This window comes from Podarcis cretensis, assembly GCF_951804945.1.
Source record: "Podarcis cretensis genome assembly, chromosome: 3".
Lineage (NCBI taxonomy): Eukaryota > Metazoa > Chordata > Lepidosauria > Squamata > Lacertidae > Podarcis > Podarcis cretensis.
The window spans coordinates 32,086,155-32,324,316 of NC_137172.1; the positions used below are offsets into that span (position 1 = coordinate 32,086,155).

Here is a 238,162-nt window from a genome sequence, read left to right on the forward strand (position 1 = left end):
CAGTCACCTTACCCAGATATGGAAGATTTGAAACTGGGCAGTAATTGGATAGGTCTAAAGGATCTAGTGAAGTTTTCTTTAAGAGCGGGCACACCACTGCTTCCTTCAGTTCCCCTGAGAATGTCCCCGTGCCAAGGGGTATAGAGAAAATTGAAATCATGAGGCAGTCCCTCCAGCTGCTTCCATACTGTTTTTTTCCCCTGTAAATGGAGAGATGTTAAATGGGGAGGCCTGGCAGGTGTGATTATGCCCATGAGCCAGATGTTTATCTAATACTTGTTTTTAGTATCCTGGGAGAAGACATGGTTGATGAGCTAGCTATGAGTATACACTACAGAATTTTGATGCAGGTCACACTTGTGATCTATTACCGCCTCTTTTTTGCTGAATGCATTTTACACAGGCAACAGAGCCAAGCTTTACCAGCAAGGTATGAGTAATACAAGTTATGCTGAGGTAGAAAAGTAAATGCTTAATGCATATGGAAGCCTAGACATGGGCTTTTACTCTCAATCCAAAGCTTTATGCTTACATCTGCAGTTAGTGAAAATGAAAGATGTATGGAACAGCTAATGGGCTTATATTACAATAGAATTTAGAAAGGCCATGAAGAATTGGCAGAACTTGGAAAAAGCAAATAGAGGAATGTGGTGTGGCGGCGGGCAGGGGAGGTCAAGAGAAGAATAGGGATAGTCAAGTTGAATGGTGAGAGAGGTATTAGGACAGTAGAAATACTATGGCTAACCCTGCCCCCAGGCTCTCTGCCTACTGAATCCACCTCTGCTCATACCCTCAATGCAGCTCTTTCTGTGTCCTTCCCTTAATATAGTACCCATCTTCATGCTGCCCCAGCACCTCTGGCACAGGAAAAAGGATAGCAAGTGTATTCCTGTACAGTGGTACCTCGGGTTACATACGCTTCAGGTTACATACGCTTCAGGTTACAGACTCCACTAACCCAACAATAGTACCTCAGGTTAAGAACTTTGCTTCAGGATGAGAACAGAAATTGTGCAGCGGCAGCGCAGCAGCATCAGGAGGCCCCATAAACTAAAGTGGTGCTTCAGGTTAAGAACAGTTTCAGGTTAAGAACAGACCTCCAGAACGAATTAAGTTATTAACCAGAGGTACCACTGTACTCTATATCAATCTGCTTTGTTGCAATATAGGAATATATTCTAAAAATCCTCACAAAGTTCACTGACCAGGGGCTCTGATTTTGTGCACGCTTACTTGGAAGCCCCATTGCTTTCAGTGGAACTTATGTATAAGTAAGCGTGTGCAGAATTGGGCTAGATGAATTGCGCTGATTCAAGGTTTCTGATAACTCAATGCTGCAGTTGCAAGATAAGTCAGTCCCAAGGACACACTTCCTTCAGAGCTCATCTTCAAAGCCACATGACAAGAGAATGTCCCAAGCCCATACTCATAAAAACCGGTTAATAAAATAAAAATAAAAAATACCGCTGCCTTCCCCAGCACTTCTAATATTGGATACCTTTAGCATATTCAGGAATCAAAAGTTTTGTGTCTCTTGTAGGAAATGTTTACTTTTTTGTGCATGCAATTTGAGTAGTGCTGAAGCAGCGAAAATGAGGCAGCTATGCAAAAGGAAATGTGAGGAGCAGTTCTTAAGTGTGGAGAAGACTTTTGGAAGTATGAAAACTGAGGCAGGGAAGAAGTAAAAGCAAGGGTCACTGTCCTCTGAAACTCAGCCAGGCCTCTCGTCATGTGCTCCCACTTTTCTGACTGAACCAGCACCCTCTCTCCATGCTTCTTCAACCCTACATCGCCGTTATAAATAATATTACTAATTACAATTTGTACAGTATCATGTTAATGACAACTCATGGTATGGCATAATTGTGAATACTGCTGGGCACAAGATATAGGTCATAATATTATGTTGGAAGACTGGGAAAGGTTGTGGAAAACCGATTTAAAATTTACAGATTGTTCTTTGCTGAAAGAAAATTACATGAAAATGACGTATAGATGGTATATAACTCTAGTGCAGATAGGAAGGATGTATAAAACTGCTTCAAATATATGCTGGAAATGCAAGGAAATAGAAGGGACTTTTTACCCTATGTGGTGGGACTGTAGTAAGATTAATTTTGGGGGGGAAATGATATACAACGAGCTGAAGAAAATGTTCCAATTAACATTTGTAAAAAAAACCTGAAGCATTTTTGTTAGGGATTGTAGGAAAAGACCTGCCAAGGAAATTCAAAAATATATTTATGTATGCGACAACGGCAAGAGTCTTAATAGCACCAGGATGGAAGAATGAGGAAATCCTGACCAAAGAATTGTGGCAAAAGAAACTGATGGACTACGCGGAATTGGTGAAATTGACACACAAACTACGTTATAAGGACAACTGTGATTTGAAAGAAGGGGAACCTTTTACAAATACTTAAAGAAACAACAAAATGAACTGGACTCCTTAGCAGGTTTTGAATAAACATACAAAAAAAATTATTGGTAACATATTGATAGATTAATTAAGGATTTTTACAACTTTATAATATGCAGAGAATAACATGGGCTGAGAAAGCAGAGAGGAGCTGAGGGAAGTCTGGGGTGGGTGGGTTTTTCCTTTTTGGGGAGGGGGGAGGGGAAAAGATGATGTATTTTTGATAAAATGTTATGTTGAAATTTCTAATTTAAAATATATATATATAATTGTGAATACTGCTAACGTAATTTAACACCTAATAATTGAAAAGACACCTAATAGTGTGAGGTAAGTCACGGGAGGGGGTGGGGGATTTGGATTCATATATGCTTTGTGTTATAATGATGTTTCGTTTTGAATACAAAACTGTAAAATTTAATAAAAACTATAAGAAAAGACACCTAATATTATGCAGCTCAAAAATGTCAACTCTTTCGAAATGAAGCCACTCCAACATTTTTGCCGGGGAGGCAGAAAAATGATAGGCAAGGCGACGAGGGCAAGAAGCGGGCACATCTTAAAACTCCCATTGCCTCCAGGCAGGGCCGCTAATAGGCTTCTGTGACGTCACCGTTCCCTGCAGCCAATGGTTTTTGGGAAGTGGGGTCGGTGGGCGGGAAACCATCCTTCCCTACCTGGCGAGCAGCGGCCGGCGCGAGTGTGTGGAAACGGCGCCGCCGGCGAGGAAAGAGCCATGGGCAACGCTGTGGCTCGAGAGGATTTCGAGTGGGTTTATACGGACCAGCCGCACGCGGACCGGCGCAAGGAGATCCTGAGTAAGCGCGCGCCTTCAGGCCCTCCCCGCTCCCCTTTGGGGGTCTCGCCCCACACGACGCCTCGCTTGGCAAAGGCGCTCTCGAGTCCCCTCTCTCCGACCATAAGCTCTGCCAGTGTACCCTGGACAAAATGGCTGAAGTAACATCCCCTCCCTGCTGAGGGTGGAAGGGGCGACGTTTGCTTTTACTGTATCATACAGCCGGGCTCTTAGTAAGAGTGCCAACTTGAATAAAATATTTTTTGGGGAGAAGGGGGAGAGGCCCGCCCACATAGGGCCATAGCTGTCAACGTTTCCCTTTTTTTAAAAAGGGGAATTCCCTTATTCCGAATAGGATTCCTCGCAAGAAAAGGGAAAAGTTGACAGCTGTGCATAGGGCACACTATTTGAATGGCAGTGTCCATCAACAACAACAACTTCTTCTTCTTTCATATCTATATGGTTTTATATTTTTAAGAAAAATCTCAAAGCGGTTTACGGAATATTAAAACATCAATAAGACAATCTGAGGAAAATCAAATATGGAGTATACAGCCAAAGCAATATAATTAACAAAAAACTAAAATATTATCTTAAAGATTTCAAAATAAACATTACAAAGGAGGTCAACTACAGAATACATATTTAACACAAACTAAGTTAACAAAAAACATTTCAAAAAAAACACCATTGCTAAGTGAAGTCAAATATAAAATGCACATTTAAAGCAGCATAATTAACAAGAGAATAAAATATCAAAAGCATGACACGGCTATTTGGCAGGCACAAAAAGATGGGACAAAAGAATTCAATAGTTAGGGTTTGTTGTTAGCTTGGGAGGACGGACTCTCAAATATTTTATTGGGGGGGGGGCAAAGGGACCTCCTCTCAGCACCTAGGAGTTGGCTCCTATGGCTCTTAGTTCCTTGGTCAGCAACTAGCTTTCCAGTAGGATCTCTCTGAAGCGAGGAACGAGTGTAGGCTGGTGTTTTGGGCACACTTCAAAATGGTGTGCCAACAAGCTGCCACAGGTGTAGTATCATAGACTCATAGGACTGGAGAGTTAGAAGGGGTCGCCAAGGATAAGCTAGCCCAAGCCCCTGCAATGCAAGGTGTCTTATGAGTGACAGAAATTGGCTGAGTGGTTGAAGTTGCCAGCCACCACCAGTTTCTTGGTGAAGTGGAAGTGTGGGGAAACCCTGTAGCTGTATTTGGAAGCTCAGCTTTCAAGTTGATCCTAGAGGCATCTTTTTTTCACATGCTAAAATGTTTGATGCTCTTAGTGAGCAGGTGAGGTGCTAGAAGAGCGGAGTGGCCCTGAGCTTCTAGTTAAGAGCACACTTCTAGTCCTTGTGGCTGCTGAGAAGCATCAGTAGGAGGCAATGATCAAGTTTTATGCTGACAAATGCCATTCCCAATTACACATGTCTCTTTCCATTTTATTCATCTCAAAATAAATTCAGAAACCTGATGTACAAACCTAATAAGCAACTGAGTATACAAACTCGGGTCATTCTATCCAGCATCTTGATTTTATTTTTCTAGTGCTGGATAGAGAATCTCTACGTTGCCTGCATCACGGTATACTCCTTGCTAGACATAGGGTGGTAGTCAACTACTTTTTACTAAGAGTGCACCTATTAACGAACATGACTACGGTCCATTAATTTCAATGGGTCTATTCTTCATGAAATTTGGATCCCCCCGTGGGCGGAATTCAGAGTAGCACTAAGGAGATTGCTCTGTCAGTTCCATCAGGCAAGCAAAATGTGCTATTTCCCCTTTCTTCCTCCTGTGGTTCTTCTGACCCCCAGAGCCAATTTGGGGGAGGCAAATGGGTAGGAGAGGGAGGAGAGATGTATAGCATTAGTAGGATTTGTTACTGGCTCACACTACTGCAACTGTTTAATTGAATCTGCCCAGAGAAAAGTTAAGAATTGAATGACCTCAAACTGTATTAAAGCAGATCACTTTGGGATTGGCACGGCTTTCTGTGTCTGCTTAGTCGACCATGCTGACTTTCATGTAAAAGTTAGGTCTGTGGGAAGTCTGCATATCTGATGCCATATTTGTTCATGTTCTTAATCAAAGGCAACTTGCTGGAAATGAAGCTTAGTGAAATCATGGGAATAGATAGCATGGATTTCAGTGCTACTACTCTTGATCTGAATTATTAAAATCTCAATGGACAGGAGTAAATAATTTTATCACAAAGACATGTTAGCGGAAATTGCCCACACACTGTTCCAGTCACCACTGGCAGCATAAGGCCCAAAATAGTTCACTGCTACAAATGATAAGGCCTCAGTAATACAGTTCTGGATGTTGATCTATACATACAGTTTGCAGGCTTTACAGATACAAGTAAGAAGTATTTCTGCTGCTCCAGCCATTCAAGACATACCGTAACACAGACTGACTCACAGACTCACTGACTGACTAATAAGCTGACATGCCTTAATCATTTATATAGACAGTGCTACGCCATTGCCATAGCCATAGCAACTGGCTTGTCTGACCATACACATCTTGGCTTACATCTTGATTTATGCCCATGAAGGATATTAACCCTTTCTTCCATGTTCAGTTCCTACAATAAGTCGCATCTTGGTTACAGTCTCAAAACTATATTTTAAAAATACCTGTTCTTGCATATAGCTCCTTAGTGAAGTAGATGTCAGCATGTAACTTAACTGACTGTGTATTTACTGCCTTCTGGACCTGTCTCAAAAAGAGCCTCACAAAGATCATGTTACTGTAATTAAGTTATGAGTGGTGATCAAGCTGTCCTTTTCCAGGAAAGGGCATAATTAGTGTAACTTCTTCGTGTCATGGAGGCTACCTGAGTCTCCACTGACAGATGAATCTAAGAGCATCCCAAACTATCTACCTCTTCTTTCAGAGGGTGTGCAATTCTCTCCAGAACTGGTAGTTTCTCAAGATCCCATACCTGGAAGCAACTTACCCACAAATTCAATTTCAGTTGGTTTGTCACTCAGCCCACCACCGTCCAAAAATATCAAAACCTCTTCTGATTTGGTTGTAACTGAGAAATAGAACTGCATGTCATCAGCATACTCTTAATTATCATTCCCAATAGCTTAATGTAGATCTTAAATAGTACTGGGGACAAAAATTGTCCTGTAACACAATGGCTTGTGGTGGACACACCTATAATCTCCTAATGCCATTCTCTGAATCCTGCTCTGTAATGAGTGGAACCAATGTGGAATTGTGTCCCAGCTCATGAAGATGATCCAAGAGAACAGCATGGCTGATCGTATCAAAAGTCACTGCAAGATCAACAGGGTTGCAGTCCCCTTGTCTATCTCCCAAATACGGACCTCTGTCAGGGCAACTAAGGCTGATTCCATCCCCTAACTTTGCCTGAACCATTTTGGCATTGATGCTGTTGTTGTGCCTGTACTTCATTAATGTGGATTTTACATTAGACTGCAGAGTTGTACTAAAGCATCCTGTATATATTCAAACTTTTAACATGTATATAGGCTTGTATAGAAAGTAGAATCCAAATGATTGTGGCATGATCTTCAAAGAGCATGGTCTATTGACAGCAATTATTTGAAACTTTATCTCTCTTTTTCTCCCAACAGGTAAACACCCAGAAATAAAAACTTTGATGAAACCAGACTACAACTTGATCTGGATAGTTACACTGATGGTGCTTGCACAGCTAGTTGCTCTTTACCTAGTTAAAGATTTGGAGTGGAAATGGGTTATATTTTGGTCATATGTGTTTGGCAGTTGTCTTGATCATTCCATGACTCTGGCTATTCATGAGATTGCCCACAATAGTGCCTTTGGCAACTGTAAACCTCTGTGGAATCGATGGTTTGGAATGTTTGCCAATCTTGTATTTGGCATCCCATACTCTGTATCCTTCAAGAGATATCACATGGATCACCATCGTTATCTTGGCGGTGAAGGAATTGATGTGGACATTCCTCTTCCCATTGAAGGATGGTTTTTCTGTACTCGTTTTCGAAAGTTCCTTTGGGTTATTTTTCAGCACTTCCTCTTTGTTATTCGGCCTCTTTTTATTAATCCCAAACCAGTCTCTCGACTTGAAATAATGAATTTGTCAATTCAATTTCTCTTTGATGTTATGGTATACTATGTCTTTGGCGTAAAAGCACTTGTCTACCTGATAACAGGATCGCTGCTTGGATTAGGCTTGCACCCTATTTCAGGACACTTCGTAGCCGAACATTACATGTTCTTAAAGGGACATGAAACATATTCCTACTATGGTCCACTTAATAAGCTTACGTTCAACGTTGGCTACCATAATGAACACCATGACTTCCCTAATGTTCCTGGGAAAAATCTTCCACTGGTGAGTACATTATAGTGTCCAAGGAGCTACTTTGCTGGAGCGAAGCAACTCTCTTATAATTGAATGGATTGATATCATTCCACTTCTGTGCCGTGATTTGCTGATGTAGGTGGGGATATATATTAAGACTACACTCTATGTCTCCAAATTTTAAATTTGCTCCTATGTGGGGTAAACTAGTTGTTTTCCTTGCTAATTGCCACAATTCAGTCCTGGGTTGCCATTGTTTTTTGTAGACTTCTGCAAGGAAGTTGCCTTCAATTCAATAGAGCTTCATCTTTGTGGAGCTTTAGGGATCTACTATTATTTATACTCTACCCATCTGGATGGGTTTCCCCAGCCACTTTGGGCGGCTTACAGTATATACAGGGTGAGTCTTTTAAAAGAGGCCCCGTGGAACATGTGCACTCTGTATCCACGGGGCCTCTTTTAAAGGACTCACCCTGTAGAAAAACATACCGAAACATCAGACATTAAAAAGGTAGCAATTGTAGCTCCTGCACATACCAATTAGCATTGCTTCTTCTCTGTAGAGAATGTTTTCCATTCCACATTGTTCAAGAGGCATTCCTGACCAATGTGCAAGTTAACAGCTTCTAAAACACATTATAAAACATTAACTAGCTATGCCAACGGAGTATGACAATGTTCCAGAGATCCCGTTCTAGATTGTACTCATATATTCATAGTTCAGACCTGAAGAGGCTTTTAGGGTGTGTAGAGGAGTGGGTAAAAAATCTGCATCCCATGAGCTTACCTTGGGACCTAAGCCATTGTTTCTAGAAAATAGAGTCAGTGGCTGTCAGTGCCCTGTTCCTCCTCAGAGGCAGCATGCTTTGTGTATCTGTTGTCTGATTAGGAAGTTGCATACTGAGTGAATGCTGGGTATTTACTTGTATGACCGGCACACTTCCCGATACAGGTGATATGTCCCCTAGATGTTGGAGTGCAATTCATATCTGCCTCAGCAAGCATGGCTAATGATTAGGGATGATGGGAGTTGCAGTAACATCCAGAAGGCCACAGGATCCCAATCCCTAATTTAGACCTTTTAAAGTTCAAAAGGAATAATCCTTTTACAATTCAAAATATTGTGTTTATTTTACTTTAAAACAATTATATACCGCTTAAACATTTGCATTTCTAAACAGTGCAATTAAAAACAATCCACAGAAAATGGAACAATAATCTCAGTTGGGGTGTAATTCCCAGGCTTGGGCCCACTACACTAAATGCATGGCTAAGAACAGGGGCTGTGCATCTGAGCCATGGGGAAGCATCAAAGATTTCAGTGATCAGGCCAGGATATAAGGGAGCAGATGGTGTAGTTCTGTGCGTAGACATACATACAATTACAGTGGTGCCCCGCAAGACGAATGCCTCGCAAGACGGAAAACCCGCTAGACGAAAGGGTTTTCCGTTTTGGAGGTGCTTCGCAAAACGAATTTCCTATGGGCTTGCTTTGCAAGACGAAAATGTCTTGCGAGTTCCTGCGGGGGTTTTTTCCTTCCCCCGCCCTTTTCTAAGCCGCTAAGCCGCTTATCTGCTTATCTGCTAAGCCGATAAGCCGCTAAAAACCGCTAATAGCGGTAATCCGTTAAGCCGTCAATGGGTTTGCTTCGCAAGACGAAAAAACCGCTAGATGAAGAGACTCGCGGAACGGATTAATTTCGTCTTGCGAGGCACCACTGTAGTTCCTAATTCTGAGATGAGATTACTTACCACAACACTGGCTATTTAATATTCTGTTGACAAACTTTCTTCCTTTCTTTTATTATAGCTGAAGAAAATGGCCTCTGAATACTATGATCATCTGCCACAGTATAACTCCTGGGCAAAAGTGCTTTATGACTTTGTGATGGATGACACTATCAGCCCCTATTCGCGAGTGAAAAGGCATTTAAAAGGTGAAGTGATACTGGAGTGAAAAACCCCCACTGCCGTAAACACCAAAGACAGCCTAGTAGCTGGTGGAACGTTTTGTTTGATCGAGATGAATTTGCTTTGTATCTTGACCGGTTTGAACTATGAGTATATGAGTACAATCTAGAACAGGATCTCTAGAACTAAACGTTCTCATGTTCTTTTGCCATATAACTATGTTTCATGATGTGTTTTAGTAGCTGTTGACTTGAACATTGGTTTGTTCTTGTAAGCATTTCATCTTACATGCAGCATATGTACTTGTTCAGTTTTTTACACTTGCTGCCCAGGACACTAGCTTTTGCTGACAAACCTTCCAAATTAACTTCTTTTAATACCCTAGAATTGTTTTAATTAGTGTAGTAGCTGACCAAAATGGCTGGCTACAACTCCTCCTAGATTGGGCAATCCAAGTGCTAACCTAATTGATGGATTTACAACTGTTGCTGTATAGTATATACCCGGTGAATAAGGCTAGTGTTTGTGTAATTTCAAAACACGTGGATATGATTACCATGGATATGATCTCCTGCAGCAGGCCTATTTCCCAGAAAACATCTGCATTCCTTTTTTTATGCATCTGTACATAAGAGCTACGTTCTGCCATCAAATTGATGCTTCTTTGGAAACAGACTAGATCTCCTGAAGTTTAGAAACAGAATAGTAGAGCCTACGTGTGTCCCGGTAACCATCTTGTGCTCTCTTAGCTGGGGCAAGAGCTGGAGTGTCAGATGTTGACAGCAGGTAGCAAGTTTATAAAAGGTATAGAACATCGACTGTGTGAATGTAAAATACCTCCTACAAAGGAATACAATAAAGTTGTTGTTCAAAAACCATTCTTGGACACTTGAATAAAGATGTTATTAATGAAGTTTATTTAACAAATGTGTGCAATGTTCTTGAGATCAAGCTTGAAATAATAAAGTAGGCATCACAATTCATTTTGGCCCCAAGACTTTAACGCGGCAGTCTTTTTGGTATTGTTTTGTAAATCTGCTCTTGAATAATTGCTAATAAAGGCCTAGTGTCAATAAGGTTTCTCAATGAATATGGGAAAGGAGGCCTTAAGCCCGCATCCTTCCACTTTAAGATCATACCTTCAAACAGAAACTAGATTAGCAAGATGTGCTGTCAAAAATTAAAAGAGAAACCAGTATTTTAGGCTACTGTCCATGCTCGCTTTTGGTTAGCAGAGTATTGAGATGCTCATGAGATTATTTTAAAATAAGGCAATTTAAAATGGCAAGAGAAGACCCATTCATATTTTAAATTTCATCCTTTGTTAGCTGATCTCAATCAAGGAAGCAGGTTAACCACATCCTTGTGTTGCACAAGCTGAAAATTATCTGTGAAACAGGACCATATGGCATACTGTTTCTATGGAACTGGAATAGAATAATTGCCTTTTAAAATTGTATTATGATTTCGTATTGTATCAATGTGGCTCATATTGGATTATTATTGATTATTATTAATTTTAAAAATGTTAAAAAAATCAATCCAGGAGCTCCACTTCACACCACTGGTGGTAGTGTGAAGTAAGATTTCGTCACTACATGAAGACCACCAATGGGCTTTTATATGTTCAGTCACATTGACCTTATCAATTCATTGATACCCACTCCTCCAAGTACTAAGCAACTGACAATGGCTCTGACAATGTGCCAAATGCTTAGGAGCTGTTGTGGGGCCAGCTTGGCTCCCTGCCTCATTCCAGACAATAACTAGAGCTCCAGCAGGATTGCCAGCCAGTCCTGTAGGAAATTCCCCAAACACCACCTGGAATTCAGATTTCGTCCGCTTTTGAGGAGAGTACTGAATCAGGTCCTTTACTCTTGCAGGTTAAATTTATAATCTGTCCGTGACAAGTGTCACATGTGGCTTCCACAACCAAATCACTATTTCAAAACATGTGGCCTAAAGCCCAAAAAGATGTGGCCTAAAGCCCAATGTGTATCCCAATACATGTGCTGGCCAAGATAAAATCAGAGAGGCGTCCTTGGTTGGCTTGGAGGCCATAAACTGCTGAGCCACAGCAGACAAGACCACCATGGCATGCATGTTTTGTCACCGAGAACAACCCACTTAGGACTCCTTCAGTCCACAGCTGTGATTGCCTCTATAAATTCAGGCAGGGAGAATTGCTTACTGGGGTGGATGGTAAGCCAATAGAATCCTATTCCCATCCTGGCATCCCAAACCAAGATACGGACACCAGAACACGACCACTTGGATACCTGGTCAGGGGGAATCAAATCCCTAAAGACATGTGGGAAACCATTGGCTCTCCACTGGCCACACGCTTTCCACTTCCTCTTCCAGTTCTATGTGCTTTCCAGGGTCCACATGAGCAGAAGCAACTGAGAAGGTAGTAAAGAGAGGAAACTGATTTGGAAGGTTGCATTGAGGGGTGGAAGCAACTGAGGAGGGAGACAGAGGAAGAACATGCAGTACAAAGGTATTTTCCAGGAAATAAATATGATCCCTAAACAAATTATTCAACAAACTCAACACCTGGCCCTAATGATAACTGATGGTGCACTAAAAACACCAATACTTAAGGAATTCATAACATTCCTGCTAACAACAGCTAGCATTATACCAGAAACTGGAAGGATGTAAGGACAAATAACGTTGGGAAGTATGGAATATAGCAGTCATGAAAAAAACCTAAGCATAAAGTTAAAACAATGTAGAAGGGAGCAGTTTTTATGAAATGTGCTTTATTATGTACACAAATACATTGGAATATGGATGCATTCCTTAACACCCAGTAATCTATGGAAATACATCCTAAGCTGAACACTGAACCTCTTTGAGGAACACATTACAGATGGCTGTTTCTCTATAATACAAGCTCTGTATTTATTCTCGAGTTACTTTTTTTGTTTTACTGTTTTGCTGATGCTTGAAAACAAATGCATTTTTTAAAAATTCAATCATATCTGACTTTCACACCAGACCACATGGAAAAGCAAAGTCTGTGTGCTTTCTATGTGTGGGAAGCAGAGGATTATGCAATAATTAAGCCATGTTCTTAGCAACCATTAATCAGCTGCATAGGTGTCCTATCTAAAAGTCCTTGTACACTGCTGTGAGGATCTCCACTGCATTGTCTGGATTAGTCATGGGTGGATCAAATGACAGATCCTACAGACGCTTGGCTTTAGTCTTCTTCAGCCCACTGCACCCAATTTTTTCTAATATTCCCTTGTTTTAAGTCATACACAACTAGTATGGGAAAGAATGTATTTTTAAAGCAAACAAGCAGACTTCTTTAAATAATGTGAAGCTTCCCCACAGAGAAAAAGCTGTTTTTCCTTAAGTTTTCAATGTAGTTTTAAGGATATTTTTCTGCCAGTGAAAGCATTTCTGCTTGCCCAACAGCACAATTTCCCCTCTCCTCAGCTGGGCCCTGCTGCCCACTTTTTTATGGAAAGGCGTAGTAGATGGCAGAGTAACTACCCCCATGGTAACATTACTCCTATTACCTGGCTGGCTGTTTTCCTGTCTGTGGGGTAAGACGGGGATAGGGAACTTGTGCCCACCCTGCAGCCCAATGTCGGATTACAACTCCCATCATTCCTGGAAATTGGCCATGCTCTCTGGGGCTGATGGAAACTACAGTCCCACCATCTAGAGCATCACAGGTCCCCCATCCCTGCTATCTGGGCTAGGCTTGATGCGGTAGGTTGACTTGCTATTGCTTCTTTGTGTATTAACCGGTTCAGTTTACAGGCAGGACACTAACAAGATTAATCAAATGTCTCATAGTGGAAAGAAAAATTTAACGTCTGAAGAGTGATGGGGAGAAGCCCATGACAGCTGACAGCATATTTTTAAAACAACATTTACATCTTGCACTTTCTTCCATCACAGAATCCATGGCATATATGGGTTTCTGACCAGATCCAGGGTTGCTTAGTTTCAGCCAAATGGCCACATCATGTATCTTCTGGCCATATCCTGGAGACCAGTTTGAAAGGTTGTGGACAAATGTTAATTACTATACAGTGTGATAGAACTTCTCTCAGAAACGGAGTCGAGCAATGTGGAAGCAAGCAAAACCAAGGTTAAATCCAAGCCATGAAGATGCCTCTGGAAAATAGTCCACTGGGAGAGGTCCTCAGGTTAAGCAACATGTTGGGTGTTAGGGATGATCCAGCTATCACCTGCTCAGTGCCTTGCGCAGCTCTTCATACATTAGTTGGTCCTAAGGATGCCGGTGAAGGGAGGAAAAACAGAAACAAACTCATTCAGTAAGGCTTTTGAGCCGACTGTACCATAAGGAAAACTTTTACCTAGTGCCAAAGATTGTGTTTCAGCATTTACAACAGAAACCTAGGGAAAGGCAAAGTGGCTAATTTACTGGCTTTTTAAAGATCCCAGCCGCTGAGGAGGCAGTGTCCAGAGCCTGCCTTCTCCATGTGCCAGTAAGATTCCCTCCCACTGACACCAAGGCAGATGCGTGGTTTTCCCCCAGATCAGACTTGTTTGGACAAGAGTGAAGGGGAATTGGTTGCCTCATATTCCTTTGCACAATCCTTAGCCTTCTGTGCCACTCCCAGCTTAAGTCACCAGCTGGCCTGGAGCCTCTCACCTTTCTCGATACAGAAGATTTAACTTTCTTGAAAGCTGCTTCGAAGTGTTTTCTGGCAATCTTGATTTCTCCTGTGAACAATACAGTGCAACAGGAGAAGGTTAACATGCTTCCACAGTATACATAATGAACTGTAATGAAATGAAACTTAAGGCTATTAATAAAATAAGTTTTGGGAAGAGGATAATGAACGCATCAAACGCCCTTAACAATGAAGATTGCCCAGAGATTGAGCCTTCTAGGCACTTCCAAGTGCTCTGCTCAAATGGATAAAAAGGCTCCTAAGTTTCCTACTCTCAACAGTAGAAAGAGATTGCACATTTTTTTTATAAACAAAGGGCTGGATTCAACTACCCTGCTCCTCTGACGGGAGCCAGAATAAGGGCTCCTGCTAGCACAATGGGAATCTTTCCCTTCCCCCCCATGGCTCCCCCAGACTCTGGAGGGTCTGGAGAACCCCCAGAAAAGCATTCGGGGGGAGGAGGGGGAGACTGTCCCACCAGGTGAGGAGAAATGCTTGCCCAAAGGAACAATCTCCTTAGTGCACCCAAAAATCTGACATCATTTTTACGCTTCTTCATGGAATTTGGATATAAAATTTACAGCATGTTATGGTTAAAGAGAAAATTATATGAAAATGATGTATCATTGGTATCTAACATCAAGTAAATTGGCCCACCCAGGTCTTCTTTAGAAATAGGTTTTTAAAATGAAGAATGGTCCAACTCCAGTATTCTGCTAACAGGAAGAACAGTTTTGTAACCCTACTGCCTTGAAATGTTTATGTAACTAACGAATGGTCTACATCTCCAGAGCCATGCATCCAGCCACAAACTCTGTGTACGTTGCTGTATGCAAGGATTTTCTCTGAACTGTCAACTTCACGGGCCACAGGGAGATCAGAGCACAAACCTTTTGGCTTGAGTTCTGCATCTCTAATTTACCAGGGTAATGCGACAGAAGGCACCACCCAGCTCTGCCATGCTATTTCAGCACCACTCTCAGCTAAAATGTGTGAACCAGGGCTTTGGTGTCCACTGAGGGGCATTTGGTTTTTCAATCTTGCATTGCTTTCCTTTTTCTGCTATCGCGCTAGAGGCCGCCAAGCCTAGAACTTCTCACCAGCAATAGCTTCTGTCAGCTAATCATTGCCAAAGTGCAGACAAGGCTCCAAGAGTCAAAACAATCCTTATTCAAAATGTTTATTCGGCTTTACGCCCATCATGAAACACAACAAAACAAATCAAATAAAACAGCGGACTCGTACAAGCCACAAGTAGTATAACACAGTTCACAACTCACAAGGACAAATATTAGCCATTCATAAGAAAAGTTTAAGATTAAGATTAAAATTAAAAAAAATTTACACTACACTAAAATCGATATCTGATGTCGTTATAGAAAATTCTTATAACTATCAATAATCAGCTAACATTCCATTCCGTCTCTTGTACGAGAGGACGGCTGTTAGGAATTTAGCAACCTGTAGGGTAATATAAGGATCCACATCTTGAAGAACCCAGGCAAGCTGTAGGTCTACTAGTTTGTCAGCCATTGGCTGGATTATGGAGTTTAGTATGCTAGCACGGAACTTCCAGGTTGGCGCCATCGCCGAATGGCGGACTCCCTCCGAGCTCCGGAGGGAGCCTGCTCGGCAGGGGCTGGGTTCTACCGCGCTGGCGACGCGGGGACCCTCAAAAACCATGGGCGCTGAAACCCATGGGCATGGTGACTCGGCGGGCACCGTTTGCGCCCCCCCGACCACGCGAAGGAGCCTTTTTAAAGGCTGCGGAGCGGGTGGTGGTGCTGTGAGTCCTCCGCTTCCCCTGCCGAGTGAAGCCGCATGCCATTTGGCGGAGAGCGCTGACTTCTTCCATTGAAAATCTGGACTTAAAAGAATAACCCGTGAGTAATTGGAACTTGGACTAAAAAGGGGAATAAATTTTTTCTTAAATTCGGAGCGAGCGGGGGAGGTATAAAAAGGAAGTCAGCCTCCCCCCTGTTGTAGAGGAGCTAAAGCAAAGGACCTGACAACTAAGATCGAGTGCAACCTTTTTTTTTTGATAAAGTTATTAATTTCGCGATGGAAAACTATAAGCTGGGCTGGAGGAGAAAAGTGGAATGTGAATTAAAATACAACCCCCCCCGGAAACCCCGGGAGCGATCTGTGAGAGCGCCTGGAGAGGAGAAATAGAGGTTTTGACAGCTGTCATAGGAGCTGCCAAAACTGAAGAACAAAAAGAGAACTTTGTTACGAGGACTTTGCTGGTTACATTTGTTATAAATTGGATATAAACTGTTTAAAACAAGGAATAATAAGTTACTTTGACTGGTGGGTGAGATCGGGAATGAAACTGAGTTACTATAATCTCTCTAGAGGAGCTGTGGGTTATTACAAGTATTGCTGGCATGGAATTTGAATCGGACTTTTTATCTCCTGGGAAACTGCAGAAATGGAACACTATTTTGTCTACAGAGGTCTACACACTAAAGGAGACAATAGATTTATCTATTGAAGAATGGAAGGGACTTGACGTAATGTTTTGTTCCTGAATAACAAAGCCTCTGTAGAGGAATTACAAGCTTTTTGGAATTAGAACATTTGTGCAGGAGAGCAGGGGGGGGGGGGAAAGAGGAGAAGAGAGAACAACAAGAATAACAAGAATAACAAGAACTGGACAAAGTTGGAAGATAGACCCCTTCCAAGATTGGACATTTGAAATTAAAGATGATTAAAAGACGGTAAAGACTATTAAAAAGACGGCAAAGCGGACTGGTGAAGGATTATGGCTTAGATGTGGGAGCTCCAGGAGACAGTAGACATTGACGGACATTGGGAACGCAACCGGGAAAGGGGGGCGGGAAACTTGGAATCCAAAGGGTGTTAAACTATATTTTATTATTTTTTCTATTTTTTTATGTTAATCTGTATCTTATATTAAAGAGGGGAACTCGTGGAAGGGAACAGGTCGATTTTAGGGGATGGGGAAATATTTTTTAAATTGGGTTAATGATAATAATTTTAAAATTTGGGGTAAGAATTTGCTGAATCTATTTGAAAGAATTGGAATATAAGAGGGGGTGGGGAGGGGGAAGTCCTGGAAAGATGATATTGAAAATAAGGCCTTAAATTTGGATGTTTTTCTTTTTTTGTTATATTTGAAAATCTTTAATAAATATTATTAAAAAAAAATAAAAAAAATTAGTATGCTAGCACGGGCTGAGCTGTACAAAGGGCAGATAAACATGACATGATGTAGAGATTCAGATGTTTTCGTTTCACAAGCACACATTGAAGGGACTTGGCCCTTAGTAAATCTATGTCTCAGCACGTTTGTTGGAAAGACATTAAACCTAGCTCTAATGAAGGCATATCGGTGAGACGCGGCCATAAGCGATGTTAAGTAGGACGGAGTGCGGTAGATAGGGGTTATGCCGAAATTTAACGGCGAACAGGCTCCACCACCAGCTACGAAATTTTGGTATAGCTCTGCATCATCCAGCCTTTGATTTATACACCTTTTTGCCACATTTAGATCCAGTTTGAGCAATTCAGTGGGTGAGATCTCATAGGACTGCAATTTGGCAAGGATTTTTCCTGACCACAAATTTGTGAAGTCATCTCGCCACATGCATTGAATGAGATAGTGGTTCGGGAGTTTATGCCATAGGGATATCCAATAGATCAAAACTCTCCTCCATATAACTAACTCCACTGACGGGATCTTCATTTCTAAGCGAATAGCCACATTATTTTAAAAGTCGGCGTAAGAACTGGCTTTGAAGTGACTCTAATGGTGAGAGGTTTGCAAAAGCAGCCCATAAAGGTGCGGCATAGGCCATTGTGGCCATCACTTTGATGCTATACACTTTCAGGGCCGCAGGGATGAATAAGGCCCCCTCAGAGTAGAAAAAACGAAGGAGGGAGTGTGATAGGGCTTTTGTCTTGTTTTGAAGATATTCAACATGCGCTTTCCACCCTAAATTATATTGAAAATAAATTCCTAAATATTTAAATTTGTGTACTTGTTCGATTTTCGTGCCCTCCAGTTTCCATGAATAAAGTTTTCGACTCCTTGAAAATATCAGTACTTTGGACTTGGTGTGGTTAATAGACAGATGATTAGAATGGCAATATGTCGCAATCCTTATTGATTTATCTAATCTGACCCAGCTTTTCCAGCTACCATCTCCATCACATGCCTCCTCTTGCAAAACATTTGGAAGGTACAACAGAACAAGCTCCATGAGTAGTAGAACATTCCAAACTAACACAAATTAGATGTAACTGGCTGTTCCTCATCAAACTCTGCCAAATCACAAAGGGAAGCGGTGACTCGTAAAATAGTCCAAAAACATGCAATAATTCATTTTATTTGTTTCAGCTCCCAGCATAACATCTGACATATTTGCATCAGCACTGAAGGACTTCATTCTACATTTACGGGCAAGCACCAATCAGAAATAAGGAAAAAATCCCTCCCACCTGCTTCCTGATAGTTCACTAACCTAATCTAAATGGTAGTTTTAAAATTTTGAAGGTTGCCAATTTAAAAATCTTAAAACTGCTTAAATATTCCAAAGCAACCTTAACCTGAAATCTTCATATTATTTTGAGAGGAAACTCCTGGTGTAAACAAAGCATTTAGGTGAGAGCAACAGCTGCCATTGGTTCTTGGCTTCTCTACAAAGCCAGTGAACAAAGGCTACAATGATATTGCTGTGATGCGTCTCACAGTCTCATTTCACAAAGCCTCTAACCACATGCAGAGGAAAGGGCGGAGAATATTTGCTGCTTGATCGTACACTGCCACTTCAAATAATTGTTACAGCTGCTTGTGTGTGAAGCAGCCTTTCTGTATAGACAAGGATAGAGCCAAATGGCTCGAGTTGCTCTCCCAGCTAGCCCCTTCAGCATAGTTGGTCAGTCAGTATAGACAGGAATCCCAAAAGAGTCGGCAAGTAGAGGTTATCCCGGATTCAGAGTTCTATATTATCACTCCCTCTCATAATAGTAAGCACAGTGACAGTAATGGAGCTGCCAAAAGGGGAGAGCTTCTTTGTGAGACAAGGGTTAAAATCTACCGTTCTCTTTCTCTTTTGGTTAGATTATTTTATTTAGTTTGTCTTAAATTGTATTGTATGATGAAAAGTTTCAATAAGAAATTATGTCCAAAAAAAGAAGAAAGAAAATCTTCCAACTTGCTCTCTCTTCAAGTTTTTCTGTTTAATATCCTCTTCCTTACCTTTCCTGTCTGTGGCATTCAGCACTGCCATCTCCTCTTTCAGGGCACAGACAGAAGCCTCCCGCACTAGAGCTGAAAGATCTGCTCCCCTATAAAGACAAACAACAAAAGGCTAATGAGTCATTTTACGGTGCATTCTTTATCCCAAAGGAGAGTTGTAACAGAAGCAGAACGAATATGGGCATTAAAATGTCTCTGAATAGACATTTAAAATAAAATTATTTCCATTCAGCAAGGTGTGCCGGTTAGTCTGAGATGTGCTCTTTTTATATATTTTGGGGGCATACTGGGATTAACATGTGTTAATTTAGATTCTGTAAGCATATGCTGCAAGCCTCCTTGACACATTTTACAGAAGTACACTTGCTTTCAAAATAAACGTAAACTAGGCACAGAGGTTTTTGCTATGCAGAACCTAATGCGTTTCAGTGTCATAAACCGGAAGATTCAAAGAAATCTGGAACATTAGTCTAGGCAGATGCATTAATGGAGATAAAAAGGCAAGAAGATGAGGATTTGGAGTGATGTGTTTATTTTCTACTACTGAGAACTACCAACACCACCTGCAAGTGGCAATGGAAGATAAAAAAGAGAAATTTACTTACGTAAAGCTATCACAGCAGGGATTATGAGCAATTTCTTCAAGGTCCACATCAGTGTCAAGCGGGGGTTGGGTTCCATCCTATAAAAGGTGACAACCGGGGAAATGTTTAGAAACATAGGACATCGACTTCAACCACCCACCTAGCAATTGTTTCATCCTATAGCAGGGATGGGGTACATTTTTCAGCCCAAGGACTGCATTATTCCATTCTGGGGACAGGGGTGGATACGGCAGCATGAACAGTGCAGAGAGAAATGAATGTGCATTTTGTGTTTGTACGGTAGGCTAGTCTCGACACACAATCCCATGCTCCTCCACCCAGGCAAGAAAGAGGCATGATCACACCTGGGGAAAAACACAAGGAGGATGCAAAAGGGTGTGGCCTGGCAAGATTCCCAAGAGCCAAATGGAGAAACCAAACTCAAGGAGGAAGTGGCTTTCCCAAGTCCTCCCTCCAAGCTACTAATCAATCACACAAACTATTCAGTAAGCTTCTCAGGAACACCCATGGCTGGCTTGGGGCACTCACAGTTTCTTAACCCGGGTTTCTTGATTCGATGCCAGCAAGATGTTGTTATTTGCCACCAGGGCTTTATGAGGTTCTTAAATTACTCACTGTCCTCAAGGATTTAAAATACTTTTAAAGAAGAAATATACAACAGGAAAAACACTGAATCAAAAGCCTCACAAACAAGTTAACAAGTCTATAATGTTGTTTTTAAAAATACAAACACTGGTACCAAACGGCATGACTAAAGAGAGAACTATGTGAAACATTGCTTGGTTGTTTCCACATAAAACAGAGAAAGCATGGGATTTTATTCAGCAGCGTTTTTCTGCTGATGGAAGGCACACCATCAAGCTGTGTAACAGGGAGGAAGGCAAGTTTTGCAAATCCTTCATCCTATTCAGACCCTGAATCCAGGGGGGTGGGGGTGGGGCACTTGTGGAACAATGTGGCATGTGGTTCTGGAGTGGGTAGTATGAACTGGAAAAAAATATTGTCTTCCTTCCCACTGAAGGAAGCGACTGCTGCATCAAAGAGCCCTCTGTCAACATGCATGACATATCTAAATTTGCAGACATAAAGGGCACTGGCTTAGGCAACAGCTAAAAATCATAAAAGCATAGGGAAGAATACAATCACCAGACTTTCAATAAGGAAGGAAAAATTTGGCAGTCCACAAACAAGTTCTACCAGCCAGGCACCAACTACTTATATACTTATGCATCAGAAAGGCAGCTTGAGAAATTGTTTGGCAAATTGCCTGCCTGGGAAACATTTTTCAGTGACTAAATTTCAAGCCTGCATTTAGATATGTAGGAACAAGCCAAAACACGCTTTATTCCATTTACAGCAAGACAAGCGTTGTCTTCTTCCAATCTTGCACAGAACCAGCTTTGTATGCAGTTTTGCTAACTTCCTTAACACAACCTGAGCTAAAGAGCAGCACCCACATTCATTAACCCAATCCCTTCACTTTTTTCCAGGAAAACATTTCATTAATCTCTACCAGTCTAAGTTTGGCTCTAGGCCAAAGTTGGCTCAGTCCTAGAACCAAAACCTGCTTTAAAAAACACCATTCTGTACTCAGATACAGAACGCACAAAACACACTCATTGTGTCAGCTCTGGAAGCGACAAATATGTGCACATTGTGTTTAAACAAATTCAGTTACTTGCAAAGTGGTGTTTAATCATTTTTCACTTACGACTTGAGAGCATTTTGAACAGAAAAGCAATTAATAGGGTTGCTAGCACAACACATAATGTTCCTGCACACAAGTACAAATTGCATCAGAGATTTGTTTTCTTCAAGTTTCCACAGAAGAAGTGATCAAAGGAGTCCGGATCACAAACTGTTGAGATAATATGGCCACATGAAGTAATTTGCTCCATTTAGACATGCTATGAAAACTCAAGCTTAACCATTAGTAGCTGTGAAATCCACTGAATTCAGTTTCTCATGGTTATTATGAGGATAAAATCGAGAGCAGAATGATGTGGAAGGTCAGCGGTTCGAATCCCTGCGATGGGGTGAGCTCCCGTTGCTCGGTCCCTGCTCCTGCCAACCTAGCAGTTCAAAAGCACGTCAAACTGCAAGTAGATAAATAGGTACCGCTCCGGTGGGAAGGTAAACGGTGTTTCTGTGAGCTGCTCTGGTTTCGCCAGAAGCGGCTTAGTCATACTGGCCACGTGACCCGGAAAAACTGTCTGCGGACAAACGTCAGCTCCCTCGGCCAGTAAAGTGAGATGAGTCGTTCGCGACTCGACTTAACTGTCAGGGGTCCTTTACCTTTACCTTTTTAATCCACAATTTACTACAGTGGTACCTCTAGATATGAACGGGATCCGTTCCGGAGCCCCGTTCGCATCTAGAAGCAAACATAACTAGTGATGGCACGTCTGCGCACACGCGCGTTGCTTTTTGCCGCTTCTGTGTATGCACGTGACGTCATTTTGAGCGTCTGCGCATGCGGCGAAACCCAGAAGTAACATGCTCCATTACTTCCCAGTTGCTGCGGAGCGCAACTCAAACGCGCTCAATTCAAAGCGTATTCAACCTGAGGTATGACTGTACTTGAAAGTACTCCAAAATACAGTATTTACTGGAGTCCTTTAGCCTCGCATTCTTACACATCAGCATGTGATGCAAGACTGCAGATCAAACATTTCATTTCACAATAGCTAACTGAATTTAAATAAATTTCAAATGGTCATGTTCTTCACCTCTCTCCAAGTTTTAGCAACAAGGGCAAGGTGTTCCATTTATACCTGACAGCGCTATACTGCCATTTTTCCCAGGAGTTATTTCATCATCTTTTAACCCCATCTTTCCACCACCAATTTTATCTACCCAGCAACCTTGTAAAGCAGGTTAGGCTGAAAGAGTTTCAGAGCTAAACAGGGCTAAATCCTTCAGCGGAAGTTTGTGGGGGAAAACTGGGATGATGTTTCCCAGCAGGAGGCACATCCTTCCATGTCAACATGCATAACTTTTCTACATAATTATCTATAAAAGGATTCGCCTACTGCCCCCTCATAAAATATCAGGGTGGTGTACAGCAATATAAAAACCATTAAAATGATTAAAAACAGCACAAAAAATAATAATTAAAAGGACCGTCTAATCCAGAACATTTCAAATGCCGTATTTTTCGCCCTATAGGACGCACCTTTTCCCCTCCAAAAATGAAGGGAAAATGTGTGTGCGTCCTATGGGGCGAATGCAGGCTTTCGCTGAAGCCTAAAGAGCGAGAGGGGTCGGTGCGCACCGACCCATCTCGCTCTCCAGGCTTTGCGCAGCTCTCAGCAAGCGGTGGGAGCCTGGCACTGGGCTCCCACGGCTTGCGGAGAGTTGCCTGCATGCCGAAGCCTGGGCGCGCTGAGCTCAGTGCGCCCAGGCTTCGAGCTTCCCGCAGCTCTCTGCAAGCGGTGGGAGCCCAGCGCTGGGCTCCCACCGCTTGCGGAGAGCTGCCTGTTCTGGGGGCTGGGGTCGGGGGAAGCTCGGGCTTCCCCCGCCCCAGCCCCAGGCCTGCGGGGGAAATAATTTTCCCCGCTTGATTTCCCCCCCAAAAAACTAGGTGCGCCTTATGGGCCGGTGCGTCCTATGGAGCGAAAAATACGGTAACTGCATGGGCCTGTAGAAGACACCTGAAAGCAAGGATGTGACTGCTGAACGAGTCATCCACAGCATGGGATGCGTCCTACAAAATCCTCTTCTATCTGAAGCCAGTTAGGCCTCTTTAATGCTGGGCACTGCTTTTCTGGATAATCTCGTTGAACATGCTGGAAAAGAAGGACAAAGGTGGTCCTTAAAGTACAAGTTGGTCAGGGCTTCTGGTTCCACTCTGCCTTAATGGAGGCAGCCCCCATGACAGCAGAAGATCGTTGGCAAAGGAAAAACAAGGATGATTGAGGGCAATTATCCTTGCAAATTCTCCCCCCCCCCCCAGGGACAAGGTGGGGTGGCGGGCTTCACTTGCAGTTCATCTCTGTATCTGGCTCTTGCTCTGGCATAGAATGCAGGGGGCAGGGAGGCGCTGTGTGTAAAAGCACTTCACCTGGCGAAAACCCTCCAATGCCGCCATTAAGAAGCAGAGGTTTTCCTGTTAACTAGATCTTAATTGGACTAAAGTACAGGCACATGCTAGAAGAGATAAGATCACAAACCGTGGAGCAAACCAACTGCAAGGACTTTAAGGTTTGAACTTGAGATAAGACTTCATTCGATGCAAAAGACAGGATGGGGAGGGGAGCCTACGGTTTCTTTCTTTATTCTTTATGCAAAAGACAGGATGGGGAGGGGAGCCTACGGTATCTTCTCTACATTTATGTTTCAGCAACCCTCCTTTTAATGTTAACTCATATTTGAAAAAGTGAGGATGGAAGAAATTGGATTATAGATATGGAATATAACATCAAACGGAACTGTGTGTGTAAAAAAAGGAAAAAGGGTGAGAAGCTCTATTTTGCAAAAGTTTACGTTACAGAATTTTTTATTATTTATATCATTTCCAAAGATACCTTGATGGTTGCCTATCTGGGCTCACAGTACTACCTCCTAGCATAAGCACACCTTTAAAAAAAAAGGAAAGCAAAGAGGGCACTGGTCACTTTGCCAGGTGGCATACCAAATATGGTTTGCCACAAGTGTGTCCTAATCAGATGTGAGCTGGTTAGCCATGAAGGGGTGAGGAACAGGAGGCAGCAGGAGGGAATCCAACCAGCTGAGAAGCATCAATGGAGGTTTAGAAACCAAATTTGTTCCAAACTGGTATGAAATGTATTGGCGGGGGGTGGGGGGTGGGTGAGATATGGTCTGCTTTTGCAATGCATCTCTTGGGAACCTGTGACCCTCCAGACGTTGTTGGATTCAAACTCCTATCAGCCTAAGCCAACATGGGCAATAGTCAGGGATAAGTGGGAACTGTGGTTCATCATAGGTTCCCCATCTGTACGTTATGAGATGAAGAATGTCATAATCTTGTACCAGATTATGCATCATTGATTAAGGAGCAGTAGATATTGGAAATTAGACTAAGGAGCGTAAAAGATTTATTTCTTTTTTTAGCAGTTGAACAATGCTATTCTTATGCATTCAGTTTACGTTTAACTATTCTGAGTAAGGTAAAGCTCTAGGGAAAATTACTTTAAACACACACACACACACACACACACACACACACACTTACTTTTGTAATAGTCTTTAGAATGGCAAGGCGATCCAAAGGTGGTGGCAAACCGACGTAGAGTGTTTTATCCAGTCTTCCAGGGCGCAAAATAGCTGGATCTAGAATATCTAATAGAGAAACGGTAAAATCCTATTTAGACTCTGGATTCAAAACTGGAAGCACACAAGGAAGACACACCCAGAAGGCAGACCACAGGAAGCTTTTGAGAACAGAAAACTACATTTCTCAAAGTGCCTTCTCTCCAGAAAGAAGGAATGCCATCATTTACCACAACTACATAGCTCTTCTTTACTGCGAAATTATGGGTTTATGCACATATTATGTTGATTACCCAGAAGCAAGTGTGTGTTTATTTTAGGTAGCTGGCACAGTTAACTCTAAAAAAAGGACTCTAGATTAGTAGCAGACATTTGATGACTCAGCATCCTGAAGTCAAAAGAAGGACACAGGTGGCTGACCACTCATTTCCGCCATCCTAGATGTTGAAAGGAGTCCTCTCATAGCTTGGTAAAGATTAATATGGCATAAACACAGTGGCCCGGTCGGTTCTGTTGTAACAGGAAACAATTCCCTCCAGGGTATAAGACTCATGGTGAACCTTGGACTTGTTTGCTCCCCTACCTTCACCTTTCATGCCCATGAAGATTTTAATTGATTTAATTCCATTTAGGAATGGTTGTTCTGCACCAACAAAAAGAGGAAAGGGTAGAGTTTATATTAGGGAATATTGTGACCTTGAACAGCCTGGTTTCTTGACTGGGTCACATGAGTTAATCACAGCAGACAGGCTGTAGGTATAGTCACTGAGTTGCTCCCTTGCCACTGCTGCCAGGTTAAACCTGCATAAGCTATGAAATTACTTTCTTTATATTTAGTCAGATAATTGAATTTCTGCTTTGAGCTGACTTCATTTTTATGGTTCTTCGTGGAATAAGAAGACGACCTGCACCTCTCTGGCAAAGCAGGGTCAACTGGAAAAGACCATCAGGCTTTTGAGAAAACTTGCCTCTGTTCAGCAAATGAACCAGCAAGAAATGGTGCAGACTATCGAAGAGGAGGGAAAAGATAAAATCATCTTGCCTTCAGACTATTATCTGGGTTTGAGACGACAACCTAGGACAGCTTCCCTAGAGACACCTCGCCTCAGAGAGCTCATCAGGTAGACCAGCAACCCGAGAGGCCATGGGTACGTCAAGCAATCTCCAGTCCTTCCTCCTGGCTGCACAGGCAGTCTTTTTATGTGAGCCAGCAAACAACCCAGGAAACATCCCATTAACTATGGTTTCACATTTCATCCACGCTGGGAAACTATGGTTAATGGTTTTGGAACAAGTCACAATATTAAGCTGCTGGCTTTGTTCCAAAGCTGTTGACCATAGCTCAGATCCCAGCTTCTTAAGTAGAGGCACCAAAATTCAAATGCACACAGTGTGTTGCTTCTCAAATCCCTAAAATAACTGCTGCTTTACACACACAATTTCCCTGTGATTGTGTGTATAAACCGCATACATTATTCTTATTTATTCTTATTCTTATTTATTGAATCTATATACTGCCCTATACATGGAGGTCTCAGAGCAGCTCACAGAACAAGATCAACATAAAAATCACAATATATATATATATATAATCAAAATAAAAACAACAACCCAATTAACATATGCTGTACTTAAGCTGCTGATTTCAGACACGTGTACATGTGGCAGAACAGACACCCACACAAGGCTCCTAAGGTGGAGCTACAACTGTTTTAACCATTCTTACCTGGCCTGTTGGTGGCTGCCATGATGAAAACCTGACGACGAGATTCCAGGCCATCCATCTCTGTTAGCAACTGGTTGACTACACGGACACTGGCACCCGACTATGCAGTGAATTGAAAAGATGACAAAAAGATGTTAAAAAGAAACTGATTGATGCTGACAGCGCATCTTAGCTGACTCACACTGCTGACCAGCTGAGAGGAACTGAGATAGTCACGGTGTCTTAAAGGGGTGGCCCCACCCTTCTGTCAAACTTGGAAGTGGGGAGGTCCTAAGGATGCAGTCCACCATCCACGTTCTAGGGTCATCCAGCATTTCCATAGCCTTGTTAATATTATTACTGGTACCTGTAACACGTTCTGGGAGCTGTTTCAAGTGAAAGATGGAGTAAAAAATACTAAGCACTAGTTTAAGCTCTTGTTTGTCCAGGTAAACTAATGAATTGCTAGCCCATCCCCTCACAAATGAGCCTTTTTGTTTCTCTTAAATGCAGATTGCTGTTTTTATCTGGTTTACAGTAACTATGGTTAGTTTACACAACAGAGCTTCAAAACCAGTGGGTTAAAGTTAGCCTGTTTTGAGATTGAATGTGCTAAGCAGTTGCAGACCTCAGAATACACCGAGATGGCTGTGGAAGGTACCATGTATGGAATGATTCCTGCCACTTCCCAGAGAAAAAGAGATGGGGTGGTGGTAGATGACTCCTGACTGAGGGGCACAAGGGCAGCAGTTTGTAGAGGTTAAGGGTTGTCCTGGAGGTCTGCTGTCTTCCAGGTGCAAAGAGTCGCAATGTGACAGAGAACCTGGCAAGTCTTATAAACAAGAGCATCTTTGGTTGAGTTCCTCAGGTCGGGATCACACTTTTAGGCCTTCCAGTCACTAACTATGGTGAATATTTTGCATCTTGTGCGAGACCACTGGGCCGGAACTTTGGTTCCCGTTGGATTTGCATTGGGATGTTACTTTGGCAAGGAGAAAATAAAGGAAGTTGCTGCTATTTAAAAATTTAACAACTTTAAAGCAGGGGATAAATGAATCAGTGTGCAGGTTGGTTTAGGTTTAGGTGATGTGGCCTGAGGCCTCGACTGTGCCAGAAAGTAATTATGGCGGTTTGAGCAGGTTACTTAATTTCTTTTCTAGGAATAACAGCCAGTTCATAGGATTATTGTGAAAGCCAATAAATCTGACAAAAGACACCTATTTACATATTCCCCCAGTCCTCCCGTGGATCTAAGCTATTGGTGGAAGTGTTTTTAGGCTCACCTCACGGTCTGATCTTCGGGGACACAAAGCATCAACTTCGTCAAAGAATATGACACAAGGCGCCGAATTCCTTGCACGCTGGAAAACCTGACGTACAGCACGTTCGCTTTCCCCCACATACTGGAAAAGGACAGAGGAAGGAGGGGAAATCACTGTAAGATCTTTAAGATAAGTATCATATGCCCAATCATTTGAACAGGCTTGTCAAAAGGACCTGTTCAGATATTGCTTTACCCTCAAGATCAGTATTCTCCAACCTGGTGCCCTCTAGATATTTTGAGCTGTAATTTCCCTCAGCTTCCCTCATCTTAGCCATGCCAGCTACAGCTGATGGAAGTTGCAGTTCAAAACATCTGAAACACAAGGCTGGGGAAGGACGCTTAAGATTTTAACTTTTGTGAGCTTCAAGCAAGCCCTCTCTAACCAGAGTGCATGCCGAAAGCATCCTCTCACCCTAAACCATTAGAGGTGCATAGAATTAGGCTAGAATTAAACTACCAAATTCAACTTGTCATTTCACTTGCAGGCCAGCAGCTCTAACAGACCACTGTAAAAATGCATTCTAATAGTATGGATTTGGTAAAGTCAATTTGGGCTGAGCATCAAAACATTTCACGTTCCCTGCAAACCCCAAATCAGTGACAACTGAGCACAACAAACAGAACTTACCATATTCAACAGTTCAGGGCCTTTCACGGATATGAAATTCAGTCCAGACTCATTTGCCACAGCCTGGGGAAGAGGCAAGGAAATAAAGAGATGCATATACTAATTTTATCAACATATTTTGCCCTCACTTTGCATCCATGAAGACCCTTCAGGCATCTAACAATACACCAAACATTAAAAACACACAAAAATATAACCCAGGAATACAGGGTGCTCCCTTATACAGAATCAGAACATTTGTCCATCTAGCTCAGTGTTATTAACAATGATGGCAGTGGCTTCCAGGAATCTACCCCAGCCCTATAGGAGGGGAATGTAAGGGGCTGAACCTGGGATCTTCTCCATACAAGCATGTACTCTTGTCATGGAGCCAGAGTCCTTTCCCTGAACTATCATCTCCCTACAAAGAAAATGAGTAACACAATTCAGAAAGAGGCGCAGCAAACCGCTTACATGACCGAAAGCTCTGCAGACCGAGCTGGTTAAAAATGGTGTGACCTCGTACAACCAAGTGCCATCCCTGGCTACTTGGCTATGCTGCAGTCCAAAACATCTAGAGGACACCAGGTTAGGGAAAACTAGGTCACATCACTGTATGCGAATGAGGGGGAAATGGGAAGAATGGGGGTTTCCCTTCTAACCATCAGGACCAATATCCTCTGAGACCCCTATCCTCCATGAATTTACTCAATACATGTCAGGGATCGTGCTGAGGAGGGCTGTACTGAGGAGGAATGGAGGGAGCCTCCCCCTGCTCAGGATCCTGAATCTTCCCAGGAGGAGGACAGTATAGATTTGGAATAGTGGCTTGCAGAGGGACATAGTTCAGAAGACCGAAGTTGGGAAGAACTGGGTGGTGAACAGCTAGGAGAAGAAGAACTGGGAGAGAGAGAGTTAACAGACTCCCTTTTGCTGGAAAGCATCCATCTGCTCAGTCCAAGATCAAGGAGAGCAGATAAGGCGGCAGCACAGTGGCTGCGAGATCAGGTTGCAAGACACAGAAGTGACAAGGGGGGAAGTGGGTGGAATCCTTAATTGGGTGAACACCTTCATTCCTAAAGATGGATTCTTTGTTCTCTCGCTATGATCATTAAAATGTCTAACTGGTAAGACACTCCTCTCGCTTTGTTCTGCTTATCTACTGCCAAAGGGTAGGAGGATGCCAAGTCCCTGAAGCCTGGCAATACCCTTTCCAAGTCACATAAATTAGTGGCCACCGGTGCATCTTGTAGGAGTACTTCACACAACTACTTCGTAGCAATGCCTGGTTGCTTTACACCTGCAGCACAGAAACAAGTGCAAAATGATCTTCAGGAGAGACTCACAAGTCCAAAGCATACTCAAGAGGCCCAAGCTGGTTCGGACGCAAGACACACAGTGGAGCTCCAGATGTGAGACACCCATTTAGTGTGATTCCATATCCCTTAGTACAAGCTGTTACTATGATTATATCAACGTTACCTTAGCAAGTAGCGTTTTGCCGCAACCAGGAGGGCCAGCAAGCAGCACACCAGCTGGAGCCGAGAGGCCAAGGGCTCTGAATTGCTCAGGATTCCGCACGGGTGCCTGTAACAAGAGTTGTTGGTAGGTGAAAATGGAAGTGCCAGCTATTTATAGAATCATAGAATTGGAAGGGACTGCGGGGGTCATCTAGTCCAACCCCCTGCAATGCGTGAATCTCAGCTGAAGCAACCATGACAGATGGCCATCCAACCTCTGCTTAAAAACCTCCAAGGAAGAAGAGTCCACAACCTCCCGAGGGAGACACACCTTTGGTACAGATGAAAGATTCTGAAAAGTCTCAACAGGACATCAGGGCTGGGGAACCTCGGACCAATCCTAGTCCATCAGAGTTCCAATTTTCTGAAGCCACGCCCACCTGACAATAAGGTGATATCACCTCAATGGGCAGGTGATGTCAGCTGATGGGCAGGTTCAATATGGCAGAAAGTATGATTGACCCGATCCCCCCGCAGCTCATTAGCTGATTGTCCAGGGGTTCTATCCTGCTTGGTCACTATTTCCCCCCACATTATGACCTCAGATGATTGGCAGGTAGATGGTTCTGCCCAGCTGTCAAAGCTTGCCCATGGGTGTGGGAGAGAAAGATCTGGCCTGCTGGGCCAAAAAGATTCTCCACTCCTGCCCTACATGAAAAAAGAAACGACCTGCTAAAGTTGTCCAAAAGAGCTTAAAGATAACTTGTGTTCACAGCACTTGCTGTCTTCTCAAGCATAGTGACAACTGATAAGAAGAAGTATCGACCGAGGCCTGCAAATGATCGTGCTGTGTCTTCAAAGGAAAGGAATATTGCTTGGAAGGAAGTCTTTGAAAAGTCAACCTCCCACACTTTTGCTGCTGGGCCCCAGCCCCATCAAACCAGCGTAAGTCAACACAGCATGCATAACTACTCCTGCACATACAAGCAGCCAACTACCAGGCCACAAACTTGCGGCTGCTCCAGAGATGGCATGGTGGAATGCCGAGCAGCAAGGAAGCCCGGGTTCAAGCCCTCTGTTGTTGACTCCTTGCACTCAACCCAAACAACAGCGTAAACTCTGGTATCCTCATTTACACGGCTCGGGGTAGAGGATTACCAACTCAGAGTGTGTCTGTATTTCCCTCCATCCAAATCTCTGGTAACAGCTGTCTGCACACTGCAGTTATTCTTTATAGCACTTGTTTCTCCTTTTAAAAAAGAAACAGTTCAGTCCTCAAGAGAACTATACTACAGACAAGTGCTGGGGGAACCTGTGGCCTTCCAACTTCTGCAGGACTATGGCTCCTATCTCTCTGACCATTAGCTAGGCCTGGCCAAGACTCATTGGTGCTGGAGTCCGACAGAAAGAATTACTTGGAACTGCAATGTCTCCTTTCTATGTACTGCTTCCTCTTACTGTTTCCTCAAACTACATTCTGACTTGACTGGAAAAGGAAGCTGCCGACTAATTATAATGTCGCACTTCAGTCAATAAGCCTCCATTTCCAAGTGAAACCACTACACCATTTCTTGCTTCCTGCAAACTCGATAGGCCAAGAATGCAGCTCATTTCCTCTCATATTCTTTCAAGCAAAAAACCCACAAAAATGCCCTGGCAGAATCGCACAGCTTAACCTCCAGAAGCTATTTCAGCCTTGTGTGCATTAACAGGACTTTGTAGCAGCGTCCAGCCCCTACCAGTATTGCCATGGTGAGCTCCTCCCGAATATCCTCCAGGGCGCCCACATCCGCCCACGTCACATCGGGGACTGTAACAAAGCCTTCTCTCTTGGCAGAGGGTTGCACCGAAGAGAGCGCAACAATGAAATCATTCAACTCAATGCATAGCTTTTGCAGCTGATCTTCCCCAAGGGGGTCTGGTTCCTTTAGCAACTGGAGTAGCCTCTGCAATTCATCCTAGAGAAGAAAGATCAGGAGTAGCAGGAAATACAAGAACAGGTTAGAGGGAGAATCCCCTAAAGTTTAATCATGTATGGATAAATAACAATGAAGGCAGGAGTTTGATTACAACATACTTGAAACTGGCCAAAGACTACTGTTACTTAACAGCATCCTTTTGTGGTGAAATATTGCAGGAACAATTGAGTTCAAGACAAGCACAAACTAATTAACTTTAGTAGGCAATTCACTGTCTTGCATTCCATTAATGTGTTTATGTATTCCAAGAGAATGCCAGAGATTCATGTCTTATTGGCTTATGAAGGAGACTCCAAGCTCTAATCTGCACATTTCTTTGAGAATTACTTTTTTATTCTGCGTAATAAGGAATTCTGGTGGATTTGATCATGGTTTTACTGCATGCGTAGCTACTGGTGTTTTTTTCCCCTTCGTTGGAAGATGTCATGGCCTTTGGGCAGCGCAATAAAAGTTTATGGTTCTGTTTTTGTTTTTTTGCTTATGCATGACCTTTAGAAGCCAAGGCTCTTTTCTAAAAAAGGAAAAAAATCTCTTTAATTGAACATATTTGCACTGCTCTTTGTACTTTTAGGTTTTGCCATTTATTAATTCTTGCCCTTCAATTTAACACGTCTTTATTCTTCTAAAAATAAATGTACATAATTTTATTTTTATATTACTGACTACTATTACTGCTTAGGTTTTTTTAAGAATCAAGTGGTTCATAAATTCTTCCTACATAAGTAAATAAAAGAAGTAAATAAGTAAATATAATATAACTATTATAATTACTACATTTTAATCCCATGCTTGTTCCAACGAACTCAGGGAAGTATATCTGGTTCTCCCTCATCATTTTACTGAACATCCAGTCCAAAAATGAGTTCTGGAGAACTCAAAAGTTTGCTTGCTACTTTGTGATGTTATAGTTCAGGGCTGCGAAACCTTTGGCCCACCAAACATTGTTGGACTACAACTCCCAGCAACCTTAACCTTTGGCCATGCTGGCTAGGGCTGATGGGAATTGTAGTTCAGCAACATATGGAGGACCACATGCATCTCCTAAGAGACCATTGTCAGGCTTTTGCAAAGTTTGCCCCAATGAAGGAAATACTAATGCATATACCAAGTGGGAAATATTAAAAGTTAAGGAAGAGTTATAGTAGGATACAGGGAAAGGATACAAAGAAAATACATACCATAGTGGGAAGATCTGGCTCTTTGATAACCTGTCTTACAAGCTCTTCAGTATCCTTTTCCATGTCTTGTCCAGATGACCTTTCGTTACTTCTCAGGACTTTGTGCTGCTCCATCTCCAGCTTAATGAGAACTCTATTCACAGTGCACATTGCAGCTTCACGGCACAGTGCCATGAGATCAGCACCGACGTAGCCTGGGGTCAAATGAGCCAAATGACCAAAGTCAAAAGATTCCTGCAATCTAAGTTTTCGACACAATGTCTTCAGAATTCTGGCAAAGGGAAGAAAAAGGAAGAAGTTACTACAGTTTTAGTCTTTACGAAAGAAAGAAAGAAAGAAAGAAAGAAAGAAAGAAAGAAAGAAAATCATAAGTTACTGAATTATTTGTCCCAGAGCTTATGAAAGGGGCAGAGATATTTATAATTTATTAAACTTTGGTGGATTTCTGCATGATTTGCAGAAGATCCACAGGAATGATCCATTTTTTCATTGCTTAAACTTTAAACAATACCAGTAACAAAATTAATGTTCTCCCTCCCGCTCCAGTGTCCCAAATTAGATTGCTGAATAGATTTTTAGTCTGTTACTCAAAGCAAGTTTCCTGGGCTCAGAGTTCTTTAATTCTATTGTCTTTTGCACCAGGGTGAGTCTCGAGGTCCTAGTAAAAAGCGAAGTAGATCCCACAAGCCCTTAATCTGCTCACTCCTGTAATAGATGAACCAAAACCAAAGCATCTGAATAGAAAATAAATAAATCTATGAGAAAACATAGCATGAAGGCATCGACTCCTCAAAAAATCCTAAACAAGCCATGCTACTCTTTCCGTATTATTGCTTTATTGGCCAAATGTCTGAATTGGGACGTCTATGCTACAGGGGAAAATCTGACACAGACTTTTTCCTGTACTACAACAGAAGCAGCAGCAGCTATATTTGCTTTTTTTTTAGTTAAAAGTTTAAGAGAAACTTTTGGATTCAAGAGCTAGCAAGCCATAAACTGAACATTTTTTTTAAAAAACAACAACTTTAAAAGCAAAGCTCACACACTTCTCTCTGGCTGCTTCACCCGGAATCCCCAAACAAATCTCTCGATCAAATCTTCCTGCACGTCGCAGAGCTGGGTCCAGTGAGTCTGGTCTGTTGGTTGCCCCAATTACTAGGACCTGAGCAGCAGTAGCCAGATTATTCAAGTCTGAAAGATGAAGAAAAAACAATAAACTCACAGGGAACTGGCAAAGGAAAGTACGCTTTGCTGTTAGGAAAGCATTATTTGTGCTATATACCCTCAGTACACAACTCAGGTGTGTACCACCAACTTTTACTAGCGATGATGCTACAGGGAATGCTGGGACTGTGCAGCATGTCTGCTATAGCTATTTGTCAGTGATAACACTGGGCTAGGAGAGAAGAACACATAAAACAGGTAAGGAAACTCAGCATGCTAGATCTCCATCAGGATTGGCCTTATAGGCCAAGACTGACAGGGGGCAGGGCCACCTGCCTGTCAATCACCTGATTTGGCATTTAAAAGTCCAAACACTTTGAAGCACCTCGCGGGCAGTAAGGCATGCATCTCCCAAAAGCAGGTGATGGGCAAGAGATCCAAGCTTGCTCACCTTGCTCCAGGAGCAGAAAGCAGTTTCCATTAAAATGAAATGGGGCTGGGAGACCTTTAGCCGGGATTTCAGTGCAAAACCCTTTCTGATCAGGAATGAACTCCCTGCCAATCAACAGATGCACAGATGCACAGAGAATTCAATCCTGCTTCCTGGCTACACCAGTCAGCTTCTGGGGAACAGGGCCTCAATGCAAGGTGGCGTGAGAGCCACTTCCTTCTGTCCCATGCCCAAGCTATAAATTTAGGGTCCCACTAGCATTTACACCGACTCGCCTTCTACCAGTTCTCATGTTGCAGTTTTGCTCATGATCTTGCTATGGACAAACGTCACTTGCCAAGGCTGGGAAGGAATTTTATGCTCTCCCAGTTGCCTTTAAGAAGTAGGCCTTTTGCCCTTCCCGTAGCAACAGCATTTGTTGGGTTGTTATAGCTTTCTATAATTCATCACAACCGTTTGGACAGGTACTGGAGGCATTGGGCTGGATTTACAACAGAGGTAAAGGGGTGGGGTGGGTCCCATCTCCCTTTTCTCAAGTGTCTTGGTGTGGCAAGTTCAAGGCCCAACCAAGCTTAACAAGGGCTGACCTGCTAGTCACACATCCAAGTTGACGGGAATAGTATCTTTACATGTTGTGGTGTGTTTTAATTTGCCTTCTATACCTTGCTGTAGTACATGGGTGGAGCAATTGTCTCTGCACTATTGATGTTACAACACCTACTTATCAGAAAGGGTCTTGCAACAGCTTAAAGGTAAAGGGACCCCTGACCATTAGGTCCAGTCGTGACCGACTCTGGGGTTGTGGCGCTCATCTCACTTTATTGGCCAAGGGAGCTTCTGGGTCATGTGGCCAGCATAACTAAGCCGCTTCTGGAGAATCAGAGCGGTGCACAGAAACGCCATTTACCTTCCCACTGGAGTGGTACCTATTTATCTACTTGCACTTTGACATGCTTTGGAACTGCTAGGTTGGCAGGAGCAGGGACCGAGCAACGGGAGCTCACCCCGTCACAGGGATTCGAACCGCCGACCTTCTGATCGGCAAGTCCTAGGCTCTGTGGTTTAACTCACAGCGCCACCCGCAACAGTTTAGAGATTAACAAATCTTATTACTGCATACACTTTTGTGGTCTCACTTGTCAAGAGGACACACAGTTACAATTGGAGCGGGAGAAGAATATAAAGGAGGGAGTTTTGTGGCAAATTTAACCAGTTTTTGTGTATGCTAAATGACCCTTCAGAATAGCAACGATACTGTTAATTTACTCAGAAATGCTGATTGGTTGTAACACCTCCTACTGAGTTGCTCTTTTGAAAGTCATTACCAGGCTGACTAGACCTTGTGCATTCAATTCATTGGATTCTGTACTCATCTGTGCTCTCTGCATAATACCGTGACACACCCAACTCTTGCCTTTTGCATTGCTTGACATTGTGGTCTTCTGGCACATTTTTCTATCTATACCAGGTATACAGATGTTGCTCCCAGCATGTCTTATCATGCTGGTTGTGGCTGATTGAATTTAGAGTCCTTCAACATGTGGAAGGTTAGAGGTTCAACATTGGACCCATCAGCCTGTATAAACACGGTTGTCATCTGAAAGTATCTAATGCATCTGGCAAAGTGAGTTCCGGCCCTTGAAAGCTCCTGCCACGTCAGATCAATTAGTCTTTAAGGTGCCACAAGATACACACCCCACTTTTTTGTGCTTTCGGTAAAGATTATCACAAATTACCCCTCTGTAATTTGCTGATTTGGTACTTGGAAATCTGCAGCTGACATGATATGCAGGTGAAATTTCACCTAAAGAGCAAGATCCAATTTAAAAAGCAGGTTTGATAGAGCACTTTTACTAGAATAAAAAAGCCCTGACCATCCATGCAAGTCAGAAGCTGCGCTACAATTCTCCGCTCCATGTCCTTTGAGGCAACTTCTCTCTTGGGTGTGATAGCATCAATTTCATCTATGAAGAGGATGCATGGAGCATTGGCCTAGAAATAATAATGATAAAAAAGAAATCAGCACAAACACAGAAAATGATTAAGTAACTCTTAGCATATTTCAAATAAATACTTGTTGAAAGAACAGCAAGGTACCAACTGTTAAAAGTTAAAACAAAACTTTTCACCCAATCGGATATATATTAGCAAGTGCTCTGTGCTGGAAAGAGGTCTGCATAGGGTATCTACCAAAGGTATAAGCGTAATAAAATTGAACGGGACATACACACATGAAAAGAGAGTCGGGGTGTGACAGAATGAATGAGAGTTATCAAAATAATGTCCCCTTGCACCTTCTGCTTCCCCAACACATTGAGCCACAATTAATAATTGCAGGTGCTTCCTTATTTTAATTTTTACCAAATCCATTCAATAAACAGTTTCCCCCCTTTTGCATGGACTAACAGCAGCACTAATACAAAAATGAAAGATGCAGTATTGGTCAAATCCAATATCCCCCCCCCCAAAAAAAAACCCCCACTGAGTTAATGGATTTGGACTGCACCCTTTTCTGTGTCTATTCATAAGCCATCATTTTCCAATTACCAAAACACACCACTATGTTTGGACAATACAAAATGTCCAGCATTAAACTAAAGAGAAAGTGACCTTCAAACTCATAAGCACTGTGTATTGTCTGAATAGTTTCAAAAGAAGTTATTGTACTGTCAGAGCTAGAATATGACAAACATTAAAACAACTTCCTCTAAAACCTTTTGCATAACAGATTATATAAAGAAACAGACACATCCTAATTCAAAGTAGAAAAGAACCTGGAGAAACTAGAATCATAAAGATCTACATGCCTGCTGAATGCAGATCATTTGATTTTGGCAGCAATATTATTTAGCAAATAAGTTTCTTAGAGACCATACTGAACAAAATTTATAGCTGGAAGACAACCATCATAAAATGTTAGAAAAACTACACTTGGCAGCAAAGGCAATATTTGGGTTTTAATTCTAATGCAGAAAAAGGTTTTGATTCTATTGAGTGGAGATTTTTAATAGAAGCTATAAAGAGGTTTTTTAAATGCCTATTGTCTTTGTCCATAGAGTTTTCTTGGCAGGGATACTGGAGTGGCTTGTCGGTTCCTCCTCCAGGTGGATCACGTTTGGTCAAAACTCTCCACTATGACCTGTCCGTCTTGGGTGGCCCTGCACGGCTCATAGCTTCTCTGAGTTATTCAAGCCCCTTCACCACGGCAAGGCAGTGATCTGTACAGTTAAAGCTATGGTTTTCCCAGTAGTGATGTATGGAAGTGAGAGCTGGACCATAAAGAAGGCTGATCGCCAAAGAATTGATGCTTTTGAATTATGGTGCTGGAGGAGACTCTTGAGAGTCCCATGGACTGCAAGAAGATCAAACCTATCCATTCTGAAGGAAATCAGCCCGGAGTGCTCACTGGAAAGACAGATCCTGAAGCTGAGGCTCCAATACTTTGGCCACCTCATGAGAAGAGAAGACTCCCTGGAAAAGACCCTGATGTTGGGAAAGATGGAGGGCACAAGGAGAAGGGGACGACAGAGGACAAGATGGTTGGACAGGGTTCTCGAAGCTACCAGCATGAGTTTGACCAAACTGCGGGAGGCAGTGGAAGACAGGAGTACCTGGCGTGCTCTGGTCCATGGGGTCACAAAGAATCGGACACGACTAAATGACTAAACAACGTTTCAGCTATATATTATTTTTTACAAAAATAAGTGGGACAATTTTACAGCCAACCCACAGTTAGTATTCTGATACATGGAAATTTGCCTTCCTGTCAGGATGTTAGATGAGGATGCACCTTTCTCCACTTTTAAATTTGTGTGTAGAAATGATTCAGAGTCAAGTGAATTAATAAAAGACTTTAAGACTCTTTTCTGCTGGTCTTACCACGGCTTGCTCAAACAGTTCCCTTAGCTTCTGTTCCGATTCACCAGACACTCCTGACACAATCTCAGTAGCAGCTACTTTGAGTATTGGCAGTTCAAGCTCCTAGAAAAACAAACACAAATGAACACAAAATAAGATTATTATAGGAAAGACACTAACCAAGGCTCAGGCATTTTACAGAAGCCTCTACCGTGGAGGGCTGAATGGTGGAAGGGAGAATAATATCACACCTTGATTCAATGGGCAATGCACAAAAAGACTTTAACAGATAACAGTGTCATGAGATTTTGCAGTTATCCAGGGTGTGCTACTCCCTTGTACAGTACCATTTAAAAGACAAGGAAAGGCAACAATTGAGGAGACTCTAGATTGCAACCCAATGACCTCCTGGGAGGCCTGGCCTGCAGGAAGAGAAGAGAGAACTTGTGTATCAAAATTCTTTCCCCTATATTCAAAAAAGTACTGGGCACCATGACATACAAAGCAGGAAGAAGCCCATGCAGCTTCAACATTTTAAACTGCTTTTCACAGTGCTTCCACTAGCACTGTTATTCAAGATGCTACAGAAATGCTGTACGGAGGTTTGTTTTTTTAATGCAGGTTTTGAGCTTCACCAGCTATTACTTTGCAATGTATTCTGTAACATCTTGAATGCAAGAACTAGCAGAAGTACTTGTGTACAGGCAACTTCCCATTTATGTGGAGGCTATGTTCCAAAGCACCATGCGTTTAAGTGAAACCGCGCATATTTGAAACACCACTGAAAATACCTGCAAGCACCCCATTCCGCCACTGCCCCTTTTGTGACATTTTTGTGATTTTTGGGGTCACTTCCAGGTTCGGTGCGATGTACACATGCGCAGTAACAAACATATTAGACATGCCTAAAACCATCTCTGCCTGCATTAAAAATACAAATACACCTGAGGTTTGAAGGCAGAGAAAGAAAAAGTATACACCAATAGTCTCACCCCAGCGATTGCCTGAGCTAATAACGTCTTCCCACACCCTGGTGGTCCATGCAAGAGAAATCCTCGCGGTGGAACAGCTCCTAAATAGTTGTATACTTCAGGATGACAGATATGTATCAGCATCTTACACACTTCCTACAGTGAAAATGGGAAAAAAATAGTCCTATCTTACTTTTTGTAACAGTAAACAGTTTCCACATCCTCCCAGAATTCTGTGTTCTCCTGCCCTGTCACCATATGAGATCACACCCAACCAGTGAATAGATTCCGACCGCTGCAAATAAGTAAATTCTGCATTATCTCATCTTTGCAAATGTTATTAACAGCACTATATGTCTTTATCACAAGTGCAGAGATAGCACTTGGGTCAGAGCGCACCTTTCATTTTAAGAAGCCCTGAAGGCTGAAGATATGCTTGAAAGTCTGTGAACAATGCCTGGTGCAATCATAGCATTCCTAAGGTATCTAAGGCTAGTGCTTCAGTTTACTCTCCTACTGCTAGCAAAAGCGGAATCATGCAATAAAGCAAGTCTGTAGAATTTAGTTTTTTACAGCTAAACTGAGGTTAGCTCAGAATAGAGTTTTAATTTCTTTCACTGTGAGGCAAAGCACTGATTCAGGATTTGTGGATTACAGCTTTTAAAAATAGAATTACACCTAAATAATGCTGCATGAAACAACCCTCAGCATTATGTAGATGCTCACCTCTTTCACTGTATAAGTGATTTTCTTGACAACTTTTATCCAGTCAGAGGGAGGAATTCAATGCTGAGCTAAGGTGACTGTTCTGTTATGGCAAGCTTTTCAACTTGCCAGTCACAACAGCCCCTCCTCCTACCCTCTGGGTTTCTCCTGAGCCACTCAAAGCCAGTGCAGGGTTGAGGGAGAGCACTGTCTTTGCGCAGGGCTTCCACTGATGGGACTCATTAGTTGAATCCTGCCCAGAGAGTTTAGTTAACTCTAACCTTCAGAGTGTCATCATTGCCTCCTACATCCTCAAACTTCACAGAAGAAGTTCTCAGCTCGAAGCCTTTCTGTTTAACTGTAAGGAAAGATGGAGATATTACTAGGGCAGTGAGAACGCAATCTGCGAGATATTCTCATAAACTACATGGAAAGGGGGGGGGGGCGGAATTAAGAGAAGACTGGACAGAACAAGGTATTACATTTACAAAAGAGCCAGAGGAATAAGCAGTGGCTTTCTTGTTTCTTTGAGTCTAGTGCAATGTCTCTTACTCTTCTGTTTTCTCAAAGCAGATTCTATTTCTTCATCTACTTCCTGAGATTCGTTCCTCCTTTTACTTCTCTTCCTCTTGGGTTTCTCCAGAAAGGAAATGTCTTTTGAATCCTAGAGTACAAATAAGATTTTTCTATTTAGTCTGCTGACATTCTTTACCCAGTAAGCCACACCAAAAGCAGCAATTCTTTTTTTAAAAAAACACCTTTAAACTCAATCAATAGAAAAATGAACTGGTAAGCCAAATGTACCCCAAGAAGGAAATACCAATGAAATGCCCAGCGGAAGTTATTAAGTATGACATCATTTGCAAGCTTAACAAAATGTAAAGTATTCATTTAGACTTTCCCTTTTCTAGCAGAAAATATGGCTGCACACAAGTTATTAGGGTTACCCCAACGGGGACAAAAAACAACACAAGCAGTAGTTTGGGCTTGACTAATCCCCCAGTTTTTAATAGTACCATCAACATACATTTAATGGGCTGCAATCTTAACCCCTGGGAAGAAAGCCCAATTGAATTCAGTATGACTTACTTCCGTTAAGACACGGTTTGGATTGCACCAATAGCTGCACAATATGAAGAGTTGTGAATTGCTGGTAACAACACATGCTACATAACACAAATAGCCTACGTACAATCACATTACACAACTGCATGATGAGGGCAGATAATACTTTTACTTAAGCATAATGTTCCTGTGACTGCCTCGCCTCCAAAAGATTATTGTAGAGTTGGTGAAGGTTCAGAAAAGGGCAACCCAAATGATGAAAGGGATGCAGCAACTCCCCTATGAAGAAAGGATGCTACATTTGGGACTTTTAAGTTCAGAGACAAGGTGAGTAAGTGGAGACATGATAGAAGTTGATACAATTATGCATGGTATGGAGAAAGTGCAAGGAGATAGATTTTTTCTCACCCTCCCTCATAACACAAGAAATGCCCAGACATCCAGGGAAAATGAAAGTTGGAAAATTCAGGAGAGATAAAAGCTGGGGAGACCCAGCCAGATGGGCGGGGTACAAATAATAAATTATTATTATTATTATTATTATTATTATTATTATTATTATTATTAATGCAGTGCATGGTGAAACTGTGACGCTCGCTCCCATGGAAGGCAGCGACCACCACCAACCTAGATGGCTTCAAAAGAGGATTGAACAAATTCAGGGAGAAGAGGGCTATGAAAGGCTATTGGCCCTGATGGCGATGTTCTGCCTCCACAGTTGGAAGCAGTAATGCTTCTGAAGACCAGTTGCTGAACTACAGGACAGGGGTGCTCTTGGGCTCAAATCCTGCTTACAGGTTGCACAAACCTTCCCTTTCTCTTGATTTGCTTGATCTACTTCATTTCAAGTGCCAAACATTCTTAAAAACTATAAAAACTGCCTCCGGTCGTTCTGGATTTGTGAGCAAGGCATTTCTGGTTTGTTTTATAACATGCCAACTGCAGTCAATCTTTTATTAGCTATTTCCCGGTGGGTGGCAAAGTGATGACTAACTTACCAGCTCTCTGTTTGGCTTAGATGTTGGGAAGCTTCCTTCCCTTCCTCTCTCTTTCTATCCCTTTCTCTCTCTGTTTCTCTCTCTTCTTTGGAATCGCAGCACAGCCAAACTGTTATGCCATACCTTGTGGGTTTGGCTGGTATGTTGAGAGTGTATAAGCTTATCCTTGCAGGGGGGAAAGCCAAGTCACGGTCATTTAAGCGTACTTGTCTTGCAGGCTCAAAGTCACAAGCTCAAGGAACTTGTGAGTCCTAGTAACTCGTGAGGTGAGTCACTGAAAGGCCCTGAGAGCTGCCCTTAAGTCTGGCCACCTGCTAAAGTGAGGCTACTGATTGTCTGTAAACAGTTGGGGTGTCAGTGACTAGATTAGAAAGATTTACACAAAATGATGTGATTAGACAAACCCAGTCTTAGTGAGTCACAAGGAAGGCTCTAAGGGGGGGGGGATGTTTAAACAATGCTAGCTAGATAAGGGTTTCTGGAAACCTGTGTGGTCCTATTGACCCCGATAACGTTATGATTTGTCATAAAATAGACAACATATTGTTTTACACATTATGTGCTGCTTTCTCATGCAACATGAGAAGAACAGGTTCTGGGCTAAGCAGCTGTAGATAATGAGCAACTAATAACCTTAAACAACATTTTGCAAAAAGCCCGTTGACTCCCCAGAACCTGATGTGCATGGTTGGGGTTTTTTTGTTTTTTTGTTTTTATTAATTCTCTCATTCAAATAGGATGAGAATTGAGCAGAAGAGCTGTAAGAATAAAAACACTGATTTTCCATTGGATTAAGGAAGAGGGACCCTGAAACACCATAGGACCATTCACATCTCATCTAGGCTGAGGACTACCTGGAACATGCGAGTTGTGGGAAGCAGACACAAAAAAAGTTATATGGTGCCGTCGTCCCCTTAGCCTTGGGGTGCATTTTACATGTGCCAACAGAGGGATTAAGGCCAAGAAAGTCTGAAAGTGTGTCAAAAGTTAAACAATGATGTTTTCTAGATGTGCAACCAGCCATATACTAAGGCAAGGCTGAAAACAAAGAACAGGGCTTGTGCCAACACTATGACAAAACATAACAAGGAACTTGTTACTCAAAGCTATGCATCATCATCATACAATGCAACAAGATGTGTAAATGGTCTCAGTTTCGGTGATGATATTCCCTCTCACTGCACACTCAGGAGAAAACAAATGGAACCAAAACCAGGCCACTGAGAAACAAAATGGGAAAAATCCCCTCTCTCAGATGAATCTTGCGGTATGCAGAAATACAGAACATTATTTTAAAAATAAACCAATGACTGAGCATGTTCACTGATCTCCAAGAGCCACTGAACTGTAAAATAATTTTTCATTCCTATGTGTTTTTGAAAACATCTGAAATGGGCTAAAAACAACAACAACATTAGAACTGCCTTTATCCATAAAGATCAAGCGGGCTTTCTCCTGGGGAGACACTTGTCTGACAATACGAGGAATATAATTAACATTTTAGAAAAATTACAAGTGAAGATCAACACCAAAGCAGTTTTGATATTTGTGGACGTGGAGAAAGCCTTTGACAATATTTCTTGGAGTTTCATGAAGAAAAATTTACAGGGAATGGGGGTAGGCCAAGGTTTTGAAAACGGTATAGGTGCAATTTATTCAGAACAAAAAGCTTACCGTAGTTTTCGCTCCAAAACACGCGCTTTTTTGCTCCTAGAAAGTAAGGGAAAATGCCTGTGCGTGTTAAGGAGCGAATGCACGGATCGGAGCCATGGCTGCCGTCAGTCAAGCAAAGCGGGAGCCGCTTACACACTCTACGAGGCTCTCGCTTTGCTTGCTTTAAAGTGACCTGGAGCGGAGGGAGGGAAGGAGAGCCATGGCAGCAAAGCGGGCAGCAGCCGCTTACACGGGAGGAGGGACAGACGCTAGCAAAGGTCCGTGCGCTCTTTAAACAGAGCAATGAGGCTGCAGAGGGACGGCAGGAAAGATAAAATTTAAGCAACCAGCAGCAAAATAAAACCAACCTCGAGCTCTGAGCCACGCAGTGAAAACCAGGAAGTTAAAAAAAAAAGGCTGGGGATGAGGGAGAGGGGAAAACTTCCGCTGGGAGGGAGCAGCTTGTTTTCAGGCAGGATAGATTCGAGCATTGTCTGGGTCCTAGTGCCCCTACCACTTTTTTGTGCTCCATTCTATTGCTGCTGGTGGCTGCTTATCACTCAGGCTACAAGGAGGAGCGCTTTTACACAGCTAATGGTGAATCCCCTGCAATCCAAGTCCTCCTCACTTGCTCAAATCTATTCTGCCTCAAAACAAGGAGCAGAAGGAAAAGGCTGCAAACTGTTAAATGGGAAAAAACCCAGGCACAGGGCAAGTACCTTAAGTATACCTTTAAAGCAACAGTGCTCTTTCCCTCCCTCCTCCCCGCTCAGCTCGCCGAAAAGCTCCTTCTCCACGCGTGCTCCTTGTCCCTTGAGTGCTTTTCCTTCCCTCCCCACTTAAAATGTGGTTACAAAGCACGGATCCACATGGATCCTCAGGATTTTTGCATTGGGCTACCCCAAACTCACCATCAGATCACATGTCTGTGGCCACAGCATGAACCATAAAAATCATGCACCCACTGTTTCGTTCAGAATATTTTTTTCTTGTTTTCCTCCTCTAAAAACTATGTGTGTGTTATGGTCAGATGCGTGTTATAGAGCGAAAAATACGGTAATTAATTGTGAACAATGTAGTCACAGAAGAGTTTAAGATTGAGAAAGGAACACGACAGGGGTGCCCAATCTCTCCATTGCTTTTTATATTGGTCCTGGAGGTTTTGCTAAACATGATTAAAGGTAAAGGTACCCCTGCTCGTTCGGGCCAGTCTTGCCAGACTCTAGGGTTGTGCGCTCATCTCACTCTATAGGCCGGGAGCCAGCGCTGTCCGCAGACACTTCCGGGTCACATGGCCAGTGTGACAAGCTGCATCTGGCGAGCCAGCGCAGCACACGGAACGCCATTTACCTTCCCGCTGGTAAGCGGTCCCTATCTATCTACTTGCACCCGGAGGTGCTTTCGAACTGCTAGGTTGGCAGGCGCTGGGACCGAACGACAGGAGTGCACCCCGCCGCAGGGATTCGAACCGCCGACCATGCGATCAGCAAGTCCTAGGTGCTGAGGTTTTACCCACAGCGCCACCCGTGTCCTATAATCATATATAATCTAATCATATATATAAGTCTAATCATATATAAACATGATTAGAAAGGACCAATTGGTTAAGGTATACAAGTCGGAGCTAAACAGTACAAATTGAAAGCATTTGCTGATGATTTGGTATTGATATTACAGGAGTCAGAATCTAGTACTAAAAGAGTACTGGAATTGATTCAAGAATTTGGTCAGGTAGCAGGTTTTAAGTTGAATAAGTTGAAAACTTAGGTTTTAGAGAAAAATCTAACAGCGATTGAGAGAGAGAGGTTTCAGAAAGAGACAGGATTAACATTGGCTAAGAAAGTGAAATACCTAGGGGTTAATATGACTGCTAAGAATGTGAACTTATTTAAAGATAATTATGAAAAATATTGGACGGAAGTGAAAAAGGATTTAGAAATATGGACAAATTTGAAGTTATCATTGCTAGGCCGAATTGCTGCGATAAAAATGAATGTATTGCCAAGGATGTTGTTTTTGTTTCAAACATTGCAAATTTTGGACAAAATGGAATGTTTCAAGAAGTGGCAGAAATATATTTCTAGATTTGTCTGGCAGGGCAAGAAGCCCCGAATAAAATTTAAAATACTAACTGATGTTAAAGAAAGAGGTGGATTTGCCCTGCCAGACCTTAAGCTTTATTTTGAGTCAGCCGCATTTTGTTGGCTGAAGGAATGGCTACTTCTTGAAAACACTGATGTATTGGATTTGGAAGGGTTTAATAATGTATTTGGTTGGCATGCATATTTGTGGTATGAAAAGGCCAAAGCACACAAAGCGTTTAAAAACCATATTGTAAGAAAAGCACTGTTTAATGTCTGATAAGATATAAGGATTTGCTTGAAAACAAAACTCCAAGGTGGTTGTCACCAATGGAAGCAAAGGCTCTGAAAAAGCTCAATATGGAGGCCAATTGGCCGAAATATTGGGAAATATTGGAACAAGAAGGTGACAGATTAAAGCTGCAGAGTTTTGAAAAACTAAAAAACAAAGTACAAGATTGGCTTCATTATTATCAAATAATGGAGGCTTATAATTTGGATAAAATTGGTTTTCAGGTGGAGAAATCAAAATTGGAAACAGAATTGTTAGATCCTAAAACTAAGAACTTGTCAAGAATGTATAACTTGCTGTTGAAATGGAATACTCAAGATGAAATGGTGAAATCTGCTATGATAAAATGGGCACAAGATGTTGGACATAACTTTATGATAGCTGACTGGGAACAGTTATGGACCACAGGTATCAAGTTCACGGCATGTAATGCCTTAAGAGAGAATATAATGAAAATGATATACAGGTGGTACATAACACCAGTCAAGCTTGCAAAAATCTATCATTTGCTCGATAATAAATGTTGGAAATGTAAAGAGACTGATGGTACATTCTTTCACCTTTGGTGGATGTGCCCAAGGATTAAGACCTTCTGGGAGATGATCTATAATGAAATGAAAAAGGTATTTAAATATACCTTTCTGAAGAAACCAGAGGCCTTTCTCCTGGGCATGGTCGGCCAATTGGTGCCAAAGAAGGATAGAACTTTTTTTATGTATGCAACAACAGCAACAAGAATACTTATCGCAAAGTATTGGAAGACGCAAGATTTACCCACCCGGGAAGAATGGCAGATGAAAGTGATGGACTATATGGAACTGGCGGAAATGACTGGCAGAATCCGAGACCAAGGGGAAGAGTTAGTGGAAGAAGATTGGAAAAAAATTAAAGTTTATTTACAGAAATATTGCAAAATTAAGGAATGTTAGAAGGATGTTGGAATGAAGTAATGTGGTCTTAGCAGAAATGATATAAAGTATTAGGTAAAAATTGATTTTTTAATTGGAGAAAGACGAGAATGTAAAATTACAGTATATTAAGATAAATAATTAGGATAAAAACAAAGCTAGAAAGGATTTGCTGAAATATCTAATTGAACTAGAATACAAAAAAGGGAGGCGTGAGGAGGTCAAGGAAATAAGCAAAGGAAAGCAAAGGAAAGAATGTAAAAGTTTGAGCTGTTTTTTTCCTCTTTTTGAATTGTTTGTATTTTTGTATTGTACTTTTGTATTTTTGTATTTTCCTTTTTTTGTTCTTTCTAATTTTCTCTTTGTAATTTTTAAAATTTGAATAAATATTATTTTTTTAAAAAAAAAGAACTGCCTTTAGCTGGCGAAGGTGATACTAGTTTAGGAGTTTTAGTTTCTACAATAATGTTGCTTCCTAAAACTATTTTTATAGTACTTTTTAATGTATGCTTTATTGTTATTGACCCTAAGTTTTCGTGATGGGACAGGAAAGATGGAAGAAATTCTCACTAATGTCAAGACATTACCTCAACCATCTGTTTAGAACCATCACTTTCTTCTGCACAAAGGTCGATAAAAAAGTTTTCCTCTTTCCTGTCTGGGGTTTTATCAATAAACCATCCACCTTCTGAGATCCTAGTATCTGATGGTGCTTGAGTGGGAAGCTTATTCGATCCAGGCTTCTGTGAAGGAGTGCTGGACATTGTCTGCGAACTCTTGGGAGATGCTGGAAGAGAATCTGGATTTCCTTTCCGGTATAAGGTCAACAAAGATGAGTTCATGTGATTTGAGGGCTGAAAAATATAATATATATTTATAAAATAATCAATGGAAGGTTATGATTTTTTTTAAACCATAGTTATTTTTCCTAGTGTGCTTAGCTACAGAATGCATTATGCATAAAATACTGAATGGTGCATTATAAATATACCAGATCTGTAACCAACCCCTTGCCTTCTTGCCTATACAGGTAGGCAAGAGTTCCCTAGCAAGTAACTGACTTAACAAATAACACTTATACATTTTAGTCACACGTGCACTTCTTATTTCTGCCCAGGTGAAGGCAGACTTGGGACAAGCACATATGTAGTTGACTTTCACCCACCTTTTTTAAAAATAAATTTTATTAGAACATAAAGAAAAACACAGAACATTATCAAATATCTCCCCCCAAACTAAAACATTAAATATCTTAACAAAGAAAAAATAGAAGAGAAAGAATAAGGAGAAAAAGAAAGTCTAGAAAGAAGAAAAAGAAAGGCAAGAAGAAAATAATAAAAATAATAAGAAACAGAAAAAGGTCCGCTTCTCTATCTGCCAATTATATATAATTATTCAAAAAATCTGACATCTGCACTTCAGAAAATTTCTAGCTGTAAATAGTATCCAGCTTTTCCTCCTTCTGTAGGATATTTCCTGCAATCACCCTCTCAGACATCCTACCCTAGTTTTATCACTCAGGAAGTCCATTATAACACTTCTCTAATTCATATATTTCTAATGTTCTGGATTAGTATTTTTCTGGCTCTCTGTGATGCCTTTCTCTTTAAGGGTTGCTTTCGCACACCTTTTCCAACATCAATTTGCAATGTGAGTGTCACAAGTCACACAAGCAGCAGTATGTGGCACACATTGACAGGAGCGTTATTGTTTGGATTATGGCAAAACCAGGTCTCCTGCTTCAATAGATAAGAGGCAAACTGGCCCAAGCCACTAGATGGCAGGAGCTACGTATATATGATTATGCACTGTACTAGGAGTGGCGCTGTCCATCTCACGTAGTTGAAATATATATAAAAATTGTCCAGCAGCACCTTAGAGATCAACTAAGTTTGTTCTTGGTATACGCTTTCGTGTGCATGCACACTTCTTCAGATACACGGCTACCTACCTGAACCTCATGCAGGTTTGAAGAAAAGGCTGGCCACTACAGATTGAAGGCTTTTCATCTATATCCACTGCATACACTTGGTTTCAGAACTATAAACTATTCTTAGTACACATAGTAACAGAAAACAGAAAACAGTCCAACACGGACACACTTACTGGGAGTCCTGTGTCAGTGTCCGAAGTATCCATGCAGCTTTCTGAATCACTTAGGAGAAAGAAAGGATGTTTTAATAATTAAGTTTGACATTATTATTTAAGACAGAGCCCCTGGGGCCTTTCACATGCTGTTAGATGACAACTGCCATCATCCCTGACATAGGAGCCCTGCTAGATCAAACCAAAGGTCTATCTAGTCCAGCGTTCTGTTTCCTAAGATAAAGACTGGACCATTAGGTCCAGTCGTGACTGACTCTGGGGTTCCGGCGCTCATCTCGCTTTATTGGCCAAGGGAGCCAGCGTACAGCTTCTGGGTCATGTGACCAGCATGACTAAGCTTCTGGCGAACCAGAGCAGTGCATGGAAACGCCTTTTACCTTCCCGCCAGAGCAGTACTTATTTATCTAGTTGCACTTTGACGTGCTTTCAAACTGCTAGGTTGGCAGGAGCAGGGACTGAGAAACGGGAGCTCACCCCATCGCAGGGATTCGAACCGCTGACCTTCTGATCGGCAAGTCCTAGGCTCTGTGGTTTAACCCACAGCACCACCTGCGTCCCTATTCTGTTTTCTACATGATTTGTAATACTACCCATACTTTGCTTGGAAACAGAAAGAGGGGTTAGTACCTGCTCTGCAGGAGAGAATTGCCCGACTATGGTTCCGAGATCATGCAGTGTTACATCTGACCTGGACCAATTAATTTCCATGGCTTTATAAAAAGTTATTAACTCTTGGAATTAAGTACTTTCAACTTACTCTTCCTCCCTTTTGTGTCTTGCTTTCTTCGCCAAATGTTCATCCTCTAGAGCAGCTAAATCTTCAGACTTCAGCTCATCGTTGATTATCCCAAAAACTGTTGAAGAAAATTAATAAACATAGATGAAAGCACAGAACCCCATAATCTCATTTGGCAATAGTGAAACCAAAAAGAAGAAACACTTCGAACAGCACAATTCTATTTGCTTTTAATTAAGTCTCAATGAATTCAAAGCTCCTGAATAAGACCATAGTCTAAGTAAGTGTTAGATCTACCTAGGACCCACAAATCACAGTGAATCTGGCCTAGATCCATTTTGATGAGGAGCAGGCAGAACCTTAAGATACTTTTGGATTACCCACAACTACCTTTGATGCAATGATTTTTTATTATATTTTTTATTATATTTGTATACCACTCTTCATATGAAGATCACAGGACGGTTCACAACATAAAAATATAAAATGAGAAAACAAAATACATAATAAAACAAAAACAAACCAATAACCCCCCCCCACACAAATACATTTAAAAGGCCATAGAATCAGCCAAAGACCTGGTTATATAGAAACCTTTTCTCTTGTTACCTAAAGATATGCCATGAAGGCACTAGGAGAGCCTCACTGGGGAGAGCATTCCACAAATGGAGAGCCACCACAGAAAATGTACATTCTTGTGTTGCCACCCTCCATGTGTCTCATGGAGGCATATGAAGAAGATCCTCAGATTATGATCTCAGGATCTGGGTCAGTTCATATGGGGAAAGGCAGTGTATGAGGTATTGAGGTCCTGAGCCATTTTAGATCTCAAAACCAGCACTCTGAATTGGGCCCAGAAACAAAGCAGCAGCCAGTACAGTCAGGACAGGGTCAATGTCATATGCTCAAACAGTCTTGCCCTGGTAAACAACCTGGCCACTGAATTCTGCACCAGCTGAAGTTTCCAACCTCATCTTCAGAGGCAGCACTACGTATAACCTGTCAGGAGTTCATCTTACACTCGAGTAGGACCCTGGCAGAGACACATGCCCAACTGGCATGTTCCCTCCCTCCTCGTCGATCGTTCGGGAGCTTCAAAAGCTTTCTTCAGGCCAAACATCACAGCGACCGATGCCAACCGACACCGGCACACTTAGGGATCCGCAGAGTTTGCACATCTTGCGTGACAGACCTCAGCAACTCAGCATTTTGGCTAATCTACTTTATTTACATATAAACACACACGAAACACTGCAACATGGCTCTCTCTCTCTCTAGCATCAGACAGCAAAGGGAAAAAGAACAAAGGACAATAGTCCCACTTCACGGAACACAGTAACACAAACATCCTGTCTCTGTCACTTCCCACTCTGTGGAGTCAAAACATATACCATCATGTGAAAGACAAACATCCCATGACTGCAATCATGGAGCAGGAATTCTAACATAACCTAGAGGTTACTGGACCTTAGACAGAAGTTAAGCTATTCCTGTCCAGATATGGGTGCAGCTGAAGCTGATGGACAGTGAGGTCACCTGAGCCTCAAGCAACAGCAAAGGATCTAGAAGTACCCCCAAGCTATGTACCCTCTTCTTCAGAGGAAGTGTAACCCCTTCATGAGAGGGCAACCTCCCATCCATCTAGTCTAGGGAACAACCCAACAGCAGTGTCTCAGTCTTCTCTAGACTGAGCTTCAATTTCTTGGCTCTCATCCAGCCCATTACCAAGGACTGAATTTTCACTTCAAATTCAATATTAAAAAAAGACTCACCTTTCTCTACCTGTATTCTAAAGGCATTTCTTTTTCTTCGTCCATAATCAGCACTGGAAATCAATTTTATACATTAGTCTCAGTGAAGGCCTTCTTCTGCACATATTGCATTTCCAGCAAAGACACATAATCTAACCGTTATAAGAAGAAAATTAGCCTTATCCTGAGTTATTCAGGTCAAACACAGGGAAATATTGGGACCAATATTTAACAAAAGTGGCCTGCTTTCCAAATTACAATTGACTTGCAATTCACTTGCATGAATTCAGTTTTACAGTTTGGCCAGGGGAAAGGAAGCGGGGAACATAAGCAATCTCACCCGCCATTGCACTTACCTCAGGAGAGTTTGGAGGTGCAGGGAGAGTGTGTTTTGACTATACACAATTTTTGCTTTACAAGCTAACCCCAGATCATAACCCCCACGTAAGTTGTGACTCAACTGTACATTCCCGACCTGGCCACAGTGATCCATGCGACGGTCATCTCCAGGCTTGACTACTGTAATTTGCTCTACGCGGGGCTGCCCTTGAAGCTGCACCAGAAACTCCAGTGGGTGCAGAATGCTGCAGCGAGGCTCCTCACGGGGTCTCTGCCATGGGAGCATATTCACCCAGTGCTTTTCAAACCGCACTGGCTCCCGGTGGAGAACAGGGTCAGATTTAAGGTGCTGCTTTTGACCTTTAAAGCCCTTCACGGCCTAGGACCCTCGTACCTATGGGACTGCCTCTCCCGGTATGCCCCACGGAGAGCCTCAAGGTCCATAAATAGCAACACCCTAGTGGTCCCGGACCCTAAGGAAATTAGATTGGCTTCAACCAGAGCCAGGGCCTTTTCAACTCTGGCTCCGGCCTGGTGGAACGCTCTGCCTCATGAGACCAGGGCCCTGCAGGATCTGATTTCTTTCCGCAGGGCCTGTAAGACAGAGTTGTTCCGCCTGGCCTTTGGCTTGGAGCCAATTTGATTCCCTCCCTCTCTTTCTTTTTTCCTTTCCTTCTGCTCCTGCGATGAGGCTACATTTTAATATTTTAATGTTTCAATATTTTAATGTTGTATTTTAATTTTGTTTTTAAGTTGTATTCATTCAACTTGTTTTTATTATTGCTTGTAAGCCGCTCTGAGCCCGGCCTTGGCTGGGGAGGGCAGGGTATAAATAATAATAATAATAATAATAATAATAATTATTATTATTATTATTATTATTATTATTATTATTATCAAATAACATATCATTCTTCAGTCTGCCATGGGTTCTACCATGGGAGGCCCTTTAGACTCAACAGAACCATGCACAGGTGTAAGGTTCTCCTTATGAGATAGAGGTTGGTTCACATTTTCCTTAACCCCAATCCAGCATTTATGTCCAGTATAAGTTATCCATGCTGCAGAGCATAAGTAACTTGCTGGCAGAGGGAGGATATGTAAATGGGCCCTAAGCCTGGGTGATTCCTGAGCTCTCTTCTTCCAGCACAGTCCTGAAAAGGTGACTGGAACATTTTCTGTTATTTTTCCAGTTAATGGAAATTAATTATTTTTCCAAATCTGGAACTATTGTTTGTCATGGCTAAAGTCTTCGATGGCAGAAACTGGAAAATGCTGGAAGATTCTAGTTCATTCTAGAATATTCATTTCTGTTGCAAATATTGTTTTGACTATCTCAAGGTCACGCTGAGCCAGGAGAGATAAATTTGTGCGCTCAGCGAGCTGGTCATTCTCTCTGTTACTTTCGTTTGTACCTCACGTGTTTGCAGTTTTTTCTCTGAAGTTTTTTTTGGTAACGAAGCCTTTTTGCCTTGCCGACGTGGGGATCCAGGGCACAGTCCTTCAATGGCTGCACTCGTTTCCTCTCTGGACGGGGACAGAGGGTGGCGCTTGGGGGGGGGGAATTGTCATCACGCCACTCCTTGGTGTGTGGAGTGCCCCAGGGTGCGATTCTCTCCCCGATGCTTTTTAACATCTTTATGCACCCCCTCGCCCAGCTTGTCCGGAGTTTTGGGCTGGGTTGCCATCAGTATGCCGATGACACCCAACTCTATCTGTTGATGGATGGCCATCCTGACTCGGCCACACACACACTGAACAGATGTCTGGAAGCTGTGGCTGGATGGTTACGTGGGAGCCGGTTGAAGTTAAATCCTTCAAAGACAGAGGTCCTCTGGCTGGGACGGGGCGATATGGGATTGAGGGGGCAACTCCCATCTCTTGCGGGGGTGCAATTAGTGCCAGCATCATCCGTTAAGAGTTTGGGTGTAATCTTCGATACCTCCCTCTCTATGGAGGCGCAGATTGCAGCTATAACAAAGGCGGCATTTTTTCATCTCCGCCAAGCTAAGCAGTTGGCTCCTTATCTCTCTCGCCCTGACCTAGCCACTGTGATTCACGTAACGGTCACCTCCAGACTGGATTATTGTAACTCGCTCTACGTGGGGCTGCCCTTGAGACTGACCCAGAAACTCCAGCGGGTGCAGAATGCCGCGGCGAGACTCCTTATGGGGTCTTCGCTGCGAGATCATATTCAGCCGGTACTATACCAGCTGCACTGGCTCCCGGTGGAGTACAGGATCAGGTTTAAGGTTCTGGTTTTAACCTTAAAGCCCTATACGGCCTAGGACCCTCATACCTACGGGACCGCCTCTACTGGTATGTCCCACAGAAGAACTTACGGTCTGCAAATAAAAACATCCTGAAGATCCCAGGCCACAGAGAGGTTAGGCTGGCCTCAACTAGAGCCAGGGCTTTCTCGGCCCCGGCTCCAATCTGGTGGAACGCTCTGTCACAAGAGACTAGGGCCCTGAGGGACCTGACATCTTTCCGCAGGGCCTGTAAGACAGAGCTGTTCCACCAGGCCTTTGGTCAGGGCGCAGCTTGACCCCCTCCTCTGGCAATCTGCACAGAATTTTGCTTAATGGTTGCCATCAATTTGATTTTAATTAATTTTTATAATGAAAGGTTTTTAGAATGTTGGAATATTTTGATTGTTGTTAGCCGCCCTGAGCCCAGCTTCGGCTGGGGAGGGCGGGGTATAAATAAAATTTATTATTATTATTATTATTATTATTATTAGCCTTTAGTAAGTTTTTCTTTTACTGATGGACCTTTAACTCTGCATGTTTTATTACTACATTCACTACAAATATGCACTTCTGGGACTCTGCTATTCATTAGGACACATCAGAGTGCCTAGGAATTTTAGGATCCAATCCGTCATTGTTAGTGTTAACTATAGTTTAGACCAGGGGTCAGCTTACTTTTTCAGCAGGGGGCTGGTCCACTGTCCCTCAGACCTTGGGGGGGGGCAGACTATATTTTTTTGGGGGGGGAATGATCAAATTCCTATGCACCACATATAACCCAGAGATGTATTTTAAATAAAAGGGCACATTCTACTCATGTAAAAACACACTGATTCCCGGACCGTCCGCGGGCCGGATTTAGAAGGCGATTGGGCTGGATCTGTCCCCCGGGCCTTAGTTTGCCTACCCATGGTTTAGAGAAAAAGCCAGGATAATAAGCCATGACTTGAAGTTGGCTTATTTCCCTAACACTGAGGCTGGGGAAATGGTGATTAGACAAACTTAACTACTGTGGTTATTTGAAAATGGAAACAAAAGCTTCCAATCCCCATTCTCTGCTCCTCCACTGGCATCACTGCAAATAGGAGCAGGGAAAGGAGAAGCATGTGAGTCCCTGAGGCTCATGTACATAATACTAAACCACACTTTATAGTTATGTATAAGCCCGGTCCTTGTGTTTATCATCAAGCAAGTGTAAGAATTCAATATCTTACCTGTATGTTTTCTGTAGCTCAGCAGCTAAAACTCCAATGTCAACATACTTGCCACATTTGTTACTCTTCAGGTACTGTAATTGATAATTTTTTAATATAAAAATACCTTTAGTATTTGCATATGTGATAGGTTTATGAAATTCAATTGTGGTTTTTTAGTTTTTAGACAAACATCAAATAAACAATTGCTCATTGTATACAGGTTCTAGCACCGCTTTTTACAAATGTGAATTGTGATATGTGAAGAGAAGCAATGGATTTATCTATTCACTCCTTCTCAGCTCAACCATTTGGAAGCCCATGGGCTAAAAGCATGGCATTTTACCATCAACATTTAACTCGTCCATCTCAAACTAAAGACCAACAGCCCAATCCTATGCTATCTGACAAGGACATGCCTACCTGTTTCACTGCAGGTATAGCAATATGCCCCCTGATTTCATAGGAGGAGGATGTGATTAAATGTGATTAAAAATCCACTGAACTCGGCAGACATGATAAACACATCTAGGTTGCATGACTCCAAAATCAATCCCGCCAGACACATTGGGACTTATTTCTAAAGCGAAGATGGTAAGGATGGGGTTTTAAATTTATCCCGCAACTATATATTAATTCAGTTCAAGGTAAAAAAAAAATCAAAAAATCAACTTGGCCTGCAGAACAAAAACGTACGGACTTGATCGCCCAGTGCTGGATGTGCCAGACCTGGCTACGGCTGCTGGGTTGGCGTAGTGCGGCAAAAGCAATCTAAGTAGGCTCAGAGGCACGCTTTTCCTTGCCCAGGGTGCAAAAAGAAAGCCCAGGCGGCTCAGCTTATGGGGAGTCCACCCCATAAGTGAAGGACCAAGGGAGAGAAACGAAGCGGTACCTGCTTAATCCGATGCTTCAGCCGAGGATCCCCTGCAGGGCTGCTTCCTCCGCGAATCCGCATGGCAGCTCCGCCACCGCCGCCGCCGAATTCCGCCCCTCAAACGAAGCGGGAGCTCCGCCTCCCTCCACCTCAGACTCCTTGAAGACCCCGGAAATCGGCCTCGCCTTGAGGCACGACAACCCCCTCGAGAAAGGGAAAGGCAGAGCCAAGAGGCGGGTTGGGATCCCCGTGCAGGCACTGCTTTAGACGCCTAACGCCCTCCCGGCTCATGAAGGCCCAAATTGGCGTCACCCTCCGGTCTCATTCCTGATTCAAGCCCCCCGTTCCAACCCTTCCACTCCCGGTGCCTATGATACTTTCTAGCTTCAGCTCTCTCTTTACGGAAGCATTTCGTATCCCTTGGTCGTGTGGGGGGAGGGGACGCAGCCCGCCTGATGTCGTTGGACTCCAATTCCCATCATTCCTAGTCACCGTCGTCAACAGTCAGGGATGATGGGAGTTGCAGTCCAAAAAAAAAAATAATAATCTCGAGCACCTCACGTTTGCCACACCGCTATTGAGCGACCGGATAGGGACTACAATTCCCAGCGTGCAATGCGGCAAAGCCGCAGGGAGCGGGAGCTGTACGGTGGCTGCGAAGGGACGCGAGGGGTGTGGCGATATACGGTGGCTGGTGGGGCTCGCGCCGGAGGCGGCACTGTCAGTGGCGGGATGGAGTCGGTGGTGTTCATTTTTTCGCTCATTGACTGCTGCGCCCTGATCTTCCTCTCCGTTTATTTCGTATCCTCCGGTCTCCCTTTTTGGGCGGGCCGCCTGGGAAGAGGGAGGCTCGAGCGGGCGAGGCAGCCCTCCGTGGTCTGTGGGCGGGCGGGCTGGGAAGGACCGTTGGGGCGGCAAAGGGGCTCTGGGAGGCCGGGAGCGTCGGTGACCGTCGGCCGTGGGAGCCGTGAAGGTGCTGCTGCGGGAGAACGAAGAAAGAAGGGGCTCCTGGGAAGGAGACCGTGGGGAGGCAGCGAGGGGCTTTTGGGGAGCGGCCTCGAGAATATGTTTAAGGGGAAGAAAAGTGGGGTGCGAATGTTTGAAACGCTGCCTTCAGGTGTTTGGGGCGAGAGGAAATGGAGGTTTGGCTAACGAGGGGTAACAAGGAATGAATCTGCGGACCCTTGCACCTTCAGTCAGGGTTGGTATCCTGGCCCAGGCAAATGGGACATTAGTGCTGGCCTCTTACCCCTTTGGGCCCATTGCCCATGGAGAGCCTAGACTAGAAGGCACCACTGCTGGGCCCTGGCAGCCACCCAGTTTTGCTAAGCTATGGTACCAGCCATGGTGGTGGCCAAGGAGACATGGAGGTAATATGGCAGCATTTCCAGCAGAAATTTAAATGCACACGCAGTCTTCCTAACTGTGTAAAAACCCTGTTTTATTGTAACTCTGTAAATTGTAGTATGGCGCTCAGGCAGTGCTTTTTGCGGATTGTTTTATATGGATAGGTTAAATTTTGCCTAGAACTCGCAACTTACAAATATATAAAATATTGAAAACTGTTATTGTTATCATGGCATTTTAGCTGTACGCCTCATATGAGATATTTGAGAGTTCTGCTGGGGTGCCTGCTTATACTTGGGTTGCCACCCTAGTCCTAGACGTGTATACTTCGAAGTAAATTTCATGAATAGGAACTTATTTAGTCTCATGAATGGGAGCTTACTTCCAGGTATATGTGCCCTTTGTTTTATCATTCAGACTGTTGCAAGAATACTTCCGTGGTTGTTTTATGACTTCTTAGGTTACAAAGGCCTTAAACATAGCCTTCAGATTTTTTCTGAAGGCCAAAGTACCTTAAGTGTGTCTGCTCCTAAGATTAACATTTAGATATCTCTCATTTTCTAAGAAAATGTTCAAGCATTTTAGTTAAGAATTGTGTGATATGCTGAGTTTTTTCTTAAATATATTGATGCTGCTGAAGATGTTGCTATGCTACATGGTTGACTACATGACTAGTATTTCCTAACTAAAATTGCTTCATTTCCATGCATCCATTATAAGTAAGGCATTATGGAGCACTGAACATGTCAGTATAATTATGCCTTGCTTCAGTTAAATTCAGTGTTTTAAGTGGCATACTTAGCTCTTACTTCTGTAGGTCACAACCTGTAGTATGGTCTAAATTTCTAGCTCAAAAATTTATTGTAACAGCACAAAGAAGGTGTATCTGCCATGGGTTCAGCGTGATGCCACGCTGGCCTTGTGACAAGAAACCATAGTTTCCTGTCAGCTCACCCTTCCCTCTGTTCCCTTTGCGTGCCTCCAGGCAGGGGATCTGAAAGTTCTGCTTCTGAATTTCAACAACAGTTTCCAGTGCACAAAAGGGGATGGAAGGGAAGAGAGGGAGGAATGTGTAAGTCTCATTGTAGCTCATTCACATAAAGGGAAACCATGGGTTGTATTCAACTAAGTTTTACTCAGAGTAGACTCAATAAAATTGATATGACTGAGATGGGTCCATTAATCTCAGTGGTTCTACTCTAAGTAAACTTATTTGAATACAATCCCATGGTTTCCTGCAGCATATGAATGTGACCAGTGTGTGGTTGTATGCTTTTGTTACAGCAGCTATTCTGCCGTAAATGTTCAATATATAAAATAGTTGTACACTAACAGGAATGAACCCAAGCTGATAGAGAGGTGTTATCTATAGCTCTGCAATGAAGATGCAACTATTTTCTTTATTTAATTTGCTTTCTTGCCATTTATCATATGGTTCCAGGGCAGGTTACAATTTACAATTATAAAACAAAGAAAACAGTTAAAACCATGAAACAAGGATAGTTTAAAAAGTGTAAAAAACAGTTCCTTATATAAAAACAGTTTAGAAAACCTGTCAGGCTCCTGCAGATTCCTGGTATAAATGGAACCCTTTGTGGCCAAGCCACTGTTCAGCTATTGCTGAAGCTGCTGTGACCCAACACAGTAATTGCAACAATGGCCAGGAAAGCCTGCGCTTAGTCTTGGGTGTGCGCGCTTAGGTTGGCACCTTAGGTTCTCTGCTTCTGCCTTATAACTATTATGATTGCTGTGGCCAGTCACGGTGGTTGTGTGGATGCTGGGGCTTGCACTACCTAGGATGCCGAGTATGTTGTAGCTTGGGGCTTGGCTGTGTGCACTGATGTTGTTAAGTCTATCAGCGTAACAGCAGGGTTGTGAATTCTGCTGTTACTAATCGATGAATCTTCTGAAATAGCCTCTTGCTTGTGAACGTTCTGCTTGTTCTGTAACCTTTATTACATTAGTAGAATCCCTTGCAGTCAGATGTTTATATGAACTGTTTAACTCTGTTGTAATACTCAGGAGTGGTGCAAGGCATTTATGGCTCTTGTGTCACAGGGTAGAGCGCTTCCAAAATCATAGTAATTCCTTATCTTGACCTTCAGATAATTACATTATCAGATTTGGAATGTGACTACATTAATGCTAGATCTTGCTGCTCAAAACTAAATAAAGTAAGTTTTTTTCTTTTCTCTTTTTAAAGTGATGAGATTCTGAAATTCTTTTTAAAGTGATGAAATTCTGGAATTAGATTTAGAAGTGGTGGGGGGGGGGTCATCTTATTAATAAGAAATAATCAGGATTATGTAACGTTATCTACCGATAGAGTCCGTTCCACTGTCAAATATATTTTACTGTCAACCATTCCTCATAGGGTTTGGTTTTCAGACCTTTGATCATCTTGGTTGCCCTCCTTTGCACGTGTTCCAGCTTGTCAATATCTTACTTAAACTGTGGTGCCCAGAACTGGACACAGTATTCCAGGTGTGGTCTGACCAAGGCAGAATAGTACTGTTACTTCCCTTGATCTGGACACTATACTTCTGCTAATACAGCCTAGAATAGCATTAGCTTTTTGTTGTTGTTGCATCACACTGTTGACTCACGTTCAGTTAGTGGTCTGCAACGACCTCTAGATCCTTTTTACATCTATAAAGTGGTACCTCGGGTTACAAACACTTTGGGTTACAGACTCTGCTAACCCGGAGGTAGTACCTCAGATTAAGAACTTTACCTCAGGATGAGAACAGAAATCGCATGCCAGTGGCGGGAGGCCCCATTAGCTAAAGTGGTACCTCAGGTTAAGAACAGTTTCAGATTAAGAACAGACCTCTGGAATGAATTAAGTTCGTAACCAGAGGTACCACTACCTACAAGACAGGTGTCCCCCATCTTATATTTGTACACCTGATTCTTCCTGCCTAAGTGTAGAACCTGACATTTGTCCCTATGAAACTTTTAAAAGACATCTGAAGGCAGGTTTTTAATGTTTGATGTTTTTATTTTGTTTTTAGATATGCTATAAGCCGCCCAGAGTGCCTGGGGAAACTCAGCCAGATGGGCAGGGTATAAATAATAAAATTATTATTATTATTATTATTATTATTATTATTATTATTATTACATTTGGGCCCAGTTCTCCTGTTTAGGTCATCTTGAATCCCTATTCTGACTTACAATGGAATAACTAAGAAATGGATGAGTCCTTCATATGTGGATAGTTTTCTGCCTTTTGCTTATTTGAAAATTCACCCACTTAGATCTAGATGCATTCCTCTGGTAGTACTTTTGATGCAGGGATTTCCCCAGCACTATGCTAATAGTATTTTGTCTTTGTGAGGGAAAAGGAATCCTCTTCCCGTCCCACTAACTAACTTTGGGACCTGGTGTCAACATGTGGGTTGTTCAGTTAATGGGCCTTTTGGATCTCCCCAGATCCTCAGAACCTGCGTTGCTCAAATTCCTCCACCACACTCATGACTCCAGTATTTTTCTCCTTGTGTTTCCTGGCTTTGGGAAAGCATGAGCCATGACTCTGGTGGGGAATCACATGCCTTGTTTGCTAAAGGTCCCAGACTCAGTCCCTGACATCTCCAGGAAGGGCTGGGAACAACTCCTGTCTGAAGACCTGGAGGGTATTATGCTGACAATACTGAGCTAGTTGGATCAGTGCTCTGACTCAGTATAAGGCTTCCTGTGTTCCATAGCTCATCTTGTATACCTGCATTCTGCTACCTTCTTGTCCTTTGCAGGCCATTTCCTTTTCCTTGTCCAGACCTGGCCATTTGCAGCTTCCTGCAAAGTATGCCTCTCTAGCCCATTCCTGTGTTTTTCCACCTTGCTCTCCCCTTGTAGTATTGTCACTGCTTGCATCCCATGGCTCAGTCCCCTTACCCACCTGGTTTCTCCTCTGCTCTTCCAATCCACTCCCTTTACAGTTTGTTTCCTGTTAAGTTGCATTAGTTCTGCAGTCAGCTTCCCATCGATGGCTTTAAAGGATCAACAATTTGCCGAGGACTAGTATCCATTGCTAACAAATAGCAAAGATATGTGTGTTGTCAACGTCATCCTTTTTATGGCACAGTTTGGATTACTGTGTCTTAAGAATTTAAGAACAGAACACATGCAGCCCTGCCCTTTTGGAAAGTCCTCTTCCATCTGTGGAGCCCTCACTAGAAATTTAGTCTTGAAGTTAAAGGCAAGCATTTAGAATTTGTTCCTGTAGAGCAGGGGGCCGGTCCACTTTTTCAGCAGGGGGCCGGTCCACTGTCCCTCAGACCTTGTGGGGGGCCGGACTAGATTTTGAAAAAAATAATGAGTGAATTCCTATGCCCCACAAATAACCCAGAGATGCATTTTAAATAAAAGCACACATTCTACTTGTGTAAAAACACGCTGATTCCCAGAGCATCCACAGGCCAGATTTAGAAGGCGATTGGGCCGGATCTGGTCCCTGGGCCTTAGTTTGCCTACCCATGCTGTAGAGGGAGCCTAGGAGACCATTCAGGTGCATAAGTAAGTAGAAAGGAACATAGTAGTAATGCTAGTGCAAGTGGAATGTTACTGTTTGAGCTCAAAATTAGGGGTTTCAGCAGAAAAAAATCATGCCAATGTTTGCTTTTGTGTGTGTGAGAGGGAGAGAGAGAGAGAGAAACAGAAAGAAAGAAAGAAAGAAAGAAAGAAAGAAAGAAAGAAAGAGAAAGAAAGAAAAGAGTGCGCACTTGCAAGGTGATATAGATGCCTCAGAGCCTGGGCACACTTCTCCATTCTGCTTCTGAAATCTCAACAGTAGATCCTCCAAGTGTCCCTATTTTCCAGGGAGAGTCCCAGATTTACAGAAGCTGTCCCAGTTTCTGAACTGATCCTGGAATTTCCGGCTTTTCCTTAGAATATCCCTATTTTCATTGGATAAATGTTGGAAGATATGCGACAGGCTACGTGTTGAAGCCTGAGCTCAGCCAGAAGGCTTAGAAACATAAAAAATAAGATTAAGATCCTTGGAATGCTAAATTATGCACTTTTTTTACAAATCCTGCACACAACTCTGGACTTGGATATGTTCCCAAATAGACCCAACTGCTTCTGTCTGCAGTACTTTTCTCAATGCTGCCTCTGAAGTGCACGGCTAGATCCTGAAAAGAAGTTTGGACACTTTGATGGCATTGTGGCATTTTTGTTTTTTGTTTTTTTAAGTACTTGGAGTCATGTGAATTGTGCCAGTTCTGTGATCATTTGGCAGATTGATAATAGTGTTGACAGTGTACTTTTATCCCATTTGCTTGTACACTCCCACAGAGTATAAGTCTTTTATTTTTCTAAAAATTTCTCTTTTCCAGTGGGTGATCCCTGAATTGATTGGCCATACCATTGTCACTGTATTAATGCTTATTTCACTGCACTGGTTCATCTTCCTCCTCAATTTACCTGTAGCAACCTGGAATATATATAGGTAAGGGCCAGTGGGGTTGTTTGTGGGTCTTTATAGCTGTTACCACTTATTTAAAATGTATTTCAGATGTGGAATACTGTTATTGACTTATGCCCATCATGCTGTTCCTCCTTTAGTCTGTCTTGTTCCACAATTTATGAAATTCACCATCCTCAGCGGGAATGGCTTGAACATCAATGTTGCTTTCTCTACTCTCTTAACTTTTAAATCTGTCGAGGTGTTTTGCTTTTCCTGAGGACTGATGAGACTTCTCTCCTTGAGGGCATTTGAAGGGGGGGGGGGCGCGGAAAGCTCACTAACTGCATCTTGGAGCTTCTTTATTCCAGTCCGAATAAAAAGATCCATGGGTTGAAGCAGGCCCTGATGTTGTTTGTGCCTGCCTCCCTCATGATGGATGGAAAGTTTATTTTACAGGAAAATATATGGTGGGGATTTTTTCTATTACATAAAATTCTATACCTCCCCCATCATTGCTACTGTGGGCACTATCTACTGCGAAATAATCTATTGGTTTGTATAATTGCTTTCCCCTTGTGTTCTTCCATTATTATTGGCATTATGTAATAATGTCCTAAGTGATGCACATACTGAGCCACTAATTCCAATAGCCGTGGTGCTCTGCCAAGTGCTGCTGATAATAGTTGACACCACTGCTGGTAGAGTAACTATTTATAAGGCCTGAGCAGCTGTTTTTCCTCTAATATTGTGGTGAATTTAGCACATGGTTGGTTTTCCATAGTTGGCTGCAGTGAGATTTGTTTGCCGCCAACTAAAGACAACCAACCATGCCCTGCCCCTGCTAACCTCTCGCTACCAAGGAAATATAATAAACAAATAGAAAGAGAACCTACCCTAGTGACACTGACACAAAAACCCCACACATACATTAAGTATTTCCACCCTACCCCCCTCTCCTCTTCTTCCTCAACTTTATTCTGTACACAACACTAATGTCTCACTTCAAATGTGAAAAAGATTCTGCAACCTGAAAAGAGACAATGCATTTACTTTCGTAAACCAAGAAAATCTTAAATAAATTTTAAAAAGACACAAAAAACTTAGCACATTAGGTCAAACATTCATGTTCCTCTTGATGACTTCTATGTGTGTATGAAACATTAGAGGGAAATTAACATAATAGATGGGAGATGGGGAATCTGTGGCCCTTGAGTTGTTATTGGACTCAAAACTCCCAGCAGCCCCAGTCATCCCAGACAATGGACAGGGACAATAGGAGTTGTAGTCATAGCATCTAGAAGACAAGAGGTTTCCCATCCTTGACATAGCTGTTTTGGAGCAGAATTCCAGGTGTTGCTTTTGATCTTCTTCCACTTGATCATCTTAGATGCCCTTCTCAAAAGTGCCCTGGATGATGTGTGGTTGGTGGCCACAGGACAGAGGGCATTTTCAGTGGTTGCCCCCTGGCTGTGAATTGCCTTCCTCAAAGAGACTCATCTGACACCTATATGGTTGTTTTGCTGCCAGAGCAAGACCTTTTTGTTTTTCCAAGCCTTTTGATCTGTCTTTGCCTGCAATATTTTTATTTTCTGTAACTACTCCTTTGCTGTATTCATACTTTTATTGTTGAATTTTAAATAACTTCATTAGCTTTTGTGGACTTATGCTTATTTAAACAATTATTCATGTCTCAAAATAAAATATATCCAAATAAGTCTTGTAGGCATTGCTGTAGGTGCTCGGTTGTTAATTCCTTTCTCTTTAAAAGAAAACCACTGACCTTTTTGATGTCAAAATCAGTAACTTGCCTGTGCTTCCAGTAGAGAGAAGCTAAATGTGAAAGTGGTTTCTGAAGTACATTTACCATATCAAAGCTGGGGTTTTTTTTACTGTCTGTGAACCTATTTTGTACATTGATGCAGGTTTGTATGTGCTGATCACAAGAAAGTAAGCATTCATTTGGTTCCCTTTCCCATCCCCCTTCCCAGTAGAAAGCTGCTTGCATTGTACAGTTGATATTGACAAGTGGATTGCAGATCCATTGTATGGTCTAGAATTTGGGTCAGAGAACATTTCAGCCAGCTCTCCCTCACACATAAATTGCTTGTGTGGATCTACTCCCGTGAATAGTATGAAGTCAAAACAAGGTGATTTACGAAGATCATAGCCCTTCCCTCTGTAAACAGGACAACTTGCCATGTTTTGTTTTTTCTAATTGCCGAGGGGGACACTGTGATCTCACAGAAGTCTCTCAGATAATGCTGTTCACATGAGTAGGTTCTGAGCATGAGCAATTCTTTGCAAGGGTCAAGTAGCTGAAGTAGCGTCCAAATTAAATAGCATGGTTTCAACGCACACAGTGGAGAGACAGCTTTCAACTGGTCATGTTCCTAAGCTCCTAACTAAATTCCTCCATGTTCCAAGTAAATATGTAACCCTGCATTTGCAGTATTCCAGTTTTCCAGATTGGGGGAGTTCCCAGGGTTCTCCGGAAAATGAATTTGTACCATATTTTGAAACGGTTGACAATATAAGCATTTCTTTGTCTACTGAAACTAATATTGTGCAAATGCTTTCTCCACAACTGTCCCCCTTTGCACAGTCTCAGTCTCCATATGCCGTCCTTCTTTCCAGTTGCACTGCTTCCATCTGCTCCCGCAAGTATTCAGGTTTCCATGTTCTCTGTCCCTTTTTCGTTTTGCTCTCCTGTTTGAGCCCTCTGATTATCTGCCTTCCATCACATTACGTATTCTCTCTGGGACAAACCCTGCTTTTCCACCAGCCATCAATCCAGTTTTTTCTACAAAATCTGCTTCAAAACTTATTTTGCCGCCGCTCTGCTTACCTAGACCCTTCTTCATGCTTTGATATATTTTGGTCCTTTCTATTAGCACACTGAGCTTGAATTGTGTCTCCTCTGTGCTGGAGTGCTGTTGGCATTACAACGTTTTTTCCTTAATCCTTTTCAGGTACATTATGGTTCCTAGTGGAAACATGGGAGTATTTGACCCCACAGAGATCCATAATCGAGGGCAGCTGAAATCGCACATGAAGGAAGCCATGATTAAGCTTGGCTTTCATCTCCTTTGTTTTTTCATGTATCTTTACAGGTGAGTCTCAAGTCTTACAACTTGGAAAGAAGGCCAGCAGCATATTTAAAATACCTGCTGCCACACCAGCTATGAACTTAATAGGGTTCATCTATCTGCTGTGCTGTTTAAGCTTACTGCTACATTCACTATTCATAATAATGACCAAATGCTAGTTCTTCCTCTCTCCTCAAACCCCACACCCCCATTTCTTTCTTTTTGTAAAAAAAAATACTAGTTGCATTTCAGTTTTGCTGCATGTTCCTATGCTCATGTGTTTTTGTGAGGGTATTTGGGAATATCTGACTGACACTGTTTGTAACTGGGTTTAGGTTTAGACTGGGAACCCAGCACATCACGTGACCCTCTGGGATATCACACTACAGCTCATCCAGGAAAGAGATTCAAGACCTGGATATATCTAATGTAAAACAAACCAGAAAGGCACCTTGCATTGCTTTTGAAAACACATCCCCACATTTTACTGCTGACACATAATCTTCACAAAGCAACAGCAGAGGTTGTCACAACTTAAATTGATCTTGTGGTTCTTGCGTAAAAAGGCAAGTAAACAAGGGCATGGTTCCTTTGCGCTTCCTTAGCTATTAATAGCTCTTTATTTTTATACAAATCAATCAATGGATTCACCTGGTCATGTTTGTTGTATAGTGACTGGTTATCACAAAGATTTCCATCACTGCTGGCTTTTTCTTTGAGAGCCTCTCTGTGGGCGAAGTTTATTTGTGGCGACACTCACACTGTGCAATGAGGTGTGAGTCCACTCTTAACTTACACTTTCTGTTTGGATGCGGTATGTTTTGTTCATCCAGCTGGATATTTCTTTTCACTCTTGTGGCTTTATACAAAAACATCCTAGGAATTGTAGTTTAGCTGGGTGTTATCTGCTAAGAGATCCCTACTCTCTTTCCTGCCGCATCAGAAGTACAGTTCCCAAAGTTCTCTGGAAAGAGGGAATTAGTGTTTAATAAGTTGAAAGTCTGTAGTATACAGTGTTTGTCATCTTGTCCTGTATACAGTACTGCAGGCTCAGTTTTTGAGCAGTTCCTTGTTTCTGTTTAAATGTCTGCATTCAGGGCGCACCTTCAGAAGATTCCATATATAGAAGATTCCATATATGTAAATTGTCCTATATTTTGATGTTGTCATATATATATATATATATATATATATATATATATATATATATGACAAAAGTGTCCCATTCCTGCCCTAGAATATTGGCCCTGTTCCAAGGTGGTTATTCTGCATGTGTGGAATGGTTTTTGGAATAAATGCCATGTGCTCATAGATGGGAAGTAACACTATGTGGTGTTCACACCTTTCACTTACAGATCATTTCAGGCTGTGAGGTTGGGTTTCTGGACAGGTTTAAGTTATAAGGATTTTCTTTGAGAGTCCCAGAGATGGAAATCATTGGCCCATCTGTCCTGGGGATGTTGCAACCGATGATGAAAGTGGTCCTTGCCTTTATTTGAAGCCTTAAGAGCTAAATCCTTTTGAAACTGGGGGTGGTGAACTATTGACAAGACAGGACTGTTTAAGACGCAGTCCTACATGCCACACCAGCTATGCATAATACATACCTTGTAAACTCTGGAATTTGTCTAGCACTAGACATGCCTTATAAAGCCTTGATTATCAAGCAGCTTTAAACTTGAGGATAGCCTGGACTAAAAGAGACTTGCTGTAGTAACGGCTAGCCTTGTACAATCACATATGCTACCAGTTTGCATCACAATGCCTAGTTATTCAGTAAGACCAGACTATGCAAATGAACCAAATGGAAACAACTTTGCCAATGTTGCTAGCATAATAAAGATGCAAGTTGCAGGGTGTGTGTGTAAGGTTATCTATTTAAAATTGTACCTTTAATATGTTTTCCTTCTTTCTGCAGTATGATCTTGGCGCTGATAAATGACTGAAGTCGAAGTCGAAGTGTTACAGTTGCCAAATTCTGAGTTGTCACTCACAGCTTTCAAGTAAACCTAGACCAGTGTCGTCATGCAGTATATTTTTTCCTCTTTGAACAAAAAATATTTTTGCTGTATTTTTTAACATAAAAAATATTTAAAAAACCAACATACTGAGTTTCTCGAACCATTGATTTGTCCCTTCTTCAGTCGATTTTCCTATTATATCCAATTCATATTTTTCTCAAGAATGCCAGCTAGCCAATGAATGGAGTCAGATGATGGCACCAATGCCAGGATGTCACCATCAAGAATTGTTTTGTGAATTACCACTGTTACAAGTACATAACCATCACTTCCTGTATTTTACTGAATTTTATTTCCCTTGGACCTAACTTTTTAAAATTTTTAAAATCTTTCACTTCCTCACTCGTTTGTGTATCCACACACACTTAATGCAGTGATGGCCAAACTTGGCCCTCCAGCTGTTTTGGAACTACAATTCCCATCTTCCCTGACCGCTGGTCCTGTTAGCTAGGGATGATGGGAGTTGTAGTCCCAAAACAGCTGGAGAGCCAAGTCTGGCCACCACGGACTTAATGCATCCGATGGAGTGAAAACTTATACCATAATAAATGGTAGTTTTTGTATGAGCTGTGGTAGTGTTGAAGTGCTGTTGATAAAGACCATTAGAGCTTGGCTAATCCCAAGATATTACTGTGACATAAAACATTTCAACCCAAGAACTGCATTTGATGCTACCTATATGGGATATGGAGTGGCCTCTAAACACCTGCATTGTTTTTGCTCTTACCCCATCTGGGGGCCCCTGGAGTAGTTCCCTGTAAAATCAAATTTCCACCAGTACATTAACAAACGGCTGTGGGTCATAGGGGATGTGTTTCTTTCTCTTTTTTTTTTAAGAAGAGTTTGGATTTGATACCCTGCTTTATCACTCCCCTTCAGGAGTCTCAAAGCGGCTAACAATCTCCTTGTCCCGTCCTCCCCCACAACAAACACTCTGTGAGGTGAGTGAGGCTGAGAGACTTCAGAGAAGTGTGACTAGCCCAAGGTCACCCAGCAGCTGCATGTGGAGGAGCGGTGAATCGAACCCGGTTCCCCAGATTACGACTCCACCACTCTTAACCACTACACCACACTGGCTCTCAGGGGATGTATTTCTATATTGAGGCTGTGAAACTGCATCTGAAATACTGGAGCTATTTCTAAATGCATCTGGCCAAAAGACACAGGGTAGCAGGTTAAAAGAGAAGACCTGAAGCCTAATAAAGTTGGCTATCAATCAAAGACTAGAATACTTAACAGCTTTTTGTCAACATTTCTACTGTAGTTGCCCTTGACATAGTAGGAGTTCCCTATGGTAGGATAAATTCAACCCTTTTCTCCTGGTTTTCTGTGTGAATCTTCCCTTTTAGAGATACTAATAACCTTGTTGGAAGGGTGTAGAGGAGAGGATTAAGTAGCCCAATCCATCTTCCTCATGCCCAAAGCTGCTGTTGGTTTGGTCATGATGGCTTATTGTGACTCATGTCAAGGTAGCTTCATGAAATGCTACAGGATCAGGCAGTCTCGGCTCATTCACGGATGGTATTTTAATCTGATCACTAATAGGAGCAGGAAGTGTCCTCTTTCATCAGGCTTCTGCAGTTGAAGCTGTTTCTTGGTAATTAAGGGCTGCTTCTAAGAAAACACATCTCACAATCCTTACCTACTTTAAATATGCCTTAAGGGCTTACATCAGTCTGTTTGGCTCATTTCAACACCACTCTAGCCTAAACCACTTAAAAATTTTAGATTAGTTTTTAAAATGGATTATGCACCTTTAGGAGCTATTCTCCACCTAAACTGTTCATTGCATTGTTATCTGGCTTGCTATAGAGATGGAGTTTACTCCCTATCCTGCATCTGATTTTCCTTGGTTTAGAATCAGGTATAATTTTTCCTCCTATTAGAAGACAGAGCAAAACACATTTTTGTCTTGTTCTGCAGGTGGTTCCCTCAACTGCTCTCGCAATAGTTTCACTAACTGGCTTGGTACATATTGCTCCCATTCTGCTACTGGTCACATAGCACACAGGTGGCATATACAGTGGTACCTCGGGTTAAGTAGTTAATTTGTTCCGGAGGTCCGTTCTTAACCTGAAACTGTTCTTAACCTGAAGCACCACTTTAGCTAATGGGGCCTCCTGCAAAGTTCTTAACCTGAAGCACTATTTCTGGGTTAGCGGAGTCTGTAACCTGAAGCGTATGTAACCTGAAGCATATGTAACCCAAGGTACCACTGTATAGGTTAGTCTATAGTGTAGTTAAAGTAGTTTCTAGAGAGCTAGGCACACTTACTCTTCGAAAATGCATGAAAATATCTACCTTCCTTTGGTGCAACTTAAAAAAAGGTCAAGGGAGGCGCACATATCCTTCAGTAGCTTGCTCTATACGTACTTGATGCAAGAGTATCCCTGTAAGAGGTGCAAGTTGTTGCAGCTGAAGCAACCTTTACTATATACTAGTGGCCACCCTTTGAGTGTCACTCCAGGGTACAGAGAGGCAGTCTGGGGAAAATATATAGAGTGGAACCTTAGTATTCAAACGTAATCCATTCTGGAAGTTGGTTCGACTTCTGAAACATTCGAAAACCGAGAAAGGGCTGGCTGCAAAGTCAATGGGAAAAAATGAAAAATGCACCTCGGAATTATTATTATTATTATTATTTGTACCCCGCCCATCTGGCTGGGTTTCCCCAGCCACTCTGGGTGGCTTCCAACAGAGATTAAAAATACATTAAAACATCAATCATTAAAAACTTCCCTAAACAGGGCTGCCTTCAGATGTCTTCTAAACGTCAGGTAGTAGTTTATCTCTTTGACATCTGATGATAGCAGTTCAACTTCCGAGGTGTGTTCGAAAACGGAAGCATTCACTTCCAGGTTTTCGGCATTCGACTTCTGAAATGTTTGACAGCCGAGACGTTCGAAAACCGAGGTTTGACTGTACACATATACCAGCTGTGGGGGTCATTTAGTTTATAATGCAGCCCAGCACAACGTATGATCCTCCAAGCTGAATATAGCCCTGTGCATAAACAGCCTGGCCTTGAGTCCCATCTGTGGTTATAAAGCAGGAATGGCTGTCAAGCCATAACGGATGGCTGCTAAGCTGTTTTTCTGCTCTGTGGATCCCTCTTGTAAACTTGCTCTTATGTAATGAGCAAGAGTAGCACTGGAGGATTAACTATCATAGCCTAAAGCCCGGGGCCTGCTGCTCCTGCATAAAAAGACCACAAATGCTCATGGGATATACCAGGGTTGGCCAGAAATAGCACTGAAGCTTAGAAAGCTAAGAACTATTCAAGTCCAGTTATTCATTCTGTTTATTGAATTGGAAAGAAAGGGAATACAAATATTTGTTAAGTGCTGTGCACCGACATGGAAAAGTGTATTTTTTTTTAAACCCCAATAAAAACAAAAACCAGTAATTAATGTAGTTTGAATGAACATTTTAAAAGATATGTTTAATATACTACATATTTATAAAATAAGGTGTTCTGTAAATAATTAGTAAAACAAGTGAAAATAAATATGGAGACCCAAAGTTCTTATGTTTTAATGTAATATAGTAAAGAAACTTTAAACTACTTAATATAATTCAAGAGGAGTAACAAAAATCCAGAAAGTTTAAGAACGCAATCCTTTGAAACATTTAATATCAGTCCATAGCAAATAGTCATTACATACCAAAAGCTCTAAGTGTTAACTAGTTCCACCACAACTCCATATAAATCTTGACAATTTAGAAATTTGAGAATAAAAGTTCTTTTCTTGATCTCTACAGCTTGGTTTGTAAGTACACACATGCTTTGAGGATCCGTTTCTTCCTCATACATTTTCAAGGAGCCGACAACTTTTTCCATCTGTGCCGAGAAGTGTTAAGAATTAAATCTAGTACATTTATCCTAACAATGAAACACTTAAAAGATGGAGCACACTGAATTTCAAATTTATAAAAATATATTGGTATTAACCAAAATCTTAAAGTTAGAGGACACTTCACATACACACAACATGACTTAAAGTATGCAGTAAAACATGACATGTACCTAGAACAGTTGGTTCCATGACAGTTTGTGTTTCACGCACACACATTCATACCACACGCACACACACACTTTGCTGAATCCGGATCATCCAAAGTCAGCAAACAGGAAATGGGGTTCTAGTTTGTGTTCCAGCAACTAGAGCAGCTACTGCAGACAACACTGCACAAGTCAAGTCCACCCTGTTCAAAAAGTGTCAAAGTGTTTCCAAAATTCTACTAATTGTCAAATGAGCGGTTTGTTCTATGGCAGCTGAAAATGGACTCAAGCCAATGCAATATACATTTTAACCATATATAGGATTGATACTCCAGTTTTAACAGTTCATTTGAAATGCATCAAATTGAGGCAACATGTGCTTTGGGGGTATTGACAAAGGGCACCAAGTTTTACTGAAAATTGGTTCTCTTCCCCTTCTGATCCTACCCCAAAATTAGAAACTAGACATTCTTCTGCTGTTAACTAAAATAAAAATAAAAATTACAAGAACTCTCCCAATGTCTCTTTTGCCAGCACAGGACTGGTTTAAGAAAACATTTTAACTTAAAGCCATTTTTCCCTTTGGGGTGGGAATTTATTTTTTTAATTAAGATGGCACTAAACACCTAGTATTAAATTACATTCAACAGTATCTGCTCGGAAGCCAGAATGAGACTATTGGCAAAAGTTGGGTAGCTTTCACTGGTGACTTCATATCAAAACTTGTATTATGATCCCCTAATTTTAAAACTAAAAACTTAAATGAGGGAACTAAGCCACACATTTACAAGGCGATTTTAAGGGCTATGTAAAAACTGTTTCTTCTTTTGTGCTCCTACTTTTAAAATCACTTACCTGATCTGAGAAGCACTGTGGCAAGATACTGTAGTGATTTATAGCCAGTGTGCATATTTTGGAGTTGATGGGTACAAAACCTAAGGCAAAATGCAAACTACTGTATCCTCTTTCCCACTCATTGCCTTCTGCTCATGGTAAGATATGGCCAGTAATCAGTGATTGCTCTAGCCTAGAGTAGAAATGCCTTCGTCATATATAAAAAAGAATGTTGAGATAAGCCTATTCCTTGACTTCTCCCCTAACAACAGTGACACTCTAGGGTTCTTTTTTTATCTGAAATGCTGACGTGCTTTTCAATCTACATATCAGTCAATTTAGGCTGCTCAGCTATTTAAGATGACTCACAAGAAATCCTAGCATTGTTATTGCAGTTAAAAGTTTGCTTCCAGACAGATCTTGACTTTATTTGGTTCAGTTGTATGTCAAGAAGAAGAAATTAAAACCACCTCAATCTGAAGAGCTTCCTCTTAAAGTTGCATGGTCTGTATTATGCAACTGAATTTAGAAATGGCATTCTCAAAACACATGCTTCTCGTTCAGCTCCACACTCAAGTGCTTTTTTATTAAAAAAAAATCCAAGAACTCTTTCATAAGAGGTGAGGAAGCATAAGCAGTAGGTGTGTCCATTTAATTTTGCTCTTAATTTGGTTTCCTGCTGGTGTTATGCGTTTCAAAGAAAAGGAAACAAATTGGTCCATTTTTTTTCACCACAACAGCGTCCTTGCAGGAAGTCTTAACTACAAGCATCAGATTGAATAACCTATAGAAATCTAGTAGCACAAAATCAAACTGATTTTAGTGCACACTTCATAATTCACTTCCAATTTCCCTTCCAATCTCCTAGGGTAGTTTTGAGTTTGCAAGCAGTACCACCAGCACCATATCAGTAATACAGCTGTGAATTTTTAAAGATTCAGAATGAGGGTATCTGCAAAAGTAAGATTTTATACAGGCTCAGAGGGAAGACTACAAAAATGTCCCAATTACAAAAACAAACCTTAATGTCAAATGAACAGAATACATGTCAATGGACAATTGTAATAAATGTAAGGTAAAATTACATATAAAAAGCTGCAACAGAACAGCTTAAATGTATTAAAGACTGGATGTAAATTTCTTTGCTGCTCCTAAATCCATGAGAATGCAAGGCAGCGGCATTCTGTTGTTTAAAGATTTCTCTGTAAACCTCGTCTGCACATACATTTTAAGCGAATTGGATAATTGTAATAGTGTTGTGTGCTTATTCAGAGACAATCAAACTTAAACAACTGAATTACTACATTGATTGGAATACCACTTGTTCCAGTCTGGAGGTATTTAAAGAAATTCAATCATGAATCTCTGATCAAATTAGAAGGCTCTGAAGGAAAACTGTTGCAAGTCTGAGTTAAGGGATACATGCCAAGTGCAATGGCAATAACTCATATTCCTTATCACAGAATCTGTGCCTAAAAAAACCCAACATGCACAAGGGAGCAAATTTCCTTCTAGTCCTGTGTCTTTCCTAATGTTAAGACCTTTTTCCACCTGTAGCTTCTATTTTAGCTGGTACTACAAGGATGTGTTAACTGTTCTTTTATTATGAGTTGCTTTCTTTTCTGTTCTTTTTAAACTTAAGGATGGCCCTAAGTGCATTTTCACCCTTTAACTATAAGAGAAATTCTGAAACCAACTAACTATGTCAAACACCTGGTTAGTTCTCTGAGTTTTAGTATGTATCCTCTGCACAAAGATAGTTAACAGCACCTACTCAGAAACAGTTCCTGGAGAAAGAACGATCTGGAAAGTTTGTACAAGGTATGTATTTAATTCACAGCAGACAGTCAACTCACTGATTTATTTATTTTTAAGATAATGCTATAAAGTACTATTCTCATTTTAGGTCTTTACTACGTTTTAAATAAGAACCATTGCACATTAAGGCCAATTTAGAATTTTCATTTATTAAATTTCAGAAATTACATTGTAATGGTTTAGTTGGCGGTTCTGAAAGTTCTCAAATTCTTTTATGTTGGTAAACAAAGTTTCCTTTTAAAATAATACTTTATATAGCCTGTGTAAAACTGTTGCCAGCCAAATGGTCTTACACAACACTCCAGAGGAGCACCTATTATACTGCATTTACTTGTAGATGACACTTTTTAAGCTGGTTTCAATTCCAAATGTATACAAATGAAGTCATTTTAATGCTATAAATTATTTATTTTTCTTTCTTAAAAAAGAAGATTGTGCTGTTAACCCACTTACAGGGCAACAAGCTAGGTGAAAAGTACAAAACCTTTTGTCAAGTGTGATACTGAAGAGTGCTTTTCATGTCATTCACTGGTTTAAACATCTGGGTTTAGATATACTGTGCAACGGGCAAGGCTTAGAATCCATGAACCAAGCTGCAAAGATCTCAAGCTAAATAAGGCGGAGAGACTCAGAGAAAGAAGAGAAGGAAAGACTTTCCTATCCAACATGTACTCTTCAGACTAAAGCACTCTTTCTATCAAGCCTTCTAAACTGTTAAATAAAAGGTTTCCAAACAAGCATTTAAACTTCATTACACAGAAGAAGAGCAACAATAACAGTAGTCTGCCTGACAAAATGGCAGAAGGGAAAATGTATATACGGAGTTCAATGGTTAGCCTGAATGTAGCACAGTTCTTCACAACCGATGGGGGGGTTACTTCAACATGGTGTCCAACAACGTTCTAACGACGTGCTTCATCTCAACTGTTTACTATGAAGCAAGGTGGTAAAATGTTTGGCCCCAGTTGGGCTTCAGAAATGGTTCTTTTTTTTCATGACGAGCATGTCTGTCCAGCTATCAATCATGTTTGTTTGCACCAAATCCCAAGCCATTTAAAATACGACTAAATTTAAGTTAAACAGAAGTCGTCTGCTCCAAATTCACCATCAACTATCCATGCTACTGCATTCCTCTAAGGGTGGGGAAGAGGGAGATGGAATGTAAAAAGAAAAGAAAAAATAAGAAATATCTTTAAAATCATAGTTCACCTCAGCCACGATATACACATGTATCTTCAGATTTACAAAAGACATACACACAAACTCATTTAGGGCAACCCAACCCAACTGAGCAGCTACAATCGCCATCGTACTAGTTCTGAGAGTCCAGCAGGGGCTTTTAAACAGCTTGCTTCACTCTGGGAGGTACAGAAGTCATTTCTAATACAGGGCCAGTGGGAAGAGGGGCTTTTTGTGCAAAAGAGACTTCCTTGATTGAGTTGAAACTTCCCCTGCAGGAGCAGACAGCTGCTAGAACACACATTTAACAGTGTGATAAAGTAATTAAGAGGTTGAGAAAAGTTGTAGTAAAACCCATTTTAGATACTGATATGGAAGGAATAAGAACTGGTACATGGGGCTTTAATTTTTCCTAAGATTACTTTGCCAGCAACTTCAGGAAATGTATTCTAAAGCAGAATAAAGCAAGCATTTCTAAAAGAATGGAAAATGTTTTGCAGACTGGAAGCCCAATTAAAATTTTGATACATGGTAAAGAAAATAACATTGTTTTTGCTCACACCATGGTGCAATGTATTGGCTTACACCTATAGACACAAAAACTTCTACAGCCTTGCATATTAGAATGTGTATACATCTACCAAAAGCCTGTTTACTAAGAACTTGTTTACTACAGTCTAGTTTTCACATATGATGGTATCTCTTTTTATGCTGCCCCAGCTTTGCGAAAGAAGGGCATCTTGACAGAGCAATGGAAAAATTAGTCCTGGCTTGGGCTAATACCCAGATAGGACTTTTGCATTTCAGAGATATCAACTGGAATTAATTCAAAACCTGCAGAACCACTGGCAGTAAAAGGTTCCAGGTGATACCTAAGAAGCAGTCAAGAATTGAAGCTCAGGTTTGTCTCAGCTATTGAAGCTCTCTCCTCATGTAACAGATACAGCTTCAATTAACAAAATGAGCAAGATACCCTTTCATTTCAAAGCAAAGAAACAGCTACATCATCAGTTTCAATTGATCTTTATTCTGGTTTGCTAGGGTCCAGATTTCTTTTCATTTCATGCCAACTAAAAAAAATATTAACTACCAGGTTCAGTAACATTAAAATAGCTTGCTGCAGCTTCTAACGGTTCACACAAGGTGTCTCCATCTGATTTTTGGCAATTCCCTGCCTCTCTGTGCAGCCCTTCCACTAACGCTGCAATCCATATTGTTCAAGTTGCTTCCTTTGACTCTCAAGAGACTTTTTAGGGGGCACAGGGAGAGGAGATAATAAAATTCATTATGTGTGTGACCCAATATTATTATTATTATTATTATTAGTAGTAGTAGTAGTAGTAGAATATCCCACATTTTTTCCAGACCTGTACTCAAAGCAGCTTACAGATAAAATGCAGAAACTCCACACCATACTTCAGTAACTTATCTCCTCTGTCATTTACTCTCAAGTCTCATTCTCTACCTACTCTTCCTTGAGGTTTCTTTCTTGGTTCCCTGGGCTATATTGCACCTCACTTATCATTCTTGTCTTTGTGCTCCTTGTCCCTTAACTTAACTTCTTCCCAGTCCTTAGGCATCTTGTGAGAGGTTATAGTTCAAGCCAACAGGTACTACCACCCTGTTCTGAACTTTTGGGAGTTTCACAAGGTAGCAGACTCTTCAAAAGGAGGGACTAATACACAGTATGATGTGAATTTGACTAAAGTCCCCTTTACCCAGTCCTAACTATTTACAGTAATAATAATTGAGGCAGCCAATTCCTCATACACTGTGGTGTACAGCTTAATTCTGAACCAAGGCTGGGGAGACCCTGGTTCAAATCGTCTCTAAACAATTAAACATGCTGGGTGACTCCAGCCTGTCTTTAACTTCCAGCCTATCCTATCCTGCAGATCTATTGTAAGGACCAAAAGCTTGAGGGGGGCGGGGGAGTGAAGAATACTATTTATGCCGCCTTGAGCTCCTTGAAGGAAAGGTGGGATATAAATTTAAAAAAATCCCAAAATAAACCACATATAGTCAAAACACATTTGGTTCCATGGTGAGTGGAGTGGGATTGCCAACACTGCTTCCCCGACCCCAACCCACAATCTCTTTCCTGTCCCATTTTTATTATTTTGCCAAGTGTGTAAAGCTGAATGCACACAAATTAAATGTGCATCGGTTGTGAGTTACCTGATCACAAGTAAGTAAGTGCAGCTTACCAAATTCCTCTTCCATAAAAATTAGATTTGATTTACCTTCAATATCCTGGTTGTCTACAAAAGGTGCTGGTCCCCATATTCTAACAGTGCCATCGTCAGAGGCGCTGGCCATCATGGATGGAATCTGTGGGTTCCAGCTCACACAGTTGACTGTGCGTGTGTGCCCCGTCAGCTCCGCAATTGGCAGCTCGCTACGTTTGTGCCAAATATATACTTTGTGATCTAAGATGAGACAGGAGGGAAGAAACATGAAGCATCCCAAAATTTAAAACATGTTCTGGCACTTATCCATGTATTAACTGTTTCCATGTTAAAATTCCATGTTATGTCCAAGAACTGATATCTGCACAGTAATGCATCCAACAGCTTCAAGAATCTTCTTTTATGGCATTTAGAATCCTGTATTTAAACTAACAACAAGCACTGATCTTCTCTGCAAGTTGAAAATATTTGTAGGTAACTGGAACATAATATAGCTTTATGTAGGCTTCATATTATCCAAGTAAGAATGCGAGTGGTTTGGGTGTTAACTCCTTACCCTAGCCTTCTACATGCATCAAGACTGGAATCAAGCTCTGGTCTCTCACACTTCCTCCATATTCTTTCTGTCCCCCCTCAACCTCTACAGGTGGTATGGGCAACTTCCAAAAAGAACACAGCTATTTCAATGTGGGATCCCATCTATAACTGGATATTAAAATCCCTTTCTGTAACCGGTTCAGTATGTAGGGCTATGAAAACTCTGTATTCGATTAACTGCAGGAAACTCTTTATTCACTGATTAACTTTTGCCTAAGAACAGAGAAGGAAGGGGGCAAACTGCAGGGCCCAGTCTTCATCTTTCCAAATGTACAGGTAAGGGAGAGGGAGGAGCAACAACCACAGAGTTGCTTTTAAGTATCTTATCCTATCCGAAAAATTCTATCAATGAAGGCAACAAACTCCATTTCAAAGGCTCCAAAACATCCATGGGTGTATTGTTATAGAACAACATATCCACATAAAAAGTGTACAATCTGAACAGGAGCAATGTGACATGAGACAACTTTGTGCCATTCTTGCGCCGATTGCTGTATTGACTGCACCCAAATAAACTGTAGATTATAGAGAGATGGCTGCAGATCAGATGTACAACTCTCTGCACTACTGAAAAACCAGAAGTCACAATGACTACCAAAAAGAGAGAATTCTGCTAAATATTAATATTCCATAGAAGCAAACTTGACTTGGAGTTAAATACTTGATAAGGCAGAAGCAATTACATGAAGAACATCAGGTACTACAAGAGTTATTTTGAAAGTTTTAGAAGTTAAACTACAATGTTTGAAAACTAAAATATGACAGTCCACTTCCAAAAGTACTCACTTATTTCCCAACCCCTACAAATCATGCTGTGACCTACTTGCTAAAGTATTTTATAGAAGTGCTGTCTGTATCATTAAAAAAATCAAATTACCATGACATCTAAATGGTATCAAAGACTCCTACTTGTATGAATTTCCATTTTTAACCTACCAATTTCAAACTATACTGTATAAGCTTCAAGTCATCACACATTCACTGTAAGGCTGCAACACACAGCACTTGCTCATAGAAAGTTATTTTCCCCTCTACTTTATGGATGTTTATGTGCACACGAGTTAGATGTGAATTTTACTCCCAGGGAAGAACCTTTGATGTTTGGGGCTGGTAGGTGGAAAGCCTACCTAGCTGAGAACATACCTTTACACTTAAGAGCTTATGACATTTAAATCTGTTACTTTTTTTGTACATAGAGACTTTCACAGCAGCCATATTTGCAACAATTCAGTGCAAAGAGGCAACAGCCTCAGGCAGTCGGAATCTAAATTAGGTGCCATCAGCTTCAACTACAGCTGGGTAGTTTTTAGACACTGAAAATGAAAAAAATAAAAAGCTTTTCTAAGTTGACCTGGATAAATTAAATTCACATTCATGTTAAACAAACAGTAGGCTGTAACTAAGTGATTTGTTTATGCAATCCTGTGTGGTGTACTGAAAAACTGATATACCAGGGAGTTAATACAGTTGATTAGACATTCCTGGGGCCAGAAATTATCTGGAAGGGGCAGGGGATTGATGCATGCAATAGGAGTGGCACAACTACATACAATGGCAATACAGTTAAGATACAAGGCATCAATAAACAGGCTGTTCTCAGGTGAAAAATTCACCAGTTAGCGGTAAAGAAGAAACACTGTTTCAAAATACTTTATTGCAGAGCCCAACTAGAACTGACCACCTAGTCAGACCAAAACCACCTTCTCCTAAAGTTTCTATAAGCTACAGGACAGGAGTACTGTTGTCCACACTGTATATACCACCATACTATTACCCTCACAGAGAGCAAGCTCCTTAATGCCTAGAAAAGCTGTCAAACAGGCCACTCACAGAACCAACAATAGAAAACGCTAAGATTACAGTCAGGTTGCTGATAGCCAAAGTTACTGAACATGCTAGGTCTGCTACAGGGTATGAAACTTGTTTCTTTCACTGTAATTAGTAATTATCCTTGAGATGTCAGAACTCATCTGGATTTACATAAGCACACCTACCTTTGGAAAAACAAGCCTATGTCAAATAAAAATTGTATCCCTGTACACCACGCTCATTCTACCAAGACTACAGCTGTTGCCATAAACAATATCCTCGTACATTCAACCTCCTGTGCTACTAGATGATTTTTCTTCTTTCAGCAAACAAATCATTTTTATGGAAATAACTTTTTATATGGATCAGCTTGGTCACTGTGAGAACTGGATTAGATAGGCCTTTGGTCTGATCCAGCAAGACTCTTCTGATATTTGTGTGAATTGTTGCTAGCATATTTACCTTACTTGTTAAGTAGAATACAGTGGTGCCCCGCAAGACGAACGCCTCGCAAGACGGAAAACCAGCTAGACGAAAGGGTTTTCCGTTTTGGAGGTGCTTCGCAAAACGAATTTCCCTATGGGCTTGCTTCGCAAGACGAAATGTCTTGCGAGTTCCTGCGGGTTTCCCCTTTCCCCCCCCTTTTCCTAAGCCCTAAACCGCTTATCAGCTGATCTGCTGATCCGCCGCTTATCAGCTGATCCGCTAAAAGCCGCTAAACCACTAATAGCGCTAATCCGCTAAGCTGTCAATGGGCTTGCTTCGCAAGACGAAGAAACCGCTATACGAAGAGCCTCACGGAACGGATTAATTTCGTCTTGCGAGGCACCACTGTACTACATCATTCCCCTATGTTGGAAGAATGTCCTTGAAATATATATAACACACAGAAACAGATCTTAAAAGCAAGAGTTACCTTCACTGCCACTAGCGATGAAGTCTTCATTATGGCCTCCAAAACATGAGTGAATCGTGTAAAAACCTTGTGTAACACCTTGGTACTTTCTCACTAAAACTCTGTCTTGCAAGTCCCATAAATGAACTCCCTGAGAACAAAGAGAAGGGTGGAGGTAATGTAACATTACACAAACAAATTCAGAACAGAAAAAGCAATCCATTTTATGTGCACAAACAATGGTTTATACCCCAAAGTTACATGAGCAGAGGGTCGCTTGCTCAACAGAGATTTCTTGCCTACTCCTCTTCACTGCAGATTGCCTGCACCTCCAGATAGCCTCTGCCTGGCATTGAGGGACCTTCAGAAAAGGCCCCTGAAGCTCAAGTGGGAAAGAGATGCAGTGTGTACAAGCAACTTCCCATTTACACAAGCGGCTTCAGGAGGATACGGAGGTTGTGATATGCAGCGCTAATGGGCACTTGTTTCCCTTCTGCCTCCCAGAAAAATAGACTTTAAAATCTGGGAGAAAAGGGGGTGAGAACATGTGCTTGTACAGTTTCCATGGCAATGCAATGGAGAATGTAGGCAGGACTTTCCTTCTCATTTTTGAGTATGAAAGGCATAAAGCGAAAGGCCAACTGGACCACTTACCTGAGTTGCTACGTTTAACAAAGCTAACCGGCCATTTTTCGAAATCGTAAAAGACATAATTGGATGATCTTCTTGTACTCTGAAAAATAACAGAACACAGAAAATGAGAGTCATGACTTTGTATTCAAAATTAGCATTTCTACCCAATTTAACTGGTCTCATTATACAGTGCCTTGCAGACCCATAAGGCCCAATCACATCCACACCGTTTGCCTAATTAGGGCCTAAAAAAAAAAAGGGGGGGGGGAGCCCAGCTTTAAAGCAGGTGTGTGAACAAGACACCATATGGAATTTTAAGGCATCAGTTTCAGTATTTGACAAAGTTTACAATGATCTGTTTATGTAGCACAATATGAAGAAGAGGTAGTTACATGTTTCTGTCTGTAAGGTCCTCAAAGTTATAGCCCCGAATTCGCTGGTGTGTGTCTGATGCCAACACAGTCTTCCCGTCACTCAAGCACCACAGGCATTGCACTCTCACTCCTTCCAGGAGTCAAGGAGATTACCATCTAAATCCTAGACAGGAAATGCATGGAGTGAAATAATGAGAAAGGCTGTCTTCATTTAAAGCAAAGTGTAACATGAAAAATTTGGGTTATAAAAGCAGTTAGCAGTATGTAAGTATGTGCTACAGACAAGGGAAAATATATTCCAAGACAAAGGTGGTGAACCTGCAGTCCATATCTGGCAGACTTCAGAGCCCCTTAACAATTTGACCGCTAACTTGGTTTTCTATATACAGTGGTACCTCAGTTTTCAAATGTTTGTTGTTGACAAACATTTCGGTTTTCGAATGCCGAAACGCTTCGGTTTTTGAACACGCCTTGGAAGTTGTACATGCCACGTAACTTCCATATTTAGTTTTCGAACATTTTGGAACTCCAGTCTTCTGGAACGGATTACATTCAAAATCCAAGGTACCAGTGTGACAGGGAACTGCCATCAGAGCTGGAGGCGGAGGGAAGGCTCCAGAGGGATGCCGGAGAGGGTCCCAGTAGGGAGAGAGGCAGCCCATCTGCTGGGGAAGGAAATCAGCGTAACACCAGTGGAGAAGGGGGGCAGAGAGGGGATTTGGAGAGGAGGCTCCAAGACTCTTCGCCAGAAACCAGCGGGGAGAGCACGGGTACTCCGCTGGCCACTCCCTCCCTGCGCAGAAGACTTCCGCGCAGGGAGAGTAGGAGGAGACTTGGCGTCAAAGAACTTCTTTGCTGGAAGAGATTCAAAAAATGCCCACTGACGGATTCTGCCAGCGACTGAGACAGCCACAAAGTGAAGGGCTGTCCAGGCAGAAAGGGTCCAACCAGACCACCAAGCCAAGAGTGGCGGCAACTTACCCACAAGCAACCCCTAGAACCATTACACACTGTATCTTCATCTAAAAACTTCCCTTTTTTTAAGGCAGTGCTGTAGACTTCCAACACACTAGTTTCAATCTCTCCACCTAGTCCAGCATAACAACAGGGGTACAGATCTTTCCCTGAATTTTTCTTTTGGCTTTTTTTTTTTTTTTACTTTGCAGAAGGATCCTTTCTTGTTTCCTATGTCTTCCCAAAACCTAATAAACGATGGCACCACACATGAGCAAGAAGGGGATCTTTTCAAAGAGGCTTTATTTTTGCTTCAGATAAATATGCTTAGTATTTCACAGGAAGAAAAACACTCAGCAAATTCCAAATGGTAGGTTTCTACAACAGGTTATACTTGCGAGGCTTTTTACTGTGAAAAGAAACCCTTACAAAATATATTCTAGTACAGCTATACACAGCTACCCACGCAGAACATGGAACCACAGAGACAGCATTAAGTGCAAAGTCTACAAGAAACCGATGGCACTTTGCATTGTAAAAACAGTACTTACACACTGATAGAACTGTCCACGCTGCCCTCCAGTCACAAAACGTTTTCCATCTGGATTCCAGGCCACACTTGTTAAACTATCTTCATGAGACTGACTCATCTTTGTCCTCAGCTCCCCTGTCTGTAGGTGAAGAAGTATAAAGTAAAGCCAATGAAAAATTTGCTTAAGAAAGCAAATTTTTAACATTTAAATTTTTAACCTGCTTCATAAATTCAGGGCAGCTTACAAATAAAGAATAGAGACACTAAAATAAACATACATACATACATACATACAGGGGAGGCTGCCACTCCTGCTCACACTCTTATCGGCAGCCACATGAACTGCAACGTGACAACAACCTTACATTGTTACGTATATAGGATATATACACATACATAGTAACTGATGACATCATTGGAATACTGCTGGTAATAATGAATAGAAATCAATAATCTGTTCTATATAGATAACCATGTTTTAAACAGATTTTCATCTCCAAGAATAGCAGGGGCTCCCCTTCGATAATATCAATACTTCAATTATGGTTCCTGTGACAACACTATTGATTAAGACACTCTATCAACGAACTTCATATTAATAACCCTTACTTGTACATTCCAGAGCCAAAGCTCAGAGCAGTCATCTGGACCACAGGCAACAAGGTAGTTGTCATCTGGACTCCAAGCAATGTAGGAAACACCATATGCATGGCCTTCCAGTGTCTTGAGCAGTTTTAGCTGGTGTGTATCCTTTAAAAAAGAAAATATTGCAACAATGGCTATCTGGGTTGTTACTGAGATCTACCTGCAGTTTTAAGCAGTTGTCTTTGATGCCTAATCTCTCGCTGCCTCCTCCCAAAACAGTTTAGGAAACCAACATACCAAGGGCTTGTTTACCAGTTCCACCTTACCTCAAGGAAGACACACACTCATTTTCTGCCTACTTGACAGAAGTGTAGGAAAGGCTGTACCAGGGCAAACCAAGAAAGGAGGTACACAGGAAGCCATACAAAGCAACACAGAACTGCCTCCCCATTCTGGTTTAACAACATTCTTGGAAACCAACTAATGAAAAGCAAAATACTTTCAAACACAGATAGACATTAGGGCGATAAGCAGAGGTACTAGTGAAAGGAAGGCTATGGACTAGCAAATGTAAAACTTGGGCATAATAACCGTTTGCACCTTTTGCTCCTCAAAGATTTTTGCCTAGTTTTTGTATGTTCTAGGGCTGGGTGATGTTAGGTTTTCAATACTGTGATGTATCACTAGCCAAGCAGCGCAGTTTGGCGATAAACCACAATGTTGAAACAAGATGCATTGGCACCAACCTCAGCTGTCAACAGCGGGAGCGGAGTCACTTTCATTCCAGCGTCTCGCAGGCTGGGGCCAGCTGCATTGGAGAGGCTCCTGCCCCCAGCTGAGCAAGCCCTCATGTCCCTGCTGGTTGCGCGCAAGCAGCAGGGACCTCGGAGCACCTTTCTGAGGCTCCTGGCGCTGGCTTTGGGTACAGGCGAGCTACCCCGCTCGCTCGCCTCCCACTCCCCAAAGGCAGACCAGGCGGCGTCAGCCAAGCCCACAGAGACTATCAGGACTGGAATTGTACAATGCCATTCTATGCATGATTACTTAGAGGCAAGCAACAATACAGTGATTGTGGTGGCCTCTAACTTAGGTAGCTTTAAAAGGGAGTTAAAGATATATATTCTATTAATTTGTCTACCAACAGTCAGAAAGGCTACATGCAGCCTCAGATTCAGAGGTGGTATACCTCTTTGTACCAGTTACTGAAAAGTAACAACAGAAGAGGGTATTATCTTCTTGCATTGCTTGTGGGCTTCCTAAAGGCACCTAACTAGTCACTGTTGAAAACAAAAAGCAGGATCTGATGGATTCTTGGTCTGGTATGCATAGATTTCAGTCTAGGTAATGTAATTCAGATTTTGGAAGGAGCTACTATTTAGTCCAGTGGCAGAGAATCCTTCAGATCAGGGTTTCCCAAACTTGGGTCTCCAGCTATTTTTGGACTACAACTCCCATCAGGACTAGAGGTCAGGGATGATGGGAAATGTAATCCAAAAGCAGCTTGAGGCCCAAGTTTGGGAAACACTGCTTCAGATGTTGCTGGACTCAACTTCCATCAGCTCCAGCCAGCATGGCCAATAGAGATGATGGGAGTCTGAGTCCAGCAACACTATCCAACATTTCAGTCAAATAACCATTCATCAACACGCTTCATCAATTAAGTTATACAGAGTGCAAAAAGCAGAGACAAAGTAAAAAGGGAATGTTGACATTTTAGGAGAATTTCAGAAGACACAAAAGGAGCTACATTACAGGGAAGAAGAACACATCTATCCAAGACCATTGACAAGTCTCACCATGCAAGACACTTACTGACTTTTAAGATTACAACAGACTGACTGAGATAGGTATCTCCTATTCTAAACAGGCTTTATTTCCAATACAACCCGCTCCAGGAAACTAATCACAGTATTGGTTGAACAACTGAGCAGAACATAGCCTAAAACACAAAACTGATGCAAACAGAAATACACCAATGCATTTAGGAAATAAAGTAATGCACTAAAAATTAAAGCTTAATGACTAAGGAGTGATGTGCCAAATTTTATGCTTGTGTGTCAGAAGATTCTGGTGCACAAATTTACAAACTTACTGGATCAACCTGCCATATAATAACAGTTGTATCCTTAGATCCTGTTGCTAGTTTAGTGCCGTCATTTGAGAATTTACAGAACCACACTTCATTACAGTGTTCTGTAAGTATCTGCTGTGTGTAACATGGGAACTGTTTCCTAAAAATACAAGCAAAGAAAGGATTATATAGTAGAATCACAGTCATTTTACTTGCTCTAATACATATCCCAATAAAGCATGGATTCGAGAGTAGGATTTTACAAATATACAATATGAAACTTCTTGTTGCTATAGCACCTTAGTTTTTGAAGCTGTCATGCTGGCTCCTATTTGCATGATGACTAGGTATCAGTCATGAACCAAATAAACATGCAGCTAGCTGCATGCATTTAAAGAGCCTTTGGGTCAAACAGCAGCCTCCAGTGGTGCAAAGCAAACTGGACGCTAAATTGATTAGACTTTCAAAAGCAGTTTGCAATATCACATGAGGGTCTGCTTGACACCAAACTCTTGTATATGTCTAAAAGGAGCTCTTTGGCTCATGGCATTGCAAACAAGGCCCCAACCCTGACTGGGCATTTGAATGCTAGTTAGGAATTGCTACCCAATATTTTATGGTGATTTTTAGGAATTGAGGGAAAGAATTCTTAAAAAGTAAGAACCAAGGATGTAAGGGACAAGCAACAAATCCTAAATTGTTATTTATTTATTTAAAAAAATACATACTGCTGTGTCATAAAAATTTTCACAGCAGTTTACATCAATATAAAACCAAACAATAAAATCATAACAAGTTAAAAACAAGCATCAATAGGCCATTGTGTGGGTGTGGGTGTATTCTTAATTGCCTACATAGGCCTGGAAAAATAGAAAAGTTTTCAGCAGGCATTTAAAAGTTGGAACAGAAGGGAGCTGATTGAATGTCTATTGACAGGGTGTTCCACAGGGCTGAGCTCATGTTATTAAAGGCTATCATTCAGTCTGATACTGGAACCTATTATTGCAATCCTGCACATAACTAGTCTGCTTAGATCTCAGAGTTCAGTGGGATTTAACACAATAACTGTGTAGAATGGCAGTCCAAGCTACCAAATATATTGAATCCCATGGACACTTATCATTAAGTAAGCCCTGCTGAACTGAACAGAGCTTACTTCTGAATAGATGTGCTTAGGATTGCAATTAGGACTGAAGCCAAGACCATCAGCAGTAAGTTCTGAAACTGAAAAAACTGCCAGAGATTTGAAAATATTTTGATTATTTTAGGATCCTTACATTTAGATTTACTGCTATATAAAGACTACTTCTCTGTTCATATTGTTAACATGTTTCTAAATTGATCAAGGACTTACAGAAACGTTCCAAACACCCCCTAACATTGCAAAAATACAACATTCTTAACAAGTCAGCGGCCTAAGAAAATTGCTCTTTAAAGGAATGTTGTTACATTAAAAGATATTTCCATTCTCATTAAAATGGAGCAGTTCTCTTACCTACTGCAAACATGGTCTATCAGCAGTGATACAGAATCTAGATTATTATCTAGTTTGGTATTGTGATAGAGGCACCGGTCCCGTTGTAGTTCCACAGCCTGACGCAGTAAATTCTGCAGACGCCTTGGGGGGAGCATCACTGATGGTGGTAGGTAAGCTTCAAAAAATTAACGAGAGTATTTCAGAGCAATCTTATAAGAAACAGCATGTAAGAAATCTGGTATTCACATACAGGCCAGTATCAGATCTAATTTAAGCTAAAAATTACCCATAACTTTGGGACATTAATAAAATCCTCTCACATTGACCTTAACTCAACCTTTGCTGTTGCAAAGAAGCACAAGATTGTTTAAATGCCAATAAAATTATTAAGAAAATGCTAGTTACTACAAGTCAGTTCCTAAACTCTATCACACAGCGCCATGGTATCTTATTAGGTGTCATCGATATGGAAGTAAAACACAGATAATAGCAGAGTACATTATACTTTGATTTTATGAGACACTTAAGTCACCATTATGTAGATTATGCTATCCTAATTACAGCTAACAATTCTTAACCATTGCATTTCCCCCTTCATAAATTTCCCCCTTAAAAGTAGGTCTCCCTAACCTACTACCCTTCCTATGTTTTGACCTACAAATCCCATCAATCTCCGCCAGGAAGGATCCAACACATATGACGGGCACCCAGTTAGGGAAGGAAGATTTAGAGTGAAATATACTAGATAAACAGATGTGCAAACATTGTATGCCCAGTGGAAACTAAGTTTTTTCTTACTCTGGAGTTTGTCCAAAAGTCTAGATCTGGAAGTTGTGCCTTTCCCTTCCCATTCTGCTTTTGCACGCAGGTCTTCTGCATGACTACACATCAGATATCTGTTTGTATATAAAAGAGAAACACATGAGATTACATATTTCGGAAATATTGACCTTCCCCAACTGCAACAGCATTTGAATCAAAAGAGCACATTTATTCTTCTCTGGAGCAAGAAAAAGGGAGATGGACTTAGCAGAAAAGCTATTAACACCAGACTTTATGTTAAGTCTATATGGCTTAAACTTCTGCTTTCACTGTTTAGTAAATCTCTAATATATATTTTTTTAAAGGTATTTAGCATATCTAATTAAAGACGCTGCTCAAGTATGCAGTTGGTGGGAAGGAAGCAGAGCCATGAGAATTCAAAGGCATGTTCCTGAAACTGCTTTTAAAAACTGTTTGACAGGACTTCCCTTATATAGATCAATGAAAAAATCCCACGGAGTTCAGCTTCCAGCACCAATCAGTAACTGATCAGTTCAGATGTTCTGTCTACACAACTGATCAGTCTGTGTTCTCGTACACACATTTCCCCCTTGAATCTCCTTGAGAAATGTCAGGATGTGAAGATAAAAGCACATTAAAATCTCAGAATGCAAATGATTATAAAGATTTTTGCTAAGTAAAAATGCAATTCTATTTAGTAAGAATATATTAATTTCACATTTAATTTAGAAATAATGTGAGAGTTCTGAAAGGAGGCATCCAGGAACGTCTTCTTTCTATAGGAGTTTTCCCAGGTGGATGTTTACTTTAATAAAGACTAGTGGAACCTGCAACAAAACACTGCAGTGCTGAGTACTCCTATACACAGTTCATGACATGCTCCCCATCCCGCCCCAGTTTTCTGTTTCTTTCACCTCATCAATTAGCATTTTGTGCAGTCTGAGCATGCTCAGTCCTCAGAGAGCTGTTTGAATGTTTTACCTTTCGTTTAGAGAAAATAAGTTTCTTTGACATTTCTGCAAATATGGACGTTCCTCTCAGCCTCTTGTATGTGGGTGATGCCATTTCGGTTATGCTTGGATAATAAGTTTACTATTGAGATATATTCAACAATGTAGAATCATATCCTTTTGGCATGCCTCTGCTTCAGGAATCCCAGAAAACACTAGCACTGGTGTAAAACAGGTAGTAGGATCTTATGCAGTTGAAGTCAAAAGTTATTTAGTTCAATGGGATTTACTCTTGAGTAAACATGTGATTGCAACCCTAAGTACTTACCCACTGAGAATGTGAATGCGCTCTGTGTTGTATTTCAGTGGTGTCAACTCACAACGCAGAACTTGAAGTGCCTCCAGAACCTTACCATCCTCAAGATACTCTAGGTACTTTTGCTGCAGCAGCAAAAACTTCATCCTCTGACATGACAGAAAGCAGCAGGTCAGGTGGGGAGAAAAGGATGACTGAAATTTCAGAAAACATTTGAGCCTAAACAAGGGAGTATACACCATTCCAATTTGCCTTTTCAATACATTTGCTCTCATGACATAGGAATGCTTTGAACAGCCTTTTAGCATTTGCAAGACACACTGATTTGTGCTGTTTATTATAAGTCATCAAGCTGCAAGAATACACACTTGATGGAACCCCAAATTATCTTCTCAATCTTCCTCCAGTTTCCTATACCAAGTACCCGTAGTCTCAAACAATCCTATTAAGCTAGGGATGGGAATCCCACCCCCTGATATCACTCTAGGTACAATGACACTACAGAACACCAGCCCAGTAGGGATCTGCCCAGAAACTAGATTTATACAGAGCATGTAGGACCTCCAAATATATTATATGCAAAAGCAAACATTGCTTGTCTGCAAAACAAAACACAGACCAGGCTTAACTTGATGTATATATTTTGGTCTTCATGGAAAGCAAAGATTATCTACTCTCTACATTCAGAACTCACTTAGCAGGCATGTCCATGGAAAATATATGCACCTTCAGTGGCAATGTTACCTTCATATATTTTAAAAATTGGACCTCTCACTGATAGCCATGACCAACATAACAAATTCATGAATTTAAGGTAAGGGGGAAGGAAGGAGAAAAATATTTGGCACAGATTATCAAAAGCTCAAGTGGCAGTAGTATATTATTCGTAGCATGGCAGGGCAATGTATTGTGCCTGTCTCTCACCTGGTGGCAAACAATGTCCTCCCCCATGCCCCAAAAAAGTCTCAGCTCAGAAGAACTGCTGAATTATACTTTTGACCCAGGGGCAAGGAGTGGGGAACATGAGGGATGAGGGACAAAGGAGTTTATTCTGTTACGTATACTTAGGCTTTGATACCAGGAGTGACAAGCATCAATTTTTGAATATCTGTTTGTGTTTCAAGTTGCTGGAAACAATTGATTACAGTTTCTTGTTCTTTTTATTCAAACTTCCATTATTTAAAGAAATTTATACATCATTAGATTGTAAGAAAATCTCTAAGTGGTTTACAAAAACATATACAATGAAACATCAAAATAGAAAACAGTTAGGAACAGGTATTTTAAAACATTCAGAAGATTATAAAAATCAATAGTAATTAGAAAAAAATGTAACTTCTACATGTCTGGATGGGCCTGCCTAAACAAGAATGGTTTTTATTTTTTAAGCAGGCGCCAAAAAGACTATAGTGAAGGCGTCTGCCTGATGTCAATAGAGAGGGAACTCCAAATGGTAAGTGCTATCATACTAAAAGATCAATTTTTTCTAAGTGTGGAATCAGTATTATATGGCACCAGTTAACACTGCCAGTTCTGCAGACTGAAGAGATATGAGTGCATATATGGGTTAGGCAAGTAAACTGGTCCCAAACTGTTAAGGGCATTATATACTGATGGTAATGCTTTGAAGTTGACCTAGTAGCTGGATCCAGAACCACTCCCAAACTGCATACCTGTTCCTTCAGAGGAGTGTAATCCCATTTAAGTTGCGTTGGTTCCCCCTGTGAGAAAAGTGACGTAACAAATATAATGCATTTTCCGGACATGGGACCCACTCACTCACATTGTCTGTCTTACAAGGATACAAGCTCAGCATATTTTTTGTCATCTATACCACCATTGCATCCAGGTACCAGACACAGCCTCTCTTGATTCAGATGTTATGGAGAAATAGAGCCAGGTATCATCAGTGCAATGAAAAGCACCTTGCCCCAAAACTTTTGACTGCTCCCAGCAGCTTCATGTATATATTAGTGTACCTGGGGATCAAAAAGCACTCTCCCAGTACTACTCTCTGGACCTGGTCCCATAGGTTGGACCAGAATCACTGTGACACAGTGCCCCCGATTCCCAATGCATAGAGCTGGTCCATGAGGATACCATAATCAATGGTACTGAAAGCCATGGAGATATCAAGAAACAGCAGCAAGATTGAACCAAGATTGAAACAAATTTAAATAATCTCCATCATCCAAGAATGCTTGCAGCTGCCCCACCACAACTCTCGCAACTATATTCCCCAAGAAAGGGTTATTTGCAACTAGTTGATAGTTCTTCCAGTCCAAGGGATCCAGGGCTGGTTCCTTTAGGAGAGGCTGTACCACTGCCTCTTTTAAGGCAAAAGGCAACACTTCCTTATATGCAACAAAGTATTAACCATGCTCTGGACCCAAGCAGTCAAACTTCCTCTGCTAGGTTTAATAAGCCAGGTGGGACAGGGGTCAAAAAGGCACAGGGGTCAGGCGTATAGCTGCAAGCACTTTATCCATGTCATCTGACTGCATAAGCTGAAACCAATCCCACAACACATCACTGACAGTGCTACTGGATACTTCATCTGGAACTGCAATAACTGCACAGTCAAGGTCACTCTGAAGTTGAGCGACTTTATCCTCAAAACGTGCAGCCAGTTGGTCAAAGTAGGTACAGTACGTGAATGATCCTGTTAACCACCCATTTTATCTCGTGATTTCATAGCAAGACCAGGGCTCCAACAGGATCACCAGTTTTCTCTGCTGGAACCCATCAAGTTCCATCCATCTCTAAGGGAGGGCCATCCAAATGGGCCCACCACCCTAACGGAGGAATTTGCCACTACTATTCCAGGCTTCATCATTAGCTGGTGAAATGCATTGCAAGGGAGTGCACTGCTCCCCACTATCTTTGGGTCTATGGATCTTCATAAAGCTGTATGTGATAAACAAACTATCTCCAGTTCAGCCCTCATATCATGTGGGGTAAAGACTACATCAAGGGTGTGCCTTTCCCAATGAGTTTGACTAATGAGTATTTGAGACAGCTCCATGGTTGTCATGAAGGCTTTGAAGATCTGAGCCAGTCCAACAGCCGCCTCTGAATGGATACTAAAGTTATGCAGGACTATTGTCCTGCAATCCACCAACACCATCATACCACAGATCACCTTGTTTTGGGATGCCACTGGTTGACAGATCAGCAACATCCCCAGTCTGTCTCTCTGGCCCAGGGGTAGGCAACCTAAGGCCCAGGGGCCGGATGTGGCCCAATCGCCTTCTCAATCCAGCCCGGGGACAGTCTGGGAATCAGCATGTTTTTACATGAGTAGAATGTGTGCTTTTATTTAAAATGCATCTCTGGGTTATTTGTGGGGCATAGGAATTTGTTCATTTTTCCCCCTCCAAAATATAGTCCGGCCCCCCACAAGGTCTGAGGGACAGTGGACCAGCCCATGGTTGAAAAAGGTTGCTGACCCCTGCTCTGGCCCAACACTAAGTACATACCCTTTAAGCCTATCTCAAGATAAAGATGTTTTCTGGTAAAGGAAATCGTGCTTCTATGAACAATAGCAACACCTTCCTCGATCCTCAGGTCTATCGTGCTGCTGTACTGAGTACTCAGGTGGGCATAGCTGAATTGAATGGGGGAGCTTGTTGGCCATGACCCAAGTCTTGGTAATGCATTCAAGCCATCCCTTGATTATCCATGGCCTTATTAATGATGGACCTGGCATATAAGAACAGCACCACCACACCAGAAGGCTCTACAAACCAAACTCCTAGGTCTCCATCCCAGAATGTGGTCAGCCACTCCACTACAACTATACCTTCCCCTGCCAAACACCATTTCTGAAACTGGGACAATATCTTTGTAACTCCCTATTACCCCCCCCCAACACCTTCTAGCACTACCATCCAATATCACACTATGCAGCTTTGAGGTTAGGGCTACAGGTAATAAAGAAAGGCCCAGCTGAAGGCATATTCTACTGTTAAGTGAAAGACAGTAATTTCACCATCTCTCTCTTTGGCTCTCAGGGGGAACCCACCAAGCCAAACCTCCACTCTCCCAGGCTCTCACCCTGGGTAATGGTCACATGCCTGTCTCCCACAGTGCATGGCCTACAATTTCATATCCTGATTGACAGGAGATACCCCCTCCCCTCAGTGATAACCTAAAGGGGAGAGAGATTCCTTTTTATGTCAACCCATTTGGGGACAACCGCACCACATGTGGCAAGAATCTACCGCAATAAGGCAGGCTAAGAACCACACCCTAGCTGCATGCACTCAGCCAGCAATCAAGCAGTACTACTCACTGCAATCGGTACAAACACTCTCTTACCTGCAGGCAGATATGTAACAGGACAAACAAAATGATGAAGGCAAAACACCCCATCCCTCTCTCTGTCTTGTTGTCTGGGAGAAAAACCAGAAAGGGCCAGCCAGTCCCTCTTTGCTTAGTCTTCCTGTAGGTCTGTTCCCCTATTGTAGTAGTATTAGTAGTAGTAGTGGTAGTAATAACAACAACAACAACAACAACAACAACAACAACTTATTTCTACCTCGCCCATCTGGATGGGTTTCCCCAGCCACTCTGGGTGGCTTCCAAAAAAAGATTAAAAATAAATTAAAACATCAGTCATTAAAAACTTCCCTAAATCCTTCAGATTGTCAAGTGATTGTGACATACTCACAGGAAGATTGCATGCTTATTTTTATGATATACTAACATAAAAAGGAATTATCAGTATTTCAATAATTTAATGAAACAAAGCAGAATTTAACTATTAAGCCAACAATGTAATTTGCTATTAATCTTTCTACAGTGGTGCCCTGCAAGACGAATGCCTCGCAAGATGAAAAACTCGCTAGACGAAAGGGTTTTCCGTTTTTCGAGGTGCTTCGCAAGACGAATTTCCCTATGGGCTTGCTTCGCAAGACGAAAACGTCTTCCGAGTTTGCTTCCTTTTTCTTAAAGCCGTTAATACCCGGGGAATCCGCGCTCCGCAAGACGAAAAAATCGCAAGACGAAGCAACTCGCGGAACGAATTAATTTCATCTTGCGAGGCACCACTGTATTTACAAAGCCACCAATTGTATCCTACTAGCAACTAATTATTTTTAAAATGAAATGGTGACCTCAGTTTTTACTTCAAACCTGCAAGAATCATAATGACCCCAGATTAAAGACAATTGCATATTTGATCAATGCTAACTAATGTCATCCTTACTTTGGCAGCCCATAAACTTATGATCATTTGCCTTTCAACTCCCACATTGTTTACACTATGGCCCTTGATGATGAAACTGCAGAACTTTATGCAAGAGTTTTGTTTAGTTCCTGAATCAGTAAAAACAAAAAGGCTCCACCTTACATACTTTGTTGTGTTAACATCACCAGACACATAACCTTTACATTAAAAACAAAACATCCCACTGTTTGCTTTATGTCTTATGTGTATCACAGTGAGAAAAATACAGAATCAGTTTATTCTAAAGACAGAAGGGTTCCTTCTGTTCATGGAACAGCTGGTGATATAAAGAGTTAAACTTCTCATGTACAAGTTAAACCATAGCATATGGCATAGGTTCTTGAATGTATGGGCATTTAGGCTAACATACATATGCCGTAGGGACGCGGGTGGCACTGTGGGTAAAACCTCAGCGCCTAGGACTTGCCGATCGCATAGTCGGCAGTTCGAATCCCAGTGGCGGGGTGCGCTCCCGTCGTTCGGTCCCAGCACCTGCCAACCAAGCAGTTCGAAAGCACCTCCGGGTGCAAGTAGATAAATAGGGACCGCTTACCAGCGGGAAGGTAAACGGCGTTCCGTGTGCTGCGCTGGCTCGCCAGATGCAGCTTGTCACGCTGGCCACGTGACCCGGAAGTGTCTGCGGACAGCGCTGGCTCCCGGCCTCTTAAGTGAGATGAGCGCACAACCCTAGAGTCTGTCAAGACTGGCCCGTACGGGAAGGGGTACCTTTACCTTTTAATTTACATATGCCATATTGCTGAAAATCAAATATACACACCTTTAAAATGAAAAGGAACACCCACTTCAAGAACCACCATCATGCAGACTCTCAAACTCCAAACCACTTCTTCCCTTAAAACTGAACTAATTATTTCAGTCACATGGACAAAAATAAGGGTATACTCTAATCAGGATCCATAGCATTAGATCCTATTTCAATGTCAAAGCTCAATCTTGGAAATGTAAATACCCACAGAGCATGTACACAAATAACCAACCTCCTTATGTCTGGTATCAAGAGGAGTATCTTTCATGTTTAGAGGTGTCTAAGTATGACAACCAGACAGATTTGACACCCCATTTTAGAATATTCACTAAAAATGTCCCCTTCAACAGCCCAGGCTTGCTTTCTACCACTGATAAATCACAGGTAGGCTTGGGGTGTGTGTGTGTGAGAGAGAGAGAGATAAAACTCACACACACACACACACACACTGCATATCCCTTTACCTTACACCCAGTCTCCTATCATCCTTTTATAATACTGAAGTAATTTTTCAAGATACTATTCCTGCCTCCATAAAGTCAAATTCAATCCAAGCAGATATCCTTTCCTTTAAGATACTCACTGAAATGTGTAATATCTAATTTTTGCACACCCCTAGCATTTCAGAACACCACGAAAGAGACAACAGATTGTGGACTGCTGTTCTTTGCTGTTTTGTTATCTTGTCATTGCTTGTTCTGTGGTTTTATTTTATGATTTCAATGTAACCAGTACTTGTTTTGACTGTGACTTTTTTTTACTAAATAAACTACATAAGAAAGGGAAGGAAATGGAGGAATGTCACAATTAAAACAAGTACAAAGTAAACAGGGGAGGAATGTGCAATTATTGCAGCGACATGTACAAATGATCTCATTTATCAAGGTGGAAATGGGGGTGCCGCAGCACAACACAAGGGAGCAAAGTCCAAGACTGAGACAAGGCCTGATATGCGATTCAAACTCAAGACAGCGGAGGGTGCAATGGGGAGGGGGGAGAAAGTCACAAAATGAGGAAGGCTTAAAACAGTATAGGCTGCTAGGATTCTAACCACAAAGTTTGAAGTTAGAGAATACATAGACAAATGAAGTGCAGGAGGTAAGATAGAATTCTTTTTTAAAAAGGAAAACAAAATTGATTAGAAGGAAAGATTTTATATGCAAACGTAAGGCATCTTCACACTGATTAATTGCTAAAAATTACACCCATAACCCTCTTGTATGAAAGAGAACAAATCAGAAGTCAGTTTTAACACAAAAAGTCATATACAATGGATTTTATCATTGTACAAGCTATGAACCATGAATATTTTTAGATTAATGAGAGTTGCAACATTTATTGTTTCAATCAGTAGGAGAAATTGACAGGCAGATTTTGATAGACTAAAAAGTGTCCTGGTTAGCATTTTTTTAAAAATCTGATTTTTATTTTTTTAAAAAAATATTATTGCTACATAAAATGTGTGCATCGCCTTAAAAAAATGCACCTGCTTTAGAACTATTGTGTTTTTTTCTCATATGCAGAATTAATTAATTGCTCAATCAACACTTAAAATTAACTAAGATTTCTTTAATGAGATCACAGCTGTAGCACCAGCCAAGGTCTAGTATAGTTTGCTTCCCAACACATGGAAACAACATTGCACTCCCTAGCTACTGGCAGTCCTTATTTTTTAAAAAAATCCAGATACCTGATCTGCCATTGAATGTTTTTGCTTCATATCCTTGCATGTCCTGAGAGTAAGCCAAACAGAAATCTTTTAATTCCACTATTGATCTCCTGTCTCTGGGCAGTAATAAATTTTGAACCATGTGTACTGGCTCCAAATACATTCCCAGGACCAATGTAAAAGGTTGGCTTTAACCTTCAAAGCCTTACACTGCTTGAGACCCCAATACTTTACTGAACACCTCATCTCATATGAGCTACCCAGACTCAGAGGTCAGCTTCAGAGGCCTTTCTCAGAGTGCACCTTCCCACAAACATTCAGAGAGTGGCAAGTGCTAACCCCCCAAAGAGACAAACCAGGTGCCGACATTAACATCTTTTATTCTAAATATTTGATTCTTAACAAATATTGCCATTATTGAAAAGGAATTATTTAGTACATGTTTTTGAAGGTGGGGTTTTTATCACTGTACTGAAAACCATCATATAATAATAATAAATAATAATTTTTTATTTATATCCCGCCCTCCCCAGCCGAAGCCGGGCTCAGGGCAGCTAACAACAATAAAATAATACAAAATTCTAGAATCATTTCATTATAAAATTAATTCAAATCAAATTAATGGCAAATTATGTTCATTTGCAGTGTTTTAGTTTATTACTTTGTTTATTGTCCATGTATTTTTGAATTATATTATTTCTTCTTCTCCTTAAGACTCTTTGTACAAGGCAAGGAATCATTAATATTCCAGTGGTGAAAAAGTCATGGCAATTATGCAAACAGAAGTTTTGAATTTGGCTTTGTGACCATATAAAAGTGTTTAGTTACAAACATATGTATAAAGCAAGCCATTTGTGTGTATGTTAAGTCAGGAAATACAGTGGATGCTCGGGTTGTGAACGTGATCTGTGCGGGATGCACGTTCGCAACCTGCAGCGGTGCATCTGCGCACACATGGGTTGCGATTTGGCATGTCTGCACATGTGCAACTGCCAAAACCTGGAAGTTAGCCGGTACTTCCAAGTTTTGGCGGGTCTGTAACCCAAAAAAAATCAACCTGAAGAGTCTGTAACCCAAGGTATGACTGTATCTGAATTTCTATGAGGAAAGAGAAACTTGATTTCATTATATATATTCAATTTCATCAGCTGACTCATGGGAAGGCCTCGTATGGTTGCATTCCAAAGGGACAGCCAGTGGCTAATGTCATCACACAGCTCACTCTACAACTCCCTACCTCTGACTGACTCCTGTGTGAGTCGAAGGGCATTTGTTCTGGTTCTTCAAACTGGAATGATACAGTTGTCACTAACTGTATCCTCTCCCCCATTTCCTTTGCTGGCAGAAAGAGCTCCACCCTTCATTCCAGAACAGTAGAGTCTCTCTTCAAAAATTAAACATCCTTGATTAACCTGGTTAAAATGATTCCACATACACAATATACATGCACTTGTGTGAATTCAGAAGTGATTATTCAAAATTGAATACAGGTGCCCTCCCATTTACACATGATCAACTCACACGCAACTGCATCATAGACACACGGCACTGGGAAATAAATAATCTGATTCAAACCTGGAAATGGTGGGAGAGAGGCGGAAAGTCCTCGTGGCTCGCAAGGAGACCCTCCCTGGAGCCTGGTGCAGGACATCAATGAGGGCAGAGGAAACCTCGAAGAGACTGGAAATGCAGCAGGGCTTTGTTTAGGCTCCTCAGGCTCCCCTCCTAACAGCTGATGTGTGCAGTAGTGCAGCAGCCGCCTTTCCATGCATCCTTCAGCTGGCCCCAGAGATACAGTACAGTCATACCTCAGGTTGAATGTGCTTCAGGTTGAGCACTTTCGGGTTGCGCTCCATGGCAACCCAGAAGTAACGGAGTGCATTACTTCCGGGTTTCACTGCTCACGCATGTGCAGATGCTCAAAATGACATCACATGCATGCATGGAAGTGGCAAAACGCGACCCGCGCACGCATGCACGCCGCCGTGTCTTGCGTTCCATTCAGGATGCGGACGTGGCTCCGGAACGGATCCCGTTTGCATCCCGAGGTACCACTGTATTTTCCTGGGATTTTATTTCAAATAGTTTAGTTACAGATTTACAGGTACCTCTCCCCATACCATCTACAGAAATATGATTACCATTCCAGACTGGGTATTATTTAATATGGTTATGTTTTATTTGCCCTGCCTTTAGTTAGATATATCACTGAATTCTGTAAATTGCCTATGGTTCCCTAATAATTGAGAAACTAATAATTTTTAAAATATGGATACATATCAACCATTTTTAAAGCCTTGTGTACACTGAATAGTGTGCTGTCAGGGCCTAAAGATGCCTATAGGTTCCCAGGGAATTTTTAAACTTGTTCTGTAAGCATAAATCAGAAAGAAGTATGTGCCAAATGGTACGCATACTTTTAAAATTATCTCTTGGCAATTACAACTTTAGTCTCTAAAAAGAAGAAGAGTTTGGATTTGATATCCTGCCTTTCACTCCCTTTAAGGAGTCTCAAAGCGGCTAACATTCTCCTTTCCCTTCCTCCCCCACAACAAACACTCTGTGAGGTGAGTGGGGCTGAGAGACTTCAAAGAAGTGTGACTGGCCCAAGGTCACCCAGCAGCTGCATGTGGAGGAGCAGAGACGCGAACCCGGTTCCCCAGATTACGGGACCATCGCTCTTAACCACTACACCACACTTCAGCCTGTGAATAGTTACATAGAATAATAGAATTACCAAGTTGGAAGGGACTCTGGGGGTCATCTACTCCAACCCCCTGCAATGCAGGAATCTCAACTAAAGCATCCATGACCAAGTGTCAAATCAAGGCTGAAACAAATGAAATGCAAACAAGGACAACACAGGTCCCCTTTAGTCCACATGTGCTAACTAACCTTCTACAGCAGGGGTAGCCAGTGCGGTGCTCTCCAGAGGCCATCAGTTCAGAATAGCATGGCCAATCATCAGGGAAGATGGAGACTGCAATACACCAACATCTGAAGGGTACCATGTTGACCCTCAAGATGTTACCCTTTCTAGAATAAGGAATTTTAAAATGTAGGCTTTATCCCACAGCACACAGAAAACCCGTTTTTCAAAATTAAGACAAAAACTTCCCATATCCAAAGCTCAACTTCAAAACAGGAATTCAAAACTCAAGCTCTCATGAAGATTTCAGCAATAAAACAGAAATTGGTGCTCTTATTGCAGGCCCTCAAATAACAATAACCTGGAGGAAGTGGAAACAGCTAATAATATTCCCATTTCAAAATCTGATGGCAGGTGAGGTATGAAAGTGCATGCCTCCCCAATATCCATTATAATTATAGCCATTCATCAAGGAAGTAAAAAGTCTGGAAAGAATGAGGGTAATCCAACCTAATATGCCATTGCATTTGGAGGCACACCCATTACAGAATCTCTCCCAATACTGTCACCATGCACAGGAAGCAGCATATGTCAAGGGTCAGAAGCCTGTGGCTGTCACAATGACCTCTCTTCTAGTGTAGTTCACTTCACTTCACACTCGAAGACTATAGAACATGAAGAATAGCCACTACAATAATGTGTAAATGAGCAAGCAGCACAGGACTTTTGTCGCCACCTAAATTTGGCTTGGAACTAGTCTCCTACATCCCTGAAACACACTATACCCTATATACACTTGGAGACTGTTCAACATTGATTACAAGTTTATTAGTTTTATACACAATAAAGCACAATGTCTTTCAGAAGAAATTATTTAATTTATGATAATTATTAAATTATATCTGAAAGATTATTAATGGTGGATTGGAATAGAATTAAGATATTATCAATATTGTATCAGTAACATCTTAATATAAGAATGATGCATTTTCTATTTTGTTATTGCAATCCAATTAATAGATTTGTATCAAAGTAGTATAACTGAATATCCAAATCAGGCATAGACTCATGAGGTGGCTTTGGGCAAGTAGTAGTTATCCATGTTAAATCCACAGATAGCAATGATCAACCTCAGGGGCATATATGCTAAATAATATACGATACTTAATACAACATTGAAAATGATGAACACAGATGGCTACTTTACCCCTTTTCTGCCATGCCATATCCATCAAGTAAGTCATACTCAGAATAGACCCGTTAGTCTAAGTCAATAATTACAATGGTCTACTTATTGGATTAATCCTGTTTCCAACAGCAATATAGGATTTAAAACAAAATATTAAAATAACTATTCAGAGAAACAGAGGAAGTTATTAAACTTCAGATAATATTTTCTATCACTAGAAGATGTACTGGGGCATATATATAGGTGACTGTATACAGTGGTGCCCCGCAAGACGAATGCCTCGAAAGACGGAAAACCCGCTAGACGAAAGGGTTTTCCGTTTTGGAGGTGCTTCGCAAAATGAATTTCCTATGGGCTTGCTTCGCAAGATGAAAAAGTCTTGCGAGTTCCTGCGGGGTTTTTCCCCTCCCCCCCTTTTTCTAAGCCGCTAAACCGCTTATCCGCTAATAGCGCTAATCCGCTAAGCCGTCAATGGGCTTGCTTCGCAAGACAAAAAAACCGCTAGACGAAGAGTCTCGCGGAACGGATTCTTTTCGTCTTGCGAGGCACCACTGTATAGACCCATGATCATCCTAGCTGATTAATTCTAGATTCTTGATCCATGTATTGCCCTCTCTGCAGTCTTGCTTTTCAAAGTCATTTGTTGAACAAGTGGTCACTCAGCTAATCCAAAAAGACAAATGGAAAGAGCTATCATTTTTTCTGGAGTCTCTCCCAATCCACCATTCAGCCTGGGTATGACAAACACTAGAGAGAATGATAAGCACTGCTTTGCTTAGAGATCAAGAGGAGAAATGGAACCCCATCAATCTTGTTAGTCCTTTCTGTAGCCTTTGATACCAAGTGATCACTGCTGACATGACTATGGGGTCTGATTAGTGCTGTGATGCTGCTCAAGTGTTCCATTTTCTTTTCGTTTCTATAAGAACATGTAAGAAGGTGAAAGGACTATTAGTTATCCCCTTAGAAGCTTTCCAAGTGGCCTCCTGCAAGGTAACTGGGCAAATTAATTTGAATACACGATGTCACAGGTTATGAACATGAGCCAATTCATGGGCACCCCACTCAAATCCTGCAATCTTATTGCTCTGTTGGCCATGACTGAAAACTCTCTCACACACACACAGTAGTATACATCTGAATACCAGATACTTTGAATGTTTAGCAGGAGGACGACTGCTGTATTCATGTCTCACTATTATACTGTCCAGGGAGTTCTGGCAGGCAACTGTTAGAAATAGGATGTTGGCCTGATTGCCTGCTCTGGGATGGCTCTCTTCATGATACTGGATGTTAGCAAGCCAAATGAAAAAGAATCTACACAAAGCTGTAATGACCACCGTTGGCAGATAGTACAAATGAGGCAGTGTGGAGAAGAAGGAGACACACACTTCACTGACAACAATTCAGTCTCCCTTGGTCACTTAAGTCTACAGCCTGGATAGCTTTTAAAATTTTAAACTGTAACCTGCCTAGGGGCCTACTAGTGAAGGGAGGGTAATAAATATTATTATTAATAATAATATCTATGTTGGCCTTTAGAGCCCCAACAAATGTACCTGTATGTTTTAACTCCACTGTATAATACATTCACACATTTTTGGCATCAACCTAAAAAGTGGAACATATGAAGTAAATCCTAGTAACTTCTGGCAGAATTTACAAAACATTTAAGGCTGCTGTCCTACATGCACTTACTTTGAGAAAGTTCTATTGAACTCAACAGGACTTATTTCTAAAGAACCACCCACAGAATCAGGCTGCAGAGCCCTAAGCAGCTTGACCCAAAATAACTGCAATATAAATTTTTCCCAATCTCACGTGAGATTGTTAGCTTGAAAGGTCAACAGAAACACAAGCTATTAATCATGATACCTTTTTGTTTATTATCAGATTTGTTTGCATATACAGGGGATTTCTCTGTAATTGCTCTAATTTAGGACCCCTTTCCTGATGATCTACTATCACCCAGCCCTAAACATCTTTTGAAAGTATTGTGAGTGTATACATGTAGCATGTATGCATGTGCACGCACGCACGCACGCACACGCACACGCAGGCTCTGATGCTAACTTTGCTTGCAGGAGGAGTTAGTACTTCATCATTCATTTTTCTTTTATATTTTGCAAATAAATAATCTAGTCTTCTAGATGAGGTGTGTACAAATTTAATATAGGAAGAAAAAAAATACAGCTCCTAAATACTACTTTTAAAATAAAGTTTACTATACATCTTCCCATATTAATTCTTATTTTGATTCACCAGCAATTATATAGTAGGACTGTTCAAAGAAAGGTCCAGCATGAAAACACATTCCAAATTCATAGATTATTTTTGAACGTTTTGAGGTACCTGGAGCATCTCTCCCATTTGTAAGTTATATGCTTCTCATAGTTATTTCATATTTCAATTTATTGTGAAGGCTTAGCTGTCAGAACAAATAAGCAACACAGAAGTTGTATACAAAAGGAAAAGTGATGGCACAATGTAAAATCAAAATGTGCCATCATGAAAGCAGTATACTAGATATTATCAAAAAAGACCATAACGTTATCTAACTGCAGCTAAAACGGCTACTTTAGCAGTTTCACCCCTGTTGCCTGCATCTAGCAGATACATAGTTTTAAATTGGATTGACCAAAATATAATCCAAATATAAAGACTTAGTCATGTATATCTTTTGGGTCTTCTATTACAAACATAAACACCTAAGGTGAGAAGTATTCTACCCCTTAACTTCTCTCTCTCTCTCTCTCGTCTTAACACCTATGGATTCCCCCCCCCCTACAATGACCCATAAAATATCACCAGAGGCATCAGTTGAAATTCCAATAAATTAAATGTCTTTCTGTTGTGTGTTCTAATGAGAAACCAGTTCAAAATATAAAGGCAAACACCTATTTTCTAGGAAAAATACTCACATTTATTGTGAAATGTTCTGAATAAGATTTAAGGATAAATTTTATTCTCAGAAATCTGAAGGGGACAAAGGTACTACAGTACAGGTTTTTAATTAAAAAAATAAAAATGTATTAATGTATTTCTTATTCATCTTATCTACATTTGTACAAAAATGGAAATACCAGTCTCTCCCAATTACTTCAATACGCTTTCCCAAAATTGCTTTTTTGATATATGAATGGTGAAAACACTCCTTGCTCCAATAAATGTAATACTCAAAAGAATGCCAGTCCACTTCTATGCAATGTGCTCAATAAAAGCACAAGATTTTACCTCAATTTATATTCACCTCAGTTACATTATTTATTCCCACACAACTCTTGCACTTTAACGCATTTGTTTGTTCTGTTTGGTTATATTATCTAAGTGCTATCATATTATCAGCTGTTCATTCTTAAAGTAACACAGTTCTACTTGCCGGAGAGGAAAAGTTTATGCATGATTAGACTTTGATTTGATTAAAAAGAACAAGATACAAATACTTTCAGGCAGCAACTGAAGTTTCACAAAACATCTGTTTTTCCATACTTCATTTCCTGTCTGATGGGGGAAGGGAAGAGAGAACAGGAAAATATCCTTTTGACAACAAATAAATCAACCAGAAGAAAGCTAAACCAACATCAACCAATTCCTCACTGTTTTCATAGTCACTTTTGTAGTAACGCTGTATTTTCCACTTGAATAAGAGGAAAAATACACCACTATAATGACAGGGCAGCTGAATGTATGGGGGGGGGGGGGGAATCAGGGTTGTATCCAACTGAACCATACTCTGAGGAAAGCCCCTGAAATCAAAGTACTTACATTAGTAATTTCAATTTATTTGATGGGTCTACTCAGAGCATGACTTAGATGCACGCAACCCTCAGTACAGAAGAGTTTGGGTGATAGGAGTGGTTAAGAGAGTATTTCATGCTTCCCGTAAACACAATACATTGTCTCCCTTATTTTGTGTGTGTACGCACATAATTGTTTTAGTTCCAGTGTATAAATTTGAGCTATATCATCTCAATGAAATGATCAGAAGACTGCCTTGTTTTAATTAAACAGAAAACTACAGAGAATGACCCAAGTTCTAGACAGCTACATAAATGCAAAAGTCAACTGAAAAGAGTACTGTTTGCTGTCAGTCATTGCATTTCACTAACGTTTATTCAAATATGCCACTTCACAGAGACCATATATCATCCCCTGAAAGGCATACCCAGAACAATTTCACTCAAGAACAGATTAAAGAGTTGAACACAAAAATGTACACATTTCTCATCAGTGACTAACAAGAGATACTTATATATCTATGCCCACACTGCTGCAGGATGTTCAAATACACTCATGACATGAGAGAGACATGACACTTTAAATTTTTTAGGCTTTTCATTACAAATATCAGGTAGGCTGGTGTATATACTTATTTTATTAAGACACATGTGTACCCCAACACAAATCTGGGGGGAGGGGGAGGCATAGTATTACTACAAATAAACTAAACTATATCAAACAATTCAAGAATCTCTCTTACCACAATTGCATGAGGAGAGTGCACTAAAGGCTTGAGTTCATTCAGGTCGTTCTCAGCCTACAAGTAGCAGTTTTTAAAATAGAAAGGGAGAGAAAAAAGAGAGATAAACCAAGGATTATGAACAGCACCAACCAACAAATCTGCAACTCAGACCTATGGAAGCTTATTCAAAGTTAAATCTCACTAAGTTCAATGGATTTACTCTCAAGTAACTGTGTATAGGATTGCAGTTCTAGTGATAATTAGGCAGTTGCATGCCTCTTCCATTACCTTATCCCATTCTCCTTCCATGACATGATTGCGGAATTTGGTAGCAGAAGGATGTTCTAAACGACATCCTGACTCTTGCATTAGAAGATCAACAGTCTGGCTGCAGGAGAGAGGTACAGTATTTTAAAAAAAGCTGACCAATCTTATTCTTACAGTGAAGCCATCCATGTAGCCATAAATCCAAAATATTGTTTTTTAAAAAATGTTCCACCTTAAGAAAAATAAGATGCTGGAATGTGTTCTAATGAATTCCAGCAAACAAACTTGTGCCCTCAGATCCACAAGTTACAAATGGAATATAAACTTCACAAATACAAAGTTATTTTTCCTCAGCTATTTTGATGATCAAGAATAACATGGCTCCATAAAAACACACTGTTTTAACATGTTATTCATATGAAAACACAAACATTGACATTAGATTATAACGTGATTAGAACTACCTATAGCAACTGGAATTTTGTTGATGCAGCGACCAATATATCATCTGCCTTCAAGTCAGTTGTCCATTAGGCTGGGATCTTAATAAAATAGACTATTCTATAACCTACAACCCTCCCCTTCACATTTTAAACTAAAAATAGCGCATTTACTATGGTGTAGTCTATGAACAGTCACGAGTTGTCACCTGCTGCTGTAAACTTGCCCTATTTCAGTGGTGTGCTTGTTTCAAGCACAGAGTTAATTAAAACCAATCCATTCCCACAATAACACAAGCTCTTGGCATACAAGGGGCCATAATTTTCCTATAGTACATATTCCTACACATCCACATCTCAATATTCTCTAGCTGCTATTACATTGTACTATTGTTAGGTTTGTTTTGTTAATCCAACTGCTGATGTCCTGCATTTATTTGCTTTTCACCCTCCCCCACCCCAGCTGCATGCCTATTACTCAGCTCAAAGTACTGCAGTGCTGCAAGCAACAGAAGAGTCAACACATTTGACATTAATGTTCTGAAGTACTTATACACAGAGTATATTCAAAGACTACATTAGACATAGTTATATCCAAATTACATTTTAAACATACTGTTCATTTTAACACCTAGCCAACGACAGAGACTGTACAAACATAAGTATTTTGATATACTGGTTTGCTTTTTTAACTCAACATACTTGTTTTAAAGACTATAGACAAAGAGATTTCCGTACACGGTTGTGTTGAAAATGCTATTTTATCTGTACCATCTTTGCACCAATTCACCTTTATTACTATGTTCTTGGGCCTTCATACTGTCATAGTTGACAGAAGAATCTACCTGTTCTCCGAGTAGGAAGTCCACACAGGACTAGGCCTGAAAAAATAGGCCCCAGAGTTTCACTACCTTCATCCCTTCATTCCCTGGATTTATCTCCTCTCCCCCCATCTCTCTCTTTGATATTAAACTGCGACAGAATAATCTGTGACAAAAAGTGCCCCTCCTTGGGATAAAGATGGGCCAAGGCAGCCACACAAAAGTGTTGGATTCTCTCCCTTGGGCATATAATGTGCCCTAAAATAAACAAGTCGGCCATGGCTATTATTCTCATCAGCACAAACCCTCGTCTATTTTGTATCCTCCTCCCCCCTCTCAAAGATTTGGATGGAAATAAAAAATAAAAAGGCATTTTACAAGAGCAATACCCCCGACCCCACCCCAAGAGCTGGGTCTCCCTCAAACGTGAGCCTCGCAGTGACTCAAAAGGGGGAGAAAGCACAAACAACAACGAGAAAGCCAAAGCTAAAACAGAGGTTTCTGGAGATGGGGTCAGCCAAAACGGTGTGTGTGTGTGTAATTTCGGGCCCACTTCCGCACCCCACGGAAGACTCCGCGCCCCACATAGCGCTGAGTTGGGAAGGGCATTAATGGAGACTGTCGTCCTCAGCTTGCCCCACTTACTTGAGGCCCAGCCCGTGGAGGTGCTGCCCGATGAGCCGGATCACGTCCTCGTCGGACTGCGAGAGCCGCTTCTTCTTCTTCAGGGCGCTGCCGCCGACCCCGACGCCGCTGCCTCCCCCCATCTCGACGGCGGACCCTCCGGGGGCAGAAACCCCGTTGTTGACACTCGGCCCGCCGCCGCCGCCGCCGCCACCCCCGCCGTTGTTGTTGTTAGCCGACGGCAGAAGCCCGTTGGCGTGAGCGAGCTGCTCCCCGGCGCTCGAGCCCGAAGAGGCCTCGCCGTTTTGGGCGCTGAGGCAGCCCAGCTCCGGACCCTGCGACGATGACGGCGGCGGCGGCGGCTGTTGTTGTTGCTGCTGCTGTTGCTGCTGACCCCCTCCTGCCCCGTTGGCCTGCATGGCGCTGCTGCTGCTGCTGCTGCTGCTGCCGCCGCTGGCTCTGAGGGGGTTGGCAGCAGGGGGGGCGAGCCCGGCGGAGAGCGAGGGGGACGGGGACGAGGTGAGGCCTGCTCTGCCCGCGGAAGCCCCGGGCTCTCCTGCTCCCTCCGCCGCCGCCGCCGCCGGGGAGGCCCGCGCTTTCTTCCGCGGTGGCGGGGAGGCTCCGCCGGTGTCCGAGTCGGAGGAGGAGGAAGCGGAGGCCAGAGTTTCCTCGCCGAGAGCGGCCGTGGTGGGAAGCCGGGGGGGGGGGGGAGTGAGGAAGGGGAGGCGGGGGTGGGAGTGGGGTGGGGTGGGGGAGGTGGCGGGGGTGAGGAGCGGGGTGGGGGGGAGCCCTGGTCCCTCTTCCTCGAGGCCCCTCAGACAGCAGCGGCCGCCTCCGCCCGCTCTAGGGTCCCTCCAGCTAACGCTGCCCGAAGCCCACCGCCTGGCAGCCCCAGGCGCCCGGCCCACTCCTCTCCACTAGCCCGCTGGGTTTGTGGCTTCTCTGCCTAGCTGCAGCCTAATGGAGTCCGGGCCGGGACGTCACAGGAAATTCCTATACTGCCCCCTACACTCACTTCCGCCGCCGCCTGGGGTAGGCTCTGGGGGTGCAGAGTGCAGAGGGGGCAGCCTAGGGCCAGTGGCGTGAGGGGCTCCGGCTGGCCTCCACAGCACCACCCGCTGGGCGGGCACAGACCCTGCTCGGGGTGGCTGAGGTGGGCGCTTTGTCACCGCACCTGACTGTTTGCGTGAGGCTGGCTGGCTTGTTATGCTTCCACCTTGCTTATCTCATATGCCCATATAGGGCAAGGCTGGAGGTATATGTAAATATACACACACACCCTCATTTCCCCGTGCTCTGAAATGGCACACATAAACGGGAACTAGCATGTTGATGTGCTCCGAAAACATTGTTCTATAGTTACCAATTACTTCTTTTTTTTTTTCTTTTGGAAGTGAGTTGAATCTTTGTATTCGAAACAGCAAAAGAGTCTTGTGGCTGATGTGTTCGTCTTTAAGGCTCCGCAAGACTAATAGGGCTACTGTCCTGGAAGTTGTTGTTTCAGTTCTGAGTGGGTTTCTTCCCTTTCTGGCTTGTATGTATATATATATATATCTATGTATGTGTAGGTAGGTAGGTAGATCCAGTGCTTTTTTTCTGGGGGGATGCAGGGGTACGCATACCCCTAAACATTTTGTGAATCTGAGTTTGGCCTCATTGAGGGGCAGAATTACAATATGAGTAGGAAAATGAGAGTTACCCCTAAACATTTTTAAGGGGGAAAAAAGCAGTGGATGATAGATAGATAGATAGATAGATAGATAGATAGATAGATAGATGGATGGATATACCTTTAACATCAAAGTAACAGGTGTTTGTAAGAAATGCAAACATATTTGTATAAAGTGTTTTCAGACTAAGAAAATATCCCTCCTCCTTGTTTTTTGTGCCCCTACCCTGAGGTAGAACTTCAATATTATTTCCCCACACAATAGAGTAGGAGTGGCAAGCCCTGCCTTTCTGCAGGAATTACAGCCTTTCCCATTTAATGGGGAAAAATGGGGCTCTGGTGTTAGAGGGCAGTTGTGTATAGCCTTTGAATAACAAAATATACATAATAACTATATATATGTGTGTGTGTGTGTGTACTTTCCCCCCCTTAAGAGCAGGTGTTAGCTTTAGTACTGCCTTCCATTAAAAATACTAAATGTTGTAAAATGCATTAAAATGAAAAGTATTTCAAGGGCAACAGAACATTGAGGGAGGGAGTAAACCCTATGACAGCCCAGTCACTATCCAGTAGATGCTTGTGGCTCTCATGCCAATATATTCCACGTAGCACTAACAATCACAAAAGGATATACTGTGGGCAGGAGTTGTGTTTTTCTCAGTGACAAAATATTGTTGCTTGACGTATGGAGAAATATTGCAGCTTGATGTATGGATCTTAATGGTTTTGCAGAAATCCACACAGTGAATGAATAACAACTGCTTATTGATAGTGCTAAAAACTGTCTCGAAAGGACCCAACTACAACTGGGTCTGCCTTTCCATTAGGCATCTTGTAACTAACCCTTGCCATCCCCTAACTACAACTATACCTAGGTAACTCAGGGAGACCAAGGAGAAGAGTTGGTGGAATTCATGCATCTAATTATATGGACTCCAGTTCACAAAAACTTGTGCCATAATAAATTTGTTTTTAAGTCTTGAAGGTGCCACAATAATCTTTATGGTCTTTGGCCTGATAATGCTGGTGACTTGTAATTCAGATATGAAGCTTCTCTAAATGATGCTGACCTCCCAACTGCACCAGGTGAGTCTTGTTTAGTTACCATCTTTTTGGAAGAGACATCAGAATACATTTATGCTACTCCTTCTCAACAAAAATCCTATGGTACTTTTTACAAGGCATGGGTGTTGGCCTTGTGCCATGCCTAATTCCAATTTATAAAATGTAATTATCCAAGCATCCTACCTAAATAGTACCATGAATACAATGCTATTTCTCACTTCCTGCCATTATATTGTTGTGTAATGTCACTGAGTAACAATGAACAGCCAATGTATATACATAATGAACAATAATTACATTCAAAATGCCTATGGTCTCTCACTATAAATTGTTATTATTATTTATCAAATTTCTATACCACCCTTCAAAGATCAGAGTGTGGTTTACAACAGAAAAACACATAAATACGTACCACAATGACAAACAAAAATAATAACTCAAGACACAGCATTATTATTTGTTAAAGTTCTTATTTATTAAAATTTATCATATATTAAATTTATTATTATTAAAATATTATTGATTTAATTTCTAGACCACCCATAAATGCTATGAAGCAGCAACTTCCCCTCCCCCTTCAGGTAACAGCAGACATTTAGGCTGCAATTCTAATGGTATTTACCTCAGTATATATCTTTAGATTGCACTGGTAGAGCACTTCACTCACAACTATCAAACAGAGATAAAAATGTACAGTAGAAAGGTTAATATTGAAACTTTGTTTAGCTAAAGCATGCCACTACTCCTCACTGAAGGGGCTTACTGTGCCCGTTGTTGTTAAATACACATTTGTTACTATACCATTTATGTCCTGCTAAATTAACCTAATCCATTTTCTTCATAAAATATTAGAGGGATATTTATTGCGGTTGATGGTGGGGAAGACCCTGCATCTTCTGACTTTATCTGCAGTTTCAGGTGTTCACACAGTCAAATGCTGATACTTCTCCACTTTTCAGTTTTTCATGCAAAAATGTGTATCTCACTAGAGAGGAAAACATTTTGAGTGACTGGTGCATACGGAATGTAATATTGACTCTTTCCTGGCTGTTGTCCCATCCCTCCTTCACTATCAGAGCGTCTTCCCTTCTTTTAGGGGTGTGGCAAGGTTAAAGTTGCACTATCACTTCAGGCCAGCGAGTGACTAAAAAGTAAGTTGAATGTGGCAAATGTGCTGAGAATGACACAATTTTTTCCTAACTGCAGCATAAAAATATGCTCTTTCAAGATTTGTAGAGATGTGACCAGAAGAAAGGACTTTATTGTACTTGGTCACATAACTTTCAACAAGGAAGATGTTCACAGTTTCTCTAAAACAGGGGTGAGCACCTTCTTTTCTGTCTTAGTCACTGGGTAAGAACAGTGGGTGGCACTGTGGGTTAAACCACAGAGACTAGGGCTTGCTGATCAGAAGGTTGGCGGTTCGAATCCCCGCGACGGGGTGAGCTCCCGTTGCTTGGTCCCTGCTCCTGCCAACCTAGCAGTTCAAAAGCACATCAAAGTGCAAGTAGATAAATAGGTACCACTTCGGTGGGAAGGTAAACAGCATTTCCGTGCGCTGCTCTGGTTCTCCAGAAGCGGCTTAGTCATGCTGGCCACATGACCCGGAAGCTGTATTCCTGCTCCCTCGGCCAATAAAGCAAGATGAGCGCTACAACCCCAGAGTCGGCCACGACTGGACCTAATGGTCAGCGGTCCCTTTACCTTTTAAGAACATATCTCTGTATTCCTAGTCACATTCCACTACTTTCAAATATAGTCAATCTGTAACTGAATCTGTTTGAGGAATTTAACCTCTTAAACAGAAATGTTTAGGGTTAGAATTCTTTCCAATATATTTTTTAAAATCTTCAAATATTGTGGTTTTGTCAGTGAAATGCTCTTGCGTGCACTCTCTCTCTCTCTCTCTCTCTCTGTGTGTGTTACACTACAGCTTTCCTTTCAAAACTAGTTTCAGTTAATGTTTGTTACTCACATATACCAATATTGGATCAGACCTGTTGCTTAGAATAGCAATCATCAAAGACACTTTTTTAAAAAAAGATTTAATTTTAAAGACAGGAAAGTGTGCCTCACTCTTTGGTATGATGCACAAACTAGTCGTTAATGCTGCAACATGAAAGGTGTTAATTAGATCCAATTATAACCTGAGTAGCCTGCCCTGGCATTACAGTGCATCCTGGCACTCCTTTAAATTTTTATTCGCTTATGAACTGGGATTGTCATGGTTTCCTGGATTCATATAGAAAATACAATTGTAAATCATCTGGAAGTTTTGTCTGATAAGCATCAATTGAGAACAACTTTTTTGGTTTCTATGATTACAGTACCATCAAGGCTATTTTTCTAGAAGAAGAGGTGCCGGAATTCACCATGAACGCCTCCCTTGTTCTTTTAGAATGACAATGGTGCCCCCCCCCCCGAGGTGCTGAAACTGAGTTCCCATGAGTTCCAGCTGGAAAAAAAAGCCCTGAGTACCATATAGCTAATTTTCAAAATAGGTATCTTATAAGTTAAAAATGGTACACAGTAGAAATGAGAAGAACTAGGAAGCTCCATAGGTTTGATTCTAATTTCTCCCTCTCTCTCTCTCTCACACACACACACACACACACACACACAAACACACACACTTTGGTTTCCAAACGTTTTGGAAGTTGAACGGACTTCCGGAACGGATTCCATTTGATTTCCAAGGTACAACTGTACTCTTGTTTGATGCATCAGAGTGTTGGACTAGGGCCTGGGAGGCCAGGGTTCAAATGTCCATTCACCCATGAAGAGCACTTGATGATTTTGGACCTGTCACCGTCTGTTAGCCTAACCTATTTATTACTATATATTTTATTTTTATAATTTTTAAAATAATTTGTCACAGCTAAAAATTGGCCACTGTTTCTTTAACGCTAAAAGAACTAAGTCAGCATGAGTCAGCGGCCTACAATGACTCATGCAACCTTTCACCATATTGTACCTGTATATATAGAGTGGTCAATGTTAGTGTTTGGTGTGGGTTGGTTGAAAGCTGGTTGCGTTTGGTGTGTGTAAAAGCTGTTGGTCGTGGTTGAAGAAGAAGACTTTTTAAGAATAAAAGCAGCAATACTCTGCAAGAACACTCTTTCTCGAAGACTCTTTTGTGCCAACTAAGGTCTGAGGACTAGGCAAAGGAGTAAAAGGGAGGTCAGAACCTTTTTCAAACACTGATATACAGTGGTACCTCAGGTTACATACGCTTCAGGTTACATACGCTTCAGGTTACATACGCTTCAGGTTACATACGCTTCAGGTTACAGACCTAACCCAGAAATATTGCTTCAGGTTAAGAACTTTGCTTCAGGATGAGAACAGAAATCGTGCTCTGGCGGCGCGGCAGCAGCAGGAGGCCCCATTAGCTAAAGTGGTGCTTCAGGTTAAGAACAGTTTCAGGTTAAGTATGGACCTCTGGAACGAATTAAGTACTTAACCTGAGGTACCACTGTAATTGACTATAGATTTGATGCCTGTCGTAAGAAATGGATGGTGCTGTTGAAGGGGGGAGGGGATACAAAGGAAATAATAGAAGGATGAAAGCAGGAGCAGAAAATTATAAATGCAGTGGAGTTAGAAACATGTCAGCAGGAGAAACAGCCCTGAGAATCATGACACATTGCCACTGACACAAGCCTCCAGCTCAACTTCATTATCCATCCACTACCATCTTATTGTGCATTTGCTGTGTGTCGTTATACTGAATATGCATTACAAAATGGTGCTCAGGATGGTAATGCTTTGGTTCAAATTGATCATATGTAACCTTAAAAACCAGCCTCTTTCCAAAATAGATTGAAAATCAGCATCCAGTGATAAACAAGTGGCAGTGGAAGTTTAGTTTAAGAAATTATTGTTGTTGTTGGCACCTGTCTGTCTCAAAAGAGAATGGAGTGTGCCTCCAGGGGTGAAATCAAACTAGTCTGTTAGTGGCACCAAAGTGACCTCCCAGGGTCTCAAGCCTGGGCAATGTGTATAGAGGTCCTGGGATACCCAGACGACGACCCCCTCTCAACCTCACCATTGTCGTCTATCAACACATGTTAATGTTGACCATCTTTTGTGAATATTGGCATTCCTCATGCATGGTACTGCTTATAGGATGTACACTGATAATAATAATTTACTATTTCTACCCCGCCCATCTGGCTGGGCTTCCCCAGCCACTCTGGGCGGCTTCCAAAAAAATAATAAAATACTGTAATACATCAATGAATGTGGGTGATCTTATCTTGGTGATAGGCAACATTCACTGATATATCTCTGACCTTCTGGACTTTTCTGGAGAAAAAATAAATCTGAGAGAACATTCACATGACTGAAAACGAGAGTCCATGAATGTTAGCACTGAACTCTCCAGGGTTATATTCAGAAATGTGGGTGTATTGTACCAAGCACATCTGCTGTGTATCATTTGCTCTGGTTTGGTGTACTTTAGTGCTGTTGCTTATGTAGCCAAAGAGTGGCACTAAAAAGGTAAAGGTACCCCTGCCCGTACGGGCCAGTCTTGACAGACTCTGGGGTTGTGCGCCCATCTCACTTAAGAGGCCAGGGGCCAGCGCTGTCCGGAGACACTTCCGGGTCACGTGGCCAGCATGACAAAGCTGCATCTGGCGAGCCAGAGCCGCACACGGAAACGCCGTTTACCTTCCCGCTGGTAAGCGGTCCCTATTTATCTACTTGCACCCGGAGGTGCTTTCGAACTGCTAGGTTGGCAGGCGCTGGGACCGAGCAGCGGGAGCGCACCCCGCCGCAGGGATTCGAACCGCCGACCTTTCAATCGGCAAGTCCTAGGCGCTGAGGCTTTAACCCACAGCGCCACCTGCGTCCCCTAAGAGTGGCACTAACCATGCACAAAGGGGAACGTGTCAGCAGACTTGGGGGAAGCCCAAGGTCATACACAGACACACACAGAGGGCCAGATTTAGGTTTGATGTGGCCCTAAGCTACTGAAGGTAATGGGGCCCTTTATAGGTCTAGCTGTCCTTTGTCAACAACAAATTGTCACTTTTTTGTATTGAATATATCCTATATGGTAATTTATGGACCTAATAGGTATCTAAAGCCATTTGCACATATCAAAATATGTATTTTATCAAAGTAATTGTTGAACTGAAATGCAGTTAAGAAGTATATTAGTAGTGAAATACAATTAAGAAGAAGTACATTAATAGTGAAATAATTATTAAGGTCTAACTTAAAATGATTTTTTATTCATAACAAACTTAATAATGCAAACACACTGGCATTTGGCAATAACAAAAGTTTCTTTAGAAACACAATTTACAAAGACTCATCATCTAGTCTTTAGAAACTTGCTATAACATGAAATAATAATTGTAGGTTTTATTTTATTTGTTTTTTATCTTATATTTTGGAAATGTACATCCAATTTTTTAACTCTAAATTTTTTGGGGGGCCCCAAGAGAGTGAGGCGCTAAGCTATAGATTGTTTAGCTTATATGTATTTTTTAAAAAAATAATATTTATTACTTTTCCAACAATTTAAACACTACAAAAAAAGAAAAAGAAAACTACAATGCAATACAAAAACACCACACAACACCAACACATCAAACTAACAAAACAAAACAAAAACAATTCAAAACACATCAACAGTTTCGGCATCCTATCCCTCATTCACTTATTTCCGCGACCTCCTCACACCTCCCTTTTTGTATTCCACTTCTGTTAATTGTTTCAGCAATTCCTTTCCATCTTCCTCTGTTTTCAATCCTATAATTATCTTAACACATTCTAACCTCATTTTTTCCATTAATACTCTATTAATCTATTTATACTTAATTCCTTATAACATTTCCACTAAAGCCATATAACTTCATTCCAACATTTTTCTAGCATTCATTAATTTTACAGTATTTCCGTAAATAATCTTTAAACTTTTTCCAGTCTTCTTCCACCGACTCTACTCCCTGGTCTTGGATTCTGCCAGTCATTTCCGCCAGTTCCATATAGTCCATCAACTTCATCTGCCGTTCTTCCCGGGTGGGTAAATCTTGTGTCTTCCAATACTTCGCAATGAGTATTCTTGCTGCTGCTGTTGCATACATGAAAAACGTTCCATCCTTCTTTAGCACCAATTGGCTGACCATGCCCAGGAGAAAGGCCTCTGGTTTCTTCAGGAAGGTATATTTGAATACCTTTTTCATTTCATTATAAATCATCTCCCAGAATGTCTTAATCCTTGGGCATGTCCACCAAAGGTGAAAGAATGTACCTTCAATCTCATTACATTTCCAACATTTATTTTCGGGCAAATGGTAAATTTTTGCAAGCTTGATTGGTGTCATGTACCACCTATAAATCATTTTCATTAAGTTTTCTCTTAGGGCATTACATGCCGTAAATATGGACCTGTGGTCCATAACTGTTCCCAGTCAGCCATCATTATGTTATGTCCAACATGTTGTGCCCATTTTATCATATCAGATTTCACCATTTCATCCTGAGTGTTCCATTTCAACAGCAAGTTATACATTCTTGACAAATTCTTGATTTTTGAATCTAACAATTCTGTTTCCAATTTTGATTTTTCCACCTGGAAGCCAACTTTTTTGTCCAAATTGTATGCCTCGCCTCCATTATTTGATAATAATGGAGCCAATCTCGCACTTTATTTTTCAATTTTTCAAAACTCTGCAATTTTATTCTGTCTCCATCTTGTTCCAAAATTTCCCAATATTTCGGCCATTTGGCCTCCATATTGAGTTTTTTCTGTGCCTTCACTTCCATTGGTGACAACCATCTTGGGGTTGTTTAGCTTATATGTAAATCCGGCACTGCACACACACACTCTATATATCTATATCATCTATATCTATATCTATATGACATACACATATATATATGGGAATACCCTAAGGGGGAGAGGAAACCCATCCTTTTCCTACACTTTACAATACAGAGGTAATAATAGTAATAATAATAATAATAATAATAATAATAATAATAATAATATTTGGACCCCGCCACTCTGGGCGGCTTCCAACAGAACACTAAAATACAATACCTATTAAATATTAAAAGCTGCCCTAAACAGGGCTGCCATCAGATGTCTTCTAAAAGTCTGGTAGTTGTTTTTCTCTTTGACATCTGGTGGGAGAGCGTTCCACAGGGCAGGTGCCACTACTGAGAAGGCCTTCTGCCTGGTTCCCTGTAACTTGGCTTCTTGAAGCGAGGGAACGGCCAGAAGACCCTCGGTGCTGGACCTCAGTGTCTGGACAAAACGATGGGGGTGGAGACGCTCCTTCAGGTATACTGGATCGAGGCCATTTAGGGCTTTAAAGGTCAGCACCAACACTTTGAACTGTGCTCGGAAACATACTGGGAGCCAATGTAGGTCTTCTCAAGACCAGTGTTATGTGGTCTCAGCAGCCGCTCCCAGTCACCAGTCTTGCTGCTACATTCTGGATTAGTTGTAGTTTCCAGGTCACCTTCAAAGGTAGCCCCACACAGAGCGCATTGCAGTAGTCCAAGCGAGAGATAACTAGAGCATGCACCACTCTGGCGAGACAGCCCACGGGCAGATAGAGTCTCAGCCTGCATATCAGATGGAGCTGGTAAACAGCTGCCCTGGACACAGAATTAACCTGCGCCTCCATGGACAGCTGTGAGTCCAAAATGACTCCCAGGCTGCGCACCTGGTCTTTCAAGGGCACAGTTACCCCATTCAGGACCAGGGAATCCCCCACACATGTCCTCCTCCTGTCCCCCCAAAACAGTACTTCTGTCTTGTCAGGATTCAGCCTCAATCTGTTATCTGCCATCCATCCTCCAACCGCCTCTAGACACTCACACAGGACCTTCACTGCCTTCACTGGTTCTGATTTGAGAGAGAGGTAGAGCTGGGTATCATCCGCATACTGATGAACACCCAGCCCAAACCCCCTGTTGATCTCTCCCAGCAGCTGCATGTAGATGTTGAAAAGCATGGGGGAGAGGACAGAACCCTGAAGCACCCCACAAGTGAGAGCCCAGGGGTTTGAACACTCATCCCCCACCACCACTTTCTGAACACGGCCCAGGAGGAAGGAGCGGAACCACTGTTAACGTATATCCCTAACTAGGTTTTTAAAAAAACAATCAAGTAGTATATAATTTTTTATGAAATAAAAAAATAAAACAGATACTGCTCACATAAGCTTACTTTGTGGGCAGTTTGAGGTTTGGACTAGCATTATCCTTAATGCTTGAGCTTCCCTGTTAACTCTACTTATATCTATACAGATGGATTTAGGCCCATTGCTTGGCCAAATGTTAATGACACACACACACTTCAGTAGAAACTGCATGCAGCTGAGCGGCTCACATTTGGAGCATCAACACAGAAAGGAACAGAAAGAAAGCAACACAAATACCGTATTTTTCGCTCTATAACACGCACCTGACCATAACACGCACGTAGTTTTTAGAGGAGGAAAACAAGAAAAAAATATTCTAAACGAAACAGTGGATGTATGATTTTTGTGGTTCATGCTGTGGCCACAGACATGTGATCTGACGGTGAGTTTGGGGTAGCCCAATGCAAAAATCCTGAGGATCCATGTGGATCCGTGTTTTGTAACCACGTTTTAAGTGGGGAGGGAAGGAAAAGAACTCAAGGGACAAGGAGCACGTGTGGGGTGTGTGGAGAAGGATGCTGCTAATAATGCAGGAGAGGCTCCTCTCCGGCTTTGCTCCTTTAGAACAAGCAGGCTCTGCGTCTCTCCCTCCTCCCTGGCAAGGAAACCATGATAGTAACCACTCTGAGACAAATCAAGAAAAATTGCGACCAACACTCTTCCCCCAACAAGCGCAGTGAGGTCAAAACACACACACACGCAGAGAGAGAACTGGCCCTAAAGTTGCAGGGTGCTGGAAGTTGCAGGGGCTCTGGGGGAGTGAACGGGAAGCAAGAGAAGGAGAAGGAGCCCTCACACACAGAGAGACACACAGAGTGTCGATTCTAAAGTCGGAGGGGCGCAGGGAGAGGAACGGGAAGCAGGAGGAGGAGAAGGAGCCCTCTCACACACACAGACACACAGAGTGTCAATTCTAAAGTCGGAGGGGCGCAGGGAGAGGAACGGGAAGCAGGAGGAGGAGAAGGAGCCCTCTCACACACACAGACACACAGAGTGTCAATTCTAAAGTCGGAGGGGCGCAGGGAGAGGAACGGGAAGCAGCAGGAGGAGAAGGAGCCCTCTCTCACACACAGACACACAGAGTGTCAATTCTAAAGTCGGAGGGGCGCAGGGAGAGGAACGGGAAGCAGGAGGAGGAGAAGGAGCCCTCTCTCACACACAGACACACAGAGTGTCAATTCTAAAGTCGGAGGGGCGCAGGAGAGGAACGGGAAGCAGGAGGAGGAGAAGGAGCCCTCTCACACACAGAGACACACAGAGTGTCAATTCTAAAGTCGGAGGGGCGCAGGGAGAGGAATGGGAAGCAGGAGGAGGAGAAGGAGCCCTCTCTCACACACAGACACACAGAGTGTCGATTCTAAAGTCGGAGGGGCGCAGGGAGAGGAACGGGAAGCAGGAGGAGGAGAAGGAGCCCTCTCACACACACAGACACACAGAGTGTCAATTCTAAAGTCGGAGGGAGAGTGCAGGGGCGCAGGGAGAGGAACGGGAAGCAGGAGGAGGAGAACGATAGCTCAAGCACACACACACACAGCCCCTACAGTGGCTAATCCAAAATCGGACAGCAAAAAACTGCAGGCAGGGACAGAGAGCACGGGGTTGTTTTAAAGCAGCCAACCCCGCTCTGCTTCTCTCCCTCCTCCCGGCTAGGCTGGCTGAAAAGCTTTGCTGCTACTTAGCAGCTCAGTGGGGAGGAGAGAGGAACATAGAGGACGGGGTTGTTTTAAAGCAGCCAACCCCGCTCTGCTTCTCTCCCTCCTCCCCAGCTCGGCTCGCTGACAGGAGCCGCTTACACCCGCTTTGCTGTTTCAAAGCGAGCAACGAACTGCTCACAACTGCAGCAGATTCCCCCGCCATCTGTAGGCATTCGCTCCATAACACGCACAGACATTTCCCCTTACTTTCTAGGAGGAAAAATCTGCGTGTTATGGAGCGAAATTTACGGTATTTTGACTAAAGTGTCTTAGAAAAGCAATTTTAAATCATGGACACCTAGGTTCTGAAAATGGTGTTGCCTGTATTGGTGTGAGTGATGGGGGTCCCATGGCACAAATTTCATTTGGTCCCAGTGCAAAGGAAAAGAGCTAAGATCTTCTCCCTTACTATAATGTCCAAACAAGATGAGATGGGGAAGAAGAATGATCGGTTTTTAAGGAGTCTTCAATAATTTTGCAAAGGAAATTTTTATTGTTCAGGGCCTCATGCTATTAGCCTTTCTTGTACATGGAGATCCTTTATCAAATGCATTCAGGACCATCAAACAAATCTGTACTGAGATACACACATCACCATTTTTACTACTGGAACTGCTCTGAATCTGACATCGGGAAGAACATATTTTAACTGCAAAGTGTCCTGGAAAAGATACTCTGCATTGGGAAAGAAGGGAACTGGGTTCCCTCCCATTTTCCACTTTCCTGATGTTCCAAATGACCTGTACCCTGGAGTTATGATTTGTGTTGTTGTCAGGATTCTAACTGACAAGAATCCCACCACCCTTCTGAGTAATACCCCTCCCCACCTTCTCACTATATAGAAGGGTCTGGTGACTTCTGTTTCAGTGTATCTGAAGAAGTGTGCATGCACACGAAAGCTCATACCAAGAACTAACTTAGTTGGTCTTTAAGGTGCTACTGGAAGGAATTTTTTTATTTTGTTTTGACTATGGCAGACCAACACGGCTACCTATCTGTAACTCTAACTGGACTGTAACTGACCTAAGAATTCTGCAGAGCAGTTGCTGCTGTGGCCAGCTGTTCAGGCGAACGTCAGTTCAGTGGCCAGCAACTCACTCTTCTTGAGGCTCAGGAGCACCTAGCAAATACCTGCCCTGTTCCTGGCACGCTAGACTCTAGCTGAGGAACGCATTTCACAATGTCTACCAATGTTTACCGGGGTCCTCTCCTCTCCAAACGCTCCCTGCGAGTGAAAGAAGGCTCCCTGGTGGTGAGATGGCTGAGCTTAGTTTCTTGCCTCCAGTTATGTGCATTCTTGATGAGTATTTTGGCCTTGCTGATGTGCAATACCTCAGCAGTCAGTGTCAACTGGAGAGTGTAACGTGTGGAAAACATCAAGGGAATCGGCTCTGGAAACGTCTGGATTGGAATCTGGGATGTCTGTTTTTGGAAAGACCCTTTTAACAACGCCAAATCTCTTTGGCATTGTGAAGATCTCAGTGAGCAATATCCAACCCTCCCAAGGGAAATTTTTATTGCTCAGGACTTAATGGCATTAGCTTCCATTATGAATTCAGCGGCCCTAGGATTAATATCATTTGCCTTGTACAATATGTTCAAGCCCAGAAAACATAAGGATTTTGTCTTAACCTTTTTTAGGCTTGGAGCTCTCCTGAACTCACTTGCAGGGATACTTGTCCTGATTTCTGTGATATGGAACATGTCTGCTGTCTTGCAAAATGGGGAAATTGTCTTCCCATAAACTTTTGAATTGCCTCAAATTCCCAGCGAGCAGCATATTGGACCTTCTATTTATCTAGGCTATATCACTGCAGGTTTCCAGCTGCTGAGTGCAGCATTGGTTGGGATGGAGAGATGTTGCATCAGGACCACCACAACAGATACATATCAAATAGAAACTATAGTGGTGATTACCCCAGGAAGTGCGGTAAAAAGCGAGAGTCTATCTACTTGTTCGAAGTGGGGTTCCCTGCTGGATCTGGTGATTCAAGAGAAATCCTCCGCAGTTGAGATGGTGGAAAGTCTTGCGGAAGATCTTGAAATTTGAGAGGAATCCTGTGCAGTGGAGATGGAGGAAAGCCATGCGGAAGATCTTGAAATTTGAGAGAAAGCCTGCGCAGTGGAGATGGAGGAAAGCCACGCGGAAGATCTTGAAATTCGAGAGGAATCCTGCGCAGTGGAGATGGAGGAAAGCCATGCGGAAGAACTTGTCATTCGAGAGGAATCCTGCGACGTGGAGATGGAGGAAAGCCATGCATCCCAAAGCTCACCTGAAGGACATCAAAGACCACCTGAAGTCCCAAAACATACTATTATACATGTGACTCCCTACAAGGAGTAGTGAACTGTCAGATCCAGATCCACGCAGATCGCTCCATACATTCACACACCCTTCACACACCAGCATTTCCCCTTCCAGAAGCCTAATGCTTCTCTTGGTTACATCTCTCATTATCTTTCAGCCCGAATTGTGAAGACCAGGTGAAGGGTGGGTGGGTGTAGAGATCTGCGTGGATCTTGATCTGATAGTTTGCTCTTTACGGCAGAAGGGAATCACATCGAGGCCTCTTTTATGTGTTCTCTAGCATTTGTGTCCTTGTTCCCTTTAGCTTGTTCCTCTTCTGGATTTCTTTCCTGTGTGTACTCATAGATTTACATTTTTTGTCAGCTCTTTCGTTTCTCTGGAGGAGTGTTTATTGGTAGTACCTTGAATAAATAGACAAATATAGGATATCATCAATAGACATTCCTATTTTTATCATTTTCTGCATACAATTGTTTTATAATTCCTAACAGATTATGTTCTATGTTTTGAAATTAACTCCAGTACGTTTGTCCATTGATCTTCATTGTGTTCTTTAGTAGTATTTAATGTAATTATAGGTACAGGAATTTAGCCATTTTGTTGTGGTTTACTATGATATTTGGCTAAATTTCCCAATCTATTAGCCAATAAATTTGTATTAAAAAGTGAAAATAAAAATAAACACACACACCCCATGAGAACATAGTACAATATTCAATTTATTAGGATTAGTATGACTGCAATCCTTTGCATAGTTACATGGGAGTGAGAACCATTGAACTCAGTGGTCCTTCTGCCTGTGGAAGTTGTAAGACACATTGCACTTTACAGTAAGATCTTCAGACAGCTAAAATACAACCCTTAGCATTTAAGTAGGGTTACCTTGTCAGTTGCTAGCACATGATATGAAAGGGAGGTGCTAAGCTGCTGATTGGTTATTTTTTTTCATTATTTGACTTCATCTACGTTTAACTGATGCTTTTGAAGAATTGATGCTTTTGAATTATGGTGCTGGAGGAGACTCTTTAGACTCCCATGGACTGCAAGAAGATCAAACGTATCCATTCTTAAGGAAATCAGCCCTGAGTGCTCATTGGAAGGACAGATCGTGAAGCTGAGGCTCCAATACTTTGGCCACCTCATGAGAAGAGAAGACTCCCTGGAAAAGACCCTGATGTTGGGAAAGATGGTGGGCACAAGGAGAAGGGGATGACAAAGGACGAGATGGTTGGACAGTGTTCTCGAAGCTACAAACATGAGTCTGACCAAACTGTGGGAGGCAGTGGAAGACAGGAGTGCCTGGCGTGCTCTGGTTCATGGGGTCACGAAGAGTCGGACACGACTAAACGACTAAACAACAATGCTTAATTGATCATAAAACTTGAGACCCGCAGTATTACTTAATTCCTTGCCATACAAGATGTGTCAGTTGCAGATTTTCTCCTTTGCGTTCTCCAATGTGTAAATCTATTTTCCAGACAGACATCTTCACTAGATCAAAAGTTAGTCTCATTCACACAATAAACTATATATTGGTCATTCACAAAAGAGAAGCTAAAAGCACCTCTTTTAAAGCTGTTAGAGTTGGTAAAATCTTAATAATGTGTAGAATGTACTGTTGGAAATCATGACACCTAGTGGTCTTTCGCAGAAAATGCCTAATTCAGAAATTTCCACTTTTGGAAGTATGATTTGAATTATATATATATATATATTTTAAAAAGTTTGAAGATTCTCTGTCTTATATACAGTGCTTTTTTAAAAAAATGTTTAGGGGTACTCTCACTTTGACTCAAGAAAACCACCATTTTATAGTTCAAATTGGGAAAAATAAATACAGTAAATGGACAAAAGTGCAAAGATTCACAAAATGTTTAGGGGTATGCGTACCCCTGCATCCCCACAGAAAAAAGCACTGCTTATATATGTGATTATTGGAAAGATAATCTTTTTGTTTTCCATAAAACTTAATTGATTTTGTGGTAGTGAAATAATACATGTGTTTTAGCATATACTGTATACATCAAAGCATTTGTGTTAATATTACTTGTGCAAGAGAACACACTACATTGTAATCCTATATATCAGGAGTGGAGAACCTCAGATCCTCTGTTTGGCCCCGGGGACTCTTCCCAACCACACCCCATATAATTTATTCCCTTTCAGAAGTTATTAATAATAATAATAATAATAACAACAGTAACAATAAACAACTTTTATTTGTATCCCGCCCTCCTTAGCAGAAACCGGGCTCAGGGTGGCTAACATCAAATATATACCGGTAGCATTAGTATAAAATCAAACAATAATTAAATTACCTCCTAAAAACAAGTCAGGATCAAATTTAAATCTAATTAGATGGCTTTCCACAGGATTAGGGTTGGAAACAGTAAATGTTCATCAGGCCCAACAGTTTACACTGTTCTTATATGGGTCTGTGATAATGCTGGGAGGCCTCTTTTATACTAGTTCTTATACAAAAAGAGAAGGGGAGTCAGGCTGAGTCCTGACCAAAGGCCTAGCGAACAACTCCATCTTGCAGGCCCTGTGGAAAGATGTCAAATCCTGCAGGGCCCTGATCTCTTGTGGCAGAGCGTTCCACCAGCCCTTGGCCTTGGTCGAGGCCAGCCTAATCTCCCTGGGGCCTGGGATCCCCAAGCTGTTATTATTTGCAGACTGTAAGGTCCTCCGTGGGGCATACCAGGAGAGACAGTCCCATAGGTACAAGGGTCCTAGGCCATATAGGGCTTTAAAGGTTAAAACCAGCACCTTAAACCTGATCCTGTACTGCACCAGGAGCCAGTGCAGCTGATATAGCACTGTATGAATGTGATCCCGGGGCGAAGCCCCGTAAGGAGTCTCACCGCGGCATTCTGCACCTGCTGGAGTTTCTGCGTCAGCTTCAAGGGCAGCCCCACATAGAGTGAGTTACAATAATCAAGCCTGGAGGTGACCATCCGGTGGATCACAGTGGCGAGATCAGGGTGAGAGAGGTAAGGGACCAACTGCTTAGCACGGCGGAGATGGAAAAATGGCGCCTTTGTTGTAGCTGCAACCTGTGCCTCCATAGAAAGGGAGGTGTCGATTACACCCAAACTCTTGTCAGAAGGTGCTGGCACTAATTGTGCCCCCGCAAGAGATGGGCATTGGCCCCACAACCCCATATCATCCCAACCCAGCCAAAGGACCTTTGTCTTCGAAGGATTTAGGTTCAACCAGCTCCCACGCAACCATCCAGCCACAGCTTCCAAACATCTGATCAATGGGGGGGGGGGGAGTCAGGATGGCCGTCCATCAGCAGATAGAGTTGGGTGTCATCAGTGTACTGATGGCAGACCAAATCAAAACTCTGGACAAGCTGGGCGAGGGGGTGCATAAAGATGTTAAAAAGCATCGAGGAGAGAATTGCACCCTGCAGCACTCCGCACACCAAGGAGTGGTGCGACGAGAGCTCCTGCCCTAACGCCACCCTCTGTCCCCGACTAGAAAGGAAAGAGTGCAGCCATTGTAGGACTGTGCCCTGAATCCCCACGTCGGCAAGGCGGTTGTCCAGAAATTCATGATCGACCGTGTCGAAGGCTGCTGACAGGTCTAAAAGGATCAGCAGCCCTGACCCGCCTCGATCTAGCTGTCTACAGAGATCATCTGTTAGGGTGACCAGAGCCGTCTTGGTCCCATAACCAAGATGGAAGCCGGACTAGAATGGATCCAAAGCTGATGTTTCATCCAGGAATCCACCAAGCTGTTCAGCAACCACTCTCTCAATCACCTTACCCAGGTACGAAAGGTTCGAAACTGGGTGGTAATTGGATAGCTATAAAGGATCTAATGATGTTTTTTAAAGAGAGGTACCACTGCCTCCTTCAACTCCCCAGGCAATGTCCCGTGCCAAGGAACAAATTGATGATATCACCCAGGGGGACCCGCACCTCATCTGGGCATGCTCTAATCAGCCAGGACGGGCACGGGTCAAGAGGGCAAGGGGTGGACTTTCCAGCTTGGAGGAGTCTGTCCACATTGGCTGGGAGTATCCAATTGAAGTGGTCCAATACTGGACCCGAAGACAGTCAAGGGGCCTCCAGTTGCATTGTATCCAAATTGAATGAACATGTGGGATCACATACACTGTCCCTGCCCCCTAGAGTACATGTATTCTTTTGGAAGTCTGCACCCTATAGGACTCTATGCAGTACATGGAATCAGATCCCCTGTTTTTTATTGCATAGATCGTTCCCTAGGTGCCTATACATGTGTACACCTCTACTTCCTATGCAGACTTTCAAATGAATGCATGTGGGTCAAGGTTGGGGTATGCTTCCATGCTTCTATTTCACACACACACACACACACACACACACAGAGAGAGAGTTTTTCATTCACTGAGTTAGTTCAAAGATTCAGTCAAGTCCAACATTTTATTTCCCAATCCATAACTTTTGGGCCCTAGCAGAAAATAACTTCTAAGGATTGGGGCTCCCTCCCCAGCTGGAACTCAGTTCTGACACCTTTCGGGTGGGCCCCATAGCCTTTATAAGAGAACAAGGGAGGTGTTCATGGTGAGTTCTGGCACCTCTTTTTCTAGAAAAATAGCACTGAGCATGTGTAAACCTAACAATAAAGGTAAAAGTAAAGGGACCTCTGACCATTAGGTCCAGTCGTGGCCGACTCTGGGGTTGCGGCGCTCATCTCGCTTTATTGGCTGAGGGAGCCGGCGTACAGCTTCTGGATCATGTGGCCAGCATGACTAAGCCGCTTCTGGCACACGGAAACGCTGTTTATCTTCCCGCCAGAGCAGTACCTATTTATCTACTTGCACTTTGACGTGCTTTCGAACTGCTAGGTTGGCAGGAGCAGGGACCGAGCAACAGGAACTCACCCCGTCACGGGGATTCGAACCGCCGACCTTCTGATCGGCAAGTCCTAGTCTCTGGTTTAACCCACAGCGCCACCTGCGTCCCCTAAACCTAACTATAGGTAGTCCTAATTCGAAGCATTTGGATTTTTCTTTTGAAGGGACAATTTTTTAATGGACCTGGAGGAGCAGGCAGGAAGACAGCAAAAGAGGGCAAAGCAGTGATAATTTGTGGCAATTTATTCCTACGTGCCAAATGTTTCCTAAGATTTTCAACGGGTTGTTTTGTGCAGTTAGAAATCTTTAGTGCACCTTTTCTGTTAGTCAATGCTCTCATAGTTAAAAAGGACAGCAGGGGGCACCAAATCTGCATAATTCTTCTGAAATTATTTCTTTTTTTAAAAAAACTATAGTTTTAAGAAAATGCTGAATGGCAAAAGTATGGTTGCTTGGGTTCTTGCAACAGATATCTGCAAATTTCCTTTGTAAAAAACACACGCTGCAGTTTAAGCAGATAAACTGGGAGAAAATATGAACATTTAACTAAAAAACATAATCTCAACATTCAATCTTCTTCGTTTAAATAATAGGAGGAAATTAACAGGTGTTTAAGCTGATGGAACCTATCTTTCAGATATTTGAGGTCTGAAGATTATGAAACTGGATTTTGTCAAACAAACCTGACCAGGCCAGTGTTTTCTTGGTGGTTCTGATGGTGCACCCAGGGAGTAAAACCAATCCTGCCAGGTAGTAAACTGCCATCATTCCTGTTTAGTCCACCCAGCCTGAAGCAGGATATCTCAGGCTGTACTGTAGTGTGGATACCGCCAAGACTCCAAGGAACAAGAGCTAAAGAACCACTCTTCAGGGACCCCAGGCGAAATAAGCTAAATTACACAGCCACCGTGACCCCAGAGGTCCAAGGAACTGGCTTAGAACCCAGGTTAAATTCAAATAAACACCTCAAAATGAAGAGGTATATATATAGTATAAATAATATGTAGTTAAAATAGCTGCATAGCATGAAACCTGTCTACCAACCAGGAAAAACAAGGAAAGAAACACTGTTCCAAATATAGGACCATTTGGGAAATCACAAAGCAACAACAACAACAAAATAAAGTTAACCTTGTTTAGCACATTACCAGCAAATCCATGACCCCATAGAGATGGAACGCTGGTATTAGTCAGGAAGGTAAAGACACAGGTAAGGCAGCTCATACCGGGCATATGAGTAACATACTCTTTTGCTTAGTAACCAACTGGAATTTCCCCAGCCAATCGGAAGATGTCTAAGCTGTAACTTTCTAGAGCTGAGAGTTAGGGTGTATGTATGTGTGACTCCACTGCTGTGGATTTTTCCCCAATTAGCAGATTGGCCATCTTCAGCCTCGAATTCCTGGCACAGGCAAGATAACACAGGTGCAATTAATGAGAGTGCTAACAACTAGCAGAGAGAAAAATGTCTAATCTCCTGACTGAACCAACATTTGTGGACAAGGCTTCGTAGAAGACCCCCAATATCTTGACAGATTTAAAGAAATTTATAGAAAATAATAAAATCCTAATTTAGGTTAAGTTCTGTCTTCCTTTATTATTTTCCTCCTACAAATAGTGCAGATTTGTGTAAAGGTCTTATATGTCTTAACCAATTCTCAATGAAATCAACAAGCTGCTTTTAAATATGCAGCTGTTTTAAATAAAGTTCCCAAAATGTCCCCCATAACCTGTTTTAAGATTAAAACGTTAAAGATAAATATATATATATATCTGAAATGGGGAAAACTCTTACTTTCTCTTGGGAGGTCTGAACATGCATCTTTCATGAATATAACTTCTGCAAGTAAAATCTGTTTACTGATGGTGTTAGTCCTGCTATCATAGAATCGTAGAACTGTAGAGCTGGTAGGGACCCCAAGTGTAATCTAGTCCAGACCCCTGCAATGCAGGAATCTCAAGATGTGGTCCCCCATTCAATTTGAAACCATATAGAACCATATAGCTTTGCAAATGTGCTAGCATTGCTGCACCATTGATGAGGTCATAAAAAGGAACATAAGGAACACTTATCAACATAGCTGCAAAACATTTTCATTGACTAAAACACCCTTTCCCAACCTGGTGCTCTCCAGATGTTTTGGATTCTAATTTCCATCAATCCTGACCATTGGCCATGCTGGTTGGGACAGATGAGAGCACCCAGGTTGGGGAACGCTTGATTAAAAGCCTACTTCTATTAACTAGGCATCAGGTTTTCAATTATTTTTATGCACATAGACAGAAATCCTAGATCTGTTGGATAGAGGGAGCAGAGATCCTTTCCCACCTGTGCAGAGTAATTCTGCTGGCAGGACGACCATGTCCACCACAGATGTCCCTACTACTCCAGCAGAAAACTCCATGGTGAGATCACCGGAACAGTCTTAAGTAGTCAGAGAGATGTGGCATTGAATCCACTGGATCCAAAGCCCACCTGTGTGTTAAGTATAATAAATTTAATTGAGACAGAAATGGAAAATGTATGTGCATTAATGAAGGTTTAAAATGAAAAATGGCTATATACTGCTGAAGATTTAATATGGAGATTTTCCATGGGGCTATATTAAAGCTAAGGAGAGCACTCTGAGCTCTTGCTGAGTTGATAATTAACTAGTTGTTCTCTGGTAGCTAACATGTGAGTGTTGCAACCTTGGATCATGTGATGAAGAAATTGGGTTGCAAATCTCCATTTTGAAGGGAGTTGCCTTTGTGTCTTTTGTCTCACAAGGTTCTGTGAAGTAAGGACATGTAAATGACACTGTCTGTCTGGCTGAGAGACAGAAAACAGGCCCAGGCTAAAATGGATGCTGTGGGAAGAGACAGACCTCTGCTTCTAGGTCTGTTGGAATTATTTCATATTTTGTAAGATGCTGAGCCTGTGCTGGACAACAGAAGACATTGGATGAATATTTTGGATATGTCGGTTAATGTTTCTGTTTTGTTTTGAAGAGTTTTGCTAGTAAAATTTGAATAATATTTTTATGGGCCTGGGCAATGCTTCATTTCCAAAAGGAGTCAGTTTTCATGCATCCAGTCACTTCAAACTGCACAATATTAATATCTGCAACATTGTAACCCTGAGAGGCCCCAAAATTGGGTTCACTATCTATGCCACCCTAGAGCTGGTATAGGTAATTTGCTTCCCATCGGTTTCAATTGAGGGGGAATAATAACAATGAGCTGCTGGGGGATGGAAAAGTCTTGTTCCACACTTTCTGGCCTGGTGACACCAAAAACAGACTTTAGAATTGGTAAACTGTCTGTCATTTCACTCCTCCAAACCCCACTTGTTGTTGTTGTTGTTGTTGTTTAGTCGTTTAGTCGTGTCCGACCCTTCGTGACCCCATGGACCAGAGCACGCCAGGCACTCCTGTCTTCCACTGCCTCCCGCAGTTTGGTCAGACTCATGTTTGTAGCTTCGAGAACACTGTCCAACCATCTCGTCCTTTGTCATCCCCTTCTCCTTGTGCCCTCAATCTTTTCCAACATCAGGGTCTTTTCCAAGGAGTCTTCTCTTCTCATGAGGTGGCCAAAGTATTGGAGCCTCAGCTTCAGGATCTGTCCTTCCAGTGAGCACTCAGGGCTGATTTCCTTATGAATGGATACGTTTGATCTTCTTGCAGTCCATGGGACTCTCAAGAGCCTCCTCCAGCACCATAATTCAAAAGCATCAATTCTTCGGTGATCAGCCTTCTTGATGGTCCAGCTCTCACTTCCATACATCACTACTGGGAAAACCATGGCTTTAACTATACGGACCTTTGTTGGCAAGGTGATGTCTCTGCTTTTTAAGATGCTGTCTAGGTTTGTCATCGCTTTCTCCCAAGAAGCGTCTTTTAATTTCGTGACTGCTGTCACCATCTGCAGTGATCATGGAGCCCAAGAAAGTAAAATCTCTCACTGCCTCCATTTCTTTCCCTTCTATTTGCCAGGAGGTGATGGGCCCCGTGGCCATGATCTTCGTTTTTTTGATGTTGAGCTTCAGGCCATATTTTGCGCTCTCTTCTTTCACCCTCATTAAAAGGTTCTTTAATTCCTCCTCACTTTCTGCCATCAAGGTTGTATCATCTGCCTATCTGAGGTTGTTGATATTTCTTCCAGCGATCTTAATTCCGGCATGGGATTCATCCAGCCCAGCCTTTCGCATGATGACCCCACTTAGAGTTGCACATTTACTGATACGCTTTAATGAAACCTGCAGATAGCAAGGACAATCTTAAAAGAGACATTCCCTCTGGTTTGTGAGAGAAGGCGGGACAGCTATTGTAAGATGCAGAGATACTTTCATATTCTAAAAAACACAGCAAGTTTGCTTTTTACAGTTTTATGCTGTGCAATTGTAATGCAAAATTTTGCAGACTATTAATTCATCAACTAAAATTTATTAAAAAATAACTGACTGAACTACACATTATGTTAATGATGTGATAATTACATATTTTAAAAAGTGAAATACTAGGTCGGGTGGTGGGGAGAGTACTCATCAACAACACAACATTTGGGAAAGAGAGATTTAAGCTACCTTCCCAAACTGCCACTAGTACCAATGGGAATTGCTTCCCATTTTAATTATGTGGCGAGGCGGATTTTTATTGACATCAAATCTGAGGAGGAAAGTTCTCCACCCCAAATGCTACAGTGCTGATGGCTAATGCTTCCCCTATATCTGGTACTTTTTATAAACCATGGCCTTGTTAATAATTTTATTAACGTAATGTGTAGTTAGGTTTTAAGTACAATCCTGTATATGTCTAATCGTATATGGCTTAGTATACCTGAAGGAGTGTCTCCACCCTCATCGTTATGCCCGGACACTGAGGTCCAGTGCCGAGGGCCTTCTGACGGTTCCCTCACTGCGAGAAATGAGGTTACAAGGAACCAGGCAGAGGAGCTTCTCGGTAGTGGCACCTGCCCTGTAGAACACCCTCCCATCAGATGTCAAGGAAATAAACAACTATCTGACTTTTAGAAGACATCTGAAGGCAGCCCTGTTTAGGGAAGCTTTTAATGTCTGATGTTTTATCACTTTTTAATTATTTATTGTCATTAATTATGTTGGGAGCTGCCCAGAGTGGCTGGAGAAACCCAGCCAGATGGGCAGGGTGTAAATAAATAATAATAATAATAATAATAATAATAATTATTATTATTATTAACACTATTGTGTTCAGGTAAGTGTGTACAGGATTGCAGCTGGGTAAGATTGCAATCCTACAAAATTTTTAATAGTGAGTAAGCCGTATTGAACACAGGTGCACAGGATTGCACCTCAGTTTCTTTTAGTGGATAACCATGGTATTTAAGAGTATAGAGACAAAAGTCCCATGAAAATATGTCCAAAACAGTCCTTGGGTTTAATTCCAAATAAACTTGTTCCAATTCACCATTTCCTGGCTTCTTTTTCTGTACCACTTTCACAGGGAATTGTAGATGCTAGTTCTGTTTGGAAATCAAAATTGATCATGGCATTATGTCAGCAACAAATTGAAATAATTTAGTCATTGCAGCCTAGCAGCTGGGGATTCATTTGTTTCAACTCCCTTTGAAAGCAGAAAATTGAGATTTTGCATTTTCTACTTCAGGTACTTCAGCTTTTACTATACAAAAAAACCCAACAACAACAGATTCTCACAATTGGTTGAGCAATTACAAAATTAGTAATTCCTGTACATATACCCAAACTTTTGAATGACATACTCTTGGCCAGGGTTTCCCCCTCAAATTAAAATGTTGGGTTGTGGGCTCCCCACCACCACTCCATTTTCAGGGATGATATATCTACTAATGCAATGGAACTTCCACTACCTCTTCTTGCCCCATTCCATAAATATCTCCTCTAGAGGGTCTCCCAATCCTCTGGAGCAGAATTTGAAGGTGCACAGGTGGCTTCAGGGCACAGAAGAGGACTGTTCTGTTGTGCAAGCAGAAGTCTCTTGTGTCGGAACAGCAGTGTTGGATAGAACGCAGTATTTGTGGCTATGCATATAAATCATCATGTGCAAATTTAATGCAAATTTATTTCATGGTCCTGCACCCTGAGTCCTTAAATACCTAGTGAAGCACCTGCTACTATTGTAGGAGAATTCTATAAGCTTTCCTTTCCAGTCTGGTACATCTTCTGTTGTTTAAAAGGACCAGACATACTGTACAATTGATCCCTCCTTTATTAAATGCTATCTTTGTTCCAACTGTTATGTGAAACAGTACAAATGAAAAAACTAGAACATTTTTATGTAACAACAGCAGGAACTGACACATAAGCAAAAGTCGAAGTAGCTGAGGCAGAAATGTTTTGTTCCATCACAGTTCTTAACAACTAATAGCAATTAATAATTATTGGTTACCTGAATGTAATGTGCTGAAGAGTAGCAGACACGGAGTTGTGCTCGATTGTTTTCCCATTTGATGCTCAGGAAGTTGTCATGGGCCACCGAATGCAGAAGAACCTAGAAATCTGAGTTTAAATTCTCCTGGGAACATTTACTAGGAATTGGGAGAAAGGTGAGGCCTGGCATGTGCAGGGACATGGGGCATGTCTGTGGGCATAAATGGGTGCATATCGCAGTGGTGACACAGGTCCATTCAGACTGCCAGCAGCTCTCCAGGGTTCCATGCAGGAGAATCTCCCAGCCCTAACTGGAGATGTTGGGGATTGTTTCTGGGATCTTCTGAATCCAAAGCAGATGTTCTACTGTTGGACTAGTGGCTCTACCTAGATGACATCCAAGTTCCCTTCCAACTGCATAATTCTATCATTCCCTTTGTGTGCCCTGTTCCATTGAGAGCAGGCAGGGCCAATATTGTGACCGTGTTCTTTTCCAAGTTGCAAGAGCCAGCTGTGCTGGGATTCCCTTATGGTATAGGGCCTCCTGCTGCCCCTACCCCCACAGTGCTCTGGCCAGATCAGGGAGTGGGGCGATGGTTGCAAGTGGTTATCATCTGGCACAGAATTGTTAGCAAGGAGATAGCTTGTCCCTTAAAATCTCGGTGTGAGGGGCTCAGAAATTATCTCCTAAAACTAAGAAAGCTTGATTGTAATTTTTTCTTTCAAGATAAATTCAATATTATTTTGATTCGTTGTCGTGGGCTCCTCAAAGGTGTGGGGCCCTTAGGCCAGTACCTACGCTGCCTATTCGGTAATCTGGTACTGCTTGAGACTCAAGACACAAACACCAAACTCCCCTCCAACAATTGGCCATGTCAAAGCAAAGGAAGGATAAATATTTGCTGCAAAGTAGAATTGCTTCGTGTGTCTTCTCCACTCCTTTGTGCTATGTTATTACTATGTCATATCTCAACTGTGGGGGTTTCGCTACAAAAAGGTTGCAAAACTACTGCAAAACCTTGGCACCAGTTTGGAGTGAATCAGAGCATGATGGGTTTGGGGGTGTTAACAACGACCCCTGGTTTGATGTATCAGTTATTCAGGTTTGGGGCTGTTACAAAACTATTACACAGCTTTGGCACCTGTTTGGACGAGATCCCAAATTTTGGGTTTTTTAGTTAATGAAGCCCTCAGGGTATGCAAGTGGATTGGGTGCTTCTGTCAGGGTGCATGAGTCAGATGCAAAGAGGGATGGGAGCGGAGGCAACAAGTCCTCCTGGGTTGGCCTATTGACTGTGGCCTTTGAGATGTCTTGGGTCTCCATCTCCTATCATCCATTACATGTGCTGGCTGGGAGCAGTCCAACAACATCTGGAGAGTCATAACATGTGGCCAGCATGACTAAATTGCTTCTGGTGCAATGGAACACCGTGATGGAAACCAGAGCACATGGAAACACTGTTTACCTTCCCACTACCTATTTATCTACTTGTACTGGCAAGCTTTCGAACTGCTAGGCTGGGACAGAGCAATGGGAGCTCACCCTGTCGCAGGGATCCAAACCGCTGACCTTCTGATCTGCAAGCCCAAGAGGCTCAGCGCCACTCACATCCCATAGTAGTAATGCTAAACAGTAGCTGGGTCAGTAGAACTTCATTCTAAATAGTCAAGACAGTGGAAAGGCTATCATTATGCGGCTCTAGGTAGTATGCAATTCAAATCACCACATCTATATGTGTCTGTGACATTTCTGCAAGCAGTGGCATTTTATTGACTATTCATGTTTCTCAGGTTGACAAGTATCATTATCTTCATTTAGGTAATGAATAATTATGATTTTATTTAGTACTTCCATTTCTCCAGAAATTACATTTCACCTATCTCCCAATCAACACTTCCTTGAGAATTCTGAGTGGTATGATGGCTTCAGGAAACTATTTAATACAGTGGTACCTCGGGTTACATACGCTTCAGGTTACATACGCTTCAGGTTACAGACTCCGCTAACCCAGAAATATTACCTCGGGTTAAGAACTTTGCTTCAGGATGAGAACAGAAATTGTGCAGCGGCGGCGCGGCGGCAGCAGGAGGCCCCATTAGCTAAAGTGGTGATTCAGGTTAAGAACAGTTTCAGGTTAAGAACAGACCTCCAGAACGAATTAAGTTCTTAACCCGAGGTACCACTGTACTGGAGGAGAATGGCTTAAGAAATGATCACACACCTATGGCTGCTGTGTCCAGGACTGGCCCTTCTATTAGACAGAGTGAGGTGACAGCCTCAGGTGGCAGATGCTGTGGGACAGTGGCAGCAGTCCTCTGGCTGCTCCATCTAAGCTCCCTAGTTGTAGCCATCTGTTGGAGGACACAGCTTGTGTGCCATGCAGCCAGCCCATCACTCCAAGACAAACTACTGTGTTCAGATGTAGTGGAAGACATGATCTCATTGCCATTATTGCAGTAAGATTCAATTGCTGTTTTCACTGGCTTCTGTACATAGAACGTCACCTCAGGCAGCAAAATGTCTTCAGCCAGTGTTTGGGCATCTGCAGGACTTTTTCAGGGGAAGGCAAAGCAAAACAAAACCCTGGAAGTGGGGAGCAGGCTAGATTCTAAGAATAAAAATAAAGAGAATAATAGTCCCTGTACATGCTCCTGCCAACCTAGCAGTTCGAAAGCATGTCAAAGTGCAAGTAGATAAATAGGTACTGCTTTGGCAGGAAGGTAAACAGTGTTTCTGTGCTCCGCTCTGGTTCGCCAGAAGTGGCTTAGTCATGCTGGCCACATGACCCGGAAGCTGTACTCCGGCTCCCTCGGCCAATAAAGCGAGATGAGCGCCGCAACCCCAGAGTCGGTCACGACTGGACCTAATGGCCAGGGGTCCCTTTACCTTTACCTAGTCCCTGTACATTTGCCTCATATCTCAGGATCTCCCGAATCTATGAACTTACCCTTTAAAAAGAAAAGAAAGCCGGGAATCTGGGGATTATAGTTCATGGGCAGGGGGCAATTGTCCCCCGTGCCCCGCCTCTCACCATGGATGCCCATGGGCCAGCCAAGGTTCTGTCATGAAAGTAGGAACTAGTCTATAAAAAGCAGGGAAATCTTAATTATGAGAACATCCTGACAAGATCTATTTTCAAAATAAAATAAAAATAAAATGGGGAAACCCACATTGGATGTAGAGACAGGTGGCTTACTTCTTTATAATATAATACTCACAGTCTTTATTTTAGCCCCTTTTGATTTTCAGAGAAAGTCTGAATTTATTTATTATAATTCTCTAATGTAGGTAGTTTTGAGTGGTGTCACTAAAATAGCTTTTGACTCACCTGGTCTTTAATGTACTTTGAAAAAAAGCAAAACAGAAAACTCAAACCCTCTCATTTTTTTCCTTTTAAAAATGTAATTTTAGTCCTTGTACAAATTACATTCCAGGCGACACCACAGATCAACATTAGGCAGAATAATGTGCTGAAGACAAACCAGTTATTCTAAGACAAGAGATTTGAAGACTACAGCTTTTGTCTGTTTTTCTTCTTTCTGCAAGGTGAAAACTAGACAGTTTTTATTTCAAGCTGTTTACACCAATTTAGAACAATGCTTAATTAAATGCAGAAGAATATGCAAAAGCAAAAGCCATGTTTTTGAAATCTAACCTTTTCATCCAACAACAAAGATTGGTAATGCCATATGTGCATCAAAGCTGCAACTGGTGGATTTTCTGAATAAATGTATTTGTAATTGTTATATGTAAGTGATTCAGTGCTATTACATATGCAACAGCTCATGACTGCTCTCACAAGCAGAAAAAAATGCTCAAAACCAGAGTACCGTAATTGATTTGGAGGACCCTTGTGTTATCCTGTTGGTTAACTGAGCGGTTAGCCAATCTGGTGCCCTCCAGAGCAGCCCCACCAAGCATGGCCAATTGTCAGGGAGTCTAACAACATCTGGAGGTATCATGTAGACTATTCCTGGCCTGTGCAATAGCAGCACAACTATAGATACAACATTGGATATTCCTTGGATAACCGGAAGCAAAGTCCCAAGAATATGTGTTGTTTGAGTGACGTGGACAACCAGGTCAAACCAATCAGTTGTGTATTGATTGCCCAATTTGGTTGCTGATGTCTCCTTCATACTGACTCTCTATGTGTGTACTATGCATGGGTTAAAAAATGAGTAGCGGTGTAAGGTGCCAGGAATTATTGAGATGGCCCCCAGCATCTTACTCTATGTGCCGCTTTGATACCTTTCTGGAGGGGGGGGGGCTGCAGGCTGGCCTCCTGTCTCCTGCAATTTAGCATCTGGGTTCTAGATATGGGGTGCATGTAACATGACAATTAATAATGGAGATCTATGCCGCTGTCTGAAAAGAGAGAGCTTTGCTTCTGTTATGTATTGAAGTTCTCACCCTGCTCACCAGGAGTATCATGTATATAATTTTCACTCAGGTCCACGTCAGTTACTTTAGGCGGGAAACCCTGGGTTGTTGTTGCTACAATGTTGACAGCTGGCTGCCTATAAAAGCAGGCCAGCTGAGCTATTTGCTGTTCAGTTCTGTTCTAGCTTACAAATAAAGAGATGCTTTGAAGAATCGCTGTGTCGTCTGCTATGTCTACCCAATATTCAACACTGGGCGACGAAGGTGGGATTGAGGGACATCAGAGCACAGCCAGACGCGGTCACCCTCTGAGATGAGCTGAATCACAGAGCTGAAACACTGAGCGAAATCACAGAGCAGAACCAATTCAGAGCTGACCATTCTGGCTAGAGCACTGTGTTCCATCCATCGCCCTCCACGTCGGCATCAGAACCATGGCTTCACTCGTGCCTCTACCGCTGTTTGCCCCAGCCTCTGAATCATGGGACTCCTACCTCGCTCGGTTCAACTGCTACCTCCAAGCAAATGAGCTGATAAGAGGGTCTGTAGAGCAGAAGCAGGGCCTGTCCTCAGCCTTTGTGGCCCCGAAGTGTTCACGACGGCCCGTAATCGGTTGCGCCTCTAGCAGTCCAGGCAGAGCCGTGGGACACAATTCAAGAGAAGCTCCGCAACCACTACGCGCCAAAACCATCCAAGATTGTTGCCCACCATGCGTTCTACCGCTGGAACCAGGCAGAGGGTGAATTAACAACTACACCACCGCCTCTGACAGGCTGCAATGCACTGCGAGTTCCAAGACTTAGATGATGGCCTGATGGATCGAATCATCTGTGGGGTCCGGGACATCTGTCTGCAACGGCGTCTCTTCGCCAAGCCAGACCTCATGCTGCAGAAAGCCATTGAGGAGGCCGTGGCCTCAGAGGCTGCCCAGGAAATCCGCAAGGCCAGTAGCCCGTATTTAAAAGACTATGTTCACTGGACAAACTGCACATGTAAAGCTGTTTGGTGAATAGGGTCAATTAATATGCTTATGTGCCTTACTGAAACCAATAAGGGTATTGCTGTATGTAATGGAACCACTATGATTGTAACTAATGCCTTATCTCGGTGGGGAGGGGTGTTATGTATTGAAGTTCTCACCCTGCCCACCAGGAGTATCATGTATATAGTTTTCACTCAGGTCCACATCAGTTACTTTAGGCGGGAAACCCTGGGCTGTTGTTGCTACAATGTTGACAGCCGGCTGCCTATAAAAGCAGGCCAGCTGAGCTATTTGCTGTTCAGTTCTGTTCCAGCTTACAAATAAAGAGATGCTTTGAAGAATCGCTGTGTCGTCTGCTATGTCTACCCACTATTCAACAGCTTCTGTTACCCATGCATCTAGTAACTTCCTTTTGGGGGGGCTACTGAATTGTGTTGCATGTGGGGCTGCCTTTGAAGATGGTCCAGAATCTTCACTTAGTTCAGAATATGGCTGTAATGCTGCTAATAGGGACTGGATGATGTAAACATATCATGCCAGTTCTTTGCTACCTTCACGGAACCATTTCCAGATCCAGTTCAAGGTGTTGGTTTTGACCTTTAAGGTTCTTCATGACTTGAGGTCAGGTGCCTGAAAGACCATCTCTCTCCATATCAACCTACCTTGACTTTGAGATCTTCTTCCGAGGCTCTGGTACGTGAGCTGTGATAGATGGCTACAGAACAGAGGGCCTTTTAAGTGGTGGGCCCCCAGTTGTCAAATGCCCTCTTCAAAGAGGTTTGCCTGGCACTTTTTCATTTTGCAGGCCTTTCCATCTGTTTTTGCTTTCAGCTGCTTTGTTTTCTGTGACTGTTTTTATGTGCTGATCTTTTTTCCCACGCTCGTTATAGTAGTTACTGAATCTTAAATTTCTTCTCACAAGCCATCCTTAGAACTCTTTTTATAAATATTGTAAGCAAGCAAGCAAATAAAAAACGTGAGAGAGAAAGCAGCAGTACAACAAACCACAACAGCGAGAGAATTGTTAAAAGAAGCTAAACTCCTGATAACAGAGGAATGCCTTCATTGCCCCAGAATGACAAAGACCTTGTCAACATGTCTGGGACATCTGAGCCTCTCAAGCAGGCATCCCCAAACTTGGCCGTCCAGATGTTTTGGGACTACAACTCCCATCATCCCTGACCACTGGTCCTGTTAGCTAGGGATGATGGGAGTTGTAGTCCCAAAACATCTGGAGGGCCAAGTTTGCCTATGCCTGCTCTCAAGGCAGAGGAAAATGCTGCAAGGTCTCAGATCAAGTGTGAGGAACTTTTGGCCCTCCAGATGTTGGAACTAAAACTCCCATCATCCCTGGCCATTGGCTATGCTTGCTGGGGCTGATGGGAGTTGAAGTTGAGCAACATCTGGAGGGCCACAGACTCATAGGGGGGAAGATGATACTCCTAATACTAACCTGGCCCCATGCCATTTATCTAATGACCCTCATCTTTCATTGTACCTGAACATTTGAAATTAATTTTCTGGTGCTAGTCTTCAGCTTAGACAGGGAAAGTAGTGGTCCAACCTAAAATCAGTTCAGGTTCCATCGTTCACCATGTATCATGTATACCTGTGCATGCTGGCATAAACCATAGTGGTGGTTGGCAGCTGCTTCTTTTATCTCAACATTTGTGCTAGGATATCAGTCTACAATTCTGCCATGGCATCATTACCTTAGTTTAACATAATATGTCCGATTAGGTGGAAGTAGCTGTAGATACAGCCAGTGCTTAGAAATGCTTTGGGGTTTTTTTAAAAAAGAAATTATGTACCATTGCAAGGACATTATTGTGTGGAGAAAGGAAACAAATATGAATAGCAAAAACACTTTAAGAATCAATTTGCACTACGGTGCTGCAGACTTCTCATCCACGTTCTGTGCATTCTTATTGTAGAGCTGCTTCAGAACAAAATGTTTTTTTTACAGATTATCCACAAACCATCTGCTGTTCCCCCCCCCCATCCATATTAATGTGGATGATAAACATTCAGGTGTTGGAGGAAATGTAATACAATACTGTACAAATGACAGTGACTGTTTCTTCAAATATATTGTTCTGCAGTCTAAAATCTACTGGGTTATTGAGAAATAATTTAATTTCCACATTTGTAGGAAGAAAGGGCTTTCAGATGTAAAAAGACAAACAGACCAAATAATGTTACTGTATTCACCACATTCGAGCATAACTGTGAAGCCTATTATAATTTGCAATTGTTTTGCTCCAGTTAATGAAATCTAGTTAATGTGTTGTACTGAATGATCATTAATAGCACTGCTTCTAGCAAATAATTTCAGGCTAGTTTATTAATTTTTTAGAATTGCTGCTGGATTTTTTTTTTTTTAAATACTGTCATCCCCATAAGGCAAGAAAAGAAAAGAAAAAGCAGCAGCATACCTACTAAAAATAAAACTTCCTCATATGAACTAAAAAATATATTATTTGCAAGTATACCTTTTATTAAAGGTAAAGGGTAAAGGTACCCCTGCCCGTACGGGCCAGTCTTGACAGACTCTGGGGTTGTGCGCCCATCTCACTCAAGAGGCCGGGGGCCAGCGCTGTCCGGAGACACTTCCGGGTCACGTGGCCAGCGTGACAAAGCTGCATCTGGCGAGCCAGCGCAGCACACGGAAACGCCGTTTACCTTCCCACCAGTAAGTGGTCCCTATTTATCTACTTGCACCCGGGGGTGCTTTCGAACTGCTAGGTTGGCAGGCGCTGGGACTGAGCAGCGGGAGCGCACCCCGCCGCGGGGATTCGAACCGCCGACCTTTCGATCGGCAAGCCCTAGGCGCTGAGGCTTTTACCCACAGCGCCACCCGCGTCCCATACCTTTTATTAGGGTTGTCATATTTCAAAAAGTAAAAACCAGGACAATCCAAAAATTGTTGAGCTTTTTAAAGGAATACCTGTTTTATGGAATGTACCTTAGAAATAATATTGTCACTGAAAGGTGGCATAAAAACATTCCTTAAATTAAAATTAAGATACATAAATAAAATAAACTTCATTAAAAAAAACACACCTCTGCAGATAAAGGTCTGGAGTGCAGATCTTGGTAAGGTTGTGGTCAGATTTGGAGCTTAGCTTTGCACCAGGCTACAACGGCGATCTGATTCTGGTACAGATAAGCCGGGCGGGGGGGGGGACTTGTCAGTGGAAGGAGACCTGATCACAGATGGGTTGAAGATCAGGCAAGATCAGACTACAAGCCAGAGCCAAGGCAATAAATGACCTATAAAGCCCTAAATGGCCTTGGCCCTGTACGTGGGTGGCGCTGTGATCTAAACCACTAAGCCTCTTGGGCTTGCCAATCAGAAGGTCGATGGTTTGAATCCCCGCAATGGAGTGAGCTCCCGTTGCTCTGTCCCAGCTCCTGCCAACCTAGCAGTTTGAAAGCACGTCAGTGCAAGTAGATAAATAGGTACTGCTGTGGCAGGAAGGTAAACGGTGTTTCCGTGCGCTCTGGTTTCCATCATGGTGTTCCGTTGCACCAAAAGCGGTTTAGTCATGCTGGCCACAGGACGTGGAAAGCTGTCTGTGGACAAACACCGGCTGGCTCCCTTGGCCTGAAAACGAGATGAACGGCGCAACCCCATAGTCGCCTTTGACTGGACTTAACCCGCCCTGTGGGACAACCTCCCAGCAGATGTAACAGAGATACATGGCATGACTTTAGAAAACATCTGAAAGTTGTCCTGTTCAGGAAAGTTTTTTATGGTTGGTTTTTTATGGTTTTATTGTGTTTTAATATTTTGTTGGGAGCCACCCAGCATGGCTGGGGCAACCCAGTCAGATGGGCAGGGTAACAAAATAATAATAACAACAACTGAGGAGATGACTTGGAAGAGAAGTGGGTGTTTTTTTAAGGACTTGAAGTGTCTTCAGTTGTATTGTGAGGTCACTGATGGTACTCAGCCATGGAAGGTGTCCCTGCAGTCTAGCACAGTAAAGCACATTCAGCCACTGAACTCTGCTGGTGAGGGAGAAGAAAACCAAGGCATGTGGCAATGGGTGGCAGTAGCCGCCAGTAGGTTGCTGGGCACTATAGTAGTCCTATTTGAGCAGAGCAGCAAGAATTTTAAATTTCAGCAGTGGCTCACTAAAAAGTTTCATTTCTTCTGCAGGAAACACAAGCATTGCAAACATATCCTGGGCATGGAAAATGATTAGTTATATCTCTGGACCTTGTTCAGTTTTGAAGGATGTTGACTCAAGAACATGTTGACTCTGACAAAAGTATGAAAGGTTGGGGGTAAAGAAATAGGAATCAGATACTTATTGGATACTTGCAGAAATAACAAAAATACTGGGAAAATCTATTTTAAAATATCTCTCATTGTCAATGTAAACCAATAAATATACAGAAAGAGAACCTACACAATTGACACTGACATAAAAACCCCACGTACGTACCAAGTTGACAAAACGACAAGAGTTTACCTCCCACCCTCCACTCCTGCCTTTGGATATCATATTGCTTTACATTTTACTTTGAACGTAACCAAAATCAAGAAAAAAAATGAGAGACATTGCACGTTCTTTGTGCTTCATGAAAATCTTTAATAATTTTTTAAAAAGCATTGTTGGGTATTTCAACTTTCAAATAAAAGAGGAATAATAATAATAATAATAATAATAATAATAATAATAATAATACAAGAATTGTTGGGTATATTCAGCGGGGACAACCAAGGCTTATTTTACAAGCATTTAATTGGCTACTGGCAGCAAGATTATTGATAGCTAGAAACTGTAAAGTTCAAAAACTGAGAGACTTTTGTAGCAGACTGGTGGCCATTCATCTAGCACACGAACAAAGACTACAGGACAAACTGTGCCTGCCATATTCCATAATATATGGTTGGGTTGACATTTTCCTTTATATTGATATTAGCAGCTTTCAGTCTCTTTCCACTTCAGTGCTTGTATGAAATTTGCTATTATTTTCTACATTTGAACTATGCCTTCAGGTTGGGGAAAAGCAGGGTGAGGGGGATGTTAAGTTTGTCTTCTTTTCAACAAAACTGCTTCTGGCACAACAAAACACTGTGACGGAACCCAGAGTGCACGGAAACGCCATTTACCTTCCTGCCACAGCAGTACCTATTTATCTACTTGCACTGGAATGCTTTTGAACTGCTAGGTTGGCAGGAGCTGGGACAGAGCAATGGGAGCTCACTCCACTACAGGGATTCAAACTGCCGACCTTCTGATCAGCAAGCCCAAGAGGGCCTGTGATTTGGACCACAGTGCCACCTACGGAATAGGGATGACCATCTTAAGGGTCTGCAATAATTCTAATAGTATTGTGAGCAGTTAACGGATATAATTTTTCTTCTATTTTTTTAGCAAAGACATTTATGCTGGTTGGTCCATCACCACATCCCTACTGCAATGTAGTCCTATGCAGTTCACAGGTCAATAACGTAAAGCAGGCATAGGCAAACTCGGCCCTCCTGGTGTTTTGGGACTACAACTCCCTTGATCCCTAGCTAACAGGACCAGTGGTCAGGGATGATGGGAATTGCAGTCCCAAAACATCTGGAGGGCCGAGTTTGCCTATGCCTGACGTAAAGCATAACTCTGTCTGGCCATTTTGTGTTTGCTTTTAGGTACAAAATGGTGGCCTTCTGTTCGGTAGCTGTTTTTGCTGGGAATTCAGAAAGGTCAACCCCAGGAAACTGAAATGCAAGGGAGGGGTTTGGAAATCTAGTTACGGTACTTGTCCCCAATTTCCTGTTTCTTTTCCCCCACTAACAGTGTTCAGTCACTGACTTGCACACTCCTGCACTTTCTGGTTGGCTAGAACATTGGATGGGTGAGTTAAAATAGTGTATGCAGGTGAAGCAGAGCAAGCAGAGGAAAGAGAGATATACAAATCAGAAGAAGGAAGTTACAAAAGTGAACTAAAACAAGAAGCAAGAAGGCTGGAAGCAGAGCTGTCAGTGAGCTGAAAGAAAGGAATGGCTTTATTGCCAGAACTTTATTGCTAGGTTTGGGGGGAGTATTTTGGGGAGAGTCAGAACTTAGTAACTGAGCACCTGCTTTGCATGCCAAGTCCCAGGTTTGATCCCATGCATTTCCAGGTAAGGATGGGAAAGACTGGGATGGATGGCCCAATGGTCTGTCTCAGCGTAAGGCAGCTTCCTGTATGTTATGTCTTGGCTAAAATAGAGAAATGGTAGACATATATCAGTAATGATTACATTAACATAATGAATAAGGTTTAGATGGGTGCATTCCCCAACATATGTTATTTTCCTAATAGCTGTTATGGCTAACTATTAAGCTCTTCTGAAATCTGTTTCCTCCCCTATAAATATTACACTAACTGTATATATCCCCTAGCAGGGACGCAGGTGGCGCTGTGGGTTAAAGCCTCAGCGCCTAGGACTTGCCGATTGAAAGGTCGGCGGTTCGAATCCCTGCGGCGGGGTGCGCTCCCGCTGCTCGGTCCCAGCGCCTGCCAACCTAGCAGTTCGAAAGCACCTCCGGGTGCAAGTAGATAAATAGGGACCGCTTACCAGCGGGAAGGTAAACGGCGTTTCCGTGTGCGGCTCTGGCTCGCCAGAGCAGCGATGTCACGCTGGCCACGTGACCCGGAAGTGTCTCCGGACAGCGCTGGCCCCTGGCCTCTTAAGTGAGATGGGCGCACAACCCCAGAGTCTGTCAAGACTGGCCCGTACGGGCAGGGGTACCTTTACCTTTTTATGTATCCCCTATAAATATTACACTAACTTTTTCAAAACTATTAGTAAAAAAACCCCTACATTTTAAATTTGGTCTGATCTAATAATTTTCACCCCCGGCCTAGAGAGAGCCCTCTTGGTCAGTAATGGAAGTCCGTAAGAGATAAAGCTGTCATGGAGGATAAAGTGCTGTTCAGCAGAGGCAGGCTGGAAAAATAAAGACAGCCACTTTGCTGTGGGGAGGACCACAGGAAATTAAGGGTCAATCAGGGGCTAAGGCCATGTACACCTCAGGGTATTGAAATGCAGCAAGGGCGTCCCAGCTCCCCGCTGCTGTGTTTCAAGTCGCATTTCATATATATAATTTTAATTAAATTTTCTGTTTTACAATTTAAAGTAGTCGTTTTTACATCCTTAAGATATCAATGACTTCCCTTCTTCTCTTTCCATGGTTCATTTTATATATCATAAATCCCTGCATATTTTACAGAAACTATACCATTCAGTATTCCATTATTGCACCCATCATAACTTATTTACACTGTTGAATTTATCTTAATGCTGCCAGCGTTTTCAGCTGTACACAGTGATTTCCCATATATTCAATAAATGTTTTCCAATCTTCTCTAAATATATGTTCTTATTGTTCTTCCAAGTTCCTTTTTATGTTGCTGTTGACACCAGAGAGGGGGTGAGGTTGCCTTCCCCAGATGCCCATTACCTGATTTGTTTCCCCTCACTGACCTCCAATTCACTGAAGTTGTCCTCTGCACATGTACAACGGCTGCCTGAAATGTACGCACCTCACATTGACCATCGCTTCCATTTTCTAAACATCTGGAAGCTAGTTTAAGGGAAAGAGCATTTCTCAAGAAGCTGCAGGATACCTGTGGATTGTGGCTAATGTCATGTGTATTTGGTTTCAGACGCCAATGGTGGTACAATCGTACCTCAGGTTAAGAACTTAATTTGTTCTGGAGGTCCATTTTTAACCTAAAACTGTTCTTAACCTGAGGTACCACTTTAGCTAATGGGGCCTCCCGCTGCCGCTGCACGATTTCTGTTCTCATCCTGAAGCAAAGTTCTTAACCCAAGGTTTCTGGGTTAGTGGAGTCTGTAACCTGAAGTGTCTGTAACCCGAGGTACCACTGTAGTGTGTTGGAGTAAGCAGTAATGTGCACGCAGCCTAATTTAGCTGATTTGTCAGCTTTTCCTCTATCCCAGGTTGTAGGCTCCAGTGCACACAAGTCATGGGTATAAATAAGTTTTTCCTTTTGCAGTGTAGCCTGACAGTTCTGGGTAGCTGGAGAGAAGTAATTCTCCTTGTTCACAACTGCACATCATTTACTACCTTAAATCTCTGCCACATCATCTAGTTGCCTTTCCCGATTCCCCCTGTTCCAGCAGTTTGCAGTGGAGGGGAGATGGGGCAACCTTTAGCCCTCCAGATAAAAGCTACCTTATATTGAATGAGGCCATTGCACCACCTAGCTCAGTATTGTCTACACTGACTGGCAGCAACTCTCCCAGATTTGAGACATGGAGTCTTTCCCAGTTCTACTTGGAGATGCTAGGATTGAATCTGGGGCTTTTTGCAGGCAAAGCAGAACCGCTGAGCTGCCACATCCCCCCAACTCCCACCAGCCCCTGCCGGCGTGGCCAGTGGTCGTGGATGGTGAGAACTGTAGTCCAACAACATTTGCAGCACCACAGATTTTCTCTCGGTGTTCTCATGGGGCTTGAAGTGCCCCCCCCATGCCCCTTTCTCAAAAGAAGTCTGGGGTGAGTTGCGCGGGTGGGAAATGTGGGGTTTTCAGCCACAGCTGTATGGACGGCCAAGGCGATTTGGCACTGCCCACCACCACCACCACCACGAGGTCAGCTGGGGTGGCGACCAGAAAGAGGACTTGCCTGGGCGGCCACGTGGTTTCCTCGGGGCTTTCGACAACTCGGGAGTGCGTGCGTGTGTGTGTGTGTGTGTGTGTGTGTGTGCGCGCGCGCACAAGTTGCAGGGGGAAGGCGAGGAGGAAGCTGCGATGCGGGAGGAGCCCACAGAAAAGTCCCCTCCTCGTCGGCTCGTTTGGGCTGCTGGAGGTGCGAGGCAGGAGCGAGATCCGTATGTATGAGTGTGTGTTTGTGAGACAAGAGTCCAAGATCCTTGTATCCAGAAGCAGCAGCAGGTGGACTCTCTTTATTCCCCGCTTCAAGACAAGCAGCTGCTGCAGCCGGCTAAGGGAAGGAGGGCTCTTCCCCCCCGTCGACTATGGACTCTCCAGGCGGCGGGGATGCGACTGAATCTTCGCCGCGGGTCTGAGGAACAAAGGAACTCCTGCTGAAGGAGGAGAAGAAGCGAAGGAGCCCCAGGCGCGTTGCTTCCCCGCCACAGAGCCGCTTCCAGGCAGAAAGAGAGAGAGAGAGAGAGAGAGAGAAAAACCCATCTCTTTAGCGCGAGAACCAAGATCGAGGGAGGCTTCCATCCCGCTCCCTTTCTGTCCAGATCCTTTCTTTTATGGGCGCAGCGAAACCCGGAGCTCCGAAGAAATCCGCCTCCCCTAACCATGGCACTTTCCGAGGTGCGCCAGGAACTTGGGCTTGGGATCCCCGGGGTGCTCGCCGCTTGCCGGACCTCCTTTTTTCGGCACCTTCTCTTCATCCGGAATGACTTTTCCGCCTAGCCCACTTTGACTCGAGTTTGTGTGAGAGAGAACGGGGCACTTGCGCTCTCCGCCTTCCCGGGAGCCGGCGAGCTTTTTCCAGCCCGAGTGGCCGTCCTGAAGGCTTCCGAAGCTGCTCCCCTCCTGGATGCCTGCTGAGGGTCTGGTTTCCCGCGTAGGGTGGGAGTTTTCTGAAGTGAGCTTGTGGCGGCCTCCCGAGAGGAAGGAGCTCTTCCCGCCTCGAGTTCCTGAGGAGGTGCCTTCCTGCCCGGGCTGAGTGCATGCGCGCCAGTCCCACCAGGCTCCTCTTGCTCCCGCCATGGCCTTCACGTTTGCTGCCTTTTGCTACATGCTCTCCTTGGTCCTGTGTGCGGCCCTCATCTTCTTCGCTATTTGGCACGTGAGTAGCTCTTTCCCGCAAATCCTCCTCCTCCTCCTCTCTCTTTCTCTATTTCTCACACAAATTCTACTTCCCACCATTTCCAGTCACCTCTTCTCTTTAAACAACCTTACATTCGAAGCAAATTCTTCCATAGCTGTCAACTTTCCCCCTTTTCTTGGAAGGAATCCCATTCGGAATAAGGGAATTTCCCTTAAAAAAAAGGGAAACGTTGACAGCTATGAATTCTTCCCCTCAAAGAATTCAGGGCATTGCGGTTTACCCTTTGCACAGTTTCAGTTCCCAGCAACCCTTAGCGAACTACAGTGCCCAGAGTTCTTCGAGGGACGAAAATGTGCTCCAGTTGAGTTTTGAAGGTATGTTGCACATGCAAGCCTTATTCTTGTTCCTCATAGATAGTTCACACTTGTGTCAACCTGGTGCCTTCCAACATCTGGAAATCCCATCTCCCGTCAGCCCCGGCCAATGTTGCCGATGGCCAGGGGCGATGGAAGTTGTAAAATTTCCAGAGGAAGGCTGGTTTGTGCAAGACATGCTTATCCCTTCATGACTGGAACATCTGGGAGAGCAAAGGCTACAGCTTTTAACATCACCTCGTGGGCAATGCTTTTCAATGGAGACAACTGACACATCCAGATGCTGGTTGTCAAGGGTGTACAGAAGCCCCTGCCCCCTATGTCCAGTGACTGGATGCAAGGGGTAGTGGAATTACACAGGCTAGCTGCATCCCCAAATGAAGTGCGGTACCCAAGCATGTCCCCCACCCCCAGACCACTTGAACATTGGTGATGGTCTTGGTGGACCACTTAATGATTTTTCTGCCTGCTGTAGCAATTGTAATGTGCTATGCTAGATACTGCATGATATACAATATAAGTAATGAAAGAAGCAATTAAAATACAATTAAAGTCAATGTGAATATTTAATGCAGACATGCCATAGACCACCTGAATGATGCTCATGGACCACTGGGTCCAGATCCAGGAAAAAGGCGGGATATAAATAAATATAATAATAACCCTTGCCCTAATGGGTGTTCATTGAGTCAGCATGAAGGCGACTTGCATTTGCACAGATATATGCCCATAGATATCATACGTGAATGGGAATCCTGGCCAGTTACAATTCTGATTTGTATGGAGAGGACCCGTATGCAGCTACCTGTATGTATATGCACGTCCTTCACACTGGTGCTAGAAGTACGGCTGACAGGGAATGTGGCAAACGTGTGTCGGTGTGGCTACCAGGTGTAACCTTGTTGCACCCCACCTTCATTCTTTGAATCTGAAGACTTACTGTCACTAATCAGGTGTAGACAAATTAAGTGATCTTATTTGTGAACGACACATTTATCAAGTTTATTTTCAGCCCCTGCCTCACGAGTTCGGCTTTTCCCAGTGGCTAAAAAGTTGTATACTTTGCCAGACAAGTTACTCAGCTACTTGGTAGAAAATCAGGAGCAGTCCACAAAATATGTCACACATTTGAAAGGAGGTGTGTGGAGGGAGGGTTGGGGAAACAACTTTTCAAATTGCCTTACTGGTAGGATTTTATGATGATCAAGTCAGGAGAGCCATTGTGGTGTAGTTAGGGACTAGGACTGTGAAGATCTGGTTCAAATCCCCACTAAGCCATGAAGTTCACAAGGTGACCTTGGGCAATCCACTATCTCTCAGCCTATCATATTTCACAGGGTATATGTGATGATAATATGGGGGAAAGAAGAGAGTTGCGTATGTTATCCGTGTTCCTTGGAAGAAGGGTCAGATATGAACGTAGCAAATAATAAATGCTACATTCCTCCTCCTTGAAATTTCCACCCACAACATGGGCTTTCCTCTTGTTGTACTAAGCATCAGATACTAGTAGTATTCATTAGCAATCTTCACTTGATATCACCTGCAGCTCCATCTCTGTGCCAGAGTGTGCTGTAGTCAAATGGATACGCTAGACAAGATTCAGAAAAACTAGATATAAGTGTTCAATGGGTAACAAAACAAAATTAGACAAGGTATGTTTTGTTCAGACTGGTTTTCAGCCTGCTCCTCCATCTGGAAAACCATCTTTTTATATAGCTGATTCATGGGTAGTTAAATTAGATTTTTTAAAAATGTTTTGGGAAATAGTTATCTTTATCAAGCAGATTCACTTAGATGAGTACCACCTTCTCAAATCTAGGGGTGGGGATGCATAATATTTCCTGAATGTAAGGACCCAAATTTGTTAGGGTGCTTGTTTTGACAACCAGGACATCAGAAACCCTTATCCACCATCTGAAAACATAGCTATGTACATATTCAAAACATGTTGTTCTTGATGGTCAGGTAATCAGAAATTTGCTCTTGGGAATCTTCTGCCTGAAAGCACAGATGCATAGATGCCACCTTTTGATAGGATGCTGTCCTTGAGGTCCAGGCCTTCAGAATATCCTCTTGCCTATAAGGGATGAAGTAGATGAGTCCTTGGAGATCCATAATTGCATCTCTTGTCTCTTTTAATTTCTTTCAACAGCAGCCCTAATGAGGGAAGTATCAGCTGCAGGGGGGAATTTAGATGAGCAAAATGATGGGCAGGAGGATTAAGTCCCATCCCTCAACACTGTCATCCTGATCTAATCCCCCCTGGCTTCTTTTGGAATAAATTAAAAAGAGATGGAAGATCGAATCACAGAACTCTAAAGTCTTGTCAGGTTGGGCCCTCAAAGTCTCTTATCTAAAGACACAGGTATCAACATTTGATGGAAGTACTGTTTTTGATAGGTCATAAGAAATTCTTGCCCATCAGAATCTCCTATTTAAACAGCTATTTATCATAAATAAGATGAGATGCTTTTTAAAAAGAGCACTTCTAAATATATATTTCTCTCAATACACGTAGTACATTAGTCACTCATACAGAGCTCTACAGGTTTGGCTGGTATTGGTAGCCGAAGATGTGGCTGTTAAGCCCTTACTCTCCCCTGGTCATTAACCTTGCATTGCACCTCTTAAAGGGCAGTCCCCTGCTCCCATCTGTTTGGTGCAGGAAAGAATAGCCAGGTTATTGATTTAGCTGCTTCATTGGCAACACAAATCCCAAAGTTGTTTTTGTTAGCTACTTTGAACATACCTGCTTGAGAAGGAAAGTGTGGGTTATAAATGTTGCAATGAATGTACGAACAAATAAATAGATAGATAGATAGATAGATAGATAGATAAAATAAGTCCTCTGGCCTTCCTTCCTACCTTGAAGCTGGGGAGGGGGATGGAATCACTGCATATGTGTTGAGGTGATCCCAGCCTACTCCTACAGCTCCAAGGAAGGCTATTGGCTTCTCCTGATCAGCAGAGGATGTCATCACATTCACCATAGTGAATGGAAGTCTGTCCCATGATTGCCTGGCACATTGCTGTCATTTGCAGTACTGAATGAATCACTGAACAACAACAAAAGCAAAGTAATATCCATTGGGGTTAATAAAACAACATGGACAATGTTATTTTATTTAGTTATTGGTCTGAAATGTGACCCCACAATGCCTCTCTAATTGCATTGATATGGATTGTAGTTACAGTGGTACCTCGCAAGATGAATGCCTCGTAAGACGAAAAACTCGCAAGACGAAAGAGTTTTTCGTTTTTTGAGTTGCTTTGCAAGACGGATTTCCCTATGGGCTTGCTTCGCAAGACGAAAACGTCTTGCAAGTTTGTTTCCTTAGTCTTGCAAGTTTGTTTCCTTTTTCTTGAAACCGTGCATTCAGGGGGTGCAGTTGCGACTTGACTTCGAGGAGCAACTCATAGCACACGGTGTGGTAGCCTTTTTTGAGGTTTTTGAAGACTTTGGTGATTTTTGAAGCTTTTCCAAAATCCGTGCTTCGCAAGACGAAAAAACTCGCAAGACGAAAAAACTCGCAGAACGTATTAATTTCTTCTTGCGAGGTACCACTGTATTGACTCATGAGGCAATCTGCACATGGTCAGGTGGTGTTGATATTTCCACACATGGTCAAGTGTTGTTCACATTTACAGGATTGTGCCACTGCATTTAAGTAAGGCTCTGGTGCTATGCTTTGATGAACCCTGGCTTAAGTGAAATCTCTTTATATATTCACATGATTCAATTTTATGGGAAATTCTGGTTCCATTTGGTAAGTGGCTTACGCGAAAATGCTTGTCATTGAGTTTATGGAGTGAGAAAGTGCATGTTTGTGTTAGTGAGGAAACCATGGCATTCCGTACTTATTCTAGGTTTCTCCCTCCTTTCTCATAAGCTGAAGCCATTGGTTTGGGTTCTACCCTCCAGAGCAGAAGAAAACAAGCTTGCTCCATCTTCCATGTGACAGCTCATTAGATATTTGTAATCAAGAAGTAATTTCTCCCACACCCTATGTCCAGGGATTCCAGACTGCAGTGCAAAAGGGTCCAAGTTAGAACCAAAGCTCCATACACACTACAGTTTTAGTGCTATCCAACACCATTACAGATTTTTCTCAATAGAATACTTCCTGACAAGTTTTTAGTTGTTATTCAGATGTAAAATAGTGCATTACGTTCTGATCATCTTTTCCCCAAGTTGAGATTTGTCTTGTCCACATTTTCTAAAATGCATTGACACTGATTTTCACCTATCTTTCAGCACTTTCACCCTTAAAAGATGAAGATATAAAAAACACACTTACACACCCACTTAATTCCCCCCCCCCTGTCAAAGCAGCTCAGGGAATTTGAAGGGCAAGAGAGCTCTGACTCCCTCAGCCACTGAGGTTTTCTTTGCAATTAAGCAAGTAACTATAACAACTGCCTGCTTGCAAATGCCACCACAACAGTATCTGTGGAGATGAAAGCAGGAGGCAAAGGAAAAGAAGAGGCACTCAGCACCACGGAGATAGACACCGGGGGTGGAGAAGCTGAAAGAGAACTGTAAGGCTATGTCTCTGGAAGGCTGTGCTCTTACCACTAGGCACTCACCTGCCTTGATCTCCACTTTAGTCATATGTCCCTCTCTAAAACACTGTGTACATTTAAAACAACAACAACCCAATGTGTGAGCTGATCTCTCTTGCAGAAACATACATCATCTTCAAAAACTGTTCTTTTTCAGAATTGATCATCTGTTTAGTTAGGACTTGTTAAAAAGTTTTCGCAGGAAATATGAGAGGTGTGAAATGGAAAACAAATATGCTACTTCCTATCCATATTTGCAGTTGGAATCATTCTGGACTTCATTCTGCAAGACCTCCGGTACCCTCTGTCCCTGCTTCTCACGTGGAGAGTTGTACATATCTCTGTGTATGGCACTTGCTAATACAATGCACTATTTTAAAATACCGTATTTTTTGCTCTATAAGACTCACTTTTTCCCTCCTAAAAAGTAAGGGGAAATGTTTGTGCGTCTTATGGAGCGAATGCAGGCTGTGCAGCTATCACAGAAGCCAGAACAGCAAGAGGGATCGCTGCTTTTGCTGCACAGCGATCCCTCTTGCTGTTCTGGTTTCTGAGATTCAGAATTTTTTTTTCTTGTTTTCCTCCTCAAAAAACTAGGTGCATCTTATGGTCTGGTGCGTCTTATAGAGCGAATAATATGGTATTTTTTAAAGGGGTCTTTTAGCCAAAGGGTTTTTTTGAGCACTGGGTGCACAGATTCAAACTGCCTAAATGTCCCAAAGCTGTCCCCAGCACAAGAAGCAGAAATGATCAGGACCAGTGCAAGTTCAATAGTCCAAAGAATGCCTTTAGTGCAAAAGCCTTAGTTGACACCTATTTTTAAAGGTACCTCTTATCTCCACTTCAAGGTTAACATCACCATGTGAAATCAGCCACGGGGAAGCTGCTGAGGGGCACAGCTTCTTAGTCCTTAATCAATAGCAAAGATGAAAGGAACTGAAAATATGATTGCCTAAATCGATGCAACCAGATTGATCCTTTCAGTTTCTTTCTACTGCCAAATTTTCAATTGTGTCTAGCTAACAAAATATGTTTCAAAACGGATTTTAAAAATCTCACATGAGCTGCAATTGAGCACAGTAAAGTATGTTTTACTTCAGCTAAAGTGCACACCATTCTTTTCAGTTCTCTTTGCTGACTTCTTAGATATTAAACTGTTTTTAAAGTATGTTGCCATGCAACTGTTTTCACTAGTGCTTTTCAGTGGTAGCTCAGATAACCTCTTCACACAAATAATTTTTAAATTGCTATATACTTTGAAACTCATTGAGTCAAATTTGTTTTGCAATAAAGAATAAAAGAGAAAAAACCCCTTCACTTTAACCAGGATGTCTATAATACAAGCCAAGATGGGGAGGAAGGAACATAATACAATGCATAAAACATACATCTGAAGAAGAAAATTGTGTTTAAATGGTTAATTAAATGTGGGAGAGTCAGTGCTGTGCTCTCTCTTGTTCTTCAGCAGTTGAGTAATAATGTGAAATTGTAATTAGCCTCATTTTTTTAACCGCTACCTCATTTTGAAGAGATAGCAGGCAATTACAAAACTTTAAAATACTTTTTTTAAAAAGAGCAAACACTTTGTGGTATTATCAAAGCTGGTGTAGTGTATTGGCTAAGAGACTGAGCTATGAGTTAGTAAGTCCCTGGTCTGAATATTGCTTCCGCCATAAACTCATTAGGTGGCCTTAAGCAAACAGAATGACCATAAGCTTGGGAAGGGTCATAGCTCAGTGGAAGAGCATCTGTCTGGGATGCAGATGGCCCTGGGTTCAATCCCCAGCATCTCCAGATAGGCCTTGGAGAGGCCCCAGTCTAAAACCACAGAGAGTCACTGCCAATCAGTGTAGGCAGTCCTGAGCCAGATGGAATCCGTAGAAAAGAGCTTCCTACGTTCCTAAGCCACTGTCTCTCAACTTCTACCCCCACCTGCAATATGTGTGATAATAATGCTGATTTACCGTTACTTACCATACTTAAGGCAAGCATTTATAGTCTTACATGTTGCTGTTGGTACACACATTGCATTGTTCGTAGGGTGTTTTAAGTGTACATCTAAAATGTAAAGTGTGAATGTTGCAAATATGTGATTCAAGCAGGTATGGCTAAGGCTGGGAGAGACTTGGGTTTGCCCCTGTGTGTAGTATGTGCATTGGCCCTAGCCGTTCCAGTTGACTCACATCTATTCTGCCACAGTGATATGCAACATATGCCACAGCAGGATGCGGAGGTATAGTTTAGCATGATTATAAGAGTCATGGCAGAGGTTAGTTGAGAATCAGATAGACTCACCAACAGTAATCTAGCTTTTACCCAGGTTGCTGTCTTCCATCCAAGACCCTCATCAACCTCCCCACTACTCCTTTCTCTCACCAAGGAGGAACCCTAACTATGAGACAGTTCAACCCCTGCAAGAGGCACTCTGAAAAACAACAACAATCTTGGAGGAAGGAAACGGCATCACAGTCCTGACACTCCTTTGCCTTAGCGGTGCTAGTTTTTCAGTTCTTTGGCTGGATTGCAGTCATCACCACCAGCTGGTTTCTTCCTCCACAGTTCTGCTCCAGTAAGATGACTCTCAGGGTTGGCAGGGTTATCAAGGAGTGAGGAGGTGTTCTCCTCTCTCCCCACCATCCCTTGCTGGGTGAGGCATAACTTGAACATCATAATAACCCTCTTCTTGAATTTCCTCTGCAGTACTTCCTAATTTGATTTCATTCCATGTACCCCAGCTTCTTCCAAAAGGCCCATCTTCCACCTCTACTTGTTTCAGCATCCTCTGTTGCAGATAATTGCTTTATTTTGTTGTACATATTTCTGATCCCTCTTGTTCAACCTGCTGACATCCCCTTCCTCCTCTCACTATCACCATGATTGACATCTCCTTTGTCTTCTTCACTTTCACCTATGTGACTCTTCTACATCAGGTCAGGGCCCCCACAAAGCCACAACAAGCTCTGTTTCTGTACAGGAACAGCTCTGTGTTTACTCCTATAGGCCTCACAATGTCCAGAAAATTGTGTGGGGAGTTCTAAAGAGCTAGGTTTGGGTTTTGTTAAAGCAGAGCAGCATAAGATGTTAAAAACAAACTTAAATGAAGTTTTAAATTTTTTTATTTATTTAAACAAACCTTCCACTGCTTTGCTTCAACAACAATTCAGAGCTCTTCAGTGCTCTGGAGGCAGCATTTTCGACACCCTGATTTCTTGCAAAAGCCATGGATCCAAAGTGCAGAAATGACACAAGGCTTCATGGGGGCCCTGATCTGACTTGGAGGGATTTATTAACATTATGGTTCAACTCTGAAGAGGGGGGAAACCCCTGAGTCATCCCGTTGCCTCATTTTTTGGCCCCTACACAGAGCCGATGCACACTGCTAGTATCTTTACCAACTTTCTAGCTTACTCCACCTCCCTACTTTGGCACTATTGTTCTGCAAATAATCGTTAGTACTTAGCAGTCAGAAGCCTTTTAATCATTTGAACAACAACTTCAGCTAGCACAACGCGTTTCAAAATACTGGCTATATGGAGGACTGATTATAAATCATTAATTGCTTCTCTTTTACATCATCTATGCAGTACAGCCACAAAGGCCTGGTGAAGTTACCATGGGTCTAAGTGATCCTTCCGTTTCACGTGCTAATTCAGCGGCATATATAGGTTTTGAGAATAATAGCCATTAAAACCACCAAGAATTAATTGTGTTCTGTAAGTGGAAGAACACAGGAGCATATCACTCCCACACAAATTTCCGCTACCTTTAAAAATTGCAAAGTGGGAGAGGAAAATGTTAATCCTTAAAAACCTGTATTCTTACAACCAGAAAATAAATTCACAGTTAATTGGATTTATAATTTGTTCCCCCACCTGTTGTGCCTAGACAGTGTGGGGGCAGAGAGATCTTTTTTCAAAGAGTAATCAAGGCTGCACCACATGTACTGCTGTATCTACAGCCGTAAGTGGAAAGTTGGAAGATCTTAGATTTGTAGGGTCTTTTCTGCCCTCCAGAAAATGAGGTCCTGGTGGATATTTCTTGGGAGGCTGAGTGAGAGCATTGTAAGCAGCAACATCAAAAAGGACCACTCTCATGTTTAGCTTGTGGCCTACTAAAAGCTCCCAATTTATTTAACATTTAGCCATCCTGAATTTGCACATCTGGATCTTCTTACGTAAATGAGGACTTTACATTTGTCTCAGTTGACATTTACTTTTTTAGTTTTGACCCAGTTCTCCATTTTGTCATATGATCTAGAACAGGGGCTGCCCAACTTTTCATACCAAGTGGGCCGCAAGAGTACTTCACCACAGAACCCGTGGGTTGCACGCACACTGCTTTGTTGTGCAAGGGCGGGGGCATGAGGCCAAAATTTTATGTCCTCGCAGCCCTTGCACTGCCTTCCCAAAGCTAGCTAATTGAGCCCCTGGGCTTTGGGAAGGAGGTGTGAGAATCTTAGAGCCCTCCCACCTCCTTCCTAAAGTTGGGAAAGCGCCAACAAGGCTTTGGGGATGAGGCGGGTGTCAGCATCGCCCTTGAGCCAGTGTCACCAACTGGACTCATGCACTTCAACCCCGACTGGGCTAGGCGAGCTGGGTAGCACTTCCAGAGACCACCAGGTCAAAGTGCTGTGGACTCACAGCTTAGAGTTGTGAGCACCGGATTCACTTCCACAATACAGTCGTCGCACAGCAGAGTATAGCAGAGTCTGGCAGTGTATAAACAACTCGGAGAGCAGCTCTGTAGAATATCTTCTTTTATTCTATAACTACAACTATAATACAAAACTATATACAGGGCTAAATAGGTCTAAGCATAAATGAATGCTACACTGAGTGTCTGCAGCTGCTCTTAGCAGCAACCTTATCTCTACACACGATCTCTAACACTCAGTCTCTCTCTCTCTCCGACACACTGACTAACTGACTGACTGACTTGGTGCTGGAGCTTAATAAGTAGAAAGCAAAACACTGCTCCTCCTCTCTGGAGAATCAGCAGACTCGTCAGGAGATTCTTGGATATGGGAGGGGTGAAATCTCCTCAGCGGGAGGACTCTAGGACCCTGCCAGAGCCCTCACACCTCCTTCCAGAGCCTCATTTAGCCAGCTTTGGGAAGGCAGCACGAGGGCAGGGTGTGCACGCATCAAATGTAGTTGAGGGCTGCCAAAAAAGGCCTTGAGGGCCACATGCGGCCCTTGTGCCATGAGTTGGGCCACCCTGATCTAGAATCTTTTTTTTCTGTCTTCTAAGCTATTAGCTGTGTCACCACTTTGGTGCCACCTGCAAATTTGATAAGCACCTTCTCTACTCCTTTTTCAAGACAAGTTGTACAGATAATAAAGAACACTGGGCCTTGACAGAGTCCTGCGTCATCCCACTTATCACTTCCTTACAGCTGTTGATTAGCATTCCTTGAGTACGGTCGTCCATCCCCCAGATATAAATTCACCTTACAATACTGTTGCATAGCCCATATTGACAGCCTGAAAGAAAGTAAAACTCGTTAAAAAGAAGTCTCTTATTAATGGCCAGGCCGTGGTCTGGTCTGAAGCAGTAGTGTTTAGAAGGGTGGCACAGAGAAAGTGGGGTTGCTCACCTGCCTTCCTGACTGTGAATGTTGCTTCTGGTTCCTGAGAGGGGTGAGGTGTAGGGTTCTCTTTGTGATGTGTTCTTTATTTGCCTGCACCACACTGAGCTCCCCATGTCTCACCACTCCCTCTCAGGAACCAACAGCAACACCCAGGGCTTGTCCACACTTGTGCTTGCACCCTGTTTTCTAGCCACAGGTCTGAGAGGCTTTTTGTTTACTCTGCCACTTTCTCCGGGAAAACCTGCCGTTTACTGCTGAATTGGAACAAACATCAATCTACAGAAAACCAAATTGACATTCAATATGATTCAGAGGTAAACAGTGGGTTTTCCTGGAAAAGAAGTAGGACAACTGAAAAATCCCTCGGATCTGTGCCTAGAATGCATGGGAGAAACACAAGTGTGGAAGAGCCCTCAATGAAGGTAAGTGAACAAGCACACACTGTCTTTTGTTTTAGGATAATTGCTGCTGAGATAAAAAATTATGAATCCCAAGTTGTGCATGTCCAAATCTCTGCAAAGTTATGCTTTCTTAATCTAGACAAACAACTAACTTTAATCCAGAGATAATTAGGAAAGCAACAACCAACAATCTGGTAACTAGAAACTGTTGGTAGGTTGCAGCCCCTGCTGTGACTGTAGAGACTGATATGGGAGAGACATGTTTTGTTGCAGCTGGGGCAGATGGAGGCATCTGGTGCTGCTGCTGCTGCAGATGCACCATGGCGTATCTTCTCTCTCTGCTCCTCCATCAGCCATTCCTCCTCTGGTCACTGCTATAGATGCACAACCTGACTGTCTGTCTCCAAAGGCGCATTCCTCCATTGTTTCTTGAGACAGATGGATGCCAACCAAATAGAAAGCAATATTAATTACCCACAGAGGATAATTTGCTGAAGAAAACTATGCCAATATGCTTTTTTATGATTGAGACAGCAGTTGACTGTTGGAGGAACCATTTGTTCTAAAATTTTATTTGTCTGGGATTTTATGGGCATAATTTTGTTTGTTGGTGTTATGATTGCAATGCTGAAATGACCGAAAATAAATATTATACTTACTTCCGGGTTTGCGGTGTTCGGGAGCCAAAATGAACAAGTACCAAGGCGTTTCGGAACCAAGGTACGACTGCATGTCATTTTCCTACACAGAGATATTTATAGCGCAGAAAAATACATAAGCACTGAAATTCTCATGTGAAGTCCAGCATAACCTCCATAGTGCAACCATTGTACTTTACATGTTATAGTAAGCATATGTTTTCTTATTAGCTCTGCCTAAGAATCAGTAACCATATCCATAATGGTAGCTGTGTTACAGTGCCGTATCCTGTACATGTTTGCTCAGCAGCAAGTTCCATCAGGTATAGTAGGTATAGGATTTCAGCTTTATTTTGCAGGCGAAAACAAAGACCCTAGTGGCGCCTTAAAGACTTAACAAATTTATTACTAAGAAACTTTTGTGGTTCACCTTGGAAGCATCTTTTAACATAAGCAGGTTACCATCATCTGCTCACAAGCAGTTCCAGATGTTCCAAATGTCTTTGTATCTTCATCACCACTGAAGCATGAATTTTCCTGTGGAGTCTCATGTGCTCTTTTATTGCAGAGAACTTGTGTAATGTGACTTGAACACAAGCCAGCACTTCTTTTTTTTTGGGAGCTTTTGTGGTCTTGAACACAATGAAAATGTGCTAACTTCTAGATTGCTTACCCTCAAAAAGTTACTTAAAATAATAATAGATAGATATTTAATACGCATGGCAGATTTACTTGCAGTAAGATTTTCAATCTATAGGGTTGTATAGGGCACATTTGTTTGCAAGCAAGGCTCCAGCTTTCTGTTTGTCCCTTGTTGTTCTTCTCAGTTATTATTGTATTTCATTTTATATTTGAATGAGTGTGCATTGTGAAGGGCGTCATGCAAGAGGAATGACAATAAGTAAGCCAACTCTTAAGTCTGGTGTACTTTCCCTCTGTTCTTGGGATGCGTTGGAAGAAACAGAAGGGCTTTGGAATCCGGAGAGTCCTAAGCTGTCCATCATCTACCCTGCTAAACGCCATTTTCACCATTGCCTCTGTTGGAACACCAGCAACAGTGCAGGGAATGTGATGAACGGGGAGGTTTCCGAGGGTAGATCTCCCTTTGCACCCACAGGACCCAGTAGGTAGGGACTGAAATCTTACAACGCTGAGGCCATAGTGTTGCATCTTAACTAAATCATACAAAGTTTGCTCATATTCGAGGCTTTCTCTGAATGGGAAAATTATGACTAAATTGGCACTCAGTCTGTATAAGCTCTATTTTGAGTCTATAGCATAACTTGGAACAGCTTGCCCTTTAGGATTCTTTGATAATGGATGTGATATACAAGTGGGCGCCTTGTGACTTTGTTTCCTTTGGACTAAGCTGTTTGGATCCTGTGAAGTTAAATTTCCTCCTATCCATTTTAAATGTCAAACTTCTCTTGCGTTGTGAGTCAGCCGGTAAAGATTTGAATGTTAACTTCCCAGGCATTGTTCTAACTCCGCAATCATATGGTATCCAGTTAAGAACGCCGACTAAGTAGTAGAGGACCACACTCTGCAACGAATGCCACTGCCTGCTATATTTTTCCCCAGCTTAATGAAATTTTAAAGCCCATTTAGTACTTGCAGAAAGTGCCAGATTGTCAGCTGCGAAGACTAAAGTCCTTTGCATGCCCGTAAAATGGATTCAGATGGGCAGCAGTGGAACGTGATTACTTGCCTATATCTGCTTCAACCTTGTATTGTCCTTAGTATGACCCAGTAATTGAGGGTGGGAGCACAGTTGGGGGAGCAATAAATCCCAGTTTGTGTCACATTCAAAGCCAAGCTGTCACCTTTATGCACATCTTCATTTGGTGCTTTGGTAAAGAACTGAATAAGCAGGCTGAGTCAGGGCAGGACAACCTTTTTCACCCGGAGGACCACATGTGGCAGCAGGTAGCCAGTTGGGGGCTGCAGTGAGTCCTAGACTAGCAGTGAGTGGAACTATTCACACACACACTCATTCCGTGGGGAGGGAATGATTAATCTAGTTATGGTAACCTGAGAAGCCCGTTGTCATTTCTGGCAAGTTCATCTTGGCTATCAACCGACAAAGTCTTCCACATCAGCTATACCTGGAATCCGAATAATTTATTTGCAGGGAATAAAGAGGAGAAGGGGAAATAACTACAACTTGCTTGGAAAAGCCTGTGGAGTGTGCTATACTGAGGCTATTTTCATATATTTTTTTCAGAAAATTCACAAACTCTTCTTTCTTGTTCCTTTTCACCAGGGGAGAATGCACTGCTGGGGTCTTCAGTAGGAGTGGGAGGCTTTGGGTGCTAATCTATGGCAACCATATTTTAGCAGCTACAGTGGAACCTCGGGTTACGTACCATCCTCCTTACAAACGCTTTGGGTAACGAGCTCCGCTAACCCGGAAGTAGATGCTCCTGGTTGTGAACTTTGCACCAGGATGCGAGCGGAAGTTGCACGTCGGTGGCATGGCGGCAGCGGGAGGCCCCATTAGTGAAAGCGCGGCTCATGTTAAGAACAGTTTCAGGTTAAGAACAGACCTCCAGAACAAATTAAGTTTGTAACTGGAGGTACCACTGACCTTTGCCTTGTTACTTCTGCAACCGCTGCTGTGAGTGCAACTCACTTCTCCCCTTCTTAACTCAAAGGAAAGAGGGGACAACCCTGTGTACAACACATTGGGTTCCCCAGTTTTGTGTAAGCTGCTCGTGGTGAAACAAGTGCATCAATAGCTGGCTTGTCCTTTATCTCTCGTCTCATAGCGGTTGTTGGATTATTGAAAGAGAAAGAGGTAGGAGAGCCTTCTGAAGTGGTTCTGTCCTGGAGGGGCTGTACTATGTGGTATTTCTGAGTAAGTGACAGACAAAGGCATATCATGTTAGTACAGTATCCGTTTTTCTTTTCTTTTTTTAAACAAGCATTCTGGCACTGTAAGTGATAGGAGATTTAGGTAGAGCAGACAAGCTAATCACTGTACAGGAGATATTCTTAGGCATTTGACAGACTAAAAGATTTAATCAAGCTGCATTAAGCAAGCTAGCCACTTGACAGAGTGTAGGGCAAGCTACCATCACGTTACATAGAATTTTTGAAATATTAAATTCAAAGATGCTGCTTCCTCTAAAAAGGAAAAAAGCCGTTTTGTATCACAGCAGCACAAAGCTTTATGATGAGGGAGTGGGCAACAAAATTCAAATATAGAGGAAACTGCCGGAAAAAAGCTGTTTTATCTCAGAAGCACAAAGCTGTGTAATAAGGAGAGTAGGCAACAAAATTGGCCCATGCCTGGAGATAGCTGTGGCTCTCTTGCTTATACATATTCTGAGATTTTTGCTTTTTCCTGTTGAACAAAGTCCCCCTCTTCCCCCAATTCTTCTGCTTTCCCATCTGTTACCCTTTGCTTAAAGTTACACTGTGAATGTCCTTTATTTTCCTGGTTTCCCAGCTTTCTATAGATTGGTTATTGCTAGTGTTTCAGCCATGCAGAAGGTTCTTCATCGCATCCTGTTGAGAAATGTAACCACAGCTTATTTGCTTCTTCTTCCTTGAAATATGCCTACCTGGCATGTAAAGCGAATTTGTGTCTATAACAGAAAAACGACGATATTAAACAGGGACATATTGGGTGTAGGTGGGACAGTTGCAAAGGATCTGAACTATATAGAGAAAAGACTATTGGGCCATTAACCAGTTTCTTTACGCAGAGAAGATGAAGACAATTGCTCCAATCCAGAAGGGAGATCTGCCTACAGATGCCAAGCGCACATATGGGTGTGTGCACACCTTTCTACTTCATGATATCTACCAGGGGACAATTGAACTGGCTGGATACGGCTGTTGATGTGGATCCCCACATTAACATGTGCTGATTTGCCATGACTAGAGGTGAATGGGGTCCAGTACATTGGAACCAGGAAAGACTGGAGACATACAATAGTTTTTAAGAGCTGGAAGTGATTTGAGAGACCTTCCCTTCCAGTGCCGTACATGTGCACTTCTTTTGTCCCACTGTTGCCTCTGGCAGGGTTTGCTAGTTTAAAGACCATTGCCAAGCCCCGGCAAGGGCTGTTTGTCAGGGGTAGGGTTGCCATACGTCCAGAATTTCCTGGACATAGCCGGGATTCGGCTTTCGGAAAGGGTGCATGGGCAGAAATCGCTGAAATGTCTGCGAAAATCTGGACGTATGGGAACCTATAATGGAAGTGTAGATTTTGGCAAATTTCCTTAAAAATAGCTGTAAAACTTCTTTTTCCTTTTTTTTTGAGATTTTGCAAAAACCCAACAAAACGAAACAAAACAAAAAAACCTACAACTTTTCTGTCCAGATTTTCACTTTTTGAAATATGGCAACCCTAGTCAGAGACAAAATGAGATGAGTGCAGTGTTTTCTTTTTCAAACTGCTGGAAGTTCTCTGGAGGATGAGGTGTGGGGGGGGGGGACGGGGGACGACCCTGCTGAACTATTATGTTGTCCAGCCTATGTTTTACATTTGAATTACAGATATGTAATTCAATTGTGAAAACCATCTAGAATAAACTAAATTCAAGCAAATGGATACAACAGGAGAGTGCTTTTAATATACAGTATACTGTACATATTAAAAACAACCCTTCCCTTCTATAAAAAAACTAGAAGTCCTGAAATCCTGAAATTTAATTAATTAATAAAAATACAGCAGCAAACATTCTCTGGTTGTGATCCAGCGATTCAGTCCTGTGCACATAAGTAGTGATGGTAGCCCCCCCCTTCCATTTAATTTGAAAATAGGTCACCAATTACCAGTATTTTTAGACAACTCTTGGAGGAAAAAATATGATTTTTTTCCCTTTGGGAATTCTAAAGTGACTAGTAATGTTGGTTGTGCTAGGCTATATTAAGGTTTTTTGTGGGGGTTTTAAAAAAATTCTCCTCTATTTTTAGTTTTATGTTTTAGACACTAATTGCTCCTTACCCAAAATTCAGCAAATGCTCCCAAGAGGGACTAGGAGCCCAATGTTGCCCCAAGGTCTTTGGAGAGAAGCTGGGCAGCCCTGAAGCTTGCTTAAGCCATCTGTGGGGAGCTTCCTGACTGAAGTAGCCAATAGTAGAGGCAAAGGCTTTCATTTCAGAATCTGAAATGCCTTCATGTTCTCTTTAGCATCTAGTGAGCCATTAGAGAAAAACACTTTTGTGCTAGTTGCCCCAGTGTTCATTGCAAATTACAAGTCAGAATCCTCTCCTATAAGCAGAACTCCACCTGCCGATACTTCATGCGCTTAAAGCAGGAAATAGAGGGAGGAAACACCAGGCAATTTGAGCACTCTGTGTGGGATAAGAAGAGCTGAATCTAACAATTGCTGGTGCATTACTCAGAACTGGGACTTGCTACTACCACAACATTTTGTGTGGGACTTAATGCCATGGCATTTGTTTTGTATGTATTGTGGACTCGGCAAACACAGTTGCATTTACATCTTGCCTTTGCTCCAAGGAGCTCAAGGTGAAGTACGTAATCTCCCCAGTTTTTGTCCCCACAACCACCCTGTGTAGTCGGTTAGACAGAGAGGCTGTTTGGATATCAGAATCGGAGTCCAGCTAAAGCCAGATCATGCTTAGACGTAGGAATGGGATTCCTCTCCACCATTCCTGTCAGGGACTGGCAGGGCTCTGAGGAGTTGGTGGAAGAGGTAACAGGGCCAGAGGCTAATCCGGGGGAAGCAGGTAGCCATTTATGGGGTTTTGTGCTTCCCTCGGGGCAGGAGCCAGAGCTGGAGGATGAGGAGGGGTCTGAGCAGTCAGTGGAGAAAGGACAGGACGTTCCAGGAGCTGAGGGAGAGACAGTGTCTGAAAGGATGGGGCCCTCTGTCCCCTTCCTCACTGTCACCCAAGATCAGGAGGGTCTTGAAGAGGCAGGCACAGTGACAACTTCCATGCCAAAGTCACAGGTTGCTTGAGCTTGCACCATCAGGTGAGGGTTCTTAATTTTTTGGGGTGTAGCTACAGTCATGCCGTTGCTTATAGGAACACAAGCCCAAGGAGAGCTACTAGCTCCTCAGCTACCAGAAGCACGTGTCTGCATGTTTAGTGTGCCTCAAGTGCACTTGTAAGTTTGTGTATGTCAAGAAAACATTAAACTACAGTCATACCTTGGGTTGAATGTGCTTCGGGATGAGCGCTTTCAAGTTGCGCTCCAGGGCAACCCGGAAGTAATGGAGCGCGTTACTTCCGGGTTTCGCCACTTCGCATGCACAGACGCTCAAAATGATGTCACGCGCATGCACAGAAGCGGCGAAAAGCGACACACGTGTGCGCAGACATGCCATCACTGGTTACGTTTGCTTCTAGATGCGAACGGGGCTCTGGAACGGATCCCATTCGCATCTAGAGGTACCACTGTACTGTGCAAGGGCTGGGGCTGGTGAAAGTTGCACCATTGCTGGGAGCATGGCAATGATCTGGGGGAGTATATCACATGGCATAAGTGTCCTCCTTCACTGTGCCATCTCATCTGTCCCAGCTATGACACCACTGTGCTTCCCCTGTTCATCTTGCTTCTATTTCTTGATTGTACAGCTATGTCAATGGATTGTTCTGCCATTGTATCTGGGATGTCAAGGCAGTAGTGTATTGGGGCTGCTGGTGTGTTGGGGCTTTTGTGAAATCCTATAGCCCTCAGTTGACATCAGTTTGTAAGCACCCCGGTAAACCCTCACGCTGACCTGTGCTGATGCTTACAAATTGAGCGTAGGATTGTACCCTTAGATGCTTAAATTACACCACCACAGAGAAGTTAAGCCTATCAATAGCTACCAGTCATGATGCTTATATGCTACCTGCAGAACCAGAGGCAGGAGGCCTCTGAATACCAATTACTGTGGAATGATAGCAAGAGGAACTGGATGCAAGAAACTGGATGCCAGCTATAGGCTTTAGGTCTGATCCAGCAGAGTTCTTATATTTCTTATGATATATAATGGATGCTAAAGTGTTAGTGTACCAGGCATGTAACAGTTAAGTTCTTTATGAGAACAGCAAGAAACTAAACAACCAGTGCTGTGCTGAAGAACGGGCTAATCTACCCATCTGGCTAATGGAAGGATGACTGTTTCTGAGATTAGGGAGCCTGCTGGGTTTTAAAGGCAGGTAGTTAAAAAAAGAGAGAGGAAAAGATCATTGATAGAGTTTGGCTGTAGTTCTGTTACGGTATAATGCTGCTGGAGTTCTGCATACAGTCTGGCTCTAAAGCAAAATGCACAGCTAAATAAAATAGTTTTGCCAATATTTAAAGTTTATGGATCTAATCTGCCCCTGTTGGGTTGCATTAGGAATTAATATTGTTCGATTCCGTAGCTTTTAAAAAATGTAACTTTCATTGTGAACATTTGCTTTCAAATTGTAATCTCATATACAATTCATTTTCTGTATACATGCACAAAATTGCTAAATTAATTGCATAGATGTGTGGAGACTTTGTCCCTTCATTGTGAAGGGACTTCTATCACTCAGTTGGGCCAAACTCTAAATCTATCCACTATATGTTAGGGGGACAATTTCTACACTCATTGTGGTAAGTAGCTATTGGTCTCCTCAATGTATGATATTATAGATGTCTTAACTGTTTTGAATATAGAATGACGGAGTCTATAATTTAAAAGGAGGGGAGATACTCTTTGTGCTGCAATTGGCATTAATGGACATTGGATGCAGAATCAATTGCAGACAATTAATGAAATCAATTTGTTTTGATACTAATTGTGCTTTGGATACAACATGAACTGATCATCAACATATAGTATATAGCATGTATCTATTTATGCATTATATTAACTAACTCAATAAGAAGGCAAATGATGCCTCTCACAGTGTTCTTTCTATTAAATATAAGCTCCTTGTTTTTTCATATCATGATATTTAGAATATCACATTGGGTGCTAGCGCTAGATTTGCCTCCCCCTTCAGATTTTAAGAACTACTTCCATCTTCTCTTCCTTTTTGTGTCATCTTCCTCTCTTTCCATGCACTCAGTCTAAACAAAGTGATAACCATTCAGTCTCACTTTAAGAAAAGAACAAATTGCAGGAAAAGAACCCATTTGGCTGCTTGTATAAAATGATTCATGGACATAAAGCTCTATGTAATTTTGATTTGATAAGTGGAACATTATGGAGTGATTGCTCACTTCTGACTATCTCAGAGGATTAAGCATCACACCTGCTCTATCTATGTAAATTCCAATAGGACTGAGACTTGGATGCACAGAAAGAGATTACAGCTGTATCAAACATCCCCTCTTAGGCTGGCACCGAAGGGAGATTGAGGTTGGAAGCTTGCTTATCGCTAGCCTTCCTTATCTCTTGGGCTAAAGCTTGGCTTTATTTCTTTCCCAGGCTGAAGATGAAATCCCTGCTGCATTTCAATAATAATAATAATAATAATAATAATAATAATAATAGAAAGGAAGCTAAGATTTGATAGTACTGTAAGTTCAGCTTCGAATCAACCAGTGGTTTGTTCTTGTTTTTTTTTTGGGGGGGGAGGGTGAGTTACACATTGAGTTAGGCACCCCTTTCAAATATGCCAGGTCACAATCAAGAGATTGTCTTTGACCCTTTAAAAGCTACCAACAAAGAACCTATAGTTTCTATTGCCGATTCCTTTTCTGGTCCTCATTAGCCTCCCTTCCCTGGCTGCTGCATCAGGCAGGCAGAAAAGGCAAATTAAAGGACGAAGGAAGATGAAGCAGGATGGAGAAACCAATGGGTGCAAGTCTTTTGCTTTAATTGGTAGCTTTAAAGCAGGGGTGGGCAATCTGTGGCTTCCAGATGTTGTTGTATCCATAGGAACATGGGAAGCTGCCTTCAGCCAAGTCAGACCATTGGTCCATCTAGGTCAGTACTGTCTACATTAGGGCAGCCCAACTTTTCTTTCCAAGTAGACTGCAAGAAGACTTGGAACCCATGGGCCACACACTACCGTGTCTGGGTGTGGTGGTTTAAGGCCAACATTTGATACCCCCACAGCTCTTGCACTGCCTTCCAAAAGTTAGATAAGTGAGGCATAGGGCTTTGGGAAGGAGGCACAATGCTCTGGCAGCATCCTAGAGCTCTCCCACCTCCCTCCCCAAAACTTGGAAAGCACTAAATAGTCTTTGGGAAGGCAGTGCAAGGGCTGGAAACGCCAAATGTTGCCAAGGGCTGCCAAAAAAAGGCCTTGAGGGCCACAAGTGGATCTCAGGCCATGCGTTGCAAAAAACCCTCCCCCCGATCCACATTGACTGGCAGTATCTCCAGGGTTTCGGATAGAGCTCATTCTAGCCCTTCCTGGTGAGGTCAGTGACTGAATCTGGGACCTGAGCTGTGGCCCTGCTCCAACTCCAGTCAGTCCTAGCTGGCACATTCAGTGACCAGGAATGCTGTGGGCTATATTTCCTTCAATATCTGGAGGAGGAGGAGGAGGAGGAGGAGGAGGAGGAGGAGGAGGAGGAGGAGGAAGAAGAAGAAACCACCACCCATCTGACTGGGTTGTTCCAGCCACTTTGGACGGCTCCAAGCAAAGTATTAAAAGAACAATAAAACCTCAAAACACATCTTGAATGTGACCTGACAATCTTACTAACTTCCATTCTCCACAAATAAAGTTCATTAAATCAGGTTCGTGTAAACAGTCTAGATGAACTGATGCACTGGACAAAATAAACCTGTTGAAGGGCAAGGAATCCCATAAATGGGTGGAAGCATAAATGTGATTTGTGAACTGCCAATTAGTGCCAGTAGCAGTTTTCCTTTTGTGGCAAACGAGCTTGGAGGGTGATTTTCAGTAGAATTTCAGTGTGGGGGAAAATGCTAAGCTCCATCTCCCTGCATGCTGCAGTCCTGATTGCCCCCCGCCCCCAAACTGCTATTTAGATCCATGAAATCTAAGCATATATTTCTTGAAATGTTTAGCCTGGCATTGATGATGGGTGGTTTGGTAGCTTCCTGTTGCTGTGGTTACTGTCATTAGAACAAGATGAACATGTGAAACTGCCTCAAATAGAGGATGATCATTGGTCCATCTAGTCCAGTGTTGTCTACTCATAACTGATGGAGGCTGTCTAGTCTCCTTCCCAGCTCTGATACGAGAGGTTTTTTTTATTTGGAAACTGAGTCTGGGATGTGGTGTGTGCAAAGCAGGTGTACTTCCTGTGATATAACCAGCCTCATATAACCAACAGTCTTAACTCTAATTAATGCATGAAGGAGTTAATACCATAGAGTAAGCTGTCCTGCCAGGCTTAGTGAGATCACTTCCCCTCACATTGGGAGGAACTAGGTAATCAGGCCTATCATTCTTGCCCAGTCTACCTGAGAAACTCAGTGTGTGAAGAAGCTTGAGCTGATTGCTCCAGCTCAGAGCACATGGCCCTCACAAGCCACTCTTGAGTTCCTATACCAATAATTTATTTCACCAACTTGTAACTAAGCCAAGTTTTACTACCTGTACAACTTTTTCTGAATGCTGTATGGAAAAGCACATGAATCAGACCTTCAGAGAGTTTGTAAGTAAACCATTTTTAACTTACCAATCGTGTGGTCTTTCTCTATGCTCAGGGAAGAGGGAAACTTTGGAATTCATTTTAAAGGGCATATTTTAAAAATATAACAAACTATATTTCCATGCTTTACTTTGCTCCATGTTTTGTGATTTTAAATCTCTGCTGAGATTCTCTTGCCGAAGAGTACTTGCCCCAAACCTGGTTCTTGGCATCCAGGAATTCTCCTTTCTGTGTCATATTTTTGCTACTGTACCAACACTGCCACTGAGCTAGAGACCCTGCCAAAGATGCAACCTTTTCTCTAACAGGTAGGAAGACTTTGGGATTTGAACCCACAACCCTACAGCCCACCTAATGAGAAAAAGTGTGAGACTTATAAATCAATGAATCTTAATGGACAAAAACCAGGTACTAGTAGTACAGATATAGGAAAGCTGTTCTTTGTGATCACATATTCAGAATATCCCTATATTCAGTCATAGTATCCCTATATTCCTATATATCCCTATATTCAGTCATAAACTATGAAGAATAGGATGTCTTAATTTCTCACCCCAACCCCTCAAAGGAAAGCCATACATATGTGAAAACAGCAAAGAATGTTATAGTTCATCAGTTGTAAGATACAGCTGATAAAGTGGACTCTGGACCCCAAATGCTTATGCCATCATATATATTTCTAGTCTTTAAAGTGTCAGATCTCTTTGTTGTATTTGCTAACATAGTCACCTTTCTGGGAATAAATATATATGATGATAGTTTGGGGAGAAATACAATTTTTGGTGTGTTGTGCCCTAGCAGTGAAAGTGCTGTAGAAATGTTGGATATGAGAAATAAAATTTACTTGCAGCTTGCCATAGTTAGCTCTGCCTTTTCACACTGCTTTGGCTTTCCCTTTGTTGTACAGACTGAAACCTTTTTATCGTGGAATTCCAGATGGATTCCAATGCCATCAAACTGCAAACTTACCCAAAATGGACAGATACTCACTATGCTGTTCAGCTGTAATTGGCACTCTTGCGGACAGTCTCTGCAGGAAATGGAATCAGCATGGCTGCATACACTCTAATCTGTCTTAAAGGGAATATATTTTATCCTTCCAGCTGCCTTTCTTTGTAGCGATCCTTGTGGTGGGCAGCCACACTGAACTCGTTCTGCTTCTTCACTGGATGAATAGGACGACCATTGTCCTGTTACCCCATTTAGTTTTAGTAACTATAATTTGCAATATAAAGACACTTTAGCTCCAAAGCATTCATTAGCATCTTATTCCTTTAGTTAAATCAATTTTCATCCATTCTGGGCTTTCCAGTGTACCACTCTGCACTTAGTTTTGCATTCTTTTATTTTTTAAATGTTCCTTTGTCCGTCCAAAATCACATTGATCGAACTGGACAATAGAGGCAATGCAAACAACATTACTTTCAGAACCCTTTGATATGAATAACACAATCAACACATCCAACACAAAGATATTCCTCTCAGAACCCAGAAACACAAGTCCCTAAAACACAGGTCCTCGGTTGATGCCACTTGAACAAGCCCAAACAATTTTCTATTTCTTTTCAAGGGAATGGAAATTGAATGAAGCTCAGCTTCTTGCTCATCTCATACCTTCTGTATTCAAAGCTGTCATTGTCAAGAAGAATATGTACATCTATAAATACCTCCCCAATTGTTGTTCTGTTGAAATAGGTAATGGAACTACAGAATCACTGAACTGTATGTCACAAGGATGCTTAATCTGGAGCCTCATTCAACATGGATATGCAACTGGTGTTAAGGAGTGGGGTGTGACGTCCGTGTGGTCAGTATGTTCATAAATCAAGGCAAAATCTGCACATTACATGGAAATGTGTTTGTTGCCAGCACAAAGAAAAATGAATTTCCTCTCAGAGAAGAATGAATTTTGGAAAGGACCTGTTTTGAGTGAAATGATGGCTGACAAGGAGGGTGCTTGTTCCTTTCTCCACCAGCCTTTCCTCCCATTCCATAGAGTTTTCCCCACTCCTTACCCCCAAGGGTTGTGAAAAGCAAGAAAATAAGCATTTGGATGAAAAAAGCAGGTTGGAGTTCTGGAGCAGGAATAAAAGCTAGTGTGGAAAGCGTTAAGTGGCCACTGTCTATTCACCACATTTTCTTGCTAAAAAGGTCCCTTCCAAACGTGCTTTTCTTCAGAAACAATGGTCATTGAGGCTGTTTTACATGGATTTGCATGACATATGTAATTTGCCCCTTAAGGCCAAACTAGAGTGCACTTTTTTTGTTATGAAAATAGAAGTCATAGGGAAGCCTGAGCAGCCTGGCAGGGTGAGGTTGGGGTGGTAGGGAGAGGGAAAGTTTACTTCTTTCCCTCCTATGATGTTGATAAAATCACCCCTCCAAAGCTGCTGTTTGCATTTCTAAGGGGAGCCTCCATTTTGGCGCCAATGCAAATTGTCCTTAAAATTCGGACAGCAGCTTCAGGAAAGCAATATTATAGTTTGTACATTGCCTTGAGATACATATGTGGGAGGTCATTAATGATAATAGAGGGTGAAATTCAACGTTGCGCTAAGACCATATCAGTTTGCCGGGTGGAACGATCCTCTTCCCCTGCACACTGTTCTGCAGGTTCTCATGATACCTCCCTTGCACAGGTCTTGCACGAATGGGGCTCATTAGGGCAAACCTGCTCATTTTGTTTTTGCCAGGACCAGTGCAGGGAGAGAAAGAGTTAAACTCCCCCTTCTCTGCCCAGCCCCCAGCCCTGAAGCTGGTCATGCTTCCCCAGCTATTTACACAGCTAAAAGCCTATGTACATTAATTTCCGTTACAAAATTAATGTCGCAGCTCATTTGGCCCTGAGTCTCCCATTCTATGAGCAGAATAAAAAGTTCTTGCAAGAGGGGACCAGCAACTAGGATTTGCAGCGTCTTATACAGCACAGCTATAGTAGACAGGAGCTAAGGTTTAGATGGGAAGCTTCCTTCAAGTGTATCTTTTGAGCACTCAGCTGGAATGTGCTGGTAGCTGTTGGCGAAGGTGGTTTGGACTTGGAGCTGAATGAAACTTAACTTTTGTATCACATAGTTAAATATGCAAGGAATGGATGCCTCCAAGTCAGAGCTCTTTAGTGTTGCTGTGGCATTGTTTTCCCGCAATTAGCTGGAAATGGAATTAAAATAGAGGGTCCACACAGTACTTAATACATTGCTGTATTGTCATCAGGCCTGGAGGCTAGCTTTGTGGCAGGCTGCAGCTGGGGTCTAATTCTGACACTGGTAGGTAAGAAGCAAATGAGTCAGAGGCAGGGGATGTGATCTCTGGCAGGCTGCAGCTAAGGTACGTTATCAGCTAAGCTGGTTATTTCAAATCTACTTTCAGGAGTAGAAACAAAGGGCAGGGTTCAACTAATCAGGCCCATAAGTGGAAGATGAGTGCAAAGAATTCCACTTGTGCAATGGGACTTCTTCCCCTCTCACCCCCCTACACTCCCCAAATTGACTCTTGGGTCTTGGGGGGTGGGAAGATCCCCAGAACAATGCTCTTTCCGTCTGGCAAACTGGGGTGCTTGTCCTGACAGAACGATCAGCATAGCACTTTGTCGAATTTCTCCCAGAACTGGTTTTTTTTGCTATCATTTGACTCTTATTTTAAAGGAATGCTTATTTTCCCATGTGCGCTTGAGCTGTTGTCAGGAGGAATTAAATGATAAGAGCAAATCCTCTTTATTGATGATATCTGAGTTTAAATCACGTCAATTCTTATTTCTGTTTCAAAAACTGTGCTGCCTTGGCGTGGCATCTTTAATCTAGAGACTAATAATGTGGCTTGCGAAGGACACACACACACACACACACACACACACACACACACACACTTTCTAGTTAAACTTTTCTGCATATGGCCAATAGTAACAGAACAGCTGTCATATACCAACCACTTTAACTCCTCCCCCCTGATGAGTGCTTCTGTATGCCAAGCCTTCGTTGCCTTGGTATCATTGATGGAAATGATTACCAGCTTCAGAGATCTCAGTGGCACCACCTTCTGGTGGTGGCTTCTGCAACAGTGGTGGCAATGACTCCCAGGGCAACAATAGTGGCTTTCCCACATAATACTCATGCCTAGTTTGGTGCTGATATCTCCCAAGGTAGCAGAACCTATGCCAGAAAATTGAAGTACACCAAAGTAATGCTTTGGTCTACCATCTTGAGTCAAAATGGCACCCAGCATCTAAACAGCGCTGAAGTCCTCCAGCCCCACCTTGGGAATCCTCATGCTGAGGTTGGTGATGATATCTAGTGGTGTCTGAACCTATGCCAGAAAATGGGCAAAAGTCAAATGAAAGTGACATTTCAGTTTGTCCATTTGATTCAAAATGCTGTCCAGCATCCAACTCGGGAACCCTCATGCCAGGTTTGATGATGATATTTCAAGAGGTGGCCGAAACTATAAAGAAGAAGAGTTTGGGTTTGATATCCTGCTTTATCACTACCTGAAGGAGTCTCAGCGGCTAACATTTTCCTTTCCCTTTCTCCCCCACAACAAACACTCTGTGAGGTGAGTGGGGCTGAGAGACTTCAAAGAAGTGTGACTAGCCCAAGGTCACCCAGCAGTTGCATGTGGAGGAGCGGAGACGTGAACCCAGTTCACCAGATTACAAGTCTACCGCTCTACACCACACTGGCTCAGACAGACAGCTAGTCAGACTGACAAACCACTTACCAAAATATGTATTAGATGTGCTTGTGTACATTTTTGCAAACAACTTTGGGAAGCATTGTATTTTAAAAATATAATTTTTTTCTTAAATAAAATAAGAAAATACTTAGAATTAAAGTATTTTGCATTTTTCAAAAAGCAATTTAATAGCAGTAGATTCAGGGTATTATTGAATGAAGAGCCCAACGTGAATCACTATTTAATATGACCTCAGCAAAACAAGATGTCATATTGTGTGGTCCCATATGTTACTCATACATCTTTAAAAACGGGGATATTAGGTGATTCAGAATTTGCAATATGCTACAGATATAGCGAACAGGAAAAATGCTGTTAATGAAGGAAAGCACTTTCTTTGGCCAAGTTTTGAAAACAACTTTCATACGCATGAGACAAAAATGAAATAAAAGATCATATGAAACGCAAATAAGGGAATTAACCTCTCTGAGCCACTCCAGAAGGATACTGTGGTCAATGGTATCAAAAGTCGCCAAAAAAAATATTTTTGTTGCTCCCCTATATCTGACAAATGTAATGAAGCAGGGTGATCAAGGCAGTTTCAGCACCATGACCAGGCCTGAAAACAGACTGAAATGCATCCAGATATTCAATTTCCTCTAAGGAAACCTGGATCTGTACCTTCACCGCCATATTCAGCACCTTGCCCCATTGGATGATAATTGGTTAACACTTGTAGGTCCAAGAAGGTCCACTTAAGGAGGAATAACAAGATAGATAGCTGTTGGCACATTCCCACATAATTATTGGCACATTCTAGAAACTGAATGTTAAAGCAAAGTATCTGCATTTGTGAAAGTTAGGAGTTAGGGCCAAACTAAAAATGAAATTAATTGTATGCATGCAGGGCCCATTTAATGAACAGAATGCATTCGCCAGAATTCGTTCTTTAGGTGAGCGTTCGCATAATGAGTCCATGATTTACATTATTTCCTATGGAAATATTTCTAATGTGGGATTTGTCCGATCTCTCCCCCAACCACCCTGGTGTCTTCCTAAAATGATTGCAGCCAATCAGCAAAAGAGAGACAAGGGGGGGGGGCTGATTTATCCAATCTCTCCTGCTTCCTGATTCATCTGATCTCACTCCCCCTCCACTCTGTGGTTTCTGCCCAAAAAGGGCTGCTACTGACCAGCAAGGCACAAGCAAACAAGGAAGTAAGAAAGCTGACTGTCCAGATATCTGAATCTGCAGAGCATGCTGTAAGATTTATTTAATTCTTTATGTGCAGATAAGTGGATTTTTATGATAGTGGGGATGTGGATAGCGGGGCCTGAGTGTATGAGGGGAAGCTGGATCACCTGCTGTGTGTGATACCAATGAAAGCTCTCCCATCTGCCATTAGCCCCTGGAAGTGAGCACACATAAGTGCCAGGAGCTTCTTGTGATTAAAAGACCCTTGGGAATGATTTTCATCAAAACCACTGTAGGAGGCAAGAATGAAACTCCCACCAAACACCATTGCTCTGATCCAGCTTGCCCGCCCCCAGCACCTATTTAAACTAGGGGGGGGGGAGAGATGTTCAGGTTAATTTTCCTTACATACAATTATCATCTGTCAACTTCGTCCTGTCCTAGGTCAACTCGAGACTTCCAGGGGAGGCTGGGTTGGAGGAATGTTACTTACTGAATGGGCAGGGATACACCCAAACGAATAAGACAAGGAAGGCAAAGCACAGCCTGTCAGGACCCTGGACAGATCCTGGCTGGAATTTGCCTAAGAAGAGCTGTTGTCTGAGCAGCATGAAGGCCTGTCTGGCCTGGACTGGCTGTTAACTTCATTCCCTTTAGGAGCTATCTGTGGTCCTTAAAGGGCCAGTGCATGATTCTTCAGCCACTGAGTCATGAAGCACAGATGCAGCAGTGTACACTCCATTGGGGTTGTCCTCTGAGTCTGAAGGGTCAATAATACTACATCCTCCAATCTGGAAGGTCTTGGAGTGGAGGATGGTGGTTCTCTAGGCAATGCCCCCTCCCCTTCTAAGTCTTCCTCAAAGCCAGGTGGAGGATAGAGGCCAGAGAACCTAACATATTTTGGCCCGTAATATGTCCACTCAGGTTGCTGGGGTACATTCTTTGGAGCTTTGCTCTCTGTCTGAAGCTAGATTTGATTCTTACATTGTTTGTTAAGAACACTGAGATTAATAGTCATGTAGAAAAGGTAGTGTAAGTGTGGCTGCATAAAGATAGATATTGATCTGAACACACACTTCAGGAAGCTGACACGAGTATTAATATTTGGAATATGTATCTGGGTGGCAGAACACACCTCCCAATAGATCACTCCAGTTTGTCTACGTGTAAGAATCTTCATGTACAAAAGCACAGAGAAAAATAATGAGAAAAGCCTTTTAAAGATAAAAATGCCTCAGTATCGCCAAGAGCTAATGACATGACAGACCAGTTAGCCTCTGAAGCTAGAACGGGGAACCTGTGGCACTCCAGTTTTTGGGTTTATTTTTTTTTGCTGGACTACAGTTCCCATATTTGGCCATGCTTTCTAGGGCTGATGGTAATTAAAGTCCAACAACATCTGGAGGGTCACAGGCTCTCCATCCCTATTCTATGGTACTAACACACATTAGATCATTTTGCAGCTACTGAGTAACACAGTTGCTCTTCTGGTTTGTCTGTGGGATGAAAGTACTTGGGACCTGGGAAGGTGTCCATGGTTTTGATCTCTCAGATATGGAAGTTCGAACAACTGCCATTCTCACATTTTTGTACAACAAATTCACGCCAAGTAGCCTGACTATGCACAGATGACACAAATGTCAGTTGTCTTGGAGATAATCTGGATTGAATCTATTATAATTGAAAGGATGGATTTTCTCCATAGTAGGAGAGGATAAATTAATGGTGTGGGGGGGGGGGGAAACCTGTTGGCAAGTAATGTAATTTCAGTGTTTGAAAAATTTCTCTTGCAGATAATCGCATTTGATGAGTTAAAGACAGACTTCAAGAGCCCTATAGATCAGTGCAACCCAGCGCATGCGGTGAGTTCTGTTCTTTTATTTTATAGTAAATTAGTTTTGATAGTAATGCTAAACTGTCAACAAAAATATGGATTTGAATCAGGATTGCCTAAAAGTGAAATTTATTTTAATATGTAAACAGGGTGAGTCTTGATATAATTATTTCTGATTAGAAATGAGGGGTATTGGAATGGAAAAAGGCACATGCCAAGGGTTGACTCACATAACTGAAAATCAGCTGTGCTTTTGAAGGGCAAAGTCAACATGCATTACATATAGCTTGTCATGTGGCGAAGTGGTCAGTTGATCATCTGGCCACTCTCTCATCATATGGACATGTTGACTCCCTGTGGGTAATTATATGAGTGAAAATACATTTTAGTTGCATTGCTCATAGAGAGATTGTTGCTCCATTGCTCCACCATAATGGCCGCGACAAAACTACCCCATCCCCAGAAATCCTGACAATGGGACTAATGAGAGGTTAGAGGATGGTTTCCCACTATGTGAAGGAGCCTTGGCCTCACATGCTCCTCTTTCCCTCTCCTATTGCATGCCAGAAGAGGAGATCAAAAGCATCCTCTTGAGTTTTAAACAAACCACTGTGCCCTGTTTTATGCTCAGAGTCAATGAATTGTGTTTTGTTTAAACTTGAATTAATGAACAAGCCTGGATCAGAAACAGTGGCTTAATCCTGACTTGTGTGAGCTTTTACAGATTTTAAAGAAACCACATCTCCACGTTGGGACCTAACCAGAGAATACTGGTTTAAAAGTGGAAAGAGATGCTTCCAATTTCCTCTGGAGCAATTCCAATTTCCTTTGGAGCATATGAGACGAAGGGAGAGCAGGAGGGAGTATGCAAGCTTGAGACTTGCCATGGCTTATTTACATAGCGGGGAATCTACATTTTCCATAACATCTGAAACAGCTGTATATGGAGGCAAAGCGGTGAAGATTGTGGATATATGAAGTTTCCTCACATTAAGTTAGGCTATGGTCTGTTTATCCCAGCACTGACTGGTGGCAACTCCAAAGGTTTCAGGAATATCATCTCTCCAAAAGATAGGCTTGAAAAACAGCTATGTGAGCCTATGGCCCATAGTTAAATGACTAAATGACCGATTGTAGATGCTGCGCTGCTTAAGTCTAGTTACAGATAGTCTGAACAAAGACATTGGATTCTTATCTCATTATACATGACAAAGCCATTTTTCACCTTCTCACCCCTTGCTTTTTCCTGTAAGACCTATTGCAGTCATTAAGAGTCGTCAACAGGCTCATCACAGCTATCTGCCAATCACCCAATCCCACCACCCTTCTGAGTAATACCCCTCCCCACCTTCTCACTATATAGAAGGATCTGGTGACTTCTGTTTCAGTGTATCTGAAGAAGTGTGCATGCACACGAAAGCTCCTACCAAGTACTAACCTAGTTGGTCTTTAAGGTGCTACTGGAAGAAAAAAAAATTTAATTTTTTTTTTTATTTTGTTCTGCTTAAGTCTGTTAACCTTTAATAACTACCCTGTTATTTCCAGAGGGAATGTAGAATTTAAATTCCCCTTGATGCCTGGCTGTAGCCAGCGCCTCATCCTAGGGAATCATTTTCCCTTTTAAGGATTTCAAGCTCTACAGCAGAGAAGTTATCTCTCTCCAAAGCTGCATGACTGTGTATGCTCGCCACTCATGACTGCTGTAGGAATTCATGTCCATTTTCGCCTAGAGAAGCAGATCGAAGTCTCACAGGGTAAGAGGGAGATAGCCACTGTAGCAAATCAAATTAAACTTGCTTATGAGATGAAAGAATTTGTCTCTGATGTAATAGCTGATATATTCCATAGGTGAAAGGCACAGTAACCATGTTTACCTAAATAGAACCTGAAGGGAAGGAGGAGGGGTTTTTCCAACGTCTTTGAAAACCGGTGAAGCACGTTGAGCAGTGAAATGAATAAATAAAACACACACACAAGGCAAGTGGCAATGTTTGCTTAGCCAAGCTGAAATGCCAAGCTTAAACTGGAAGACTAGAGAGGGCTTCCTTAAACTTTTTGGGCAAAGCTCAGGTCTGCCAATGTTCATCACCATGGTTACACTTAAAGCAGCAATTACTTGTTGGATGTCTCTGGCCATAAAGGGAAAAAAAAGTGTGTCTACACAGTGCTGACTCAGACACCCCTTGCCTTCACTGCCATCATGCACTGCCCATTTGTAAGGATGTGGATCCACTTTACCCTACAGAGGAAGCAACTTCTGCTACACCATGGCAGATGGAAGAATGAACACAGACCTTAACTAAAGTGACCAAATTTACTAGATCTGAGGTTGAATCTGCTTCCTGGTGTCATCCGAATCATGTTGGTGGATAATGCATTACAATGGTTCGCATCCAAGGAAGTCGTCCCATTTGCACAAGGACTGCTGCAAGTGCAATGGAATCTATAAACCAATCATTTTATTTGCCCCCTTCCTCTCTTCCCCTACACACTTCCCAAATCTGTTCTGGGGATTCCTTCATAGAATCATAGAATCATAGAGTTGGAAGAGACCACAAGGGCCATCGAGTCCAACCCCCTGCCAAGCAGGAAACACCATCAGAGGACTCCTGACATATGGTTGTCAAGCCTCTGCTTAAAGACCTCCAAAGAAGGAGACTCCACCACACTCCTTGGCAGCAAATTCCACTGTCAAACAGCTCTTACTGTCAGGAAGTTCTTCCTAATGTTTAGGTGGAATCTAATTCAACCCCCTGGAGCACATTTGGGGGAGCACACATGGGGAGAGGAAAGGAAAAGGAAGTTCCACTGTGCAAGCAGATATCCTTGCATGAATGGGATGACTTCCTTAGACAAAACATTACATCTTGAAGTAGTGGGCACAGATTTTATTACCACTAATTAATTACTAATGAAACTCTACCCAAGTCAAGCGCTTTTCAGCCATTACTGAGTTGAAGAGTCAGCACAGGTACAGTGTTGTCTTCAAGGATACACCAATTCACCAACTTCTTTGCATAATGAGGATGAACTGCAGTGGGGAGCTTTTTGTGTCCAAAGCAGCTCCCCATGTGATTGAGACTTCTAGAAAATCAGAGTTTTCAACTGCATAGGGAGCCTCTATGGGTACCAAAGTCTCCTGATTGCAGAAGTTAATCCTCATTGTGTCAAAATAATTTGTGTGACCTCATGGGCATTAACCCCAATACATGTGCACTCCCTCTCCATCACAGTACCGCTTGGGTTGAGTTTACTCCATTTGGAGGTAGTTTCCTTGATTCATGAGTGTCTTAAATTGTACCCTTTCACCCTTCCCTTTCTCTCTCTTTTCTTTGACAGAGAGAGCGATTGAGAAATATTGAACGAATCTGCTTTCTTTTGCGAAAGGTAGGAATTAACCCACGTCGGCTGTGGGCTTTGGGCTGTTCAAAGGGATCTGAGCCATTGTATCGGTGTTGCTAGAAATAGCACCGGACCTTTCCTAAGGTTCCTCCTCCAGCAAGGAGGCAATAACGGCAGAATGGAGATTGAAACTGATGTGACCTTTGAAGGAAGGAAGGAAGCTAATTAGGAGGGACTTCCAATCAGTCAATAATATTCTAAAAAGAAATGAACTTTTCAGAACATCATTGGCTTCACTTTAATAGCCTCATTTTTTTAAGGAAGCAGACGACTTTAGGAGGCATCATTTGGAACCTGACATACAACCTTAAATCTTTGTTCCTACGCTTTTTTCTATAACTATGCAACAATAATCTGATAAATGGCATACCTTTTATTGTGAGCCTTTTATTATGAGTTTCAAACATTTGAAAGGGAAAACTGAGCACTTCTTTTAAGGGTCTTGGAAAAGCATTTGCTGCTTTCTCTTTACGTAACTTTTTGAGCAATAAACGATCTTCTGTTAATTCTCTAGTGAGGTTACCTGCACAGTGGCTCTCACAGCAACCCCACACCTTGAGTGCTATGGGAAACAATAGTCTCACACTGGTGTTCCTGACAGCAAACTCATTACATATGGATATCCTATATATGCGTTTGCTCACCTTTAAACACCTATGTATTCATGTCTGGAACTGGCTGGCTCAGTCAGGTCCTTAAATGTACATGACATCAACATAGTATTCACTTGCTCCTGGAAACACAACAGCTGTTCTACTTGTGTTCTTTGTTTTCGAGGGAAGGACAATAGCTCATCATAGAAGCATCGAGTTGGAAGAGACCCTGAGGATCATCTATCCCAACTCCCTGCAATACAGGAATCTTTTTCCCAACGTAGGGGTCAACCCCACGACCCTGAGGTTGATTCTCATGCTTACCAATCGAGCTATCACAGCTCTCTGATGGGAGCACTTGGAATGAAGCTTTGCATTCAAAGGGCCCCAGGGTGAAACTCTGTTGTTTCTGTGTATGGCTAGAAAAGAGGCCTATCTGAAGCCCTGGAGAAACACTGTTGATCTATATAGGCAGTCCTGAGCTTGATGGATCAGTGATCTGTCTGAGTATAAGGCAGCTTCCTATCTTCTCTTTGCTCCGAGATACTAACACTACTGCTGTCCTGGAAATAGTTTCATTGTGTTACTTGCTAAGTCAGCATCCTTCTAGTTTCCAAGCCGTGCCCCAGTTTTTGTAATGTAAAGCAACAGACAGTGGTAATTTTATTAATATATGTGTGTTGCCTGGAGATGTCTTGCCCACACTGGTATTTAATTTTTATTGAGCCTAAGCATCCTTGCTAACAGCAGAAGCAGTACCTTTCCGTTAATTACATCCTCCACATACCGCACACTCTAGGGAACAGGTTACTTTTCATACTCTTAAATGGTTTGTTAATACAGTCCCTTTTCCAGAGGTCTTCGGGGAAATGCTGCTTTTAATTGGGATATGTGCTTTAGGGAAAAAGGAAAACAAGATAATTCAACAGAAAGGCAGTACTCACGGTAGACAACTGCTTACAGTAGCTTTCTCTGGATAGCAATTCTGGGGTATTCAAGGTTAGCGGCAGAGCTTTGGGGAGCAATTAGAACACTAAACTAGTTTATGAATAAAGTAAAATGTTGGGGAAGATGGATGCAATTGTTAAGGCACACTTCAGGTATGCAGCCTCATTATTATATTGCTTTGTGTGGCCTTGGATAGTGCAGTATGTTGTGTGCATTTTCTGCTTCCTAAAGCGTTCTCCTGAAATAACTCACCTGAATGAAAAACAAAATCTGTTAGGCACTTTTCTTTTTTCATTTTTTTTTAAAGAGTTGGGCTAATGAAAGATTTCACCTTAAGGTCTTTTTGTGAAAATGATTGGTTCAACCCATGACAATTTTTAAAGTTTGTGGGACTATTACTGTTGGTTTTGGTACAACTGGGCTCCATGATTAGAGCACAAACCACCTTAGGGGAGAACATAATCCAGTTGTTGGGCAGGAGCTATCAGCTGAAGACCAATGTTCTATACAGCAACTACTGTACAACCTTTTACCCAACTGTTTAAGGCTCTTCCTTCTATATTAAAAATCTAGCATCTTTGCCTGAAAGTATGTTAGTGATTTATTTAAACAGTTAGAGGACCAATCTACATGACATACTTAGAAAATGCATGCAGAAAATTGTTATGGCAGTCATGTCACTGATATCCATACTAGTTTGGTTTACAAATTTTCTGTGATGAAAGACCCCTAAATGTACACTGCTCTGTTACTGGTTACAAGTAGGGATGAGGGGAAGAAAACAATTTAAGTTTGTATTTAAAGGCAAATTCACACTTATTAAAACAATATTCAACCTGAAATAAAGCTACCCTTCGAAATTTACGGTTATCTGAAATTTGCAAGGCTGTTCTCTGGTCAAGTAATGTATTCAAAAATGTGTACATTAAAGTGCGCATATAAATGCATATATTTGTGAAAATAACATACACAAATGTATTGTGTTAAGGGAAACTGCATTTAAAATATTGTATAGTTGGAGAAATTCACATGAAAATGCTGATGAATATTCATGAGAACTTAAAAACAACCCCCCAAAATAATAGAAAACTGGAAAATGAGAAACTGAGAGAAAATGTATTTGACATATTCGCCCATTCCTAGCGACTAGCATGATGGCTATATGCAGCTTATCACTTGCTAAAAATCAGCAAAGGGAGAAGGTTGCTGCCTTCATGTCTTGCTTGTGGGGTTCTCAGAGGAATCTTCTTGGCTTCTGTGGTCAACAGAATGCTGGACCAGACGGGCCTTTGGTTTAACATTCTTAGAAAATGAGCAGCTGAGCTGGTCTTAAAGCCACAAATAGAATTTATAGTCCTTCCTTGATTACCTCTGCAAATCATTGTTGTTGCTGCTGACTAACTTAGGTCAACCTGCTTCTTAATTTAGAAAGGGCTGAATAGGAATTGTAAAATTTTACTGACTAGTCACATTGGATGGCAAGAACTCCCGCATAACTGACTGTACTGTTGATACTTACTTGGAGGCCAAGGTTCTCCATGCTCTTTATGTGTGTGGTTAGATGGGACTAGCAATGTAAGGACCCCTCCAGGTGTCTTTTGTATTGCACATTTATTTTGGTTTGTTCTTATGGGGCAATCACAGGCAATCCCACTTTCAATACTATTTGTGCCTGCAAAAGTTTCCAATCAGTGCATATCCTGTAACTTCCTTCTGAAATGCCACAACTTTTCATATCACAAATATTTGGGGGGGGTGTCCTGCTTTTGTTGTTCTATTGCCCTTCAGATAGCAATGATGAGGTAGCTTCAGGGGACGCATTGCAGAACAATTAATGAAACTGAATAAAGACACCTTTATTGCACTAATGAGTCAGTAACAGGTTTCAGGATATACCTGCAGTTATAATACCAGTCTGGAAGGGTCCTAATACTCAGTATTCTTACTCAGAAGTAATTCCTCCAGACTTCAGAGAGTTCTACTTCTGTGTAACTATATTTATTTAAAATTCTTAGATATAAGTTGGTCTTTAAGGTGCTACTGGAAGGAATTTTTTTATTTTGATTTATTTAAAAGTGCACCCAGTCCTATTTGAAAGCCTCTGGGTTCGCAATATGTTTAGAAATACACTGAAAATACCATAAATTTTAAAATAATTGGTCAGGAAACTGATCTGCTTAATCTCAAAGACAAAGGCTTTGTCCCACCCTCTGCAGAGGCTTTTGGGGGAAGGAGGGGAGGGAAACATCCATTGGACAAGCTTGCCTTCTACTCACACAATATTGGATATGATCCTGTGCTTTTGACAAATGCTCCTGTGCTTTCTTATGAGGAATGGTGGATGGAGTTGCATATATTTAGCCTGGATAAGAGGAGACGGAGAGGAGTTATGATAGCCGTCTTCCAATATCTAAAGGGCTGTCACATGGAAGATGGAGCAAGCTTGTTTTCTCCTGCTCTGGAACGTAGGACTCAAAACAATGGCTTCAAGTTGCAGGAAAAGAGATTCCAACCAAACATCAGAAAGAACTTTCTGACAGTAAGAGCAGTTCAATGGTGGAACGGTTTCTCTCGGGAGGTTGTGGACTCTCCTTCCTTGGAGGTTTTTAAGCAGAGGTTGAATGACCATCTGTCATGGATGCTTCAGCTGAGATTCACGCATTGCAGGGGGTTGGACTAGATGACCCCCGCGGTCCCTCCCAACTCTCCCTATTCGGTGATTCTATGTGGAACAAGTTTTCCTTGTGCTCCCAGTTTCACTCTTATACCTGCCCTGGATTATCATCTAGTAGAGGTGAAGCTATTTGAAGTCCTGGCAGTAGGAAGATGCATTCTGGCAATTTTACTGAACAGAGTGCAGGAAATATTCTTAGGTTTGATGAATTACCCCATGACAAAAAACATAATGAGAACAGAAAATGGCCCACCATGGGTCCCCTCCATTGACAGTGATTGTAACAGAGATGGAGTGAGTGCACTTTGCCTGCAACCATTAGAGTCCAAAGATGGCTGCCTTGTTAGCGGCTTTTCACTCCCTGCAATCTTTCTTACAGCGGATAATGCTTTCCCCATTCAGACCTCCTCTATATCATGACACTGCTGAGTCTGACTCATTGGATGGGCCACAGGAAACCTGTAGAAGGCTCCTCCAACAGTGTGATTAGTAGCAAAATCCGCATCAAGAGGCAATAGTGATGAATTGTGAAGACTTACTAGCACTTGTAAAAAAAAAAAAGCAACCCTTTGCTGCGGTTCTTCAGGCAATCGTTCAATTCATATTTTAATAGCTTAAATGTCCTATGAGACAATGGCACAGATAGCATGGCCTGGCAAACTCTGCTTGAGACAAAGTGAGAGCTATATTTAGGGTTTCTATTTAAGCCACTTGCTGTGCTGCTAACCATGCAAGACTTGTAAATAGTTCTAATTTTTTTTTAATAAAAAAGGAAGTTCATGGGCAGTTAAAAAGAAACAAACCACCTTGATTTTGTATGTTTTATATTTTTGATTATAACAAGAAAACTAAAAGAGGCAACTGCCCCCACATCATAGCTGTCAACGTTTCCCTTTTTTAAAGGGAAATTCCCTTATTCCGAATAGGATTCCTCGCAAGAAAAGGAAAGTTGACAGCTATGTCCCACATTGTATTATCAATTGCAAGAAACTAAAGTAAAACTGTAAGGATGATAATGAGTTCACACATATAAAATAGAGATGGATTCCTGAAGAATACTAGAAATTAATATTCATTTTACTCAGTTGCAAACCCACCTGTCTTCCATCATGGAACCTGAGGCAGCAGGTATGTGGTTCCCAGGTGGTTCCCATCCAGGCACTGACCAGACCTTGACCTGCTTAGCTGCATCATGCGTCCAGGCTGCCAGTATGACAGTAGTATTTGTCAGGTGGTGCAGGATTTGCCTAGATGCCATCTGCATTTGCCAGAAAGGGTTGCGTGGCTATTCCCGCCCCCCCCCCCACAGGTGGAATAAATAAAGACACCGGACACAAGAATTTAGGTTAATGGGCGAAAATGGCCACAACTTTATTGATTACAGGTAAGAGGGGTATTGGCTTTAGGCATTGGCCCCTAAGACTATCCGGTCTAACCGGGAAGGGTTAAGCACCAACAGGGGGAGCCACCCGAGATGCATATCCCTGGGCGCTCCCCAAGGGGTTACCGCTCAGGGGCGCGCTTTAGGCCCTAGCCTCCGTAGGTTTTGGACGAGGCGACGCCCCTCGGAGTCCTTTAGCAAACTACCCTTCAAGCCTTGGGGGAGGTGATGGCATTCCTCCCCCCCCAATCTCATTTGCATGACAATACCCCGGCCAATGCCTAACCGCCAAAACCAAGGAGTTGTGACGTTTTGCTATGAGGTAGGCGAAAAAACCAAGTGGCTTAAAATTTCAGCCAATTAGCCAAATGGAAAAACTCCTACCAGGCCCCTTGCGGCGACCAGCCGAAGCCCATAGCAAAGTCAAGGGCAAACCTAAAGGGCGGGTGGGTGGGAAACCGCAGCTGCTGAAGCGGAGAAAAGGGGCGAGCCAGGGCCGCCCCGACCTTAAGTGGCCTTAGATCGGCCCGCCCCCGCCGCCAGCCGATTGGCTGACGCTGCGGGGAATGCTAATTAAGGGAATTCCCTGCTTCCCGCGAGGCTGGCGTCAGCCCCGCGGGAGTGTGGGTGGGGACGTGAGCCCGCAATCCCTCCCCCTCCTGAAGGTCAGTTCGGTAGCGGCAATACCAAGCAGTAAAGATACCAAGCTTGTGGTGTGGTCAGGTTCTTAGAAATCCTAGCTGCATGAATTAGTTGTCCTAATCCTATGGTACCTTGTGTTCATGATGGATGGAGGGTTACACTTTCCAGTATGCAGCAATTTCCACTCTGGTGGCATAGAGGAAACTGGAGAACAGGTACTCCTAAAGCACATTTGTTGATCTTCAGTGGAAATGTTTGATACACTTTAAAAACTAATTTAAAACGCAATGCCGGTAAAGCATCTTACGTTTCTTTCACAGCAATTTTACAAAACAATAATTAAGAAGGGTTAAACCTCAAGAGGATTCATATTTTTCTAAAATACAACAGTAAATTGTAATATAATATATTGATGTTATAACAGAAACAATATAAGGATATATTATACTGATGTGCATTATAAAGGAAAATAAATGTACATGTAAGAGCTCTGCCAATGATATAAATATCAATGTAATTTTTACCCATACCGTGGTCTCATGCTTAACTTGCTCCAGGCAAACCACAAGCTATAACCAAGGTTTGTTTGCAGCTTGTGGTTTGTCTGGAAGAAACAAACCATGAACCCGGGTTCAGAAAATACACTAAGCCACACAGCAGTAGGAACAAAGTGGCTGCGATCTCTTCTTCGGAATCCTGTGCTTACATGCTCCAGCTAAGCCACGGTTTGGTTTAGCATAATGTGCAAACTGACTAGTTGTAAGAAATTTGCTCTAGTCTCCCAGCAACTACTTGAATATCCCAGAATAGACAGACTGGTGGTGAAAGCACTACAGCACTGCAAATAACTTATTTTTTGCCCCCCCCCTTCCAGGTGCTAAATGAAATATGAAAATAGAGCATATCCCTGGAGTGTTGCTGTTCCAGGTGTGAGACCTGAATCCTGACAGCAAGTCTCTTAATGATGGCCCAGATAATATCCCTTGTTTTCTTCCTGTTTATTTTTCTTCCTGTATTGTGAGTTCATACTTTGCTGTTTGGGTCTGTTTGCCCTAGAAATAACTTGAGAACATATTGCAAGCTATAGGAAGATAAGCAGACAGTTTTTTTTAGGCTTTTTGTTTTTTTAAGTGTTGGAAAGGTGTGTTTTTCTTTTAAAAAAACTGCTCTGGGAAAAACACAACAGTTCAGCTATAAGCAAAAGAACCAGAATATTTCTGCTTAGTTTCACTTCAGTTTTCTTCTTGGTTAGACATTTAAAGAGTGTGTGAATGGTTTTCAATTTATGGTGGCTTTCTTAAACTTTGAAATTATTATTATTATCTGTATAGCCGCAGGTCTCAGGGTGCTTCACAACATAATAGCATATCACAATGTAATAACACAAAGAGCATACTGCTCTTTGCCTTCAAATTGAATATGGAGGCTCCATGTTGGCAGACCTATTCTGTGCTAATGGCCCTCACAACAGACATATCAATAAGACATTCAGACTCTGATGAGAAGGGGAAAATATCAGATTTTCATGGTAATATAGCATAGATAAAGAATGTTTGAGTACCTGTGTCCCATATAGGGGTGCTTTTTGATCAACTAGAAACATCTAAGGATACTGCCTTTACCCACTTACCGGGGAGTAAGCCCTATTGGACTCAATGGAAGTTATTTTTGAGTAGACATGCATACAGTTGCTTGTAAATCAGTTAAAAATGGCTTTCAAGCTCATCTTGAGGGCCATGAGGGCTAGCAACCTACTTCTCTTAAAATGAAAACTGAGATTCCCTGAAAACTAAGTTCTGTGAGTTTTGCTCTTTACTGTACTTGTCTAGAACATGTCCTGTCCTGGCTGTAAGCAAAAATAAAATCCAATAAATCCAAAACAATTATAGCAAGCTGAAGCATCTTGCCTCCATTACAGTGCAACCCTATACAAGCCTACTCAAAAGTAAGCCCCAGTGATTTCATTGGGAATGACTCTCAGGTTAGTGTGCATAGATTTGCAGCCTTAGTCAGAAAGAGATGAGCTTGAATTTTTACCAAGAAGACAGAATGAAGTCTTGTTTCTTATTGTGAAAGTTGGACTAGATGCCCCTTGAGACACTTCCAGATTGCCTATGATTCTGGGTGAACTCTGAACTCAAGTCCTGAAGACAAGTTCTATTAAGGCATTGTTTCTGTTCCTAACATTTTTATCACCGAGAACAAAATTTCTATTGGGCTAAAAATACACTGAGTACAAAACTTCTAGCTAGTTCATGGAAATCCTTTCCCCTTTATTCTTTCATGAATCATTTATTTTTGGACTATTTCTGTAAAGTGTCCCTCACTTGTCAGAGGAGAAATGGAGCAATTTGCTGTTTATGTAAACTGCAGAGCCTGTTGCAAGGTTGCACGAGTCACTGAAAAGAGGTGTTCTCTCTCTTCCTGCCCCTATGATATGGCTGAGGCCCAGAGGGCACCAACCTTTTCCACAGTGGCTGCCCGCTCGTGGAATGCTCTCGCCAGAGAGACTCATTACATATCTTTAGGTGCCAGGCAAAAACCTTCTTCTTCCAGGCCTTTGGATAATTAAACAATCTATGGCCTTTTAAACTGTGGGCAGGCAGGGGGCAGGCAGGAAGGTGTTGTCTTTGTCTGTTACAATGGTATGTATTCTTGTGTTTTTATATTGTAAACTACCCTGTGATCCTCAGATGAAGGGTGGTATAATAATAATAATGGTGGCAGACAGAGAGGTGGAGGGAAATAAAGTGCTTTTGAAAGGCTTTGGAGAAATCAGCTTACAGAAGCTTCTTCCTTATCATTTTCCTTGCAACCAGTTCCTTTCCCATGTCCAAAAATTAATCTCATTGCCAGCAAAAAGTGTTTACAGCCGTACCTTGGTTCTCAAATGCCTCGTGACTCAAACGTTTTGGCTCCCGAACGCTGCAAACCCCGAAGTGAGTGTTGCGGTTTGCAAATGTTTTTTGGAAGTCGAACGTCCGAAGTGGCTTCTGATTGAGTGCAGGCAGCTCCTGCCGCCAATCGGAAGCCACGCCTTGGTTTTTGAACGTTTTCGGAAGTCGAACGGACTTCTGGAACAGATTCCGTTTGAGAACCAAGATATGATTGTACTTCACAATGTATGAATCAAGGTTCCTTTTGCCTTGGGTATATCTCTTGGCGAAGACTTGGTGCTTCTCTGCACCTCTTCCAATAGGGAGTGGGCAGTGTGGTGTAATAGAGCAAGTGATAGACTAAGGCAGGTAGGGAACACTGGCCCTGGGGGCTGAATGTGGCCCTCAAAGTTCCTCCATTAAGCCACTGACAATCACCCGAGGCTACACCCCATACTGGTCCTGTTTCACACCCTCCTTGAGTATTTTTTGCCTGGCTGGAATGTGTTTTTGATCTCTAATGTATGCCTCCTGCTTGCCTAGATGGAGGAAAGAGAGGAATGTTTGAGTGTGTGTAGAAACTAGTCTACTGTACATAGCTAACAACTACATGCATTGCTCTAAACCAGTGGTTTTCAACCAGTGTGCCATGGCACCCTGGGGTGCCTTGAATGATGGTCAGGGGTGCTGTGAGCAACACTGGCCTCTCTCCCTCTTTCCTTCCCTCCCTGCTCAGCCCTCTCGCATAGCTGCATCCCAAAGGCGTACATGGCTGTTTGTTGCAGCAGCTCTGGCTACAAGTTCCCCAGGCGAATGATGTTTCTGGAGCTGGCCAGGAGGTGCTTCCCAGGCCCCTGTGGGGCAGTTTGAGGAGGCACCTCTCTTTGGGGCAGGGGGAGCAACTCAGAGACCAGGGGGAGCAGCAGTGGCTGCCCGGAGGACTCCCAAGGAGAGGGGAGAGGAGAGGATGCTGAGGGAACATTCCACAAGGGAGGGTGCTTGAAAAGGGGTGAGGGTCTGCCGGCTCTGGAGGCAAGGGGTGACATAACTGGGCTTCTGAGCCCCACGGTGGTGCTGCAGAAAGAATGCAGTTGGTCACTGTTATGTACTGAAGTTCTCACCCTGGGCTAGCAGGGGGATACTGTAGATAGTTTTCACTCAGGTCCACATATGCAAATAAGGAATGGAAAGTGACGTTCAGTGATTGGATAGTTACAGAAAGTTGTTACTGTTGCATTGTAGTGGAGCTCTATATAAGCAGGCTGACTGAACCCTTCAGTTCAATTCTGTTCTGGGCTGTGAATAAACAAGAGCTGTCTGAAGAATCGCTGTGTCGTCTGATATGTTCACCCACAACTTAACAGTCATGGGAGCCATGGACTCAAAAGGTTGAAAATCTCTGCTCTAAACACTTTTGCCTCTGGCCCCACCCACCATTGCAATGTGGCCATTAAAAGGTTACCTAGAAGAGAAGGAGGCCCTCAAACGTTCCTTGAATTTGGTTAGGAGAGTTGCCCCATCTCCGTTAGAAATGACAAAACAATATACTGTATAATAATTTCCAACAAGTTGGTTAGAGGTTGTTGAGAGCCTGTGGTACTTTCTGACAAGAAATAGCGAGAAGGTGCTAGTGATTTCCTGTGAAGTGGTAATTTGTGACAGTTCTTTACTGGCAAAAATGTAATTATACCCTATGCTGTTCAGAGAGAAAACGCAATAATGATGGGAATTGTTTCTTTTCAAATAATTTGACTGATTCTCTGTACAACTAAAGAGATAAATAACGTAATTACTTGTAAATCACATGCATTAGAAAAGTTAACCTAGCTTGTGGCTCATTAAAAAAAAGTATTAAAGACATATTTCAGGGAAGTTTAGTGCAATCATCATCACTGCTATCTAGTTTTATAGCACTCACTTGGCAGTTGTGTGTCCTTGTGAACCTGGTTTGGTCTGAAGTTCATGCAAAGATGTCACAATCTGCAAGCTTTAGTTCTTAGCATGACATCAAAGAGAGATGGGTCTCAAACAGATCACTTTCAGCAGGGAAATAGGCATTAATTAAAGCTAAGCTTAGTGGTAACTCTTTTGCTGCCTTGCAAGGAATTATAATGTGACTACTCAGATGGAATGGATTTCAGATGTGGAACTGAAAATCCATCCTTTTTGTCTGTTCTGGACACTTAATATCTCCATATTTTAAGAATATATTTTGAGGTGGTCCAGTAAGCTAGGAGCACCATAGAGAGAATGAGAGTAGCAGAGATGGAAGTGCTGAGATATCTGTGAAGGACAGAGAACAGCTGTGAAGTGTGTATGTGGGGGTAGAAATAGAGAATATGAGTGCAGAAAGACTTTGGTATGGAGCAGGCATCCCCAAACTCACCCTCCAACTGTTTTGGGACTACAGTTTCCATCATCCCCCACCACTGGTCCTGTTAGCTAGGGATGATGGGAGTTGTAGTCCCAAAACAGCTGCAGGGGCGAGTTTGGGGATGCCTGGTATGGAGGAATATAAAGTAGAGGAAGGTATCTGAAAGATGGGGGTACAGGGAGATTTATCTGGTAAATAAACAGACAAACTGGAATAGCAGTAGAGGTGGTGCTGATAGGTCGGTGCTACCGAAAGAGAAGAGGGAATGAGAAATAGGGCTGCAGTGCAAAATTATCTGTATGGAAAGAAAGAGTAACATAGGATTGCTGATATGTGTTCATGCAAATAGAGAAGGCAATGAAGTAGAGCGGAGGGAGAGAAAAGTGTGAGAGTTAACCAGGAGAATTCAGAGGGTTATGTAGTCGGGCAGAAAGGGAAGGGCAGGTGGAGTGGGGTGGAGCTGAGGATTCACTCCCTCAACACCCTCATTGCTGCCACTTACCTTGGTGGTGCAGGGTAGCGGCCAGGTCAGAGCCATGTGCATTCCTTCCAATGCATCTTCACAGCTGCAACCTTACTACCAACCTGCCCTGCCCTATCCACGTAAGCTATAGTAATGCAGGTGTCAGAAGGGCAGCTCTGTTGCTCTACCCTACTGCACCAGCCATTACGTAGAGCTAGAGCTGTAGCTAGAGCTATCAAGCTACAGATATAGAGCTATAGATATATTTGCTTGTCTATTCAGAGTTTAGTGGGTCACGCTCAGAAAAGTACTTAACTGAAATATAGCTGTATGCTGTGCTGTAATATTGAAGTTCTTCTGTGTGGCTGTGATCCATCAAAGCAGTAGCGTTTCTTTATGCATGTAGCCAAGACCGTCCCAAAGCTTTGTGGCAGGGATAGCAGTGGTTTGAAAACCTATATAAAATAAACAAAACAAATGCAAAATATTCCAATTCCCATTCAGCTTAGGCTCCAAAAAAACACCTCTTACAAAAAAAAATTACACCGCTTCTAAAAATGCTTCGGTTTGGCTCTGGCAAATCTCTAAAAAAAAAATATTCTGTGTGGCAGACACCAAGTACCCCCCCCCCCCCCCGGTACCAATACTAGTTGAATGCAATGCCTGGGTGCAATTTTAAATAAGTGCACTTCGTTGATTTTAAAGGTTACTTAGGGACCTTGGTGGGAAGCAGTTAATAAACTTCATGGATAAAAATTAGGTTCCGTGCCTTAAATTCTGTCTGAAAAACAAATCAGTGCTGATGATGGAGTACTAGTGCAATATGTTTCCAGCAACTATTCCCCTATTCAGTAGGTACTTAATACATTTTTGTACCACACATAGAGTATTTAACTGGAATGATCCATTTTGAAAAAAAGGGTCCAGTGGAACTTGGATCTGATATCTTGAAACTGCTGCCAAGAATTGTCTGTGAAAGCCATGTTTTCTTTTAAGCATGCCCACCATATATGGGGAAAGGTCCCTCTTTTCTTCGATGGATGTCCCATCTCTTAACATTGATATAGGTGAAGATGGTCCACATTTGTTTTTTAGTCTCTATTTGCTGTGGTGGTTGTAGGTTTGTTTTAACGGTGCACATGCAATGTTCCCAAGCATTTTAAGGTCTACAACATAAGAAAGGAGCTGCCACCATGTGCATCCCAGCTGGGTGCTTATTCCAATTCAGTGCACACATTTTTAAAGTGCTGCTACTTGCTCGTATCATCCGGTTTCTTTTGCTTCCCCTTGCTTGCTCTAAACCTATCCTGCTTGTGGTCTAGAGCTTGCAATTAGCACCACTTAATAGCTGTTAAATAGGGTAATTGGCTGTTATCCTCACAGAGGTGTTCCTTTAGCAGCTGATATTTCTCAATGAGCCCCAGCTAACAGTCGTTCAGCTCTAAGAGGAAACCCAAAGTGAAATTCAATTATTTCCTTGCTCTGAAAATCATGGTTCCTTCCTGTCCTGTAAGGATTTTTCATGGGCTGGGGGATAAAATTTCACATTATCTGTTTTAGTAAGCAATGTAGAACAAATCACAGCAGATCACAGATTTCCACAGGGATATTTTGTAGATATTTTCACTTTCCAGAAAGAGATGATGAAGACTTAAAATGTCGTTCACTAATTGGCTTGTCCTCCTGCAGTGTTACCATATGTGAGTAGAAAGAGTTGAAATGCCAACTAAAAAAATAGCTGAGGAAATTGATGGTCCATAGATGGTCTGAGGGAGGTTATTACTCATTTTCTGCTGATTCTTAAGGTGGCATTCACATGCCTTCTTCAAGATTGGTTCAAGAAGCGGGTCTGAGCCTTATTGGGAAAGCTGGGTTTCATTCTCTTGGGATCTCATGATGGTAATGAATGGTAAAGAAGCTGGATTTATTTGCCACCATCACTGCTATATGTTAGATATGATTGTTCTTACCTGGGTTCAGTCATACTCAGTACCAGATATGTGCCACTTGTGCTCCACTACTGTCTGACTCAAGCATAGGCAAACTCAGCCCTCCAGATGTTTTTGGGACTACAACTCCCATCATCCCTGACTACTGGTCCTGTTAGCTAGGGATGCTGGGAGTTGTAGTCCCAAAACATATGGAGGGCCGAGTTTGCCAATGCCTGGTCTGACCTATTTAATTGTTCAGAGCTCACCTGGGAACCAATCCTAAACTCAGTTCTCCACAGTTCTGCAAAACGTTGTGATTTGCTCAGTGGCAAACGCCAGATCATGGCTATGATGTGCCACATGTGTTGGACCCTGAGGTACTGTGTATATAATCCTGAGCTTGACCAGATGAAGTGGTTCAGTGTAAATACTAAGTAATCCATCACCACTGTGTGTGGCTTCTCCAAGACCGCCTTTGAGACTGCCTCTGCCAGCTCAGGTAGGAATGTTGTTGCGCACCCTAACACAAACCTATACTTGTTTGAATGCCCACACCATATCTCAGATTTTCTGGCTTGGAGTGACATACACATATTTTTTTTTTTTTTTTAAATCCCTGCTCTTTTGTGCAGATCTGGTTTAAAAGAAGACTTACATTCTAAACGTTATCTTTTAGAAAAAAAGCTGTGCACACAGCTGAACAAATACCTGTGTCTATGCTCACAACAGACCTCAGGTTTTTGGAATTTATGGTGAGCGGGGAGGTACTAATTAAGGGAAGGGATGCTGTGGTCTTAAACCACTGAGCCTCTTGGGCTTGCCAATCAGAAAGTCGGGCGGATTGAATTTGCTCTGTCTCAGTTCCTGCCAACCTAGCAGTTTGAAAGCATGCCAGTTCAAGGAGATAAATAGGTACTGTTGTGGTGGGAAGGTAAATAGTGTTTTCGTGCACTCTGGTTTCTGTCACGGTGTTCCTTTTGCCTTGAGTATATCCCTCCAAGCATCACCTTGGAGAAGACTTGGTTCTTCTCTGCACCTTTTCCAACAGGGAATGGGCAGTGTGGTGTAATAGAGCAAGTGATAGACTAAGGCAGGTGGGGAACACTGGCCCTGGGGGCCTTCAGAGTCCTCCATTAAGCCATTGACTATCACTGGTTTCTGTCACAGTGTTTCATTGTGCCAGAAGCGGTTTAGTCATGCTGGCCACATGACCAGGAAAGCTGTCTGGGGACAAACGCCGGCTCCCTCGGCCTGAAAGCGAGATGAGCGCTGCAACCCCATAGTCACCTTTGACTGAACTTACGGTAACCATCCAGGGATCCTTTACTAATTGAGGAGAGGGAACAACAACATCCAGTATGAAAATACCCCACTAACATCACCCACTAGCGTGGATAAGAAATGTGGAGGTGCATGGACACAGCCCTAGGCTTCGTTTGGTATAAATTTTCTTTGAAAGAACTTGCTTTGTAGGTACTATTAACACTGCTGCGTCTGCCACCATTCTGATCACATTGTGTCTATTTTCTTTTCGTTGAGCGCATCTTCAGTATGTTATATCTTTCACAAATCATGGCAGTTTCACAGTACAGGGTCCAGGCACTGGTAATAACTTATCACCACTGAACTTTCCTTTTCCTTTATTGCATAGTTACAACCTTCTTAGCAAGAAAGATTAATTGTGGTCACGGATAAAAAGCGTTAAAATGGTGGGCATCTATCAAATGAAGTAACCCAACATTTAAAGGTATTAGCAGTGATTGCAATAGATTTCAACAGATGGACTCCCCCACCATTAAGACATCCTATTAAGTTGTATTTAACATTCTATTGCTCATTCCGAACTCTTCAGAAAATGGCAGGATGGAAATAAAATCATAGTATCAAAGAACACTATAAAAAAATAATAAAAACAGTCATTTGGAGAGAGTATTTGACATTGCGGGATATTAGATTCCTGCCCCTTTAAACCACTGCCGTGGGCTAATATGCTGTAGACATGATAATAGTAAAAGATGACCCTTTGAGGAAGAAAAGAGAATTTGAAAAGTTATTTCATTAGAGGCCATTTTAAAGGCTTTCTAGCTAGATTACATAAAACTGTATCATTTTGTACACTGCTCAGTTTTATTTGTGAGAAAGGCAACCCCCTATTTACGTTGAGGTTGCGTTGCAAGGCACTGCGTGTTTAAGTGAAATTGTTTATATTTGAAACACAATTTTAAAAGCCTGCAAACATCCAGTTCTGCTCTCACTGCTCCCCACCCGTTTTGGTGATGATTTTGTGATGTTTTCAGGTCACTTCCAGGTTCAGCATGTGATGCCCATGTATGCAGTCATGCACATATTGAACCCACATAAATGGGGTTTTTCCTGTATATATTTAAATTTTTTTTTATTAAATTTTCCATTTTAACAGTCCAATCAAATCACATTAAATATTCCAAATTTTTCCTGTATATAGGTTTGTTTTCGTCTGGCTTTTTTTGGTCTGGTGTTTTCAAGTCACTTCTGGGTTTGGCGCCTTGTGTGACTGAGCATCAATCTGATGTGTCAATTGGTTTTTGCCTGTATAATGTTTGAAATAGCTCTTAGAGGCAGGCTTCAGAGGTCTCTGAGAGAAAGAGGAGTCTGAAGATTGGCTTTTAAAAATGCTCTTTATGGCCTCACCATTTGTCTGATGTGTGGAATATACTACTGGAAGGCCACTTGTGACAGACTGTAGGATTTGCTACACACAACACTTCCATGTGAGGCTAAGTCAGGTCATACATTGTTTATCCAAACCTTAATGGTTGGCCAGCAGCCCAGGTTCCCTCATGCTAAGTGCTTGTGTCTCAGACATAAACTAATGCTGTGCGCACTGCAAAGTATGGAAATCTGTCTTGACATAACTGGGTAAGGGATCAGGCCCTGTCAGGCCTGAGCTCTAGGCAGTGGTCTGAGCTGACCCACGAGCCAAGAATTGCACCAGGAGATCAGAGTCAAGAGACAAAGCCAGCAGCTGAGACCAGTGTGTAAACTGGGACCAAAAGACAAACCAGGAAGGATTAAGGATCCAATCAATAACTTTCCTGTTTGTCTACTCCACTGCTGTTTTGTTTACCATGTTCCCCCATCTCTCCTATCTAGTGAAACTAATAAGGTAGCCTTGCCAATTTTCACCAATGCCTGGTTCCTAGTATCTGGTGGAAGCTGATAAAGTCAGGGCAAGTCATTGACCTTTTCTTCAGCATTTCCCCTACTCTGCTTCTTCGAAAGGGCCTGACCTGAATAGTTGCACCAGCGCAAGTATAGATAGTAATACTTGAATTTAACACAACAATGAAACTAATGAGGCATCAATAGAACAGACAAGGTTTTTTCACAGAGTTAAGAGAGGGTTGACGGTGAGGGAAATAGCACATGTTAATTGTGGCCATACACACTGCAGCAGCACAAATGGATGCCTTCATCTGCTCCAGCTGCAACAAAACATGTCTCTCCTGCATTGGGCAACTGCCCAACAATTTGTCTTCACCCCCAAAGGTACACTCCTCCATTGTCTTCCGAGACAGACAGATGCCATCAACATACAGACAGAGAATGAATGAATGTGTGCATACAGAGAAAATTTTAAATGTGAAAAAATGCTTACAACACAGGCAGGTTGGAGTGCATTTGCAAATTCACTTTTACTATCCATTACTACAATTGGCCAATAGTTGATTTCTGTCTTTCATGGACAACATGGGAAGAGGATATGGAATGCATTCTGCTTCAAATCTATTCCTCAGGCTCTGATACAGACTTCCCACACTATATTCTGTCTGTGGGCTAAATACTTAGTACTGAATTTTAAGTCCCTCTGATAGTCTTTTTTTTTTGCTAAAGGCTGTGGCATAAATGCCTCAAGTAAATAAATGCAAAGTTGGCATACCATGTACATTATGCTAGAGTTTTGCAACTACATTATAGATACCAGTTCTGCTTTTGAATTTTGTTAAGGTCTCAAAAAGTATTACTTTTTATTGAGAAAAGGAGTAATATTTAATTTCTGCCTTCTCCAGATATCCACCTCATTCTTGTATAGGAAACTGTAAATGTTGAAAACTTCCTAATTATTCATTCTCAAGCACATGCACACACCAATGACTTGTCAGTCTCCCACACAAAGCACAGCAGATAATCTTGGATTTTCCCCCCAGGTACTTTTCAAATGGCTAAATAACTTCTTAGTACAAGTAGAGGGAGGCGTAGGCTGGTTCCAGGAATTCTCTTGCTCAGGATCCCAAGAATCATTGTCTTTCATCACCCAAACAGGCCTTGGCAGATGGTGTAGCAGAGTGTGAGATTTGTAGGTGTGGCTCATTTTCTGGCAAGGTGGTTTAAAGGTAAAGGTACCCCTGCCCGTACGGGCCAGTCTTGACAGACTCTGGGGTTGTGCGCCCATCTCACTTAAGAGGCCAGGGGCCAGCGCTGTCCGGAGACACTTCCGGGTCACGTGGCCAGCGTGACATCGCTGCTCTGGCGAGCCAGAGCCGCACACGGAAACGCCGTTTACCTTCCCGCTGGTAAGCGGTCCCTATTTATCTACTTGCACCCGGAGGTGCTTTCGAACTGCTAGGTTGGCAGGCGCTGGGACCGAGCAGCGGGAGCGCACCCCGCCGCAGGGATTCGAACCGCCGACCTTTCAATCGGCAAGTCCTAGGCGCTGAGGCTTTAACCCACAGCGCCACCTGCGTCCCTAAGGTGGTTTAAACAACAACAAAAACAACAACTTAGAGTTATATCCAACAACTGAACAATCCTTTCTGTTTTCTTTTCCCTATTCCCAGCTAGTATTGCCAGAATATTCGATCCATAGCCTTTTCTGTATAATGTTTCTGTGTGCTCAAGAATGGCTGACCCTTGGCTTGAATATTCCTCTGCTTTTCTATCACTTCTGGAGGTAAGTCATATTCCTGTTTGGAAGTTCATTGTTTCCCTTGCTGCATCTGTCACTTCCAGAGAAGCTTAGATAGGCTAGTTTTAGCCTTTTGGTTTTAGTAATCCAGGAGGCTTTGAAGGCAGACTGGATTCTCCTGATATTTCCCCCTTTTCTCTCCTTTAGAACAATAATCACACAAATAGTCTTGTAAAAGGTAAAAAATTGCCCACTTGGAGTACTTGTTGAAGAGTAACAGATACAGCAGCTTTGTTCAGGCAGGCTTAAAATGGTAGTTCAATTACGAAGATATACTTAAGTCTAGCTTAAAATGGAGTCTGAGCTTGGAGCTCAGACTTAGGTTGCCTACCCCGATGTAGAACATCCGCTAAGGCCCAATCGCCTTCTCAATCTGGCCCGTGGACGGTCCGGGAATCAGCGTGTTTTTACATGGTAGAATGTGTCCTTTTATTTAAAATGCATCTCTGGGTTATTTGTGGGGCCTGCCTGGTATTTTTACATGAGTAGAATGTGTGCCTTTACTTAAAATGCATCTCTGGGTTAATTGTGGGGCTTGGGAATTCGTTCATTCCCCCCCCCCAAAAAAAAAAATTATAGTTCGGCCCACCACATGGTCTGAGGGATAGTGGACCGGCCCACGGCTGAAAAAGGTTGCTGACCCCCGTTCTACATTGTTGGCAGAGTAGAAAGAGGAAGAGAGCATGGCCTGGCAGGCAGGATAGTTACGCCCTCCCCGTGTCAGTGCACAGGGGGCGTGTCTCTCACAGAGTCCTGTCTAGCAAACTTACAGGAAAACTGTCAGCTTCAGCTCCTATCATGTGCCTATCTAGCAACACATGAATTGTTGGCTTGACTGCCTTTTAAATATCCCACAGGCCCTAGCTTCTCATGACAAATGGCTTGTGTATAGGCTTTTCCTTCACCAGGTGTTGCCTTTTCTTTTTCAGGTATTTCCACTGTCCAGCAGACAGTACGGAGCTAGCATATGATCCTCCTGCAGTAATGAATGCAGACACCTTGATCTACTGCCAAAGAGAAGCCTGGTGTAAACTAGCTTTCTATCTCCTCTCCTTCTTCTACTATCTTTACTGGTAAGCTTGGTCTCACTCCCCTCAAGGAGACTGGTAAAGACCTTAGAGGAAAGGTGGGCAAATCTTGGTGCTCCAGATGTTGTTTGAGTACAGCTCTCATTGTCCATCTTGGAGGCCCACATCCCTGTCTTAGAGGGTGGACTGGAGGGCCACTGATTTCCCCACACCTGCTTTAGAGGGTAGAGTGATTGTGGGTGGACGGAGGCTAGGGAAGATTTATAGTTATTGCAACTAAGAACAACACTTAACAAAGAACAGGCAGGGTAATACTGTTTGCTGAGGCTTTCAGGTTCTTTGTGCAAACCTCTGATACTCTATTAAGGTGTAGCGCAACAATAAATGAGTAACTATTTTGTGTAGCAGTCTATACATTTTAACATTTTCTTCCTTCCCTGGTACATCTTGTACCAATTTCTGCTCCTATTTTTGAGTCATCGCAGAGTGACACACACAGAGTACTGTAAAACCACTGGGCACACTCAAGTGACCGTAATGGAAGGAAGCTAGCAATTTTCAGGGTGTGTTTGTAAGCGAGGGATTTCCAGTACTTTGAGATTATATATATAGAAACTGATGGTATGCTTCAGAATGAGAGATTCCCCCCCCCCGCCGTAGATATAAGAGCTAATGAAAGACCATTAGAACATGTGTTGCATTAAAGCTCCTTCTCTGAGGCAGCAGTGACCTTAATTTGCCCATTTCATGAAGGTATTAGTTCATTTTCTTGGGCACATTTAGGATCTAGCCAATGAAGCTTTGAAGTGCCATAAAGGAGGTAGAGCAGTGTTTCTGGGGCTGCATACCCACTCCCATTTAATCTGCATCCACCACTGGTTAGGGAAATGTTGTATAGATCTATATCTATCCTGTATCTGCCCTGCTTGCTTCTTATGAAATACTGCATTTTGACGCATTTTCCCTCACCCAACTAGCTCTGATCCAAACTGAGAAAATGAATAACCTAGTTAGGGTTTAAGATAGTAACATGTACACAGCCTAAGAAGCTGTTTTTGCCTCTTAATCCATTGCACTGCCACAGCCCTACCTTAGTTGTGTGCCACCAGACTTAACACACTTCTTTTGTGAGCTGTTAATACATTAGGATGTGTGCTCATGCTTCATTACCTGGAGAAAGCTACCATGTATAAAAGCAGCAAAACACTTTTCTGGCAACAATACCTTTTATAGATTATATAATCTGCCATTAACCTCCGCAGACTGTTTATAACTAAAATCAATTTGGAAAGAGTACAGTGAATAAAGTAAACTGCTGACTGTTCTGAAATGGGGACATAGGAGGGTGTTTGGCAATGCAAGGAGGACCGAATTCAAGGAACAGGAAGTGGAATGGCAGAACGCTGCCCAGATTGCTAATAGATTGAGAGAAGAACCATGCTACCTGTCGGAGAGGCTGAACCAGAGGTGATGGCAACAGATCCATGTGTTCTAAACATGTACCAGTATCTGCTCCAAACATATAGAAAATAGAGAGCACAATCAGTTTTTAAACAGCAGGAGGAGTGAATGGTTGCAGAGCACAGGTTCCTTCCCTCCCCTGCCACACAATAAGTTATTTTCCACCTCAACCAGGCTGGTGTCCCTTTTGATGCTAAGACCAGACCCATCTCCTACTGAAACGTTCCTCTTTGGACATATCTGAAGGTACGTGATTTAGCAATCTTGTGAAGCAACTTGGGTCTGGGTTTGGTCAGTTGGGATGCCACCTCAGAACACCATGTATGTTGTCCTGAGCTCCAACTGTGATGTTTTAATATAAAATATGGTTTTATAAAGTATAAAAACAAAAAACTGCACACAGAGGTCTGCTCATGTCTAATTTGGCTGCTGCTGGAGCATATCAGTGTGTTTCCTTAGAAGTGTTCTACAAAGCAATAGTCTTTAATTAGGTGTGAGTTTGTGTGTATTTAAAAGGACTCCACTGTTTAGCTATGACCAGAATTACATTATTTATGGCTCTTTTCCAAAGAAAAAAACCCCTCTCATTAATCTTCATTTTTCTTGCATCGCAAGGAAAAGGGCGGGGGAGGGGAAAAGCAGCAACATTTAAATAGAAATCCTGCCCGTACTTCAGGGAATTGCCGGCAGAAATTTCAAAGATCAAAATTGCAAAAGGTTTCTTCTTAGTATCAGACAAAGCAGAATTTCAGGCATGTCTTGGAAATCACTGGGGAAACAGTAAAAATAAAAATATCCTGCATGTTTTCCCATTCTCCTTGTAAATCCATCATAACTTAGATATAATATGGAGTTGCCAAAAAGGAGCAGGTTTCACATACAGAGCAAGGAAGGAAATGGGACTTCAGAGTCAGCATAAGGGGAAAGAGTTAGGAAGCTAAACGAGGTGCTGCAATATTCAAAGGGATCCTTTCATACTGTACCTTTTCTCTTTATATACAGCATGATCTACTCTTTAGTGACTTCCTAATTCAAAGAAGGCGTTAAAGACTGGAAACTACAAAGGGTAGACATTAAAGACAAGCTGGTCTGCAGTCACGCTTGCTATATGAAGCACCACAAATAAATGCAAGTTTTGAACCCAACCACCATACTGGATGTAAAAAGGGGGGAAATCATTAGAAGAAGTTGAAAAATTTGAAAGTAATAGAGGGCTGAACAAACTGCTTCTCCTGCTTACCATTCTGTGTTTTACATCCTTTGGGATTTCCAATTCCCCAGCATGAACAAAACAAATATGACTATTAAATATGGCTTCATCTGCATGTGACGGGAGCAAAAGATTCTGTCATATTACTTTATCATAGAACTGCAACTCCCAAAAGGAGGAAGATTTGTTCCTTACCCCTTTTTCCACAGAGGGGCTTGTAAAGCAAGATGGCTGCCTACAAAAACTGACCAAGAAGATTGCTGTGAAGTTTTGATGTGTGATTCTCTGCTCCCAGAGTATAATCAGTTGCTGGACCCAAGCTGGGAAATACCTGGCTAAATTGCTCTTTGCAGTTCACATGACTGAGGAAGAAAAGATGCATCTTGTCAATTAGAACACATTGGCAGAAACATGTTCAAATTATGCACCCAGCCATTCTCATTTAAAGGCTTTTCTTGTGGTTGATCCTCCAGTGATTTATAGTAGCATGTCCAAGCAATGCTGAACCAATTCAGATACGGTAAAGTCAATAGTACTAGTCCGTTTTTTATGATGACACAATTATGTCAAGCATCCTATATAGTATAATATTTCCTCTACTGGAGGAAAAATACTAATAACACACGAAGGAATGGTGTGGCAGAATGTTCTGCAATACAGACTGCAAAAGGACCACATTACTTTAGTCTGCAGTCTTGTCATGTGGTTTTAGGTGTATGGTGCAAGAGAACCTGAAGTTAATGGGACTATTCACCCCCCACAAGCATATTGAATAGATGTTGTAGAGCATAGTAATAAATGGTGATTATTATTAATTTTTGTATACAAGATTTCTAATTTCATCTGAGATATTGTGCTAATTTGGTTGGCCAATATGGGCTGTATGTGTCTGCTGTATGTCTGCTACATACACACATTTCTTATATATATATTATTTATTTAACAAAATTTGTAGACTGCTTAATCGCTAAAACCTCTATGCACACATATTTTTTATGTGTCTCCGAGAGTGTAGACTTCATGCTATTGTCTTTAAAGTTGTAATCCCTAACACTTTACTAGGGATTAAATCCCACTGAACTCAGTGGAATTTACTTCTATTATGCTTAAGGGTGCTCTGTATGGAATAGATTTTCATTTTGTACTTTAGTTTTTTGAACCACAATTCTTTGGCATAAAATATAATCTAATTTGTTACTCAAGATGTGCACCCTTACATTTAAAAATATACAATTAAGGTGGGTCAGAAAAAGGGGCAGTTTCTTCAGTTGCACTGTTGCTGTGGCCAGTATGCCAAGCCAGCATGCCAAGCTAAAAATCTCAACAGGATTCTGCTGCCTGCCCTGAAAGGAAGGAGAGACTGCAGTAAATAACCTGGTGGTGGAAGTAACTCTTTTCCCATGATTTCAATGAAGAGGAGATAGGCTAACAGCACAGTCCTATGCATGTTTATTCAGAAGTATGCCCCAATGAGTTCAGTTGGTCTTACTCAGGTAAGTTGGTATATGGTTGCAGACTAAGGCTTTCAGTTGAGTGTTTATTGTGGGATCAATACTTCTCATGCATGCAGGTTTTATGTAGCATCCATATAACTGTGTTAGTATCAAAAATCCCCCCCTGTCCTGTTTAATGTAGATTTCTGGGAGAAATTTGATTAAATGACCCATTTGTAGTATCTTAAAGGTCTGTTTGCAATATTAAGCCTGTACCTGGAACCACCATAAATCTGCAATACTGTGCACGCTTACTCGGGAGCGAATGTCACATCCCCAAAATAAACAATGCATAGGATTATGCTGTACAGCTAAATGTGAATGGTAAGCCAACTCCCATTGGATCAGGTAGAAATTGGAAAGCCGTCCCATTGACCTCAGTGAGGTGGTAGCAATAGAAACTTAGCTCATTCAGAATATTTTGCTTTGGTTAAAGATAAAAAGCAATTGATTGAATCCCAGTACATACTATTGGCTTGAAACTCTGAAATGTTGGTGCAGCTACCATATGGGGTCCCCCTTAGGTCCCTCCACATGGCAAGTCTGCTGTATGCAACCATCACCCAGTTGACTAAAATTTCATCTTTCTCTTGTAAATCACTGCAAAGTTGAGTTAGCAGTATGGCAACAATTGCCTTGGTAAGGTAGCTTCTCTAGTAACTTTATTAAACAAGGCAATAATCAGAATCTTCTTTTGGGGGCAGCTTGAAGTAAAATAATAACAATATTTTCTTAAAATACATTTTGTTGTTGTGAATGATACACATACACTGAATGGGTAGCTCTTTCTGTGAATGGTTGGATCAATAGCTGAATAGTGCCTCACAAAATGCCACACACACCTTCGAATAAACTCCACAGAATTAAACGGGACTTACTTCTGAGTAGATATGCATAAAATTGCACTGTTGGGCTGCAGTCTTGTACCCTGGAAGTAAACCCTGCTGAACTCAGTGGGCCTTACTTCTGAGCACATGCATATAGGATTGCACTGTTAGTGTATCCATCTGGTTTGGAGGGAAGGTGGGGAACAGGTTATGCCTGGCTGAAAATAAGGGTGGGACCCAGGTGTGATTTCTAGCCTGGGTCATGCACTTCCTACTTTTATGTTAATAAAAAAATAAATGATTGTGAGCTGCGTCTAAGCTGCTTCTAAGCTGCATTCTCTTGCAGATGCAAGTCCACTGAGGTGCTACACAGAGCAAATTTCCAAAGAGCTTGGATTAACGACTATGTGTGATAAGATCTTAATTGGCTAATTACTTTATAGCCCCAATTAGCCTCAGTTTATTGCGGTCCGGCACACTTCCCAGCCGAGCTGCGCAAACCTGCTTCTCTCCGGTTTCGCCTTGCAGAGTAAAAACACAGCGGAACAAAAACCGTTGCAGTCTGCTTCAGATCCAAACACACCAAGCACCTGTGTGTCCAAATTTTATCAGTTCTTTATTGCAGCAAAGTATTTACAGCTCAGCATTTCTCAGATTCTCCTGGACTGCTAGCATTCATGGCGTCCGTCTCTTTCAGAGACAAAGAGAGAACAACAGAAAGTAATGCTCCTCCCTCCTTCCACACGTCAGAATGGGAGGCACTACTCAGAACAACTTAACCCTGTAAGTTCTGAATCCCAACACCCCCTCTTGCCGAGCATTCTGACAAGACCTGTGGATGTACCTTTGCAGACCTCTGTGAGATCAATCCCTTCCCTAATGCCTTGCGCCCTCTCCTGGCGTTCCTGTCAGGCATCTGTGGAACATCCTCACAACTCTCAGATTCGCACTGTGCGAAACTTACCCACGCACCTGTGGCCTGATACCTCTCAGGTGGAATTCCCTTCGTTGTGCGACTGGACCGCCTGGGCACAAACTCAGGTATTTCCTCTGACTCACTGTGGTCAGCAGGTGTGTCCTCTGCATCCCAGGATTCCCCCTCTGACTTAACGCGTCTTCGAATCCTTTGCATTACCCTCACAGGAGAACTAGGCTCACTCTTGGGCTCTCTTTTTACAACTTGTGGAGATGCCCCATCATGCTCCTGACTTTGGTCAGAGAGCTGATCGTCATCAGCGGACTCAGCCCCTGGCTCTCTTTCCTCCTCATCAGAACCTTCCTGCTCTGAATTAGAAAGACATTCTGAAAGAATATCACGTCTGGCAGGAGTCTTTGACCTTTCATCCTGCTTATAGAACTCAGCGTGTTTACTGATCAGCAGCTTACTCTGATCACCTGACGGATATGCAAACCTCCATGCATGAGCCGCTGGCTCATACCCACAGAAGATCATTTTCTGGAACTTGGGTTCACCTGGCCCTCGCAAAGCTTCAGGCACCGGCACCGAGGCCATTGATCCAAACGCACGGAGGAAGTGAACCTGAGGTTTCCTCCCGTGAAGCATGAAAAACGGGGTGTCTCCTACCACTGAATTGTAGGACCGATTCCAGGTGAAGCTCACATATTTAATTGCCTCCATCCAAAACCTTGGAGATAACCCAGAATCTGACAGCATCACCTGTGCAGCCTTAACCAGAGCCTCACTTCTTAGCTCTGCCACCCCCCTCTGTTGAGGAGAAGTCACTGTGTGACTTATCCCTTTCTTGTGAAAGAACTTCTGCAAAGCAGACCCAGTAAACTGTGCATCTCTGTCACTAGTGATTGCCCGCACTTTCGTGGAGAACCTTAGTTCCACCTCCTCAATCCAACGTCTAATCAGCTGTGCTGCATCTTCCTTGGATTTGAGACCATGTGTCCAGGTGTTCTGCGAAAAATCATCCTGCAGCGTCAGCAGAAACCTGGCCCCTCCCAGACTTGGTTCCTTCATGGGACCCAACAGATCTATGTGTACAAGGTCAAAAGGTTTTGTGGTTACCCTCTCCACCCTGGGGTAACTGCACCCTCTTACCTTTGCCTGTCTGCAAGCCTGACAATCTAGGACTCTTGCACATTCCTCAATTCTACAGCCTTTGCTAACCTCAGGTAGCACCTGTAGTTCTTCAACAGAAGAATGAGCTGTCTTCCTGTGCCACGCACAAGCACATGAAACATGAGTGGGAACTGTAGCACGCAGGGCTTGTGCTTTCTCAACCTTCCCCTCACCCTCCAGAGACGTTTTAAGAATGAAGAGATCATTCTGCCCCTTTGCAACTCTAACCAGTTGCTTCCCTCCTTTGGAGATTGTACAAAAATCGTGTTCAAAGCAAACCTTAAACCCCTTTTTCAACAAATAAGGCACAGATAAAATACAGTGTTGCACTCCCGGCACAATGCAAACTTCCATCTGCTCCTGCAAAACAGAAAAAAATACATTTGCAACATTAGTCACATTTTTCTTTTCCCCATTTGCAAACTGAACAGTTTTCCCAGCCGGAATTGCCGTGCAATTCCACATCTCGACTGCAGGGGTCTCTGGAATCAGGTTGCAGTTAGCTCCTGAGTCGATTACAAAGCGTAAGTCAGTGTCTCTCTCAGAGCTGTTCTCAAACAACGCCATAGCAACAAACGTCTCGCTGCCCCCTCTCTTTGGGCTTCTGCAGCTGTTCTCTCTGGTTGTCTCGGCAACCAACTCCCCCTTGCTCAGGACCTTGGCAGCTTCCGTAGAAGTAGCCTCCTCCGTTGCCTTGGAGACCGGCCTGGCCTCTGCGTTCCCACGCGACTCTTTAGGCCTTATCTTCACTTTGTCCAGGTGGCCGACCTTGAAGCGTCTAGCTCTCCGCAGCTTTCCAGACTTTGGACGAATACGATCCCCAGTGGAAAAACACTGCCCTGGGCTTCTTTCAGCTGGCCTGGCCCCCCTTCTTCCGGAAGAGCACTCTGTGCCAGCCCTGCCCTCGCTGAAACTGCGTTTCACTTCAGCACTCACAGTGGAAAACTTTTGAAACTTGCCTTTGGAATTCTCAGCCCCCCCGATTTGCACCTCAGGGACTGGGGCTTCAGCCATTTCCAGGCTCTTCATGACTTCTCCAGGGCCCTGGCCTCCTGCTGAAGTTTCACACAAACTTCTCAGCACCTCCCAGGCAGCCCTTGCTGACTTTACGCCTTCCAAACTGGGCAAGAGTGATGCGTGTACGCATGCTTTCAGCATAGCAAGCTCTCTTTGCATTCTCTGCTGGCCATCTTCAGGCAACGCAGCCTCAAAGCCTGCAATGTCAGTCCCTTCAGGACCTGGATTCAGGGGTAGTGGCTCCTTCTGGCTTACATCCCAAAGCCCAGTAACCAGAAACCAACCCCTTACTCTTCTGGACCAGGTTGCCCAACTTCTTAAAGTGAGCTTTTCAAGCGGAACGTCCTCAAGGACCTGGCTGTCTGCCATTCTCTCCTCTTCCCCGGGGCCCCAGCTGCTACTCACGTAAAACCAGTCAGCTCTCCGGCGCCCGATTTTTCAGCTGCTCTCAGCTCTCAGCTCTCAGCATCTCTTGCCTCTTAGCAGCAGGCAAAACACAGAACGCAGACCTCCGCTTCGGTAGCGTCTTCCCAGCTGAGCAAGCTGACTTCAAAGTACACCGGCAGACTTTCAGCAACAGTTTTATAAGCGGTAATTAGGTCTCCATAACCTGTGATAAGATCTTAATTGGCTAATTACTTTATAGCCCCAATTAGCCTCAGTTTATTGCGGTCCGGCACACTTCCCAGCCGAGCTGCGCAAACCTGCTTCTCTCCGGTTTCGCCTTGCAGAGTAAAAACACAGCGGAACAAAAACCGTTGCAGTCTGCTTCAGATCCAAACACACCAAGCACCTGTGTGTCCAAATTTTATCAGTTCTTTATTGCAGCAAAGTATTTACAGCTCAGCATTTCTCAGATTCTCCTGGACTGCTAGCATTCATGGCGTCCGTCTCTTTCAGAGACAAAGAGAGAACAACAGAAAGTAATGCTCCTCCCTCCTTCCACACGTCAGAATGGGAGGCACTACTCAGAACAACTTAACCCTGTAAGTTCTGAATCCCAACACTATGTACTCACATTATGAGTGAAATAGCAAACCGCCTTGGCCTTGCATCAGCTTTCATACATTTCTTTAGTTGCAAGGCTGGAAGCAGCCCCTCCAATGGAATGCTGTTCCCCATTCTTCTAGCCTTACTCTGTACTTCATTTAGTCACAGTAATTGCACTGATCATGAATAAAATGTCATTGTTCTGACTGGTTTGATTCCCAATACGTCAAATTGATGCAGGAAATAGAATCCTTTCCCTGCTAACAATTAGCTGCGTTTACTGTAAAACTTTTTGAGTGGCTTCCTGCTGCACAATGAGTAATAGACAAGTGTGAAAAGTATGTCAGAAGGAGGCATTTCCTTAGCTCTCTGTAGTCTCTCTACTCACCTCTTGCATGCTGAGTAGAGAGAGGAGCTACAAAAAATTCAACAGCAATAGGTATGTGCATCTGCCCAGGCAAACACCTGACTAGCAGGATATGTTTGTACGTGTATTGAAATCAAGAAACTTTGCACAACGAACAGTATATAGAACCTGAACTGCCCCCACAATTTTCTTTTTCTGGATTTTGAGTTAAAAAGTGAGACTTTGGCTTGCCTCAGACCTTGCGTGTTTCCAGCAAACACTGTCATTTAAGAAGATGCATGTGTACTTTGTCATTTGAGGCAATTGCACATTTCTGGGTTTTGCTGTGCAAGTACACTTTATACAACAGACCTTGATATTATTGCAGGCTGTGTCCTCCTTTTAACATTTCTATTAATTGTACTGCAATTCATAGCTACAAAAAAACTATTTTCCTCCATCCTATGCTGCGTGAACAGTTTCACCAAATCAATATTGTAGTCCCATTCTCTTCCTAAACATATCTGGGTCTGCTCTGTGTGTGAATTCTTGATCAGATAGATAGATAGATAGATAGATAGAGACTTCACTAAGGCAGAAGTCATTTTGCCTGGGGTTGTTGAGTTGGCATCCATCTGTCTTGAGAAACAGTGGAGTACACCTCCAGGATTGAAGTCAAACTGCTGGAGAATCACAGTGCCTGCTGTGGCTGCAGAGGCTCTTAGCTGCTGCCTCCCTCCTGGTTTTTACTGTGTTAGCAGCACCAAAGTGACCTTTCTAGGGCACATTGCTGGGCAGTGCATATGGAGGTCCTGGGCTGTCCAGATGACAAGACTCCTCTCTCTTGGCCTCACCATTTGCCCCCTCATTTCCCTCTACAGCACATGCAGAAACCTCCTTTTTGACCCTTGTACCCACTATTAGCCTTGCTCGCTCAATCCACTGGTGTCTGACTTTGCATGCAGGTGAAGTCCCTAACTAGCCAAGGTTTGACACCCACTGGTTACCCTTGTCTGGTTTAGCCATCCAGTTGAAACCATTTCCCGGTGTTTGGCTGCTGCATGCTGATAGCTTCTAGGAGCCACAGGTGAGAGCTAAGTGCAGGGTGGGGACCAAAGGTGAACAAACTACCCCTCTCCTAACATCCCATGCACCCACATAGAATTCAATAGGACTTAAAGTATATCTGAGTAGACATGGTTAGAATTGCAGGCTAAGATTGCAAGTCTCTGCAAATTCACCTGGGAGTAATCCCCATTGAAAACTGGGATTTACTTCAAAGCTGCTCCTGTGCTATCCAGAGCCAAGTCATGGTTTGATGTGGCAGTTTGTTAATCCCTGGCCTCATGGTTCTCCCCCAGATGAACCGCAAGCCACAAAGCTTAGCCACAACTTGTAGTTTGTCAGGACCAAATTAATGTCAGACTGGATCTGGATTGTAACCTCCCCCCGCCCTTTTTTTTTACAGGTCTTAAGTGTAAAATATGGATCCTGTTAAGTGCCAAGTTACAGGAATTCAAGTTGCATGACTTTTCTGAGTTCTTTCAGCTACTATCAGCATCCTTCTGAATCAGGCCTGTCTTTTATAGTTTCTTCAATATGAGAACAAGCCTTGGCAATTTCTTATGAAAGAAGGGTGTCTGTTTTTCAACAGCTAGCATAATTGATCACAATAGTGTGGGTTAATTGGAGAAAACTGAAAGCAAGTGTGAAGTCAATAAAAAACAATCTCAGATTATTTGAACTAGAAATCAACTTAAAATATTCATATAATAAAAATGTTTATAGGCCAACTGTAAACTGTGAATCAGGAGGGGCAGAGTTTTCCACAGAATCGTGGGTGGTGATACCTCGCCGCAAGAGTAATGTCTGGGTGGGGCGTGTTTGTTGATCAAAGACCAAAATCCCACTGGGCATTCCCAAATCCTTGGGCACAATTAAAGTTGCATTTTGGATTCTGCTCTGTCAACATAAATAGCAGAAAAATAGATTGTGTGACACCCTTTCTGCGCAAAAGAAAATAAAGATTTTCTCTCACCAAACTGTTACTATTACACAATTTGCTTCAGTGTATAGGATTTATAGGACTGCTGCAATGATCAAATAGCTAACACCTTGTTTTCATAATGTTTTGTTTCCAGAGTCAATGCAATTATCTTGCTAGCTAAACACATTTATTTGAGAAAGGACATAGTTATGGCTTCTTAGGTGCCAAGGAACATCTTGTCACATTTAATCTTGAGCAGATTAACATCAATTTTGTCATCTTCAGTTCTCTGCTTATTTAAGACAGAGGCTCTTCACCTCTCAAGTCCACGTAAGGATATTATCTCTTACTCATATCAATGCTCATAAAAAGGGCAATTTTCACCCACCTATTAGTTTAGTTTTATTGTATTAATGCAGCAACAAGAAGTTTGATTTTGTTCATTCTGTAAGCAGTCACACTAAATTTGTGTTTGGGAAGAATACCCTCAGCTGTATTCTGTACAGTACACCTAAATGTGGTGCGGGAAATCAAGGATTATGATCACTCATAATAACTCTTTTCAATTATCTATAGCAACTCTGAATCAGATTTGGACTGGAGAAGCCATGGTGAGTGGGTGTTCAGCCTTTCACCAGAACCATTTGTTGGACTACTTGCTTGGACTTATCTCTTGCCTTTCTGCCAAGGTGCTCAAGGCAGCTGACAATTGCAAAATACTAAAAAAGAAACGTGACAATATATAGAACAGCAAAGTTCTCCTGGGATAAGTGGCCTGGGTGTCATCAGCATTTTGATGGCACTGTCCTACAAATCTCCTAATGTCCACTCCCTTTTTCAGATCTTATTGTATAGCGTTACATTTGCACCAGTGTTAATGCCAACAGAGCATTGAAAGGCAAACCCCTCTCCTACTTAGCAGGGAGAGATCATCCTTGGCCCAAACCCTCAAAGCAACTGACTGAGAGGAATGTGATTTCCATGGGGAGTAACATGCATAGGGATGGCTCCTCCATGCCCCCCCATTGCAACCAAACTCCTTTCAGTCTGCCAAATAGCTGTGGCTGACATGAGAAGGGGAAACAGGGCAGGGGCACACACTGCATGCGCTCTCTCTCTCTCACTCTCTCTCTCTCTCACCTCCCTTCTTGTGTTTGAATTTCTCCATCCCACTTTCAGAGCAAGTCAAGGCATAGCGATACATATGCACCGTTGTTAATGCTAACTTGGCCAACTTCAAACCCTGGTTGGTAACTGGTTTAAAGCTAACCACTGTTACAGAACAATCTTGACCATAGTCAAAACAAAATAATTTTTTTTTCCTTCCAGTAGCACCTTAAAGACCAACTAAGTTAGTTCTTGGTATGAGCTTTCGTGTGCATGCACACTTCTTCAGATACACTGAAACAGAAGTCACCAGACCCTTCTATATAGTGAGAAGGTGGGGAGGGGTATTACTCAGAAGGGTGGTGGGATTGGGTGATTGGCAGATAGCTGTGATGAGGCCAAACAGGCCAAACCTTACGCCAAAGAATAAATGGACATAAATCTGACATCAGGAACCACAAGACAGAGAAACCAGTAGGAGAACACTTCAATCTCCCAGGACATTCTATACAAGATCTCAAAGTAGCTGTTCTATTACAAAGGAATTTCAGAAATAGACTGGAAAGAGAAGCTGCTGAATTGCAACTTATTACCAAACTTAAAACCATGGAGAGACCTGGTCTGAACAAAGACATTGGATTCTTATCTCATTATACATGACAAAGCCATTTTTCACCTTCTCACCCCTTGCTTTTTCCTGTAAGACCTATTGCAGTCGTTAAGAGTCGTCAACAGGCTCATCACAGCTATCTGCCAATCACCCAATCCCACCACCCTTCTCAGTAATACCCCTCCCCACCTTCTCACTATATAGAAGGGTCTGGTGACTTCTGTTTCAGTGTATCTGAAGAAGTGTGCATGCACACGAAAGCTCATACCAAGAACTAACTTAGTTGGTCTTTAAGGTGCTACTGGAAGGAATTTTTTTATTTTGTTTTGACTATGGCAGACCAACACGGCTACCTATCTGAATCTTGACCATGTCTACTCAGAAGTAAGTCCTATTTAATTCAACAGGGCTTACTCCCAGGTAAGTATGATTAGGACTACACCCTTAGCGTTACTGTTAGCTGATATGTAATGCAACACCTTGATTAATTCCAAAGGGGAAGGGAAGGGGATCTCTCAGCAGGAGATGGGGAGGAAGGAAAGGAAAGGAGATTACAAGCCTGTGGTCTGCTCTTGATTATGCTCTTGATTATGGCGAGAAGATTGGGAATGTTACACCTACAGGAAGTCTTTGTTATGAAATGTAGCCCTTTCTGTAGTGTTTCTGGAATATGTAACAGCATATAGATTTCACTTTATACCTTGATCAAGTTACTTCATCCTTATGTGTCCCCGTGTTTCCCATTTGTAATAAGCTGAGATAATAACATTGCACCCACAGGTGTAAAAGCATTATGAAATTAACTTAAAGATGTCATAAAACTTAAGAGCTATGTTAATATTCCATTTCAAAAACATTGTCTAGCTTCAGAATAATAGTGTTTTTTTTTAAGGTTAGTGTGTCGCATGTCACACCATGAAAGTTTCCTTAGCAGCATAAGTCTTTAAAATTGTAATATAGAATTATCTAGGCTTTAAGGAGCTGGGAGTTCTTATTAGCGTGGAAGGCAGGCCTTCTTTCAGGTTCACTTCAGGTCTGCAGCATTTTGAATGAAAGAAAAGGTGTTTTATTAGCAATCAAAGCAATTCATAGTTCCAGAGCATCTGATGTGCACCGGTGTGCTGTGTAGGAGTATTTTAGTTCTGACTGTGTGGTAATTATCCAAAGTGAGCCTGAGCTGACAGGCAGCATTCAGAACTATCTAGTTTTATTGAAATTCATAATGTGAGAAGGGGGGCAGAATCCAGTTAGGTAGGCAGACAGTGTGGCTTGAACTCAGGTTGATACAATGGCATCCTTTGCTTTGAAACTGGAGCAAATCTATCCTGCTATGCTGGCTATGAGAGGCAATTTCATTAGAAAAGTTCTGTCAAAAAGTAGAAGTGTAGGCATGTCTCTGTTTAGTTGTTTCTACAGTATCTAAAATGCTTCTGGAATGCCCTATGACAGAGGCAGCCAACATGAAGCCCTAAAGATGCTTTGAACTACAACTCCCATCCTTCCATGCTAGCTGGGGCTGATGGGAGCTGCAGTCTAACAGTGTCTGGAGAGCACCATGTTGGTTGCCCCTGCCCTATAAACATACTGTGCCAATCTCTATGCTTAGTAATGCCATGACCCAGAAGGGAACTGGCGGTTCCCTTCTGGTGGTTCCCTCACTGCGAGAAGCCAAGTTACAGGGAACAAGGCAGAGGGCCTTCTCGGTAGTGGTACCCTCCCTGTGGAATGCCCTCCCACCAGATGTCAAAGAGAAAAACAACTACCAGACTTTTAGAAAACATCTGAAGGCAGCCCTGTTTAGGGAAGCTTTTAATGTTTGATGTATTGCAGTATTTTAAATTTTTTTTTGGAAACTGCCCAGAGTAGCTGGGGAAGCTCAGCCAGATGGGTGGGGTATAAATAATAATAAATTATTATTATTATTATTATTATTATTATTATTATTATTATTATTATTATTACTTTAAGCAGTGACCTAGCCTCACACACGGGGGGGGGGGGGGGAGGGAAGCAGCTGCATCAGGGTGCCAACTGTGGAGGTACTGGCTAGGGCACTTTACGGTTCTTTGGCTCTTCGGCAAGGGGTGGGTGAGGGTGGTAGTCAGAGCCAAGGAGTACATAAATGGAGATTTGGCGCAACTGAAAATAGTGTGCGCTTCCATTCAAGGAGTGAATGGGATCTGCTCAACCTGGCATGTCTCCATGCCAAGACAAAAGTGTGGCAGGTTGTTATCTGAGAAATGTTGTTTGCAGATGACACTTACTTGACATCATTCAGCCCAGACACTGAGGTCAAGCTCCGAGGGCCTTCTGGCAGTTCCCTCATTGCGAGAAGTGAGGTTACAGGGAACCAGACAGAGGGCCTTCTCGGTAGTGGCGTCTGGCCTGTGGAACGCCCTTCCTTCAGATGTCAAGGAAATAAGCAGCTATCCTATCTTTAAAAGACATCTGAAGGCAGCTGTTTAGGGAAGTTTTTAATATTTAATGCTGTATTGTTTTTAACACTCAATTGGGAGCCGCCCAGAGTGGCTGGGGAAACTCAGCCAGATGAGTGGGGTATAAATAATATATTATTATTATTATTATTATTATTATTATTATTATTATTATTATTATTACTTGACAGCACAATCTGAGGAAGCTCCACAGAGTATCATGAACTGTTTTGCCCAAGCCTGCAGGGACTTGTTTGGAGGTTTTAGCAGGGGAGCGCAGCTATCATATAGTCTTGACCGAATAATGGTACACTCCTTCTATCTGGGATGGACATCCTCTTTCACCAAGTGCACAGCTTTGGGAGCGATAAGGGAGGGAGGGGACATCTGCCTAGCCAGCCAGATCCGCCAAGTCAACCCTGGCGGTCAATGGGGTGACATGTCACAGCTAGATCCCCCTCACATTTTAATGAAATATTGGATCCTGATTTAGATAGAAATAACGGGTAAAACCTCAGTGCCTAGGACTTGCCGATCGTATGGTCGGCGGTTCGAATCCCCGTGGCGGGGTGAGCTCCCGTCGTTCGGTCCCAGCTCCTGCCCACCTAGCAGTTCGAAAGCACTCTTAAGTGCAAGTAGATAAATAGGTACCGCTTTATAGCGGGAAGGTAAACGGCGTTTCTGTGTGCTGCGCTGGTGCTGGCTCGCCAGAGCAGCTTCGTCAAACTGGCCACGTGACCCGGAAGTGTCTCCGGACAGCGCTGGCCCCCGGCCTCTTAAGTGAGATGGGTGCACAACCCTAGAGTCAGACACGACTGGCCCATACGGGCAGGGGTACCTTTATCTTTACCTTTAACACCGATAAGGAAGAAAACATCTTTAGCCAGGCAAACGCTTAGACAATATATGCAATAATTTAATCTGATAGAACCATGGCCAACCAAAAGAGATTACACATTTCTGTCAGCCCTACACCATAATTTCTTTAGATTGGATTATTTTTTAACCTCATCCTCACTGTACCATCAAATTCAAGATTGTAGTATTGACATCAGTTATGTATCTTATCATAACGCAGTTATACTGAAACGTGAATTTCATAAATTGACTAAAGTAGGGGGGAAATGGTACTTCGATGTCTCCCTACTTAATGATAAGGAATTTACACAACAAATGTGGGCAGAGGCTGTACAATACTTTGAACTGGATGCTGAGACGTATATTTGAATGGGGAAACATACAAACATACAGATACCAAAACTTCAGTTGTATGATGAGATACCTGATAAAGGCATCTTATCAACAATATTTAACCAAGCTTATATCACAGTTATTCCCAAATCAAATAAGGATCACACAAAATGTGTGAATATATATTTGATGTTGATACAAAAAAATTACTAGCAAACAGAATCCAACAGGTAATTGCGGCGGTAATCGAGAGGGATCAGACCGGCTTTATAAAAACAAGACAGGCTGCAGATAACATTAGATTAGGATTAGGATTAGACATTAGATTAGTGTTAGATTTGGTTTATTTAAATAAAAAGATCAGTTTGTAGATCCTGTATAGGTCTCTACATCCATAGCAGGTGCTGTAACTCTCCAGCTGTTGGACTTTACCCCCGATGCTGCAATCTTCCGTTGTCTCTTGAGACACATGGATGTGAACAAATGAATAAATAAATACTACACGCACTTCAAAACCAATAGTGCAGCTCCGCCATAGCAGCCCCCAAACAAGTTAAAAATGCTTTGTTTAAAATATCTGTAAAAACCGCTGAGTTCCCAAGCCATTATGCCACATCTGTTTCTGATGACTGATGCTGTAACCGTAGCAACAGCAGCAGCACCATCACTCCGTGCTAGACACTGTGGAACTAGGCATTGTAGTAAATGCATGGCTGTCACTGAAAATAGTGCTGCATATTTCGTTCCCTTCACCCACTCTATAATGTCTAGTTCAGGGTTGCCAACATGGTGCCCTCCAAGTTTTGTTGTCCCTGACCATTGACAGGGCTGATGGGTACTGTAGTCTATCAACATCCGGACTACAGTGTCCTGATGTCATGTGTATTTCTTCACTTCTGTCATTCACTGCCTCTGACAGGGGGCATAGCAAATACACAGTATCATGATATCAGGTTCTAGGTGATGAAATCAGCTGCTGTTTTTGGTAGTAGCCAACTGTGTATTATAACGTAAAGCCTAGTCTCATCACAAGCTGATTCCTGACTAGATCCCAACATGATAATTCATAACTGTACTGTCAAAGCAATTCCCCATCCTTGACAGCACTGGAGCTGATGGGAAGAAATTCTTCGTTTATGCAGAATGAGGGTAATTCTCTGATTTAAGCTGAGCCGGTTAATATGCTTGCAAATCTATTTCTGGATGAATCTTTGCATAGCTAATTTAGCACTTGAAAAGCAATATCATATCTGAAGTACCAAAAAAGCAATCTCTGCTTACAAAGTAACCAAGACAATTGAATTCAGACCAACAGAAGCAGTTTCCAACAGTGCACTCATTTCCATTTGAATGCTCACTTGAGAACTCTTACATTCCAGGTTCAATGGCAACATTAATTGATATATTAATTGCATGAACATATATATACCACGAGAGTGGAGGTAAAATGTAAAACTGAAGCTAGCCAATCATATGGTCAGTGTTAGAAAGATTAGAATCTATACTAGTGATTTTAAAATGTTCTTGAGATGATGACAAATAGGGCTCATTATAGGTATCACTTATGTTGAAGGATTTCCCCCCTGATTTTCTAATCAGGGAGGCTGGCAAGATAATAGTACAGTACTAAATCTATAAAAGAAAACATCCAGGCATCCTAACCACACTTAGTGGCACTTCCAGGTAAGCCCATCTGCCAGTAGGATGTGTATGTCAGCCCTGGTGCCCAGCAGGCCACATGGGCCCCAACAGCTGCCTGGGTATGCCAGGTGCTGACACTGGCCCTGGATAAAATCAAAAGGCTTGCCTGCAGTCCACCCTCAGCACTCAAGACTCAGTGCCTAAACAAGAGGAAGAACAAGCAACTAGTAGGTTCTCTGAGTGGAGAAGACAGATAATGCTATTGGATGACAAAACAAAGGTGGAACTGCTCAAAACCTGTTTTGCCTCTGTCTTCACCCAAACGGAAAGCAGTACCTAACCTGCTGATAACAGCGTAGATGATGCAAGAAGAAGCTGTAGCTCAAGATAGGAAAACAGGTAGTAAGGGAACATCTAGCGAGTTTAAATTAATTCAGATCTCCAGGGCCTGATTTATGCACCCAATGATGCTAAAGGAGCTTGTAGATGCAACCTCAGAGCTTCTATCTATAATCTTTCAGAATTCTTGGAGACCAGGAAAGCAGACTGCAGGCGGGCAAATGTTGTCCCCATCTTCAAAAAGGGAGAAAAAGAAGACCCAGGTAACTACCAACCGGTGAGCTTTGTATCAATACCAGGAAAGGTCCTGGAACAGATAATAAAATGGTTGGTCTGTGAGTACTTAGAAAAGGATGCTGTGATTACTAAGACCCAGCATAGGTTTCTCAAAAACAAGTCATGCTAGATGAATCTCATTTTTTAAAAATAGAATTACAAGCTTGTTGGATCAGGGGAATGCTGTGGATGTAATTTATCTTGATTTCAGTAAGGCTTTTGACAAAGTCCCCCATGTTCTTCATGTGGTGTTAGGTGGATTTCTAGCTGGTTGACTGAACTCCAAGAGTGCTCACTATTGGTTCCTTATCGTCCTGGGGAATAGTGACACGTGGTGTGCCACAAGGTTCTGTACTGGGCCCGTTGTTGTTCAACATCTTTATAAACAACTTGGATAAAGGAATTGAGGAGCTGCTCATCAGATTTTCAGATGACACCAAACTGGGAAGGGTAGCTAATGCCACAGAAGACAAAACTGGGATTCAAGAGGACCTTAACAGACTGAAGAACTGGGCCGAAACTAACAAAATTTATTTCAATGGGGACAAATGTAAGGTTCTACACTTAAGCAGGGGAAAGCAGTTGCACAAATGTAAGATACCACTCTATTCTGCCTTGATCAGACTTCACCTTGAGTATGTCTCCAGTTCTGAGAGACACATTTTAAGGATATTGACAAGCTGGAATGTGTGCAGAGGAGGGCAACCAAGATGATCAACAATCTGGAAACCAAGTCTTCCTCATAGTTGAGGGAGTTGGGTATGTTTAGCCTGGATAGGAGATGGAAAGGAGATATGATGGTCATCGTCAAAAATATTAAGGGCTGTCAAAGGGAAGATGGAGCAAGCTTGTTTTCCCCTGTTCTGGAGGGTAGGATCCAAACCCATGGCTTCCAGTTACAAGAAAAGAGATTATAAACCTCAGGAATAACTTTCTGAAAGCAAGAGCTGTTTCACAGTGGAACAGATTCCCTCAGAAGCTTCCTTGGAGGTTTTTAAGCAGAGGTTGGATGGCCACCTGTCATGGATGCTTTAGTTGAGATTTTTGTATCGCAGGGGATTGGACTAGATGACCCTCGGGGTCTCTTCCACCTCTATGATTCTGTGATTCTATGAAATCTCTGTCTAGAGCCTTTCGATTGAAAGTTTATTCCAAAAGAGATAAACAGAACAGGATGTTTTCTAAACATGGAATCCCTCCAAATTATTTAGGAGGTACTTGATTTGTTAATCAGTCCAAACAGAAAACAAATAAATAAAGTATAATGGTGCCCTTTTCACTCATCCCTCATAGAGCAATTTTACAGATTTCTAGACCTATTGCCTGCTGTTTCTAATGGAATTTTAATGGCTCTTACTTCCGAGAGATTTGTTTTTGAACAGTGGGAGAGTGTAAAGATTTGGACTCTCCAATCCATTTATGAGGTCAGGTATAATAACATCGCATTTGAAGCTCGGTATGAAAGAAACCACAGGGTATTCCTAAGCAGCACTAGAAGCAGCAGGGAAACAAAGCCATTCCCCCAATTGCATTGGACTTCTCATCAATTAACTCATTACTGGAGTCAAGCTACCAACCAGATGCAGCAAAGAAACAGAAATCACGGAGCAGAAGTGAAGAAAACGTTTCGCAACCATTTTTGAAGTGCAGAAAGGATCGTCTATATGAGTAAATCCTGTTTCTTTTTTTCCGCACAGACGTTATGAAACAAATCATTGGGAAATGTCACATTTAAGCACGTAAGCATTAGATAGAAGTGTATCATGTTATGATAGCCTGGAGAGTCATCATGGTAGTGCACTGCATACTCGCAACAGAAATAGATATATGTATAAAATGTCATTTTACATTCACCTCTTCTTGTACTAGATGATGAACGCTGCTTTTTGAATTAGCAGTAGATCATACTATGGCAGTGCAGCCAGTTACAAGATTTGCTAAACTACCCAGCTGTTTATTTCCTTTAATATTTATTCAGATGTGTTTATATAACAATTGAACAATCTGTCTTAAGATATTGTTTATATATTCAGATGCTCTATTTGCATTTGATAAAGCATTTAATGAGATTTTGCCTCTCTCCCCATCATGACACTCTGTATGGTTTTCTTTTATAAATGACACAATCACTTCACTTGTCTCTGGATGCCTCCTTTGTTATTGCGTGGACAGGCGGAGTCCCCAGATCCCGAGTGGTCCCCCCCGTCATGTGGAATAACGACTCTAGACAACGTGGTATGGGATTAAATTGGCCACAACTTTATTAAATTTCAAATGTGGGTAGACCTTGGCTCAGGCATTGGGCGTTCTCCCTCCCTAGTCCCCAGCCGGGGACCTAGGGAGCATCAGGGTTATCCAGTGTGTGTGGGGGGGATGGGCTGGCTCTGGAGAACATATGTTCAAGCAGAGATAGCCGCCCCCGTTACGCCGCTGCAGGGGAGAGCAATGACGACCTTTCGGCGTACGGCCAAAGCCTCCCTTCAAAAACCCCTTTAACGGGGAACCCTGGTATCGCCGCCGCAAAGAGGAAGATGGACTAAAGGATTCCGCCCAAGGCCTGATACCGCCAAAGTTGTGACGTTTTGCTACGGGAAAGGCAAAACCTGCCAGTGCAGGGAAATTCCTTTCCGGCCTTTTAACAGCGACCTTATCGTAGCAGCGCCCGCATACCTGTGGAGACAGGTTAACCTGCAAAACCTATGAAGAAAAGATAACCTGCAAAAGAAGGCATTAACTGAGGGTGGGTAGGGTGGGAGAAGCTCTGGAGCCAAGTGAGGATTAACAATTAAGATCCACCCTCTATTGTGTGGGCAGGTAATCCCTCCCCCTACCTGGCCTGGTTTCCCTGGCAACGCTTCCCCCAGGTGGGATTGGACAACTCACTGGGGTAGGCGGGGACCTCCAGGTATCCCACCTGAGGGAAGGCAAAGCCTATGCTGATGGGGCCACTCCAGATCCAGGGCTGCACGCGTCCCCGCAAAGGGCGCCCCCCGTTTTAAGTGGGGAGCGGTCATTGCCTCTGCTCTGAAAATATCCGCAGTCTTCTCCTCTGCATTGTATTGAAGATGGCACCTTTTTCTCTCAGTCATGGCTCTGCCTCTTCCCACTCATCTGAAGGACCTGCACTCCTTGTAGGAAGAACAGTCATACGCCTTCAATCTTGCACCCCTTCTGTTTCATTCCCTGTCTCTGTTTCCTGTACTGAAACTGAGAGACAAACAGTTATTTCATTGTCAACATCCTAAATGGTCCCCAAGTGCCTCAAATCCGTGTGTGTGTGTGTAGATTAGATATGTGGTGTTTGTGTTTGTGTACATGTGTGTGCATGAGGGGGGGAGAGACAGAACTGGGCCCCCTGGGTGCCTATAGGTGGCCTCAGTTGGCCCCTGGGGCAAAACCTGTGATCATGCTCTGCCTGTCCTTGTGGTCAGTCTCTGAAGACTGGCATGGGGCAAGAGTATGGCAGTGTGCTCAGTCCACAGGCTCCCTATCCATCCTCCCTTGACTGCAGCCATCCTTGCTGTGGACAGCACTTGGTCAATGGTTGACAGGCCTGGGAATTTTACTCACAGCCTTAACTGGCTCGTAGGCTGTGAGATATTTTTGCCTTCCCCGTGGCAAGGCTGTTTATTGGCTTTCTCACCCTGTCACAACTTTTCCACTAGTGAACCTGGGTAGGATCCATTGCTTATGAGGGGATCCCCATAAGCAATGGGGGAAAGCTTCTGCCCCAGCTGAGGGGAGAGACACAAGTTGGCAACTATGCACCCACGTTGCTCCTGGGCCCACATGCCTGGCGGCCCTGGCCTGCACCGTCATGGGGCCTACCAGCTTGCTGACTCCCTTGGTTATCCCAGCAGGCAAGCTGGGCAGTGATGTCAGCCAGCAGGCAAGCTGCCCAACAGACAGATCCTTTTATGCTGCAACAAACTGGGCATGTGTTGTTTCCAATAAAGTTGTATCCATATTTAACCCACATTCTTTCTGTGGCTTGTTATTGCTTTCAGGCTCTGCCCTCCACAGGCCTGGTGTACAGTAAGAGGTATTTCTGTTGTGTGTAGCCTCTGTGTTTAGCCACAACTAACAGTCAACCTAGACATTACACACACACACACACACACACACACATATCACAATAAGCATATGGCAGCTGAAAACAGCAGCAGCCACATGTTTATTATGCCATCTGCAACTCTAGAATTTCAGCTAAAGAACAGACTTAGAATACTCAATACATTTTTATTTATTTCTGCTAGCTGGCTTTTTGAAGTTAACTGCTCCAAGAAAACAAAACAAAATCTGTAGACGAACCATGAACAGTAAGGTAAAAGGAAAAGGACCCCTGGGTGGTGAATGTCATGGGCCAGGAGTCGACTTCACCTGCTGAGCAGCAGCCTGAAGGAGCTGACCAGCCTTCTTGCTCCTGATGAGAACCAGCTGGCTCCAACTTTCTTAAGCAGGGGTTCCAGCCTCAGTCAGTTGCTGGAATCAACATTTGTCATTCCTGCCCAGACCTTGCTGCTTCTTGCTTCTTGTGACCTTGGACCCTCAGCTTTCTTAACCCCTGGATCGTCTGACTATGTGAACTGAGATACTCCTGACCTTAGGACTAGACTGAACCTTGTATACGGCTGGTTGGCTGGCTTCTCCAGAGCCAGTGTGGTGTAGTGGTTAAGAGCGGTAGTCTCGTAATCTGGTGAACCGGGTTCGCGTCTCCGCTCCTCCACATGCAGCTGCTGGGTGACCTTGGGCCAGTCACACTTCTTTGAAGTCTCTCAGCCCCCACTCACAGTGTTTGTTGTGGGGGAGGAAGAGAAAGGAGAATGTTAGCCGCTTTGAGACTCCTTCAGGTAGTGATAAAGAGGGATATCAAATCCAAACTCTTCTTCTTCTTCACTGAGCTCTGACGTGGCTGGACAGCACAAGACTACGACAGTGAAGTCCAGTCAAAGGTGGCTATGGGTTCATCATCTCACTTTTCAGGCTGAGGGAGACAGTATTTGTCCACAAATAGCTTTTCTGGGTGATGTGGCCAGCATGACTAAACCGCTACTGGTGCACGAGGACTGTGATGAGTGCCAGAGCACGTGGAAATGCCGTTTACCTTCCTGCCGCAGCAGTACCTACTTATCTACTTGCACTGGCATGCTTTCGAACTGCTAGGTTGGCAGAATCTGGGACAGAGCAATGGGAGCTCACCCCATTGCGTAGATTCGAACCAGCGAGATTCCAATCAGTAAGCCCAAGAGGCTCAATGGTTTAGACCATAGCGCCACCCGCGTCTCTACCATGAACAGTATAAAAAGCAAAGTTAATAGCTTACCATAATACTTCACCACTTGATGAAGGGTAAGCTATATATGCATACATTAGGATAGTCCATTGCTGACAGAAAGAAGAAGGATGAGTTTGGTGGATAAATACAGTTCCTAATATGAAGAGCTCAAGTATGGAGAAATAATCTGGTCTACAGGTACATGCGTAAGCAAGTTAGCCCCCTGGCTGGCTGGGTTAAGTGTACCTACGCAGTGGTTTATTTCTGTCCCTAAAGTAGAAGCTCACAGAGGATGTAAATCGTTGGAAGATAATTGAGGAGATTTTTTTTTAAAAAAACAAACTAACTATGAACCAATAGATAAAAAGGGCACCAAGCTAACCTTTCCCCACCCTGTATATATTTTGAATCATCACAAAATGTTGGTACCTAATCTGTTTCACCACGATTTCCTCTCCATTCTTCGTAGCTGCTGAAAATACCAAAGGAGAGGATGTGCTTGGTTTAGAAGTCGATTAATAGTACACCCTCATCTGCAGCCAGGGAGAGAAAATTAGAGGCAGCTGCTGTACAACTGCCAAGCGCAAGAAAAAGACAGACAATACAAAATCAAAAGTGCATTTGAGCTGACAGCTTTCCTCTTAACATTCATTTCATGACAGACCATCCCATTCTGTAACTTACCACAGAGCTCCAAAAGACAAAAATTAGGACTAAGTAAGGGATAGTGTGTGCCCCCCCCCAAATACCACCCACCTGGTTTTTCATGGTGTTCAACTGGGCTGCCAAATCATTTGTTCTTGCCTTATATTTACATTATTTTCTATCAAGAAGCAAAAAGCCACAATGGCTGCTTATTGGGAGGAAAAAAACACCTTTTCTTCTATAGACTGTCCCTTCATTTTGTACAGGTACAGCTAGATTGGACTTTTTCAATGGAACTGCTATGAAGTTTGTTTCCAGGAAGGTGTCTTTGAAAATGATTGCCATTAAGGAGGATGAAATGGTGATCAAGCTTATTGTCCGTTTAGCAATTTATTCACATGAAAGGCCATAATAAACACAGCAATTTTGTTTTTAACCTTGAAAGAGATTTGGACTAAAATGGTTACTCACGTGGATCGTCCCAATACTGCTGGCATAACACAGGTACCATAGATACGTTATCCGAAGATAATCCTAAAAATAAGGAAACCTAAAGGAGGACACAGGAGGAAATCCCCCCCAGCAGAAGCCTACAGCCCCCAAAGCTTCTCTATATGAGAGGCTACCTGAGGAGTGGGAAATTGCCTCTCATCAAGTTTCAGATTCAAAGATAAGGAGCTTCATTGAAGAAGTTTTCCACCTCCTCCTTCTTCCCCAGCAGCTCCACTCATCCCTCCATTGTTCTGAAGACTCCCAGCCCTCTTCTTCCCCCATGCAGCTGGCCTCTGCACGCCCGCCATGGAACACCCACCGCTGCAAAGCTGCATCTCTACTCAGTACATTGAAGTGCATGACTTCTAAGGTGTATAGAAATAGTACCAAATCTAATTTCTTCTTTAAAGGTAATTTTCCACCTATGTACTCTATTTGCAATAACGCAAAAAGATGTTCAATTTTCACTTCCTGAGTGCATCATTTCAGACATTTTTCTCAAATTACATTTAACTTCCCTTCCTTTTCAAACAATCTCTTCCTTGAGCTTTCTTTATTTGTATCTTGCTTTAACTTAACGTTGACTTTCTTCTCACAATGGCACAAAAATATCATACTACCTGCATTCAGCCTGCTTCTGAACGTCCTATAATAATCAGAAGGACCAAGCAGAAATTATCAACCATCATAATGAATATCACTTGGGTTGCTTTTGACCAGGAAACTCACACACAATAAAAGGCTCCTATTGTTATTGTTAGGATACATTATGACTAATGGATAAAGTCTGTTCCATTTTGCACAGATCTCTTGGTAAACAAGCCTTTCAAAAGAGGGACAGAACAACATCGTCTTTTGTTAAATTATCTGCAATGAGCTTTTATTTTCGAAGCAAGTTTCTCTAGAACCACTTTTTGGGATAAAAAAAGGTGCAATAGATCTAAGCTGGAACTATACACATAAAAGAAGTGATTAAGTTAAACGTGTTGTAAACTTCATACAGGGAAATCCCACTGGCAAGAGATGGTCTCCACAGCGCCATCTGGTGTCACAGTGTTATAACACATGTAAAGTGCTGTTTCTTTACGAACGTAGCTGAGTCCCTAGACCAGAGGCTTTCAACTTTTTTGAGTCCACTGTTCCCTTGACCAACTACATTCTTTCTGCAGCACCCCGTGGGGCTCAGGAGCCCAGTTATGTCACCCCTTACCTGCAGAGCCAGCAGCCCCTCACCCCTTTTCAAATACCCTCCTTTGTGGAGTGTTCCCTCAGTTTCTTCTCTCTCCTTGGAAGTCCTCCAGGCAGCCACTGCTGCCGCCCTTCGTCTCTGAGTTGCCCCCCTTGCCCCAAAGAGAGGTGCCTCCTCACACTGCCCTACAGGGGCCTGGAAAGCACCCCCTGGCCAGCCCCAGAGGCACCATTTGCCTGGGGAGCTTGTAGCCAGGGCTGCTGCAACAAAAAACCGTGCAAGCCTTTAGGAGGCAGAGACACAAGAGGGCATCAGAAGGAGGGAGGGAAGGAAAGGGGGACAGAGGCCAGTGTTGCCCGCGGCACCCCTGACTATCATTCAAGGCACCCCAGGGTGCCACAGCACACGTTGAATACCACTGCCCTAGACTGTCTGTGGACTACACAGGAAAAAGAACAGTAATCAAGATCCATTGGCTCAAGAATAACATGCGGTATGAATGCAGCCTCAGACACTTGGCCTATCTTGTTCAGTATTGACTGGTTCTCTCCCAGCCCTTCCTGGAGATGCCAGGGATTGAACCCGAGACCTTCGGCATGCAGAAGTTGATGCTGCAATCCTTCCCCCTCCCCCTATTTTTTGTCTGCATTTGTTTATTATTACAGAAGGCAGCATGCATGTGGTCCCCAGGCAGACATCCACCCAGGCACTGGAAAGACTCCGACCTTCAACAAGGTGATGACATCATATGCCTTCAGATCATTCCTTGGATTTTGTTTTCACTGCTGCATGTTGCAATACTTCAAATGGTTGAGAGTCAGCATAGCATAGCGTAGCGTATGCTTGTCTAGAGTGCTGGGGTTTTTTGTTTTTGTTTTTAATAAGAGGATAAAGGTAAAGGACCCCTGACCATTAGGTCCAGTTGTGGCCGACTCTGGGGTTGCGGTGCTCATCTCGCTTTATTGGCCAAGGGAGCCGGCGTACAGCTTCCGGGTCATGTGGCCAGCATGACTAAGCCGCTTCTGGCAAACCAGAGCAGCGCACGGAAACACTGTTTACCTTCCCGACTGAGCGGTACCTATTTATCTACTTGCACTTTGACGTGCTTTCGAACTGCTAGGTTGGCAGGAGAAGGCACCGAGCAATGGGAGCTCACCCCGTCGCGGGGATTCGAACTGCCGACCTTCTGATCAGCAAGTCCTAGGCTCTGTAGTTTAACTCACAGTGCCACCCGCGTCCCAGAATAAGAGGATATGTAAGCAGTAAATGAACCTTGCCCCTTTCCATTCAGGTATCTCCAGTGGTATCCAAACTTTTTTCAAAAAGGGCCAGATATGATGAAGTGAAGGGCTGTGAAGGCCGACCAAAGTTGTTAACCTTTTCTTAGGATTGAAGTTGTTTTTTGTTTTCTTTTAAAAAATAATTTTTATTAATTTTCCAATTTTAAAACAAAACAACAACAACATAAGAACATCAACAAATACAAACAAACACACAAATATACTTTCTTAACCTCATTTTCATAAACCTCCTTTCTCGGACTTCCCCATACCTCACCCTTTTTGCATCCTTATTTTACAGTTTTTCAGCAACCCTTTTTACCAATTAAATTTAAATTTATTATCTTTCTCAATTTCCCCTTAAATCATCAAACAGTTTCAGCTGTAATTCTGCATCTTCCTTTCCCTTGACATTTTAGCACTCCTCAATTTCGTAACAGTTCTTAAGATATACTTTAAACTTCTTCCAATCTTCCTCCACCGTCTCTTTCTCTTGGTCACGGATTCTGCCAGTCATTTCTGCCAGTCCTATAAAGTCAATCACTTTCGTCTGCCATTCTTCCAGTGTGGGTAATTCTTGTGTCTTCCAATACTTTGCTAGAAGAATCCTTGCTGCTGTAGTAGCGTACATAAAAAAAGTTTTATCCTTCCTTGACACCAATTGGCCGATCATGCCCAAGAGAAATGCCTCCGGTTTCTTATGAAAAGTACATTTAAGTACCTTCTTAATTTCATTATAAATCATTTCCCAAAAGGCTTTAATCTTTGGGCAGGTCCACCAAAGGTGAAAGAAGGTGCCTTCAGTCTCATTACATTTCCAACATTTATTATTGGGCAGATGATAAATCTTCGCAAGCTTGACTGGGATCATGTACCACCTATAAATCATTTTCATAATATTTTCTCTTAGGGCATTACATGCCGTAAATTTAATACCGGTGGTCCATAACTGTTCCCAGTCAGCAAACATAATGTCATGACCTATGTCCTGTGCCCATTTAATCATAGCTGACTTAACTGTCTCATCTGCTGTATTCCACCTCAGCAGCAGATTATACATTCTTGATAAATTCTTAGTATTGGGTTCTAACAATTCTGTTTCTAATTTCGATTTCTCCACCTGGAAGCCAATTTTCCTGTCTTGTTTAAAGGTCTCCATTATTTGATAATAATGGAGCCAGTCTCGTACCTTGGACTTTATTTTCTCAAAACTCTGTAATTTGAATTTGCCACTTTCTTGTTCTAAAATTTCAAAATATTTTGGCCATTTGGATTCCATATTTAGTTTCTTCACCTCCTTAGCCTCCATTGGTGATAACCACCTGGGAGTTTTATTTTCCAGCAAGTCCTTATATCGAATCCACACATTGTATAATGCTTTCCTAACAATATGGTTTTTGAAACCCTTGTGAACTTTGACCTTGTCATACCATATATATGCATGCCAACCAAACCTATTGTCGAATCCTTCCAAGTCCAGAATGTCTGCATTCTCAAGAAGTAGCCAATCTTTCAACCAGCAGAAAGCTGCCGATTCATAGTACAGTCTTAAGTCCGGCAGGGCAAACCCCCCTCTTTCTTTTGCATCAGTAAGTATCTTAAATTTTATTCTGGGCTTTTTGCCCTGCCAGACAAATTTAGATATATCTTTCTGCCACTTCTTGAAACAATCTAGTTTATCCACAATTTGTAATGTCTGAAACAAAAATAACATTCTAGGCAATACATTCATTTTAATCACTGCGATTCGGCCTAACAAGGAAAGCTTCAAGTTCGACCATATTTCTAGATCTTTCTTTACCTCTGTCCAACATTTGTCATAATTATCTTTAAATAAGTTCACATTCTTGGATGTCATGTTAATCCCCAAATATTTTACTTTCTTTGCCACCATTAACCTAGTTTCATTTTGAAAACTATCTCTTTCAACATTTGTTAGATTTTTCCCCAAAACTTTAGTTTTTTGTTTGTTCAGCTTAAATCCTGCCACCTGACCAAAAACTTGAATTAACTCTAAGACTCTTTTTGTACTAGTGTCTGGCTCTTGTAAAGTCAATACTAAATCATCTGCAAATGCCTTCAATTTATAATGTTTGGCTCCGACCTGAACTCCTTTTACCAGCTGGTCCCCCCTGATCATATTCAACAAAACCTCCAGGACTGATATAAAAAGTAATGGGGATATTGGGCACCCCTGCCGTGTCCCTTTTTCTATAGAAAGTTCATCAGTAACCACATTATTTACAATTAACTTTGCCTTTTGTTCAGAATATATTGCACCTATACCATTTTCAAACCTTTGGCCTACCCCCATCCCGTGGAGATTCTTCTTCATAAAATTCCAAGAAATATTATCAAAGGCTTTCTCCACGTCCACAAAAATTAAAACTGCCTTTGTGTTAATATTTACAGTCAGCAGTTCCATAATGTCAATTATGTTCCTTACATTGTCTGATAAATGTCTTCCTGGGAGAAAGCCTGCCTGATCCTTATGAATCTCCTCCACCAACACCTTCTTCAGTCTTTTTGCTAAAATGTCGGCAAATATTTTGTAATCCACATTAAGTAACGATATAGGGTGATAGTTCTTGATCTGATTTTTTTCAGTTTCAGTCTTTGGTATAAGTGTAATAAAAGCTTCTTTCCACGATTCAGGTGCCTTTTTCCCCTCTAATATTTCATTACAAACCTCCTTAAGCGGCTGTATTAACCATTCCTTCAATGCTTTATAGTATCTGGAGGTTAGTCCGTCTGGTCCTGGAGATTTCCCTAGTTGCATACTTTGAATGGCACCCTCTATTTCTTGATCTGTTATTTTCTCATTTAGAACCAACATACTTTGTTGCAATTTTTTTTGTAATCCATGTTTCTTAAGAAAGTCTTCTATATCTCCTTCGTTTTCCAGCCCTTGAGCATATAATCTCCTGAAATAGCTCTGAAAACAGTTGCTGATCTCATTTGGTTTAAAAATGTTCTTTCCATCCACCTCCAAGCTTGTGACTGTGTTCAATTTCTGTCTCTTCTTCAATTGCCATGCTAAAAGTTTCCCACATTTGTCCGCTGATTCAAATGTCCTCTGTCTCATTTGCTTAATTTTCCATTCTATCTCCTGGTTCATCAGTTCCATATACTGCATCTGGTAAAACTTGATTTCTCTCAAAATCTCATGAGACTTTGGTTTAGACCTCAATTTCTTTTCTCCTTCTTTTATTTTTTCCAAAATCTTATCTTTCTTCTCATTTTGTTTCTTCCTCTTTAAAGAATTCTGTTGTATTAAGAAACCTCGCATCACGGCCTTGCTTGCATCCCAAATCACTCTTTTCTCAACATCTGTCCTCAGATTTATCTCAAAGTAGTCCTTCAAAGTTTTTTGGGCCTTTTTGTAAATCTCGACATCTCTAAACAGGGTGTCATTCATTCTCCATCTGAAGGAACCAGCTGTTGTTAATTTCATTTCCATCTTTACTGCGTTATGGTTGGAGCATGTCTTTGGGCAGATTTCCACTTTTTTTATCTTTGGAGCCATTCCACTAGTAGTCCAAATTTGATCTATTCTTGTCCATGTCATCTGAGCCTCAGAAAAGAATGTTCCCTCTCTCTCAAGAGGGTTTCTTATTCTCCAAATGTCGATCAGGTCCATATTTTCGGTCATTTCAAAGAAAGTCTTAGGTAGTCTCCCATCTTTAGAAACCACCTGTCTTTGTGCTTTGTCCATATTTGTAGAAACCACGCCATTCATATCTCCTAATAAGATCACCTTATAATTCAGATAATCCATTAATGTCTCATGCAATTTTTTATAAAATTCTGCCTTCCCTTCATTTGGTGCATAAATACCAACTATCAAAAATTTTTCTCCTTGGATTTGTATCTCAATTGCCAAAATTCTTCCATGCTCATCTTTAAAAATCAATTTTGGGGCCAATTTCTCCTTTGCATAGATCACCACTCCTCTTTTCTTAACTTTATCTGATGAAATAAATTCCTATCCTAATCTTTTATTTATAAGCAATCTTCTATGTGCCCTTGTCACATGGGTTTCTTGTAAACAAATTAAGTCCAATTGTTCTCTTTTCAAAATGTGGAAAACCTCACGTCTTTTTCTGGGAAGATTCAGTCCATTACAATTCCAGGTTAAAAATTGCAGAGACATAATTAATTAATTACCTCCAGTTGCTCCCTGCAACTGTTCTTCTTCCGTTGGTGACTTAAGTCCAAATGTCAGGTTTCCAAGATCTGTTTCAGAAGTCGATTCCAACACTCCTTTCACCAGGTCCTCCTCGTTTCTATCAAGGAATTGTTCTTTATTTTGCACTGTTTTTATTTTGACTTTCTTTCTTAAAAGACAGGCCTTGTGGAAATTCCCACCTAAAAGGTATGTTATTCTTCTTCAGCAGGTCAACCAGATTCTTATAGAAGGTTATTACCTCCAGAATGTATTTTGGGATGTCCTTGTAGATTTGCACCGAAGCGTTTCCGATCTGAAGAGTTCTCTGGTAATGGAAGTTTAATATTTTATCTCTTTCCTCTTTGGATCTCAAAGTTATCAGACAATCCCTTGGAATCTTCCTGCCTTGCCTTCTACCCAATCTGAAGGCAGTTGTTATCTTAAATTCATCTTCCTTTGACTTTACCTGCCAAAATTCTGAAAATTCTTTGGTGAGAAAGTCCACAAGGTTGTCCCCCTCACTTTCGGGAACCAATCTAAGTCTCAGATTCTTCTCCTTCCTCTGCATCTCCCACAAAGACAAGGCCGCCTCATGTTGGTCAAGCTTCCTACAAACTGGTATTAAACTTTCCTGTGTGGTTTCTGCAGTAAATTTGGCTTCTTCCACAATTTTTCAGATTGTGGCGTTTTCTTGAACCAATTTATTTATGGTTTCTGTATTAGACGTAATGCTCTTAGTATTTAAGTCTAATTTTGTTGTAAGTTCTGTCAGTTGTTTGGTATTTTCCGTGCTCTGTCTTGTTAAGTTTTCTAAAGATTCATTTATTTTAAGTAGTGCTTGTGTCACTGAATCCATGAATACATTTATTCCTTTCTCCTGTCCAGCTGCGCCTGTTGGCAATAAGGCTGATATTGAGCCCCTTTTCTTTTGTGCAGCTTTAGCTTTAGATCTTGTTGCTATCTCTTCTGCGGAGCCACTCATATCCCAAGGTCGTTCCCACAGGAACAGCTCTTAAGTGGAAAAATCCAGTGACTTACTTTTTCGCAGTCTATATTACAACTGATACCTTTCAACCCTCTAGAGGGAGCAATTCAATGTATCCAATAGGCAGTAGAAACAAAGGAACCAAAAGCCCTCAGAGGGAAAAAGATTTTAACTACAATCTTTCAATAATAATAATAATTAATAATAATAATTTATTATTTATACCCCGCCCATCTGGCTGGGCCTCCCCAGCCACTCTGGGCGGCTTCCATAGAAAGCAAAAATACAATAAAATATCACACGTTAAAAACTTCCCTGAACAGGGCTGCCTTAAGATGTCTTCTGAATGTCAGGTAGTTGTTAATCGCTTTGACATCTGCTGGAAGGGCGTTCCACAGGGCGGGCGCCACTACCGAGAAGGCCCTCTGCCTGGTTCCCTGTAGCTTTACTTCTCGCAGTGAGGGAACCGCCAGAAGGCCCTCGGCGCTAGACCTCAGCGTCCGGGCAGAATGATGGGGGTGGAGACGCTCCTTCAGGTATACTGGACCGAGGCCGTTTAGGGCTTTAAAGGTCAGCACCAACACTTTGAATTGTGCTCGGAAACGTACTGGGAGCCAATGTAGGTCTTTCAAGACCGGTGTTATATGGTCTCGGCGGCCGCTCCCAGTCACCAGTCTAGCTGCCGCATTCTGGATTAGTTGTAGTTTCCGAGTCACCTTCAAAGGTAGCCCCACGTAGAGTGCATTGCAGTAGTCCAAGCGGGAGATAACCAGAGCATGCACCACTCTGGCGAGACAGTCCACAGGCAGATAGGGTCTCAGCCTACGTACCAGATGGAGCTGGTAAACAGCTGCCCTGGACACAGATTTGATCTGTGCCTCCATGGACAGCTGTGAGTCCAAAATGACTCCCAGGCTGCGCACCTGGTCCTTCAGGGGCACAGTTACCCCATTCAGGACCAGGGAATTCTCCACACCTGCCCGCCTCCTGTCCCCCAAAAACAGCACTTCTGTCTTGTCAGGATTCAACCTCAATCTGTTAGCCGCCATCCATCCTCCAACCGCCTCCAGACACTCACACAGGACCTCCACCGCCTTCACTGGTTCTGATTTAAAGGAGAGGTAGAGCTGGGTATCATCCGCATACTGATGAACACCCAGCCCAAACCTCCTGATGATCTCTCCCAGCGGCTGCATGTAAATGTTGAAAAGCATGGGGGAGAGGACAGAACCCTGAGGCACCCCACAAGTGAGAGCCCAGGGGTCTGAACACTCATCCCCCACCACCACTTTCTGAACACGGCCCAGGAGGAAGGAGCGGAACCACTGTATGACAGTGCCCCTAGCTCCCAGCCCCTCAAGACGGTCCAGAAGGATGTTATGGTCGATGGTATCAAACGCCGCTGAGAGATCCAGCAGAACTAGGAAACAGCTCTCACCTTTGTCCCTAGCCCGCCGAAGATCATCAACCAGTGCGACCAAGGCAGTTTCAGTCCCATGATGAGGCCTGAATCCCGACTGGAAGGGATCCAAATGGTCCGCTTCTTCCAGGCGTGCCTGGAGTTGTTCGGCCACCGCTCGCTCAATCACCTTGCCCAAGAATGGAAGATTTGAAACTGGGCGATAGTTGGCCATCGTGGCCGCATCTAAAGATGGTTTTTTAAGAAGCGGTTTAATAACCGCCTCTTTCAGCGGGTCTGGGAAGGCTCCCTCACGGAGGGAAGCATTCACCACCCCACGAAGCCCATCGCCCAGTCCTTCCCGGCTAGCTTTTATAAGCCAGGATGGGCAAG

The 238,162-nt window shown here is 42.5% G+C and overlaps 5 protein-coding genes across 7 annotated transcripts; 3 read left to right on the top strand and 2 right to left on the bottom strand.

The window, feature by feature from the left end:
• Window positions 1-3,064: 3,064 nt before the first annotated feature.
• Window positions 3,065-9,897, top strand: LOC307212210 (sphingolipid delta(4)-desaturase DES1-like). The gene is made up of 3 exons (XM_079969326.1): window positions 3,065-3,237; window positions 6,830-7,572; window positions 9,353-9,897. The coding sequence occupies exons 1-3, from the start codon at window positions 3,156-3,158 to the stop codon at window positions 9,497-9,499; spliced, it is 972 nt and encodes a 323-aa protein (XP_079825452.1). The 5' UTR covers window positions 3,065-3,155; the 3' UTR covers window positions 9,500-9,897.
• A 2,301-nt stretch (window positions 9,898-12,198) lies between these two features.
• NVL (nuclear VCP like) lies at window positions 12,199-57,349 on the bottom strand. Its single transcript, XM_079969210.1, has 23 exons — window positions 56,847-57,349; window positions 55,976-56,049; window positions 52,192-52,244; window positions 50,441-50,537; window positions 49,684-49,732; window positions 48,165-48,431; window positions 41,133-41,244; window positions 40,862-40,938; window positions 39,897-40,031; window positions 38,926-39,027; window positions 36,921-37,038; window positions 34,478-34,622; window positions 33,432-33,702; window positions 32,014-32,232; window positions 30,297-30,401; window positions 28,836-28,898; window positions 28,167-28,286; window positions 26,905-27,004; window positions 25,141-25,247; window positions 19,947-20,023; window positions 19,342-19,430; window positions 14,096-14,166; window positions 12,199-13,708 (listed from the first exon to the last, which is right to left on the bottom strand). The coding sequence occupies exons 1-23, from the start codon at window positions 56,907-56,909 to the stop codon at window positions 13,664-13,666; spliced, it is 2,559 nt and encodes an 852-aa protein (XP_079825336.1). The 5' UTR covers window positions 56,910-57,349; the 3' UTR covers window positions 12,199-13,663.
• A 120-nt stretch (window positions 57,350-57,469) lies between these two features.
• On the top strand, window positions 57,470-68,771 carry CNIH4 (cornichon family member 4). 2 transcript variants are annotated; one of them, XM_079969363.1, is made up of 5 exons: window positions 57,470-57,629; window positions 60,281-60,349; window positions 63,512-63,624; window positions 66,552-66,692; window positions 68,587-68,771. In XM_079969363.1, exons 1-5 carry the CDS (start codon window positions 57,561-57,563, stop codon window positions 68,612-68,614), a joined length of 420 nt encoding a protein of 139 aa, XP_079825489.1. In that variant the 5' UTR covers window positions 57,470-57,560; the 3' UTR covers window positions 68,615-68,771. The 2 variants fall into 2 exon arrangements, with proteins under 2 accessions (XP_079825489.1, XP_079825490.1); XM_079969364.1 differs by lacking the exons at window positions 57,470-57,629; window positions 60,281-60,349 and adding an exon at window positions 61,218-61,241.
• Window positions 68,772-72,197: 3,426 nt separating this feature from the next.
• On the bottom strand, window positions 72,198-109,584 carry WDR26 (WD repeat domain 26). The gene is given in 16 exon segments (XM_079969255.1): window positions 72,198-76,477; window positions 78,767-78,952; window positions 82,035-82,164; window positions 82,668-82,746; window positions 83,039-83,151; window positions 83,157-83,183; window positions 84,526-84,645; window positions 85,116-85,256; window positions 87,184-87,322; window positions 88,658-88,814; window positions 89,438-89,535; window positions 90,701-90,837; window positions 92,362-92,409; window positions 106,892-106,948; window positions 107,162-107,261; window positions 109,047-109,584. Coding segments are annotated over 16 exon segments (1,956 nt in total). The 5' UTR covers window positions 109,445-109,584; the 3' UTR covers window positions 72,198-76,451.
• A 39,625-nt stretch (window positions 109,585-149,209) lies between these two features.
• Window positions 149,210-206,803, top strand: CNIH3 (cornichon family AMPA receptor auxiliary protein 3). 2 transcript variants are annotated; one of them, XM_079971143.1, is made up of 7 exons: window positions 149,210-150,295; window positions 180,020-180,088; window positions 183,400-183,447; window positions 202,162-202,274; window positions 203,219-203,362; window positions 204,953-205,024; window positions 205,781-206,803. In XM_079971143.1, exons 1-6 carry the CDS (start codon window positions 150,215-150,217, stop codon window positions 205,020-205,022), a joined length of 525 nt encoding a protein of 174 aa, XP_079827269.1. In that variant the 5' UTR covers window positions 149,210-150,214; the 3' UTR covers window positions 205,023-205,024; window positions 205,781-206,803. The 2 variants fall into 2 exon arrangements, with proteins under 2 accessions (XP_079827269.1, XP_079827270.1); XM_079971144.1 differs by lacking the exon at window positions 204,953-205,024.
• Window positions 206,804-238,162: the final 31,359 nt, after the last annotated feature.

Bases quoted from the DNA above. Each gene is read 5' to 3' on its own strand.
- LOC307212210 (XM_079969326.1), top strand. From the start codon at position 3,156: ATGGGCAACGCTGTGGCTCGAGAGGATTTCGAGTGGGTTTATACGGAC. The intron at 3,238-6,829 runs GTAAGCGCGCGC...TTCTCCCAACAG, and splicing joins CCGGCGCAAGGAGATCCTGA to GTAAACACCCAGAAATAAAA. The intron at 7,573-9,352 runs GTGAGTACATTA...CTTTTATTATAG, and splicing joins CTGGGAAAAATCTTCCACTG to CTGAAGAAAATGGCCTCTGA.
- NVL (XM_079969210.1), bottom strand. From the start codon at position 56,909: ATGCGGATTCGCGGAGGAAGCAGCCCTGCAGGGGATCCTCGGCTGAAG. The intron at 48,432-49,683 runs GTAAGTGTGTCC...TATATTTTTCAG, and splicing joins ACACTGACACAGGACTCCCA to CCCTCAAATCACATGAACTC. The intron at 27,005-28,166 runs GTGAGCCTAAAA...TTCACTGCATAG, and splicing joins CCCGAAGATCAGACCGTGAG to TCGGGTGCCAGTGTCCGTGT.
- CNIH4 (XM_079969363.1), top strand. From the start codon at position 57,561: ATGGAGTCGGTGGTGTTCATTTTTTCGCTCATTGACTGCTGCGCCCTG. The intron at 60,350-63,511 runs GTAAGTTTTTTT...TCTCTTTTCCAG, and splicing joins GCTGCTCAAAACTAAATAAA to TGGGTGATCCCTGAATTGAT. The intron at 66,693-68,586 runs GTGAGTCTCAAG...TTCTTTCTGCAG, and splicing joins TTTTTCATGTATCTTTACAG to TATGATCTTGGCGCTGATAA.
- CNIH3 (XM_079971143.1), top strand. From the start codon at position 150,215: ATGGCCTTCACGTTTGCTGCCTTTTGCTACATGCTCTCCTTGGTCCTG. The intron at 183,448-202,161 runs GTAGGAATTAAC...CCCTATTCCCAG, and splicing joins TCTGCTTTCTTTTGCGAAAG to CTAGTATTGCCAGAATATTC. The intron at 202,275-203,218 runs GTAAGTCATATT...TTTCTTTTTCAG, and splicing joins CTTTTCTATCACTTCTGGAG to GTATTTCCACTGTCCAGCAG.